This window comes from Dromiciops gliroides, chromosome 4 (genome assembly GCF_019393635.1).
Source record: "Dromiciops gliroides isolate mDroGli1 chromosome 4, mDroGli1.pri, whole genome shotgun sequence".
NCBI classification, from domain to species: Eukaryota; Metazoa; Chordata; class Mammalia; order Microbiotheria; family Microbiotheriidae; genus Dromiciops; species Dromiciops gliroides.
In genome coordinates, this window is record NC_057864.1 from 76175386 (window position 1) to 76463743 (window position 288358).

The window sequence follows — 288358 nt, forward strand, 5'->3', positions numbered from 1 at the left end:
CTTCATGAATTAAGTAATACATGTTTCCCTCCATAGCATCCAATGTTTTTTTTCCTTCTGTTTTATCTAGTCATCTATTTTTTTTTCTTTTTTCTTTCTTTCTTTTTTCTTTTTTTGTGGGTGAGTGAGGATTAAGTGACTTGTCAAGGGTCACACAGCTAGTAAGTGTCAGAACTCTGGTCCTCCTGAATCCAGGGCCAGTGCTCTATCCACTGCACCACCTACCTGCCTCTTTATCTAGTCATTTCTAGTGAAAACATATTATTTCCAATCTTATGGCAACATTCTGTGTCCCTCACCAGGGGCCTATTGTTCTTTCACTGCATGACATGTTTTTTTTTTTTTGGGGGGGGGGTGTTTTTTAAAAATACCATTCATATAGCGAGTTGTTCATTTCCCCACATCTTCTTTTCCCATCCAAAGTCATGACCAGGTTCTGAAAGAAGAGGTGATAGAAACAGCACTTGTACATTCCAAGTTCTTTAGTTTCCTAACCAGTATGTCAAAGTTACTGGAGAATTATACCAATTTTTTTTCTAATAGCGATATTTGTTCCCACAAAGATGAGCAATTAGTGGATTTCATAAGTCTTGGCAGGGTCGAAGCCACAGCTGAGAAAGATCACATTTCCTGATTAGCCATGCCAAAGCTAAAGGAGGTTAATTTTGTATATTCAGCCAGTGAGGGTGCCACTGTATCTGCAGACAAGCACAGAGGAACTCTCCACTACCAGATCTCTTTCACCTGGTATTGGTAGCAGGTTTCTTCATACATGCCAGCACCTACCAGTCCTCCTTATCATCTCCTAATTTCTTTTCAGACACCCTATGTGTCAATAGACTTTTTTTTCTTTTTTACTTTACCAGTCTTTTCATTTTTCTAAGTTTCTTGAAAAGTAGCCAATAGTTGGCAGCTAGGTGGAGCAGTGGATAAAGCACTGGCCCTGGATTCAGGAGGACCTGAGTTCAAATTTGACCTCAGACACTTGACACTTACTAGCTGTGTGACCCTGGGCAAGTCACTTAACCCTCATTGCCCCGCAAAAAAAAAAAAGTAGCCAAATAATGGTTATTGTTGCATATTCCAATGAAACAAGCGGGAAGAATTTTGAGAGCCAACTTATTCTTATCCTTTTGGGGATTTTGAAAAGCTAATTAAGTTACTGATTTATAAAATTTAGAGAGCTCATACCTTTGCACAGTTGAACCAAAGTTTTATCAAAAGTATATTTGTTCCTTCACACCAGGAACTCAAAAACCTATTTCCTTAAAAATTCATCTTCAAGTAAAGATTTATTTCAGATGTTTTAAAATATAAGCCATAAGCATTACTTCAAAAGCCAGCTCATTGGTTGCAGACTTTAAAGTTTCACTAAGTTAAGCAATTACAGTTGGCTGAGAGATCCAGAAGTACTCTACTGATGAATCTGGGCCTAGTGCCAACTAAGGGTTAGCCAAAGGTACTCAGGCCCTGGGGGACCTGAGGTGAACAGGCACCTGTTCAAGGCAACCACTCACCCATCTCTCTTCTGTGGATATATTGCTGGGGGGTAACATACCTAAGACTGAGAAAAGGGAAAATGGGCTAGAATTTAGATAAGGAATAGTTTGACTTAAACATTGCTTCCCTATATGTATCTCTTTGATCTTGGCGGGTGTGATTAAGAGGAACTTGTAATTGTAGCCAGAGTATGGGGGTGGGGAGAAAGTTAGGAGAAGGGGAAAAAGGAAAACACAGGCATTATGGAGGAGGAGGAAAGCCCTGTCTGGCTCAGAAATGGCTGAAAAATAGCATCATTTTACCAATTTTTTTTGAAAGCTACTTAGAGGACACCTAGTTCAATGAGTGTATTATATAGAGAAGGAGAAGTTATTTGTCCTGAAGTCACACAGGAAGCAAGTGGCGGAGCTGGTTTTCAAAGCAAATTCACTTGACTCCAAATGCAGTGCTCTTTGACTTATTCTGGCTGTTCTGTCCTACTTTATTGAGGTCACTGAAGTTACCATGTAACTTCTCAGACAAGAAAGCAGAAATAGGATGGTGAAAAGCCCTCTGGTCAAGGGGCTGGACCAGTTCCTTTTCCAGAGGTCCTTATTTCTGGACCCAATTTTACTAAGCTGTCTAGAAAAGTTTGTACTTCCTAAGGCGCCCAACTTACTTTTTTTTTTTTGGTGAGGCAATGGGGGTTAAGTGACTTGCCCAGGGTCACACAGCTAGTAAGTGTTAAGTGTCTGAGGCTGGATTTGAACTCAGGTCCTCCTGACTTCAGGGCTGGTGCTCTATCTAATGCACCACCTAGCTGCCCCCCAACTTACTTTTGAAGAGTAACCAATGGGCTAGGTCAGTAGTGCTCATAGTGAGGTGACACTAGATTCATAACTGCAATCACCATTAACCAAAGAACCACGTGATTATTGTGTTTGGGGCTGAGCCTAGTCTATTAATATTATACTATTATACTATTGTACTATATAATATATGATATAGTCATATAATATTCTAATGCGGAAACTACAGTCTTAAAGAAGTCATGCTTTGCAGTTCAAGAATCTGATTGAATGACCATAGCAGTTGAAGATAGAAAATGATCTATAAATATAAAATAGTTTGACATCTTCGTTGGTAATGTTCTAAGGGCCAGTTGAGCTCACCTTTGTTTTTGTAGGCCTGCCAACTAAGAATGGTTTTTGCATTTTAAAATAAAGTTGTATTTAAAAATGTAAAAACATTCTTATCTTGCAGATCATACAACTGACAATGACCTGAATTTGGTCCTTGTGCCATAGTTTGCTGAACCATGTTGTAGAATAGACTCCTTGAAAATAGAATGTAAGGCTCTTGACATCAGATGTTTTTCAATTTGTCTTTGTATCCCTAGCTCCTAACACAATGCACGGCACATAGTAGGAGCTTAATAAATGCTTTTTATTCTAGGAGTGATTGTTGTCAAGAATCTGTTGATCATTCCCCCAAACCTCATGTTCATGTCTCCTTTGTCACACTTCATTATATCTGTCTATTTTTTTTAATCAAATAAAAATAATTCAGTAACTTAAGCTAATTAAAACAACGCTTCGGTTCAATGGTTCCCAAACGTATTGAATTGGAGTCCTTTTGAGACTGTTAAAAAAGTGTTTCCTGGCACCTTTCCTTCCCAGCTGTGAAGCCTTTAAATGGAATGTGAGTGGAAGCAGCTTCTTGTCTTATTTCACTTTTTACAGATGTTGTTCCATATCTCCCCAACTAGATTGTAAAAATTTCAAAGGCAGTGATTTGTTTATCTGGTGGCTTATTCATGTTTATATTCCTGGTGCTTGGATAGATTACTGGACCTAGAGTCAGGAAAACCTGAGCACAGATCTCACTTCTGACACATTAGCTGTGGGAAAATGGACAAGTTACAAAAGCTCTCTGAACCTCAGTTTCCTCAAATGTAAAAACTTGTGATACCTACCTCACAGGGTTGTTGTGAGGCCCACGTGAGATAAAGTATGTGAAGCATTTTACAAAGTTTAAAACCATGTATAAATGTTCCCTATTATTACATCCCTGAACTCAGCGTTCAGTAAATATTTGTTGAATGTTGAATAAGACCAGAACCATTAGGTACATTCCTATGGCAATACTGCTGCCTCATTGGTCTGAATTTTAGTAAGGTTTTATCTGTATCTATTGTTTATGACAGATTGCATGTTTAAAAAGATTTGGGCATAAAAAACTGGCCAAATTAAATATGAATAGAATTAGGGGATTGTGAAATCTCTTGCATAATGAAGTCCTAACAAAGATAAAATCCTCTTGATGTACCAGATTGAAATGGCTTGCTCCTTAGAATGTCTGACCAAAATTCAAAATTCCATTTAGATTTCACCCTTTGAACTTGGTTTGTCTTAATGATAACATCATTGAATGAACTGCTGTTTTGATCTGATTCTCGCCCACAAGAAGCAACTGGTTACTGAAGAAGAAAATTCTGGGAACCCTGGGGGCAAATGGCTCCTCAATCTTAAAATTCATGATAGGGTCAAAAAGAAATGTCTAGGGGTCATTTGACATTCACCCTAGATTTTATGAGGGCACATTTCAAAAGGTTCTGGGAAAGGAAATATTGGCTCCCATGGCCAATACTGGAGAGATCAGCTTAGGAGGGACAGAATGAAGTTTTGAAGATACAGAGAGGAAAAACTGCAGTGAAGAGGAAAAGTGAGAATTCAATGGAGAGGATCATGGATAGTCACAGGGAACCCATCAACTGCTTTAGATCTGAAAAAAATAAATGTAAGAGATAGAAACAAGGTAAAGGAAGATGCATACAAAAACATAATATGGACCTCTAAGAGAATCAGTCCTGCCGAACCTCAGAATGAGGTTGGCAAGGAACACTAAGGACAGCAAAAAGGGTTTTTTGAAAGCTGTATTGGGGAAAAGAAGAGACTCCAAAAAAGGGACAGAACAGCTGTTTGGGATGTGTGGGACAATGATAACTGACTGACAGCTGATAGAAGTTAAAGTTGCCTAAATTTTGTTTCACTGCTGTTTTCTCTTCCTTGAAGAATGATCTTTGACCTGAAAAGGGCAGACAAAAATAGCAAATAAGGAACTGAAATCCAAAATAAATAGAGGATGAGAGAGGACCTACCTGCCCTCGATGAGTTCAAGTCAACAGGCCCAGCATTCCAGGGCACTGAAAGATGATGACTATTCAATTGTGTTTGAAAGGTCATGGAGGACCAAAAAGGAGGGCAAATGTTCCAATTTTCAAAAGAGGAAATACAAGTCAATATGCAAGTAAATGGGAAGAAATATGATTATTCTGCACTCCTAGACCATCAGTTCTCTTCTGGAGACAGACAGCATTTTTCATCATGAGTCCTTTGGAATTGTAGTGGGCCATTGTATTGATCAGTGTTACTAAATCTATTGCAGTTGATTATTTTTATAAGATAGCTGTTACTGTGTAAATTATTCTCCCAGTTCTCCTCACTTCACTTTGCATCAGATTTTAGCAAAGCATTTGACAAAGTTTCTCATGCTATTTTTGTAGATATGATGGAAAGAAATGGGCTGGACAACAATACAATTAGCTGATTTAGTACTAGCAGAATGATTGGACTTAGAAGTAATTCCATGTCAACTTGGGGGGTTGGCTATATTGTGGCACCTCAGGTATTTCTGCTCAGTCCTTTGTCATTTAATATTTTCATCAATGATATAGATGAAGGCACAGATGGAATGCTTATAAAATTTGAATCTGGTGCAAATCTTGGAGGGTTAGTTAGTGACTAGGTTGAATTTATATAAATTCTAGCTATTATTATTGTTATTATTTTATTATCTCAACAGACTGGAATAATACATCTGGTAAGATGAAATTTAGTAGGGACAGAGTATAGTCTTACACTTTGGTTCAAAACATCAACCTCACAAGTACAAGATGAGGGAAGTCTATAGGATGCCATTCTTACTCCAATATGATCAAAGCTAATATGATCTCAGGTTGTTTTATGAGAGCCATGATGCCCAGGACTCTGAGGTGAATAGCCCACTTTACTGGGCTCTGCTCAGAAAACATCTGGAGTATTGGATTATAGGATCAGAAATATAGAGACGTAAAAGGATCTTAGAGGTCATCAAGTCCAACCCTTTCATTTTTCAGATGAGGAAACTGAGGCCCTGATAAGTTAAGGAACTTGTCTAAGGTCACACAGGTTATTAGTGTAAGAGTTAGGATTTGAATCCTAAGTCTTCCAACTCTAGACTCAGCATTTCCCCCCACTGCATTACACTGTTTATTTCTGGACAAGGCATTTTAGAAAGGACATGAGTGAGCTGGAGAATGTCCAGAGGAGAATGACCACAATAGTGAAGGGCTTAGAGGTTATACCATCTGAGAATTAATTGAAGGAATCTAGTGTGCTTAACCTGGAGAAGAGAATACAAGTGTGCTATCTTTAAGTAGTTGAAAAGTTATTATATAGAAAAGAGATTAATTCAGTTCTGATTGACCCTAGAGGAAGGAACAGTCAAAGTTGCAGGGGCAGATTTCAAAACTATATAAAGAAAAAAACTCCCCAACAATTAGGGCTACTCAGAAGTGCAAGAAATTGCCTGGGGAGGTAAGAAGGAAAGGAAGGAAGAGGAAGGGGGAGAATGGAGAGAGGAAAGGAAGGAAGGAAGGAGTGGGAGAGATGGGAAAGGAAGAGAAGGAGAGGATTCCCTACTTGGCAGAGGTCTTCATATTGACATGGGGCCTAGGATAACTCGGAAGAAGCAAAACCAAAGATGATCAGATAACAGGACAGGCATATTAAGGGATTATTAAAGTTTAGATTGTCCAACTAGATATCAAAACAGACACATATAAGAAGTAAGGGGAGACAAATTTTATTTTTAATTTAGAATTTTCTTTTTCCCAAATTACATGTAAAAACAAATTTTGTTTTGTTTTGTTTTTGTGGGTTTGTTGTGTTTTGTTGTGTTTTGTTTTTTGCTGGGCAATGAGGGTTAAGTGACTTGCCCAGGGTTACACAGCTACTATCAAGTGTCTGAGGCCAGATTTGAACTCAGGTCCTCCTGAAGCCAGGGCTGGTACTTTGTAAAAACAAATTTTAACATCAATTTTTAAAACTTTGTGTTCCAAATTCCTCCCTCCCCAACCCCACTAAGAACTCAAGCAATTCAATATGAATTATACATGTCTAGTCATGCAAAACATTTCCATATTAGTAAGGTTGTGAAAGAAAACAGACAAAAAAACTTTAGAAAAAGGAACTAAAAAAAATTGTGCTTCAATCTGTATTCAGATACCACCAGTTCTTTCTCTGTATATGGACTGCATTTTTCATAAGTCCTTCAGAGTTGTCTTGGATCATTGTATTGTTGAAAATAACTAAGTCATTCACAGCAGATCATCTGTTATTTTGTATACAGTACATTTCACTTTGCATTAGCTCATGTAAGTCTTTCCAGCTTTTTCTGATAGCATCCTGCTCATCATTTTTTATGTAAACAGTATTTATATAGTACTTTAAAGAGAGATTTCCTTACAATAAACCCATGATGTTGATTATTGCAACAATAATAGTTAACAAATATATGACAAAGAATTTTCTTCACAATAGCTCAGCAAATAAGTACCATACATTTTATCAACAGCAGCAGCAACAGCATCATCCTCCTCCTCATCCTCCTCATCTTCATCCTCCTCCTCATCTTAAATTGCTCTTGCCTCTGCTTCAAATTTTTTTCACAGTTACTATTGCTAACTGTTTCCCTCCATCCTTATTCCTTCCCCATGATATCCCTCCTCAAAAGTGTTTTGCTTCTGACTGTCCCCTCCCCCAATCTTCCCTCCCTTCTTTCAATCCCTCCCCTTATCCTCTTCTTTTCCTATTTTCCTGCAGGGTAAGATAGATTACTATACCCAATTGAGTGTGTATTTATTCCCTCTTTGAGCCAATTCTGATGAGAGTAAGGCTCACTAACTTTCCCGCACCTCCTCCATCTTACCCTCCACTCCATAAGCCTTTCCTTCTTTTATGTGAGACACTGTACCCCATTCTACCTCTCCCTTTCCCTTTCTTCCAGTGCATTCCTCTAATGCCTTAATTTTATTTTTTAAAAGATATCATCCGGGGCAGCTAGGTGGCGCAGTGGATAGAGCACCGGCCCTGGAGTCAGGAGTACCTGAGTTCAAATCCGGCCTCAGACACTTAACACTTACTAGCTGTGTGACCCTGGGCAAGTCACTTAACCCCAATTGCCTCACTAAAAAAAAAAAAAAGATATCATTCCTTCATATTCAACTCGCACCTGTGCTCTCTGTCTAAACATACTCCATTCAGCTGCCCTAATAATGAAAAAGTTCTTATGAGTTACAAGTATCATCTTCTCATTTAGGAATGTAAACAGTGTAATCTTTTAATATCCCTCATGATTTCTTTTTCCTGTTTACCTTTTTATGATTCTCTAGAGTCTTATATTTGAAAGTCAAATTTTCTATTTAGTTCAGGTCTTTTCATCACAAATGCCTGAAAGTCCTCTCTTTCATTGAATTCCCATTTTTCCCTGAAAGATTATAATCAGTTTTGCTAGGTAGGTGATTCTTGGTTGTAATCCCAGTTCCTTTGCCCTCCAGAATATCATATTCCAAGCCCTCTGATCCTTTAATGTAGAAGCTGCTGGATCTTGGGTTATCCTGACTATGGCTCCACCATACTTGAATTCTTTCTTTCTGGCTGCTTACAATATTTTCTCCTTGACCTGGGAGTTCTGGAATTTGGCTATAATATTCCTGGAGATTTTCATTTTGGGGTCTCTTTCAGGAAGTGATCAGTGAATTCTTTCAATTTCTATTTTACCTTTTGTTTCTAGAATATCAGGGCAATTTTCCCTGACAATTTCTTGGAAGATGATCTCTTTTTTTGATCATGGCTTTCAGGTAGTCCAATAATTTTCAAATTATCTCTCCCTGGGGCAGCTGGGTGGTGCAGTGGATAAAGCACTGGCTTCAGTTTCAGGAGGACCTGAGTTAAAATCCAGCCTCAGACACTTGACACTAGCTCTGTGACCCTGGGCAAGTCACTTAACCCTCATTGCTCCACACACACACACACACACACACACACACACACAAAATACAAAAAACCAAACCAAACCAAAACAAAAAAATTCTCTCTCCTGGGTCTATTTTCCAGATCAGCTGTTTTTCCAAGGAGATATTTCACATTGCCCCCTATTTTTTCATTCTTTTGGTTTTGCTTTATTGTGTCTTGATTTCTCATAAAGTCATTAGCTTCCATTTGTTCAATTTTACTTTTTAAGCAATTATTTTCTTCAGAGAGTTTTTGTACCTCCTTTTCCATTTGGCCAATTTGGCTTTTCAAACTGTTGACTTTTTTTCATGACCCTCCTGCATCACTCTCATTTCTCTTTCCATTTTTCCCTCTACCTCTATTACCTTATCTTCAAAGTCCTTTTTGAACACTTTTATGGTCTGAGACCAATTCATATATTTCTTGGAAGCTTTGGATGTAGGAGCTTTGACTTTGTTATCTTCTTCTGAGGTATATTTTGATCTTCCTTGTCACCAAAGAAACTTTCTAGGGTCAGCATTTTTTTTTCTGTTTGCTCATTTTAGCAGCCTATTTCTTGACTTTTAACTCCTTAAAGTGGGGCACTGACTCCAGGACCCACTGTCCCAAGCTTCAGGGGATCCCATGTGGTAAAATTTAAGGAGAGGCACATTCACCACTCCCCTGGCCTGTGGTCTGGTCTGCAAGCAACCACAGCCCTGCTTGACCTCTGATCTGGGAAAGAATCCTGTTCCACTGTGGCTGTAGGCTCTGGTGTGCCTTGGTCCCTCCCCCACCTGGGCTGCCACTCAAGACTCTGACTTGGGCCCTAGCTCTGGTAAAACAACAGAGTCCTGCCTCAGCACCAGAAAAGAGACCTCTGTAATCTCCCCCTAGTCAACTGCTTGACTCCCTCGCCATCCCTGGGCTGATTTCCAGAAGTAGCTGCCACTGCACCTGATTCTGAGGCTCCTCTGGGGCTGGATCTGCACTGGCTTGGTCTGTACTGGGCTGTGCTCCACTCCCACCCTGGCACAACAGATCTTTCTTGCTGACCTTCTAAGACATCTTTAGCTGGAAAATGATCTCACCCCATCCTTTGGTGGGTTCTGCTGCTCCAAGAATTGTCTTATGGCATTACTTGAAAGTATTTGGAGGGTTCTTGGGGAAAGCTCCAGGAAGTCACTGCCTATCCTTCACTATCTTGACTCTGCCCCCAAGATAAAATTTTATATCAGGAAAGTCACTTAGGAATAGCTACTACTTGACTAGAGCTAGGACACAGAGATAACCCCAGAGGTCAAGACCATCATTCCCAAAAGAAAAAAAAAATATCCCCTTGGCTCTCAGGAATAAGACAAGCATCCAAGCTTTCCCCACCCCCCACCAAAAAGGAACTTTCTTTTTTCAGTTGTCCACTCCATCTATCCTCTATAAAAGCTTTTGCCTTCCTTCTGTTCTGGAAGGAGGATGTTTCTAATTCACCTTCTCCCTGGGGGTGAAGTCTTTGACTTCCCACTTGGTTACTGTCTCTAGTGCCAAATAAAAGACCACTTTAATTCGAATTGGACTGTGTGTGAGAGTGTAATTCTTTACAGAGAAATATCTAAGGACCCCCACCTTTTCCCTGTGACAATATGAAGGCTGTATTATCACTTGTTTAGATATTGTAGAGGGTATTTTTGTTCACATATGGCCTGGACCAATTGTCCTCTGCTCTTCCAGCTCTGAAATTATTTGAGTTACTGTGGCTAAAAAAATGTCTTGCTCCATAGCAAACCTTAAAGTGATAAGCCTTTTCGAACATAGCTAAGTTGATCCTCAGATGATGGTACAGTAGTACCTTTGGAGCTCATGCTCAGAGGTTTTCCAGCTATGCTAGTTTCAGAGCTCTTGATCTGCTGGCATAACCTTTGGGAATCCAGGATCACCTTCGTGCCAAGATGAGGCATCAGAGTATCACTTGATTGCTTTTCTAAAATACTTTTATCTACATGGAAAAATATATAACGTATCTGCTCATTTTCAAGAAGCTGATGAGAGAACACGTATTTATGAATTGATACAGGGCTTTTCAAAATGGCATCTACAGTAGAATGACTGACTAATCTGTGCCTAGCTTATCTCAACCATGTTTTAGTGTGACCTGCTCTGGCATTGTATCTTGGCAGAGCAGGTTGTGTGGAAATGCTATTACATAAAAGGGAATTAATTTCTTGACAGTATACTATTAATCCAATTATAAATGTGACATAGCATGATAATATTGTATAACTCATGATGAGATAATGAGGAAGTTCACTTATGTCAGCTGTGGAGGGTAGGACAACCCTATACAGATGGAAGCCTGGTTATCATCATCAGAGAAGCTTGCCATCTCTGGAGTCTGAGGTATTTTGCTCATATATAAACTCTTACCTTTACTTGAAAGCTGATAGATACTGTTGAGGGATATGAGATACTTGGCATACAAGTGGTAGTAAGACTAAATCAAGAAATAACAATATGCTTTTAAAGAAAACTGAGGTTTTAAGAGAATAGTAAATTAGTTGACAGACGAGACACATAAAAATTGTTGGAATGGAATCCATGCAGAGCACGGCATAAACATGGTTCCAAACTACATTTTTTAGTTGTATCTAATCATGCATACTTAAAAACACTGCAGCTCTGGTAGCCGCAGTAGTAATTCTGTATGCACAGAGTACAGCTCTAGTCAGTCAGGAGAGATGGCTAGGAAAATACAGACACCATTCAGAAGTCCTTTCTGACAAAACCCAACAACACCAAACCAGTCATGTGGATTTTAAGCACTGGATGCATTTTCTCCACTGAACTTGGCATGTTTTCTCTACTTCATTATTTTGTGCAGCATATAATGCCCTCTTCTCCCATTAACACAGATCAAGAGAAGGATTTTGCAGGTATCCAACAAGGCTTAAGTTTGGAAAAATGAAGCTACAGAACTATTTTTCCATTTCTTAAATTTCTCCTTTAGTTTTTTAAAGTACCCCATGCATCTTCCTTCTTTGACTGCACAAAACTTGGATACCAGGGATCAGCCTTGACTTCCCTCTAAAGTTGGAATTGCTTTGGTGGCAAAAATAAAAGAGTTTGGGGGTGAGGAGGAATAGAATTGCAACCAGGAACAGATTGTTATAAACTCCTCCTTCCAAGGTATGATGTTTAACTTCTTGACAGCAAACATTTGCAGGTCACCAGAGTCATACCTTAGGAGTTTAAAACAGAGCTTCAGAGGGTAAGCTAAAGGTGAACTTTAATAGCAAACTACCTCTTTTATAAATGTTGCTGTTATATATTTTTGAATTAAAAGATGTAATAGGAATTAAATTCTTTAATGGAATGAATCACCCACTGTCTAAACTCCATATTAATAGGAAACAATTAAGAATTCTTTTTCTACTTAGTCTTTCAGTAGAATATAGTGATTTTGAAGTTAACACACACACACACACACACACACACACACACACACACACACACACACACACACACACTAAGAACAACAACAAACCAGGCAGGAGAAATTTGCCCAATTAAAGGGAAGTTTAATGTTACACCTTTTGTTGACTGTTAATTTTCCAGAACACAGTAGAAATTCAAACAAGTTCAGTTCAATTGGGACTCTCTGGAAATAATTACCTGAATGGAGATTAACACCTCTCCACTAGGCTTAGCTTTATCCTATTGTTTGTTGTTAAAGGGGCTATTCATTCATAAAGCTGAACCCACCCAACCAAACAAGGGGACCTTGGTGCATGCTCAGGTGAACTCTGAGCCAAGAGAAAAAGATTGACTCATTTCCTCATGGCTGAACATTGCTGTGTAGTCAAGCTAAAAAGTTAGAATGGAATTTTAAACAAGGTTAATAATGGGAGGGTTTCAGAAATAGGCACCAGAGCCACCTCCATTTTCCATAGGCATCAAAGCAAAGAGGGCAGGAGCCCTTGGACTGGGTCTTTAATAATAATGGATGACATTTATATAGTACTTAAAGGTTTACAAACCATTTTACATACATTATCTTATTTGATTCTTGCAACAACTCAGTGAGGACAGTGCTTTATAATTCCCATTTTACAAAAAGAGGAAGCAGAACCCAGAGAACTTTAGGAACTTACCCATGTTCACACAGATAGCATAAAAGATGGGATTAAACCTGAGTGTCTCTCTGATGCCAGATATGACATTCTATAAATTTCAGGTAGAGAGCTGTTTCTCTACTTGGTCAAAATTACATTTTAAGTGGATTCCAGAAACTACAGACTGATGAGCTTAACATCATTCCCAAATAATAACATAGACTTAAATATAAAACAGACATTTGAGTCTGATTGAGTCAGAAAAGCAGTAACTCAATTCAACAAACATTTATTAAGAACCTACTTTTTTTCCTTAGCAAAGGAGAAGCTAGGTGGCACAGTAGATAGAGCACTGGACTGGGAGTCAGGAAGACTAATTTTCATGAGTTCAAATCTAGCTTTAGAAACTAGCTGTGTGAACCTGGGCAAGTCACTTAATCATGTTTGCCTCAGTTTCATCATCTATAAAATGAGCTGGAGAAGGAAATGACTGACAACTCAGTATCTTTGCCAAGAAAACCCTAAATAGGGTCACAAAGAGTCACCTACAACTTGAACAACAAACTTTTTGCAAGGCACCATTCTAGGTCCTGAGTATACAAAGATAAAACAAAAAATAGACCTATCCTCAAGGAGCTTACATTTATGTTAGTGGAATCTTTTTTTTTTCTTTTTTAATTCCTTGTTAAGTACCAAGTATACTCCCTGAGGAAGTTGCTTGAGAAATTATTTTTTGGCTCTCTCTGAATTCCCATAACTTCTTTATTTTTAATAAAAGTATTTTATTATTTTCCAGTTACATGTAGAGATAGTTTTCAACATTTGTTTTTATAAGATTTCCAATTTCAAATTTTTCTCCCTCCCTCCCCTCCCTCCCCCCCTCCCCTAGACAGCAAGTAATCTGATATAGGTGAGATATATATATATATATATATATATATATATATATATATATATATATATATATATATATATATATATATATATATATATATATATATATATATATATATATACACACATATACATATATATGATAACATTAAACATATCTCTGCATTAGTCATGTTATAAGAGAAGTATCAGAGCAAAAAGGAAAAACCTCAAAAAAGAAAAACAATAGCACCAAAAACAAAAGAAATAGTATAGTTGAATCAGCATCTATATTCCACAGTTCTTTTTTTTTTCTGGATTTGGAGAGCCTTTTCCATCATGAGTCCTTTGGGACTTTCTTGTACTATTGCATTGGTGAAAAGAATCTAGTCTATCACAGTTGATAAACACATAATGTTGATGATACTGTGTATAATGTTCTTCTGGTTCTGCTCCTCTAACTCATCATCAGTTCATGCAAGTCCTTCCAAGTTTCTCTGAATTCCTCCCACTCATCATTTCTTACAGCACAGTAGAATTCCATTACATTCATATACCACAATTTGTTCAGCCATTCCCCAACTGATGGGCAACTCCTCAATTTACAATTCCTTGCCACCACAAAAAGAGCAGCTATAAATATTTATGTACATGTGGGTCCTTTTCCCTTTTTTTATGATCTCTTTGGGAAAAAGACCCCAAAGTGGTATTGCTGGGTCAAAGGGTATGCACAACTTTATAGCCCTTTGGGCATAATTCCAAATTGCTCTCCAAAATGGTTGGATCAGTTCACAGCTCCAACTACAACACGTTAGTGTTCCAATTGTTCCACAGCTTCTCCAACGTTTATTATTTTCCTTTTTTGTCATATTAGCCAATCTGATAGGTGTCAGGTGGTACCTCAGAGTTGTTTTAATTTGCATCTCTCTAATCAATAGTGATTTAGAGCATTTTTTCATATGGCAATAGATAGCTTCGATTTCTTCATCAGAAAACTGCCTGTTCATATCCTTTGACCATTTCTCAATTGGGGAATGACTTGGATTCTTATAAATTTGATTTAGTTCCTGATATATTTTAGAAATGAGGCCTTTATCAGAAGTACTGATCATAAAAATTGTTTCCCAGCTTTCTGCATCCCTTCTAATTATGGGTATATTGCTTCTATTTGTACAATACCTTTTTAATTTAATGTAATCAAAATCATCCATTTTGCATTTTATAATATTCTCTCTCTCTTGTGTGGTCATAAACTGTTCTCCTTTCCAAAGATCTGAAAGGTAGACTATTCCTTCTGTAAAGAATTAATTGTTATTTGAGGTTTTTATGACCCCATCTTTTGGCTAGAATTAAAAAAAAAAACCTTGGCGCATGCACTGGCCTCTGGGACTCCGCAAACGGCATGGTGCTCCACTCACTGGTTGTAGCCATCACCATGGTGCTGGCACTTCACGTCATCACCACTCGACGATGCCTACATGAGCCTGGCAAAATTATAATGATTGGAAGCCTAGTGAGGGCAGTCATGTGACTGTCAGAGTGGCCAGCCAATTGGCTGGGTCTGCCTGGGGTTTGCTGGGAAGGGGGAGGAGAATTTACCATTCTAGCTGGAAGCTAGAAGGCGACAGGAGTGCTGCTGTGTATTCTCACCTGATTCCTGGGTGGTGGTGTTTTTCAGGTTGTATAATTTCCCTTTCCTCATTTTATTTCCTTTCCCTTGATCCTACTGATCCTGTTTGTGTGTTTTTTTTTTTAAGTTCGTTCTTGTTAAAATAAATCTTGCTCTGTTTTGAGGGAGGCTGCCAGTCTCCTTCCTTGCCCCAATATTGTGGCGAGCCGCTTAGCTAACACTCCCCAGTTAAAAAATCGGTCCCCACACTTCCTCTCCTAATTTACCTTTGGTATCACCTCTTATGTCTAAATCATGTACCCATTTTGACCTTATTTTAGTATAAGGTTTAAAATGTTGGTCTATGCCTAATTTCTGCCGTACTATCTTCCAGTTTTCCCAGCGGTTTTTGTCAAATACTGAAATCCTATCCCAGAAGCTGGAGTCTTTGGGTTTATTAAACATTACTAATGTCATTTACTACTGTGTCTCCTATGCCTAGCCTATTCCATTGATCTTCTACTCTATTTCTTAGTCAGTACCAGATAGTTTTGATGACTGCTGCTTTATAGTAGAGCTTCAGATTTGGTACAGCTAACCCTGTTGGTGGAATCTTTACACAGATAAAATAGTATGGTTATTTGAGAAGGGAGGGAGCACTGACAATCAAGGGGATTGGAAAAGTCTTCTTAAGGAGAGGATGCTTGAGTTGAACCTTGAAAGAAGTTGAGGATGCTAAGAGGTAGAGGTAAAGAGTATGTAGTTGACAGGCATCCCTATGCAAAGGCAAGAAGGTGGGAAATACAGTGTCAAGGTCATGGAACAGCAAGAAGGAAACTTTACTTGGAACAAATGGTATGGGAAGGCATGTGATTTGAAATGTCTGTTAAGGTATGTTGGAGCCAGAAAATGAAGGGTTTAAAATATCAAAGAAAGGGGGCAGCTAGATGGCACAGTGGTTAAAGCACCGGCCCTGGATTCAGGAGTACCTGAGTTCAAATCCGGCCTCAGACACTTGACACTTACTAGCTGTGTGACCCTGGGCAAGTCACTTAACCCCCATTGCCTGCAAAAAAAAAATATCAAAGAAAGAGTTTTTTTTTTTCTTAGAAGAAATAGAGACCCCCTTAAAATTTCTGATCAGGGTCAGACTTGTGCTTTAGGAAGGCTATTTTGGCAGTTATGTAGAGAATGGGTTGAGGAAAGGAGACAAAGATTGGAAACAAGAATCATTTAGGAGGGTATTGTAATTGAATAGTCCAGGTGAGAGGTGATGAGCACTTAAACAAGGATAGTAGCCATGTGAAATTAGAGAACATGAAAGGTGTTGTAGATGTATAGATGGTGGTCAAGGAGGAAAAAAGAAAAGTGCAGAGGACAGAGATTTAGGGGATACACAAGATTATCAGATTATCAGTGGGTTGTAGATAATGATCCAGCAAAGGAGGCTGAGAAGGAACAGTTAGATAGGGAAGAGAACCTGGATAAAGCATTATTACAAAAACCATGGAAGGAGAGCCTATCTAGGCAGAAGGGTAGTCAACAGTGTCCATAGTCATGTTATCTCCTTCATTAGACTGTGAGCTCCTTGAGAGCTGGGACTGATTTTTGCCCTTTTTTTGTATCTCTAGTGCCTGATTGGGTGCTTCTTGACTTGACTTGATTTAATTAAGAGCTCATTGGTAACCTGGGAGAGCACATTTTTAAGTCTGAGAGGGAATAAATACAAGGGTTTAAGTAGTGACTAGGAGGTAAGGATGCTAAGATAAAACTAGTTTTGGAGGGGTTGGGCAGGGGTAATGAATGAGATGTGAGAGGGTGAAGAGGAGACATGGTCAAGTTTTAATGATGGAAAAGAGCTGAACATGTTTGTGGGCAGCAGGAAAGGAAAGAATCAAGATGAGAGAGGAGGTTTGGCAGAAATTAGGTTTGGATCAATATCTTGTACTGTATGCTAAGATAAGCTCCAAGTAGATACATGACCAAGATATAATAGGTCATATCATGAACAAATGGGAGAAGTAAGCAAGGAACTATGGAAAGGGTAAGTGTTCATGACTAAACAAGTGATTGAAAGATTCACATAAGACAAAATGGATGTTTTTGATTATATGAAATTAAAAAGGTTTTATACAAACAAATCTAATAGTGGTAAAATTAGAAGGGAAACAAATAACTGGGAAAAACCTTTGTAGCAAATGTATCTGATAAAGATCTTGTAGCTGAGATCCACAAGGAAGGTTCAAATATATAACACCAAGAGCCATTTCCCAATAGATGGATGGTCAAGGAACATGAACAGGCAGTTTTCAAAAGAAGAAATTCAAATAATTAATAATTTGAGAAATGCAAATTAAAGCAACTGAAGTCCTACCTCATACGCATTAGGCAAAGACAAATAGGCTCTCCTTCCATGGTTTTTGTAATAATGCTTTATCCAGGTTCTCTTCCCTATCTAACTGTTCCTTCTCAGCCTCCTTTGCTGGATCATTATCTACAACCCACTGATAATCTGATAATCTTGTGTATCCCCTAAATCTCTGTCCTCTGCACTTTTCTTTTTTCCTCCTTGACCACCATCTATACATCTACAACACCTTTCATGTTCTCTAATTTCACATGGCTACTATCCTTGTTTAAGTGCTCATCACCTCTCACCTGGACTATTCAATTACAATACCCTCCTAAATGGTTCTTGTTTCCAATCTTTGTCTCCTTTCCTCAACCCATTCTCTACATAACTGCCAAAATAGCCTTCCTAAACAAATATTGGAGAGACTATGGGAAACATGCACATTAGTTGGTGGAGTTGTCAATTTGTCTAGATATTCTATAATTTGTAACTATACTACAAAAGTTACCAAACTAGCATACTCCTTGACCAAATTATATCACTACAAACTCTATACCCCAAAGGAATCACAAAAAAGGAAAATAATCTATGTGTACAAAAATATTTATATCAGCTCTTTTTGTGGTGGCCAAAAATTGGAAAGTCAGCATGGTGTCCTCCTATTGGGGAATGATTAAACAAAATATAGGATGTGAATAATGGAATAATTATTGTGCCAGTAAGGAATGACAAAATGAGCAGCTTCATAAGAAATTGGGAAGACTTTTATGAACTGGGGTAGAGTAAAGTGAGCAGAACTAGGAGAACATTCTATTCAAGGATCACAACATCATATAGAAAAACAACTTTGAAGGGCTAGATATGTGATCAATGAAATGATTATGAAGGGAAATGAATGAACTCCAAAAGAATGAAGATGAAATATGACACAGACTATTCCAACATATATTGAGGGCTTTATTTATTTTATTTTTTTAAAAAATTCCTTAAGTGGGATAGGAGTTAGGGGGAAGGACAGATGAATAGAAGGAAAAACAAAAGACAAATAAATGGGTTTTTTCTCTTTCACTCATGACTTCAAAGTGTAAGGACATCCTATAGAAACTCTGCTAAAGAGTGAGCCTTCAGGTCCAGCCCAAGCAATTATTCATCAGTTTCTCATGCTAATACTTCATCATCTATGGGGTGTGAGGAGGGGATGAAACAATACAAAGGAACTCTAACCCATGGGGAAATGTTGGGGCAATTGATTATTTAGTTGTGAATATTATGCTTGCTTATTAGTTCAGCACAGATCTCTATGTTTTTAGCTGCCTCTACAACTCAAAATGTAATGATGTGACTGGGATAGTGAACCAGAGGGAATCCTGTGTCCATTAGCATCTGTTTTATGAGTTTGACATTACGCTGTCATGGATGGTGAAGGGCTATACTCTTTAAGGTTTGGAGAGATTGAAGAGCTCCAGCCAACCCAGAAGCATGGATGGAAAGGAAATTGTGAAAATAAAACCAGTAACATAGGCTCATGGTGTTGTTCAGTCATTTTAGACTTGTCCAACTCTTCGAGACCTCATTTGGGAATTTTCTTGGCAAAGATACTGAATTGGTTTGCCATTTTCTTCTCCAGCTCATTTTACAGATGAGGAAACTGAGGCAAACAGGGTTAAGTGACTTGCCCAGGTTCACATAGCTAGTAAGTGTCTGAGGCCAGATTTGAACTCAGGAAGATGAGTTTTTCTGATTTCAAACCCAGCACACTAGCCACTGTGCCATCTAGCTGCCATAGGCCCACATGGTGTTTGTCAAAGGATTTGTGCTGACAATATAGCCACCAGTGCAATCAAAGGCTTTGCCAAGTGTTCCAGTAATGATGTCAACTTTGTGCGTGACTCTATCCTGCCATCTTGAGTTCTATACATCCATCTTCAACATGGACTTCATGTACAAAGATAATTGTCTGATATTCATAGACCAAGTCACAAAAATTTTCCACACAAGTGGATATATTGCTCCATCCATGGAGCAATTTCAAATGCAACAACCCTGGGGACTGATAGGTCTGATTTCTTTAACAGCTCTTTGAGATGGTTTACATCATTATGGTGAAATATTTATTTTGGCACTCTGCTGCTATGAATTCCTTGGATCATGGAGGCACAGTTCCCAGAATTAGAATAAATGTCATAGACTGGCATCATTTTAAACCAACGTGAAGAGAGTGGAGTCATCAGCAATAAAGCAAGATGGAAACAATAATGCTGCATCTTTCTTGTGTAGGTTGGCTAACTCTTGTTCCAAATCTATATGAAACTTGCTAATTCCAGAAATATTTCTAATACTACCAGCACCAATACCATGTTGTTGTTTTTTCTTTTTTTTTCTTTTTTTTTTTTAGTGAGGCAATTGGGGTTAAATGACTTGCCCAGGGTCACACAGCTAGTAAGTGTTAAGTGTCTGAAGCCAGATTTGAACTCAGGTACTCCTGACTCCAGGGCCAGTGCTCTATCCACTTCACCACCTAGCTGCCCCATACCATGTTGTTTTAATGTATCTGTGACTGTCTCCCATACTTGAGGATGATGTCATCCTTAGGTATTAGTTGCTACAATGGACTAAAAAGCTGTCTGCTTTTTTGGTGACAAGAGAATCAGTGTAGCCATCTGACACTGGGAAGATCTACGCCTTCTAATTCACTACATTAAATATTCAATAAATTTGATCATTTTTTTTCTCAAAGGAACAATCATCATACTAGAAAATGGAAACAGATTTTTGGCAAGTTGTCCTGAATGATGTGGGACACCCTTTCTGGTCTTCAATTTGGCAAGAAGTCCTGAGAATTCTTTAGCAAACCATTCTAGTCTCTTCCAGTTTTGAGATTAATCACCTTGAGGAAAACTGAAACTTGAGCAACTTCTTTCCTCACAGGAGGCATTTCCTGTTTGAATTTCTAAACTGGCCTTATAGAAAACTGCTGTTCCTTGGTCTTTCTGAGCCATTAAGAAGGATATTCATAAGGAAATTAGGATACACCAGTGGTTTACTGGACCGCAGTTTTTTGAAAGTTTTATCATTCTCATTGGCTGAACATGTTCCTTTTTCTTTGCTAGCAGTGAGCTGCTGGAATGACTAGAGCTTGAGAAGCAACTTTCATCATTTTTGGCCAATTCTATGTATAGAAGAGTGGTGATTTGCTAGCCTTTTGGAAAAAGGTTTGAGGTATTCTTGACAGGAATGGGTGTCATCAAACATCGGTCTCAATCAGTCAACAAGCAGTTATTAAATTTAAATTTTTATTTAAATTAAGTTTAGAAATAAAACAAGCAAATTTTTTTGTAACAATTATGCCCAGTCGTATAAAACAAATTCTTCCAATGGCTGTACACTTGTACATACACACAGATGTGTGTGTTATTCTGTACACTAAATCCATCACCTTCCTATAATAGATAATATGTTTCATAATGGAATCATGAATGGTCATTGTATTGATCAGAGTTCTTACAGTGTTCAAAATTGTTTATTTTTACAGTGTTGTCATTGTATAAATTGTTCTGCTCATTTCATTCTTTGTCAGTTTATAAAATCTTCAAAAACATTCATTTTTATAATATTGATGATGGTAGGATAAATTCTTCTGGTTCTGTTCACTTCACTCTACATCAGTTCATAGGGGTCTTTCCACATCCTTTTTGGGGAACCATTCATTTCCTTATATCTTATAGCACAATAAAACTCCAACATATTCATATTCTACAACTTATTCAGCTGTTCCTCAATTGTTGGACATCCTCTTAGTTTCCGGGGTTGGGAGTTTTGTTATTTTTTTTTTTACCATCACAAAAAAGAACTGCTATAAATGTTTGCACATGAAAGACCTTTTCCTTTTTATTTGATCTCTTTTAGGTATTGAACTAGCAGGGGCCACAATCTTCAGAGGTATCTCCACTGACTGTCTCTTTCACTCCCTGCTAGATATGATTTTTTTCCTGCTGGACTAATAACACTGCTTCAAGATACCATTGCAATGGCTGAGATGGGTGGGGGGATAGAGAGAGAAATACTCTTCTCCCATTCTGCTGCCCTCCGGTAGAAGCTCAAAGGCCACAGGCAAAAAATAATCCCTTCTAGAATGCTAGGGTACATCCTTGTTAAAGTTTCTCCATGACTGAGCTTACTCCTTTCTTTTTAAAAGCCACCGGGGATATTGCCCATTTTTTGCCAACTAGTGGTTTTTGGTCCTCTTCTAGAACAAAGGACAACAATCAGCCAGCCAATAGTTGAATCTTTTCTCATTTAATTAAGGAGAATTTCTTCCCAATTTACAAAGGAGTAATTTACCAGATACATCTTTGCACCTTATTTATTAAATTAACATCTTCTTGTCTCTGTTCTTTGTCCCTTTTGTTGTTTCGCCCACTGGACAGGGGAAGGGAATCAGCTGATCAGGGTGTCCTGACCAACTTCCTAGCTAATTAAAAGTGCTCATTATTAATAAATAAGATTTTAAACCACAATACTAGGATGGTGTAAAACAAGGAATCAATGTAATGTAAAGAGGAGAGGCAGAAACTAGAACCTGACTAATATCCTCCCCAGAGCTCAGGAAGGAAGGAAACAAATATTTATTGTTAAGCATTGTACTAAGTGCTTTACAAATATTATCTCACTTGATCCTCAAAAAAGCCCTGCTGCCTTAGCCAAGATATCCAGTAGTAGCGCTACTTACCCAATAAAAGACAACTATATCCAACAGGAGCAGGTTTGAGAGTTAATCAGTTAGAGTTTGAGGTAAAACATAACCCATTGAGAGCAAAGATGCACACTCTATGGAGACACAGACATATACACAGAAAGGAGCAGTGCTCTTGGTTAGAAGTTACTTCAAGGAGTGAGACTTTTGGCATCAGAGTAAAGAGCTGACTATGGATTCAGGAGAACTAACTCTGGTGTGTAGAGTCAAGGGGAGTAGACCCAAGAAACACAACCTCATAGGCATTATGTGCAATTGTGGAAGGGCATGGCCCAGTTTTGGGGTAAGAGGAATTTTGTAGCTATTGTTCATAGTATGTCATTTCAGTAAATGCCTTTGCTTCGAGTTAACTGTGTCTATTGGCTGACTATTAAATGTAATCTCATTGGTGGGGAATTGTGAGCTATATTTTAGGAGTATAGAAACTTTGAGCCTTAGAACTTTCAAGAGAAGACATCCATCGGATAATCCAACCCTTAACTTGGAGTGCAATTTTGGGAAGTAGCACAGAGAAGGTACTAAAATAATAAACCATATTAACCAAAGAAAAATTAAATAGTATGTCAGATCATTGGATGCAAAAGAAGTTTTTAATAAAAACTTATTCATGTAAAAGATACTAAAACAAAAGAACAGCAGGCCATCTTAAATATGATAAATGTGTTTAATATAATAAGACAACATAATAGTCAACAGAGAAACATTGAAAGAATCCCTAAATTTAAAAGTTACAAACAATACTGTCTATTTTAATCACATTCCTATTTATCATCCTCTTAGAATGCCATGAACAAAGAAATTAAAGGACTAACCATTCCTTTAATTTAGTGAATAAACAATGAAGAAATAAAACTCTGTAAATAATATAATTATATATTTAGACAATACAGTACACTCAACAACAGAAATTGAATTAATATATGATTTTAGCAAGGCAGATGAACATAAGATACTCAAAAAACCTTCTGAGTTGCTATAAACTACCACAAAAATCAAGAGTAACTGATAGAGCAATATCATTTATTAAGGGTAAAATAGATAAATTATTTTTGCATTAATTATCACCACATATCATCAATCCACAAGCATTTATTAAGTGTGTTCTTTCTGCCAGTTACTATAAGTGCTAGGCATACAAAGAAAAAAAAAGCAAAAACAGCTTCCTGACCTCAAGGAACTTTCATTCTAATGGGAGAGACAACATGAAAATGATTGTGTACATAGTTACACAGGAACTGTCTCATTTTTTGTATTTGTCTGTCCATTGCTTAGCACTGTGCCTGGCTTAGTATAGTGGTTTTATAAATGTTTGTTCAGTCATTTTAGCCATGTCAGACTCTTCATGACCCCATTTGGGGTTTTCTTCACAAAAATACAGGGGTGGTTTGCCATTTCCTTCTCCATCTCATTTTACAAATGAGAAAACTGAGGCAAACAAGGTTAATGATCACACATAGCTAGTCTGAGGCCAGATTTGAACTCAAGAAGATGAGTTTTCCTGACACAAGGCCCTGTGCTATATTCACTGAGTTACCTAACTGCACCCATTTTTACAAATGAAGACTGAGAAATGGCCGTCTACATACACATAATCAGGGTCACCACTTCCTCTCCTATTACTGTCTTCTAAATCCTCTCCAGTCTAGCTTCTAGGCTTATTATTTAACTGAAATTGCTTTTTGCAGAGCTATGAACCATTTTTTAATCATAAAAGTATTTTATTATTTTCTAGTTACATGTAGAGATAGTTTTCAACATTTGTTTTTTTGTTGTTGTTGTTGTTGTTTTTTTAGTGAGGCAATTGGGGTTAAGTGACTTGCCCAGGGTCACAGAGCTAGTAAGTGTTAAGTGTCTGAGGCTGGATTTGAACTCAGGTACTCTTGACTCCAAGGCCAGTGCTCTATCCACTGCACCATCTAGCTGCCCCTCAACATTTGTTTTTATAAGATTTCTAGTTCCAAATTTTTCTCCCTCCCTCCCCCCTCCCCAAGACAGCAAGCAATCCAACATAGGTTATATATGTATGATCATATTAAACATTTTTTCTGCATTAGTCATGCTGTGAAAGAAGAATAAGAACAAAAGGAAAAACCTCAAAAAAGAAAAACAAAAAAAGTAGAAACAGTATGGTTCAATCTGCATCTAGATTCTGCAGTTCTTTTTTCTGGATTTGGAGAGCATTTTCCATCATGAGTCCTTTGGAATTATCTTGGACCATTGTATTGCTGAGAAGAGTCAAGCCTATCACATTTGATCATCACACAGTGTTGTTGATACTATGTACAATGTTCTCCTGGTTCTGCTCATCTCACTCAGCATTAGTTCATGTAAGTCCTTCCAGGTTTCTCTGAAATCCACCTGCTAATCATTTCTTACAGCACAATAGTATTCCATTACATTAATATACCATAACCTGTTCAGCCATTCCCCAATTGATGGGCATCCCCTCAATTTCCAATTTCTTGTCACCACATAAAGAGCAGCTATAAATATTTTTGTACATGTGGGTCCTTATGAACCATTTTTAATTGTCATATCTAATGTCCTGCTTTCAATCCTGTTCCTTACAGATCTCTCTGTTGCATTTAACACTGTCAAATCACCTTCTCCTCCTAAATACTCTCTCCTATCTTGGGCAAGTCATTTGCCCTTTTTTTTTTTGGCCTTAGTTTCCTCAACTGTAAAATGAAGATAATAATAGCACCTACCTCACTAGGTTGTTGTGAAGATCAAATGAGATAATATTTGTAAAAATGTCTAGCACGTAGTATGTGCTATACAAATGCTTATCCCATTACCTCCTTCAATTATCATTTTTATCAGATGACTCTCAAATGTATATCCAAGCTTACTTAATCTTTTTCTTAAGCTGATGTCCTATAGCACCAATTGCCTTTTGTACATCTTGAAATTGAAGTCCTGTAGTCATTTCAAATTCAAAATATCTGAAAAAGAACTAATTATCTTCCCACTCCACCTCCAGGGTTTGAGCAATAGCTTAACCCCTCCTAACTCCAAGCAATTTAGGCTAATTCCAACTTGAAATCATTGATTTCAATCATTTTAATCATTGATTAAATCTTTAGGATTTAGTTTGTCTCTGATAGAGAGAGGATATAATCACACAAATGGAAGAAATTATTGGACCCCAAATTAATGGTTTTGAACATACAACTGGAAAAAGATGTGGAATGACAGAAAGCAATATCTCTAAAATAGAAACAAAAGACACAAATTGGAAAAATATTTGCAATAAACATATCAGACAAAAGTCTGGTATCCAGAATCAATTTTTCAAAAACTTGGTTGCCTTCCATAATATAGATTCCCAAAGATGATCAGATGTTCTTCTAATCAGAGAAATATAAATAAAACCTTAAGATGCCACTTTTCCCCCATTAAATTGGCAAAATACACACACATATATTATATATACATATATATCATATATATACATATATAAGAAAATGATCAAATTCAATGTCAATGGGGCTGAGGGAAAACAACTGACCAATCATTTATGTTGTTGGTTTCATAAAACTGATTATATCCTTCAACTCAGCAATCCTTTTGCTAGAACTTCACCCTCATGATATAAATATATCAAAATATGGAAAAGAAAGAACCATTAAAAAGGAAGAGACTATAACTACAAAACTATTCAGTAGTTGCTTCATTCATAATAGAAAAAATGTTGAAGAAAAATTTGGAAGGGGCAGCTAGGTGGCGCAGTGGCTAGAGCATTGGCCCTGGAGTCAAGAGGACCTGAGTTCAAATCCATCCTCAGACACTTGACATTTACTAGTTGTGTGACCCTGGGCAAGTCACTTAACCCCAATTGCCTCACCAAAAAAAAATTGGAACTAGAAATCTTATAAAAACAAATGTTGAAAACTATCTCTACATGTAACTAGAAAATAATAAAATACTTTTATGATTAAAAAATGTTGAAACAATTTTTATGTCAGCAGATTTGGAGGACAGCTGAATAAGTTAAATTGTGGTTCACTAACATAATGGAATATTATGGTGCCATAAAAATGATAAGTATGATGAATACAAAGAACTATGGAAAGATGTATATGCACTGATGTAAAACAAGATCAGAAGAAGACTAGGGGACATATTGACATCTTCATAAAAAGGGTGACATCAGAGGGATTCAGACAGAAACATAAATGGAACACAGAGGAAACATAGGTTTGGTTTGTTATTCACCTTTAACTACATATAGCACATATTTTCTCCTTTCATATCTAAGTATGGTAAAAATGATTCAGATTTGGGGATTAGCAATTTACCTTACATTTGGTTTAATTCTTTGGTTAATTAGCTCTTGTTATAAATATTGAATTGATAGCAACAGCAATTAAATTGGGGGCGGGCAGGGTTAAGTGACTTGCCCAGGGTCACAAAACTAGTAAATGTCAAGTGTCTGGATTTGAACTCAGGTCCTCCTGAATCCAGGGCTGGTGCTTTATCCACGGTGCCACCTAGCTGCCTGCCCCCCAATTAATTTTTTTAAAACTAGCTGACATGTACATAGTGCCCTAATGTTTGTAAAGTGCTTATATCATATCAATCAGGAAGCCCACCAATAGATGTTTATAGAATAGTAACAGATAAAATTGGTATTAGAGGAAGGAAATGATATTTTAAATGTTTTCCTGCTACAGTGTTCCCAATAGTTTTAAAACTTAAGAATATGTAAAAATAAACCTGTTTCCTTTTAAATATGGAAAAATCCATCATATTTCCTTTTTTGAAAAGCTAGTAAGTAGATTCTGAAAGCTAGAAAATATTTATAGTAGCTGGGGAAACCTTTCCCCCTTCCCAGGACACACGTGATCCTCAGAATAGCTACCTTAGGTTTAAGGTCCTCTGTGGGTCCACATCCTCTCCAGACCTTCGCTCATAACACTCCAATGAGGTATTTCTAATGGGTTTATTTTTCCTGTAGGCAGCCAGAGAATGGTGTTGTCTTTCAGCCAGCAAAAAAAAAAAAAATCTTACTGTCTCCCTACATATAAATTCATGTTCATTCTTGAAAATCATGATGGGCTTTTAAGAAATGAGCTACACGATAATTAAAATACATCAGAAATAGGTGTCAAAAAGCAGATATGTATATAAAATCAGAGCAGGGCAAAGAGGGGAACATGCCCCTGGTATAAAAATTAAAAGCTGTGTGAAAACAGATTGTATCAGACAAATTGTCATTTTGTCAATATTCCTGCCACCCACCCATGTGAGCCACTTGAATATCTACATTGGCCCAGAACCAAGAAGCCTCCCTCTCTCCCTCCCCTGAGGTGAAAATCAATTACACATTTAATGGGGCACCCGGGGGGCAAAACTGTGGTAGATGGAGAGGGGTGAGTAAATCAGCCATCCATAGCCAGTGATTTGGGTTACCAGATACCAGACCTCTCACCATCCTGACTCAGCCCAGGACCCTCAACATCTTAAATCCCAACCATAGGTAGAAAATAAAATCAAAATCATAGTTGGAATCTGGATGGGATCTATTGCTGCTGACTGGGAAAATTGGTCCTATGGCTAGCAAATTCCATCCTCCCCTTATATTAATTGATAATGAAAATCAAAGGTTGCCTGGGTGAGAACTCCCTTTTCTGCCACTTCTCCTTGCTCCCCTATCAACCTCAGCCCTATTCCACCTGAGTATCCTGCTATACTCTCCTCTTCCCTTGTGCCCTCTGGAAACCTGTTCCATTGTAAATAGTCTTTCACATTAGACTATGCCCTTTCAAATTCTTTCCATCGTCTTGAACTTAAAGAAAACTTGCTCCCCAAGAAGATACTAATTCTTTAGCCACCTTAACATCTACTAAAAGCACCTTTTCTCATTCTGCCTGGTTCTTCCCATACTCTCTCCTCTACTCCTTCTACACACACATAGACAAATAACTGCATACTCCTGGATCTTCACTGTCACTTCCAGTGTCTCCCTTTGCCATGACTCAGACATTTCTCCTTTGATTGATGATTCCTTGTCTAGGACCTAGTTGCTATTATTTATCAACCTCAAACACCTTCTCCCTCCTTTCTCAAGCAGTTAAGCATCTAGCTCAGTCTTCCTCTGGACCCCAATCCTTGCCTCATACATGGCATCTTTAATATCTGTGTCATGATCCCTTCAAACTCCCTGGTTACCCAGGTAACTTCCTCAAGTCTCCAGATCTGCACCTTCACCTCAGTCACATATGGATCTCATCGTTATCCACAACTGTTAGACCTCCAAGATACACACTTCTGAAATTCTCTCACACCATACATCCCCCTTTTCCTTCTCTCATTCTTCTTAATCCTATTTTAAAAATCTCATCAAGGCATCCTTCAATGACTCCACCCTTTCCCTTTTTCAATTCATCATCTCTCACCTGTCTCTGCTCCTTCTCTGTCTCTTCTGCTAGACCATCACCCACGTCACATTCAATAACTTCACATGTCCCCTAAGACTCCATCCTGGACCTTTCCATTATCATCTTTATGCAGATGCACCCAGTCTAGCCCTCATCTCTCACCCAAGTTCAGTCCTTCATTACCAACTACACCCTTATATATCTCAAAGCAAAATGTCCCACATAGAATCAGTTATCTTTCCCCTCAAACTCATCCGTCCTCCTCACTTTCTTATTTCTTTTGAGGATACCCCCATCCTCATTTCTACCTCTTGGCATGTGTCACTTCCTTTGAGGGTCAGTTCTGGTGCCACCTCCAGTGGCATGGTGGATAAAGTGTCAGTCCTGGAGTCAGGAAGATCTGAGTTTAAATCTGGCTTCAGACATCTGTGTGATCCTGGGCAAGTCACTAAACCTCTGTTTGCCTTGGTTTCCCTAGCTGGAAAATAGGAATAATAATAATAATAATAATAATAGCACCCACCTTACAGGATTGTTGAGAGGATCAAATGAGATAATAATTACAAAGCATTGTATCTGGCACAGAGTAAGTGCTATGTAAATGTTAGTTATTATTATCCCTTCCTGAGAATTACTTTACATTTCCTTCATACATATTTTGTATTTTCTAACTTATGTGTTGCTTCTCCACAGTAGAATTTAAGGTCTTTGGGATTAAGGACTTTGGGTTTCTGTCTTTTTCTCTCCAAAGCCTAGCCTAGTGCCTTGCTTAATAAACATTGGCTGAGTTAAGTTGATTTTTTTTAAAGGGAGTGTTTTGGGTGGATAAGTGGACTGAATTATTATAACAACATAATCCAAGTGGGGTGGGGCCCTTGAGAAACAGGGGCTGTGTGTGTATGTGAATATTGGAGTGTGTGCGTGCTCTCAAGCCAAGGGACTCCAGGCCAGCCAAAGCCTGGAAACAGCAGCAGCAGGCCTCAGTTGCTTCAGCAACTTCATGGAACCCTTTGGCAAAAATCACACCAACCCCGACACTGCACTCATTATTTTAGTTCATTTCTGTATCAGTCTTTCTCTGTCTCTCTTCTTTCTCTCTCTGTCTCTCTTCTCTCTCTATCTCTCTTCTCTCTCTGTCTTTCACCCCCACTCTGGATTCAAATGAAAAAGTCTAACGTAGGATCTGAACATAGATATATGCATTATGGAAATTATTATTAATAACAAAAATTCCCACATTGGCTCTGTCCTCTACCCAGCCTGTGCTGGTTAAAAAACAAAACAAAAAACAACCCTGTCCCCACTGGGTTTTTGATTCTTCTCTTTCATTCCTATTCCTAGTAGTCATAACAGGACAAACTCGGGGTAGATGGCCATCTAGGTCCAGTCTGCTTTGTCTCTTCTTTAGATTAAGAGTGACATACCAAGACAGGATGTCTTTACCTGAAGGTTTGTGAATAGCGTCGTCCAAAAGAGTGAGCTATGTAGGGGTCCCCAGTCAGAGGTGATATGAGAGGGGCAGCCAGGGAAATGGAAAACATCTTTCCTTCAGGGTAAATAGTTACCTTGGTTGAAGTTGGATGCCTAGCTCACGGAAGGGAGAAAGCCATTTTAGAGCCGGGGTGTCTGGTACCATCTGAAGCTGGCATAGTTCTTCAGTGATGGTGCCAAGTTTGTGATGAAATCAAATGTCACTGCTTCTCAGGGGCAGAGGGGAATTATCAGGGATTGCAGGATGCCTGCTGGCTCCTTGGCCCACCCATATATTTCACATGACTTTGCATACATGTCACTATATGGTCATAGCTATAATCACCAAAAGTCTTATGTGACTGAAAAATTCTTAAAACGGGCACATGACTGCTCTTTTATAGCTCCAAGTGAGGCTCATTGGACTTCACACACAGACATGTAGATATGAGTATAAGAAGTATAAGAATCCATACAAGACTAACTCCAGCTATATCATGGATATCATGCCTGCTTAAGAGGAGGCATGGGGTGCAATGGATAGAACACTGGGACTGGAGTCAGGAAAATTTGAGTTCAAATCTGGCCTAAGAGGTGATTGATTCATTAGGGAGATATATCTTTTTTGTGTGTGTGTGTGGAGGGGGGCAATGGGGGTTGAGTGACTTGCCCAGGGTCACACAGCTAGTAAGTGTCAAGTGTCTGAGGCCGGATTTGAACTCAGGAACTCCTGAATCTAGGGCCGCTGCTTTATCCACTGAGCCACCTAGCCGCCCCGATTGATTCATTAGGGATCCAGATTCAATTTCTTACAATAGTATATCTGCCTGCCATTTTGACCTATGGGGACTGTAGCCAATACTGAATTTGAACTTACTGAAAAATACTATCCTGAGCATCTGGTGTTATTTTAGCTTCCAGGTAGTTGGAAGATATTCTTGGTTCTTAGGTGCTTGTGGTTGGTATGGACAATGATGGGACATCATGCTCTCTAAGAAGGCTCCTCTAAAAGTGGTTTGGGCCATCACCTTTGCCTGCATTATATAGTTCTCTCTATCTGCCTGCTTAGGGGAGAAGCATGCAGGACTAGGGCACAGAGTGGGACAGGGTAACCTGTGAGAAGATGGCCTCCCCGGGAGTACTTGATGCATCATCCTCCATGGCAGAGAGGAGTCTTTTGGACTCAGTAATAATGAATGAGAGATGACAACAACAAGGTGAAAACTTTCTTTAGGTGCCTAACAGAGAAATCTAGATGGATCCCTATATGAATGGAGTTCTTGTACCTTTGTGAAAGGTTGGTAGCGATTCTTCTGTGATCACACTACCACTTTGTCCCAAGTTCTCCACCTTTAGGAATACCTCTATCTAAAGCATCCTTTCCCACTGAATGTCAGAGGGGAAAGACACAATCCAAAGAACTGTTTAGTTTCATGGAATAGGGCAGGGTGGCCTGTGACAGAATGGTTTCTCATTTGATACCAAATTCTTAGGAGTTGAGCAGCTTAGCAGATTGATCACAATTCACAATCATGGATCATAACAATATTCTTGTGAAAGCTGGGTATGGTTAGTGGATGCTAGAGGTATACATAGTAATAGTGACCTGAGAGCAGTACCTACCCATACCTCTCTCACTCCTCTGCTCCTGAGAGAGCAGGAGGCTGTCACATGATTAGTCAAATAATTAATCGACTAAGGGAGTGTAGTATACTGTTTGGCAATCAGACAGTTCTCTGATTACCCTTAAATAGCTTACTTATAAGACATCCGTGCTCTCTCCTAAACCCATGTGTGACTGAGCTGACTCCCAGAGTCAATAGAGATCTATCGCAATGATTTGGAATATGCCTAGAAATTACTGAAAATATGAAACACTGCTTGTCTTTACTCTTTAAGCTCCAGTGCTGTGCTTGGATTCTTTCTCCCTCTTCTTTCATGATCCCTAATTTACAGGATTTGACAATTTAGTCTTTTTTTTTTTTTTTTAGTGAGGCAATTGGGGTTAAGTGACTTGCCCAGGGTCACACAGCTAGTAAGTGTTAAGTGTCTGAGGCCGGATTTGAACTCAGGTACTCCTGACTCTATCCACTGTGCCACCTAGCCACCCCTGACAATTCAGTCTTAATGGTCATGGGCTTTATTGAAACAATTAGGTAGTGTGTAAGTCCAAAACAAAGTGTAAAAAGTCTTTCAAATGGCAAGTAATAGGATCTGTTTTAGCTCAAATCTACTTCCTTGTTCCCTGTCCCTACCCCAGTTTCTCGCTGGTAAAAATGGAGGATAAAACAGAAACCACTGGGTAAGTTTTCTTAGTGAGTGCCCTGTAGGTTTAAGGGGGAAAAGTTCCGGAATTGGGCTCCACTTGACTTTACCACAAAGGCTGTATTGTCATGCCCATTCTCACAGCTCTGTTTTCCACTGGACCTATGAGCTCATCAAAGTAGATACTCCCTCCTCTGGGATGGATAGCAGTGATCCATGCCTTCTAGTCTTTTGAAAATCTTATTCATGTTCTACCATAAACCCTACATAAAAGATCCAACATATTGACACCTCACTCTAGAGCTTTTCATATTGTGGGTATACTAGTGCAACACTAAGCTTGTCCATATGTTATTTCTTGTTCACAATATGTAAGTATTATTATCCCCATTTTACAGATGAGGAAACTCATACTCAGAGAGGTTAAATGACTGGCCCATAGTCACATACGTAGGTAGTAAATAGCAGAGCTGGGATGTTAATGCAGGTCTTCCAACTTCAATTCCAGTGTTCTTTCTATTATGCCAGTAAAACTTTTGATCTCAGGACCCCCTTTTCACTCTTAAAAATTATTAAAGACTTCTCCCCATACAGTTTGAGAATTAGTGTATTCTGTCATGCTGCATCTTTCTAGAAGGCTCACATTTCTATGAATCAGGGCAGAGAATGTCAAAGTAAATGTGGATGTGAGTCTGTGATCATCAGACGTGTTCCTTGTATTGATGGTTCATACACAGCCTGGTGCAAATAGAAGCATGAAAGGAATGTGTTTGTAGAAGGGGTTGTGCCAGTGCACCCCACTTGAAAGATTAAACTTCACACATCACTATGACGTGCAAATCCCCATGAGCAGAAACACCACAGCTTTAACCATTACTTCAGGCAGAAAGGGCTAGCACAGAGGGCAGAAAAGCACCCAAGAAATAGCCTACATTAGGAAATTTCGAGATGGCTTTGTAGACAGCTCAACTTACAAAATAGGTTTGTCAAAACCCCTTCATTTCACCTGATATTGCCAACTGGTATCATCATTTTATTGAGGGACAGAAGTTGAAACAACTCTAAGAATCTAGTCTTTGTGACTATTAAAGAAATGTTTTTATTTTTTAATACTTTAAAGATTTCTACTTTTATTAGTGGGGAAATAATAATAAAAATAGCATAAGGGTAGAGTCCCCCATCAATATAATTATAACATAATAAGCCCAAGGGTGGTCAAATATGATAAAGTTTTAAATACATAAAGATATTTTTACCCTGTCATCTCTTTACAAGATAGAAACATTTCTTTAATTGGGTCAAGAGAAGGGCAATGTGATTGGTTAACCAAATAAATTAACCCTGCCTCTGTGGGTTTTAAATAGTGGTGAAATCTTAGCAGTCTAGCTTGAAGTAGAGGAGTGGTGGTGGACTCTAGACCCTGGGGTTCTTTGAAGAGATAGAACCTTACATCTGGAATGGGAGTGGAGGAGGGGGAGGAGGAGGAGGAATGAGCCCAAAGAGATTGTGTCATTCCTCTGCCTCCTCCCCAGAGAGACCTGACCAGAAGCAGACAATGTATCCAGAGAACCCTAAGGGCAAACACAGATAAACACAGATAGAGATAGATAGAGAAAAAAAAGCCACCTGCAGGAGGAAGCAGCTTCAAGGTGTGTGACAGCTTGCACCAGAAAGAATGCTGGCTTTGGACTAAAATAAAAGACTTTTAGTAACAAGGAGTTGAGAGCTACCTCTATACGTTATGTGTCCCCTACATGTGTATCTCATTACAATTGTACTCAAAGTTTGAGCCTCCTCTCTTGAGGAATCTTGAGTTTGCAAAGAGAAAATATACCTAGGTTTGGGAAGAATGTTTTATACCAACTCTTCTTACTATACAACCCTAGTAAATACTTTTTTCTAAAAGCTAATTGGAGTGGGGCAGCTAGGTGGCTCAGTGGATAGAGCACCAGCCCTGGAGTCAGGAGTGCCATCCGGCCTCAGACACTTAACACTTACTAGCTGTGTGACCCTGGGCAAGTCACTTAACCCCAATCACCTCACTTAAAAAAAAAATCAGAGTTTGACTGTCCCTGAGAAGCATACTGATGTGGGCTTATAACCAACAGAAATGGAAATCCAGTCAGTGACTTTCAGGACTAAGATGAAGGAGAGTAGCAACCATTGCTACTGAGGATCCCAACTGAGGAATGCAAGTTTCAACTTGAAAGAGTAACCTCAGAGAAGGTAGTACAGTAGCAAAAATTAGTATTATAATTATAACAAAATTGATATTTTATAACGTTTTAAGGTTTGCAAAGCACAGTACACTTACAATCTCAATTTCCTTTACTAATAACAATTGGTTTTCTTAGTTGCATATCTAGTTCATTGATCTGTTCTTCCTCTTTTATTGATTAAAGTTTTTATAGATAGACATTTCCCCCAATTTTATTATTGGATGCTCTGTCTTAAAAAGCATATATGTTAAGTGCATACTATTAGATTCTGCTTTGTAATCAATTTTGCTAGCATCCTCATTTTTATGGGTGAATTTATTCCATTCAATTATGATAGTTAATTGTATATTTTCCTTTATCCTATTCTTTCATGCTTTTTCCTCTCTTTCTCTTCCTCCACTCCCCACATATACTTTGCATCACTTGCAGGTATTTCTGTTTGACTCTTTCTTATCTAATAGGTGAGTGGTGATAAAAGGCTTGTTAATTGGCTACTGAGCCTTAACTGAGTGTGCTAACTTCTCAGTAAATATTACTTTGTAAAAGTTAATTGATATTAATTGGTTAATTGCTATTAGGTAATATACTAGTGAGAGTTCACTCAAGGATCCAATATGCCCATGTGAATGGGGGTTGAGAGAGTCTGTCAGAGCCTATACCATGGAAGAATTATCCTTGTTTTCACATATATGATACAGCATTCCATCTTCTTTTTATTTAAAAATTATTTCTTACAAATTATAATCATTAAACCACTTGGAATTTATTGTAGAATATGAGATGTATGTAGTATGAAATGTAGCTCTAGCCCCTTTTACATTCCTCTTCTTACCCATTATCCCCTCATAATCTTACTTTATGACTCTGCTAAAGCCAAATATTTAATCAATATACTTCCATAGTGCAGCAAATCCTTAGAGATTGCAAAACTTGTCCCCCTGTCCCTGACTCCATCAATTATCCTCTCTTTCTTGCATCTTCAGTTTCTGTGTGTGTGTGTGTGTGTGTGTGTGTGTGTGTGTGTGTGTGTCCTCTAGCTCTTTCCTCTGTCTAACATCATGGTTTGGTCTTTTATATTAAAAAAATTTTAAAACATCCTGTCTCCATCCTATCTCTTCTTCACCTTCAAACCTATTGACAAAACAGTATAAACTGGCTACCTCTACTTCATCTCCTACCCACTCTCCAGACTATTTGCAATCTTCTTTCCTTTCCCTCCACACTACTGAAACTATTATCTTTAAGGTATGATAATGTACATGATTGGTGTAAAAAAAAGAACACAGAGAGTTTTATTACCATTGTTTTCAAAAGCCTGAGATGCAGAGCATAGTTATAGATCTGGAGCCAGAAGAAGCCTTAGAGATTACCTGGTCAAACCCTTTCATTTTTAAGCCAAGAAACTCAATCCTATATACAGGAAATGACTTAACCAAGGTTACAAGAGTGAGTAAATGGCAAAGCTGGTATTTGAACCTAGACCTTCTGATTCCAAGGCCATCATTCTTTCCATTACAATTCTATCTTTGTTTTCCAAAAAGAGTGGGATTGGTAAATAATAACCCTCTTGATAATAAAAATGTGTAATAATTGCCAGGAACTCGCCTTGACTTGGCTAGAATTTTGGGGGAGAGATGGAGAGACTAGAGTTGGGTAATCAAAATATAGCCAAAAGGGAGTGTCCACATATTTTCATATGTTATTACATCAACAGAAACTAAGTACTCAAAGATACTGCTGGTGTCAATAGCCACAATTGCACAACCAGGGAGAAAATTAGGTGGTGCAGAGAATAGAGTACTGAGCCTAGAGTCAGAAAGAACTGAGCTCAAATCTGACCTCAGCCACTGACTATCTGCGTGACCCTGGGTAAGGTACTTAACCTCTGTTTGCCTCAGTTTCCTCATCTATAAAATGGGAATAATAATAGCACCTGCCTCCCAGGGTTGTTATGAGAATCAAATGTGATAATATTTATAAAATACTTGGCACATTGTAGGTGCTATGTAAATGTTAGCTATTATTATTAGTCGTGGTCAGGGTCCATACTTTTGAACCAATATCACTAACATCAATTGTAGTGTCCCCAGTTAGTGGCATTCTCCCCCATCTCTCTTTTTAGAGTGGTAATGTATTAGGTGACTGTGTGGTAAAGTGGAAAGAATGCTGAACTAAGAGTTAAGGTGCCTGGGTTCAAATCCAAGTTTTGCCACTTACCAAACAGCAAGAATTTATTAAGTACCTACTATGTATTCTGGCATTGTACTAGGATCTGGGGATACAAATAGGAAGCAAAAAATAACCTCTATTCTCAAGGAGATTATAGTCTTGGGGATGGGGGAGGTATTATGCCAATATACTTAAATATTTAAGTGGGTCTGATATCTCATCATTTTAGGAATTCTTTCCAATGATTCAAATCACAGCCCATCTATGCCTGCCCATCCTCTGGGACTCTTGCCCATGTTCTTCCGAAAGTTCAGTACAGGGGGTTCCACCCAATCTGATGGAAGCTTTCTTCAGTTTCATGAGGACATTTTAAATGGTGCACACTGGCTGTCCATGTATCACCCCTTGCTCTTGCCATGTGAACAGCCCAACTTTTCTTCTTGTTATGCAATTTCTTGATGACATATTTTACTCTTGTACTTTGGCACTGCATCCTGTTCACACTGACCATGCGACTTTCCATTATACCCTCAGAGCCCATTTAAAACCATTTATTAAGCACCTACTCTGGGTCAGGCATTGTGCTAAGTGTTGAAAATACAAAGAAAGGCAAAAAATAGTCTCTGCTCCCAGACTAATGGAGTGGGGGTGGGGGACTTGCAAATAACAATTTATAGACAAGATGTATATGTATGTGTATATAAATTAACTATAATATATAAACACATATAAATTGGCTATAATATATAAAAATTGGAGATATAGCTATATGCCTATATAGATATATACATAAATTGGCTATAATCTCAGAAGGAAGGCATTATCATTAAGGGGAATTGGGAAAGGCTTTTTGTAGAAGATGAGATTTTACCCAGGAAATCAAGGAAGCCAGGAGAAAGACAGAGGAGAGATAAGATTCAAGGTATGGGGTATATAGCCAGTGACAACGCCTGGAGTCAGGAGAATGCCTCTGGGAAGAAATAGCAAGATGGCCAGTGTCACTGGATCATAGCATATGGGGAGCAGGGGAGTGGAGTGCAAGGAAACTGGAAAGGTGGGCAGAGGCCAAAGTAGAAAGAGCTTTGAATTTCATATTTGATCCTGGAGGTTCTAGAGAGCCACTGGAATTTATTTTATATAGGAAAGTGACAAGGTAAGACTTAGGCTTCAGTTTTAGGGAGATCAACATGACATCTGAGTCGAGGATGGACTAGAGAGGGGTAGAGACTTGGAGGAAGTAGATCAACCAGTATGGCACTCATCTTTAGCATTTTGGAGATAGTGGTACCAAATCTGTATCTTGCTACCATTTAGCAGCACAGTGAAAGGTCAGTATTGAAAAGATGAATCTTTGCTTTCATGGGAAGCTTGGCACCATTGAAAGAGCTTTGAAATTTCCTAAAAGCAATCCAGCTTGTTTTCCTCTACCTTTACAACTCTAGTTCATTGTTTAGTTGAAATATACATATTGTGGGACGAGCTATATAGGGTATTCATCCAAATTCTTGTTGAAATCTGGGCAATATGCCTTCTTCATCCACTTGCTCTCTCCTGTATAGATAGAAAGAACAAACTCCTTTGATGACTACATATCTCTTCCAGACATCTCTACAGTGTTTGGGGGATTAATGAAATCAGAACAATATTATTTGCCAAACAGAGCAACAGGTGGACCTTGCTAGGGCTATTGGGAGGGAGTTAACATAGTCCCAGCATGATATTGTCTCCATCATAATGGCAAGCATATATCTTCTTGTTTTTTACCCCTTCCTTGAGGTTTATTATCAGAGGGTCTTTGAGCAGGGTTGTTTCTATTGTTGTATCTTCCAAAGAATACTGAATGATTTTAATGTATGAATGTGAGATATGGTGTTATAAAAGAACCTGTAGGGGCAGCTAGGTGGCACAGTGGATAAAGCACTGGCCCTGGATTCAGGAGGACCTGAGTTCAAATCCAGCCTCAGACACTTGACACTTACTAGATGTGTGACTCTGAGTGAGTTGCTTAAGCCTCATTGCTTCGCAAAAAAAAAAAGCCTGTAGGGGGCATTTTATTTTACAAAATCAAATGCTTTTTCATAATCAACAGAGAATAAACATGGTGATCTCATATATATATATATATATATATGTAGATATGTGTATATATATGTATATATATAAAATCTCAAAATATAAGATCTTGTATTCCCTATACATTTCAGTTAATTGTGACAGGGTAAAGGTGTGGTCCATCATCAAACAATGGTTGTAGAACCCTGATTTTTTCTTTCTATTACTCTGATCGAGGATGCTGTTAAGGGCTAAAGTTCTAGCTAAACTGTCTAAAATATCTAATGAGTGGTCGCCAATAAATTATAAGCTTTAGCAAGAGTTAGACTTTTAAGCATTTATTAAGGAGAATAAGAATTTGGTAAAGAGAGAAAGGCCTACAATCATCTATCTATTAAAGGGAGAGTGCATTTCTAGCTCCCTTCTCCACCAGAGTCCTCAGGAAAGAGCGTGTGTTCGAACGCCAGGCTCCCCCTTCTTCCTCCCACAAGCAAACGTCACTTCCTGATGCCAAAGAAAAGTTGCATGGTCTTGCCCTCAGAGACATTCACCTCATAGCAGAGCTTTTCTACAGTAAGTCTCCAGCAGATGGTGTCATTCCAATCATTACAATGCCCTTGATGTATATGTGCATAACCCCTGTATGGAAAGGAGAGTATAGACAGTACTTGTAGTTATTGATACTCTTTTCAGTCATCTTTTATAAGTTTTAATGAAGTCCCAAACTTTAATTTGCTTATATACCCTCATGAAGCTCGATACCAGTGCCTCATCATGTCACTCAAGGAACATTGGGTTTTCAAAGGCATCACTGGTAGATGCAAGACCATGCTGGAAAGACTTAAAACAAGGACCCAGCAATAGACCAAGTCTGTTTTCTAAGGAAAAAACTAGCTATTGCCCTTCACCAGTAAGTTGGCCACAAAGAAAAATGAAAAATGGCCCTCAGACCTGTATGGTCCTCTTGGGGGAAAGAAATAAGCATTTAAATAGTGCCTACTATGTGTCAGGTATTGTTTTAAGTGCTTTACAAATATTAGCTCACCTGATCCTCACAATAATCCTGTGAGGTAGATGCTATTATTATCCTCATTTTACAGGTGAGGAACCTGAGGCAAACAAAGGTTAAGTGACTTGGCCAGGGTCATACAGTTAAGTAAGTGGTTGATCTTGGATCTGAACTCAGGTCCTCCTGACTCCAGGCCTAAGGCTCTATCTACTGTGCCACCTAGGTTGTGTTTTTGCAGTGACAATAGCAGAGTGATGGGGGAAGGGAAAGAGAGTATTAAAAATTACATAGTTTTTAGACTATCAACAAACTTAAATTTGACTATTGGTACTCTAAATGTGAGATCTCTGTCCAATGACCTACGAATGGGCATATTGGTGGTAGAGCTAAATCATATCCACCTTGACAAGGAGCCAGATGGGAAGAATAATTTTTATTGGCTGGAAGGAGTAATTAAAGTGTAATGGGAAGGGAAAATGTAGGGGTTTTGGAGCCCCTCTGGAGGACAGGGCCCCAAGGACACGTGCAGATACTTGTCAACCAGTGGCAAGAGAAGGGTGTTACTACCCTGAACTGAATATAATTTATGAACAGTTGGAGTCTTGTCCAGCTTACTGACCTGCTTAAAAAGTGACCTTCCTAGATAAAATTTGCTGGGTCCAGGTGAATTTATCTCCTCCCCGCTTCCTCACCACTGCAGGCACCCTGGCATTGTTTAACGTTAGCTCCTGTTTATTGGTTTATTTTGTCTCCAGATAAAGATAAGCTTATTTTTATTGCATACTGAGTCAGTGTTTGCTATAAAGGAGTGGGCTGTCCAATGGAAAAAAAGCAAAAGGGAGCCTCTGGACAAATAGTTCTAGCTTTTACCATCAGCCTATCTTGAAGCTCTCTTTCCTTTCTTCCCCACCCCCACCCCCACCCCCACCCCCGAGACACAGACAAGTTTTAATGCTATAAATAAAACTGGAAGAAAAGAAGAAGGAAGTTGCAGCTAAAGAAATGGATGCCTCATAGATACTCTTTAGAGTAGCAAAGGAGCCCCAGAGCTGTAAGAAACATTGTTTCATAGGGCATTTGGTCACTGGGTATTTCAGTACTAGTGAAAAGTCTTTGAAAAAGAGCCATCATGAAAATAATTTTAATATATATTAAATATAAGTGTATATATACATGTGTGCATATCTGTCTGTCCATCCATCCTCCATCCATCCATCCATCATCCATCCATCCTCCATTCATCATCCATCCATCCATCCATCCATCATCCACCCATCCTCTATCCATCCATCCATCCATCATCCATCCATCCATCCATCCATCCATCCATCCATCCATCCATCATCCATCCATCCTCCATCCATCCATCATCCATCCATCCATCATCCATCATCTATCCATCCATCCATCATCCCTCCATCCTCCATCTATCATCCATCCATCCATCCATCATCCATCCATCCTCCATCCATCCATCCATCCATCCATCATCCATCCATCCATCCATCCATCCATCCATCCATCCATCATCCATCCATCCATCATCCATCATCTATCCATCCATCCATCCATCCATCCATCCATCCATCCATCCATCCATCCATCCATCCATCCATCCATGTGTAGGGGCAGCTAGATGGCACAGTGGATAGAATATAGGGTCTAGAGTCAGGAAAACTCATTTTCCCAATTTCAAATCCAGACTCAAACATTTACTAGCTATGGAACCCTGGGCAAGTCACTTAACTCTGTTTGCGTAGGTTTCCTCATCTGCAAAATGAACTAGAGAAAGAAGTGGCAAACTACTCTAGTATGTTTGCCAAGAACATCCCAAATGGGTATGAACAGGCAATTTTCTGATGAAGAAGTCAAAGCTATCTATTGCCATATGAAAAATGTTCTAAATCACTATTGATCAGAGTAATAAAAATTAAAACAACTTTGAGGTACTACCGCACACCTATCAGATTGGCTAATATGATAAAAAAGGAAAATAATAAATGTTGGAGAAGCTGTGGAAAAATTGGAACACTAATGCATTGTTAATAGAGCTGTGAACTCATCCAACCATTCTGGAGAGCAATTTGGAACTATGCCCAAAGGGTTATGGGACTGTTCATACCCTTTTTTGTGTGTGTGTGGGGCAATGGGGGTTAAGTGACTTGCCCAGGGTCACACAGCTAGTAAGTGTCAAGTGTCTGAGGCCGGATTTGAACTCAGGTACTCCTGAGTCCAGGGCTGGTGCTTTACCACTGCACCACCTAGCTGCCCCCTGTTCATACCCTTTGACCCAGTGGTACCACTGCTAGGTCTGTATCCCAAAGAGACCATAGAAAAGGGAAAAGGACCCACATGTACAAAAAATATTTATAGCAGCTCTCTTTGTGGTGGCAAAGAATTGGAAATTGAGGGAATGCCCATCAATAGGGGAATGGCTAAACAAGTTATGCTATATGAATGTAATGGAATACTATTGTGCTGTAAGAAATGATGAGCAGGAGGAGTTCAGAGAAACCTGGAAGGACTTACATGAACTGATGCTGACTGAGAGGAGCAGAACCAGGAGACCATTGTACACAGTAACAGCAACATTGAGTGATGAACAGTAGGGATAGACTTGGCTCTTCTCAGCAGTGCAACAATTGAAAACAGTTTCAAAGAGCTCATGATAGAAAATGTTCTCAACATCCAGAAAAAAAGAACTGTGAATTATGAATGCAGATTGAATCATACTGTTTCTACTTTTGGAGTGTTTTTTTCCTTCTTGTTTGAGGTTTTTCCTTTGTGCTCTGATTCTTCTTTCACAAGATGACTAATGTAGAAATATGGTTGATGTGATTGTACATATACAACCTATATCAGACTGCTTTCCATCTTGGGGAGGAAGGAGGGAAGGGAGGGGGTAGAAAAGAAAAATTTGGAACTAAAAATCCAGTGAAAACAAATATTGAAAACTACCCTTATATGGAATATGTAACTGGAAAATAATAAAATAAAATTTTTTTTAAAAAAAGAACATCCCAAATGGGGTCACAAGGAATCTGACATGACTGAAACTACTGATCAACAACAACAATTTACATATACACTTCAATACATAGTGACATCAGTGAAAAGGTGGGAAAAGGTAAGGATGGGGATTAATAAATGGGAAAGAATGGTTCAGGAGAAAGAAAGCTGTCAAAGACTTGTAGATTATACAGATTCCTCAAATCTTTGTACCATGAATATTTTCTTTTAAAAAAAGGAATTCTAGACACTAGACATGCTGAGCATCAGATAACATCATAAAGAATGATAGTCGCTCCATTTTAATGGACAGAAAAAACAATTATTGATGTCAGAGTTAGAGTCTACTACACCAAATAAATATGTACAGAATAATAGAAAATGAACACAAAGAAGTTCAATATAGATAAGGGAAGGAGAACACTAGCAATTGTGGGGATCAAGAAAGACTTCAGGTAGAAGGTGGTGTTTGAACCAAATATTGAAGGGATTCCTGGAGGCGGAGACAAGGAAGGAGCACATCCTGGTATAGGATATGACCATTGTATAAGCACAAAAAAGTAGTGCTGATGTGAGGAGCAGAAAAAAGGCCAGTTTGACTGAATTGTAGAGTCTGAAGAAAGCAGGAATGAACAGTGAGAATGAAACGAGAACTTGGGTCCAGTCTGTGAGGGGTTTTAAAGGCCAAACAGAGGAGTTTGTATTTTATCCTACAATCAGGAGGTAACCATTGGAATTTATTAAGTAAGGGAGCAACATGGTCAGATTTACACTTTAAAAAATCCACTTTGGCAGTTGTGGGGAGGATGAATTGGATGGGAAGAGACAGACAAGGAAACCAATGAACAACAGGTCATTGCAATAATCTAGGCAAAAACTGATGAGTGTTTGAGCTAAAATTAAGACTGTGAGGAAGGGTTCCGATGCAAGAATTGTTGAAGAAGTAGAAGGTATGTAGCAAGTGATTAGATATGTGGGGTAAGAGAGAGTAAGCCTTGTTAAGGAGAAGCACCATCTTATCAGAAACTTAAGTAAAGGTTGAGATAGCGGAGGATGAGGTCAAGGAGTTTTGAGACGAAAAGAAGGAGGTGGTAGAGGGAGTCTATAGCTAATACTTAATGTAAGCCACCTAACATTTCAGGGTCTCAGTTTTCTCATCTGTGAAATGAGACCTTTAGATTAGATTACCACCCTTCCAGCTTTAAATCCATGTTGATATCTGTGAAAAGGAAGGACATTGTGCACGTAATTAATATATGCACCCATAAAGTGTTAGAACACTGGGCTAGGAACGAGGAAGACTTATCTTCCTGAGTTCAAATATAGCATCAGACACTTACTAGCTGTGTGACCCTGGGCAAGGCACTTCACTCTGTTGCCTCAGTTTCTCATCTAAAATGAGCTGGAGAAGGAAATGGTCAAATACTCTAGTATGTCTGCCAAGAAAAACCCACATGGGGTCATGGAGAGTTGACATGACTGGAATGACTGAATAGCCCAAAAAGAAGAAGAAAAATCACAGCTAAAGGACCAAAGTAATATCAAAAATTACAAAATGTTCAGAACTAGAAATAAAAAACACCCTTGAAATACAGCCACAATTATGAAGCAAGATCTCAAATGAAGGAAAGCAGGGAAGCTAGGTAGTGCAGTGGATAAAGCACCAAAAAAAAAAAATTGACAGAAAGCCTAGAAGAAAGCAGTATTCATCTTTTTTGTTTTGGTGGGGCAATGAAGGTTAAGTGACTTGCCTAGGGTCACACAGCTAGTAAGTGTCAAGTGTCTGAGGCCAGATTTGAACTCAGGTCCTCCTGAATCCAGGGCTGGTGCTTTATCCACTGCACCATCTAGCTGCCCCCTTCAGTATTCATCTTAACTGATAGTTCCAGATAGTTTCAGGGTACAAGGAAATTCAGCCATAAGGTAGAAAGAGTAGAAAGAATCAGTAAAATCAAATAAGTACATAATATCTTTTCTGGAGAACATCCATCAACAAATATTTATTAAGCACCTACTATGTGCTAGGCATTGGAGATACAAAGACTTATCCATTCAACCTTTCCGGGAAGCACTCAACAAAAGCTCCAGCCAAATCTTACTTGTTTGGGTATGATGAGAAGTCTTTAGCGAAGGATACCAATCACTTCCGGAAAAAGATTTGCAAATAACAAATGAAAATAACTGTTACAGTTTTTCTTTGATATATTTCTTACTATACTGGAATGTGCCTATATTTTCAAATCTAGTAAACTTTTAAAAAATGCCTACTAGGGGGGCAGCTAGATGGCGCAGTGGTTAAAGCACCGGCCCTGGATTCAGGAGTACCTGAGTTCAAATCCGGCCTCAGACACTTGACACTTACTAGCTGTGTGACTCTGGGCAAGTCACTTAACCCCCATTGCCTAAAAAAAAAAAAAATGCCTACTAGGGGGGTGGCTAGGTGGTTCAGTGAATAGAGCACCGGTCCTGGAGTCAGGAGTACCTGAGTTCAAATCCGGCCTCAGACACCTAACACACACTTACTAGCTGTGTGACCCTGGGCAAGTCACTTAACCCCAATTGCCTCACTAAAAAAATAAAATAAAATAAAAATGCCTACTAGGTGCAAGGAACTATACTAGCCACTGGTCATACAGAGATGAAAAAAGACCCCCATCCTCAAGCAATGCCCCCAAGGACAAAAGAAATGTAACATAGCTGACCTTCAGGCAGTGGGAGCCAAAGTAGTTGCTATTACAAAAGTGTATAACTTGCCCTTAAGTATTTTATAAATAAGTATGATATAAAATACTTAAGGGCAAGTTGGAAATCCAGGAAAAAAACTGTTGGAGGAATCATTTTCAGAGAGAAGTCTTCGTGAAGGAGATGGCACCGGACCTGGGCCTCAAAATAAGAGAATTTCAACAGATGGAGATGTGGAATGAGTGTGAATGGGAAGGGGAAGAGGACTGTTAAACTAAGCAAATGTGCAGGCAGCAGAAGATAAGGGATCTTTCTGTCTACAACCAAAGCTTAGCTGGAAAATAAAAGGTTCGATGAAGATTAATGTTAAGGAAGTTATGAAGATCAGTTGGAACCATATTTCAGAGGGCCTAACATATGTCAGTGACCCGATTTGGGGTTTTCTTGGCAAAGGTACTAGAGTAGTTTGCTATTTCTTTCTCCAGCTCATTTTACAGATGAAGAAATTGAGGCAAACAGGGAAGAGTGATTTGCCCAGAGTCACTCAGCTAGTGAGTGTCTGAGGTCAGATTTGAATTTAGAAAGAAGAATCTTGACTTCAGGCTCAGTACTCTATCCACTGTGCCACCTAGCTGACCCAAAGGAATAGTAATACAAATGTATTTTATTATATAGGCAATGATGAGTCAGAAGAGGTTGAACCTTCTGCAGGAAGGGAATGACTTGTGTTAATGTAAATTAATTTGGCAGCTTCCATAGGACAGATTGGGGTGGAAAGAGAATGAAGGCAGAAAGACCAATTAGGAGGCAATTACACTATCATGGGTGAAGTGATGAGGACATGAGTGAGTACCCACAATATAAGTGAGTACTAGAGATATAGTTTTACTATTTAGCAGGGTTGGCTGGATAAGGCAAAGGAGAAAAAAAAATCTTCCTGTTGTCTCTAACTGACCTTCACTCTTGGAATGTCAGTAGGCTGGACTTTCCAAGCTACTCCCTTCCTTCAATCACTGGGCTGGGACTACATCCCAGTCACTGGCCCACCTTACCCCACTCCTAAGGAGTGTCAAAGAAAATTCTGCTCTCTAAGTTTGGGGTATAAGCTTGCCAGAGAAAATTTAATTAATTTAATTATTCTAACTCTATGTTTCTGCTCAAAAAAAGAAAAAATCTAAAGGGACAGAAATCCAACCTGCTTTTGGAAATCTCTCTTTGACAAGCTGTTTTCAAGTTACAATTTATAGTATTCTCAAACAGACAAAATTCCACAATAAGATAAAGCACAGTAAAAAAGTTCAGATAACTGTTGGATTCATCAAACAGAACAATAGTCACTTAGAAAGTCAACTCACTTTGGAGAATCATTTTCCTGAACTGGTCTATATAGTCAATGGTGGAGATTAGCAATGACCAATACCTTAACTAAATTAAGGTATTCCTGTTCTGTCCGGTTGTCCCCACCCGCTTTAGTTCATTTTCTAGGAATTTAGAGCTCTCTTTTGAACTTTTACCCAGCTTCAAGGCCTTTGAAAATGGGGGAAAAGATTTGATACTTACTTACCATTATTTTTCCAGAGAAAGTTAAAAAAAATTCTGATAAGATTTTCTTTATTTTGGTAATTCTTGAAAGGATGCCATATTAGAGAAAAATTTGTTTCTTAAATTTTCTAAAAGAAAGGAGGGGGTAACAACAAAGGGGAAGTTGCTCCCTTAGGGATATCCTTTGAGCACACTAGTTGAGAACTCAATGGGAAAGAAGGTGTGTGATTCAATCATGCTCATCCCCCCTTACAAGACTTGCTTTGGCCTAAGGACAAAGGGATGCCTCCCCAACCAGCCATCTAGCTTTACTTTGCTTTGGGACATATGTTTTTAAAGGATATATCAAAAGCTCCTTGAAATTCTTCTTTTCTTAGAGCCCCCAGTTAGGATTTTAATTTTAGCCACTGTCTTTCTCTTACTACATGCCTTGTTCACAAATAAGGATAGACACCATTACCAAGAGGTTATGATCAACCATGATTTTATATCTGGAGTGAGTCAGCCTTAAAGGTATGAATTAAATCAAGAATTATGAATAGACTTAAAGAACAGAGAAACTGCAGGAAATCAATACCGTTTAGGGCTCATTGGGAAGGGCGAGAAAGCACATTGTGATCTTACTCAGATCTCCCAGAAACAGCTCAGTTTGTTCCAGCCCTACCTCACAACAGGATACCCCAGAGGAAGGCAGAGGCAGAGGCCAAGGAAGGCAAACTGCCTCTATATCCACTCACTCTTTCTTTTTATCCAGCACTGAACCTCCTTCTCTATCTCCCTACCCACCCATGAACTGTCAGTTCAAACTGTTTTGAGTCTCTTGAGCTCCCTGTGAAAGGGCTGGGCTACAAGTATCTTCACCTCATTCAAGCTTCATGCTTGGTGTATGTCTCCCCACCCTTCCATCCCCCAATCAAAAATTGCTTTGTCAAGAATCATCACTACACTACATTACACAGAAGTTCTTCATGCCTGCAGAAATCCTTCTCAAAAGCTCTACACAGATATTCAAATAGGATCCCAGAGAGTCAAATCAATTGTTTCCATAGGACATTCAGCCTGGGCTGTATTGGAATGCTCTGGCTAGTACCAAGAACAGCCACAATCAACAAGACTCCTGGAAGGGGAGGGGAGAAAAAGAGACACTGGCGACCTTCAGAACAACAGTACCCATTCCTTTGTTAGAGAATTTACTCAGGTCAATCACGTTCTCTTTCCACAGGGAAGCCTGATGTGCCTAAAGGCAACAGGTTTGCAGGCAATGTTAATTCCACTGGTAGTAGCAATAGCCATTATTTCCCTTTGAATAACTTTTAGCTAAATACTGCCCATGAATGCCAGAAAGGCAGTTTAATTACTCACTGGGCAGTTCATGTGTCACTGCAATTTACGCCCTTTTGTTCCTCATCCCCTTTTCCTGCAAAGAGGGTTATGATCTGGTCTCCCTGGGGGTACCCTAGGGAAAATTAGTTCATGTTGGCAAAAGCATGGACATCTTCACTCTACATACTGGCATGCAGTGTATTTGCCAACATATATGTAACTGGGATAGGGGCACCTGAAGAGTGCCTGTAATGCAGCAAGTATCCCTGGGCTCATTTTCCCAGAACCTGGCAGGCTATATCTCCCCTTCAGGGTTCTAAGGTATACTAAGGGGTTTGGAGGTGACTTTTTCTCCCTTGCCATCGACTAGAGACCCCACTGGCTATGTTCTTCCCACTGGTAGGGACCAATGAATACTTCTATTTAACCACTTAATGTCAATTAGCTCTTATAAAGATGTATTTACTTTGGGTTTTTTTGTTGTTTTGTTTTGTTTTGTTTTTGCAGGGCAATGGGGTTAAGTGACTTGCCCAGGGTCACACAGCTGGTAAGTGTCAAGTGTCTGAGGTCAGATTTGAACTCAGGTACTCCTGAATCCAGGGCCGGTGCTTTATCCACTGCGCCACCTAGCTGCCCCGAGATATATTTACTTTGAAGTAATAGCAAACATTTCTCATCAGCACTTTGGAAATACTCTCCCTTCTACCATGGTGGTCTCTGGGGAGAATAGGTTAACTCTTAGTACAGTTCCTACAGAACACTGGTCCTACCAAATTCATTTATAGATGTGGCATGACTGTGCCATAAGACCTCATCACAACTATCCTGGGCTGGGTCCAGAAGGTCATTCCTGAAGATCACTCCTCACTCCTGGGGGCATTGATGATGGGCCAGCTGCAAAACTCTCCCTGGACTTGACTTGCCAGATTTCTGTGGCTCACTCTCTTGACCTCCAGATTAATCTTCCTGACCTAAAATGAAAAAGAACAGATGCATAGTCCAGAGACCAAGGCCTATTTTTTCAGGTTTTTCTGAAACCTACCTGCTCATCATTTCTTATAGTACAATAGTATCCTATCACAATCATATACAACAACTTGTTCTCCAGTTGATGGACATCGCCTCGATTTCCAGTTATTTGTACCACTAAAAGAGTTGTGATAAATATTTTTGTACTTACAGGTCCTTTTCCTTTTTTTTTTTTTTAATCTCATTGGGATACAGATCTAGTAGTGGTATTGCTAGGTTAAAGGGTATGCATGGTTTTATAGCCCACTTTGGGTGTAGTTCCAAATCGCTTTCCAGAATGGTTGGATCAGTATACAATTTCACTGACACTGCATGAGTGTCCCAATTTTCCCACATTCCCTCCAATGTTTGTCATTTTCCTTTTCTGTCATGTTAGCCAATCTGATAGGTGTGGGTGGTAGCTTAAAGTTGTTTAATTTGCATTTCTCTAATCAATAGTGATTTAGCACATTTTCCCCCTTATGATTATAGAGAGCTTTGATTACTTCATCTGAAAACTGCCTGTTCATATCTTTTGACCAAAAATAAAGTGGGATTTTCATTGAGGCTTAGAAAGGCAGGGATCTAGGGGGCAGTGAGGTGGCACAGTAGATAAAGCACTGGCCCTGAATTCAGGAGGACCTGAGTTCAAATCTAACCTCAGACACTTGACACTTACTAGCTGTATGACCCTGGGCAAGTCACTTAATCCTCATTGTCCTGTCCTCCCCCCAAAAAAGTGCTTAGAAAGGCAGGGATCTAATAGGTAGAGATGAGGAGGGAGAGCATTTTATGTGTGGGGGACAGAGAAAATGTAGGAAGTAGAGAGGGAAGTGTTCTGTACAAATAAAAAGGGGGCTAGCATAATGGATCAAAGAGTACATGGAGAGAAGCAAAATGTAAGAAGCCTGTAAAGGTAGGGAAGGTCCAGGCTGGGAAGGGCTTTAAAAGGCAACTAGAAGAGGTTATATTTGATCCTGGAGGTAATAAGGAATAACGGGAGTTTATTGAGTAATAGGGCAACATCATCGACTGAGTAGAGGATGGACTGCAGTAGGGAGATTATTACTAGCTGTGTGACCTTGGGCAAGTCACTTGATCCTGTTTGCCTCAATTTCCTCTTCTGCAAAAGGATCTGGAGAAGGAAATGGCAAACCACTTCAGTATCTTTGCTAAGACAACCCCAAATAGGAGTCATGAGGACTGAAAAGAACTGAACAACAACAAAACAACAAAAGATGTGATATGATCAAGATATTGGTGGCATGATTCCTCTCACTTTCTCCCTGAGATTTAATCAAGAGGATGCTGCCTTAATAAAAACTTTGGGTTCACCCACCTGTAGGTGTTGGACACATAAGAGCAGAGAGGAGAGCAATACAGATAGTACTACCTCTTTGAGTAACTGGTTCAACTCAAGACATTAATGGCTAGCAGCAGAGGAAACTGTTCAGAAGACATAGATTCAGAGCCAGAATAGACTTTAGAGGCATTTGAGTCACCCCCTGCCCCATTTTATAGATGAGATTTTTTTTTTTTGGTGCAGGACAATGAGGGTTAAGTGACTTGCCCAGGGTCACACAGCTAGTAAATGTCAAGTGTCTGAGGTCAGATTTGAACTCAGGTCCTCCTGAATCCAGGGCCAGTGCTTTATCCATTGTGCCACCTAGCTGTCCCTATAGATAAGAAAATTGAGGCAAAGACACCTTTAAGACTTGCCCAGGGTCACAGAGCTAAGTGTCTGAGGTAGGATCTCAACCCAGATTTTCCTGACTCCAAGTCTGTTATACTCTCTCCTTTGGCAGGCTGCTTCTCATGCTGCTCATTACTGAGAAATGAACAGTCAGCCATTTGGGAAGTTTCCATACTGTACTTCATTATCTTTTCATGTCTTACAGCAAATATACCCAGACTATAATGTGAACTTATTTTTCTTTTAAGTCATGAGAAGCTGGAAAGGCAATGAGACTTAAGGGGAATTGAGACACAGGCTAGCCAACTTAAGCTATTTTTGGAGATGTTCCCAGAGCTTTAACTTTTGGGTGGGGATGAGAAACTTAATGAAATTGTAATCAATATATGAATTATTCCATGTGAATTGTAATGGGGGCCAGTGCAGGTGCAGAGAGACTCAAATAGCATATCCAGATGGAGGATGCTGGGGAGCTGCTAGGAGGTTCATGATGATGTGTAAGGGAAGTGCCTTGGGGAGAAGGGATCACGCACAGACATTCTCTAACTGGTTTCCAGTGGCTACCCATGTGGTTGGGAGGAGCCCTTTTCTATTGGTTGCATAGTCAGAACTGTTGGCATTTTCAGAAAGGCTTGAATCAGCTTTGGCCATCTCTTTGCCTCCTTATTTTGAGCTATGCTCTAATTGGTGTGATGGTATCCTTTGACTGGAAGTGAAGAGGAGGGCAAAAGGAATAAGCATTCCTAGAGCTTCTACTATGTGACTGGCACTATGCCAAGCACTTAAAAATATTACTTTATTTAATGAGAGACACTATGTTATAAAGGGAAGAGCTGAGAGACCTTCTGCCACTGAGGCCACGTGGATCCAAGAAATGGGTCCTCCTTGGCCTTTTTATTTGTTCTTTCCCCTTCTATGGGAAGGGAATAGAGTCTCTGACCTTTACTGAGAGTGAGAGAGACGCAGAAATCCTAAAGTCAGAGTCCAGACCAGGTTTGGTAGTTGAGTAGTATTGCCCAAAGGAGACAAAAGCTCTCTTTGATCTTCCAGAATGACCTTCAGGATGCCAGCCCAGTGAAAGGATTGATTCGATAGTAGTGCCACATTTGGACATAGACCTGATGAGCCAATACTACTTTTATATAGGAATTGAGCTAAATTTGGAGCCTACTGCCCCAGAGACCAAGGTAGGGGAAGGGAAAGCATGTCCTAGAGGTATTGGGAGGAATGTTTGGAGGATTATTCTTGCTATATCTGTGAAATAAATGCACCTTTGTAAAAATTGCCCAGTGTTCAGAGTGATTAAAGGGAATTGGGTTCCCAGATTCTGATCTCTTAAAAATAGTGGGGTCTGGGGCAGCTAGGTGGCACAGTGGATAAAGCACTGGCCCTGGATTCAGGAGGAGCTAAGTTCAAATCCGGCCTCAGACACCTTGACACTTACTAGCTGTGTGACCCTGGGCAAGTCACTTAACCCTCATTGCCTGGCCAAAAAAAAAAGAGTGGGGTTTGAGCTGATAGCAAAGAAAAGAGACACCTCACAAACCTCTGGGGGACCTGAAAAGAAAGAGCAGGAGATTTGGCAAGTCTGGTCCTAAGAAAGTAGGGCCAGAGTTTATACATTGTAGAGAGGAGCTTGGGCCAAGGTGGAGAGTAGGAGTGTTCAGTTATTTGTTGAAGTAAGGATAATTTCCTAAATATCCTTCTGGACTACATACTTCCTTTTGTTTTGATTTTTGTTCAGTCATTTCTGTCATGTCCACTCTTCCTGACCCCATTTGGGTTTTTTTTGGCAGAGACACTGGAGTGGTTTGTCATTTCCCTTTCCAGCTCATTTTACTTATGAGGAAACTGAACAAACAAGGTGAAAACACTTGCCCAGGATCACATAGTTAGGAAGTGTCCGAGGCCAAATTTGAACTTTGGAAAAGGAGTCTTCCTGACTTCAGGCTCAACACTTCATCCACTGTGCCACTTAGTTGCTCCCATCTACTTCCTTTACTTCCCATTATAGTTGGGATCAAAGCCTTCTTCTCCTAAGAGACCTTCCATCCTCATCAATTTATATGTGATTTCCTTCATTTTTGCATAAGTCAATACAAAATATACAGGGCATCCCTGTATATTTAGTGTTTACTAAAATCTAAGTTTAATAACTTTAAATTGCCCCAAGATTTTTGGGCTACCCTGTATATAAACTCCCTGGACTGGCAGGTACAAATGACTTGAGCCTCATGAGTTAGCTCCTTTTTGCTAGTCTCAAGTCAAGCCTTTGCTTTCCCAAGGGCTTCTTTGGAAAGTTCTTTTCCTCAGGCTTTTGGACTAGATAATTAGAAAGGACAAGTCATAAACCCAAACTGTGGCACTCCCAGCATTGCCACCCCTCAGGGCATTGTAACCTCCTGATACCCAGCTGTGTAGGATCAAGCTCTTTTGTCACCCTTTGGGGTTTTTTTTAATAGTCTTCCTGATGTCAAGCTCACTCCCTCTTCCTGTCTTCTCTGAAGTCTTCTATTCTTCAGGCAGTGACTAGATCAAACAAGTTCCCAAGTTTAGGATGTACTAGATTCAAAAGCTTCTAAGTTCTCATTTAAGCACTTTTGAAAAATGCTCACAGGTACTGCTTCCTCATTGCCCAAGACGGCTCTCAGTTGGCAGAAGCATTCACAAGTAATATCCAGATCAGGGACCAAATATGGCAGTTAACTTGTATTACCTCCATTACATCTCTCACATATGCCTTCTTCCCATCCCTCCTCCTCCTCCTCCTTCTTCTTCTTTTTAGTGAGGCAATTGGGGTTAAGTGACCTGCCCAGGGTCACATAGCTAGTAAGTGTCAAGTGTCTGAAGCCAGATTTGAACTCAGGTCCTCCTGAATCCAGGGCCAGTGCTCTATCCATTGCACCACCTAGCTGCCCCCTTCCCTTCTTTCACACTGATACCACCTTGGTCCTCATCACTTCATACCTGGACTACTGCAAAGATCCTGCTGGTGGGTCATCCTGTTCAAGTCTCTCCTTACTCCAGCCCATCTTCCACTCAGGTGTCAAAGTGATCTCCCTAAAGTGCAGAAAGTTCTGACCAGGTCACTCCTCTGCTCCCCAATTCACTAAACTCAAGTATCAAATATAAACTCTTCTACTTACCTAGCTGTCTTACATTTTACTCTCCATCCCATGTACTCTGTGATTTAGTGACAATGCCTCTCTGCTGCCCCTCACTCAAGACACTCCATCTGATTTCCTACATATTTTTTTTTTTTTGGTAAGGCAATTTGTGGTTAAGTGACTTGCCCAGGGTCACACAGCTAGTAAGTATCAAGTTCTGAGGTTGGATTTGAACTCAGGGCCTCCTGACTCCAGGGCTGGTGCTCTATCCACTGCGCCACCTAGCTGCCCCAGATTTCCTACATTTTTACTGGCTGTCCTGCATGCCTGTGATGCTCTCCCTCCTTATCTCTGCTTCTGGGCTTCCCGGCTTTCTTCAAGTCCCAGCTAAAATTCTACCTTCTATAAGAAGCCTTTCCCCAAACTCCTTAATATGACTTCCTTCCCTCTATTGATTATCCCCAATTTATCCTGTCTGTATCTTGTCTCTACATAGTTGTTTGCATCTTGTCTCCTCCATTAGACTGAACTGGGTTTTGCCTTTCTTGATATTCCCAGTGTTTAACACAGTGCCTGGCACATAGTAGGCAGTTTAAAAACACTTGTTGATTAATTGCCATCCCACTTGGAAAAGAGACTGCCACAAAAGCCTTAAATTGTCAATAGCCCCTCAGCCTGGATTCTTCCCAGTCAAAGGGAGCTGTCTGCTTCAGGGTGGCCCCTCCTCATTTTTCCATCACAAAAGACATCTACAATAGAGCAGCATTACAAGCCCTAGGGTGAATCTTTCTGGCTAGTTCCCACTAACCAAGCATGGCCGGTGTCTGATCCTGCTGCCCTTTAACTTTGTGAGGCAATACCAGGGCAGGCTTGGGGGAGGTGGGCCTGTCCCAGCCTGTGAGGCCCCGGGGGCAGCAGCCCCTGTAACATGAGCAGCCCCTGCTTGCTGTGACACTACCCTGCTGGTCATACCCTGTGAGTCTTGCAGTTTGTTCCTGTGCCCCAGGACAACTTGCATCAATAGCTCCAGAGGGAGTCTTTCCCAAAGAGTGGGTGGGAACAGAACACCTGGGGCCTTTGGGGCACGTTCTGAGAGGGATGGGGCAATCGGATCAGTTACCTTCTCCGAATGAGGCATACACAAAGGATTACTTTCATAAATCTAGAGCCTAAAGAGACCTCCGGGCCACCTAGGCCTGCCCCCTGATTTAACCCATCAGGAAACAGGAGCCCAGAGAGGGTTAGCAGCTTGCTGAAAGCCACATAGGCAAGTGTCCGGAGGTGAGACTGGAACCTAGGTTCTTTGACTCCATAGTGAGTGCTTTTTCCATGAGACCATGCTGTGTCCCTGAGCTACTATGTCATTACTGACATGTCTTTTAAGGGCCTAGATCCCTTACTTTAGGGTATCAAGGGCAGCCACAGTGGGCTATAATATTTACATGTATGTATATATGTATGTATGTATGTATGTATATACTACAAAATTACATTGGGAGAAAGACACAGCTTCCCTTTCCACCCCAATCTGTTCTCCCAACTTCAGCAAATTCAGCACACTGAAATGTCTACATTCAATTCTATTCAATTCAATAAGCATTTATTAAGCACCTACTATATACTGTACTTTGACTCCAACTTAGTGATGTCATTTTGGTCTTCTTTGAGAACAAAGGGCAACAGCCAACCATCCAACCAACTATATACTAGGTGCTGTGCTAGGTGTAAATGACACAAAGATAAACCCCAGAGGAATTTATATCCTGTTGAGGTTGGGGAACATACAACACAGACACAGAAGAGCAGTGATAAGAGAAAGCTCCCCCAGGACTCCTAAAAAGTTTAGTTGTACTCATTACCATACCCCAAAGAGTTTCTTGGATAAGTTCTTTTTTCCCCTCAAGACAATTTTCTCCAAATAATTTTGACCAATATTGCATTCTCTGGCAATAATCATGGCCCTTCCTTCTCCTTAAATACCTAAGCTAAATGCTGCTGTCACTAGCTTGAAGAAGATAGTAAAATTGGAGGGCCGATTAAGTTAGGGTACAGGAATGGAATTGAATATTATAGTAGTATAAAATCATATTAAGAATACTAGGAAATGTGGAAAGTCAGAGTGATGCAGAGCAAGATTATCAGAGACATGATGGTATATACATTGACTACACTGGCAGGGGCAGGGCAATGAATTCTGAATCTCAGACAGAGAACTGGAAATGTTGGTATGGCTCAGCCTTCCAATCTCTCAATTGGTTCCTGCTTCTAGTTTGATTTCAGCAGGGAACAGTAGGAAATTCTGGTTGTCAGGAGAAGGAGAATGTTGTTGGGCATTTCCAGCTTTCGTATTTCAGTTTATGTTTGAGAAGAACCGTCATCCCCAGAGGCAGTTCTGAAATAACACCCCTTATTTTGCATTTGAGGACAATGCTTAGGTTGATTGGCATCTCATCATTTACCAGCAATGTAAGCATTTCAGTTTACATCCTTAAAATTTCCTCATTGGCAGCTCTCCACACCAAATGAAATCACAGGTTCAGATAAAAGAAAAGCATTAAAAGCATTAATTGAGCAGCTGTGGATGATACTAAGCTGTTGTGCTATAAAAAGTAAGTTAATTGGATAAAGTCCCTGCTATCTAAGGTTTATCAAACCAACAATAATGACATGCATATTGATATTCCAGACATTCATTAAGCAAATATTTAAATTAAATCAGTTAACCATTTCTGTTACTTAGAAGCAGAAGGGTAAGACCACACACAGAGGAACACACAGACAGATAAAAGTCCCAGGGGAAAAAAAAAGAGACTGAAGAATAAGGATACAGGCTCCTCCATTACATGATTATAAACACTAACCCCAATTATCATTTATATAGCATTTTAAGGTTAGCGAAGCACTTTATAAATATTTTCTCATTTTATATTAAATAAAATTATTTTACTTCATATAAATATTATCATCTCAACAACCCTGGGAAAAGTAAGTGTTATACCCATTTTATAGTTGAGGAAACTGGGGCAGGCAGAGGTTAAGTGATTTGCCCAGGGTCACACAGTTAATAAGTATCTGAGGTTAGATTTGAACTCAGGTCTTCCAGATTCCAGGTCCAATATTCAATCCCCTGAGCCACTTAATTCCCTCATAGTATTCAGTTTTGGTTGATATTTATAATTTGGTCATGTGATATAACAAGGAACGTATAGTAGGAAGAGTACTGGTATTAGAGGCACAATCATATCTGGGTTTGAATTCTATCTCTGGTTACCCATGTGACCCTGGGCAAGTCACTTAACCTCTCTTAGTCTCAGTTTCCTCATCTGTAAAATAGGGATAACTAATACTTGATATGGTTGCTGTGAGGATTAAATGAAATAACTTATGTAAAGTACCTTGTTAACCTTAAAACGGATTTTTAATTCTAAAAATTAATTTTCTTTTTTTAGTGAACAAAAATCTATTTTGATCTCCCTTCCACTACCTCCCCATTAAAAAAATACAAAACAAAACTCTTGTAACGGGTATGTATAGTCAAGTAAAACAAATTCCTACATGGGTCGTGTCCAAAAAAATGCATTTTTAATGCTGCTTCCTGCATCCAACCCCAACCCCCCCCCCCCCAGGAGGCAAGTAGCATGCTTCACTATTAGTGTTCTGCTTAAAGCATTTATATAAATGCCATTTATCATGAACACCAACCCTGCTACTAACTTACTGTCTGACCTAGAGCAAATCACTTTATCTTTATGTTTCACCTTCCTTACCAGTTACATGAAAGGGTTGGACCAGATGATTTGTAAGGTACCTTTTAGCACTGAGGTTCAATAGTCTGGATATTGCTGCCAAGCTGACCTTGGCTAGCTGGTACCTTTGCTTTGGTCTGGAGCTTCCTGGCCCCCAGTTTGAAATCATGGAGTCAAGTATAAGTTTTTGAAATTATTAATCCTTTGCTTTTCCACTGGAAGAACTACTTACTGATTAGAAGCATGGCCAGGGAGCTGTTGTGGATAGGATTAGAAAAATAAAGTTAGTTTTAGTAGGAAATTGAAAATAATGATTTATTTGTAAATATCAATTCACTGAATGGTGAATGGCGACATGTTCCAGATGCTACTTTTATGCATAACATTGTACTGATTGCTTTTAGTCCCAGTATACTTTGTGCACAGACTTCTAGAAGACATCTGTAATCATCCAAAGACAGTTGTCCTGTCCATCCACACAGGAAAGACCAAGTGGAGGAAGAATATCTATTATATTTCAGGCTATGTTTTAGGAAATTGCAAAGTTCTTTCACTGACCCCAAGCTTCCCATGAAAGCTAGAGCTTTCATTTCCCTGCTGTTGCAATATAGAAATGAGGCATGGAAAGCCACCATCTCTGAACTAAAGATGAGAATGACACAGCAGCCAGTGGAGCAGTTCATGTTGCATGTAAGCAGGTTGCAACATATAACCAATGAGAAATTCAAAAGAAGATTAGGAATAGTATCATTAAAGAATTATATTACATAGGGCAGCTAGGTGGTAGAGTGGATAGAGCACCAATCCAGGGATCAGGAGGACCTGAGTTCAAGTCTGTATTCTGACACTTATTAGCTCTGTGACCCTGAGCAAGTTACTTAATCCCTTATTACCTCAAAAAATTATATTACAGGAAAAAGAACATCTTCTATTCACATGCAAAAAGATAAATATGACAGGTGGATGACCAGAGTGCTCTCCCAAAACCCTCTAGATGTTGGGAGAAAGTGATGAGTGAATCCTCTATGGGGAACTTTTGGACAAACATGAACAAGAGTCCCTTAGGTTGGGCATGCATAGATGGGATGCAAACTGCATCATTGGAAGATTCTTCTAAATAAATGAGTTCATGAACCCATTTGAATATTTGAGTGTCAATGAACTTTATTATCTCATCATGATAAAAAACATCATTAAGCTTTCTAGTTGACTTTAGTATACAATTCTATATCTTGATAAAAATTCTAAAAAGTTTAAAAGGCTAATCAATAGTAATGTTCAAGGTTGATCACATGGGAGCCTGTGCTTTGGCACTATGGAAAGTGAGACAAGAGTTTTGGTATTTGCTAAAGGGCATAAATAACCAGAGGCCTCGGGTTGGTCCAGATGGGTTTTTCCCTCCTCCAGCATCAGGAAGAATGTCTCACATGGTAGACTTTAAAAGGGGTCTCAGCGAAACCAAGACACAGTAAAGCAAATCCAATTGAATGAAAAAATAGAGGGCAATGTGAAATATCTCCTTGGAAAAACAGCTGACCTGGAAAATAAATCTAGGAGAGATAATTTGAAAATCATTGGACAACCTGAAAACCATCACCAAAACAAGAGCTTAGACACCATCCTCCAAGAGATTGTGAGGGAAAATTGCCCTGATATTCTAGAAGCAGAAGCTAAAATAGAAATTGAAAGAGTCCACTGATCATCTCCTGAAAGAGATCCCAAAAGGAAAACCTCCAGGAATATTATAGCCAAATTCCAGAACTCCCAGGTCAAGGAGAAAATATTGCAAGCAACTAGAAAAAAGGAATTTAAATACTGTGGAGCTCCACTAAGGATAAAGCAAGATCTAGTAGCTTCTACATTAAAGGACCGGAGGGCATGCAATATGATATTCCAGAGGGCAAAGGAACTGGGACTACAGCCAAAAATCATGTACCCAGCAAAACTAAGCATCATCTTTCAGAGGCAAACATGGAATTTCAATGAGAAAGAAGACTTTCAGGCATTTGTTATGAAAAGACCTGAACTGAATAGAAAATTTGACTTTCAAATACAAGACCCTGGAGAAGCATAAAAAGATAAACAGAAAAAAGACTTTATGAGGGATATTAAAAGATCAAACTGTTTATATTCCTACATGGGAAGATAATACTTTGAACTCATAAGAACTATCTCAGTAAGGAATTAACAGAGGACACAGGTCTGAACTGAATATGAAGGGATGATATCTGTAAAGCATTTATGTTTTGTTCTTTGTGGGTGTCTTATGTCTGGGGCTGGATTTGGGCTTGGGGCCTCCTGGGTCCAGGGCTGGTGCATTGTCCACTGTGCCACCAAACTAACCCATAATGACATCTTTAAAATAGGGTTGAGGTGTAGGAGAAATAGACTGGGGGAGGGGGAAGGGGAGAGATGGTCTGGGGAGAGTTGTTCACATGAAGGAAACAAGAAAAAAGTTTATGGAGGGGAGGGGAAGAGGGAGAAGGAATTGGAGAGTGAGTGAACCTTAATATCATCAGAATTGACTCAAAGAAGGACTAACATACATACTCAAGTGGGTATAGTAATATATTTTTGCCCTGAGGGAGGAAAGGGAGATAAGGGGTGGGGAGGGGAAGGAGGGAAGGGCAGATTAGGGGAGAGAGCAGTAAAAAGCAAAATACTTTTGAGGAAGGTAAAGATGTTTTGCAAAACTGCACAAGTATGACATATTGAATTGCTTGATTTCATAGGGAGGGTTGAGGAGAAAGGGAGGAAGAAAATCTGGAACACAGAATTAACTCAAAGACCTTAAATTCATCAGAGTTGGCTCATGGAGGGAATAACATTCATACCCAGTTGGGAGGAGTAATCTATTTAACCCTACAGGAAAGTATGAGGGCAAGAGGATAAGGAAGGAAGGGTGAAAAAAAAGGGAGTGCAGAGTAGGGGAGGGGACAGTCAGAAGTAAAACACTTTTGAGGAGGAATAGTTTAAAAGAAGATAGAAAATAGAGTAAATATCATGGGAAGGGAATAGGAGGGAGGGAAATATTTATGATGATTGAATATAATGGCAAAACATATGGTACCTACTTTGCTGGCCTAATGTGAAGAAAAATCTTTGTCAAGTTTAAGGTACTTTATTTAGGTTATGATGAATAGGATACTATCAGAAAAACCTGGAAAGACCTACATGAACTGAAGCAGAGTGAAATGTACTATATACAAAATAACAGCAATAGTGTAAGATGATCTGCTGGGAAGCATGTGGTTATTTTCAGCAAGGCAATGATCTAATATAACCCTGAAGGACTTATGAAAATGGCAACCCATCTACAGAGAAAGAAGTGATAGTATCTGAAAATAGATGGAAACACATTTTTTTTTTTTTTGGTGAGGCAGTTGGGATTGAGTGGCTTGCCCAGGGTCATGCAGCTGGTGGGAGTTGGGTGTCTGGGGCTGGATTTGAACTCGGGTGCTCCTGGTTCCAGGGCCGGTGCTCTATCCACTGCGCCACCTAGCTGTCCCTGGAAACACATTTAAAAAATTTTTTTTCCTCTTTGACAATTCCTCAATCTGAAGTTTTGGGTTTTTTTTTTTAACTGTTTTCTCTCACAACCTAGCTAATGTGGGAATGTTTTCCATGACTACTCATGTGTAACTTATTTTGAAATGCTTGAGTTCTAGTGGGTAGGGGGTGGGAATGGAGGAGGAAGAGAAGTTGGAACACAAATTTTTTAAAAATTGATGTTAAAATTTGTTTTTACATATATTTTGGAAAATAAAATTCTATTCAATAAAAATATATAAACAAAAAAAAAAGGGGGACTCAGCAAATCCATTTTGGGAAAACTTGTCTAAAAGGTCCTACCAAATAGATTTCTGCCCACTGGAAGTACCTTGAGTCCAAAAGACTATTTGTTGTAACACACTTTAAAAATCAGACTTAAGAGATGGAGAAATGTGGAAGAGGCAAATCTCATGAGTTTTTATTTGATTTATTTTGACATAAACTAAACCTAAGATACACTTAAGAGATTGTCCCCAGAAGTCTACTCTGGAGTACAGACATAACGAGCCAGAGAAAATGAGGAAAAACCCAATTTCCCTCTTTAGAGGTCAGGCTTCTCCATGTCTGAACCTGGTCTATGTAATCCCAGAGTTGAACCTTCTTAGTGGGAGAAGACATTGGACTCCCATGCTAATAGGCTCCATTACAATAGATTTTTAAATATTATTCCCAATTAGATCTGGGTACAGTGAAAAGGTGTTGGAGTCAGGAGACCTGGGACTAAAGCATAGTTCTACTATTTTCTATCCATGTGACCTCGGAAAAATCACTTAACCTTTTTGGCCTCAGTTTCTTCACCCACAAAACAAAAAGATTGGACTAAATGACTTCTATGTCCCTTAAAACTCTAAACATCAGTCAAGACACCACCCTTGTGATGTCACTGGTTCTCTTCAAGAATGAAGGATGAACAACCACAAATCTATGATTCTATCATCATAAACTTTTTGAGGTCAAGAGCCATTCAAAAAATAATTCAACAATCCAATAAACAATTATTAAATGCTTATTATTTTAAAAATGTTTATTATTTACAAAATACCAGGAATATAAAATTTAAATATTCCTACTCCACCCCCAAAGCTTACATTTTACTAGACAGATACTTCTTCATCTTCGAAAGCAAACTTTTCACAACTCTTTATTAAATTTCACTGATTTGATGGATTGGCTAACACGATTCTCAAGTCACAGACGGGAAACATTATTTCAGGGGATGTAATTTTCCTAGGGAAAACTTGTCTAAAAGGTCCTACCAAATAGATTTCTACCCACTGGAAGGACCTAGAGTCCAAAAGACTATTTGTTGTAACACACTTTAAGAATCAGACTTAGAGATGGAGAAATGTGGAAGAGGCAAATCTCATGAGTTTTTATTTGATTTATTTTGAGAACTTTAACAATTTGGCTAATAACTCTCATTGTTTTTTGGATAAAGCATTTTGAATGGATGCCCAGAAGGTTGATCCTTTGGGGCTAACTGCTCTTTCAGGATGAGAGATTACATTGTTACCTGTCCAATAATAACAGAAGTTTAATTGTATCCCCAAATTCGGTTAAGTATATGCTAAAGAACTTATCTCAGGTGAAAGAAGAGAAAAACATTTATGTTTGACAGAATCATAATGCTTGTAGAACATTAACCATTGAGGAAATACTATGGATCATTATGAAATGCTATGGAATATTAATGTCTATCTTTGTGCCATTAAGGATGTATGATGTGACATATTTTGCAGATGGTGAGATTATGTAATTTTAAAATGGTTTTTACAGTATTTCTTCAAAAGAAATGGTAAATAGGTAGAAATTTAGCAGCATGATTGTGGAGGTTGGTATTTATTATTATTAATAATAATGATAATATTAAAACAAATACCATTCATGGTATTTATAGAGAATAAATATACATATTTAATTAAATTCAAAATCCATTATTAACTATTTTAATGTGAAATACATTGCACTAGTCTCTGGAGATAATGAAAAACAGTGCTTGCCCTCAAGAAGCTTGCATTCTATTGATGTGTGTGTGTGTGTGTGTGTGTGTGTGTGTTTAATATTTAATCAAGGATAAATCCTTTAAACAGGAAAAGAGCACAAATGAGTGACCTTGGAAGGTATATCTTGGGAGATAGCACTTATGTTGAGCCTTGAAAGAAGCTGGATGTCCTAACATGCTTAGAAGTGAGGAAAGGGTACCATTCTAGGTGCATGGGCAACTTGAGCAAAGCAAAGGCATAGAGGATGCTATGTTGACTTCAGGGGATTGTACATAGGTCAGTTTGCCTGGAATATAGAATTCACAAAAGGGAATAATAATAAGTAAGTATAGAAAGGTGGTCTGGATTCCTATTCTGGACCATGCAACATGCTGCTATGGGAACAGTTCTGAACATGGAGTCAGAGACCTGACCTTTGACACTTGCTACCTGGGTGACCTTTGACAAGTCACTTAGAATCTCATGTTTCATCATCTGTAAAATGAGGTGATGGATCAATGACCTCCAAGGACACTTTCAGCTCTACACAGATACTTCTTTCTTTTTTTCTTTTTCTTTTTTTGTTTTTTTGGTGAGGCAATTGGGGTTAAGTGACTTGCCCAGGGTCACACAGCTAGTAAGCGTGTAAAGTGTCTGAGGTCAGATTTGAACTCAGGTCCTCCTGAATCCAAGGCCAGTGCTCTATCCACTGTACCACCTAGCTGCCCCTACACAGATACTTCTATGGCCTAGATCTAAGTCTTCACACAGAGACAAAAGCTCTCTTTGGGGTAAATAAGTACATACAGGGTGTCCTAAAGACTTTAAGTCATTAAAGTTTAACTCTGCATTTTGGAACATGCTGTATATGTATTAGGGGGGTCGTTGGTACAGTACATTGGACTGAGTTCCTCAGGGCTTTGTACTGTGTGAATTTCCATAGTTACTACTACAGTGATTTCCACAATGGTTCTTTGGTTATGATGTACTTATATTAAAAGCCTTCTCTGGTCTGTTATCTGTTCCTAATGCCTTTGAACTGTTTAGCGGGCATTCACCTCTCTGATTAGAAGAAACACAAATACTATGTATCACATCTCAACAACTTAAATAAATAAATTTCACCTTGAATACTGATAATTTAATAAATTTATTATCATTAGCAAATTATCACTTTAATCATGTTGCTTTTTCCCCTGGGGGAAGGGTCTACAAGGAAGCTGAAAGTATGAACTGGTTGGTTTCCATTGCTATTTTATCAATGGTTGGTTATTCATGTTTCTAAGTGAAAACTAATACAGGCATTCATTCATTCAAAGAGAATTTACCTAGTGCCTTCTTGGTATATAACAGTTCACTAAGTGTTGGGTGGTTGGGTGGGTGGGAGACTATAAAAGAAACTTAAAATATGGTCCTTGGCCCTTTAGGAATTTTCCCTGTGGTAGCAGAGACAAAAGAGGCCCACATGAAATTGTTAAGAAATGACGTCAGGCAGTTTATGATTAAGCCCCAAAATGAATGACATGGGCATCAAGGGCTGTAAGAGCTCATTGAAAAGAAAGAACAATGCTAGCTAGAGCAGTGAGGGAAGGGCCCCTGGAGGAGGTGGCATTTGACCCAAATCCTGAGGGATGGTCAAAGGAATGATGGTGGGCTGGGACTAGGAAAGCCCTTCCAGGGGTGGGAAATAAATAGTGTTTGCAAATATGTAGAGGGTGGACTAAACATGGCGTGGTTGAAGACAGAGCACAGATTAGCTGGGTTGCAATTGGTTTAACTTTGGGTGTGGTAGGGAAATTAAGATTGGAAAAGTAGTGTGGAATCAGATTCCATAGGTCATAAATTCCAGGCTAATAACTATCTATGAGCTATTATAATATTATCATAGTAATTATTATATATTAAAGTAACTATTTATATGGTAAAGTATTTATATAGTAAATAATGTTATGATTATTTTTATAGTTTTATAATAATTTTATAGTATTATAATAATATAATTTGTAGCTTTATAATAATAATTTTATAATTATTTCTATAGTAAAACTATTATTTTATAGGACTTTAAAATTTGCAAAGTACTTTACAAATATTATCTCATGAGAGCCTCACAACAGCCCTGGGGAGTAGGTGCCACTATTATCCCTATTTTACAGACTAGGACACTGAGAGAGGAAGAAGTTAAATGGCTTGCCCAGGGTCATATGGCTAATGTCTAAGGCTGGATTGGAACTCAGGTCTTCCTGGTTCCAAGTTCAGCATTCTACCCACTGTATCTCCTATCTACCTCTAAAATTAATAACTTCCATTTTTTAACACTTTCAGATTTACAGAGCACTTTCCTCACAATAATTCTAGAGGAGTTAACATGTGTATTATCACCTCCATTTCAGGGATGAGGAAACTGAGAATCAATGACTTACTTGTTGTTCATATACTTAGTAGGTGTCAGAGCTAGAATAAGTAGAATAAGTAGACTGGATCTTATTATCTATGTATTATGCATGTAGGTAGCTACTGCAGTTTTTTCAGTGACATAGTAAAGCTGTTGTTTTTAGGAAGATGAGGTTGGTAATCTACTTTACTGCCTCATCATGGAGTGGAGGTCACCCTGGATTCTTGAAGCCTATGCCACTGGAATCCAAACACTGGCAGATCCATCTAATTTGAGAAGATTTTAATTATAAACCCAAAGACATGGTCTATTTGTTGTCTCAGGTCTAGTCCAGATCTGTTCTGAGACTCCTTTTCACTAGCAGCTGATACTTTTTGGCAGGATGGAATGCTGCAATTGCAAAAGGCCTTCTATTAAGGTGTGAGAGGACATCGATGTAGATTAGTGGAGGATCCTGTAAGAGTTCTAGCTCTCCTCCCGGAGGGTCTTAACTCTGGGATTTGCTGTGTCCCAAGCAGGAGAGAAGAGAACAGGGTTATCCTGGCAAGCTAATCATTTTCGGGTTAGCCTTTCTTTTTGACAACTTTTCCCGGTACAAGGCAGTGAGAGATCTAAGCCTGACTTAACCCTGTCTTGCAGGGTTATGGTGAAGATCAGATGAGATGTTTGCTTAGCACAGTATCTGGTGCTCAGTGGGTTCTATATAAATTCTTCTTCCCTTCTGTTGGTGTCGCAGTTCAAATCAAATTAAATGCTGGTCAGAGCCTTATATCCTTTATTAGAGTCAAGGTTCCACATCTTCTATTAGGTACAAAATAAATCACTTTAATCTGACGGGTTGCAAATGTATAAATGTGGCCACGGACAAGCCGGAATGTTGGATACCTTCATTGCTCAACGTCTCCTTAGCTTCCCCTTACATCCTGCAAATTTGCTGCAATCTTACAGGGAAGAGACATTTAACAGGAATCAGGAAAGACCTCAGGCAGGAGATGGCACTTGAGCTGAGCCTTTAAGGGATCTCAGAGTTCCAAGATGAGGAGAGAAGAAGGGAAAACAGTTTAGGCATAGGGACAACCGGTGAAAAAGCTGGAAAAGGAATGTCGTGTGCAGAAATGGCAAATAGGCCAGTTTGGTATGAAGGGAATCAGTGTGATATCAGTCTGGAGCCACATGTTACAAGATTAGTTTCTATTTCATTGTAGAGGCAAAAAAAAAAGAGATACTGAAGCTTCTAAGTCAGAAGAGTGACTAGATCAAGCTTCTACATTAGGAACAACAATTTGGCAACTGTGTGGAGGGTGGACTGTGAGAGGGAAGGGGCTGGAAGTAAAGAGACTAATTGGTATGCTATTGAATAGCTCAGGCTAGGGTTGATGAGTGCCTGACTTAGGGTGGTGACTTTGTGAATGGAGAGAGTATGATAGATGTTATTACATGGACCTAGCATGTGTAAAATTTGGTAACTGATTGGGTATGGGGAGAATGAAGAATGGAGGGTGATACCTGTGCTATGAATCTGGTTGGCTGGCAAAAGAGTGAAGCCATCAACAGAAATAAGGAAGTTAGAGAGAAGTTGAGATGATAAAATATGAGTTGAGTTTTGGACATAAGGTGTTTGAGATGTCTATGGGGCATACAGGTGGAGATTCCAGTAGTCAGATGGATATGGGGCCCAGAGCTCAGGGAACAGATGAGGGCTAGATATATGAATTTTTGGAAGTCATTGGCATAAACCAGAATGGAGAAAAGATGCATCTGGGGGGGAGCTGAGGAGGGGAGGGGGATTTAGTGTGTGCATTCATGAAATCTGGTCTCTTTGAGTAAGTTAAGAGAGATTAAACTGACCGCACACATGCATACACACACGTATGCATGCACACACCCCTTTGGTGATCAAACACTTCTAAATGAAATTTCATTTCTGCAAAGGCCCTGTAGAAACTAATAATAAATGTGATTATTTCAAGAAAAATGTCATTCAAAAAATGGAGGTCTTTTCCTTGTCAAAACCACTACCCTATAGATATCATGGATTATACATTTAGTGGACAAGATCATGGAGTTAATTTCCTAGGATTTTATTTCCCATAATGCTTCAGGCTGAGAAAGTATGATGCATCATCTGGATTATATAGCCCAGAAAGTTGTATTTCTCTCCTTCTCCACAAAGAAACAGAATGAGGACTTGAACTGGTAAGGAATGTTCTTAATGGTACCAAATTTTTTAAAGTGGAGTCAGAGTTCAGTCCCAAGATGAGCAGAGATAGGGAGATCAGAGGGGGAGGTTCAACCATGAATTATATCCTTGAACCCAGGAGTCCTGTCAGGATCCTGCTGATCTTAGAGCTGAAATGAGAGTCTACATGGAGCTCCAATTTGCCCAAAGGGACTCCTATAAATCTCCATAAGTTAGATGACAATGAACTCTAAGCTTTTATCATCAACTCTGCAGTGACTGCTTCCCTTTTCTACTCTGACAGGGGAATTAGTGAGCATTAGATTGGAATTCTCCTGGAGCCTTTAAGAGATTGAGCCCATTCGTGTACAGGGGCAGAAAATGACTCTACTTCCTAAGACCCTTCCCGGTTACTGACACTGCTTGTCCATCTTGGTTAAATGTGTTAGCTAGTGGATGGGGTTATCTTACACAAGCTGGAAAATGGGTTTTATCAGATGGGGGCTTTGATTTGAATAACTGATTGCCAATCCTAGGCATTCTGGGAAAAACAGCAAGATCCTCTGAGTTGGAGTTCTCAGAGACCTCTTATGTGTAATACACATAAATGCTAGACATCTAGATTTCTTCATCAGGTCTGGGTGTCTGCAGCTGCAAAGACACATGAGCCAATAATTCTAGCAAAGGCGTTGTGCCTTTATACCTTCAGATCTGAGATTAAAACTCAGAAAACAGTGTAAAGACTATATAATATTTTTCATCCTGAAAATGGGCTTAGGATTTATCATAAATAGAAGCTATAGAAAGGATTTTTAGTCAGGTGCAGGTTGAACTGGATGGCTTCTGTGGTTATTTCCAACTCTGAAATTCCATGATTCTCTGACCCCTGGCAACTGAAATTGCCCTGTTCTCTGGCAAGGGCCTATTATGACTCAGATGTTCTAGGAGTCAGCTTCCCCAAATGAGAGGTGCATCTGCTCTTGGGTGGGGCTAGGGATTGGGTGGGTATTAGGTCCCTGGAGCATAGTTCAGCTTAAGGTGGGGCAGCCCCTTCCTCAATGCAAAAAGACTTTTCAGTTTTTGTTGAGGGGCAAAAATTAGATAACAAAATGTATGCTTTAGGCTCTAGACCAGGATTTCTTAAACTTTTTCTACTTGTGACTCCTTTTAGCCCAAGAATTTTTTACATGACCCCTAGTATATAGGTATATAAAATAGGTATATATAACCTTTTACTGTTACCAAATTTTCTGCCACCACCCCATTCAGTTACACAATCCCATGTGGGGTTGCACCCACAGCTTAAGAAGCTTTGCTCTAGGGCAAAAGTAGAATTATAGCCATCTCTTCCTTCTGACTGGGTGTCTCCTCCTATAATAATCCAACCTTAAAGTCTGGAAGGGAAGGCCAATGGCGTGATCTAATGGACACCAATTAGTTCTCTTTCCTGAAACAACCAAGCCATAGGCATTTATTAAGCTATTAAGAGATTTCTCTGTGTCAAACCCTGTTTTAAGCTCTAAGACATGCAAAGAGTAAAAACAATCTCTACTCTCAAGGAACATTCTATTGGGAAGACACATTAACATCTATCTTCCTCATATTGCTATCTGAAATTCTAACAATTAAGATTCACTTAAGTTAAAAAGCTAACACCATTGAGAGAATTAAGGGGAAGTAGAGGAAAGTGTCAGTGACATTGTAATGATTCAGTTTAGTTTCTCCTAATAGAGTCAGTGAGGTAGCCTTCAGACACTTACTAGCTGTGTGAGCCTCCCTGGGCAAGTCACTTAACCTCCATCTGCCCCAGCTTCCCCATCTGTGATGAGGCTAATAATAGCACCTACCATGCAGAGCTGTTGTGATGATCAAATGAGATAATAATTATAAAATATAATACATAAACACAATATGTAAACACAAATATACACACATAAGTAAAATACTTTTAAAATTATAAAACCCTTAGCCTGACACATAGTAGGCACTACATAAATGTTAGCTATTTTACTATTACGATTTGTTACTGTTACTATTACTAATACCCAGGCAGAGAGATAGTGTGGTACAGTGGATAGAAAGCTATTCTCATGGTCAGAAAGACCTGAGTTCAAGTCTAGCCTCTGACAAATCCTGGCTATATGTAAATCATTTAACTCCTCAGTGCCTGTAGATAAATCTCTCAGAATATAAATTGCAGAGTAGGTGTTATTTGCATTGGTAGAGGGAGTCAGTCCTCTCACTGGGGGTTCCCTCCACCAATGAAATCATAGGTCTGGTTTTAAAACAACAAACAAATAGACCAACCAAATTAGTGAAGATCAGTTGCATTGAGAAAATGAGCATTTTGATGGGAGAATTGCAGGGAAGGGAGAAAGACGTAATTTGGGATAGTGGCACTCTGAGCTTAGGGCAGGATGGGGAGTGAGGCTGAGCAGCTGCAGCTGGACAGAGCTATATCTTGTGTTGGGCACGACGATGCTCACTATGGAATGGGAGTCCCATCGGACATATTAGAACGAAACAGCAGAACGACGGGGTAGAGTGGCAACAGCTGCAGAAGAATGAGAAAAGGGGGCAGGAAAAAGTGAGAAATTCGCTTTGGGATCAGAGTGAAAAGAATCAGAATGAGGAAAAGAAGCAGTGGTTTGGAAAGAAGGGGTCAGAGGGAAACAGATACATGATAGGGACATAAGGCCAATGGAACCAAGTGTTCCTATGTTATCACCAAAAATGTTAGCTCCCTGTTCTGCTGTGGGCAATGGTTTCAGTAGATGACTCCAAGAATGCTCAGAAGTTTCCTGGCAGGAGACCAGAGACCATTGCATGGGTATGGGAGCTTGTGTGAGAAGATAAAAGTGAGCCATAGTAAAAAGAGCAGGAAGTTTGCAATCAGAAGCCCTGGGTTTGCAATCAGAAGTCCTGGGTTTGCAATCAGAAGTCCTGGGTTTGAATTGTGGTTTTGCCAAACCTCGTTTCATTTAGCTCCTTTGGAGATTCCCTTCCATCTACTCTCTCACCCTCTCCCTCTCCTTCTGCTCCTCCCCCCTTCTCTCTCTCTCTCTCTCTGTCTGCCTCTGTTTGTCTCTCTATATATGTGTATGTGTGTATGTACATATGTATGTATGTATAGGGCAAGTAGGTGGTTCAGGGAATAGAGCGCCAGGCCTGTAGTCAGGAAGACCTGAGTTCAAATCCAGTCTCAGACACTTAACCAGCTGTTGTGACCCTGGGTGAGTCACTTAACCCTGTTTGCCTCAGTTTCTCCATCTATAAAACCAACTGGAGAAGGAAATAGCAAACCACTCCAGTATCTTTGCTAAGTAAATGAAGAATCAGACACAACTGAACAACTCTCTATGTTATCTTGTATGTATATGTGTAGAGGCAGCTAGGTGGCTCCATAGTGCACTGAGCACTGAGCCTGGGATCAGGAACACCAATCTCTATTACCTGTGTGACCCTGAGCAAATCCCTTCATTTCTGCCTGCCTCAGTTTCCTCAGCTGTAAAATGAGTATAATAATGGCATCTACCTCATAGGGTTGCTGTGAGGATCAAATGAAAGAATAAGTATGAAGTGCTTAGTAGTTGCCTGGCACATGGTAAGAACTACATAAGTGTTATTGTTGTTGTTATTGTTATTATTATTATTATTATTGGTCACTGCATTGATCAGAGTTCTTAGGCCATTCAAAGACATTTGTCTTTGCAAGGTTGTTACTACATACATCATTCTCCTAATTCTGCTCACTTCGCTCTGCAACTGTGCATGTAAGTCTACCTAGGTTTCTCTGAAAAAGCATCTCACAATAATAATAGCTAGCTCTTACAGAGTACCTTCAGGTTTGCAAAGCACTTTATGCACATTAATTCACTTTAACCTCACAACAAGGTAGGAATTATCATTATCATCACCATCACCATTTTGCAGATGAGGAAATTGAGGCACAGAGAAGTTAACTGATTTGCTTAGTGTTACACAGCTAGTCAGCATCGGAGGAAGGATTAGAACTCAGGTGTCCAAATGCACCATTCTAGTTACTCCACCACAAAGCATCCAGTTGTCTGAGATAGGAACTAGAGCTAGAGATTTGGGAGCTATACCCAAAAAGGTGGTAATTTATTCCATGAAATAGATCAATTATTCAAGAGACAGATGTCGAGGACAGGAGAAGAAAGAATTAAGGACTGAGATTTGGTTAAGGGACAGGTGGCAGCAGCAGCAACAGAAGAAGAAGAAGAAGAAGAAGAAGAAGAAGAAGAAGAAGAAGAAGAAGAAGAAGAAGAAGAAGAAGAAGAAGAAGAAGAAGAAGAAGAAGAAGAAGAAGTGGTAGTGGTGGTGGTGGTGGTGGTGGTGGTGGGAGTAAGTAGTAGTAGTATAATGGATGGACAACAAAGAGGGAAGTCAGGCTCAAGGAAGAGAAGAGTGGTTAACAGTGCCAGATGCTACAAAACTTATGCATATTGACTTGAGAACTGAGGAAAAATACTACTGGATTTGGGCTAATAGTGATTTTCCAAAGTGTAGTTTCAATAGCCAGTTGAGGATAAAAAACAGATCCCAGTGTGACTCTGGGCAAATCACTTAACCCTCATTGCCCCACAAAAACAAACAAACAAATACAGATTCCCAGCAGATCAGTGAGTAAAAGTGATGCTAAGAAAATGGAGGATGTTTGATAGTGAAAGGAAGGCACTCCCAGGGAGGATGAAAAGTGCAATGAATAGCCTTGCTCCTTACCTCTACAATCTCCAAAGCTAGGTCTCCTTAGCCTCACTCTAGACCCTGGAACCAATCCCTAAGTACAGAAAATAAAAGAACCAACTGAACTGTAACTTAGCTGACTCAACATTTAATTAGCCTTGCTGCTTTGGAATTGCTCTAATCCCATAGCTCAATTCTTTATTCTAAATACATTTTTATTGATAATTTTTGTTTTTTACATCAGCAAAATTTTTTCCAAATATAACTACCCCTTAAGATTTGTTCTATGTAACAAATTATATTTTTTTGAAAAAAGGAAGAGGAAAAAATTGGCAAAACCAATCAATACATGAAAAACATCTGAAAATAGATGCAGTGTTCCATACGTATATACCTCCCATCTGTTGAAAAGAGGAGGGTGAGTTGAGGGGATGGTCTCATATATCTTCTTTGGGGCTATGCCTGCTCTTTCTACTTTTGCAATGCTGGATTTGGGTGGTGGATGCTCTATTTACATTGAGGTAGTCATTGTTTATATTTTTTCCTTGGCTCTGCTTACTTCACTCTTCATACTCCTTCTCTAACTCTAATAATGCTTCTTATGACCAAATCCCTTTCTCATCCCTCTTTCAGTTTTCCAAGGTTTCCATTTTGTTTTCCCCATGTTTGGTTCCTTGCTGCAGGACTATAATTCTGCTCCTGACCTCAGTCCGGCTTCCTTCCCATGATTTTCCTGAATTCTAATTCCAAATGCTGGGACCTCACTTCTTGATTCCAGACCTTTCTGTTGATAACCATTTGTCCATTGGGACCTCTGCTTGTTGTCATCTACTGTTAGTATGCTTTCATGCCTTTCTGAGATATCCATCCACCTTTTGCCCTTTGCAAGACCCCTGAGATCCTGAGTGGCCTGCCTGTCTGGACTTCCTGATATTGAAACCAGTCACAATTGCATGTGTCATCCCAGTGAGTCTGTCCAATCACTTGCTACCAAATATCCCTAGTTGGGTACTTGCTATAATCAACATGATCGTGGTTCTGATCTGGAGTGGTGATAATAGCACACTCCCCACCCCTCCAAAAAGGACTAAAAACCCCAAGATGGATCGTAATAAATAGCCCTGTAGCTCAATTTTTAAACCTTTGAAAGAAGTAGATTTTATTTATTTGAAAGAAACTGTTGTATTGTAAAATTGTAAAACCTAATGTAAATTTTTTAAAAGTTACATTCATTTAAACTTACTGTGTTTGTATAACTCAATATGGTACAGAGAACAGGACAATGATCTTGTAGAGGACCTGAGTCTAAAGACCTGAATTCAAATCTAGCCTCAAATACTTATTAGCTGTATGACTCCACACAAGTCACTTAAGTGCTGTTTGCCTTGGTTTCCTCATCTGTAAAATGGGATTAATCATAGCATCTATTTCCCAGGGGGTTGTGAGGATAAAATGAGATTATAATTGTGAACCACTTTTCAAACCTTAAAATTCTCTATATAAAAAATTAATTTTTTAAAAAAGTTATATATAAATGTTATTGTTGTTGTTATCATCTTAGCTTTGCCATTTAATGGCTGATTGACCTTTAGCAAATCACTTCCTTTCTCTGGGCCCTAGTTTTCTCATCAGTAAAATGAGGGAGATTGTAACAGATAACCTCTAAAGTCCCTTGCATCTCTTGATCCTATGATCTTCCCCCCCACCCACCCCAAGGCAGTAGATTCATTTTCAGTGCTCATGAAATCTTGTGGGTTTGTCATTGCAAGTATCTAGTAACTATTAACATCATGGACTAGTAAATCCAATGTTATCCCTTAGGGAAAGGACAACCCAAGCCCCTAGCAAAAGAAAGCTGCCAAGTAAATTCATTAAATCCTTCTAAGACTGTGCAAAATGACAAGACAATAACCAATCAATAAACATTTATTAAGTCCCTGCTATGTGCCAAACACTGTGCTAAGCTCTAGGGACACTAAAAAAGGCACAAAACATCCCCTGCCCTCAAGAAACTTACAGTCTAATGAAGGAGACAACATGAAAAGAAATACATACAAAGCAAGCTATATATTGGATAAATAGGAAATAATTAATGAAGGAAGGTGGGATTTTAATAAAGCCAGGGAATCCAGTAATAATCATTGGCATTAAACTCATGACTGAGCTAGGGTAATGTTCCCATTGTTCCCTAATGAAAATAACTAAAGAGTGTCTTTGAAAATGTCTTTAACAGATCTTAATTTCTTGCATCTTGAAGGCAAATTTCTGTGGTTTTCCTTTCTTTTGAGGTGGGGGATGGGTGCCTTTTACTTTATTCAATTGTATATTTGCTTTCTGGGTTCCACTAAGTAAAATGAATCCACTTAATCTGTTTATCTATTGATAAGGGCAAAATTGAACCTCCTTTGAGGACTGGATTATAGTAAATTTAAACAGCATGGAAATATTTATATTCACCTTATTTATTTGTGGACAAAAACATTAAAATGCCCCTCAAATCATTCATGTAGAATTTTTAAAGGCACTATTTAAAATTAAGATGATCATTTAAAAACATATCCTTGGGGCAGCTACATGGCGCAGTGGATAGAGCATCAGTCCTGGAGTCAGGAGGACCTGAGTTCAAATCTGACCTCAGACACTTAATAGCTGTATGACCCTGGGTAAGTCACTTAATCCCAATTACCTCACTAAAAACAACAACAACAAACAAAAACATAACCTTATCTGGCTTTGTTTGTTACCTAAGATGCAGGAAGTTTCTACATAGCTGTTTCAAACCCCCCGTGGAGTAAAACAAATGATCTTATTGGTTGGAGGAGCTGTGCCTTGATAAATAAATACTATTTGTATGACCTGTATTTTCCCTCTCTAGGTCTCAACTTCCTCATCTATAAATTGAGGGCATTGAACTAGATGATATCTGAGGTCTCTTCCAGGTCTAAATCTTATTATCCTATGACGTAAAAGAACTTTTAGCTCTATGTTGAAGTTCCACTCAACATGTTCTAATTTTGACAAAGAGTGGTTGTAATAGGATTCACATGAATCTGATTATTTTTTGGATGTCAAGTAAACATCATTTGCTCGAACCCTCATCCTAGTTTAAATAGGAATTTGCAAACTCATATAAACTTAGTTTGTTTGTGCCAGATTAACAGACCAGGAAAGCAACATGCATTTTTTTTTATTTTAATGTTTTAGTGAGGCAATTGGGGTTAAGTGACTTGCCCAAGGTCACACAGCTAGTGAGTGTTAAGTGTCTGAGGCCGGATTTGAACTCAGGTACTCCTGATTCCAGGGCCAGTGCTCTATCCACTGTACCACCTAGCTGCCCTGGAACATGCATTTTTAAAAGCAAAACGTTTAATCAGGACTAAAACAATTAGTGAAGGAATCAGGAAAATAATATGTACTTACAAATTCTGAGGACTAGTTCCTTACCTTCAAGTCAATAGTGTAGAAAAAACCTAATCTGAGACGCACTCTATTGTGGTGATGGACTTGTCAAAGAACCTCTTTTTGTGCTCAGAGTGGGGGAGAGATATGTACACCCATAAAGTGTTTGAATACTCATGCTGTCCCAGCTTGTAGCATCTACTGCCTCCTACTATTTCTTTTTTTTGTGTGTGTGGGGGGCAGTGGGGGTTAAGTGACTTGCCCAGGGTCACACAGCTAGTAAGTGCCAAGTGTCTGAGGCCGGATTTGAACTCAGGTATTCCTTAATCCAGGACTGGTGCTTTATCCACTGCGCCACCTAGCCGTCCCCCTCCTACTATTTCAGTCACACTATGAGATTGTATGAGATTCTTTCTGTGTGTCTATGTCTCTCCTCCTCCTCCTCCTCCTTCTTCTTTTCTCCCTTCCCCCTCCCCTCCCCATCCCCCCTTCTCTCTCTCAGCTTAATCTTAGCAGCTGATAAAATGGTTGAACTGCTGCTGCCTCCATTTCTGTACCAGATTCTACCATAATTTCTTCCCCACATGGCTTGCTTTCTTCTTCTCTTCTTAGAAATTTGTTACCCCCATGGTCCAACCACTTTGTATTACAAAGGTATAAAATCATGGGAATTTGAATCCTGGGAACTTCACCCAGGTCTGCCCTTGAGGCCTGGAGCTTCATAGGACATGTAGTCTTTTCCTTGCATATGTCCCTATTACAGTTTCATACGTACTCAATGCAGCCTTGGAGGCTGAGATGCAACAAAGTATAGATCGATTCTCCGCTGCTTGTGTTAATTTTGTCCTAACAATTAACAACATGAAAACAGAGCTTCTCCACCAGCCAGCAACAAGCCATCAATATGTGGAACCATTCGCTACATACAGCAAATAGAGAAATTTTGAATGCTGTGGGGATAAGTTGCCTTACTTAGGCAGTTAACTTTTCAGGGATGCACCCATAGATGAAGTTGACACAAACATTACCAGAGCTAGATTAAGTTTTGGGAAGCTCCAAAGGAACACATAGGAGAGAGGGGTATATTAGACTGCCTACCAAACTGAAGGTCTACAGAACTATTGTGCTTACCTCACTGTTGTATGCCTGTGAAACTTGGACAGTCTACCAGCGCCATGCCAGGAAACTGAATCACTTCCATTTGAATTGTCTTAGGAAGATTCTAAAGATCACCTGGCAAGATAAGGCACCAGACACTGAGGTCCTTTCTCTGGCTGAACTGCCAGGTATTCAAACTCTACTGCAGAGAGCTCAACTCTGATGTGCTGGTCACACTGTTCAAATGCCAACTGTGTGTTTGCCTAAAAGACTATTTTTGTGGAGAACTCATCAAAGGCAAGCACTCACATGGAGGTCAGAAGAAGCAATACAAGGACACTCTCAAGGTCTCTTTGAAGTCACAGCAGGAAGCTTTATTAATGGTATATTATTAGTGATACAATACTTACCAGCATTGACACAATGACACAATTACCAGTGCATAGGCAGGCAGTAGTGGTTCCAGAGGCAACTCAGAAAAACCCAACTGAGGATAACAGAGAGGAAGGATAGAGCCCAGGGAAAACCAATACAGGGGAATAAGTGTTCTCTGAGGGATAGGGAGGGAGATTTCTGGCCATCAGCCAAGAGTGGGATACAATCAGTGATTGCTCAGCAGGCTGGTGGTTTTAGTGTGGTTTATATAGGGTTTTTCTGGGTTACTCCCCACTTTGTCCATTTGGATGAGAGTGGGGCATTTTTCTTCACCTCCAAGGGAGGAGAGGATTATTTTTTCCTGACTTTGAAGCAAGGATAGGACATTTCCCTCTGAACATCTGAGTCCCTATAAGCCTTATCTTCAGCTGCAAGGTGCTAAAGGGTCACTTAATGTCCCAGTTTCCTGGCAACTTTGGAAGTGCTGGCTCTATGTCTGGGATGGTAGCCAATTAGGGTATACTGTAGAGGAGGTTAATTTTGGTTTTGGTTTTTAGCAAGGTAGTTAGCAAATCTCCATAGCAAATTAAATCTGTGAATTAACCAAAGTCAAGTCAAAATGGGTACATGATCTAGACATAAAGGGTGATCTATGGAGAGGAGAATAAGTTATGACCAAAGATGAGATAGAAAACATTATGAAATGCCAAATGGATCACTTTGATAACATTAAATTAAAAAGGTTTTGCACAAACAAGACAAACACGAACAAGATTAGAAGGAAAACAGAAAGCTAGGAAACACTTTTTTGCTTTAATTTTTAAAAACAATAAACATTTTTATTTATAGTTTTGAGTTCCAAATTTTATCCCTCCTTCCCTCCCCTCCCCCCTCACTGAAGCAGTAAACAATTTAGGTTATACATGTGCAATTTTGTAAAACATTACCATATTAGTCATTTTGTATAAGAAAACTTGAATAAAAGAAAAATGGAAAAAAGAGAGAAAATACCATGCTTCAGTCTGCGTTCAATCAATATCAGTTCTGGGAAACAATTTTTATAGCCAATGTTACTGATAAAGGCCTCCTATCTAAAATAGAGAGAGAACTGAATAAAATATATAAGAAAATAAGTAATTTACCAACTGAGAAATGATAAAAGGATATGAACTAGCAGTTTTCAGATGAAGAAATTAAAACTATAACCATAGGAAAAAATATTATCAATCATTACTGATTAGAGAAATGCAAATTAGAACTACTCTGAAGCACCACCTATGTAATTAATGAATATGACAAAAAAGGAAAATGATAAATATTGGAGATATGGGAAAATTGGAACACTAATGCACTGTTGGTGGAGTTGTGAACTGACCAACCATTCTGGAGAACAATTTGGAACTATGCCCAAAAGGCTATAAAATTGTACATACCCTTTGACTCAACAACACCACTACTAGGTCTACATGCCAAAGAGATTATAAAAAAGGGAAAAACACCCACATGTACAAAAATATTCATAGCTGCTCTTTTTGTGGTGGCAGAGTTGGAAATTGAGGGAATGCCCATCAATTGGGGAATGGCTAAACAAGTTGTGGTACATGAATGTAATGGAATACTATTGTGCTATAAGAAATGATAAGCAGGAAGATTTCAGAAAAATCTGGAAAGACTTACATGAATTGATGCTGAGTGAAATGAACAGAACCAAGAGAACATTGTACACAGTATCAACAATATTGTGTGATGATCAACTGTGATAGACTTAACTCTTCTCAGAAATACAATGATTTAAGACAATATCAAAAGACTCATGATGGAAAATACTCTCCACATCCAGAAAAAGAACTATGGAGTCCGAATGCAGATTGAAACATACTGTTTTCGCTTTCATTGTTGCTTTTTTTGTTGTTGCTGTTTCCTCTTCTGTTTTTTTTTCCTTTTATTCTAATTCTTCTCTTACAACATGACTAATATGGAAATACGTTTAACATGTTGTAACATATAACCTATATCAGATTACTTACTTGCTATCTTCAAGATTGGGGAGGGAAGGGAGAGTGGGAGAAAAATTTGGAACTCAAAATCTTACAAAAGTGAATATTGAAAACTATCTTTACATGTAATTGGGGGAAAAATAAGGGTCTGGGGAAAAAAAACTGTGGCATAAGTCAAAGTTACAAGATAGACCCCAAATAATGAGATTGAAATTTAGGTGATATTAGAACATTACCCACTTAAAGAAGCATCAAAAGAACATACAGAGAAACATATTTTCACTATAGTTATGTATCCATTTGAGACTTGCAATGATGTATGGTGGGAGATGTTGGCATAAATCCAGTTTCTGTCACTGTTTTCCAATTTTTCTAGTAGTATTTCTTGAATAGTGAATCCTTATTTCAGTTATTGAGTTTATTAGACATTGCAATATGCTATTCATTTGCTTGTAGATCTTGTATTCTGTTCTTTTTAAATTGACTTTTACATTTTAAAAATTTTGATCAACTTTTTTTCACTTGTATCATATTCTTTTGATGATTATTGCTTTCTAGCAAAATTCAAAATCTAGTACCCACAGGTGTGCTTTATTTCTACAACTTTTTTCATTATTTTCCTGGAGATTCTTGGCTTTTTGTTCCCCCAAATGACTTTTTTAAAACTAATTTTTCTAGTTTTATAAGGGAAAAGGGCCCACATGTACAAAAATATTCATAACTACTCTTTTTGTGGTGGCAAAGAATTGGAAATTGAGGGAATGCCCATCAATTGGGGAATGGCTAAACAAGTTTTGGGATATGAATGTACTAGAATACTATTGTGCTATAAGAAATGATAAGCAGGAAGATTTCAGAAAAACCTGGAAAGGCTTACATGAATTGATGCTGAGATAAGATATGAGATAAGGAGCATAGTATTGAATCTGTAAATTAATATAATTAGAATGATCATTTTTATTATATTGACATAACTCAAGCATGAGCAATTAACATCTCTTAAGTTCTCTTTACATCTATAAAGAGTATTTTATAGTTATACTCATATAACTACTCTGTGTGTCTTGGGGGTGGACTGTAGTTATTTTGAAGAGAATTAATTTTTCTATTTTCCTGATGGATTTGTTGGTAATATTCAGAAAGTATGAAAGCTTATTTGGGGGGCAGCTAGGTGGCACAGTGGATAAAGCACTGGCCCTGGATTCAGGAAGACCTGAGTTCAAATCCGGCCTCAGTCACTTGGCACTTACTAGCTGTGTTAGCTGTGTGACCCTGAGCAAGTCACTTAACCCTCATTGCCTCGCAAAAAAAGAGAGAGAGAGAAAGCTTATATGAGTTTATTTTCTAAGTTGCTACTTTGCGGAAGTGATTGTTTCAATTAATTCTTATTTGAACCTGTAGCATTCTCTAAATATACCCTTATATCATTAACAAGAAATAATAATTGTATTTCATCTCCTCCTAGGCCTATTTCCTTAATTTATTTTGATGTTGTTGTTATTGTTTTATTTATTTATTTTTTTTGAGGGGCAATGGGGGTCAAGTGACTTGCCCAGGGTCACACAGCTAGTAAGTGTCAAGTGTCTGAGGCCGGATTTGAACTCAGGTACTCCTGAATCCAGGGCCGGTGCTTTATCCACTGTGCCACCTAGCTGCCCCTGTTGTTATTGTTTTATTGATTATAGATAGCATTTCTAGAACTATATTAAATAACAATGGTGACAATAGATATATTTACTTTACCCCTGACCTTACTCGAAATGCCATTAGCTTGCATCACAGAAAATATTGGTTCTCAGTTTTAGATAGATACAACTTACCATATTAAAGCAGGGTTCCTGTGATTTTTTTTCCTTTAAAATTTTTAAATTGGGGGCAGCTAGGTGGCGCAGTGGATAAAGCACCGGGCCTGGATTCAAGAGGACCTGAGTTCAAATCCGGCCTCAGACACTTGACACTTACTAGCTGTGTGACCCTGGGCAAGTCACTTAACCCCCACTGCCCCGCAAAAACAAAACAAAACAAAACAAAAAACAGAATATACTATAAAAATTTTAAATTGAAATTTAAAAAAGAATTAAGCTTTGTTTCCCTCCCAATTCCTAATCCCCCCACTGAGGGCAAGAGTAGTAAAACTTTCTTTAAAAACAAAACAAAACAACAATCACAGTTAAAGCAAATTTCCACTTTGGCCATGTCCAAAAATGTATATCTCATTCCACATATTATTCTCTTACTTCTTTATCATGAGGTGGGAAATATTCTTCATCATTGGTCCTCAGGATAATCACTACAATGATCAGAGATCTTAAGACTTTAAGAACTGTTTTTTTAAAAAATGATACTGATGTGAAAGTATAAATTGTTCAAATGAAATTTTTGTGAAATATAAATTTACCTCACAGAACTGCTTTTGCTGCATTCGCAATGATTTTGACATTTTGTCTCATTGTTGTCCTTATCTTTAACAAAATTATCTTTTTTTAAAAAAATACTGGATCTCCTTCTCTGAACCAGGCTGCTGCTATTTCCGCTCTGTTAGGTATGGGAGCTTAGTGATGCTCTGTTTCCAATCTAGGCTGGAGCATCACTGCCTTTGCAACCTGGTGGCCCCATATTCCGGAAGGCTCACCCTATTAAAGCCAAAATTAGTGTAGGTATCTGATAAGTTTAGCTGTAGCTCAAACCTCTTGAACTCTAGAGATCTGCTAGCCTCAGCCTCCCTAGTAGCAATGGCTACAGGCATGTACCATCATGTTTAGCTATTGATCATTTATATTATTTATTTTTTGACCTATCAATTCTTTAGGATTATGTCAGTCTCCAGTTTTCTTTAAGCATTTAGCATTCCATAGAATGTGTGTGTGTACATATGTATTTTCATTATTTACGATACCTTCAAACATAACATAATTTCCCTATTTATCTCTTTTAACCATGTCTTTTTGTTGCCTTGTCTGGTATCATGATGGTTCACTTGAATTTTAATCAATTCTGCTCCGGCCCTTTATTTTAGCTTTGTGACTCTTTATGTTTTAAATATGTTTCCCTCTAGTAGTATTTTGTTTTTTAATCCATTCTGATCAAATAACATAACTGTAAAGTGCTTAGTATAGTGCCTGGCATGTTATATTGTATGTGCTATATAAATGTTAGCTATTATTATCTTCCATGTTATGGGTTAGTTTAACTTATTCATGAGATGGTTCATGGTTATGATTATTAAATGTTTCATCCTCTCCATCATATTTTCATACTTTTCCTTCTCTTTGTCCTGTTCCCCTTCCTCCATGTTTATCAAGAAGATAGTGAAAAAGTAATTACACTAGTAATCTATAATTGAAATGTTCTATCACTCTACTGGCCTTCTCCTTCCCAGACCCTAATCATTGCTTTTTTGTTTCTTTTCCTTTTAATTTCTCCTTAATCATTCATCGTCTAATGTTGAAGTCAGTCTTGCTTATGAATATTACCTTCCTGAATATTGAAAGAAAAATAATACTGTACATTGTGTTTTAGACACATCTGCCAGAATAATTTTTGATTGAACATTATTCTAAATCCAAACATTTCATACACTGTCATATTTGGATGTGAGCTTTTGTCTTTTTCCTTTGAGAATATAATATTCTAATATTTTACTTCCTTTGTAGCAGTTACAGCATGTTTTTATGTGATATTCACTATGGTTTCTTGCTTTTAAAGCTTTCTTTTTATGCTTGTTGTATTTTTTCTTTTACTTGAAGCTATGGATTTTGGCTATGATATTACTCAGTGTTTTTGATCTAGAATTTCTTTCAGGAGATAACTAGTGGATTTTTTTTCTGTTTTTTTCTTTGCTCTATACCACTAATTGATCTAGGCAGATTTCTTTTATGATTTATTAAAATATCTATTTTGTTGCTTTGGTCATTGTTTTTCATATAGTCTGTTGATTTTCCAGTTATGTGTCCTTGATCTGTTTTCTGAGTCAACTGTTTTTGATAATAGATTACATTTTCTTCCATTAAAATGTTTTACTTTATTCTAATATTTCTTGCTATCTCCTGTATTCATTGAGTTCTATTCATTACATTTTTTTTAGGAAATCTGCTATTTGAATAAGATTTAATACAGGAAGTGTACTATCTGTAAGACATACAAGTACAATTCATTAGACTTCCTCTAAAACCAACCCAGCAATTTGGGATAGCCAGAAGAAACTCTGAGGTTTTTCAGAATAATCAGGTCAGGTGAAATTTCATCAAATTGTTCTTCTTTTTTGATCCTCCAATGATTCATATACCTATTCATAAAAGATTAAATTCTGTTTGTATTATCTTATAACTATTATTGGTAATAATTATTTATTGCTTTTATTTTCCACCCAGAAATAATAGTTTCACCGTCCTGATATTGCCTTTCTGAAAAGGCTAAATATTATAATCCTTATTTCACATTCAATGAAGCAATTGGCAATGAGTCAAATGGCTTATTCCGAGTCATATAGTAAGCTATAAGGTTACATAAACAGAATCATAGGATTATTAGTACAGGGTATCTAGTTCATGCCTCATTTTAAAAGCATGTCACCAAGGTGACAGAGTCGAAATTCACCTTTGTGTTCTCTTAATCTAGGCCCAAAGATGTTCTTGCTATACTGAATGAGAGCCTCTACTAATCACGGGGGAGAGGGGGGATAGGGAATCATAAAAGTGAAAGGAAATTATGTAAGAATAAGAGGTTGTTTTGTGCTAATTGTACTCTAGTATACCTTAAGCAGTATTTAAATACTTAAATAATATCTTATATAAACATTAGAAGGGGACAATTTTGAAAAAAAATTTGAAAGCTCAAGTCCAGGATCTCCTTTTCATGTGCTATTTTTGTTTCCTACACATTATTTTAATAATGCAGGGTATATCCTCCCATGAGATTTTCATGGCGGATATGAGATAAGGAGCAGATAGGTTGACTTATTTTGGCGTGAGTGAGGAAATGTGACTTCTCCAGATGCTTCCATGTTCCAAACACATTGGCTCCGGTGGTTCAACATAAATGGGCAGAGTATTGAGGAAAAGGAGGGTTTTTTAAAACAGGAGACTTTGTTTGCTTGTTTTATGAAATAAAGCCTTTCCTCCCACCCTATTCTCCCATATTAGTACAAAATTAATTACCATTAAACAGTCAAGGACAGGCTATAAATTGAATTTGGTTTTGGAGATAGAGTTAATTCCTAGAGAATACATTTAGGATCAGAAGGGACCTCAGAGGCCATTAAGTCCAATGCTCTCATTTACAAACAAGAAGAGCGTTAAATGACTTGCCAAGGGTCTCACAGCTAGTTAAGTATCTGAGACAAGTTAAACTCAGTTCTTCCGGATTCCAAACCCACCACTCTATCTATTGCACCACACATCTGCCTTTCCATTTAGAATTTCTTATACATTATAGAACTTTAAAGTTTACAAAGTGCTTTGACATCCATTATCCATTTGTTCTTCACAATCATATTCTGTGGTTAGGGGAGAGAGAGGAGAGAAAATAGTATTCCCACTTTATTGTTTATGATGTGAAGGTAATTGGGGTGAAGTGACTTTCCCAGGATCACGCAGCTAATACGTTTCTGAGGTAAGATGTAAGCATGCAACAAGTTAAGTGATTTACTAGCTGTGTAACCTCAGAAAGGGACAGAACTAGGACTCAAAATCGGGTCTTCTGACTACAGATCATCTACTCTTTCCAAAAAACTGTGTTGTTTCTGGAAGTAAATTAAGGAGTCACTTCAACAGCTTGCGATTTCATTGACCATGGTACTTGCTCCACTGATATCAATAGCAACTCCTCTGTGATCTAGAAGGTTTAGTGCTGCCATGGTTAAAGCTATATCCAGTCTTCGGGGCAGCTAGGTGGCGCAGTGGATAGAGCACCAGCCCTGGAGTCAGGAGTACCTGAGTTCAAATCTGGCATCAGACACTTAACACTTACTAGCTGTGTGACCCTGGGCAAGTCACTTAACCCCAATTGCCTTACTAAAAAAAAAAGAAAGAAAGAAAAAAGAAAAAAAAGCTATATCCAGTCTTATGATGCCTGTCTGATTGTAATTCGGAGGGAGGGTGGGTCCTCAGATGATGGGCATAGGGTTTGCCTTTTTTTAAAAGACCACCATAAAGATTGAGCTTATAAACTAAGATCCAATGCAGAGAACCAGAAGGCAGAAAAATTATACAAAGAGCCAGATAGGACACTCCAAAGCAAATCAGTACATGCTTTAATACTTCCTGACTTCAATGCAAAGGAGAGCATAGGGGAGGGTGGGAAAAATAAGTTGGGAAAAGTGGTTTAGAAAATGAGGGATCAAAGACCTGTTTTCTAAATATAAAAACTTTGTGACTATAGATCGTGGATGCTTTCTACAAGGGGAAAATTGATGCATACCCTTTGATCCAGCAATTCCACTGCTAGGTTTATATCCCAAAGACATCCCCCCAAAGAGAAAAAGACCTATTTGTACAAAAATATTTATAGTAGCTCCTTTTGTGGTGACTAAGAATTGGAAATCAAAGGAATGACTAAACAAGCAGTGGTATAAGATGGTGACAGAATATTATTGTGCTATAAGAAATGACTAGCAGGATGATTTCAGAAAAGCCTGGAAAGACTTGTATGAACTGATGTATAGTGAAGTGAGCAGAACAAGGAGAACATAACGTTCACAGAGACAGCAAATATTGTTTGATGAAGAATTGTGAATGACAAATATTCTCAACAATACAATCCCAAAGGACTATTTTTTTGTTTTGTTTTGTTTTGTTTTGCGGGGCAATGAGGGTTAAGTGACTTGTCCAGGGTCACACAGCTAGTAAGTGTCAAGTGTCTGAGGCCGCATTTGAACTCAGGTCCTCCTGAATCCAGGGCTGGCACTTTATCCACTGTGCCACCTAGCTGCCCAATCCCAAAGGACTATTGATGAAATATACTTTCCACCTCCAAAGAAAGAACTGATATTTATGGAACACAAACTGAAACATGCTATTTTTCACTTTCATTTTAAATTTAAATTTTTTTCTTTTATTCAATTTTTCATGTACAAAATGACCAATATGGTAATGTTTTACATAATCACACATGTATAATCTATATCTGATTGCTTACCACCTGAGGAAGGGTAAAGGGAAAAGGGGAGGGAAGGGAAGGAAGAAGGGATAAAAATTGGAATTCAAAACTGTAAATAAAAATGTTTATTACTTTAAAAAAGAAGAAAATTGAAAGGTGGTGGATAGGTTCAGGACTGAATAACACCACAAAAGAAATAGATTATATTTTTACAGGGAGGGGGAAACCCCACAAAATACCTGATTACCAATGTGGATATCATTTCTTTGTTTGTTTTTTGGTGAGGCAATTGGGATTAAGTGACTTGCCCAGAGTCACACAGCTAGTAAGTGTCAAGGGTCTGAGGCTGGATTTGAACCCAGGTCCTCCTGAATCCAGGGCCAGTGTTCTATCCACTGTGTCACCTAGCTGCCCCCAGTGGGTATCATTTCTTAATTGGCTACGTATGTTTAGTCAGACCACTTGTTAGAGGAAATATTGAAAATAATACCGTTTAATGTTTTACATAATTTCTCATGTATAACCTATATCTGATTGCTTGCTGCCTCAGGGAGGGGATATGGGAGGGGTGGAAGGGATAGAATGTGGAACTCAAAACTTTAAATAAAAATGTTTATTATAAAAACACACACACAAAAACCACAATACATCTCAGAAGAAAAAAATGAAAAACAATGCAGCTTCTCTAACATAACCAATAGACTGTTGATGCTGAAAATGTGAAATGGTTAAAAGAATAGACACACAAACTGTCACTTTCTTAAGAAAGTTTAAATATACAGCCATAGCCACAAAGAGACTAAAAGAGTATAGAAAGCATCTCAGCGTGGAAACCTTTAATCTTGCCAGAGAGTTGATAGCCAAAGGCCAAACCACTTAGATTATAAATTCCTTTGTATGTAAAGGAGGTCTTTTCTACAACTACACCACTATCTAGAAAGAACTTAATCTTCCTAAAGGATTGATAAGGATAGGGCACAACTAATGCCATATTAGGAGGTTCTAGTGACTGATGAAATGATTGCCCAACTCTGGAGAAGAGTGGTAGTGGTAGTTGCTCATTTTTCTTCTCAAAGAGGAGGAGACAAGATCACTATAGGGGAAGAATTAAGCTCCTATAGTTACCTTTCACTCTTCCACTTTCCTTTTACAGAGTACAACAAAGGGGGAAGCTAGGTGGCCCAGTGGATAAAGCACTGGCTCTGGATTCAGGAGGACCTGAGTTCAAATGCGGCCTCAGACACTCGATCCTGGACAAGTCACTTAACCCTCATTGCCCTGCAAAAATAAATAAATAAATAAAACCATATGGGAATAGGAGACATACACTTTCTCTCATGCCAAGAGAGAGAGAGAGAGAGAGAGAGAGAGAGAGAGAGAGAGAGAGAGAGAGAGAGAGAGAGAGGGTTCAATAGTGGAGTCAAGAAGAGAGAGTGAGCAAGAGGAATATAGGGGTCTGTCACTTAAAATGGAGGTCTGGTGCAGCATATAACAGGCCCCAGAGCCAAGACTCCTGCAGATCCCAGGATGTGGGCTCCAGTTATTTCTGAAATGGCATAGCAGTTTCTTGGGCCAAGATTCCAACATTAGGCAAAGCTAGAGATGATAGAGACCACAGCCAGGTATCAGGGTCCAGCCCAGAAGTCTTCTGCGTGGGGTTATGCTCCCTATCCAAGACACCTCACCTATTGAGGAGCAATTTAGGAGCATTACTAGAGGAAAGTTAGGGCCTTATGCCATCAGAGGTGTGAGTTACCTCTCTCCTATTATGTTTTAATTGTGTGCCTTCCTACTAATGAACTCAAAAATGTGTATTCTATTCCCATTGACACTGTATATTTTTGACAAAGTGAACCCCAGGTTTCTGGAAGTGATAATGCATCTATTACTATGTTACTCCTTTGGAGATAATTGTGCCAACTGTCTATTAAAAGTCAACTCATAGGGGCAGCTAGATGGAGCAGTGGATAGAGCACCGACCCTGGATTCAGGAGGACCTGAGTTCAAATCCGACCTCAGACACTTAACGCTTACTAGCTGTGTGACCCTGCGCAAGTCACTTAACCCCAATTGCCCAGCCAAAAAAAAAAAACAAAACAAAAGTCAACCCATAGGTGGGGAGGTGGGGACTTTTGAATTACAGTATTAGGAACTGAGATCCACAGCGTCCCTTGAATCTGGGGTAGTTATCTCCCCAAGAACTCAACCCGCAAATCAGTGAAAGATTATGAACAGTATTGCTTCATGAAATTCCAAAAATATAAAGTAGTTCTCAGTCCACTGTGACCCTCTTTTACTTCCATAGTGATGGAAGGGTAGAAAATTGGGCAGCAAGTACTAAGAATTACAGTGTTCAGGTTTTCTAGAGCTTTAACCGAGGATGTACATAATGTGCCATCTTTGTCCAAATGAGTTGACATGTTACTCTGTGAATCAAATCATATCTGTATTGAGATGTTCACTATAAATGGAACCAGAAGACATAAAATAATTGCTAGTAAATGAAAAAATAGTTTACATGCTCTACAAGCACTGGCAAATAAAGGAGTCAGTGGAATTGGTTTTTATCCTATTTTCCAAATATCAGGAAACATAATTTACAAAACCCTTTGTTATTTTGCTTTACAGGGCTCATGATAAGTATGCACAAATAGGTTAACAGAAACATAATTTTAACATATGCAACAACATATATTTCAGAGGATGAAGAAAGAATATCTATGAGGAATTTGGCAAGATCCTTCAAACTAAGCAAAAATTATACCTTTATACCCAGTGAATTTAATGTGACAGTGGGCAGAGATGGAAAAAAACATAGCAACATATTGTTTCAAATAAGGAAAGAGAGGGGGAAATACTTGAAAACTATTTAGTAGCTTCCTATCTGTATCTCACAAATGTTGTTTGGGTAATTTTTTGTTTGTTTGTTTGTGTGTGTGTGTGTGTGTGTGTGTGTGTGTTTAAGAAGAGGGTCAGATTTCACCATCTGTTGTAGGGACCAAATGACACCAGGAGAAAAAAAAAGAAATTTCATCTCAGCCATCAATTCAATTCTGTACAATTCAATTTAATTCAAACATTTATCAAGTGATTACTATGAGCAAGGTATTGCTAAGTACACAAAGCCAAAAATAAAACAACTTCTGCTTATACTTTACTGGGCAGGTAGAACATAATAAAAGATATGTAGCCTGCCCCTTCTCTGGGAGGCTTTACACTCATAGACTAGGTTTCATAGAAGGCAGTGTCTCCAGGTTCAAAGTACCCTGTTTTCCCGGCAGGTAGTAGATATGTATTCTGTAACTATAGTTCATAAGCTTCTATGAGTGCATTTTTATCTTTAAGTCAGCAGAAGGACGTAATTAGCTCAAAGCCAAGGTATTTACTTCAATGAAATAGTAAAATAATAGTAACAAAACATCCTCCTCCTTTAATTTTGGGGTTTGTATCTCTGGTGCAAATACACACAGCATGAAGGTAAGAGTAGGAAAATACATATATAAAAGTATACTGGTAGAGAGGCACACACACAAGGAACAGATGCCAGGGATATACAAGGAAAGTTGCCCAGGCAACTCACATCTCCAGCTCAGCAAGGTGCTAGTGTCTTTTTCTCCTCTGGGGGTATCCTCGTGCTGCTTTCCCCCAGACACAGTGTATCTGTTAGGAAGGCTACTCAGCTGGGTTCTCTTGTCCAGTTCCCTTTCTGCAGCCTAACTCTTTCCTGGTGGGTCAGGATAACTCTCCGAACTCACCAATCTTTTGTTTCATGCCCCGCTCTGTACGGGGATGCAGTGTTTCCTGCTGGGTGAGAGACTCTGCTACATTGTGCCATGACTGATGGGGGAAGGGGGAAGTGAGGGAAATCTCCCTCTCACCTCTCAGGAATATGAGGAACAGTTCTGTTTGGAGGGTTGAGCTCTTATGCATAGCTGCCTCTTACCTGAGCTCACATTCCTCAGAGCTGTCTCCATCCCTAGACTGTCAACCTAGAAAGGTGGTCTTGGTCTTTAAAGGGGCTTTAAGGGGCAGCTAGGTGGCACAGTGGATAGAGTACCGGCCCTAGAGTCAGGAGTACCTGAGTTCAAATCCGGCCTCAGACGATTGACACTTACTAGCTGTGTGACCCTGGGCAAGTCATTTAACCCCAAATGCCCTAGAAGAAGAAGAAGAAGAAGAAGAAGAAGAAGAAGAAGAAGAAGAAGAAGAAGAAGAAGAAGATTTAAAGCCTTTCGGCAGCCCTCTAATTCCATCAAGTCTGATCTGCAAACTTCTTTACATCTTATGAAGGTGAAACAAAGTATAATATGCCTTTAACTTCTTTTTAAGAATATAACCCCTGGGGGGGGCAGCTAGGTGGCACAGTGGATAAAGCACTGGCCCTGGATTCAGGAGGACCTGAATTCAAATCCAGCCTCAGACACTTGACACTTACTAGCTGTGTGACCCTGGGCAAGTCACTTAACCCTCATTGCCCTGCAAAAAATATATATATACATATAACCCCTCATTGTCTATGTAACCTGCTCAGCACATCTGTAATTTCCAGAAGGAAACCAGTTGGTCAGGAGTGTCCTGATCACTCCCTCCATTATAGATAAATAAATAATAATAATTAGCATTTATGTATCACATTCTATAGTTTTCGAAGTATGGTAACACATACTATCTTGCTCCTCACAACAACCCTGTAAGGTAGGTGCTGTTATTAACACCATGTTACAGACAAGGCAATTGAAGCAGGAAGAGAAGTGACTTGCCCAGGGTCACACAGCTAGTAAGTATCTGAGACCAGATTTGGACTCAAGTCTTCTTGATTCCAGGGCCAGTGTCTTATCCCTTGTACCACCCTTGTTGCCTTACTTATTATGCTAATTTTAGGGGATAGAATACTAACCCCTGGGGTGATAAAGAAAGACCTGGAGATGGCACCAGGGCTGAGACTGGAAGAGAGATAGACATTCTTCTAGAGGAAAGGAGGGAGAGAATTCCAGGCATGGGGAGCAGCTTCTGAAAAGATACAGAGGGCAGGAGATGGGAATCTCATGCAAAAAGGTCAGCTCAGCTGGAATGTGGAGTGCATTCTGAGGAATAATGTGAAATCAGCCTGGACAAGACAGGCTGAGCCAACCAATCATGAAAGGCTTTGAATGCCAGTCTGGGATGTCTCTTTTGATAACCTAGAGGAAACAGGGATCGACTGAAGTTTTTTGAGGGTAGCTGAGGCGGGATTGCCGCGGTAAGAAATGTGCTTTAGGGATATAACTTTGAGAGCTATAGGGAGGCTGAATTGGGAGAGGTGAACTCCTCTCTTGAATCCCTAGCACCATTATCACATTGAGATTATGCTCAGCCTTGCTGTCACTCCCACCATTCATGGCCTTTGTTTCTACATACAATCACACAACCATTCTGACTGGGTCCATTGCAAATTTATGTTACACAAACTCCATTGGGCCCTCACTTCTGCTAGGCAATCCTGCTTCCCCTTCCTTATCAGTTCACTACTCCATTCTCCACAGGAGCTCTTCCAACACTTTTTATCTCTTCTCAAACTTTCCAATGACTCCCCCTTTCCCTCCCCTTCTAAGCTGAGGATCTTGTCTCATATCTTACAGAAACAAAACTGAGGCCATTACAATGAACTCCCTCTTCTCTCTTCCTCATCTCCTTTCACTCAGGTGCCTTCTGCCCCTCTCTGCTCCTTCATCCCTGTCTTTCATGATGGAGACCTTTCTCCTCACCAAGGCTAACCCTTCTGCTGGTTTGAATGATTCCATTCCATCTTTTCCAACAGATTACTCCTTCTGTCATCCCTCCTCTTTCATTTATTTCCAATTTCTCCCTCTCTACAATTCCTACTGCCCATAAACATGCCTATGTTTCCTCTACCCTGAAAAAACAAACAAACGCTCTTACTTGACACTTCTATCCCTGCTAATTATTGTCCTACATCTCCTCTGTCCTTTTTAGCTAAACTCCTTGAAAAGGCCATCTACAATGGGTCGCTCTACTTTCTCTTCTCAACCTCTTACAATCTGGCTTCTGACCTTATCATTCCACTGAAACCATTCTCTCCAAAGTTACTAATGATTTCTTAGTTGCCACATCCAATGGCCTTTTTTCAATCCTCATTCTCACTGACCTCTCTGCAGCCTTTGATGATGCTGATCACTCTCTTCCTTGATGCTCTTTTCTCTCTAGGATTTCGGGGCAACACTCTCTCCTAGCTTTCCTCCTTCCCATCTAACCAATCCTTCTTTGTCTCCTTTGGAGATCTTCCAATTCCTACCACTGGTTCTGTTCTGGGCTTTCTTTTCTCCTTCTATACTCTTTTTTGTGTGTGTTTTTTTTGGCTTTTTAGTAAGGCAATTGGGGTTAAGTGACTTGCCCAGGGTCACACAGCTAGTAAGTGTTAAGTGTCTGAGGCTGGATTTGAACTCAGGTACTCCTGACTCCAGGGCTGGTGCTCTATCCACTGTGCCACCTAGCTGCCCCTATACTCTTTTATTTCATGATCTCATCAGCTCTCATGGATTTAATTAGTATCTCTGTGCTGATGATTCTCAAATCTACTTTTCTTGCCCCAATCTCTCTGCTGACCTCCAATCTTGCATTTTCAACTGTTTTTCACACATCTCAAACTGAATGTCCATAGACACCTTAAATTCAATATGTCCAAAACAGAACCTCTTAAATCCTCCTTCTCTCCTACTTTTCCTATTGTTGTAAAGGGCAACTCTATTTCCCTCGTCCCTCAGACTGGCAACCTAGGATTCATCCTAGACTCTTCACTATCTCTCACCTCCCATATCCAAGCTGTTACTTTCACCTGCAACATCTCCTGAATATGCCTCCTTCTCTCCTCTGACACTGCTAACACTCTAGTGCAGGCCCTCATCACCTTATACCTTGATTATTAAAATAGTCTGTTGATAGGTCTGCCTGCTTCAAGTTTCCCCGTCTACTTGAATCTATCCTTCATTCAACCACTAAAGTGATTTTCTTAAAATGCTGGTGTGATTATGTCTCTCACTCACTCATTCACACACACACACACACACACACACACACACACACACACATACACACATACACACCTTCCAATAAACTCCAGTGGCTTCCTATTGCTTCCAGGACTAAATACAAAATGTCCTGTTTGGCATTCAAAGCCCTTCAAAAGCTAGTCCCCCTCCTACGTTTCCAATCTTCTTACATCTTATTTCCAAAAAGGTGCTTTTCTTCCTTTTCTCCTTGGACACCATTGCCTTTTGTTTGTTTGTTTTTTGGTTAGGAAATTGGGGTTAAGTGACTTGCCCAGAGTCACACAGCTAGTAAGTGTTAAGTGTCTGATGCCAGATTTGAACTCAGGTCCTCCTAACTCCAGGGCCAGTGCTCTATCCACTGCACCACCTAGCTGCTCCCCAACAGGTACTTTTCAATTCAGGGATACTGACCTCCAGGCTGTTCCTCAAACAAGACACTCCATCTCACTTCTGGCATTTTCTCTGGCTGTTCCCCATACCTGGAATGCTCTCCCTCCTCCACTCTGAAGACTGACCTCCCTGGCTTCCTTTAAGTCCTAACTAAAATCCTGATATATATAAGAAGCCTTCCCCAATTCCTCTTAATCCTAATGCCTCTGATTGTTTAATTATTTCCTATTTACCCTATGTATACCTTGCTTTGTATATATTTGATGGCTTGCTGTTTCTCCCATTAGATTATAAGCTCCTTGAGGACAAAAACAGTTCTTTTTTTCTATCCCCAGAATTTAGCACAGTGCCTGACACATAGTAGGCACTTAATAAATATTGATTGTTTCAGAAACTCAGATCAGGGAGAGACCTGAGACTATTATAGTAGTCAAGGTGAAACCTGATAAGATGTGAATTGGAGTGGGGTTTGTAAATAGAGAGAATGGAGTAAATGGGAGAAATTGTTGTAGAGGTATAATAAGATGACAACTGATTGGATGTGAGAGGTGAAGAAGAGTGAAGAGTCCTAGATGAATCGGAGGTTGTGAATCTGGGTGACTGGAAGACAGAAATAAGGGAATTTAAAAATGGGTTGAGGGCAGCTAGGTGGTGCAGTGGATAAAGCACCAGTCCTGGATTCAGGAGGACCTGAGTTCAAATCCAGGCTCAGACACTTGACACTTACTAGCTGTGTGACCCTGGGCAAGTCACTTCACACTCATTGCCCCGCAAAAAAAAAAAAAAAGGTTGATTTTGCAGAGCAATTTGGAACTATGCCCAGAGGGCAATCAAAATGTGCATATCCTTTGATCCAGCAATGCCTCTACTTGGTCTATATCCAAAGAGATTGGGAAATAAGGGGAAAAGGACCTGGTGTACAAAAATATTTATAGCACCTCTTGTGGTGGCAAAGAATTGGAAATTAAGGGAATGTCCATCAACTGGGGAATGGTTGAACAAGTTGTGGTATATGAATGTAATAGAATATTATTATACTATAAGAAATGATGAGCAAGCAAATTTCAGAAAAACTGGGAAAGACTTACATGAAGTGAGCAGAACTAGGAGAATATTGTACACAGTAACAGCAATATTGTGCTATGATCAACTATGATTGACTTAGCTCTTCTCAGCAATACAGTGATTTGAGACAATCCTAAAAGACTCATGTTAGAAAATGTTCTTGGGGCAGCTAGGTGGTGCAGTGGATAGAGCACCGTCCCTGGAGTCAGGAGTACCTGAGTTCAAATCCGGCCTCAGACACTTAACACTTACTAGCTGTGTGACCCTGGGCAAGTCACTTAACCCCAATTGCCTCACTTAAAAAAAAAAAAAGAAAGAAAAAGAAAATGTTCTCATCCAGAGAAAGAACTGATAGAGTCTGAATGCAGATGGAAGCATACGTGACTAACATGGAAATTGGTTTTACATGATTGCATATATATGTATATGTGTGTGTGTATGTGTATAACTTATATCAAATTGCTTATCACTTGGGAGGGGGAGGGAAGAGAGGGACAGAGAAAATTGAGAACTCAAAATTTTACAAAAATGAATGTTAAAATTATCTTTATATGTAATTGGAAAAATAAAATATCAATTGGTGAAAAGGGGGAGTTGAATTTTTAGGGGGAAAGAAAGTGAGTTCTGTCTGGGACATATTGAGTTTGAGATGTCTGTGGAACATCCAGATCCAACATGCAGTTTGTGATAGGGGACTGGCTCTCAGGAGAGAGACTAGGACTGGATATATAACTCTGGGTGTCATCTGTGTAGAGAGGGTAATTGAGACTATGGGAGCTAATGAGATAACTAAGAATATGTAGGTACTGAGAGCCAAGCATCTGTGATTATAAGAAAATAAAAAAAAAATACAAAAGAATGTAAAAGAAAAGGAATGTAAAAGAAAATGTGAAAGGAATATGACTAATGCAAGAATATTGGCAAAAGCTTGACCTGGCTACCTTGCCAGGTGGCCTAAGTAACTAAAAACCCTGGAAAGAGGGGCAGCTAGGTGGCGCAGTGGATAAAGCACCGGTCCTGGAGTCAGGAGTACCTGAGTTCAAATCCGGCCTCAGACACTTAACACTTACTAGCTGTGTAACCCTGGGCAAGTCACTTAACCCCAATTGCCTCACTAAAAAAATAAACAAACAAACAAAAACCCTGGAAAGTGTACTACTTCCCACATTGGGAAGGGAAGAAAGAAAGAACTGAAAGGCAGAATTTTCTATCTTCTAAATCTCTGAAAGAGAGAGAGAGAGAGAGAGAGAGAGAGAGAGAGAGAGAGAGAGAGAGAGAGAGAGAGAGAGAGAGAGAGCAAGTGAGCGAGCGAGCGAGAGCGCAGTGGCAAATGGAGGATGATTTTTAGAAGACTGATCCTAAAGCTCCTAGGTACAGGAGACCTTTCTTTAACTTGTCTTACAATTCATTTTTTAAAGAGAATCTAGCAGACAGTGACTTAATTCTGGTATCTAGAAGAAACCACTGGAACAATGGTGAATCTGCTCTATTCTCTGTCTCTTGCTTTTGTTTTATTGATGCCTGCAAAGCATCAGGGTTCATTATTAAGGGTTTCTTTCCCTATTGGTTATTTACATATTTAAACAATAGTTTACCAGATAAAGATAAGATTATTTTAATTGCATCCTGGGTTGGTTTTTTTTTTCCTATATGGAGTGATAAGGAATCTGTGGATAATTGATTACACTAAATTCAACTGGCTGAGAGATCAGCTTGACAATCAATAGATTGCCTGGGGACTCTGAGCATTTTACAAATTGTATTTTTATCTGCATTTTCAAGCTTTTTTAGTGTTGCAGAGAAAGGAAGCTGTGTGGAAGTGGGATCTTTGTTCTAGACTAAAACCTTAATGAACTAGTCATTATCTCCAAACCTGAGGTCTCTTTCAGCCTCGGGCCTTTGGATTTTTCTCCATTCTTTGAGGTGGGATAAGGCGTGAGAAGTAGAAGTAGAGACCCGCAATGAAATTTTACAAGCTGAGCCAGTAGTCAATGTCCTATATTTTCTCTGGGAAGTGGGTAAAAATTGGTCTTCATCCAAACTGCCCTCCATGGTGACCTCTAGGCCACACTGGCATGAAAGGTTGTTTAAGATAGGATAGTGATTTCAGGGAAAGCAATAGTACGAGAGGGCAAAAGTGGCTAGAGATGCAAGAGGCTTGAGGTGTACTGGGAAGAGGGAGTGGACAGTGGTAGCAGAGGAGGTTTCTTCTTAGAGGAAGTTTTCAGATCTGAAATTTGGAGAGGTGGACAGTTTGCTAGTTTCTCTTTCCCTACTTCTAACACTGATTTTGTTTTCTTCCCATGGGCTGAAGTTTGGTCTTGGGTTGGGACTAGGTACCAGGTGCTGAGGGGCTTGTCTGGAAACTCATTGGTTATAGAAGACTAAAATGTGGATGATCCCTTATTAAAGACTGCTATGCTCCTAGTTCAGGTACTGAATTCATTTCTCTCTTCCTTTAGGGATGAGGTGGGATGAGGCTCTGCTCCTAAGTTACCAGTAGGTCACTGAGTGGTGAGGAAATTACTGGTTAGAGGATGTAGAACTTATTTCAGACTCCATTGTCTGAAATCTAACTGAAATTTAGATCTAACTGAAATGATCTAACAAGTTAGATCATTAAAAGTTAGATCATTGACTGATTAGAATATAGGTCAAGTCAAGAGTAAATTAGAAGAGATAAAGATGAGAATGTATGTGGTTATAGAAATTCCAGCTTGATTCTTTTTGTTTGTTTTTCCCAATCTTAATAGTACTTTATTTTCTCCAGTTACATGTAAAAATAGTTTTCAACATTTGTTTCTATAAGATTTTAAATTCCAAATTTTTCTCCCTCCCTCCCTTCCTGTCTCCCCAAGACAAAAAGCAATCCAATATAGGTTAAACATGTGCAGTCACATCAAACATATTTCCGAATTAGTCGTATTGTGAAAGAAGAATCAGAACAAAAGGGAAAAGCCTCAGAAAAGTAAAAAAAAAAAAAAAAAGCCCACAATAACAACAACAACAACAAGTACAAAGAGTATAGTTGAATCTGCATTCAGATCCCACAGTTGTTTTTTTTTCCCCTGGATGTCGAGAGCATTTTCCATCATGAGTCCTTTGGAGTTGTCTTAGATCACTGTATTTCTTTGAAAAGTTAAGTCTATCACAGTTGATCATTGTACAGTGTTGTTTGCTTGATTCTTTAAAATGTTGACTGTCCAAAATAGGAAATAAAATTAAAAGGCAAAGTAAAATGTAACATTTCTCCCTTTTTCTAGAAAAATCTGATACAACAAAGAAACCTGAACAGAACAAAAGCCATCTCAGCCACCAAATTTTCAATCACCTTGCCAAGAAGAGTGAAACCAAGGGCAACACCAATTTGAAGTACAGGCTCATTTGGAAATCATAATGAGGGAGGATGACAAAGGATTATAAACAGTATCATTTTACAAGACAGCAAAAAACAATTGAGGAGAAAATGAGGCTGCAGACTGTCTCAAAAGCATCATGGATAACATTGGAAGCATCAGGAATATGGGAAAGAGGGTGGTATGAATGGTGCTTGCTCTCAGCAACTCCACCTCACCTCAGAATCAGCAACAAAAGCACCCAAGTAAAAGAACAACCAACTACAAAACACAGATTTCAAAAGAATGATTCCTCACTGATGGAAAAATACTTCAAATACTTCTTTCAGATGTGTACTAATTGCATCAAGTCCCAGAAGACTACAAGACTTCCTATATGAACTTAACATGTATGTGAAAGAGATAAAACAACCATCCACTCAAGAAAAACAAAGTGTACTAAAAAAAATTCATCTCATCTTGGTTGTGACATACAGTTGAATAGATAGATCATTGAGTTAGTCTTTGAATTTATCTCTATCTCTATCTCTATCTAATCTATTGATCATTTGAACAAGTACTTCAAAGGGACAATTAGCTGGGATCAGAGCTGAGGAGGAGGTTGCATTTGGAAAATTGTAATCATATTTCTCTGAGAAACCGAATCTTGATCATTTTATAAGGCTGTAACTTTGATTCTTTAGTAAAATCTATACCCAGAATTCACTATAAAGTCACTGAGTTATGGACATTTAAGTATTTCTAGATCACACTTTGATCTTTATTGCTTTAATGGTGATTTTTATTGAATGCCTACAAGAAAAAGATGTTTAATTTACTTCTTTAATGACCTTAACTTCTTTAATTTTTAATGTAATTTACTTCTTTAAGACTGTTAATGAGGCAATTACAATCATACAACACTGATAAATGATTAAGGATTCTATCAAATTATTTAATTACTTGAACTGTGACATAATGAATATTAACGTAATCTTTAAAAAAAGAACTTAGAGGGGGCAGCTAGGTGGTGCAGTGGATAACCAGCCCCGGATTCAGGAGGGCCTGAGTTCAAATCCAGTTCAGACACTTGACACTTACTAGCTGTATGGCCCTGGGCAAGTCACTTAATCCTCATTGCCCTGCCCCCCCCCCAAAAAAAAAAGTCCAATGTAAAAAAGAACTCAGTGATCTAAGGGCTTTCTTCAACAACCTCATCTTCCTAACACCAATATTCTCCGACTAATACTTTTTCACCGCATATCAGGAATCATCTATATGAAATGAAAATTATCTCAAAAGGAACAAAATTAAAAGTGACTCAATGAGAAATAAGATGTTATTAATATTACCAATAAATAATTGGCATATTGCCAATAATATGCACAAAGTAGCATAAAAGACACTATTGAATACCTGTATGAATGGAGAGTTGGGCTAGTCATGTAACAAGAATGAGAAGTCATAGATGGGTGGCTCAAATGTGGCATTGGTACCCATGAGATATTAAAAGTATGAGAAGACTAGTACAGTGTTTATAGCATCAGAATTGATCCTCTTTGTAAAACTTAAAGGGAAACAGGGACAAGTAAATTATAAGATAGACATGGTTACTGATTAGCACTAGTGGAAGAGTATCTACACCAATGAGTTCATAAAATTCATCTAAGTAAGTTTGATCACAAGATCCAACTGAACTTGGTTCTCAGGTCCTAAAGAAACTAGCATATGCTATTACTGAGTTACTACTTGTGATTTTTTGAAAGACTAAGGAAAATGGAAGGCCCTACAGGATTAGAGGACAAATACCCTAATTTTTATTAGGTGCTTACTACGTGCAAAGAATTGCTAGGGTTTGAGGGACATAAATATGAATTAGATATTGCCCCAGCCCTGAAAGGGCTTATAATCCAGTAGAGGATATGATATATGAAAAGGAATATTATAAAGAAAAACAGAATGTAAGGGCAAAAAAGGACCAAGTGCTGTGAGAGGCCCAAGGACAGAAATGAGTTCTAAGAGAAGCAGCAGTGTCAAGGCAGAAGTACTATGCCAGCGTGTATGTGTAAGAACCCTAAGAAGCCAACATAATCAACCCTTGGACAAATGTCATATGATTTTCATTCATTCTACATATTCTGATGCATTAGCTGTCCAGCTGCTTTGTAGAAAGGTATTTGCACAACATTAGTTTTATTTCTAAACGCTTGCTTTGGACAACCATCCCTATCTCGTGTGTGGTACAAATAGAGTAGCAGGAGAAAACAAACATTAACCAAAGGTCAAAGGTTAGTGGGAAATACTTTTTCTCTGAGGAGAGGAATTGATGAAGGATTTAAAAGGACAAACTCGTAAACTGGTGGTCTCAAATGGAATAATTTTCCTCCATGAATTAAAAAACTGCAATTAAAGTATATGTTATTATGCAGTGTTAAAAAATGTGACAAGGAGGAATTCTTCTCATTTTTGGCTAATTTGGTCTTAAAGAATGACCTTTCCAAATGACTTATATGTGAACTATTCTTGTTGAGTTGAACCTAAATTTTGATGAATTGTGTGTAGTAGTTATTAACGAAGTTTAAATTGTCTAACTTTTTGGGGCGGCAGGGCAATGAGGGTTAAGTGACTTGCCCAGGGTCACACAGCTAATAAGTGTCAAGTGTCTGAGACCAGATTTGAACTCAGGTCCTTCTGAATCCAGGGCCAGTACTCTATCCACTGTTCCACCTAGCTGCCCCCTGCTTAACTTTTAGCTTTTAAACTTTAATCATTTAGGTTGTAGGCATGGTTGAAAAACTCTAAGAATGTCACTTTTAAAGATAAATTGAATTTTCTTTCCATAACTATTGGGAGTTTCAATTATGCTAGTCATAATACACAGGTCACATTCTGGCCCACGGTGATGATTATTTTGCTTATCTTGGGATATACAATAAGACTAAATTGTACACAACTCTGTAATGTACATTTGTTCTTCGTGTACTTCATGCATTTATTCATTTGGCAAATATTTATTAAGTGTCTTCTATAAGACACTTAGTATAGTAGCTGGCACATAGTAGCTGCTTAATGAATGTTGTATAAGTGTAGAAGTAATATACTGTAGTGGGTCTTTGCAGACACAAAGATAAGACAGGATGCCTGAGTCTATATTTTAAAGAGATCAAAGAAAGAGGAAAAGGATACATATGTACACAAATATTTATATCACTTTTTGTAGTGGCAAAGAATTAGAAACGGAGGGATTGCCCATCAGTTGGGGAATTGCTGAATATGTTATGGTATATGAATATGATGGAATACTATTGTACTATAAGAAATGATAAAGAGAATGGTTTCAGAAAACCTGGTAAAACTTGTATGAACTGATTCAGAGCGAAGTAAGCAGAACGAGGAGAATAATGTATACAGTAACATCTATATTGTAAGGAAAATAAACTGTGAAAGACTTAGTAAGTCTGATCAATATGATGACCTACCACAATTTCCAGAGAACTCATGATAAAACATGCTATGCCCCTCTAGATTGATAGCGCATGGACTCAGTGCAGAGCAAAGTATATTTTCTTTTATTTCTTCCTTTCCTCCTGCTTAATAACCAAACAAAACCTCAAATGTAATGTCAGTGGAGATATTTACATCTTGTAAATATAGATTCAAAGCCAAAACAGAGGCTTCATACTTTACCTTGCTAATTTTGACAATGTCGTCAAAAATTTTTGTCAGTAATTTTTGACAACTTAAATGTCTCAAAAAAGTAGTTGTGTTTGTAAAAAGTTGGAACCATTTGAATATATTATGACTGAACCAATTCTCTTCTTCTCCTTACCCTTATTTCCCCACTCTCCCATCCTCAGCAAAAACTACTTTAAAAATTACACCTTATGATAAAAAACCAACCATGTTATAGTATAAGGGATCATAGTTCTAGGACTGGAAGTGGCCTCAGGGGCCATCTAGTTAAAGACCATCATTTTAAATATCTGAAAACTGAGACTCAAGGATATGAAATTATTTGCCCAAGGTCAAACAGGAAGGTAAGCATCACAGCCAGGATTGGAACCTGTGTCCTCTGACTCCAAAGTCAATGCTCTTTTCAATGTACCACGCAAGGGGAAATTGTTCTGATTAGTTGCTTTTTTGGTTTGCCAAGAATCTCCAGAAAGCTTTGTAGTTTTAAGAAGCTGGATAATGCTTGAAATGGCCACAACTGTGTTGTTTGAGACTGTTATTTTTAAGGTTTTCTTTTTCTAACTGAAAACAAATTACTTTTTTTTTTTGTTCACCAGAGAAGTTAAGGAGGAAAGGGACAGTGAGGTAAACCCTTGCTACATGACACATAACACTTTGAAAGGTCTGATTCTCATCCCCCACACACCTTCATGTAACTCCTCTAAGAATGGAGTTTGCTCAATAGACAATGAGCTCCTCATGAAGATAAGAAGTATATACAAAGACTTAAAGGAGAATTAGAACAGGGCAGAAAATTTTAAATAGAATGTACTAGTCAGTTGCATTCCTGTCTTGAAAATGTTAGTCCTTATTTTAAAACATTCCAGTGGAATAACTGAATACAATTTATGGGATAATTAAAGGTATTCTTAAGAGTTTTATAATAAAAGAAATTCTCCTAGAGAAAGAGAATAAGCATTTATACAGAGCCTACAAATGTATCCCACACTGTGCTAAGGCCTTTATATTACCTTATTTGATCCTCATAACAATCCTACAAGGTAGGTGGTGTTATAATTCCCATTTTTCAGCTGTGGAAACTAAGGATGTTACTTGCCCAGGGTCACATAGTTACTGTCTGGGGCCTTATTTCAACTCATAGCTTCCTGATTCCAGGTATAGTGCTCTATCCACTCAGTAGCTTAGTATTTAGAAGCTCTAGCAGTGAAATGATGCAGCAAGCAAACATGTCAAGTTGGTAACAGTCTAAAGTTAGCTTAAACATTAGACCTCAACAAGGAAACGTATTTATTCTCTGATTTTGCAGTGTTTGGGGATATTTAACTTATAGTGTGTTTACATGGGAAAAGAGTAGAATGAACATTTAATTTATTTATTAGCCCCACTTTCTAGTGTCCCATAAAGTAGTGTGAGTGATTATAGGATATCTCTCTTAAGAAATAGAGTCCATGTCTCTTTCACTCCTGGGAACTGGTCTAGTTATGGTCCAGCAACAGGACAATAGGACCAAGGTTGGGAGTTTCTTCTGGAGTACCTTTTAGTTATCACTTGCCCAGAGAACACTGATTCAGTCATGGGCTGACATTATATTTTGATTTGGAATATATCTAAGAGTTCCTGAATCCTTGGAGAAATCCAAGAACATAAATTATTTCTTGTTTTTTTTTTTCCTGGAAAAAAGAATAACACTGGGGCAGCTAGGTGGTGCAGTGGATAAAGCACCGGCCCTGGATTCAGGAGGACCTGATTTCAAATTCGGCCTCAGACCTCAGACACTTGACTCAAATCCGGCCTCAGACACTTGATGCTTACTAGCTGTGTGACCCTGGGCAAGTCACTTAACCCCCATTGCCCTGCAAAAAAAAAAAAAAAAGATAAAGTCAAATGAAAAAGAATAACACTTAAAGGAGCTTAATGATGAACATGCTAATTGACAAATATTATTCCGTTGTGCAATGTACTATCCAGACACCTTGGAAGATGTAAACAAAAACATTATTTCTTAAAAATCTAGCTGAATTAACAAAAGATATACCATGAAAAGTGTTTTTTTAAAAATACAACTAGTTTGAAAAGCAAAGGACTATGGTGTCATAGGTAGGATCTGATCGGCTAATGAGTGGTATTGACAAGTGCTGTGAGTCCAGAGGAGAGTGAGAAGTGCTTTCGACAGAAACTATCATGCAAATGTTAGTTATTACTATCATGATGAATAGCCTCTAAAGACTTTGTGGAGGATTTGGGATCTGAACAGAGCCTTGAAAGACATGTAAGATCAGATTTTTGATGTGGACTGATGAAGTGAATTTCATTAAAAAGGTACTATCATGAAATTTCTGATACTTTGCAATATACTATTGGTTATGTCCAGTTATTTCAAATATATCAAAGAATTCACCAATTAAGGGAAACACTGGGAATACATTTGTAAAACACCCCCCAAACAACCTTATTTTTAAAGTCTGGAGTTTGTTTAAAGGACTCTTCAAACTCTTCAGTGGATCCCTGAAGCTCTGAACTAGCAGTCAGTCAAGAAGAATTTATTTATCAAGTGCTAAAGCAGGCTAAAATTCCCTGCACAAGTGGATTTAGATCAGGGGCTCTTAAATCTTTTTTTGAGTCATGCACTCCTTTGGCAGTTGGGCAGCATGGACCCCTCAGGACAATGTTTTTTAGATACATAAAATAAAACAGTGTTACTAAAGAAACCAATGACACTATTAACTATTATATCATATTAACTATTTACATATTATGTGATATATTCTATTTGGTTATTAAGTAAGATATTGACAAAAATTATTTCAGAAGACCCCAGTTAAGTATCATTGATTAATCTGATTTTGTGATATAAATATCTACAGAGAGAGTTAGAATTTAATGGTACTGAACATACTGGAGATTCTAAGGTCTGAGCTGATGGTTCGATGGGTTAAGTAAGCATGTAGCACTTTTTGTGAAACTGATGAAACTTGTCAGATATTAAATTTAAGTAGGGATATATAGTTTCTGAATCTAGTTCTCTTTTTCAATCTTCAAATCACTTTCATCTCCATCCATCATACAGAAGTCAGTGGAAAAGCATGGTGGGTATGGGGAACTACAAAGAACAGGAGTTATGGATGTGATTGAAGTATTGTATGGCAGAGCAGCTAGGTGGTGCAGTGGATAAAGCACTGGCTCTGGATTCAAGAGAAACTGAATTCAAATCGGTCCTCAGACACTTGACACTTACTAGTTATGTGACCCTGGGCAAATCACTTAACCCTCATTGACCCTTCCTCCACCAAAAAATTGTATGGCAGATAGAAAAGATGGACTGGTTTTATGGCAAGAGAAAGGGATGCTTATGTGGGAAGCTAGTGTGTTCCACTTGGTACCTTGCCCTTCAGATGTCAAGAGAAAGGGATTAAAACCTTTGGCACGCTGAGACCTCTTCTATGGAAGTTTTGGGAGGACATGAAAGAGAGTCATATGACATAGATTTTCATTTATATGTTGGAGGGAACTCCCAAGTCTAAGAGATGACAGATCCTTTTACATATTTTCATACTGAAGCTGTATGTTTTGTTCTGAGGGGCAATGAAAATTCAGGCTAGAAACATAAGAAGTGTTGTATCCATAGGTGAAAACCTTATTTTTTTATGTGATTCCAGTAATGAATTACCAAAGCAAATGAGTACTTTTTTTTAACAGTACCTGTTACTCTGTATAATATTTATCTATTTCAGATACTTTCCCAATACCTACTTAGAACAAGACACAGATAAGTATAAATTTTGTTTCATCATTGTCATATATGTATGTGTATATATCTATACGGGTATATATACATATATACACATATGTACATATATACATATATATGTGTGTGCAGTTGTGAGTTGCTGAGGATCAAATGAAACTGTATATTTCTTAATGTTAAAAGTATTTTATTATTTTCCAGTTACATGTAAAGATAGTTTTCTACATTTGTTTTTATAAAATTTTGAGTTCTAAATTTTTCTCCCTCCCTGCCCCTTCCCCAAGATAGAAAACAATCTGATATAGGTTATACAATCACATTAAACATATTTCTATTAGTCATGTTGTGAAAGAAGAATCAGAACAAAAGTGAAAAACCTCAAAAAAAAAACAACAACAAAAAACAAAAGTAGAAACGGTATGGTTCAATCTGCTTTCTGATTCCACAGCTGTGTTTTTTTTGTTTTGTTTTGTGTGTGTGTGTGTGTGTGTGTGTGTGTGTTTTTCTGGATGTGGAGTGCATTTTCCATCATGAGTCCTTTGGAATCGTCTTGGATCACTGTATTGCTGAGAAGAGCTAAGTCTATCACAGTTTATCATCCCACAATTTTACTTCGTACAATGTTCTCCTGGTTCTGCTCACTTCACTCAGCATCAATCCACTTAAGTCTTTCCAAGTTTTTCTGAAATCCACCTGCTCATCATTTCTTATAGCACAACAGTATTCCATTACATTAATATACCACAACTTGTTCGGCCATTCCCCAATTGATGGGCATACCCTCAATTTCCAATTCTTTGCCACCACAAAGAGAGCTGTTTTAAATATTTTTATCTATGTGGATCCTTTTCCCTTTTTTATGATCTCTTTGAGATACAGACCTAGTAGTGGTTTTACTGTGTCAAAGGGTATGCACAGTCCCATAGCCCTTTGGGCATAGTTCCAAATTGAAGAGCTGTGTACTTTAAAAGCTATATAAATGCACATGATTTTCAAAGAGTTTAAACACCCTGGTTTAAAGCAAGGTATACTTATTCTTTGGGATCTTCCCTTTTCCTTGCAACATCAGCACTGGAAAAGAGCCCAAGTTCTGGTCTGGGATTAGAACTCATGATCTTTTGGCGTTGAGTCCATGAACTGAGTCATTCTGGCATTGGGAATATTTTGTGACTCAGCAGGCCTAAAGAGGAGGATGTCAGAATCTAGATAATTTCGAGTCTTTTAAAGGCAAGAGAGAGAACACAAACAACACAGTGGAATAATTTTGCAGTTGGTTTGGTGTACCCTGGGGAAAAATGTTAATTCCATTCCCAGCCTTTTCACTTCCTTCCTAGCCACTGGTAAAATGACTGAAATTACACTTTAACTCAGGGACAGGAAATCACTGCTCAAAACGCATTTGGGATGCAGCTGTAAGGTTCTGTCTCTGGGAAACCATTTCTGCTCATTGGACGTCGCAACACATCCCCCTCCTAGGAAAGACTGTGGGAGTGATGACCCACCCCCGGATTTGGCTGGAATAGTCCCAGGTGGGCAGGAGTAGGCTGGGTTGGGGGGTAGTGATCCCCCCTCCCATTCGGCTGGGGCAGTCCCAGAGGGGCGGAAGGCTAGTGATAACCACCTCCCCCCTCTACATTTGGCTGGAACGGTCACAGTGGGGAGAAAGGTGAGGGTGACCCTCCATAGGCCCCCGAGATTTGGCTGGGACAGTCCCAAGTGGGTGTAAAGTTGGTGACAACTCCTCGTCCCCCAGTTTGGCTGGAACAATTCCAGGTGGAGGAGGAGGAAGGGTAGGGGTGACACTTGCCCGCCGTCCTCCCCCATTCGGCTGGGGGGCAGAGGTAGGAGGATGGCGGCGGGGAGGGGCGGGGGAGAACAAGTCGCTAGAGCCTAACATCGAGCAGAATGAACAGTCCATCCATCCCGCTTGCAGTCCTCCAGGATCTCAGCCCAGCCGGGGGACCGAGGCATCCCCCTCAGCTCCTTTTGGTCTCCCACCACCCCATTTAGAGAAAGCCGGTCACAGGAACCTAGGATTGCCGGGACGCGAAGTCTCCTCTCCACCCTCTGCCCAGCCCTACCCGCCCCCTATCTGGCCGCGGATCCCTCTTCCCAACTTTCCCTTCCCTCCCAGCATGCCCCGCGAGAGCCGACCCTCCCATCCCCCCAATCCCCCCCGCCCCGCACGTCCCTCCGCCTCTCCCGGTTCCCCCCTCCCCTCTTCCCTCTCCACCCTACCCCGGCCGACCCCTCACAGGCCCTCCTCCTCCTCTTCTCACGCTCGCATCCCCGCCACCCCCTGCCCCGATCGCGCGCGCGCACTTCGGGGTGCGAGCGGCTCCCGATCCCGCCCCCCCTCCCTCGACGCGGTGGCCACGGCCCGGCCGTCCATGGCGCGCGGAGGGCTTAGGAGGAGTCCGCTGGCCGCCGCCCGCCCTTGCTGAAGGGCTGTCGGGCGACTTTTCAGTCCTTTCCCGTCTGCCGAGCATCAATCTCGGAGCTCCGCGGGGGCGCGCGCGCGGGTACGCGCAAGGACGTCCGGGGCCGGCCGCGGCGGGCGGGGGTGTGGGTTAGGGTGTGGGACGGCCGTCCCTGCCCGGGGGGCGGGGGGGAAAGGGGAGGGGGAGGGAAGGAGGAGGAGGAGGAGGGGGGCGGCGGCGGCGGCGGCGGCGGCGGCCCGAGGAGGGGGTGGCTAGAGCTAGCAGCGGAGCTCGGGCAGAGGCAGGCGCGCCGGACGCAGCTCTCCCAGCGCCAGCCTCCGCCGCCGCCTCGCCCGCCTAGCCTCGCCCCACCTCGGACTGCCTCCCGGACCGAGCCGCGCGGAGCACGATGCGCGAGCGCCCGCCGAGGCCCCTGGCCGCGCTGGTCGCGCTGCTGGCCACCGCGCTGCTGGCGGGCCGGGCTGCGGCGGCCATGGACGAGTGCACCGACGAGGGCGGGCGGCCGCAGCGCTGCATGCCCGAGTTCGTCAACGCCGCCTTCAACGTGACCGTGGTGGCCACCAACACGTGCGGCGCCCCGCCCGAGGAGTACTGCGTGCAGACCGGGGTGACCGGGGTCACCAAGTCGTGTCACCTGTGCGACGCCGGGCAGCCCCACCTGGCGCACGGGGCCGCCTACCTGACCGACTACAACAACCAGGCCGACACCACCTGGTGGCAGAGCCAGACCATGCTGGCCGGGGTGCAGTACCCCAGCACCATCAACCTCACCCTGCACCTGGGTAAGCCCCGAATGCGGCCCCCCACCCCGCATCCGCCGGGGGCCCCCCACTCGCGCGGCCGGCCACTTCCCGAGGTCTTCCTCTCGGACCCCCTCCGCCCCTTTACAACCCCGTGGGGCATCCCTGGATCTTCCATCACCGCCGGGAGGGACGCCTTCACCTCCCGGACTCCTTAGCCCAGAAATCCCTCTCTTTCTCTACGGGAGGGAGGGTCTTGCTTCCTCTTTCTCCGCAGAAACAGCAAAGGGTCTTCGCTAAGGGATTTGATGGGGGGGGGAGGGGGGAGGAGCAAGTACCTTTTTCCTGCCCCATCCTCCCTAGTCTATGCTTCCTCGAAACACATATTCACTTTAAAAGTTATTGTCCCTTCATGCCTTTGAGCCTTAATTAAGGACCACAAAACTGCTTCAGTGCTAATCCTCCTAAGGGGAAGACAAAAGGTCTCTACCCACTATAATCATTGAAACAGTTTTCCGATGTCTTTTCCCATGCTTAAGAATCTGAGCGAATGTAGAAACATTTAAACAAGTCTTTTGGAAATCGGGAAAGAGATGGATGGAAATCATTCTTTTCACTGTAAGGGGGAGGAGGTTGGGAAAGTTTGATCTGCTGATTGAACCATAAATGGTTTTAATCTTTTTAATATCTCTTTGAAGTTGTACGAGATGAAAGCAAAACCGGCATTAGTAACAGTAGCTAAAAGTGTACGAGTTAGTTACTAGTATCTAGATTCATAGAATTAGAAGCCTATTAGGATCGGGGACCTGGTTGCATCATATCTACCACTTAATGAAATTCCAGAGAACACACACACCCCTGACCTACTCTTTTGCTGTTATTCCTAGGCAGGCTAAATCTATAAAACTGATATTCATAGATGTGGTATTTTGAAATGGAAGTTTGGTAGGGGAATGCCACTTTTGCCCCTGATTGTTCTCTTCCCGTCTTTCATCAATGTACTTACATTGGTACGCTTAGCTTTCCTGAGCACCAAGATTCTTAGAGAAAGTATCTGAAATACAGGAAGTGCTGCCTTTTTTTTTTTTTTAATAAATACAACTAAGAAGTTGCTATTAACAGGCCAGTTTTGTGAGGTGAATGGGATTCAGCACGTTTGAAATAAATCGTTTCGGTCTTGAGTTTTCAAGAAATAAAAATTTCTTCTGATAAAATTAATATTCACAGTAAAGAGAAAAATCTGAGGCAGCTATAATTTCAGAGATAGAGGAAGAATTTTAAAACATGTATCAGCAATTCTCACAGCTATGTGTAGGTAACTTAGAACAGGTGCTTTTTGAGTAGTCTAGGGAAGGATTCTTCCAATTGTAGTTTATAATTTTACTATTGATTAGTTTTCCTCCCAATGGCAAGTTTCTGTAATTTTAAAAAAAATTGTCATTTTCTTGTTAAATTTTAGCTTAAGGAAATTTTAGGATTGTTTTCAGTAACTAAAGTAAGTCTCAGCTTGTCTATGTCAAAATTGGGAAATATATTGTACTCTTGTGGAAAGATAAAATTTATGAAATACTCAATTGGGGTGTCTCTTCAAATCCCAGTATTTTGCTGAAATCAAAATAGGCCTATGTACATTTGTAGATTTTGGTTTTATATGTTAGGATCTTTATAGACTAAGGTTCTTCATTCAGACAGGAACTTTACTTATTCTGTGTTGACTGCTTCATTACCTATTGATTACATAGGGTGAATAAAGAAGATATTGTTCACCTGTTAAATTACTGCTTGGAGTTTGATCTTAATTTGGTTAACCTTTCAGATTGTTAATATAACATGCCTATTTATCTTTTAATATGATTATTGGCACACCTGTGACCAAGACAGATTTTGTTCATTCTTTGAGGGTGTCACAAAAGTCAGCATAGTCTTAAATTTGTTAAACGTAGTCTTTGTACATGTGAATTTAAGACACTAATTGCTTAATTATTCTTATTTGTGAATTTTCATCCATTAAATATTTTGTCTCCATGTTCAGAATATTGTTATAGTGATTGATTTGTGAAAGCATTTAGTCTTAAACCTCTTTGAGTAATTTCTGGAAAAAATATTAGCCATTGCATTCTTGAAAATTTATAGCTTTAAAATTTTTTTAAATTTAGAATCTAAGAAATAATCAACAGAGGCACTGGACAAGGGGTCAAAAAACCTGCCATTAGGATTAGACTATATATTCTGGCTTCTGGACCATACTCTTCCTTCAATATTCCTTGCTTTTCCTAAGGAAAATTGTTATAATTTAGTGTTTAAATATTTGAAGTGTGTGGGGTTTTTGATGGGGAGGAATATGTGGGGGTGAAAGTAGAAAAATTGTTGTATTTTAGTTATTAAGCATCTACTAAGTGAGTGAAGCACAGTGATTGAAGACACATAGTAGGCACTTAATGTTTATTGACTGAGAAAGTGACCAAAAGATTTTTATCTTATGTGAATGTATTATTAGATACTGTTTTAAAATTGGTTGAATAGAATTTTCATTGAAAATAGGGATTCTGATTTTAGTCTTTTTTGAGACACCTTTGGAAATTAAAAAAGTAAAATGAGAAATTGCAAATCAAGTGCACACTAGATTTTATTAAATTTCTGTAGAGAGTTTTCTTCAGATGCCAGCTTGCATGCTGATTTTAAGAGCATCTGATATGCCTTATGAGTTCAAGGTACATGACTACTTGTGCAATTATTAAATCTTCTATGCCTTCAGACAAATGTTCTCTGTTTTGGAGACCATAGAGATATGCTAGATCCTGAAGACTATTTTTCTAGTGTTGCAGCTGAGACTATTATTAAACATTGAATGGACAAGGCTAAAGGGAGCAAAATCAGATTCATGGTGGTCACTTATTACAAAGTCATTTTTTTCTTAGAATGATATAGCTTTTTCCAAAGGAAAGCAAGTCCAAATTATGTTATTCTCAGGTTTATCACCACCCATTTGTACAAAAGCCAAGAAATCAACAGTTGATTCTATGGGAGAGTATTTCAGCTGCCATATACAGTAATCCATAGTGCCCTGTATTGTCGAATATAATTAGCTACTTACTACTGCTGTGGAAGCCTGCACTACACTTTCTTAACTGCTGGATGTTAGAACTTTCAGCCAGGCCCTGTTTTTTCAAAGAAGATTTTTTTTTTTATATTTAACTCCTACCTGCAAGAAAAATATGACCTCTCTGTTTTTAGGTGATAATTTTACCCATATCTGAAAGGCAGTTGATAGATTATATAGCTGGAGGGTTTTTTTCAATTATAAAATAACCCCATTTGTTAATTTAATAATCCTGGATGGGATAAGGGGTCATGATCTTTGAGGCAGTTTTAAAAATAATGAAAAATCAGGCTCTTTTAAAGATGAAAGTTTTGAGAGGTGTTAGTATAGTGAAGAACTGACATCTGAAGATTAGGAGGAAGCATTAAAGTTAACAAACTGGATTGAAATGCTTTAAAAATAAATATTAAACATGGTGATGGAATGAGGCATTTTTAGCTACAATCTGAATCTCTCTTGAGTTTAAATTGGAAGATTAACATATAGTAATAGTTTATTCTATGTTTGGTTCAAGAAATGTTTAATTGTTGAAGAAATATGAATTTTTGCAAGAAAACCTTTGGAGGGTTGATTCAGTCTAGGTTTCAGAGTGACTCGTTGTACACTTCTGTGACTTCACTGTGGTATTTGTAGAGCCCTGAGGGAAACTCTATTTTAGTTAGTCTCACAAAGGCTTGATTTACATTTTGCAGGTTTCAACAGGAGTAGTTAAAGAGATCAGCTTCTTCAATGGCATCCAGTTCAGTGTAGTTATATAAAGTTGTTTTAAGACTCTTTCTCTTCTTTGATTCATCAGTTTTCATTAAATCTCTTCATTTTTCTCAGTTTGGGAGGCACAGGGTGGGGTATAGAGCCAAGCATTTGATTTCTGGTGGGTTTGCATAGCACCCCTCCACCCCCAAATAGCTTCATTATTCAACATTCAAAGTTCATTAAATATTTGAGGTCTCTTTACATGTGACTTTAGTGTGTTTGCAGTACACTAAATTGTTTGTCATGGGCTTCTGTCCTTGGGGAGTTTACAGATTTAATAATCAGAACCTGTGTCTCCGTTTTCCAAACAATACTCAGTAAAAAGATTATCTTTTTTTTTTTTTGCATCATAGTGGAATTTTAGTCCTAGGTTAATTAAAAAACTGTAAAGTAGAACTTTGGGCATTTAGGTTGCAGTTCTTAAGTTTGTATGTAATTCTTATCTATCATATTATTGAATTAAATGTTTTGTTATTAGCATCACCTTTCACTTAGATTTTTCTGAGATTGAGCCAGCTGTAATGGCTAGTCTTAAATATAGATTGTAGTTATTTTTATTAGTCATAACTGGTAAAGCTTCTCTTACGGAAAAAATCATACACATTGACATAGAATTTTTATATCCTTCTTTTGCACATCACTTATTTCTTAATATAAGGTTTGAGACTAATTTTCCTTTAAAAAGTACATTAGAGAACCTTTTTTTTGTAGTTCATTTATATGCTTGATTCTTGAAATAGACACTTAACAGGGTGGTGTTGCTTTAACTATACACTGTAAATGGCACTGCTTTGATTTTGGTTATGGGTAGGATCTGAGGGAAGCCTGGGGTGTTGCTTTTTCTTTAAATTTCATCATAGATAAGAAGTCCTAAGGTTCAGCAAAAAGTACTTCAGATTTCATAGTGCTTAAACAAGTGAGTAATTTACACATGATTCATTAGACAAATCTTTGCTTTGCTCACTGTATTGAACTCTGTCTAATGGGCACTCTGGAACTGCCTAATTTTAGTTTTAGGGGGAAATTACCAAAGCTAAGAGATCTATTTTTACTTAATTTTTTTTTCCGAGAGAAGATTAAAGGAAAAGATGATTTATTCTCTTTGTTTTTACCTATGAGCTTGGACCTGTGATCCTCCTCCTGTTAAAGAATTGGGCTTGGTGACCTCTAAGGTCCCTTTTCACTCTAATTCTATGATCCTATCTTGAAGTAACTCTTTCCAAATGCAAAATTCAGTGATTTTTATGTGATTTGTTACTTTGCCTCTCTTGTTTGCACTAACGTCCAAAAGCTGCTTCTTTGGTCATAGCTTGTTGGATCATAGATTTGGAGTTGGAAGAGACCTGAGAGATTTACTTTAACCAAAGAGCACTGGCTCTGGAGTCAGAGGTCTCGAGTTCAGATCCACCTTCTGATTGATGGTTAGTACTACCTGTGAGCCCAAGTTTCCTCATCTGTAAAGTGAGGTTGTGAATCAGGTGGCCTTTGAGGCTCCTTCCTAATCTAGATTCATTAGCCCATGAGCCCTTCCTTATCTCATTTTGCAGTTGAGGAAACTGAGGCCAAGAGAGATAAAGTGATATGCATATTATACAAGTAGTGAGTGTGTGTTCTAACTTGAGACAAATTCAGTGCTCTTTCTACTGCCTCCCATTCTTTCTTCTCTGTTATACTTGTAGGTGATAAAATTATATGTTTGCTTATTTTGGGCTAAATTTGACAGCTGCTAAATAAGTAGAGGTGACCAGAGAAATCATTTATAGGAAGGTCTCTGAATTCTTTTAGTGTTGTAGCAGACTGTACTGTGACACTAACTGCATCTGCTTTTCTTTCAGTAGGATCTGCCATGGAGCCAGCTTAAAATAACCAGGGACACAGTCATTCTGGTGTCCCAAGTTACATATTCATGAAACAAAACAGGCTATCTTTTTTTTTGAGAGGAGCTCCAATATCTCTGTGGGTAGAGAAGAGGTGATGGCAAAGAAGGGAAATAAACTGACAACTTTTTTCTCTCTCTCAAAGCTTTAAGGAGTGCTAGGCTTCCTTGTCTCTAAGTTTATATATTTTTCCCCAGCCTCTTTTTTTTCTCCTTTTCTTCCCTCTAACTGGACAACCTCTGTAGTAGTGGTTTCACACTCAAATAGAAATGGGGACCAACAAAGTGTACAGAAAATCCTGGTCATATGTTGACTTAGAAAACCACATATTAACATTATCTATGTTTTATTGTATTTTTATTTATTTTGTGAAATCTTTATCAATTACATTTTAATCTTGTTTGGGTTGCACTAAAGAATATTGTGGGCATTGTGCTTGACACCTTTTCTCTTGTAGTATGAGGAGAGTTTGAATCTTAGTAAAACACATTCTTCATCATTTGAAAGGAGATACAAGTATAAATATATAATCTGCTTGATTCAGAATTATCTTCAATTTGGCATCACTCAGGAGATTGGGTGCTCATTAGTCATTTGCTGATGGTGTTGGTGACAAGGCACAGTTCAACTGACCCTTTTTGTCATCAACTTGATTTCCCACAGAAGGGTCTTTGGAGATGTTCTATTTTCTGTATTAATCTTCCCAGGGATGAAGTTTAACTGATTTTCTCCTTAAATGGTTCTGGTCTCGCAGAAAACTATTTGGTAAATGTTCTTTGTATTAGCAATACTTTTCTTTGTTGAGTGTGGATAAATTGATCTCTACTTGGTATCAGTTCCAGGCACTTAAACAACTTTTTGATTTGGGAACTGGGGAGAAGGAAACCTTGAAAAATAAAAAGAGGAAGCTCTGGTGAGGGCTGGAGAGGTGGAAGAAAGGAATGTAGGAACAAACAAGTCAGCTATTTACTCATAGTTTACTCCTTGAAAATGTTGTCTAGGCTCTCTGCCTCTACTAATACTCCTCTCATTTCTCCATCCTTTGCAATCTGGCTTTTGACCTCATCACTATACTAAAACTACTTTCTCCAAATTCACCAATGACCTCTTAATGGCCAAATCTGGTGCTTTCTTCTTAGTCCTAATTCTTCTTGACCTTTCTCCTGTATTTGGCATCTTGGTTACCCTCTCCTCTGTATACAGTTTCTCTTGGTTTTCATAACACTGTTCTCTCCCACCTCACCTTCCACCTGTCTTACTGCTGTTTCTTAGTATGTCTACTTTTCTGGCTCATCATCATATCATGCTGGGTAACTGTGGGTGTTCCCCAAGGTCCTGTACTTGGCCTCTTCTCTTGGGAGCAGATACTCTGAGTATCATCATCAGCAGTCTCCATATTAATTTCTAGTCTCCTAAGAGCTTTGGTGTCACCAGTTGCTTATTCATCATTTTAAACTGTATATTCAGTAGACAGCTTAAACTCTATGTGTCTAAAACTGAACCTCATTATCTCCCCCCTCCATCCTCAAACATTCTTCCAGTGTTTCAGGTTCCTAATCTTGGCATTATCCTTGACTCTACCCTCCCTCACCCCACATATTCGATCAGTTGTCAAGTCTTGCCATTTCTTTCTTCAGAATATCTCATGACTCTTCTCCACTCATACAACTACCACCTCTGTTCAGATCCTCATTAACTCTTACTCAGGTTACTGCAACAGCCTCCTAATTGGTCTCCCTGCCTCAAGTCTCTCCCCACTTCAGTCCATCCTATGCACTGTTGCCAAAGTAATTTTCCTTAAGTGCAGATTTGACCATGTGACTCCCCTGCTCAACCAATTCTAGAAGCTTTCTATTGCCTCTACAATAAAATAAAATCTTTTTTGTTGATTGTCTTTTACAACCTTGCCGCAATCTACCTTTCCAGCTTCATTGGACAATACTCCATCTCCTGAACTCACATTCTGGTCTAACTGACCTTCGTTCTGTTCATCACACATGACACTCCTCTGCACATTTTTTTCATCTCTTGTCTCTGTGCCTTTGCTCTGGCCATCCCCCATGCTTGGAATGTACTCCCTCCTTACCTCCACCTCATAGGAGTCTCTTTAAGATGAAGCTCAGGCACCCTATTTTGCATGAAGCTTTTCCTGATATCCTCCCTCTCCAGCTGCTTGTGCCCTTCCTCCCAAAATGTTTTGTATTTAACTAATTTGTATGTAAATATATTTATTGACTTTATGCTTGGTTATATATATATATATATATACATATATATATTATATGTACTAGTCTACCTATTATAAGCTAAGCTCATGAGTTGTACTTGCTTAGTGTTTGGCATATAGTAGCTGCTTAATAAATACTTGTTGATTGTAATCGAAAAGACAAGTTAACTGAGTTTAAGTGATTAGTACATTTAGAGTTTGCTTTTAGAAATCTCTTACCCTTTTTAAAAATTTTTCTTTGTTTTTAATGTGGTATTGGATCAGAAAAGGGAAACCTGGCATTCACAGTTAGCTATCATTCAAAGAGATCTGGAAGATCATCTAGTTCAGCCTCTTTTTACTGATGAGGAAAGAGACTTAAAGAATTTAAGTGATTTGCCCAAAGTCTTGTGGCAAGTTAATGACAGAGAAGTCTAGTAGCAGTCTAGTGTTCTTTCCATTACACCATACTCTCTTTAGCTCCCTACCTACTAACTGATTTATTGGGAACGTACCTGGAGAAAACTTGTGGAAAAGTATGCAAGTAAGCACCAACATCTTGGTGAGAGGTAGAGTATGTAGTGGTTTGCCTGAGCTTGCTATGTAGAAAGTGTGCTGAGAGCACAGCTGCTTTGTGTCTTTTTGCCTTACTTTATTTAAGCAGGTAATGGCTTTGGTTGATAACTGTGGTTTGAAGTGGTGACATAACAGGTTTTTCTGTGGTTTTGGTGCACATTCAAGGAATTCTTTAAGACTTTTTCTGTTTGGTATGTGTTCTGGTCAAAATTGTGGCTTTTATACAACTTGTCATTTAACTCTGTGGCGAAAGCCAAAATGGTTTTTCTTAAACTGCCTATGATGCTTTTCAGATTCTTATTTTGTTTGTCAGTCAATCAACAAAACATTTATTAGCAGGTGCTATGCAGTGGGATATAAAGATAAAAATGAAATAGCAGTTGCCCTCAAGATGATTACAGTCTTTTTGGTGGGAGGGATGGGGACATAACATGTCAGAAATATGTGCAAAAATGTATTTTTTTTGGAAAAGACACTTGCAACTAGGGCATTAGAACAGACAATGTAGAAAACAAACCTTTTAAAGAAAATATTGGGATTCTTTTATTCTGAATTTAACCAATGCTAAATAAGTCAAGCATTTCCATATGTCTCCCACATTTTCCCCAACTTTCCCTCTCACCTCCATTGAAAGGAAGATAAAACCCTTGTATTCAATATGTATAGTCAGGTAAAGAAATCCATTTATTGATCACATCTGAAAATGTAGGTATCATTCTGAAACTTGAATTCATTACTTCTCTGTCAAGAGGTGGGTAACTGGTTTCTTCACTGGTCTTTTGGAATGGTGGTTGGTCATTGGATTGGTTTAAGTCTTTCAAAGTTGTTTTTATTTACAGTGTTATTGTATAAATTATTCTCCAGGTTCTGCTTAATTCACTTTGTATCAGTTCATACAAGTAAGTATTCCCAAGTTTTGAAGTAGTTCCTTTTGTTATATTTTGTAGCACAACAATATCATGTTACATTCATATAACATAATTTGTTTAGGCTTTACCCAGTTGATGCTATCCCATTAATTTCTAGTTCTTTGCCACTACAAAAATGGCAGCTTTAAATATTTTTGTATATTTAAGTGAAATCAGAGGTTCTAAGTGTGCAGAAGTGAGGAGGAAATGCACTTTACAGTCATTCCACAGCATTCTCCTTTCCCCCTAGTTTAGTAAACCTGTCTAAAAAAAGGTTTTGAGACTAATAACTGCTTTCCTTTATAGATGTTAAATAATTTTTAAAAATGATCTGTTCTAGAATTTTCCTGAGCATTGAATTCATAGTCACTCACTGGCCTTGAGTTTGCAGACTTGGCTCTCTTAGTGTAGCTAAGTTCTTACATTCACGCTCTGTGAATCTTCTGCACATTTCTTTTTTAAAAATCTGAATTGGTTGTTGATTCCCCTGTTTGTTTACACTGGTCTCTTTAATTAATTAATTAATTTTTTTAGTGAGGCAATTAGGGTTAAGTGACTTGCCCAGGGTCACACAGCTAGTAAGTATTAAGTGTCTGAGGCAGGATTTGAACTCAGGTCCTCCTGAATCCAGAGCTGGTGCTCTATCCACTGTGCCACCTAGCTGCCCCTTTGGGCAAGTTTCTTAAGCTGGAAAATAGGGATAATAATAACAGACCTGGCAATTGACTGCATGTGTGGGTTGAGTGAGGAGTTGATGATGAACACTGGTGTTCTCACCAGAATTAGGGAGGTTTGGAAGAGGGTTGGGTTTGAGAAGAGAGATGATGAGTTCTGGTTTTGAATATGTTGAATTTGAGGTGCTTCAAATGTCCTTTGTAAAGTCCTTTGTATTTTGAAATGTCCAATAGTGATGTGTGACTGGTATTCAGGAAAGAGACTCTGCTGACTGTGTAGATCTGGGAGTTATTTGCATAGGGAATAGGGGAATCAATGAATTTCCTAAATGAGAGCATCTAGAACAAAGAGATAAGGGCCCAGCCCAGATTATTGGGGGTACACCCAAATTTGGGGTTGTAAAGAAACTGAGTAGGAGGAGAAACAAAAGAGGGCAGTGTCACAAGAATCTAGAAATGAGAGAATTTTGTAATTGTTGTCAATTGAGTTGTCAGTAGCATTAAATGCTTCATAGAGGTCAAGATAGCAGTTTTGACAATTAAGAGATTGTTGGTAATTTTTGAAAGAGCGGTTTGATTTGATAAAAGGTTGGAAATCAGATTTCAAAGCATGGAAAAGTGAGGTGAGGGGAAATGAAGAGAATTATAGACTGTTTTATTCTGGGACTTTGGCTGTGGAAAGGAAGAGGAATACAGGATAATAACTTGAGGAGATGGTACTGTCTATTGAGTTTTGCTAAGTAATAGCTTTTCTTATACATTTTAGAGGCAGCTACTCCTTCATTGTTGTTAATTTTTACTCCAATTTTTTTTTTCAAATTCAGCTTTGTTAAACTTTATTTTATGTCTAGCAAGATGCTTTTAGGATTTCCTCCCAACCAACATTACCATCACAAGCCAAGAAAATGGCTTGTGATAATAATAAAAATGGTAGACAAAAACCTTTGGTTTGTTAGACAGCTGGTGTGCAAAGTGCTTCACTCAAGAGTTTTTGTACATAGCTTTATAGCTAAAAGCTCCATGGTATGTGCTATTGAGGAAACAAAAGAAGTTGAAACTTTATTCCTTACTCTACAGGAGCTTACAATCTATTTGGGGAGGTAAAACATGACCTCATATAAGTTTAATTACTATAAGATATAAGGTCATATAGTATGAACTTGATAAAGTGATGATTAAATAGCATGGGTTGAGATCAGCCAGAAAACAGTTCTTGGGTTGATAATTCAGCTGATCTTGGAAGAACTAACAAAATGGATCAATGAGACATTTTCAAAGCACCTTATATGTGCCAGACCCTGCTATGTGCTAGAGCTTGAAGAAGAATGAAAGAGTCCCTTTTTTTCTCAGAAAACTTCTAAGTTCTAATTCTTTGGGGGGGGGAATGACACATACACATATAAATATATACAAAATAAATATATGGTAACTTGAGGGAGGGGGGAATCAGGAAATTCCTTTTGTAAGAGGTAGCATTTTAGTCAGCCTTGAAGGAAACTAGAGATTTACTAAAATGTGGAAGTGAGGTGGCAGTCCATTCCATACATGGTAGATAGACTGGTAAAAGCTCAATGACAGGAGATGAAATGTATGTGAGAAATAGTCAGTTGGCCTGGCTGACTAGAATGTGTGTGTGTGAAGGAGAGTAATATATAGTAAACCTCAAAGGATAGATTGGAGCCTTTTTGTAAGTGACTTTTTCAGTTTGTTGAAATTGAAACATAAGAAACAATATCCAGTGAAGGACATGGATTGGTATAGAGAAGAGTTTCTAGGCATGGTGCCTACCATCTTGTTTTAAAAAAATATTTTGGTAATTCTATTTCAGCATAATTGGTTTTCCTTTGTAATCCTTTTTTATTTTATGCATTTAAAAATGTTTCAAAAAAGCATTCATGGTATCCAAATGGTTAAGAATCCCTGGTATAGAGCTGGTTAGGAGGACATTCCTGAAAAGAAGACCAACAAGTTGTTAAGGCAGCTTTTAAAGAGTTGTATGGTTGAAAGTTGGAAACAATATCGTAGTGGAGAAGGAATGCTATATTTAGAATCGGAGAGCCTCAGTGTGGATCATGGTTGTGTTACTCCCTGAATGAACATGGGCAACTCATTTAACCCGCAATCAGTTTTCTGGAATGGTGCTAGACTGAGGTACCTTCCAACTCTAAATCTTTCTTATGAAGGGTGAGCTTGAGTATATGTTGGAGAGAAGAAACTATTAATGAGAGCTTTGAATGCTAGGATAAGCAGTTTATTAGATTGGATTTTATGAGGAAAACATTAAAACAAAGAACAAACCACCCATTGCTCAGTCAGAATACTACTTACCTCCATAGTCTGCTTTTTTTTTTTTAAAGAAAAGAGGCCAAAATTGTGAAAGGTTTTTTTTTTTGGTAATGGGGTAGAATGAAGGACATTTTTTATATTTAATTTTCCTCTTATAATTAGAATACTTTTTATGTGTGGCTTTAAAACTTTGATACCATGACTTGGGGTATCTGTAAACAACATGGTTGGATAGGAAAAAACTTAAAGCAGTTAATTTTTTTTAAAGGAATTTCCAAGGAATTCAATGAATTGTAGATTAAAGCCTAGGGATTTGTCAGTGTGTCTTGATAGGTAAAAGTGTTACTGTAACCCATTTCCTGAAGGGTGGTCAATGCTTTTATTTTATCCAAGGAAATGCTACCTTATCTCCTTCCTACCTTATCCAAGACTCCTTCCTGACTGAGAATTGCTGAGTCTAGTTCAGTTTCTGACTATTATCTGACATCACTGAAAGATAAAACTGCCTTACTAGTGCCCCAGGTTCTATTTAGTTTTCCTTTTATTGCAAATTAATCCTAATTCTTAACATGGTTTCTGGCAGTTTGATGCTACTTTGCTAACTGGGGTGGGGGTAGGGGACAGGAAAGAAAAGGAGAGGAAAGCAATAAATAAGTAAATAAAAGATTTACCACTAGGATCCCCAAAGACTTGTTCTAGCACTACCCTTCTTTTATTTTTCCCCCATTTTAACTTTTCAGACTAAAGAAATCATGAAAAATGGTGGTGGTCTTGTGTATACAAAGCTGATCAGGTAAGAAAAGGCAGTAGAGAAGATCTCAGAGTCCTTAATATCCAGCTAATGTCCAGCCACATGGTGTATATTTTTAAAACAGTAGCTCTGCTCTTTGAGGAAAGGTTCACAGTTTCCATTTGCTAAAATTTAATTATTTGTTTTCTCTTCCTCCTCCTCCTCCACCTCATCTTAGTATAAAAATGTATACTTTTCCCCTTATCTCTTCCAAAACTAGGAAGCAAAATTCAAGGACTGATTTTTTCCCCCCATACTACTTTCCTGTCCCCCCCATAGCTTCTGTTGAACAGAATTTTATAAGGCCCGAGTTAACTTATTATATGACTAGCAGTATATGAGTTACTGGTCTTCTGCTATTAAATAGAAAAGGTGTATGCATATTATATATACATGTGTGATATAAGCTACCACTTTCTCACTCCCTGATAATGATTTTTTTCTGTAGAATTCATGGGCTCATTTTCCTTCTTTTCATTTTGTGGAGGAGGGCAGTGGGGATGGCCCTTTACACACAGTTGCAAAAGGGGTGCTGAACTGGATAACTGCATAAAAAGCTTGTGTCTGAAATACCGGTTATATAAGACTATATGCATTTTCTCAGTCCTTTCCTTTTGGCTTTCTCAAAAGAGAACAAAGGAATTCCAACTGTGTCCTAGAAAAAGAGGCTTCAGAGTCTTTGAAAAGGGAGACTTAATGAAAATTGAGTAACTTTTATTATGCTTAAAATTAGTTGTGATGGCAAAATGGACTAGAACGTGCTTATTATATACCGTAGCAATATATATATATATGAAGGAAGCAAATCTTGCTTAGAATTATGGGTAAAGTACATAAACTATTTGGACATTTTTGCTGCTTTTACCTGACTATTAAAGAATCAGTGGTTACAAGCATAGTAATTTGATTTTTTTTTTTAAGTGAGGCAATTGGGGTTAAGTGACTTGCCCAGGGTCACACAGCTAGTAAGTGTTAAGTGTCTGAGGCCAGATTTGAACTCAGGTCCTCCTGACTCCAGGGCCAGTGCTCTATCCACTGCGCCACCTAGCTGCCCCGTAATTTGATTTTAATAAATAGTCTCATCTCATTAGGGTTCTGTTTTTCCTCATTTAAACATTTTATTAAGTACCTAAGGTTCTACTGTGTTAGGGGCCATCTATATAAGGATGAATCACAGTTGGTATTTACATAGTGCCTTAAGGCTTAAAAGTCAGCCGACACAAATTCTCATTTGGTCCTCATAACAGTTCTATATGGTCATTATCTCCTTTTAGGGAAACTGAGATTCAGAAGATCTCAAAGTCTTGTTCAGAGACATAAGACAAGTCCACAAGTAATATATAAATTAGAATGTGTTAAATTTATAGAAGAGGTGAATAATTCAGAGGGAGACATCACTTCTGGTTTGGGAAGATGGCACCAGAGATGGATGTTCTGGGAAGGAAAATGTTTTCATGGGCAGAGATTTGTTGTTGGGGAGTTGGAGTTGGGTGAAGGAGTTCATTTCAGGCGTGAAGTATGAATGAGCCCCTTGCAGGGAAAAATTTAGGGGGATAGCAGGTAATACAATTGAGGTGGAAAATAGGGTGCACACTTGAAAAGATGTAGCTTATGATATATTTCCTTTTTGTTTTCTTATTGACAGTTCAGTGGCTGGAACATTGCACTTGGAGTCAGACAACCTGAGTTCAAATCCTGATTCAGATACTATTAGCTTTGTGACCCTGGGAAAGTTACTTTACTTTTTTCAGCCTCAATTTCCTTATCTGTAAAATAGGGATAATAACAGCATCAATCTCACAGGGTTGTTATGAGGACAAAATGTAAAATGCTTTGCAAACCTAAAAGCAATATATACATGCTCATGCTTGACTTATCTACTATCTGAAACTATTTGCAATTCATTATTATCAAATATTTAGGAAGCTCCCATTTTTGTGGGAAACTATGAAGATTATGTGTTTGCTATAAAGCTTTCATGAAGATTTTTCAAGTTTAATCTCATCAGACTTCATTTCAATGTCTATGGCTAGCAGGTTATTTTTTGAAATAGAATTTGGGTTCAAATGGGATTTATTTAATTTAAAAAGATTTTGGTGATTTTTAAGGAACATTCTTTTAATTTTTGTATTTGTTCATTAATTTTCCCAGGGTTGGTTGCTCTTTGCCAAGTGGTATCTAGTTTCTCTAGTCCTATAATTTCAGCGATTTTTCCCTTTGTTTTTGGCTATGAGTTTAGGGGAAAAGTTGATTGTAAGAGAAAGTGGCTTATTTTATTTACCTTGATTTTGTGACAGCTTTTCCACAGAAAAAGGGTCATATTCTATGGGGATACATTTCTGTTAGAGTAAATAGTTTAGATTATAACAGAAAATCTCATTCAGATAAATTCATGGGGTAGGCAATACTGTTGTAACCTATATGTATTTTCCTCTGCAACAAAATATTAAAACATTTATGCACATCTGCAAAGCAGCTGTAATGAGCTTTTGTTTACCCAGGATTGCTTTAGTAACTCAAAATAGTTTGTTTACAGCTTTTACAGAATTTAACATACGAAGCCAAGAAATGAGCTAGTATTGGGGCTCCTGGTAAATGCTGGCTTCTTTTGTTGTGTGAACACTGGTAAGGAATATAGTTTTAGTTCAGAATTTATTCATTTAAGAAGAATGTCTATCTTCTGCTGGTTTATGATGCTAGTGATGAGTGGTTTTAGGTGGTTCTAGATACCACCAAATAGGACTACTTATGGATATTAACATAGTTTCTAGATATCTGGAGAACACAGAATGATTTTTGATGGTGCATATGTGCCTATGTATGTATCTGTGCTTTCCTTTTTCTGTACTCCTAGACCCTTGGGGGGAAGTTTCTATTTGAGCTGGAAAATAAAATGTTTATCATTTTAAAAAAGTCATTTAATTTGGCATTGATATTGCTGTGGGAGCAGGGGAGACAACTTTGAATTCCCAGGGGGAAATTATTGGGAAGGTAAAATGTTTTTTCAGGAATGACTAGGATCAGATAGAGGTCATTCAACAGATCAAATAATTTTAGATTATTAAATGTGCCATTAATACTGTGTATTAGCAGCCTTTAAACTATGCCTGACTAAATAGACCTTGTCTTTGAAATTCACAGCAATGCCTAGATCCCTGCTGGCTTTTTGTCCCTCCTGCTAACACACATCTGTTTTTGCTCATTCACCATTGTGTGTTCAATGACTTGGTCACTTCCTTAGGTCCCTTTTATGGGGAACAACTCATGGCATTTAGGACTTCGAACACCCAAGTGTGTGGTTAGTTATACAGGAAGTCTCAGGGAAGCACAAGGTAAGCTTGCCAGAAGAACAAATGATGGTAAAAGAAAGGCCATGTATTAGTGTTAAAACTCAAACTTGAGAGGGAAGTGGCATGGTAGGTTTCTGTTTTTGATTCTGGACATTGCCATTTTGCAGAGTCTGGGTCATTTGTAAACCAGAAGTGGAAGTCACTGCATGTTTTCTTTCCTTTTTTAAAGAAAAGGATTTACTACAATTTTATTAAAATAAAATATAATCTTAAAACAAAATAAAGATTATAAAATAGATATTTATAAATTAGAAAAATAACTATAATAGTAAATTAATTTGTTAGGCTTTTTTTTTTGGTGCAGTTTCTCAAAACCTGATGTCTTTGATACTGCTTTTCATAATTTTTCTACTACTTAAAAGCTTCTTTTACTAACTTTTCTTTCTACCTTTCCATTGAAAAAAAGAAAGAAAAAAACCCTCTCCCAACATGTATGCATAGTCCAGCAAAATGGATTCCCACATCGACTTTGTCCAAAAAATGTATGCGTCTTTCTGCAGTTGAAGTTTGTCATCTCCCAGGCAGGTTATGAGTAGCATATTTCATCTTCATTCTTTTGGATTCCTGGTTTATCATTGAGTTGATCCAACTTATAAAGTTATAAAAAAAAGCAAAGCTGTTTTTCCTTATAATGATATCATTGTATATATTCTGCTAGTTCGGCTCACTTTTGAACTGCATCAGTTCATAGAGATATTCCCGTTTTTTCTTAAACTGTTCCATTTATTAATTTCTTATGACATGGTAATATTCTATTACATTTATATACCACATTTTATTTAGCTATTTCACAGTTAGGAGGACTTCACTTTAATTTTCCCTCTTTATTAATTTTTTTGGGGGGCCAGGGGGAGTAGAGGCTGGATAGAGGTATATTATAGCTGGGTGATTAGTTTCCATGGTAATCCACAAAAGCATGTTTAATCTGTAGCTATACCATAGTTGGTACAGATATATGAAACTGCCATGTGGATGAAGATTAGCCTTCTGAAGAAGCAATAGCAAACCATATTTGACATCATACTTGGGGAGCTATGTTGGCCCTAGAAATAAGAGGATTCCTTTAGAAAGAGGTGCCTTATGATGGATTATTCTGCAGGGTACATAGTTATGTAGGTCTTACATGATTAACTAGGAATGATGCTGTGTTACTAGAACTTGTTATCGGGAGCCTGCCATATCCTTAAGTTCTGCTACTCATTTCTGTTTCATAGGGAAAAAAATGATATGTCTAGAAGAAATGTAAGTCTTAAAATTTTTGGTCAGACAACTGAAAGACTTGTGTGCTCAGGTAGTATTTTCGCTTCTTCAAAATGCATGTTCGTGACTTTGGAAGAGAGGAAAGAACAGGGCAGTGAACAGCAGGATCTTTAGATTGTGCCAAAGAACAGGATTTCATTTTCTGGACATTGTCTTCATATAGTAGTGAGATAGGCAAAAAATGGAGAGTATCGAATAATGACTAGAAAGAGTGTGCTTGGGGCGGCTAGATGGCGCAGTGGATAGAGTACCGGCCCTGGATTCAGGAGGACCTGAGTTCAAATCTGACCTCAGACACTTAACACTTACTAGCTGTGTGACCCTGGGCAAGTCACTTAACCCCAATTGCCTTACTAAAAACAAAAGAGTGTGCTTGTTAGGAAAGACTCACTGAACTACTGATCAAGAAGGTTCTAAGGTGAAATTTGAGAAGCGAGAAAAAAATTGCCAGAAAAAGTTGTAAAAATAACTACTACAAAGGACATTAGGTACATCCATAAAAGGAAGAACCACGAGGAATTATTAATAATGACAGGAGGATGGAGATCCAGTATTTCTTAGGTATGAATAACTGGTAAATGGGTAAAGTGCAATATTTATGACTTCATGTCCTACATATACACAGAATGTGGGTAAGAAAATGAACTTGAAAGCACATCAGCAGGACTTGAGGGACTCCAGAATTGAATATGACAATATTCTATTCTTGAGGGCAGAGAATTTTTTTGGCCTTTCTTTATATCCCCAACATTTAGCACACTGTCTGGTACATACTAAATGCTTAATAAATGCTTGTTGACTAGTTCAAACCTTATTTATTTATTTTTTAAAATATGTAACGTTTCACGAATTTGCGTCATCCTTGCGCAGGGGCCAGACTATTCTCTGTATCATTCCAGTTTTAGTACATGTGCTGCCAAAGCGAGCACCAAACCTTATTTTCTCTCTTAAAACCTCCCCTACCCTTTTCCTCTCTCAGTTGAGTACTCTGCTTCTTTACAGAGACAATTGAGACCTTTCAGCATGACTTGACTCTTCTAACCCTCTCTTCATCTCAAAATCTCTTGGTGAACATCACTCACCCTCTCCTACTTTTGCTTAAGTTTCTTATGGAGGTATCCCTTTGCCTTGCCAATGTGAAAGAAAATTCTGTGCTTGTGTGTTTTAAACACAAGCTCAGTGGAAATAGTTTTCATTAATTTAGATTATTTAGATTATTATAATCTTAAGTATTTTTGTTTAGAGGGAGGACTAAAGACAGGCAGCGTTTACTCCATGGCTCTGAAAATCTCTTCCTGATGACATTTTAGAGTTAAAATTTATGGCATTCTTGTACAATAGATAAAATTCCACAGTCAGGATTGAGCAAGAGTTCACAGTTTAAGTAATAGTTCAGTTAACAGTTTGCTTCATCAAAAAGAACAATAGTCACATAACTCACCACACATCCTTGTGGAATCATTTTCCTAAAATCATTCAATCTCTCTTTGACCACTCCCTTTAAGGATTTTCCTTTTGATCTGGCCAAAGCAGAACTCTATAGATACTTCCCTTAACTAAAGTAATTAAAGATTTCTTCCTCCTTCTCTTTCTCTAATCTTTAACATAATTCAGTCAAGATTTGGGCATAGACAGTTAATAGCCTTAATTATAGTGAACTATTTCTCCTTCAAAATTTGGTCACCATTCAATCCATTTCTGGCATTTTGTTCTTAAGGGATTTTTTTCAAGTACAGTTTCCTAAAAGAACATGGTTAGCTTTTAAACTAGGATACTGTTTTTTTAATTTTTAATTTTTATTTTCAGTTCCAAATTCTCTCCCTTTGCCCCATTGAGAAAGGAAGAAATGTGATAACCATTATGCATATTAAATTGTGCAGAGCATAGTTCTATATTAGCCATGTTGTGGGGGGGGGGAAGGCAAGAAAAGTAAATTTAAAAACATGCTTCAATCTTCACTCAGAGTCCATCAGTTCTCCCTCTGGAAGTAGATAGCATTTTTCATCACGAGTCCTGGATTGTTGTATTAGAGTTAAGTTTCTCACAGTTGGTTATCATCACAATATTTCTGTTATTGTGTACATCATTCTCCTGGTTCTTCTTACTTCACTTTGCATCAGTTCATATAAGTCTTCCTAGATTTTTCTAAAACTATCCTTTTCATCATTTCTTACAACACAATTATATTCCATCCTATTAATATAACAATATGTTCAGCCATTCCCCAATTGATGGGCATCCTTTCCAATTCCTTGCCACCACAAAAAGAGCTGTTATAATTTTTTTTTTGTACATATGAATCCTTTCCTTTTTCTTTGATCTCTTTGGGTTATATATCTACCAGTGGTATTGCTGGATCAAAGGATATGCACAGTTTTATAGCCTTTTGGGCCATAATTCCAAATTATTCTTGGGAATGGTTGGACTAGTTCATAGCTCCACCAGCAGAGTTAATGTATTTATTTTTTCCATATCCCTTTCAGCGTTTGCCTTTTTCCTTTTCTTTCATCTTAGACAATCTGTTGGGTTTGAGATGGTATCTCAGAGTTGCATTAATTTGAATTTCTTTGATTATTAGTGATTTAGAACATTTTTTCAGGTGACTTGATAGCTTTGATTTCTTTTCCTGAAAACTACCTTGTTCATATCCTTTGAGCATTTTTCATTTAGGGAATGACTCAGCTCTCTGTATGTTTGTGAAATGAAAGCTTTATCAAAGAAACTGCTATGAATTTTTCCCCTTATTGTTTTTTCCTACTTTACTTCTAATTTTGACTATTGGTTTTGTTTGAGCAGAATCTTTCTAACATAATGTAATCAAAACTATCCATTTTGCCTCCTGTGATCATCTCTATTTTTTATTCAACTACTATTAAAATTCTTTCTTAATATTTTTAAAAAGAGGGAGGAAGGGGTATTTAATCTACTTCAACATTTCTTGCTTTCTTTGCTAAGCATAACTAGTTACAAGAGTAATCTGTGTTTATTAAGTTTTTTTTAGGATTTCTTTCTGAAACTGCTAATCACTGGCAAGATATGTTATTCTAGTTTATGAATTCTTAACCTTTTGACGTTCTGGTGAAACCTGTGTGCTCCTCAGAATAATTTTTTTAAGTGTACAAAATAAAATACATGGACTTTCAAAGGAAACCAGTTATATTGAAATAAAGATGTAATTTTTTCCCCATCCAGGTTCACAGACCTTCTGAAATTCATTCATAGACTCCTGGGGTTAATCCCTGTTTTAGTGGGTATTTCTCTGCATTTTACTTTAATACATTTGTTGCAGCAAACCAATAAGATAACAAGAACTAGTCTAGATGGTATGATAGTATACTAAATAACATAGGGTTAGTGGCATTGTGTGAAATATAGAGCAGGTTATATTAGGAGGGACAAAAAGGTATTCAGTGGGTTATACATTATAGAGGCTATACATATTAGTAGTACTAAATGGAATCAAGATGGTACAGTTTAATGGCACTTGGAACTTAAAAGTACATATGCCCAGAAATAATATTAAAAATAGCAATGTACTTCTGCCAGCCAGCTAGCCTAGATAGCCATAACTTTACAAAGGATTCTGAATGTATTTATTGATCCCTTTAATATATGTATAAATTTTATCTGGAGAGTATACTTATCAGCCATCATTTCGGGAAGCAGCCCCTGTGGAGAAGGGGCCAACTGTCCCCACAAAGTTCTGACCAACCTGTGGGACACGTAGGCCAGCCTAGCAGCAGGGCACCCTCAGGGAGACACAGGCAGTAAGTGCCAGGCAAGTCAAACTTTCAGCACCACTGTGATTTCACCTCTAGACAGACCTGGATGGAGAATGTGATTGCTCAATACTCCCCAAGCCCTTAAAAATGCAGCTAATATATTACTAAAAAGAATAGTATGGTCACCAGTGTTTATTTGTGTGTAAGTCATTACTTTTTTATATTTTATCATGCACATTTAAGAATATCTTTCCAGGTTTCTTATTCTTCCCCAACATGTACTCTTTGATTCAGTGACCTCCTGTTGCATGAACAAGACACTCCATCTCTCAGCTCTGGGCATTTTCCCTGCTTGTCTCCCCATACCGTTCTCCCCCTGCTCTGACTACTGACCTCCCTGGCTTCCTTCTAGTCTTAACTAAAATCCTATCTTCTCCTGGAAGCCTTTCCAAATCTCTCTTAGTTCTAGTTCTTTCCCTCTGTTAATTATTTTTTTTATCCATCCTGAAAATAGCTTGTTTGTATTTATTTGTTTGCTTATTGTCTCTCCCTTTAGGCTATGAGCTCCCTTAGGGCAGGGACTATCTTGGTTTTTTTTTTTTGTATCCCTAGAGTTTAGCACTGTGCACAGCACTTAGTAGTAGATGCCTAACATTGTTTATTGTGGATTAGGATTATGATAGGTAAAGGTACATAATGCTTGGAGTTCCCAAGGATAACCATACTTTTCACATTTCCAGCTAAAGCTTTCATAATTCCTTCCAGAAAGGTACTCATCAGGAATGAATGAAAGTGTAGTCTTTTGCTCTGAGAAATGATACACTCTCACAAGCACATGCAGTGTTACTTTTGTGGATTGGCACATCCTCTTTTTAGGACGGGAAAAGGTTACTAGCACAATCATCTTGTCCTTTTAGTTCAGAAGTCATAGGAGCAAATATTCCTCTACAGTGGGATCCACTAACTTGATATTGAAGACCCTGAATTTCAGCATTGGGTCCCCCCCCCCTCAGGGCAATGAGGGTTAAGTGACTTGCCCAGGGTCACACAGCTAGTAAGTTTCAAGTATCTGAGGCCAGATTTGAACTCAGGTCCTCCTGAATCTAAGGCAGGTGCTTTATCTACGGCGCCACCTAGCTGCCCCCTCGAGCATTGGTCTTGGTAGTTAAGTAATCTAGTTGCAAAAGTTTTTCAGCCAGTTTCCTTTGGGACTGTTTTAGCAGGAAGATAAGCTTCCACTAATGGGGGGGGGTGAAGATGGGGGGTGGAGAAGAATATATACATATATACATAGACACCCATTTATGTACACACACAAACATTCGCAATTATAGCATTGAGTCCTTCATGTAAGATCATTTTGTATGTTAACAAAAGAAAAGACTCATAATATGTGCTGCTCTTTCTTTTGGTTTGGTTTTCCAGCATCAACATGTGTCTGGAAGATAAAGCAGGTATAATAAAACTAACCCGTCTACATGTACTCGATCCTATTCCCTCCCTTCTTTTCTAGCAGATTGTAACCTTGGCTATTCCCCTTCCCTTTCTCAAACATTTATCCTTTCCCTCTCTACTCATTCCTTTTCTGTATCTTAAAATATACACAAATCTCCCTTATCCTGGGAAAAACCAAAAACCATTTCTAGATTACCATCTCCATAAGCTATTTTTCTTTATCTCTCCTTTTTTTCAGGCAAATTTCTAGAAAAGTGTGTTCATACTTAACTGCCTTCAATTCCTTTTTTCTCATCCTTAATCCTTTGATGTCTGGTTTTGGATCTCATCATTCATGAGCTCTTAATTGACAAATGTGATGGCTTTTTTTTTTTAAAGTTCTTATCCTTCTTGATCTATTAGATCTTCTTTCTCTACATTCTTTCTTGATCACCTCATCAATTCTTAAGAGTTTAATTATTATTTTCATGCTCCTGCCTTCCATATCTTTATATCCAACCTTGTGTATATCTGTATATCTATATCTATATCTCTCTATATATCCCTAGTCTCTCCCCAAACTTCAGTCCCACATCTGTCAGTTGCCTCTTGGACAACTCAAACTGGATGTTCAGGAGACATCTTAAACTTAGTATGTCCAAAACAAAACATCATCCTTTCCCCCAAATCCACCCCTCTTCCGAACTTAACTATTGTTGTTGAAGGTACCACCATTCTTCCTGTATCAGAGATGCCCAATCTCTGCATTATCCTTGACTTCTCACCCCACATAAGCAATCAGTTGCCACATCTTTCTCTTTATGTTTTCACAACATCTCTTTCATTTGACCCCTCCACTCTTACAACTACTACCTTAGTTCAGGCCCTCATCACCCATTGACTAGATTATTGCATCATCTTCCTAATGGATATCTCTGCCTTAAGTTGCACTTTCTACACACATTTCTGCCAAAATGTTTTTCCTTAAATGCAGAAATGACCACATGACACCCCTCCTCAACCAATTCAGTGTCACTAGAATAGAGAATAAACTCTTCAGGTTTTAAATCATTTCACAACTGCTTCAAACTACCTTTCCAGCCACATTGAACATGATTGTCCCTCCTGTACTCTGCAGACTAGCCAGGCTGTCTTTCCTTCTATTCCTCACATATAACCATGGGTGAAAGGAGAGGTGGGGGGGGGAGGGAGGGAGGGAGAACGAAAGAGAAATGATGGGGAAAATAAGATGGAAAGAAATACACAGTAATTGTAAGTATGAATGTGAATGGGGTGAACTCACCCATAAAACAGAAGTGGATAGCAGAGTGGATTAAAAACCAGAATCCTACGATGTGTTTTTTAACAAGAAACACACTTGAAGTACACACACACACACACACACAGTTAAAGTGAAAGGCTGCAGCAGAATCTATTATGCTTCAGCTTAAGTAAGAAAGCAAAGGCAACAATCATAATTTCAGACAAAGCAAAAGCAAAAATAGATCTAATTAAAAGAGATAACCAAGGAATCTACATCTTGCTGTAGTTTTTGTAGGTACTATAGACAATGAAGTAATATCAATACTAAACATATATATACCAAATGGTATAGCATCCAGATTCTTAAATGAGTTACAGGAAGAAATAGACAGTGAGACTAGTGGGGGAATCTCAACTTTCCCCTCTCAGAACTAGATAACTTTAAACATTAAATAAACAAGAATAAGGTAAGGAGATGAATAGAATTTTAGAAAAGTTAGATGTGATAGGCCTCTGGAGAAATTGAGTGGGACTAGAAAGGAGTATGCTGTCTCAGTGGTCTGTGGCACCTACACAAAAATATTCACAACCAAGTGCAGAAAAGCAGAAATGTTAAATGCATCTTTTTAGATCATAATACAATAAAAATTACATTCATGAAAGGGTCATGGAAAGATAGATTAAAATTAATTGGAAACTAAACAATATCTTATAGAAAACAATATGATGTATTGTGAAGTGAGCAGAACCAAGAGAACATTGTACACAGAGACAGCAATATTGTTTGATGAACTGTGAATGACTTGACTATTCTCAACAATACAATGATCAAAGACGGTCCCAAAGGACTATCGATGAAACATACTATCCACCTCCAAAGAAAGAACTGATATTGATGGAACACAGACTGAAGTATGCTATCTTCACTTTCTTTCATTTTTTTCTTTTAATCAAGTTTTCTTGTACAAAATGGCAAATATGGTAATGTTTTACATAATCATACCTGTATAACCCATATCTGATTGTTTGCCACCTCAGGGAGGGGGGAGGAGAGGGAAGGAGAGAAGGATAAAAATTGGAACCTGTTAGGGTCTAAAATTCTAGCTAGTTTGTCTAAAATATCTAATGAGTGGTCGCCAATAAATTATAAGCTTTAGCAATAGTTTAGACTTTTAAGCATTTACTAAGGAGAATAAGAATTTGGTAAAGAGAGAGAGAAAGGCCTAGATCCATCTAGCTATTAAAGGGAGAGAGCATTTCGTGCTCCACTCTCCACTAGAGTCCTAATGAAAGAGCCTGAGTCAGAGCGCCAGGCTCCCCCCCCTCTACCTCCCACAAGCAAAGAACCAAAGAAAAGACTCATGGTCTTGCCCTCAGAGACCTTCACCTCATGATGGAGCTTTTCTACAGTAAGTCTCCAGCAGGTGGCATCATTTCCAATCGTTACAAACCCCAAACTGTAAATAAAAATGTTTATTATTTAAAAAACAACAAAAAAGGAAAACAATCTGAGACTTTCCTCTTCTGGCTCTGCTTCCAACTTTTCCATGCTTTACTACTTGTAACTTGGCTGCCTTTTCACTGAACTTCTCTCAGCAATTAGAGCTTTCTCCCCCTGGAACATCCATGTGCTCCTGTGGTCTCTTTCCATTGGTGAGGGCCTCCAAAGGCGTTTTCCATTTTAGGGAAGGGCCTAAGTCAGCCATCCTTCATTCTTCTCCTGGCTCTACTTCTAATTCTGGACTTTCCTTCCTCCCTGACTCCCCACCCCCCTTTTCAGCTCCCTTTTATTTGTTGTCTTCCCCATTAGAATGTTAAACTCCCCAAGTAAAGGAACTTTCTTTTTGCTTGTATCGGCACATAGTTGACACTTTATATGCTTAATAAATATTTTCTTGTTGACTGACTAGTGGTACAGCTGACAGATATAAGTTCAGAAGGGAATAGGTTTGGGCAAAAGAGAAATTAAAATTTTAGAAAGACTGAATTTTAAGTAACTGGAACATCTAGTGCACATGAGTTTAGTAATGAGGTCAGTATCAGAGATAAAAATGTAAGTATTACTTATGTGAAAGTGATAACTACAGTCACAAAGGAATGAAGACAAAGAGAAAAGATTTCATATGAAATCAGAAAAAACCAGAAATATTTCAGTATAAAAGCTGTGTGACACTTTGGCTATGACTGTACTACATCAATTAACACAGAGTAGCAATCTCATATAGACTATCCTCTTGAAAAAGTCAACTTAAAGTAACTTAATTATTTCAAAGGTTAATAAAACAGCCATATTTTTTAGAAAAGTAACAAAGAGAACGAGTCATTAAGTACAAATATCATTGGGAAAAATTAGGGATATTCACAGTAAAAATTGAAGTAGTAAAAAATGTCATGTTTATCAATAAAATATTATTTAGAATTTTAAACAAAAATATGTAAAAACCATAGATAACCAACAATCTATCTAATATTGATTATATACTTCAAGGAAATGAGTCTAAATTTTGGGCTTTACATTTTGATGTAGAAAACTTGAAGAGGGACTTAAACAGAATTTTCAAAGATAATTAAAGCTGTAAGAATCTAGGACAAAATGGTAGTATAGAACAGGGCTTCTTAAACTTTTTCCACTGGTGGCCCCTTTTTGCCTGAGAAATTTTTATGCAACCCCAGGCATATAGGTATATAAAATAGGTATAATTAACCTTTTACTGTTGCCAGATTTTTCACAACCTCCATATTCAGTTATGTGATACTATATGGGGCTGTGACCCACAGTTTAAAGAAGCTATAGTGTAGAAAAAGAACTGGACTGGGAGTCAGGAGACTCTAAGTGTGGACTAAGGCAGTTAGGTGCACAATGGATAGATTGAAGGGACTGAAATGATTAGGAAGACATGGATTCAAATCCAGTCTCAGACTCTGGTTGTGTGACAGTGGGCAAGTAATGTAATCCTTGTTTGCCTCAGTTTGCTCAACTATGAAATAAAGATAATAACAGTACCTGCTTCTCAGGGTTGTTGTAAGGAACAAATGAGATAATATTTGTAAAGCACCTAGCACAGCCCTTGGAACATAGAAGGTACTATGTATGTAAATGCTTTATTATTGTTGTTAACATGACTAATGCAGAAATATGTGTAATGTAATTGTACATAGATAACCTATAGCTTGCTGTCTTGGGAAGGGAGGGAGGGAGAAAAATGTGGAACTAGAAATCTTATAAAAACAAATGTTGAAAATGATCTCTATATGTACTTAGAAAAAAACAAAATACTTTTATGAAAACAATTGTTATTATTAGTCTAGCAGCACTCTATTAACTAACTAGCTTTGCGAAAAAGGCACTTGGCTTTACTGGGCCTCAGTTTCTTCATCTATAAAATGAGGAAGTGAGAACTAAGAGGTAACTAGGACAGTATGTAACCGTGAGTTACTTAGCCTAAAGACAGGGATCAGGATAAGTCCTGGTGCTTTGAGTTCATTTGTACTGGTAGCTCTCAAATTATACATCCCCTTCTCCTAAAACTGGTCAATACTTTGTCTGCAACTTGGAGTTTTAAAAGTGACCTAAAACATGGAGAGGTTGACTTGCCCAGTCACACAGCTAGTACCAGAGTAACCCCAGACCTTCCTGATTCTAAGGCCAGCACTCTATCCATTATGCCATGTAGCCTCTCATTAGCCTTTTGGGTCACAGAATAAAGGACAATATTAGGGTAATTCATTATTTTAGGTGCTCAAGTGTGGGGAAAAGAACACGATCAACTGTTAGCAAAAAAGTGAACGGAAAGAATCGCCAGAATTTGTCTCAACCATCCCTTTTTTCTCTGCCTGGTAATTTTTATTTTTTAAGGCAAACACATTCTTAGTTCTCAATACAGAAGGACTTTCTAACAGTGGAGAATATGTAAAAAGAGAATAGGCTGCTTCCAGGAGGGTAGTTCATCGGTGCTAGGGATTTCATAAAAGGCTTTGATCTTTTAGATTGGAGTTGGACTCTGGACAGCATCCAAGCTTTCCTCCAGCTATATGATTCTCTTTCCTGGTTGGAGATGTCACTCTAGCATTATTTTCTAAGGTTTTAATGTTGTGAAAGAAAATACAGACGCAAAGAGGGGAAAAACCATGAAAAAATCCCCACAGAAAGTAAAATATGGTATGCTTTGATTTGCATTCAGATCCCGTCAGTTATTTCTCTGGAGGTGGATAGCATTTTTCATCATGAGTCCTTTGGAATTATCTTGGGTCATTGTATTGCTGAGAATAGCTAAGTCATTCACAGTTGATCATCACACTGTGTTGCTGTTACTGTGTATAGCAGATGTTCTCCTGGTTCTCCTCACTTCATTTTGATTAGTTCATTTAAGTCTTCCCAGGTTTTCCTGAAATCCACCTGCTCATCATTTCTTATAGCACATAAACCACAACTTCTTCAGCCATTCCCCAATTGATTGACATCCCCTTAATTTCCAATTTTTGCTATGACAAAAAGAGCTGTGATAAATATTTTTGTACAAATAGCACCCTCCTATCCCCAACCCCCTTTAATCTCTTTGGGATACAGACCTAGCAGTGGCATTGCTGGATCAAAGATATATATTCGAGGTTTTATATCCCTTTGGGCATAGTTCCAAATTGCTCTCCAGGCTGATTGGATCAGTTCACAAGTCTACCAACAATGCAACGAAGGATTGCACTCTAGATTGATCTCTTAGGCGACAAATTCAATGGCCTTTTCTCAGTCCTCATTCTCCTTTCTGCATCTTTTGATACTGTTGCTCATTGTCCCCAGCTTGATACTCTCTTCTCTAGGTTTTCAGAGAGAAAAACTACTTCCCCTGATTTTTCTTCTATCTACCAAATCACTGTTTCTCTGTCTCCTTTGCTGTATCCTTAACCAGATCATCCTCTCTAACCACAGGTGTCCACTGGAGTTTGCCCTAGGCCCTTTTCTCTTTTTATACCACTTTACTTGGTGATCTCAGCTCCCATGAATTTAACCATCACCTTTATGCTGATTATTCTCAAATCTACCTTTCTTGCTTCAATCTCTCTGCTCACCTCCAGTCTCACACCTCTAATTGCTTTTCAGACATCTTGAACTAGATGCCCAGTAGACATCTTACAAAACTCAATATGTCTAAACAACTCATCTTTTCCCATAACCTTCTACTATTCATACCTTCCCTGTTACAGTAGAGGACAACGCTATCCACTCAATCCCTCAGGGTCACAACCTGACTATTTCTCACTCACTATATTTGAGCTTGTTGCCAGGGCCTGTAGATTTAATCTCTCAATATCTCTCAAATATGTGCTTTCTCTCCTGAGGTTGTCACCACTTTAGTGCAGGCCCTTATCACTACATGCCTGGACTATTATAATAGCCTGCTGGTGGGTCTGCCTGCCTCAAGTCTCTCCCCACTCCAGTCCATTTCCCATTTCGCTACTAAAGGGATTTTCCTAAACTCAGGTTGATTGTGTCACTCCTCTGGCCACCTGTTGCTTCCAGGATTAAATACAAAATGCTCTGTTGGGCATACAAAGCCCTTCATAACCGAGCCCCCTCTTCCTCTTCCATCCAGTGACTCTGGTCTCGATGTTGATTAAGCAAGATGCTATGTTTCTCTACTCTGGCCATTTTTTTTGGCTTTCTCCCCATTCTAGGAATGTTGATCCTCCACTCTGAGTACTGACCATCCCTTTCTGTTTTAATTCCCAACTAAAATTCCATGGTCTTCTTAGGAAGCTTTCTCTAACCCCTCAATTCCAGTGCTTTCCTTTTTACAATTATTTCCTATTTATCCTGCATATAGCTTGTTTGTATAGACTTGTTTGAATGTTCCCCCTTGGATTGTAAGCTCCTTGAGGGCAGGGACTTTTACCTCTTTTTTGGTGTCTCCAGGTGTTTGTTAGCATGGGACCCGCCATGTATTAGGCGACCTTAATAAATGTTTATTGGTTGATGACTCTTTTTTGGGTCTTTATCCCCTTTTTACTGTGACCTCCCTAGTAAGACATTCTTCATCTGTATTTATGAACATCTGTCTCCTTATTGTGCCCAGTCTTTCCCATTTGTTCTGTTCACTGAAACTACTTCTATATTTCTAATTGGGTTTAAAAAAAAGTTTGTGGAATTTTACTTTCAAGTCATTGAAACTTTTATTTTACTTGAGTGGTTCTAAAATACGATTTTGCTGAAGACACTTCTTTGCTGAGAAAAACCTTTCAGAGGATCTCTGATGCCTGTAGGATAAGGCTTTTCACAGCCTGGCTCTAGTGTCACTCTCCCCCCTTTCACTCAATTCCACCCCATTGGTATTTTTCATTATTATCTAAATCAGGCTATTAATTTTCTTTCCCAGAAAACATGGCCCAAGGAGATCTTACTCTTCCGAATTCCCATGCGCTTGGTATATAGAACACCCTTTAGACATATTTACATCAAATGGTGGTACTTTTATGGCAAGACTTAGGTCTTTTGCCTTGTTTTGCTCCATTAATTAGGCATCATATCCTACGAATATGAAGATTTAGTAAATACTAAATAGCTGATTGGTTACTGTTGTTTTTTTCCCTTTCCAACTTTCATTTTTCTTAGAAAACTGATGAAATTGTTTGGAGGAAGACCTCCAACTTTCCCTGATGACTCTTGTGCTGCCTCTTGTTCTCTTAAGCACAGAGCCAGGATGCCTTCAGGCTATGCATTTTTCTATGAGAACTATAGCATGGTAATAATCCCAGACTGACTGCCTATTGAACTGAAGGAATCTGCTGCCTAAAGGAGTAGCTTCTTCTGTGCAATAGTAATAGCCTCTTGTCTTTTGTATCTTCTAGAGGAGCAGGGTCAGGATGTGCCTTTGACAGTTCAAGTAGAGGAGAAATTGGCCTTGAACTGCGGTGAACTTGAAAAAAACACATAGTGGCCAAGTCCTCTGGTCTCTTACACAGGATCAAAGAAATAGAGCCGGAAAAGATCTCAGCAGCCATGTAACTCACATTTTACAGATAAAGAGCCTAAGCCCCATAGATATTGACTTGTCCAAAATCACAAAGTTGAAATAGCGGGGATTTAAACCCAGGCCCAGTAGATTAGAGTGCGAGGCCTGGAGTTAGTAGGACTTGAGTTCAAATCCAGCCTCAGACACTTTACTAGCTGTGTGACCCTGGACAAGTTTGCCCTGTTTGCCTCAGTTTCTTTATCTGTAAAATGGGCTGGAGAAGGAAATTGCAAACAAGTTCAGTGTCTCTGCCAAGAAAACCCCAAATGGGGTCATGAAGAGTCAAACAAAACTGAAAACAATTATGTCATGCATTTCCCTATAGCAGAACTGACTGTACTGGCACAGTAGATTTTCCTTTTTGGGGGGGCAGGGCGGGGCAATGAGGGTTAAGTGACTTGCCCAGGGTCACACAGCTAGTGTGTCAAGTGTCTGAGGCCAGATTTGAACTCAAGTCCTTCTGAATCCAGGGTCTGTGCTTTATCCACTGTGCCATCTAGTTGCCCCCCTCCCCAGTGGCTTTTGAGCCCCCGTTGGTTTATTTCTCACTCATCGGTAATCAATCATCATTACTCCTTTAACTCTTTTTTTTTAAATGATTTTTTTTTTTGGTGGGGCAGTGGGGGTTAAGTGATGTGCCCAGGGTCACACAGCTAGTAAGTGTCAGGTGTCTGAGGCTGGCTTTGAACTCAGGTCCTCCTGAATCCAGGGCCAGTGCTTTATCCACTGCGCCACCTAGCTGCCCCCTTCCTTTAACTCTTTTTTTTTTTTTTTTTGTAAAGTGAGGCAATAGGGGTTAAGTAACTTGCCCAGGGTCACACAGCTAGTAAGTGTTAAGTGTCTGAGGCCGGATTTGAACTCAGGTACTCCTGACTCCAGGGCCGGCACTCTATCCACCCTTTAACTCTTAAACATAAAATATTTGCTAAAATAAGATAACAACAATAATAATCATAACATTTATTCAATAGAATGAGTAAGAACAGGAAAATTCTTAAAGAGTCCACCTAAAAATCTGAGGAATGTTCTACCAATGTATACAAGAAACCTATATATATATATATATATATATATATATATATATATATACTCTTAGAGAAACCTATCAAGCAGGCACATGAGTTGGGACACCCATGAGCCTAGGACACCTCACATTGTTGCACTGCAGGTTGTGATATCCTTGGTTCCTTCAGGAACAATATGTACCACATGAAATTGCTTCTCTGTTGTTCTCCTTCTGGTCTTTTGCACTCTTCTTCTGGACATGGCTGTTCCTCTTCTGCTCTTGAACTGATAAAATAGTGGCAAGTTCTTTTAGTTTACAAGCATCTTTAATAGGGTACAGACAAATTGTCCTGATATTTTAATAAAACCAAACCAAACCAAGACTGCCCCCGCCAATCAATATTGTATGTGTTTGCTCTGTAGACAGCAGGATGTTCTGCGCTGTCCTCTGTTGTAAGTGCAATGTTGTATAAAGTTTTAAGTATTAACTGATTTGATTTCCTTGCTGTCCAAGGGACTCTCAAAAGGCTTCTCCAGCATCACTAGTTGAAAGCTTGATTCTGTGGCATACAGCTTTCCTTATAGTCCAACTCTCAGAGCTATATACATTGTTACTGGAAAAACCATAACTTGACTATATGGACATTAGTATGCCATGCAAAATTTCCATAGCTGTCCTTCCAAGGAGCGTCTTTTAGTTTCATGACTGTAGTCACTGTCTGCAGTGATCTTTGTACTCTAAAAGGACTAGGCAATAATAGAACTTTACTTAATGATATGTGATTTCATTGGCTTTTCCTACTCTTTCCACAATGTCTTTTTTTCCAAGTATTTTTAAAAATTAATTTGCTCTTCATACTCCCCCTCTTCATTGGGCAAATGTTTTTTTTAAAAGCCCCCAAAACAGTTCTCTCATTATATAATCTACATAAGCCAGCAAAATAAATTCCCATATTAGTTCTTTGAAAATGTATATCTTGGGGGGCAGCTAGGTGGCGCAGTGGATAAAGCACCAGCCTTGGATTCTGGAGGACCTGAGTTCGAATTCGACTTCAGACACTTGACACTTACTAGCTATGTGACCCTGGGCAAGTAACTTAACCCTCATTGCCCTGCAAAAACAAAAAAAAAGAAAATGTATGTCTCAGGGCAGCTAGGTGGCGCAGTGGATAAAGCTCTGGCCCTGGATTCAGGAGGATCTGAGTTCAAATATGACCTCACACATTTAATACTTAGTAGCTGTGTGACCCTGGGCAAGTCACTTAACCCCAGTTGCCTCACCAAAAAAAAAAAAAAAAAAGAAAATGTATGTCTCTTTGTTTTTAAATTCCTCACCTCTTTGTCAGGAAAGTACTCTTTTGGACTTTTTAAAAGTTGGTTTTGTCTATTAATGTCCTTATCATTATATGAATCATTTTTTCCTTAATACTGCTAATGTATTTGAAAAAATCCAACACTCAGATTTATTAACTTTAGAACTCATGGGAATAAATGCACCTTTCCTTACTACAGGGTAGCCCAAAAGTCTTAGTTCAGTTTTAAATGGCCAAAGATACTAAAGCTTAAAACTACACCATACAGGGCCACCCTGTATATAGAAAAACAGTATTTTTCCAGATCTAAGAGCAAACATCATTCATAGCTATAGCCGTCTATCATCCATCCACCCATCCATCTATCTGAAAAGAGTACATTTTCCAGTAAGATGGGGTAGAGCAAGAATGCCCCTTATCACCAACGTATGGTTAATGTATTTAGGCCTTTTAAGGAGAATTTTTAGGGCAACCTTTTTTTAAACATGGGAGGTAGCTATTTTGTCTCTGATGTAGATTTCTAAAAATTTAGTGCCACTTGCTGTGTAATTCCTGTCTTTAATTTAAAGAATTCTTAGAAGTTTACTGAAGGAGGCAATTTAAGTATAGTTCTACAGGCATTTTATCCCAAGTCTACTGGGATTTTTTCCCCATAAGGATAAAAAAATCCAGCAGTATCAGAAATGGTCAAAGTTCATATTGTTTCTAAATTTGCACATTAGTATATTTTGTAGCAAAAACACCTTTGTGGTTATTTTAATTGTGTTTTGCAAACCTGCCCGTTTTCCTATTTGCAGTTACTTTATAGTGAGAAACTATGCTGTTCTTTTACTTTTTCTTTTCTTTTTCTTTTTCTTTTTTTTTAGTGAGGCAATTAGGGTTAAGTGACTTGCCCAGGGTCACACAGCTAGTAAGTGTTAAGTCTGAGGCCGGATTTGAACTCAGGTACTCCTGAATCCAGGGCCGGTGCTTTATCCACTGTACCACCTAGCTGCCCCTTACTTTCTCTTTCACTAAAAATGAAGATGGAAATTCATTTGGCTGTGTAGTCAGATAAGACAAGTAAGGATTTAAATTTAACTTTTCTACTTATGTGTCTTTCCCAACCTCCTTATCATTTCTTGTTGCTCAAAATGTAAATATTTTGTCTTTACACTTATTAATGTCTCTTGTTAACTAAATTGTCTCCGAAGATTGTTTATATAGGTAGACTTGAAATAATTCTTAATCCTGTAGGTGTGGGTGTTCGAAGTACCTCCCTGAAAACTTTCAGGAATTTCTGCCCACCTACCAGGCTTTTCCCTGGAGGGTGTGTAAGAATTTTTTTAAACAACAAAACATACAACACACAAACAAAACACCTATTTAGTGTGCTTGTATAGCTATAACCTTTTGAGTGTGAAAATACTGGCCAAGGGCTCTTTTGAGAGACTCTTGAAAGACCTAGGAAAAAAAAATCCACAAGAAGAATCCCAAAATGTTTTCATTGGAGTTAATTTGAAAACTGTTAGAGCTGTTTCTCACTTTCTCCCCAAGGGCAGAAGAGGCAGTTGCTTTCTTTTGTACTGTATGTATAGCATTTTGCTTATCTTTTGTATTTTCTTAGTATTACATCTCAGCAAAGTGGGCTCTCTTGTTGTAAATACAAGTCCTCACAAGCAGCTCATTTGTACCTAGAGTAGACTGTGATAGAACAAATGGTCTGTTCAGAAATGTAGAAAGGAGGCTCAGGGTAAGCTCTTTGGTTTGCATAATTCAGTGGCTAATAATTCCATTTTAGGGGCCAGTGCATCTCCAAAGTACTGGTAGATCACTTCTAAGTAGCGACTAAAACAAAAGAGAGATAAGACAGTTCCAAAAAGGTTTAAAAAGTGGAATTCAGGTACTAATTGAACCCCTAATTTATGTCTAGCACTGTATTAGTCTGTTAAACATAAAAAATAATTCTATCATGGAGTTATTTAGAACAGTGGTATAAAACTTAAATAGAAATAGGGTCCACTGAACCATACATGAGGATCCCCACAGACCACATGTTGACTTAGAAAACCATGTATTTTACATGAACTATGTTTTATTCTGTTTTTGTTTCATTGAATTTTTCCAAATTCATTTTAATCTCTTTAAGGCACATTCTGGAGTGTTGTGGGCCATGGGGCCTTGTGTTTGATACCTCTAATTTAGAATATTGGTGTATATTAGGGATGTTAGAGAGGACCTACTCCTACCTCTTCATTTTACCCATGAGAAAAGAGATCTAAAAAAGTTTTAACTTGCTCAGGACCACAAGATCGTTGGCAACCATGTTGTGTTCTGTGTCTACAACTCAACTGCTATTGCTCTTTTCATAGTTACCACTCTTAAAGACTTAAGGACCTAATCAAAACCCTCAGTACCCTGCAAGGAATCGTTCCCACAGCCTCCATTTAAAGAGGGTTCCCAGGCCAGCTCTCTCTTAATGTCCTATTGGCTGTACTCCTTTGGACTGGATTCCATTGTACCCCTTGGATGAACACATCCTTCCCTACCTCTTTTTCAGCTTCTTGTTGGGTTTTGCCTTCTCCCATTAGATTGTAAGCTCCTTGAAGGAAGTGACTGCCTTTCCTTTTTGTATTTGTATTCCCCCAGCAGTTAGCACAGTGCCCATTATATTTTAAGTACTTAATAAATGTTTATTGACTGATTGATGAAGGAACCTCGAGTCTAGCTGGGTGTTGATGACACACCAGGAACAGAGAACGGTACAGGAATTATGTAATTAAATGTTAATCACATAATCCTTATACTTTAAGGATCTCTCAGATAGTCTTTCTACTAGTATACTCTTCTTGAACTTTATTTAGTTGATAGTCTTCTTGAGTTTCTGTAGTTCCCTCAAAATTATCACCTGATGGCCCATAATCCAGTGATAAGCCTATGACAGCCTACGTTTCAATTCATGTTTTGAATTCAGATTGACATTTGAAGCCTTTCAGTTTGGTTGGGACATTCTAGAACTTGGCTTCTGTTGATACTGCCATGGAAAGCTGAGGTTCTTGGATTAGATGTTAATGGCTAAAATTGTATTGTTCCAGACTGTATTGAAGTTCAGGGAAGGCCAGGAATCATGTGGGGACTTAATTAAGAAAGGCATAGCAGGAGATTGTTATCTCAGAGCCACACTCTGTGCCATGCCTTTCTCCCCATGAGAAGAAGTCCAATGATTTCTCTCTTGGTTTCCCTTCCCTTCCCTTCCCTTCCCCTGCCCCTAAATCTTATTCTAATAAAAAAAAAAGAAAGGCATAGCAATTCTGTCAGTAAGAAGTGATTTTTGATTTTTAGTTTTGCTTGCAATTCCTGTTTTTGTAGGTCAATTTGGAAAATAATGAAGGGATAGTTTCTTCTCTGCTCTCCCTTAAAAAGAAAAGACTAAATTACATTTTCATAAGACCACATACCCACAAAATATACATCTGTGTTTCTTTGTTGCAGTAGCGTTTTTATTAAATGCTTATTCTTTCATATAGATCTTCAGGTTCTACTCCCCCTTTTTTTTGGTGTTGGGAATATCAAAGACTAGAAGACTTTAAGAGTTATCTCTTGTGGGTGGACATGACAGATGGGGTTGCTAAGATGAAATGACTGTCAAATAGGACTTTGCTTTTGATAACCAGTATTCTATTAACATTTACTACATTATATCTGTTTTGTTCATCGAAGGATTAGATTTCATTAAATTAGAGTTTCCTGTATTTGAGTAGTTACCTAGTTCTCTATTTCTTAGTGAAATACAACATGACCAAATGTAAAGAATAAGTTAATAGCCTGACCTTGCTTGTTTAGACCTATTGAGTACCAAGTTTGCTTTAGCTTGTGAATGAGCTTTCTTTTTGAGTAAGCACTCACTTCTTTTTGCCTGAGGTTATAAATTTTCAGTGGATTGTCTATTGGGTAACATGGTTCAGGTGAGTGAAGAAATGAACAGGAAAAAAAAACTTGAGCTATTCAATTTTTTCTTTCTTGGGATGTGGGCAGTTTAACATACTTATTTTTAGGCATTTGAAAACAGTGACATTTAACAGCTTAACAGTATAAGATAGACATTTTAAAAACCACAAAGTTATAGAATATAAGCAAAAGAACGATTGTATTTATGAGGTTGTTAGGAAAGAAGAAATTGAAACCTGAGCGTTCAAATTTCTATGGGGGAGGGGGAGTTCTTTTCTCTAGTCTAGGAAAACTTTCTGGGAGAAATGCTATTTCTGGAACTTGAGCAGGCATACACTTTTTGCTCATTTTACACTGGACTTCTTTTCATCTCTCACCTAACTCTAAGATTACTCAGAGACCAGTTTACTTTATGAAATTTTAAGGTTAAGTTGTGATTGCCTATTGACAAGAGTATAAATGACAAAGTAAAGTGAATATTATATATTTTTATTTATCTTGTGTTTTGTTTTTTATAAAAATTATTTTCTCTCTAAATTAATATTTATTTTGACCTAGCCAGCATTGGTATAGATAAAATTGAGAGCTAATTTGGGAGATAGAATTTGTATCACAGGTTGTATTTCTGTTCATCCATTTCGACATAAACTGACTTATTTGCTAAACCGCTTGCAGAGTAATACATTTGATATTCTTAGCTCATGACAATCTTTTGGTTTATGGAAAGTTTTAAGATATTTTTCCTTCTAGTGTATATATCCAATAGGCTTTTATTTTTGTACTTCCATTATTTCAGTCTTTTCATGAAATACCATTGTGTTCTCAGGACTATTACTTTTATGTAGAAGCAATGTGATGCTCCATGTCTTGGTAGCTGTACCCTTCTTGATCTACCTGAACATAACAGGAGGTAATAAGAAGACCCAGTTATGTCAGGGGAAAGTTTACACTGGGAGCCAGTTTACCTTTTCTCTCTGACTGGGTGGGTTCTTAGCCAGCATTTGTAACTTTTAAACTGATCTTTTCCTATTTTCTTTCTTTCTTTTCCTAGCATATCTTTTCTGATTTTATTCTTTGGAACGTACTTTTTTGCTTTCAGACTGCTCTGTATCTGAAGCCTTTCTTAACTGCTTGATTTGAAATGTTTTTAAAGCTTAAATATCTTTGGTGAAAAAGTATATTCAGATATCAAGAGTCTTAAAGATGAATGTAAATTTGAACAGTATACCTATTTGTTTATATACTTTCTAAATTATCCTTTCAACCTATAGTAATTTGTTTACAACTTGCTTCTTACCTATTGTCTGTAAAAGTTGTATTTAATAATATAAATACAATTGCTTAAAATTTTATTAGTTTCCACGGTTTGAATGAAAACCAAGAATTTTTTACTTAATTATAGAAAATTATCTATGATTGTGGATGAGACTTTTCTTTTAGAAAATGAGGAAGATTACTACTATGTGATAAAAGTTGATGTCCATATAGCATCTCTAAGGAATAATATTAAAAAGCTTCTTTGACCATTTCTGGCATTTGCAAAGTTGTGTTGTTAGCAGAGATATGTAAAATTAAACTTTTTTGTAATCCTTATACTACCACACCCTTTGTATACTTTTTCAGACCCCGATCAAGAAGATTGAATTGATTTCTACTCTTTGTACTGAGGCCATAAAACTTTGATTGAAGGAGAGTCAATACTTTAGACCTGTGATTTCATTGGTGTGTTTTTCTCCCAGGGAAGATCAGAAGGATCACAACCCTGCTATATATACTTTTTTATCTTGTGCTGTTGTTCTTTCATAACCTTGTGTAAAGCCTATTAAAGAGGCCTGCCAATACAGTGAAGTATTAGTATTTTGCAGTGCTTAAGACCAGCATTTGTAAAGAAAATTTACCATCTATTATTTTGAACTGTTTATTTTAAAACCTATTGTGACTGTAGCAGTCATTCTAGCCATTCTAAGATGTATTTTAAGATTAAGCTCATCTTAGGTTTCTTTATTTAAAGTATCACAACTTTTCTAACTATCTAAATTAAAGATGAATTTATTCCCTCTTTTGATTTCAGGATTATCTGATTAAACTGTTTATACTACTCGCAAGATATAGTTCTGGAAATGCTAGCAACAGCAATGAGAGAAAGAAATCAAAGGTCTAAAGATAGGTTAAAAAGGAAGTAAAACCATTTATATTTACTGATGGCACATTGGTAGACTTGGAAAACCTTAGGAAATCAGCAAAGATACTAATTGAGACAATAGTTTTAGTAAAGTTGCTGGCTACAAAATAAATCCTACATTTCCATATAATGGTAACAAATAGAGAAATAATAATAGAAAAGAAATGCCATTCCCTATAAGTAAAAAATGCCTTTTTTTTTTTTTTTGAGGAACACCTGTTAAAGGTGCTTGGAGAACCTAACATTAATTGACTGGTTTTTGGAGCTGTTGTCTAAAGAGAGCGATAACTACCTGCATCCTTAGGAGAGCTCACATTTACATAGCACTTTATGGTTTGCAAAGTGTGCTTTATATACATTATTTCATAAGGTCCTTTTAACAACTCTGTTTTGTAGATGAAGAAACTGAGGCCCAGAGAAGTTAAGTGACTTACCTAAGGTTATACAGCTATTGTTTAACCTCAACCTTCTAGAATTCAACCACAGCTTTCTATTACACTAAATTTGCTCTCCCAGCAGATCTCATAGTGAGATTTCTATTGAGTGTTTTGAAGCTGGAGGTAATAGAATGTTTTAATACCTATTAAGGGGTGACCTTGTAGTTGGGTGCCTATTTATTTTAAAAAATCAGAGCAACTCTTCCAAATCCATTGTGTATTTCTTTAATCATAAAAAAGTCTCTCTTTTGCCTTCTGATTGTCGCCATCATGGGACGCATGCACGCTCCCGGGAAGGGCCTGTCCCAGTCAGCTTTGCCTTACGGGACGCAGTGTACCCATGTGGCTGAAGCTCACCTCGGACGACGTGAAGGAACAGATCTACAAGCTTTCTAAGAAGTGCCTGATGCCCTCCCAGATCAGTGTGATCCTGAGGGATTCTCTTGGTGTGGCACAAGTGCACTTTGTAACTGGCAACAAAATTTTGAGAATTCTCAAGTCCAAGGGGCTTGCCCCTGATCTTCCTGAAGATCTTTATCAATTGATCAAGAAAGCTGTTGCTGTTCACAAGCATCTTGAGAGAAACAGAAAGGATAAGGATTCTAAATTCCATTTGATTCTCAGTAAGAGCAGAATTCACAGGCTGGCTCCTTACTACAAGACCAAGAGAGGGCTCCCACCCAATTGGAAATATGAATCATTTGCAGCCTCTGCTATAGTTGCATAAATTCTGGTTTATGTACTAAAATAATAAAATCACATCTAGATGAAAAAAAAAACATAAAAAAGTTACCTTGACATAAAATGAGAAGCACCGTAAGCATGTTATAGTAGCATCTCCCAAAGAGGCAGATTATAGTTCACTTCCTGGAACATAGGCTCCCTAATACATAGACAAATGTTAAGGGTTTTTGGTATGTGGTTAATGCCAGATCTTCAAATTTAGCTCATATTTTGTCTGTAAAAGCAGTTTGTAGTGGTACACTTGATTTTTGTTGTATTAAAATTAAGTTTATTCAGTATTAATGTGCGTGGAGGGCAGTGTGCTTAATCTGGAAGAAGTATGAGATGGCCTTTGCCCTCAAGGAGATCACAATCTAGTTGTGAAAACAAAAATCCAAAGAGAAGTACATAAATAAAAAACTAAGAAGAACATGCTTAAAAATGTAGAGGATGGAAAGTTTGAGGGAGTGGCCAAGAACGACTTCACAGAGGAGGCAGGATTTGAGTGGAGTCTGAAATATTTGTGCTAGATGAAAAGAATTCGTCAGATGTTGAACACCTACTATGTAGTAGACGCTCTGGGGAATACAAAACACTAAATATAAGATAGGAAGGTCAGGTTTACCATAAGTCCTAACTCTTCTTCCCTAGTACCTCCAAACAGTAGACTACAGAACACAATGAATTTTTAAAAGTTTTTAGATTTCTCCTGTTCATGGAAAGGAGATTTTTTTTTGGGGGGGGGGAGGCAGGGAATATTAGCAATGTTCCTTTGTAGACACAGTTATTGGTGGCGTCATTAAAGCCATTTTGTATTTTAAAAGGCCTAACCCTGCCTTCTAGAGGAAAGCTTTGCTTTTGCTTCTGTTTTTGTCTTTGCCATTCACCAAATCATTTTGTCTGGTATTCTTAGGTCTGATCCTCCCCCTCCCCCTTCCTTCTCTCCTAATGAGGAAGACCTTCTGATTTGTGGTGGGAAGGGAGGAAGAGCACAAAGGCTGTGTAAAAGAGCACAGATCTGACTGGCAGCTCTCTTGTTCATGTGTGAAATAAGGCTTTTCTGCTCTTGGTGTTGAAGGCTGATTTTTTGAGGCTGAGAAGTAATTTTGCAGACTTGAGGGAGTTAGGGAGAAATGTGATTAATGTGGCAGTGTACGCCTACTTATTTTGGACCATTTTTTTTTGGTCTGGTTGGATACACCTCCTTTGAAAAGTTGACTTGTGTCCAAAGAACTTGTTCTCCCTTACCCAAGTAACAAAAATGGAGGGGGAAAATATTAATTATTTCAGATTGAAAATTGGCAAAAGCAATTTAGGTATTTACCAAGCATTATCTGTTTATAAGTAGCAGATAAGAAATTTTCTCTGAATTCTATTAATAAATTGCCACAGGATTTGCATATATATATATATATATATATTTTTTTAATGGCTAAACATTTTAATGGAACATCTAGATTGATGCACTGGACAAATAGATCCTTGAACTATTAATTAGAAAACTATTTTATAGTAAAAGTATTTTATTATTTTCCAGTTACATGTAGAGATAGTTTTCAACATTTGTTTGTATAAGATTTCCAATTTCCAATTTCCAATTTTTCTCCCACCTCTCCTAGACAGCAGGTAATCTGATATAGGTTACATATATATATATATATATATATATATATATATATATATACACACACACATACATATACATATACACACACATATATATATACATATATACATAAAACATTAAACATATTTCTGCATTAGTCATGTTATAAGAGAAGAATCCGAGCAACAAGGAAAAACCTCAAAAAAGAAAAACAACAGCACCAAATCCAAAAGAAATAGTATGGTTCAATCAGCATCCATATTCCACAGTTCTTTTTGTTTTTTCTTCTGGATTTGGAGGGCCTTTTCCATCATGAGTCCTTTGGAACTTTCTTGTACCATTGTATTGGTGAGAAGAATCAAGTGTATCACAGTTGATCAACACATAATGTTGATGATACTGTGTACAATGTTCTTCTGGTTCTGCTCATCTCACTCATCAGTTCATTCAAGTCCTTCCAGGTTTCTCTGAACAATTCCTGCTCATCGTTTCTTACAGCACAATAGAATTCCATTACATTCATATACCACAACTTGTTCAGCCATTCCCCAATTGATGGGCAGCCCCATAATTTCCAACTCCTTGTCACCACAAAAAGAGCAGCTATGAATATTTTTGTACATGTGGGTCCTTTTCCCTTTTTTATTATCTCTTTGGGAAAAAGATGCAAAAGTGGTATTTCTGGGTCAAAGGGTATGCACAGCTTTATAGCCCTTTGGGCATAATTCCAAATTGCTCTCCAGAATGATTGGATCAGTTCACAGCTCTACCAGCAATGCATTAGTGTTCTAATTTTTCTACAGCTTCTCCAACATTTATTATTTTCCTGTTTTGTCATATTAAGCCAATATGATAGGTGTGAGGTGGTACCTCAGAGTTGTTTTAATTTTCATCTCTCTAATCAATAGTGATTTAGAGCATTTTTTCATATGGCAATAGATAGCTTTGAAGAAAACGATTTTCATTAAATTATTGTAGAAATCATGATTTTGTTTTTGTAGGTGGGTTTTTCTTGGTAAATGTAGTTTAAAATTTTAAAAATTTGTATCCATTTTTTGGTTCATTTCTGACTTTCTCCACTTCCCTGTCCCTTATAAGAATGAATATTTTAAAAGACAAAATCAGTCAAGCAAAACTAAGCACATTAATCAATTGTGACTCCTTATGCAGTATTTCATACCTCTAGTCCCCCAACTGTGTAAAGAAGGTACTTTTAAAAATTACCTATTCATTCTTTGTTATAATGTTAAGCTCCTTGAGACATATAAACCACCATTTACAAATGAGCATTAGACAGGATTTCTTTTTTTAAGGTTTCTATATTTTGAAAACCTTTTGTTGTATTTAATAATAAACAGTTGCTCAAAATTTCATCAGTTTCCAAGTTTTGAATGAAAACTAAGAATTTTCTTTTGATTCTGTTTGACTGATTCCTGGTGTCATATAGAGTCATTAGCTTCCACCTGCCCAATTCTAATATTTAAGGCATTATTTTTTTTTGTACCTCCTTTTCCATTTGGCCAATTCTCCTCTTTAAGTACTTGTTTTCTTCAGTGGATTTTCCTCCTATTTGGCCTGCTGCACCACCAGCCTGCTGAGCCAGGCCCGAGGGGCCTCAGCTGCTGATCTGTACTGTGGCCAAGAGCCTCCCGCTGATTTCCCAGACCCCCTCTGTGCTATACTGTGCTCTCTTTTCACCCAAGTGAGACAGATCTTTCCTGAAGCCTTTCTGACTTATCTCAAGTGGAAGATTGTTCCTCTCTGTCTTTTTGTAGATTTTGTAGCTCCAGAATTCATTTAGAGGTTTGATTTAATGTTGTTTCTGAGGGAAATTCAGGAGAGCCCAGGCAACTTCCTGGCTTCTCTCTGCCATCTTCAAAACCAAGAATTTTCTTGGCAAATTATGGAAAGTTATAGAAAGTACCAAACTATAAAAGAGTGTGGATAAGATTTTTCTTTTAAAAAATGAGTTTGTGGCATGGCAACCCATATTAAAATGTGGTTCTTAAATTTTCATGGAACCATGCTAGCTCCAGGCAACTGTGGGCAACAGTTCTGTTGGAAGTAATGATAGAAGTTTGGTTCATTTTTTGTTTTCTTTAAAATATTTGTATTATGGGATTTATTCTCTTTCTCTCTCTACTACTATTTATTAATATAATATTTGACATTTATATAGTACTTCAAGGTTTACAAAGCACTTTTCATAAGCTTATCTTAGTTGATTTTACAGTAATCCAGTGAGATTCACAGAATAGGCATTATACCTGTTTTGCAAAAGAAGAAACAGATTCAGAAAGATTATGATTTGCTCAAGGTCATATCCACAGTGGTAGAGTTGTGTTTTGAACCCACTAGTTTGTCTGACTGAAAATCCATTGTTCTTTCCCATTACAGTATTTCAAGTAAAGTACATAACAGCTAAATATCTGTATGCCATAGATAATGGAGTATTTTTGGCATTAAAATGTGCTGTAACATATTATTTAAAAGTGTCCATCCTCCATATTATGCCCTAGGTAGCAGTCTACCTTGCCCTTTTCTAGTCTTGCTTCTATTTGACAAAATCTAATTTCTGTCTGCCTGTGTCTGATAACAGAAGACACTCTTGCTCTTGCTGTGAATTCTGTCTTTACATGCTAAACTCCTGATAATAGGCTAGAGAGTATATCTGCTTTAAATTTGTAAACTACCCACTTTGGACATCAGCAGAATAGAGGATAAGAAGAAAGGAAACTTTTTCCACTTAAAAGTATGAAAAGATTTGGGGAGTTAAGGTCATAGATTTAGAGGTAGAAGGGATCTCAGAAGATATCTATAGTCAAACCATTTCATTTTACAAAGGAGTAAACTGAAGCCCAGGAGGTTAACTGACTTGTCTAAGTTCACACAAGTAGTAAATGTCAGAGGCAGGATGTCTTCTGACTCCAGCATCAGTGCTCTTTTTTTAGTTATGTTACTGATTTCACTTGATTTCAGAAAGCAAGATTTTCTAATAATACAGGGTTGCCATCTGATATGCTAAAGACCTCCTTCTTTTTCTCCTGACATTGGATGCTAGTGGATCACCACTAGCATCTCTTGCCATGTGACCATCTATCTTTTTCTACCATATATTTCCTTGATGTCCTCTTTTACTATTTTGTTCTTTGTTGAAGTTCATTTGTTACGTGTTGCAGCTTGTTCACAGACACCATGTACATGTCCATTACCCTCTGTGTGATATTCTTTTTCGTTTTTTCAGATTTGTGTTTTATGTCTTTAAGGTATGCAATGTTGGCACATAGGTCAGTAGTTAATGTTCTTGTGGTTGGCTTTTTAATGTTTAAGTTAGGTCCAAGAGTTTCTCCATATCTTTCGTATCTTCTTTTTCGTTGTTCCCCTAGATGCCATCATGGTTGCAGTACCTCTAGTGTAGATATCATCTGAATATACCTGGGCCTAATTTAACTGCTTTTCCGATCTTTTTCTCATTGGCATCTTTTCTACCTTCTATAAGCAAATCAAGAATTGTCACAAAAGTCTGAATATGATAGTTCTACTGTTCTTGGTGATGAAAAATTATAAAAATGGGGGCAGCTAGGTGGTACAGTGGATAGAGCACCTGCCCTGGAGTCAGGAGTACCTGAGTTCAAATCTGGCCTCAGACACTTAACACTTACTAGCTGTGTGACCCTGGGCAAGTCACTTAACCCCAGTTGCCTCACCAAAAAACAAATTATAAAAATCTGTACAGATGGCTTCCATTTTTCCACTGTTGGTTGTTGTCCTTCCATTTTTCATACTTAAATGTCTTTATCTTTCTTAGATTGTTATGGCATGTTTGACACAGAAAATACTCAGCCAGGTACTCGAGGTGGAGAGAAAAAGAGAGTTTATTACATGTGGGCCCAAGGGTGGGTAGCCAAACCTCCAACAATGGGCCTCGAGTCTTGTGGCCTACCTCGTTATATACAGAGTAAGCATGGTATAGTGGCATAGTCAGTAGGAGTATCAAATAAGGATGAGGTCAGTAGTCACCAAACAAAGGATGCATAGTGGCACCTAGTGGTTTCATCATCATTACAGGAAAGCAAGATACATAAGGATGAGGTCAGTAGTTATCGTGCAAAGGAGGCCTGTCGTTGCAGCTGGGGTACCTCAAGGCCAGAGCTTGTCTGAGACAGACAGGGTTGGAAAGCTGAGATTACCTTTGCAGTTGGGATACAGCAAGGCCAGGGTCTGTTTGAGACAGACAAGGTCAGAGGCTATGTGTGATTTTCCACATCAAGATCTCTTAATAAGCTCTCTTTAAATTGCTTTTACCCTCTATTGCCCTCTGCCTTAGGAGACAATCTTCATAATTTTCAATATGCTTCTTGGTAAAATTTCAAAAACTAGGTTATATTTGTTAGCTGGTATTGTCTTTGACTTCCATCTCGTTCTGCTTGGCAAGTAAGTCCAATATTGTCTGACTAAGGCACTTTTTAGGCTTGGGATTGAAAACTGTATATGGGAAGGTTCATGCTATGATTCAGGATGATGTGTTTTTAGTATATAAAATGGGGGAGGAAAGTCAGTTAAACTTTTCACTTAGGGATTTTATCCCCATTTTTGTTTAAGTGGAATCTCTCAATATCTTCCCTGAAAGACTTCAACTCCCACATAGTAATCCTACACTGGCAAAGGCTGCATTCTTCCTGTTGACTAAAGAGCTACTGGACAGGTGGTGGTAGGGGATGAAAATTCATTAAGGGAGAAGAAACCTTACATTCATTTAGCCCAGTGGAAAAGATGTGGGGTTATATGTTTGTATATTTCCTGTGGTTCTCTGCAAGTTTGTGTGGGAGTCATTTGTTCTCCTTATTTCCTGTTGTCATAACCTGCCACCTGCTATGTGCCTATACAAAGTAACACTTCCATTATGGATAGATGTTTAACAAATTGTTTCATTTGACAGGAAGCTAATTTTGATCATAGTAAAAAAGATCTAGGAAACTTATCTATGCACTAAATTTGAAAGTTGATGGATGCATATATGTGTGTGTGTGTGTGTGTGTGTGTGTGTGTGTGTGTGTGTGTGTAAAAATGCTTGCCACATTGTATGTGTGTGTATATGTATGTATACACACATACGTGCATCACATTGTTGGGAATGGGATGAGGGAGGTGAAAGATAATTTGGAACTATGTGACTATAGTTATTTCCTTTGCATGGGGATGGAAGAAAAGACCTTACATTATACATTATGTAGCCTGTCCATTGCCCTGTGGGGTTTCTAGATTGAGAAGTGGAACCGTTTCCACATACATTTGTGATCCCCCTCTCAGCACCCCTCCAGCTCTGGATCTACGTCACCATGAGCATGAGCTTTGTGCTCCCTTTATACTTACATTTGTGTTTCCAAGATCAGTAAGGACACCAACTGGGAATTTGAAAGGACGATGAAGGACAGACTTCTTAACTGGAGAAGTTGGGGAATAATTGAAAGAGAACATTTGAGAATATTGTCCTAAAGTAATTGTGAAATATCTACTTTATTCTTGTGAACTCAGATGTTACTGTTACTCCTAAAAAAGCCCTTGTGATTTCGTTTGTTTTAGCTACTACTTCCATTTACCTGTCCGTGACTTAGTCCTAGAGAATTGCCCAAAACATATAAAGGTTATGGAATTTATTGGGGTTAGAATGACCTGTATTCAAATGTCCCCGCTTGAATCACTGACCTTTCTGTGCCCTCAACTTCCCCATTTGTAAAATAAGGAGATTGGACCAGATGACTTTTAATATCCCTTTCAGCTCTAAATCTGTAATCCCTTCTTTATTGGTTCTTTTCTGTGTGTAAAGTGCATTAGATAGTGTAGGTAGTGCTAGCTAAGTCCTAGCATTAGTATGGTCCTTAACAAGAATCTACTACAAAATCAACATATGTGGTCAATATGCAACAGTAAGTCGTGAGCCAAATTACTGTTTCTTTCTGGTAATGCCTTAATGCAGTTGTTTAAAGTTGGAAAATTTTGTGGCTCCATATACACACCAGTAACTAAAGATCTGTTTATTTCTGTTCCCATTTACTGACTGTCCTCTTCATTAACATTGATAAAGTCTCTTGAAAATAGCATGAAAGGTTCTTGAGGTCTCTTTTGTATTTAGTATAATTAAAGGTGCTTTGGAGAATAATGTAGATTGTTCCTGTCTTTAATTTAGAGAAAAGAAGAAAGGGCTTAAAAATGAAAAAAGTCCCAAACTTAATTTGGTCTTCCATTTCTTCCTTGTTCTAAAAAGGAAAAAGAAAGTACCTAGACTTGCTGTTCAAGGCTGAGGACTCCTTTGAAGTACCAGGCAGTATAATTCTATAGCATTTTCTTTTAACAGTGTGATCCCAGAGATAATCCTATTGAGTTGCTTTGAACAGAAAAGACTAATGATACCAGACAGTGCTGACTGACTGCTGAAATGTAAGAAAGAATTACTTCTCTGTTTTCTACCCCCACTCCCATCCCTAGCAGCTTCTTTTTTTTTTCTCTTTACATATAAGGTATTTTATTTTTCCGTTACATGTAAAGATAGTTCTCAATTTTTGTTTATACAAGCTTTACAATTTCAGATTTTTCTCCCGCCCTCCCCTCCCTCCCCCCTCCCCTAGACAGCAGGTAATCTGATATAGCTTTTATCTATATATCTATATACATATAGATATAGATATATATCTATACACACACATATATATATACACATAATAACATTAATCCTATTTCTGCATTAATCCTGTTATAAGAGAAAAAATCAGAGCAGTAATGCAAAACCTCAAAATAGAAAAAAAAAACAGCACCCAAAACAAAAGAAATAGTATGGTTCAATCAGCATCTATACTCCACAGTTTTTTGTTTTTTTTTTTCCTTCTTGGATTTGGAGATTCTCTTCTATCATGAGTTCCCTGGAACTCTTCTGTACCATTGCATTGGTGAGAAGAATATAGTCCATCACAGTAGGTCAACACTCAATGTTGATGATACTGTATACAATGTTCTTCTGGTTCTGCTCATCTCACTCATCATCAGCTCACATAAGACCCTCCAGGTTTCTCTGAACTCCTCCTGCTCATCATTTCTTACAGCACAATAGTATTCCCTTGTATTCATATACCACAACTTGTCCAGCCATTCCCCAATTGATGGGCACCCCCTCAACTTCCAATTCCTTGCTACCACGTAAAGAGCAGCTATAAATATTTTTGTACATGTGGGTCTCTTTCCCCCTTCCATGATTTCTTTGGGGAAAGACCTAAAAGTGGAATTGCTGGGTCAAAGGGTATGCACAGCTTTATCGCCCTTTGGGCATAATTCCAAATTGCCTAGCAGCTTCTTTTGAATTTGCAAGGATAGGCTCAGTGACATTTGCTTCATTTTTTGATCAGATGTCACCTCACACATCTTCAGTTCTTCCTTTTCCAAATGTAGTCACCTGTTTCAGTTTGAAAATTCAGTGATTCTACTTAGGTTGATTAATCTTTACACTGTGACTTTCTTAATAAAAGAATTCGGGGAAGGGGGAAGGAGGGAGACAATACTTGCAGGGGAATAGTGGCCAGGGAAGGGGCTTTTGGTTAAGGAGCTCATATAGGGATGGTGAGTGGAGCCATAGGCAATTTATTAGCAAGCCAACCCAAAAGGTCTTGACTCAGTGATCCTTCATAACTCTTTCCAGAGCAAGGGGTGGTAAAGGAGGTGAGGGTTATGCATACAGGATGGCAGAACAGATGACAAGTGTCCTGCTTAGGTGGGGTGTGAAGTATGGTCTGGGGTAGCTATAGTGTGAGTTTGTACTTATTCAAACAAGACTACTCAGCCCCTTGGCAGATTTTAAAATGCAAATGGATTAGCTCCTCCAGAGGAAAGGGAAATGTTCTCTGAAAGTCTGGTCCAAATCCAGGTGAGGAGAAGGAGCAGTAGGGCAGATGACAGGATGCCTAGGGTGTAGGAATGGCTGGCTGGCTGGGATGTGCCATTCATTGGGAAAGATAGTGGAAGAGATGTTAAGGATAAAACAGTCCCTGGCCAAAAGGAGCTTACAAGCTAGTGGTTTTGATAAGACATTCACACAGAGAAATAGAATACAAATAAAAACATTACAAGTACATAAGAGAAGTCCAGAGTACTGTGATATCAGATGAGAGAAAAATCATTTGTTGCTCTAACGATTGGGGAAAACTTCATAAAATGGTATTGTCTGTCAGATTTGCAGAAGAGATGGGATTTTGATGGGATAAAGCATAGTAGATGACATCAGAATCCAAAAAGATCTTGAATAGACTAGAGCAGTGCTGTTAAACTCAAATAGAAATGGGACCCATTAAACCATACATTAGGATCTCTGTCTGTGCATATTAACTTTAAAAAACCACATATCAACATTTTCTGTGTTATATTGTATTTTCATTTATTTCGTTAAATATTTCTCTATTACATTTTAATTTGCTAGCTGCACCTGTGTTTGTCTCTTGGGCTAGAGCATTAGGTTGAATGATGCTTTGATGCTGTGGGTCTAATCATGAAATTCAGTAGGGATATATGTAAAGTCTGACACTTGGATTAAAAAAAACTACAAATACAATATATGGTAAGCCAGTTTATCTGGAAAGATCTGTGGGTTTCAGGTGCTCTACACACAATACAATATATAAGCTAGCAGTGTGACATGTCAGCTAAAACAGTAATGCAGTCTTTGATTGCAGGTAAGAAAGACAGAGCTTTCAAGAATGAAGAAATGATAGTCCTTTTATACTTGGTGCTGGTCAGCTTACATCTGGAGTCTTAAATTCAGCTTAAAGGATAGTGATTGATAAGCTGGAGAGTAACCAGACAAGGGCAGCTAGGACAGTGAAAAGTTTTGGATTAATGTCACAAGAAGATCGTTTAAAGAAGCTAGGAATGTTTAGCATAGAGAAGAGAAGACCAGGATGTGACAGCTGGCTTCAAATATTTGGAAAACTTTCATGTTGAAGAGTGAACAATCAACAAAATCTTGTTAAATGCTTATATGTCCCAGTAAGCACTACAGATACAAGAAAAAAATCAGAAACAGTCTTTGCCCTGTAGGAATTGAAATTCTAATAGAAGAGGGGTTAAAACCATTTCTTTTTCGCTACAGAGAGAAAAAACAGGAAGAGTAAAAGAAGCAAATTCATGTATAATAACCAGAAGAAAGAACTCACTAGAAAACTGAGCTATCTATAACTGGAAGGGGCTTCCTTCCACAAGAGTAGTAGTCTCCTTCTCATTGAAGGTTTTCGGTTAGAGACTGACCATTCACTTGTCGTGTATGCTGAGTGGGGATCGAAGTATCAGTTGGATGAGATGGCTGCTTCTCTTCCAGTGCAAATCCTATGCTGTTTGAGGTGGTTCTTGAAAAAAAGTGGGATGTCAATAAATCAAGATGACATAAAGGTGTTCTGGCTATAGGGAACATCATAAGGAAAGGTTTGGTGGTGAGAAAGTGTAGGGTATTTGGGAACATCCATCAACCTCATGCAGATCTTCATCACTTCAGACCTACACTATTGCAATAGCAATAGGCTTCTGGTTGGTTTCCCTGTCTCAAGTCTCTCCTCACCCCAGACTGTCCTCCATTTGTTGTCAAATTGATCTTCCTAAAGTAAAAATCTGACCATGTCACTTCCTTATTTAATCAACTACAGTGGTTCCCTGTTGTCTACAGGATCTAATATAAAATCCTCCTATTTGGCTAAAGCCTTTCATAACCTGGCCTCCCATTGTCTCCCCAACCTCCAACATTGGACTCCTCACTGTACCTCTCCCACAACACTTCATCTTTCAGCTCCACACATTTTTACAGCTATTCTTCATGCCTGGAGTTCTTTCTTTCCTCATCTTCAGTGACACTGGCTTCTTGGCTATTTCATGATCAATATGTTCCATCTTTTCAGCTCTTTGCATATTCTTTGGCTGTCTTCCATGCCTGGAAGGCTCACCTTCCTCTAGTCTGCCTACTAACCTCCTTGGCTTCTTTAAGTCCCAACTGAAATTTTAACTTTTACTTGGAAGCCTTCCCTAATCTTTCGATTCTAGTGCCTTCCAGCTTTTAGTTATTTCCTATTTATCCTGTACATAGCTAACTTCATATATATTTGTTTTGATGTTGTCTCCCACATTACATTGTAACCTCTTTGAAGACAAGGACTGACTTTTATTTCCCTTTGTATCCCTAACACTTAGCACAGTGCCTGGCACATAGTAGGTGCTTAATAAATATTTATTGATTACTTGATCTCCATCTTTAAGCTTCCTTCAATATCCACTTTATATCCTACCTTTTACAAGACTTTGTCCTTTTTGTGGTTACTCCAAACTATACTGAATATATTTTGTTTATAGATAGTTGTTCGCTTGCTACCTTCCCCATTAGATTGTGAGCTTCTTTAGCTTAGGTACTGATTTTTACCTTTCTCTGTATCCCCATTGCTTAGCACAGTGTCTGACATATAATAATTGATTATACTTGTTAACTTGTCCATTTTGGCTAATGAATAGAATACCTGATGGAGAATAATGTGGAGTATGAAGGATTTTGCATGTCAGATTAAGGAGTTTGGATTTTATATGCAATAGCCAATGGAAAGTCACTAAATAGTTTTGAGCTATGGATGTTATGATTAGAGCTCTTCATTAAGGAAAATTAATGTAGCCAGGTCTCAATTAGTGGGAATGCTGAATTCCCTGAAGTTTCACACTGCATATTTCCATTGGGCTGGAATGGATTACTATATTTTACATAATTATAATTTTAAATGGTATGAATTTGAAATCATAGGATCACTTTAGGAAATTCATTATTTGCACAAATAGCAACTTAGCTGTACTCTTGTGTAATGTAAGATGTGTGTAGTGGCTAGCTATCTTATTCTTCAGAAGGTAGAGATAATGATGAGAGTATATGCTATTCTTCAGAAGGTAGAGATAATGATGAGAGTATATGCTATTTTGGACCTTATTCTGACAATAGAAATTATGGGATCCTTGAGGGGAGGTGACCTTACTATCTTTGTGTAATGATGACAAAGAAAGGCAACACTGACCATACTCTTATGAATCTCAGATTTGGGCAAAATGGATTTCATAGTTCAAATAAAGAATAGCTAGGATCCCATAGCCTAGCTATAGGAAGCTAGTTGAAGATAAGCTTTTAAGAGTCACATTCTGCTTTGAAAGACTTAATAATTTTGTTCAATGCAATGGACCAATTAAGGTTCCAAAGGTTCCATGGTGAAACATGCTAACCACTTCTGATAGAGAGGTGGTAGATTCATGGTGAACATTAAGATATGGTTTATGGCCAATGTAGGAATTTGTTTTGGTTGACTAAACTTTTGTTAGTTAAAATCATATTTATTAGTGAAGTTCAAATGAAACAAGCACATATTATTCTAATAAAAGAAAAAAGGGGAACTATCTACAAAGACAAATATGCTTGCACAAGGGATTCATTGACTAGCTTAGATTTTGGGGGGGGCGGGTCAATGAGGGTTAAGGGACTTGCCCAGGGTCACACAGCCAGAAAGTGTCAAGTGTCTGAGGCTGGATTTGAACTCAGGTCCTCCTGAATCCAGGGTCAGTACTTGATCCACTGTGCCACCTAGCTGTCCCTATAGCTTAGATTTTTAAAAGATGTGTACATTGTGAGCCTGGTATGTCTATCCATGGAGTTAACCTTGATAAGTTTGGAAAGGCTCATTACTAGATCGGCCACAGGTTGATGAATATTTTGGCAATAATTCTCAAAGACCATCTTCTAGGTTGCATTGGATGAAATAGGAACCATGTAGATGAAATCACTAATCCATGGAAGTATGTACACATGGAAGCAATGCCAGGAAACTGTACTTGAATACAAAGAATGATATAGCATAAAAATGTCAGGCATGCTGAAGCCCCCACTGAGCTGAGGCTTGCCATAAATGCTAAGGAAAACAAAAAAGGGCTTTTTAGTTATGATGGCGGGCAAAAAGATCATAGATGAAGTAAGACTGCTGTATGGGGTACTTCCTCTAAAATTACTTGATATATTTTGTTTTTACTTGTCTATCTATGTGAGTCCTTCAGCAAAATGTAAGCTCTTGAAGGATAGCAAAGTTTCTCTTTAAAGATAGCTTACTTAACTTGTGAGCCTCAGTCCCCTGGAAGTTGTACATAAAGCGTATACTACCTATTTCAGCACTTATGAAGAGAGAATTACAGGCAGCTTTACAGCTTATTCAGAAATTTGGGTTACTCTCTAGAAATGTCTATGTAGCCTTAGTAGAAAGTCTTCTTTCTCTGCAAACATTCCTCTTTAATTTCTTCCTTTAAAGCAGGAGAAACATTTTGAAAGTAGAGAGAGAAATAGACTACAAAAGAATATACTTGTTAGTTGAAAGTAGCTAGATAATGCAGGAAAAGGATGTTTCCCCCCTTTCATCCCTATTTTTACTAAAGAAAAGGTGAAGTCTGGGGGACAGCTAGGTGGCGCAGTGGATAAAGCACTGGCCCTGGATTCAGGAGGACCTGAGTTCAAATTTGGCCTCAGACACTTGACACTAGCTGTGTGACCTTGGGCAAGTCACTTAACCCTCATTGCCCTGTCCAAAAGAAAAGGTGAAGTCTGGTGTCATTGTCAAAGTAAAAAATGTTGGAAAAGTCTTGGGTTTCCCAGGAAAGAGAACAAAGGGGACCGAAAACTGTATATTACACATTAGAGAGGTATCACTCAAATATATCTAATACAAAGAAATTGATAACGCTCCAACCACATACCAGCTTGCCTCATGTGGTAAAAATTCTATTAGGAGATTATGATGATGGGTTGCCAAGAACTAGTTCTTAAACCCCAGTTCATGCCACTATTATATAGTAGTAGAAGCCATATGTTTGGTACTGTTTCTAAGTATCTAAAAATTCAGGCTTAGAAAAATAAGATGATTATATGAATGTCTAAGAAAATAGTAGGTGCTTTTGCTATACAATAGCTTTGCTCGTCTGGATCAAAATGCAACAAAGGCAGTACAATTTCTACTCCATCGGTGGAGCCAAGATAGTGGAGAGAAGCCAGAGAGTTGCCTGAGCTCTCTTTTGGTTCCCTCAAAAAGAACATTAAATCAAGCCTCTGGATGGATTCTGAAACTACAGAACCTGTAAAGAGACAGAGACACACAGTCTTCCAACCTGGAATAATTTAGAAGACTTCAGGGAAGGTTGGTCTCACTTGGGCAAAAGGGAGGTGCAGTGCAGCCCACCACAGCATGCAGGGGGTTGGGCCAAGTCAGTGGGAAGCTATAGTCCACAGCTAAGCAACTGAGGCCCCTGGATCCTGGCTCAACAAACTGGTGGTGCAGCAGGCCAGTGGTGAGAACCCACCAGCACCAGCTGAGAGGGCAGGCTGCCAGCTAGAGGGCCACTCACAGGACAGGCATGACCAGATCTGGCCATCCCAGCACGCCAGGAGCAAGCGCAGGGAGCAAGCCCAGGGTGGTGAAAAATCCACAGGCCATAGAGACCTCAGTATAGAAAGCCAGTGACACAACCCCTATACCCCGGCACAAGAAGCTTAAAACAGGGACCCTGGTGCCCCCAGAACAGACCTCAACTTAAAAAAAAAATAAGCTGCAATATGAGTAAGAAACAAAAAAAGACCTCTTACCATTGAGAGCTTCTGTGTCGACAGGGAAGAGGCAAACACAAACTCAGATGAGGACAATACTCTCAAATTGCCTACATGTGAAGCCTCTAGAGGGAAGATGAATTGGTCTCAAGAACAAAAAACCGTCTTAGAAGAGCTCAAAAAGGATTTTTGAAATCAATTGGGAGAAGTAGAAGAAAAATGGGGAGAGAGCTCAAAAAGGATTTTCAAAATCAATTGAGAGAGGTAGAATAAAAAATGGGGAGAGAACTGAAAGCAACACAAGAAAATTATGAAAAAAGAAGCAGCAGCTTGGAAAAGGAAGCACAAAGATTGACTGAAGAAAACAATTCCTTAAAAAATTCATTTGGCCAAATGGAAAGGTACATAACCTCACTGAAGAAAACAATACCATAAAAATTAAAATTGGACAGTTGGAAGCTAATGACTCCATGAGACACCAGGAATCAGTCAAACAGAATCAAAAGAATGAAAAAACTGAAGAAAATGTGAAATGTCTCATTGGAAAGATAACTGACCTGGAAAACAGATCCAGGAGAGAGAATTTGAGAATTATTGATTGCCTAAAAGCCATGATCAGAAAAAGAGACTAGACACCATGTTCCAAGAAATTATCAAGAACTGCTCTGATATTATAGAATCAGAGGATAAAATTGTCATTGAAAGAATCTACTGATCACCTCCTGAAAGAGACCCCCAAAAGGAAAACTCCAAGGAATATTGTAGCCAAATTCCAGAATTATCAGGTGAAGGAGAAAATACTCCAAGCAACCAGAAAGAAGCAATTTAAATATCATGGAGAGACAGTCAGGATTGCCTGTCAGCTTCATCATTAAAGGATCACAAGACTTGGAATATGATATTCTGGAAGGCAAAAGAGCTTGGATTGCTGCCAAGAATCTATCACCCAGCAAAACTAAACATTCTCTTTCAGGGGAAAAGATGGACATTCAATAAAATTGGAGACTTTCAAGGTTTTCTGATGAAAAGGCCAGAACTGAATAGAAAATTTGATCTTAACATACAAGACTCAAGAGAATTATAAAAAGGTAAACGGGGGCGGAAAACGTTACTCAATAAGGTTAAACTGTTTACATTCCTACATGGGAAAATAATACTTATAACTCTTGAGAACTGTATATGTATTTGGGCAGACAGAAGGATTATACACAGAGGGTATAAATATAAATTGTCTTTGAAGTGATGATATAAAGAAGATTAAGGGGTTAAAAAAGGAGTTTATGGAGAGAAGAGGAAAGGGGAGGTGGAATGGGGTGGATTACATCTATGAAGAGGTGCAAAAAACCCTATTACAATAGAGGGAAAGAAGGGAAGGGTGAACATTGTTTCAACCTCACTCTCACTATTTTTGATTCAAAGAGGGAATAACATATATGTTCATTTGGATAAAGAAACATCGTATTCTTTAGGGAAGTAAAAGGGTAAGGGGAAAAGGGGGAGATTGATAGAAGGGAGGGCAGAAGCAAGGGAGAAAAGGATAAAGAAAAGGGAATTGGTGTGATAAAAAGGAGGGCAGATTGGGGGAGGCAGGGGTAAAAAGCAAAACGCTGGTGAGGAGGAATAGGGGGAAAGAAGGGGGGAAAGTACAAAGGGGGTAAATAGAATGGAGGGGAATAGACAGTAATAATAACTGTGAATGTGAATGGGATGAGCTCTGCCATAAAACGGAAGCGAATAGTAGAGTGGATTAAAAACCAGAGTCCTACAATACAATGTTTACAAGAAATACATTTGAAGCTGAGAGATACACACAGAGTAAAGGTAAAAGGTTAGAGCAGAATATATTATGCTTCCGCTAAAGTAAAAAAAGCAGGGCTAACAATCCTTATCTCAGACAAAATGAAGGCAAAAATAGATCTAATTAAAAGAGAAAAGGAAGGAAACTACATCTTGCTAAAAGGTACAATAGACAATAAAGTAATATCAATACTAAACATATATGCGCCAAGTGGTATAGCATCCAGATTCTTAGAGGAGAAGTTAAATGAGTTACAAGAGGAAATAGACAGCAAAACTATACTAGTGGGGGATCTGAATCTTCCCCTCTCAGAATTAGATAAATCTAGCCAAAAATAAATAAGAAAGAAGTTAGAGGTGAATAGAATGTTAGAAAAGTTAGACATGATAGATGTTTGGAGAAAATTGAATGGGGATAGAAAGGAATATACTTTCTTCTCAGCACACATACTCAAAAATTGACCATGTATTAGGGCACAAAAACCTCATAGTCAAATGTAGAAAGGCAAAAATAGTAAATGCATCCTTCTCAGATCATGATGCAATAAAAATTACATGTAATAAAGAGCCATGGAAAGGTAGACTGAAAATTAATTGGAAACTTAATAATTTCATTCTAAAGAATGAGTGGCTCAAACAACAAATCATAGAAACAATCAATAACTTCATCCAAAAGAATGACAATGAGACAACATACCAAAATCTATGGGATGTAGCCAAAGCAGTGCTGAGGGGAAATTTTATATTTCTAACTGCTTACATAAATAAAAAAGGAAAGAGGAGATCAATGAATTGGGCATGCAACTTAAAAAGCTAGAAAAAGAACAAATTAGAAATCCTGAAAATTAAAGGAGACATTAATAAAATTGAAAGCAAGAAAAGTATAGAATTAATCAATAAAACTAAGAACTGGTTTTATGAAAAAATCAATAAAATAGATAAACCATTGGTTAATTTGATTAAAAAAAAGAAAGAAAACCAAATTACCAGTATCAAAAATGAAAGGGATGATTTTACCACCAATGAAGTAGAAATTAAAGCAATAATTAGGAACTATTTTGCCCAACTGTATGCCAATAACTTTGACAATCTAAATGAAATGGATAAATATTTACAAAATAAAAACTGCCCAGGTTAACTGAAGAGGAAATAAAATCCTTAAATAAGCCCATATTAGAAAAAGAAATTGAACAAACCATTAATGAACTCCCTAAGAAAAAATCCCCAGGACCAGATGGGTTTACAAGTGAATCCTACCAAACATTTAAAGAACAATTAATTCCAATATTACACAAATTATTTGGAAAAATAGGTGAAGGAGTTCTACCAAATTGCTTTTATGACACAAATATGGTGTTGCTACCAAAACCAGGCAGAGCCAAAACAGAGAAAGAAAATTATAGACCAATTTACCTAATGAATATTGATGCTAAAATCTTAACTAAGATATTAGCAAGGAGATTACAGCAAGTGATCACCAGAATAATATGCTATGACCAGGTGGGGATTTATATCAGGAATGCAGGGCTGGTTCAACATTAGGAAAACTATTAACATAATCAACCACATCAGTATAATCTCCACTCTACTTCTACCCAAATTGTATCTTGGCCAAAAATATGTCCGTTGTTGGATGGATAGATTCTGAAGCTAGGGATCATAAAGAGATCCTCCTTTGCCTTTCTGTCAAGTGTTCTTCTCCACCCATTGCTCCAAACCCATTCTCCACATACATAGAAAAATCTAGTCTTTACATACCCTTCTATCCCTTCCTCTTTAAATTGAACAGTCTGTTGCTGTCATATCAGCTCCACAGAGTCACTCCCTTAAAACATACTTGGCACGCCAGTTGCTTCAGGATTAAAAGCTATTATTAAATTTTATTTAAAAGCCGTTTTCTTTGTTTTGGAGGCCAACTGAACTTTACAATACTTTTTCAAAAGTAATTTTTATTTAAAAATATGTGAGCTACTAGTAATATTGCCAAAGGTTTTTCCTGAGGCCACCTTTTAAGTATACAAGAATATGTGAATAGTTGAAAATCACACAGAAAAAAATCTTACACATTTTTGCTGAATGAAATTCTCTGTTGAAATTGGTCCAAAAACAAGTAATGTTAAGCTATAAAATAAATATTAAGTGCTAATAATTTTGAAAAAAATAGAAGAAAAACGTACTTGTTGAAACAACATTTTTAAAATCAGTGTGAAAAAAATGTAATGAAGAAAGCACTTTGCAAAACTTAAAAAGGCAAATGTAGGTTGTTGTTTCAGAGGGACAACAGTACCCCAGGAGGAGTTGCTACAGTTCATAGCCTAGTTCTGTCCTTTGCAAGATCAGGAACTGAGTTTTATCAGTTTATTAAGTAGTGATTATTCTCTGGGTTACTGATTCATACTAAAACTCACCAGAGGGCTGCTTATATACCTAAATGCACATTTGTTAGCTTTTCGTAGAAAATATATCCTTTTCCCACATAACAAACCCTCCAAATAACTGAAGATACCTGAAGTCTTCTTTGGGCTTAACATCTTTATTTCCTTCAACTGATCCTTATATAGCATATTTTCAAGTCCTCTTTTCCCTTCGACTCACCCTTTTGGGAAGTACACCTGAATGTGGCACTTAGGGCTGAATATAATACTTCAAGTGTGCTTTAACCAGGACAGAGTAAAGTGGCCCTATAGCGTTTTCTTCTAGCCCACATTTATTTACTTATGAGATCAGAGGTTCATAGATAGAATGTAAGAACCTCTGTTAGAATGTAAACTAAAGGGGAGCAGGGCGAGTGAAAGTAGTGCAGTGATTTCTTCTTCACAAACTTATCCTAACATCTAGGAAGTGCACTAGACCTAATCCTAAAGGGGAAAATCCAGAAAAAGCCAGAGTGAGTTCTTTGTCCAGCTGAGCTTGGCATAGGTAAACATACTGGGAAGTCTTTGGACACTGGAGATGGAGGTCATGCTGTACATTGTGTGGGGAACACATTGGCAGTGTGCAAGGAAAGACTGTATTAGGGCAAGAGGAGATCTCAGACCCATATGGGGCACCCCAGACCCTCATCCTGTCACTATAACAGGTACAGGTGCCAGAGTTGCAACTCAGAGGTTCACTCCAGAATGGAGTGAGAAGGGGCCTGCCCATGGTAGTGGAATTGTGGATAAGGAGGACCTGGACATTGTATGAAGGAGAAGACCCTGAGATCCTAGGATAACATAACACTTGAAACCCCAAGAAAGTAGCAAGAGGACTAGCCCAGATCTCCGCTGTAGAAGTGTGGCAGAGCCCAACCCTAACTTCAAGTTCCTGGAAAAACAGGCAAACAAAACCCACCATAATGTACTCATATGGTGACAGAGATGCTCAAGATACAAATGCAGAAGAGTGGCTCCAAAACATCTACATTTATTTCCTCAGAGGAAGACACAACTTGGGCACAAACTCAAATTAGAATTCCTGAAAGAAATGAATCAAGAGTTTAAGAAAAATTTAATTTTTGTTTTTATTAATGGAATGAGAGTGCTTGAAGAAAAAATTGGAAAAGAAATTAGAGCTATAGAAGAACAAATTGGAAAAGGAATTAACAGTTTGACAGGAGAGATACAAAACCCATAGGCAGCAAATTATGAATATTAGAATGCACCAATGAGAAGCCAGTGGTTCTATGGGGCAACAAGAAATGTTAAAACAAATTCAAGGGGCAGCTAGGTGGCGTAGTGGATAGAGCACTGGTCCTGGATTCAGGAGGACCTGAGTTCAAATCCAGCCTCAGACACTTAACACTTACTAGCTGTTTGACCCTGGGCAAGTCACTTAACCCCAATTGCCCCCCCCCCAAATTCAAGAGGATGAAAAAATAGGAGAAAATATAAAGTATCTCATAGCAAAAACAGCTAACTTGTAAAGAAAAGTTAATAATAATTGGACTTTCTGAACACTATGACACCGCCACCCCAAATAATAAGCCTAGAATCTATTTCAAAGAAGTTTTAAAAGAAAACTCAGATTTCTTAGAACCAGAATCCAAAGTGGAAAGAGAATCCACTGGCCACCTAAAAGAAACCCCTAAATGAAAAATCCCAGGAAGATCATAGCCAAAACCCAGAGTTTCCAGGTCAAAGAGCAGTTATTGCAAGCAGCTAGGAAGTACTAAGAAGCCAGTCAGAATCACCCATGATTTAACAGCCACCACCATAAAAAGGAGCAGAAAACTGGGAATATGATAATACAGAAGGCAAAGGATTTGGGTTTACAATCTAGGACAATTTACAAAACAAAACTGTGTATAATGTACAGGAGGAAAAATGGATCTTTAATGAAATGGAGGACTTCTAAACAATCCTGATGAAAAGACCAGAGCTGTGGAAAAGTTTCAAAGTACAAACACAAGAATGAAGAGACTTTATAGTTCATAGAAGTAATCTAATTAGACAAGGCCTGGGATGGTTCTGTTACGTTTTGGTGATCTTAAAAGGATGGGAAGAAAGGGAAAGAAGAGTAATACACAAATACACATCTATAAAACTAAGGAGGAAAGGGTGGTGGGGTGATACTTGAATCTCATTCTCATCTGAACTAGTCAAAGGAAAAGAAATACACATGCTCAAAATTGGATAGAGAAATATATTTCAGCAATGAAATAGGAGAAGAGGGGAGAGAGAATTAGAAGGAGGGTAAAGTGAGGAAGGGATTAGTCTTAAGCAAAACTAACTCCAAAGGTGCACAAAAATATTTATGACTCTTTTTGAGGGGGCAAAGAATGGAAATCTGAGGGGATAACCACAAGTTAGGGGATGAATGAACAGTTAAGGTATATAAATGTGATTGAATACTATTAATGACCAACCGGAATTAAAGGACTAATTCTCGGAATGCCTTCCTTAAATAGTAGAGTTAGAGAGGAACTCTCCTATATCTATCTCTAGCCTCTCCAGACAAAGGGTGGGAGGGGCCCCTGAGGTAAGGGATGCTGAGGAGGTGTGTGTTTCAGAATTTTTTCACCTTGAAGAATTTTGAGTTTCTGGAGGTCATGAAATCCTGGAGATCTGCAAGGTGGGAAATAATGAGGTGAATTCCCTGATTGCCTTCCTCAAACAGAAGTTTTGGGAGGAGCTCTCAGATCTCTACCCTGAACCCTCTCCAAATGGATAGTCATATATAATAGCCTACATATCACTTCAGTTCAACAAAAATTGAGTATGGGACATTGTATAAGGAGCTGGGAAGGGTTATGAAACTTTGCGGAGACAGGTTTCTTGAACTCAATTTAGCTTAAAATTTGAGGGTGGGGTGGGGTAAGGAGGGTTAAGTGACTTGCCCAGGGTCACACAGTTAGTAAGTGTCAAGTGTCTGAGTCCGGATTTGAACTCAGGTCCTCCTGAATCCAGGGCCGGTGCTTTATCCACTGTGCCACCGAGCTGCCCCTTAGCTTAAAATTTAATAAAGAAATAACATACCCAGAAAACCGTAATAAATAATAGTGGATGACCAGTGTGTCTTTGGACTAGTCATTTAACTTATGAGCCTTATTTTTCTCATTTGTAAAATTAAGTCTCTTTTAGTTCCTGATCTGTAATCTCTTAATGCTAAGTGCATTAAAGAATTGCAAAACAAAGTTCTTCCCCTGAAAGAAAGAAACAAACAAACATTACCAACTGGGGAAATTGACTGCTGGTCTCTATGGTCCAGCTCTGGATCAGTGATCCCATGTGGCATTTTGTTGTTCATGGATTACTTCTGGACTTTTTAATAAGAATGTTTTATGCTAATTTGCATGTTACACTTTTAGGGAGAAGTTTGAAGTTTTTTTGGTGAGAAGTGGACAGGAGGAATAGTCAGAGCAAGCTGCTCCAATGAGTTATCAGGGTTGAATCACCATTCAGTAATGTGCTACATAGCCCTGTGCTGTCCTGCACGCCTACATGAGCAAGTCAATGGTGTCTTTGTTTCAGACTGTTGTGGAAGAATGTATGAGCTAATCAAATGGTGGGAGTTTAGTTCCATGGTTTTTATAAGATGGAGTAATTCTCAAAAGGTCCTAGACATTCCCTTCATCAAGTGGTGGAAATGAGTAGAAAATCCATTCTTTCTTCTTCTCCAGGAACCCATTCTGAAAATGTCATGTGCCACTTGCCCTTGTTATGGATGAGAATGTCTAAATGGTGGTTGATTTACAATTTGTACATAGGATGGAAAGTAGACTTCTTTAAGCTTTGTTGGCTTAGTCTTCAAAAATCAGAAGAAACAGCATGCAAATCCCATGCTCTGGCATTGGGATTTATTCATTATTTAAAATTAAACTAAATTTTCCCTCAACATTGTCTACTGCCAGTTCTATGTTCAGCACCAGCTTACAAACATTTGGGTACGTGGGCCTTTTCTGATTGAGTAGGGAATGTTGGCAAGGATACTGACATGTTTTCCAGAAATTACTTTCTAAGATGTGTTTCCCAGAGCTTTCAAAAGGGAGAGTTGATCTTAGACTTAGCTTTATGTTACCAGACAAAAAAGGTAGTGTCTTGTTTTAATTATTAATAGAATATTAAAATTACAATTTAAATTTTCTAAATTTATATTGGCATAATCTTAATAAGACAGTGCTTTGTTGAGAGACTATTTTTTAAATTTCCTTTTAGTCTACCTTGGAAATCAGACAAAAATCAGCACTTAATCTTTTAGCCAAAAGACAGCCATTCTCCTGACTCTCACTATCCTATTTTAAACTCTAGACTATTTAGCTCCAAGGCAAGAATGCTAGCAACTGTCATAGCAATGTTCTAGAAATAGCCTAGGGGGGAAGATTGGTGTGATTAAAGAGGGTTCACCCAGCACAACCTGCCACACCCACACCCTCAGGATGTAGGGTCTCATCCCCAAACCTGTTATCCCTCTAGATGTACATTTTGTTTCCCCTAACTAGATTGTAAACTTCAGTTTTGTTTTTGTGTCCCCAGCACCTTGTATGAATTGGTCACTTCTTTTCTGGCTTCATTTATCACCATCATTCTCCACTCTTGAATTGTTCTTTGTGACTATTTCTGCCCTGCAGATCTTTACCCCCGTTCTCTGCTTCTGTTCCTGGGCTGCTGAACACTGTAGAGGGTCATAAAACTTAAGTTTGCGACAACTATAAACTCACGTTCCCTAAAATCTCAACCGAGTCTTCACTGCAAAACAATCTTTTTATTTCTCTTTGATTGACTTTATCACTCAGTGTTGTTTTAAACTCTCCGTCTTCTTAAGCCCTCAACTCTGTCCTGCCACCTCTCTGTCAGTAGACATCCCTACCTCCTGCTTAACTGAGAAGATTGAGGCCATCCAATGCAATACTAGAAACATCTACCATAGACTAGGCTTGAGGTTACCAAAAAAATTAAAATGTTATTTATTCCCTGCCCTTGAGGAGCTTACAATCGGCTGTATTGTGAGCTGCCTTTTTTTGTGTTCCACAGTTAAACTTCACGGTATCCTAACTCATCCTCTTCTTCAGTCTGAGAGAGCCCTGCTCTTTTTTAAAAATTAAAGTATTTTATTATTTTCCAGTTACATGTAGAAATAGTTTTCAACATTTGTTTATATAAGATTTCCAATTTCCAATTTTTCACTTTACCTCCCCTCCTCTCCCTCCCCCCTCCCCTAAATAGCAGGTAATCTGATATAGGTGTTTTATATATGTGTGTATATATATATAACACAACATTAAACATATTTCTGCATTAGTCATGTTATAAGAGAAGAATCAGAGCAAAAAGGAAAAACCTCAAAACAGAAAACCAACAGCACCCAAACCAAAAGAAATAGTATGGTCCAATCAGCATTTATATTCCACAGTTCCTTTTTTTTTCTTTCTGGATCTGGAGAGCCTTTTCCATCATGAGTCCTTTGGAACTTTCTTGTTCTGTTGGATTGGTGAGAAGAATCTGGTCTATCACGGTTAATCAACACATAATGTTGATGATACTGTGTATAATGTCCTTCTGGTTCTGCTCATCTCACTCATCAGTTCATGCAAGTCCTTCTAGGTTGCTCTGAACTCCTCCTGCTCATCATTTCTTACAGCACAATAGAATTCCATTACATTCATATACCACAACTTGTTCAGCCATTCCCCAGTTGATGGACATCCCCTCAATTTCCAATTCCTTGCCACCACAAAAAGAGCAGCTGTAAATATTTTTGTACATGTAGTTCCTTTTTCCTTTTTTATGATCTCTTTGGGAAAAAGACCCCAAAGTGGTATTGTTGGGTCAAAGGATATGCACAGCTTTATAGCCCTTTGGGCATAATTCCAAATTGCTCTCCAGAACGGTTGGATCAGTTCACAGCTCCACCAACAATGCATTAGTGTTCCAATTTTTCCACAGCTTCTCCAACATTTATTATTTTCCTGTTTTGTCATATTAGCCAATCTGATAGGTGTCAGGTGGTCCCTCAGAGTTGTTTTAATTTGCATCTCCCTGATCAATAGTGATTTACAGCATTTTTTCATATGGAGATCCCTGCTCTTTACCTTTGATTTGTGTTTGTTCAGTGGATCATATTTTCCCTCTCCTTCTCTCATTTCTTTTTAAAGCAAATGAAGGCTGTCGTTAGTCCCACATGGAATAAAGTTGTTTAACTACAGCTTCCTGCTTGACACATTGCTTTCTCTGACACCATTTTCCTGAATCCATTCTTTCCTTGCTCCAGAAGTGTTTTAGTCTTCTTAGTACTTGCCATTGATTTGGCAACATTGAGGATGTCTACATCAGTCCAGTCCCAGAGGTCAGTGTTAGGGTAAAGGATTATTTGATGAGTCTGTAGGAAGAGTCATCTTTCAGATTTCTGGAGTGTGACACTAGCATGTTTTTTTGTGGAGAGCATAGAGGATGATAAAACCCAATTCGAGTGCAGTCTGATCAGTAAGGATTTATTAACTACCTATTATGTGTCAGGGCCTTTGTTAGGCACTGGGGATATAAAGGCAAAAATGAAATAGTCCTTGCCCTCAAGAAAATTATATTCAATTGTGAAAGATATGTGCATAATATGTAAAATACATACAAAATAAAACCATAATGTAAACAAGGCAAAAGCATTAGGGGAACAGATGGAGTTAAAAAGGAAATAAAATGGCATTTACATAAAAACATGATATGAAAAATATTAAGGTTAGTGGAAAAGGGAGGCTATGAGAGGCTGAATTTTTCTATCAGTAAATGTAGATTTTAAATGTGATGTCTCTTAAAAATCACAAGTTTGGTCAGTTTTCTATTTTCTTAGTTAAATTCAGTGTTTTATGCACTTTTCCATCTTTCCCTAATCTTAGTGGAGTCCTTTCTTCTCTCACAGACAACACCTTCTTTGTTTTATTTTCTCTTTGATTTTCTTCCCACCCCCTAAATTCAGAAACAAATAAAAGTTAAATATAAAGGGCTTTTCTCTTCCTTTCTTAAATTTCTACAACCATCCTTTACCCCCCAATTACTCCCAGTATTTCTTTTATCTAAGTGGTCCTTTGATAGTGGAGCATAAGATGATGTTTGTGAGATGGGGAAAAGTTTTGCATTTTAACCTTTGAGCATGCCTTAGAGTTAAGATCATTGGTTAAGATGTAGTTTTCTGTGTGATTTTCTTTTCACATAATCTTTTCCTTCCTCTCCTGTTTTTTATGTGTAATGTAATTGCTACTTTAAGAATTATGAGGACATTGAGATGCAAATTTGAGAGGAGGGGGGAAAAGAATACTGTTACTGGGTAGGAAGAGGTACCATGAAGAAAGAGAAAGATTATTAATGGTTTTTCTTCTTCATTAGAGTCATGATGTAAAATAAAACACTTATTTCATGAATTATCACTCCTTTACTAAAAATTGAAACTCCTCTTTGTTACTTAGAGTATTTCTTTTGAATGTAAAGTAGAATGAATTCAATTCAACAAGCATTCATTAGGCATCTACCATGTGCCAGTTAATATTCTAGATTCTGGGGGCAGCTAGGTGGCGCAGTGGATAGAGCACCAGCCCTGGAGTCAGGAGGACCTGAGTTCAAATCCAGCCTGGTTCTGGTCTACAAAGCCAAAAAACCTCCACAAAACAGTTTCTGCCCTCAAGGAGCTTACATTCTGATAAGTGAGAAGCAGCTAGGTAGTAGTACAGTAGATAAGAGTGCTGGGCCTGGAGTCTGGAAGACATTATCACCATCACACCATCATCACCATAGGTATTTAATAGCATTTACTGGGTGCCAGGCACCATGCTAAGCACTTGACAAATATTATCTCATTTTTTCCTCATAACCCGGGGAGGTACTATTATTATACAATCTCCATTTCACAATTGAGGAAACTGAGGCAAATAGGTTGAGTGACTCAGGTCTTTAGGCCTCAGTTTAAATCCAGCCTTAGACATTAAGGCATGGAGCAATCTGGGGCAAGTCACTTAACCTCTTCTCCATGTATGACACCTGGATCACCTTCTCTTCCTGGATAGTCTCTTGGTTCTAGGATTTCTTGATATTTCTCTTTCCATTTCTCTTAACGGCTCCTCCTCAGTCTCATTTGCTGGATTATCATTTGTATTGTGCCCCCAAGTGTGAGTATACTCCAGGGCTCTGTCCTGGGCATACTTCTTTTTTTCTCTATATATCCTCTCTCTTGATTACCTTATTACCTTCCATGGATTTAATTAGGATTTCTGTGCAGATAACTTCCAGATCTATATCTCTCTCCCCCAGTCTTTCCTCGAGCTTCAGGACCATACCACCAATTACCTTTTGGACACTTCAAACTGGATGTCCTGGAGAAATGTCCTAAACAAAACGTAATATATTTTTCCTCAAACTCATTTCTATTGAAGATACAACCATTTATGTATCTCCCAGGTTTATTATCATCTACTCATCACTCTCCTTTACCTTACATATCCACTTAGTCACCAAGTTTGATTGTTATTAATTCTACCACCACATCTTTCCTATTTGCCTCCCTTCTCTGTACTCATACAGTCACACCATAGTTCAGGCCCTCATCTCTTGTCTAGGCTGTTTCAGTGATTTAGTAATTGCTCTTCTTACCTCAGGGCTCTCTACCCTCCAATTTGTCCTGCACACAGCTGCCAAAATGATTTTCCTAAGCATAGATCTAACCATGTCACTACCCTACTCTTTTAACTTTCTAAGAGCTTCCTAATTCCTCTGGGATAAAAAAATAACTTCTCTGTTTAGCTTTAAAACCTTTCACAACCTTGCAACTCCTTATCTTTCCAGCCTTATTATACAGTACTCCCTCTCCTGTTCTGTGTAGTCTAGCTAAATTGGTTATCTGGCTGTTCCTTACAAATGATGCACTATCTCATGATTGCCTTTGCACTGTCTGTCCTTAGGCCTCCCCCAACTGATTGCATGTAACTACTTTGTATTTATTCTCTTTATATTTATCCTATGTGTATGGTGATATACACAAATACATATATACACACATATGTGTGTGTACAGACCTGTTTTCTCCTTTTAGAATACCTTTTCTGTTCTGCATCCATAATACCCCATCTCTTATGATTGTGCCTTTTAGCTGATTGATCTACCACACCATGAATGCATTCCCTCCTCAGCACCTTCTAGAATTCATTCCTCCCTTCAAGGTGCCTCTCAAACATTGCTTTCTATATAAAGCCTTTCTTGATCCCTTTACCTGCCAACACCCTTTATTTCAAACTGCCTTGTATTTAACAACTTGGTATTTGTTCCATTTATCTTTAGTATATATCTGTATGTTTCGTTCCCTCATTAGGATACAAACTCACTAAGTTAGAGATTGCTTCATTCATTGTATTTATATCCATCGCCCTCACATTGTGCCAGGTACATAGTAGGTATTAATAAATACTTGTTGATAAATTCAGAGTAAGTTTTTGGGTTTTTTTGTATCTATATCTCTGGTGCCTAGTATAGTGCCTAGTTCATAGTATTTACTTATAAATACTTGTTGATTAGTTAATTAAACTTTCTACACTGAAATGTATCATTTCAGCTTTAACAATACCCCAGAACAATTAGCTTCTTTTTTTATATATACTTTTTTTTTTTTAGTGAGGCAATTGGGGTTAAGTGACTTGCCCAGGGTCACACAGCTAGTAAGTGTTAAGTGTCTGAGGCCAGATTTGAACTCAGGTCCTCCTGACTCCAGGGCCGGTGTTCTATCCACTGTGCCACCTAGCTGCCCCACAATTAGCTTCTTTTGATTAGTTGTATATTATAGTAACTCAGTTAACCTTGAATCAATTTTTTTTTTCTAAGCACTCCTGGACCCAGGACTGTGCAAGGTATTATTTGTTGATAAAATAAAAGATAATTATTGTCCCTGTCCTTGAAGAGGTTGATTTTGAGAGAAAACATGCTCCAAACAGAAAACAACACAAGATAATAAATCGGGTATTTAATAGTGTGTTTCAGGGAAGGGCTATTATGAACTCAGAAAAGAGATCACTGTGGGTCAGAATAGTTGGAGGAGACTTCCTGTAGGAGATGGGCCCTGAGCTAAACCTTGAGGGATGAGTAGGATTTAAATAGAAGTGGGAAAATATCATTGTTTCATATGAAGTAAAATAATGAGAAAAGAAAGTAGGTATTTGGGGGGTAGAGATTGAAGAGCTTTGAAGAAGGGCCCAAGTGTGGTGGCCCATGCCTGTTGTCTGTCTCCTAGGGAGGCTAAGGATGGTAGATGATTGAGCTGGGGAGCTCTGAGCTGCAGGCCAGGCTGCCTAAGGAGAGGGGAACTAGCCTAGGCCAAGGCTTCTTGGCCAATTATCAATGGGATTTCTGTTTTACTCCCAGCTTGGGCAGTCTCCCAAACCTCTCTTCCCGCCCGGCCCCCCCCCCCCAGCCCCCGCCCCCCCCCACTCGAAAAAAGGAGGAAGAGGTGGTAGTTAGAACACCCTGAAGCAAGTGATGTTGCAAAATTTTAAGAAAGTGTTGGGTAGGTAAAATATAACTTGATTATGGAGAACTTTAAATTGAATTAAGTTTGGTGAATACATTTGACGTTAAATTTTATTCCAATTTGATTGATTTATTTGACTTTAAATTTTATATCGGCTTGAAGAGTTTTGACTGGATTTTCTTGTTAATAGGTAAGCTAATGTTATGTTCTTACATAGATGCTAGATTGTGATGAAGGTGGATTATGGGTAGACTGTTCTCTAGCTCCTTCCCAGCTCCCTCTGGATTGGGGCATTCCTGAGGGAATTAATGACTTTATTGGGAGAGAGGGTACCAGACTTCTGGCAGAGGATCAAAGGGAAAGAGAAAGAAGACTTGATCTTACTCCAGAATGTAAATAGAAAGGTGGAACACATTCCATTGTGGATGAGTGGGAAATCCTTGTGTGAAATGAGAACTATATAGCTTTACATCTGTTTGAAAGATGGGAAATGATGAATTATTGCATATTATTTCTTCTGATACCACTTCTAAGTATTTGGACAAAAGATGGAAGCAAAAGAATGAGAAGGCCCCCATGTTTTTTTAAGTATTGAGGAACTTACTCACCATTCTTATACTCTATGTATAATTTGTAGAAGGGTCTTCTTCCTCCCTTCTTCACCAGTCTGAGAGAAAATCTCCTCAGTGAATTGAAGTACAGAGTTATGCTTTAGTTGTATGATGGTTTTCATCTTGCCTATTTAGGACTCCTATTGGGTATTTTGTTCAAGTAGCAGTTACCAAGTTGGCTCTATCATAGAAAAATAATCCCATTGTAATAAGTCGTTAGAGTGAGCAAAAAACCCCAACAAACCCTTTCTCAAATAATACCAGCTATTTTAACTTAGTCTTAGAAATTCTGATGAATAGCTTGATTTATATTACAGATCAGGGACCTGGGGGCTGTAACAAGTCTAGGCTTAACCTGTGTTGGGTGAAAGGAGATGTGAAAGGGCAAACTGACTTCTGAAGCTTGGTTTGAAGGAGTTCATTTCCATTGCACAACAGAAGTTGAGGGGATGAAAAATGAAGAAAGGGAAGCATTAGTTTATACTTATCTTATGAAGGCATCTGCTCACAATCAGGCACTTGTAGAGAGAGTTCCAGCTGGCGGGGGTTTTCATGATGTAAATTGTCCATCCGCTCAGAAGAGCAAAAGTACAAGGAGCCCTTGTGTAGAGGATGAATTCTTAGTCCAGGAATAAGAGAGGGAAGTTTTTTCATAGAGATCTAAATGAGATTTACTCGAATTTTCCACTCTATTTACAGTTTTTAGCATGTCATTTTCTCTGATATCTTTGTTTCTATCACAATTTGAGTATGTTGATTAATAAGTTTGCCTCCTTTCCTTGCCATTACAACTTATTAAGCATCCACTGGGCGGGAAAAGGAGGAGGGTGTTTGGGAACAATAATAGTATTTTTTTCAATCATGTCTTTCAAACCATTTCTTCTTTGCTTTTTCTCATCCTTGATTTGTGTAATTCTTCCTGCTGTCTAAAATGTACAGTTGAAAAAAAATTAAGTTTCTGAAATGAATAAAGTTCTTTTTTCCCTCTCTTACCTCTCCTTTGTTAACAACAGTCTTTTCCCTTATTTGCCTTGGGGGGAAAAGGGAAAATGTTTTCTCCCATAGAGTTCTGAAATAAATTAATAAGTTAACATTCCAGGTGCCAAAAACCTTCTAGCTGTTATTGATAATTTTGAATACATGCACCAAATACGTTAATTTTTTTCTCTTTTATAATAGTCCTTGGAATAGAGGTTACATACCTGGAGGCAGCATCTAATATAGGTGCCCTGTGGAAGGAAGTAAAAGATGTTCCAGGAGAAGCCTTCACTACATATTTTGAATGAGTTTTATTTTATGGTGCCCTAACACACTTTAAGTAGAGAAAATGTGAGTTGAAATCAGTGAATCAAAAACTCTGTATTTAGATTCTGTTTACCAGATAACCCAAACCACAGTGGTCAGGTACAGACTTCATTGTGAGAGAGTTTGAACTCCTGAATCTCCTGTCTAGACTTCTAAGAGTTCTTGTAATTCTTCAGTTATGCATATCTTAGATGGCTTGCACTTTCCTCTTAAGCTCCCTCTTTTAAAATTATATTTTAAATAAATAGCTGAAATTTCTGTTAGGAAAAGTAAATATTTCTCTATCACCCTCCAAACAAGAGAATGTAATTAACACCCTCCCAGGAAATGCTGAAAGTACCTGACATAGTGGAGTTAAACAAGTTGAGCCTTCTGGAAAGAGAAAAGATAGTCGTCTTAAATATACTGAAGCAGATTTTAATTCTTCTACCAAAATATCAATTGGTATTTTATTAAATATGACAAAGTAGCTGGGATGTGTATATTGCTTTATGGTTTGTAAAGTGCTTCAAAAGTATCTCATTTGATCCTCACAACAATCCTGGGAGGTAAGTTCTATTATCTCCATTTTATAAATATGGAAACTGAGGCAGACAGGTTAAGTGACTTGCCCAGGGTCAAACAGCTTAGTAAATTGTGAGTCTGAATTTGAACTCGTCTTCCTGACTCCAGGTCCAGCACTTTATCCACTGTATTGCCTACGTGTTCTGAAAATATAATGGTTGTTCAATTTCAAATACTTGTCTGGTGGGAGGAGGAAGACAAGCCATAGAGAATAATTAGTGATCATTGATTACATCTACAAGAAAACCCACAAAGTTATAAACTTGGAAGGGAAATGAAAAAGTATCTGTCCAAACTGCATGAACAGGAATATCATCTGTAACCCAAGTCAGCTTCTTTAAGCAGCCCATTCCACTTTAGGAATTAGAATTATAATTAAGCATTAATTGTAATACTTTTAAAAAATTGAGTGAAATTTAATAAGAATAAATATATTCTCATTGGATTCAGTCTATTATTCTTACCTGTTGTATTTAACAATGAGATATTCCTAAAAATGACTGTTCTACTTGGACAGCTGTAACTTTTGGTTTCTTTATTTCATCTTTATTATATTATGATTGACTTGTTTGTTTTCTTCATGTGTGTCTTTTAAACTTCACAAGTCATCCATTCAACAGAGTGAGTAGGATTGCTTTTGGATCCTCTGAGCTTGACTGAGTGGGAGTGAATTCTGGCCTCATTCATTTAGCTGTGTCCCAGGATTTCAGACATGTTTGACCTACTGGCCTGATTTTGAGGGTAATGGAATCAGAATATTTTAGGCACGTTTTTTGTCTTCAGAAATGCCTTTCAGGCACTGTTACTGGTAAGACAGCAAAAACTGACAAAAATATAGGCTTTTCAAATTGTTCTGCTGTTAAAGCAACTGTTCATAGACTGTAATAGCAGTTTTTAATGTGTGTGTTTGTTTGGACTCATCTCACTGTCAGATTGTTTTGTTGGACACATAAACATTCTCAACTGGTTCCATGTGATGACTCTTTGATTAAGTTAACTCACAATAATCAGTTAACTGAATATTGGGTAATTAATTTTGTTGTAAAGTACATTAAATGCTTTGATTTTGAAATTGAATGAATTAAAAAAAAGAACGGTTCAGTAGAATTGTCATGCTACTGTGGAATGCATAAAAAGATAATTTGTAGGACGTGAGAATTCTTGGTTTAAATCTTAAAGATTAGGCAAGTCACATTTTCTTTCAATATTAGAAAAAACTATTTCACACTTAGACCCTTTCAGAAATAAAAACAGTTGTATCAGTTGATAGTGAGTTATCCCTTTTTTTCAAATCTTTAAGTAGAGTCTGGTTGTTAATAACTATGTTGTAGGTAGTATTACTCCCTATAGCTTGGATTAGATATTTATGAGATTTTTTAACTCTATAATTACTTTTCCAATGATGATTAATTGTGTTACCCAACATCTTGCACCATACACACACCCCCTACACACAAACTAAAAATGAATATGCGATCTGAATATTAAAGGCCATATACACCATTAAAAAATTAAAAGAGGATGAATAGATAAGTGGCCCGTGGATATACAGTTTACAGATGATTATGTACTTACTAGCCAGAAATTTGTCCATACTTTAAAAAAAAGTTTATCCTGGTTTTTTTTTTAAGCTTCTATAGTCCCTAGGGTTAAGGCTTCCATAAATCTCATTGAGATCAAGGGTTGTTTGTTCTGTATCCTTAGAATTGCCTTGCAGAGTGTCTGGCACATAGTAGGCAGTTAATAAATGCTTACTAATTGACCGAGCCCATAAATTTGTTATCTATTGTGTTGTAGAACATCTTTGTATATATGACCTAAAATAGTAACTCTCAGGCTTGCCTTTCTAATCTTTGTTCACTCTATCCATGCTGTTTGGTTTTTTAGAGACTTTGATCATCACAGTGAAGTGCAAAGAGTGTTAGATATCAAATAAAATTAACTAGATTCCAATCCTGGATATGCTACTTCACTTGTGTGAGGCAGGGCATCTCACAGACCGGCTCTCAAGCTTAGTTTTCTCATCTGAGAAATGATGGGGTTGGTCCTTTCAAGATCTGACCACTTCTGATTCGTGTGCCTGTGATCCTAGATCATCTTAACTTCTGACTTAAACAAATCCTTACTTCAAACCTGGATGCTCTTCCTTGAGACATCTCTTTGTAGCTTTACCATTTACCATTAGCTTGGTTTTGAGTATCCTGGAAAGGCTTAGATCTTTCACATCTTTAAAGTTTATATAATAAGAGACCTAGATGAGTGACAATAGAGATGATTTGCTCAAACCCTTTTTTAGAAGTGAGGAAACTGAGACTCAGGATGTTTAAGGTATTTATTTAAGGTTACAAAACTAGTAGTAATAATAACTGATATTTATATTGTGCTTAAACTTTGTAAAAATTCTTTGTCTCCATGACCTCATTTGATCCTGATAACAAAAACCTGTGAGTAGGTATTAGGAGTACCTCTGTTTTTTAGCTAAGAAGACTAAAGCTTGGAAAGGGTTAAAATTTTAAGATTGGTAAATTTCCAGAAAATCCTCGGAGCTAAGCATATTCCTGAATAGTGAATCAGAAATCACAAATTATTTTCATATTCCTCTGAAATGTTTATAAATTCAGAGCTCCTCTTTGATTTAAAATGTACTGTCTTTCATTTGTGAAGGTAGTGCTGCTTTTCTATCTTTCGATAACATGTTTTGAGATTTCCAACAGTTTTATTGGGACATCTACTTCTTGCACTAAAATTCCCTGTAACCCAAAGTTCAGATTCACCCTTTAAATGGTATGTGCACCCTTAGTGTTTGTTGTTCAGTCATGTCCAACTCTTCATGACCCCATTTGTTTTGTTTGTTTTTTCAAAGATAATGGTGTGGTTTGCTATTTCCTTCTCTAGCTTATTTTATAGATGAGTAAAGTGAGGCAAAGAGAGTTAAGTGACTTCCCCAGGGTCACAAGACTACTAAGTGTCTGAAACCATATTTGAACTCAAGAAAATGAATCTTCCTCACTCAGGGCCCTGCACTCTATCCATCTAGCTACCTTTACACCCTTAATGTAGTGAAGGGGATAGAATGCTGGGCTTGGTATCAGAGAGGCCTGGGTTCAAATTCCTCTTGTATTTTGTAGTTGTGTGATCATGGGCAAATCATTTAACCTCATAGAACCTCAGTTTTCTCATCTGTAAAATGGAGTTAATAATACCTATTAGGCAAATCAGATTTTCTTTCAGTATTAGGAAAAACTATTTCACATTTAGACCCATTCAAAAATACTCAAAAAAAATTCACTCAAAAAAATTCATTCAAAAATATTTGAGGCTCAGATGATATATATGTAAAACAGTTATCTCTACCCTTTGTTTTCTTGCCTCTAAGGGATATCCCCAGATACCTGGTGACTGGCTTTTTTTAAATGGTCATTGCGATGAAGCCATGCTAAATAACGACTTTTTGAAAATCTAAAACATTACTGAGGTGATTCAGTGGTTATAGATTGGCCAACCTGGAGTTAAGAAAATCTGAGTTTAAAATTTACCTCAGATACTAACTGTGTGACCCTGGGCAAGTCACTTAATGTCTGTTTGCTTCAGTTTCTGCATCTATAAAATGAGGATGATAATAGCACCTACTTCCCAGGGTTGTTAATGAGGATCAAATGAGATGATAATTGTAAAGCACAGTGCCTGGCTTATAGTAAGTGCTATATAAATGCTAGCTGTTGTTGTTATTATTTGCCATTCAGGCTTATGTTATATTTCGGTACAGTGTAGGACAGCCAATACAATATTGGAACTTCCTGTCTTTTTCCCCTTCAGAGTGAAAATAATTGTGGTATGTATCTTAGCTGTCATTGACACAATGTATAAATAGGGAAGCAGGAAGTACTGTACATTCCACTTGAAAATGAACTGTTGTTGAAGTCCTTTGCTGCTTCTTACTTCCAAAATTCTCTTTTGTATTGTTTTAACCACAAAGGAAAGTGGAATTTTTGCTTACTCCAGAAAAAGATACTCATCCAAGAGCTTTTTGTGATTCTTCCCCCACTCTTTACAGCCTTAAGCTACTTGGCAACATAGTGACTAGCAACCGAGAGCCTAGATGAGAATGGATAGAGCCAACAGTTAGGGATTTTTAAACGTACTCAACCGTAATCCTTTGTACTCTTGACCATACATTTATTTAGCATTAATTTTGGCTGTGTGTGTGTGTGTGTGTGTGTGTGTGTGTGTGTGTGTGTGAGAGAGAGAGAGAGAGAGTGTGTGTGTGTGTGTGTGTGTGTGTGTGTGTGTATACACACAGTGTCTGCTGAGTTGAAACAATAACAGCTGGTATGCAGCTGTAAATATTATCCTGGGAACTCTTTTGTAAGTCAGATAGTTATACCAACAAAATTGGAAACTCTTTGAGAGTGCTTTTCCATGATTACTATTAACTATTTAGGAGACCACATAATCTAAACAGCTCATTATCACTTTATTTTATTTCCCACTAATATAATTTTATAATATTAGAGTTGGACATCTCCAAGTGCTTTAACTGCAGGAAGGCTACCTACATCATTGAGGGGGGTTGGTGAGAACAATAGTAAATGAGAGTCCTAATTTTACATAATCATAATGTCCTAATTTTCTTAATTCAGGACAAGGAAAGACATATTCTCTGAATTCTGTTTAAAAACAACAAAACAAAAACAGAGAACAACCATTGTTATTCAGCACACAATTGTAGTGGTAGTTGTCTCACAAGACCCTCATGGAATTCCTCAGAACTAGAAACAACAGAGAAGCACTTATGTGTCTGAGCAGCCAGCAGTTGTATTTAATTCTGAGACAGGAAACCTTTCTCCCCATCTCTGGTAGATTAGAAATGCTTCATTGTGTAGGAAGTTTAAGAATAATTCTTTGGGGAAAAAATTCTTTGGCACTCTGTGAACAAAGGCTATTATTCTCATTGTTAATTTTTAGGCTTTCTTATTGTCTGTTACCAATTTCTCCAGCTTGAGTTGCATCCTTCAGAGCAGGAAGTGTTGCTTTATTTGGGGGGGGGTGTCTTTCTTTTTTTAAGCAAAAGAAACCCATTTATCCAAGATTGCCAAAGTGAAATCAGTAAAGGGTATATGTGGGAATATGTACCAGACAATACTGAATGAATAAATTCTTCCATTGTCTCCCAAAGTCTCAAGTATAACAAACTGGGGATAGTGACGTGATGGAGACTATCGATTCCTCTCATGTTGGCTTCTTCCCAGAGTCTTTTTTTTTCATTTAATTGTATTTTATTTTTTCCAATTACATGTAAAAATAGTTTCAACATTGATTTTTATAAGATTTTGAGTTCTGTATTTTTCTCATTCCCTCCTCCTTCCCCAAGACAGCAAGCAATCTGATATAGGTTATACATGTACAATCATGTTAAACATATTTCTGTATTAGTAATATTATGAAAGAAAAATCAGAACTAAAGGGAAAAACCATGAGGAAAAAACACAAAAAAATTGAAAATAGTATTCTTTGATCTGCATTCAAATTCTGTAGTTATTTCTCTGGATGGGGATAGCATTTTCCATCATAAGTCTTTTTGAATTACTTGAATCATTGTATTGCTAAGAAGAGCTAAATCTATTATATTTGATCATTGCACAGTGTTGCCATTACTGTGTACAGTGTTCTCCTGGTTCTGCTCACTTCCATCAGAATCAATTCATGTAAGACTTTCTAGGTTTTTCTGAAATCTTCCTGTTCATCATTTCTCATGGTTGTACTTCTTTTGGAAACATCTGCCCTTCAATTTTTGTTCAAGGAAGGAACGCTACACAGCCCAAAGCAAAAAATGCAGTATATGTTGATAAATGAAATTTTTTTCTTGAGTGTGTGACTCCATACTTTGTGAATATAGAATGAAAAGTAAAGATGTTCTAGTTATTGATATTCAGTAGGGGAGATTACTTGTGAATTTACCCTAAATTTCTTGGACAGGTTGCTTTTGCCTCGTACCTAAACATAAAAGCAGCATTTTGGATTTTTAAAAATTTGTGATGATGTTTTTGGTTTATGATTTAGCGGCATTGTTTGTGGAAACTTTATGTCTTGTTTCAAACAAGTTGCTCAGGTAAAGTGTCTACCTTAGACTTTGCCTTCACAGGGTGGTGTAGTGGGAAAAGCATTGGAAACCTGCTTTCTAATCCCAGGCTCCACTAGTAACTACTAGGTGACCTTGGTAAAAATGGTTTTCTCTATATATACAATCCAAAGGATATTATTATAACTGCCTAGCATTCAATTTAACTTCTAAACTCCTCTTTAAAGCAGACAGCATTTTATCTGGGACGAGGCTATGTACTTCATATGGTTTAAAAAACTCCATGTAACAGTATATAAGCTTAATCGATACCTGTAGAGCTGGCTGCAAGTCGTAACAGTAAATTTAGAAAGAAAGAGGAGGACGTAGGACACACAGTCTTGGTGGATGTGATAGGAATGAATGAATCAATTAATTTAAGAAAAAACCTATAATAAATGCTTATTATGTGCCAGTCAGTTCCTATACTCCAGGAGTTTACATTCTAGTAGGGAAAGACAACCTATAGAGTTGGGAGAATGGAGGGGGTAGCAAGCTGATTGGAAAATAGCCAGCCAAGATAAGGCAAAGGCTTACCTATCTAAGCCCACAGTACACCTTCCCATGGGAGGGGAATATAGAAGTAGCATGGTTTGGAAATGGGCAGGCTTTTTAATGGATGGAGGTCCAGCAAAGAAAACCGAGGAGTGTTCAGATAGGTCGGAAGAGAAATAAGGGAGAACAGATTTATGGAAATTCAGAGAAAAGAGAATATGCAGAGTGGAGGGGATGAGAAACTATCAAATGCTGCAGAGAAATCAAGAAGTATGTGGATTGAGAAAAGGTCATTTGACTTGTTAATAGATTATAAGTGATCTTGGAGTAAGCTTTAGTAAGGAGAGTTGTAGGAAAATAGTGATTATGATAGGGTTTAATGAGGGTTGGTTTTTTGAGATGGGAGGAGACTTGTATGCGTTTATAAATAACAGGAAGGAACTAGTAGATAGAGAAGGATTGAAGATTAAAGAGAGAGGGAATGATGGAGGAGGCCTGCAGTCTTTTGGAGAAGGAGGGGATGGGACCAATGGTATATATAGGGGGACTGGCCTTGACGAACAAAAGGGCCGCCACCTCATCATCAGAGACTTATAACGGGGGGGGGGGGAATAGAAGATGATATCAGAGGAATGGGAGATGGAGGGGAGTGAAAAATCAATTCAGCAAATGACTTCTGTTCAGTGAAGTCTAAGGCAGAGAGTGGACACGTGAGTGAGAAGAGAATGTTTGAACAGCTACGGTGCTGAATGGGACACAACTGCATTGCTGCAGTGAGGGCCTAGTTGAAATTCACTAGCCCAGAATTATAGTGGATTATTCAGGATGCCTTTGGCTCCTTCAGGGCAGGGACTGTCTTTTGAAACCCACATTAATAAAGCTAGTAGTACATTACAGGAGTTTGGGCGACTGTTCCCTAGTTTGTGTATTAGCCTCATCCAGAGGGGCACAGTGAATAGAGCTGACCTCAAAGCCAGAAAGATCTGAAGTTCAAGTACTGGCTGTATGACTCTGGACAAGGCACCTGACCTCCTAGTACCTATCTAGGCAACTCTCTACAGCTAGAAGTAGTCAAGAAGGTGCCAGTTCGCCTTGGCAGCATGGTTTTCTTCATCTGTGCATTCCCTCTGGTTCTGGCCCTGCCCTCACTTCCCCTTAGGCTTTTTGAGATTCTGCCAGCTCTAATGGCTCATGTTCAGTATAGTGTGTGGTTGCTCCTGTTAGCCACATTAATTTGACTTTTCCTTCTTTGGACTGATAAATCTTGGATCTATTAATGGTGAAATAGCATATAGAAGTTTTATAGACTTGAAGGTAAATTTTTTTAATGAAAAAAATCTCCCCAAGCAGTCTGTTCCATGTGGCTTTTTGCACCCCTAAAATCTTCACAGGAACATGTAGAACTGTTTTACTTTTTAAAAAAAAAAATCAGTGTTGCAATTTTTGTTCATTTGGTCTTTTTTTTTTTTGACAAAAAGTTCATTAAGTTGCTTCATTTTTGAGCCTTCATTTTGAATGGTCTGTTAAATTGGTATTGATGGCTGCTGTTACTCTGAGCATTAAGGAAAGGGAACTTAGGAAAACATTGTGTTTCTTTAGTTATAGTTTGGCGCTACTTTTATTTCAGATTTGGGCAAAATCAGAGGGAATGAAGGTTGGGATGTCTTCTTTCTTTAATATCAATCAAAGGTTGTGTAACCATAACTTTTTAAAATTTTATTTTGTTTTATTTTGTTTTGTTTTGGTTTTTTTTTTTTTGAGGCAATTGGGGTTAAGTGACTTGCCCAGGGTCACACAGCTAGTAAGTGTTAAGTGTCTGAGGCCGGATTTGAACTCAGGTCCTCCTGAATCTAGGGCCAGTGCTCTAACCACTGCGCCACCTAGCTGCCCCCTCCATAGTGTTTTAAGTAAGTGTATCGTTTTCATATGATGCTCCTTGACTACCTGGATAAATGTGACAGGCAGCTAGTTCATGGTCTCATAGATAGAAAGCTGGAAAGAACTTAAGAGATTGTCCAATTTGACCCCTTCCTTTTAAAGATGAGGAAACTACAACTCTGAGAGGTTTAGTGATTTTTCCAAGGTCATGTAAAAAGCTAGAGGTAAGGAGATTTGAACCCACATCCTCTGACTCCAGTGTCAGTTCTCTTTCCATTATACTGCACTGCCTCAAAGCCCAGTTGGGACTTTAGGGAAAAGGCTATTCATTTTCGCTGTCACAAATGATAGATACGGAGATGGTATTTTTTCAGGGTGATCCTTTCTTCTTCAGTGATCTTATTCTTAATCCCTCTTGGCCTCACTTACTCCATCTATAAAATGAGACTGAACTAGATACATTTTAATTCAACAAAGATGTATTCAGTGCCAACTGTGTACAAGGGACTACTAATTGCTGGGGATAGAAAGACAAAAATGAATGAGTCCCTGTTCTCATGGATTTGATATTCTTGCAAAGGGGGTAGGGTTTGGATGTGCCAACAGGCAAACACAAGTATGTACAAAATAATTCAAAGAGATTTCATGGCAGAGCACTCCTAACTGGAGAGAATCAGGTGGGTCCTTAGGCTGGGAAGTGTTGCCTGAACTGTGTTTTGAAGGAAGCAAGGATTTCTGTGTGATGGAATTGGGGAAGAAGCATTTTGCAGATAGAAGGATGCAAAGGATAGAATGCCAGGGACCAAGGAAGAGTTGAGCCAGTTTGTTTGGAATGGAGAAGTCATTCAATGGAGTTTTGTGGAATAATACTGAGAAAGTAGATGGGAGCCAAATTAGAAGGGGCTGTCAGTGTCAGCCAGAAAAGTTCCTATTTTATTCAAACAACAAGAGATATCCACTGAACTCCTGAGCGGGAGAATGACACAGTCATCTCTGTACTTTAAGAATATCCAGTTTGGAGCATGGTTTGGAGGAAGAACAGTGAGGCAAGAAGGCAGGGAGCCTAATTAACAGGCAATTGCAGTAGTCTAGGGGTGTAGTAGTGAAGGCCTGAACGAGGGTGGAGGCTGCATAGAGAGAAGGGGATCATTGTGAGGAATATTGTGGAGATGTCAGTCAGCTGGCAAGCTAATGTAAGCATTGAATATGTACAAGGCACTGCCAGACCTAAGAGATACAAACACAAAAACAGGGGTTTCCCTTCTCAAGTAGCTTACATTTTGGGGAAGATAACATGTATATATACAAGTATGTGCAAAAATCCCACAAAATAAATACAAAGCAGTTTTAATGAGAACATACTAGGAATTGGGGAGGATCCAGAAAGACCTTATGAAGGAGTTAGCATTTGATATCAGCTTTGAAGGAAACTATGAAATCTTTTTGTTTGTTTTTTTTTGCAGGGCAATGAGGGTTAAGTGACTTGCCCAGGGTCATACACCTAGTAAGTGTCAAGTGTCTGAGGTCACATTTGAACTGAGGTCCTCCTGAATCCAGGGCTGGTGCTTTATCCACTGTGACACCTAGCTTCCCCCAAAACTGGATTCTAAGAGGAAGAAGTAAGGAGGAAATCTATTAGTAGCATGAAGCTTTGTTAAAGGCATAGACAGGGGCCAGAGGGTCATGTATGAGGAATAGCAAAAATGCTAGTTTGGCTGAACCTCAGAGCAGATGACAAGAAAGAAGAGATGTTATCAGTTTAGAAAGGTAGCTTAGACCCAGGTTGTAAATGGTTTAAAATGCCAAATAGAAAAGTTTGTATTTCCAAGAGGTAATAGGTAGCCACCAGATTTGAGCAACACAGTAACTAACACCAGAGTGCTTTAGGACCATCACTTTGGCAACTCTGTGGAGGTCAGCTATATGAGACCACTTAGGTGGGGCAGTGAAAAGAGCATCAGATTTGGCTTCAGAACATACACTCAGATTATATCTTGTCTTAGATAATTCCTGTGGGCAAATCAGGCCACTGTTTGGGGGCTCATTTTCCTTATCTTTAAAATGAAGGGTTTGGATTAACTCAGGAACACTTCACCTGGTGTTCATGAACTTGTTTTTAAAGATATTTTGAAGACTATATTTCCATATAATTGCTTTCTTTTGTATTTCTATGTAGTTTATTTTGTGCATTTAAAAACATTAATCCATAGATTCATCAGACTGTCAATGGGCTCCACGTACAGAAAAGGTTAAAAACCACTGGTTTAGTTGATTGGCAAGGTCCCTTCTAGTTCTAAGTACATATTATGCTTCAGATACATTATGGGTGAATCAGGCTTTTGTGTGCCAGTCTGGGAATCAGTTTATAATTTTTTAATTTGGTAAATGTATTGAGTGCCCAAAAACTAACCCACGAAATAAACTTTTAAAACATAGTCTGTTTATACATTGAAGCCTTCCTAGGTACATGTTAACTTGGGCCAACATATTGTATGTCAGTCTTATTTTGTACTTTTTGTTTTAGAAAGCAAAACTTTCCTATATAGCTGTCCCTTATTAACCTAGGTATGTTTGATCTATAGGAAAAGCCTTTGATATCACCTATGTGCGCCTGAAGTTTCACACCAGTCGCCCTGAGAGTTTTGCTATCTACAAGCGCACCCAGGAAGATGGGCCCTGGATTCCATACCAGTACTACAGTGGCTCCTGTGAGAACACCTACTTAAAGCCCAACCGTGGTTTCATCAGGACAGGCGGGGATGAACAGCAAGCACTGTGCACTGATGAATTCAGTGACATTTCTCCTCTCACTGGAGGCAACGTGGCCTTTTCAACACTGGAAGGGAGGCCCAGCGCCTACAACTTTGACAATAGCCCTGTGTTGCAGGTAGGGGTCTGAAAAGTGTGGTCAGCTTTGGAGGTGTCACACTCTGCCACATACTCAACCCAAGAAGGGAAGTGTTTACAAAGGACTTTAAGCATTATTTTCTAAGATGACAGAGTACATTAAATGCCTAGTGTATAGTGAGCTATATTTATGCTTAATACCTGTATGCATTACAAAGTTAAGACAAAATTATTTTGTTTTTACTGGTCAGCTATATTTTATAAACTCGTTTGTTCTCTTATTTACACAACACTTGAAAATACATTCTGAGAAATGAATTCAGTAATTATTTCTTAAATTGAGTACTTTTAACATTAAACTCCATGGTTGAGACAGAAAACTTTCTCTTCTGACCTTTAAAGGGAATATTAGGGTTGACTTACTTAGTTTATTAACCATGTTTCCTTTTTCCTCTTTGACATTTCACAAGAAGTCAAAGGGGCACTCAGATAAAATCAAGGCAGATTTCAATAGGTGTTATTAATTCCCTTATAATTTTGTTTACTTTGAATCTTCCATGAAAGTTGTAAAATGCCAAATGTGAAAACTCAGTAGACAAATGGATTTCCCAGTATATATATTTTTTCTTGTGATATGGGTGGTCTTTTGTGGACAGATTACTACTACAATGAGAAAAAAAGAGTAGTTAATTTTCAGTTGCATGGGGGTGAGCCCCTCCTATGAATTATTTTTCCAAGAAGAGACATCTAGTCAAAGTAATTTGTACAGGTATGTTTGGTCAACTTATAGATAATTTATCAGCATCTGAAAGGAGTGCTCTGTGGTTGAACCATGACCTAATTTTTTATAAATATGATAGAAATTTTTCTTTATAAGGGAATAAGGAATGGAAGGTTAAAGGTGGTTACTGTTTTGTGCCTTTTGGGAACTCTGCTGTTATGAGTATATGAGTACATCAACTAATTTCGTTTCATAGATCTACCTGTACATTACTGACTTGTGTCTTTATATTATGGAACCGTTATATACTGATTTTCTGGCCAACTAGATACTTAAGTGACTGAATTTTGACTAAAGATTTATGGAAAGATGAGAGAATCTTGCTGGTAAAGTTAGGGTTGGGCTGGGACTGGCTTCATTTGGCCAAAGGTCATGTGACAGCAGGAGAGGATGTGTTAGTTTGCAGAGGCAAGAGAATAATTGGAAGTGGTTTTGTCAGTGTTATATTAGCATTATGAAAGGTTATTGTGCATTCTGTCTTTCCCTGCCCTTACTTAAGTGCTTCTTTATCTTGGCTTGGAGATATCTAGCTTTGGAATTTCTGTTCTAAATCTCTCTTCCCATTATAAATATGTAGTTTGTGGATGAATGCATAAGACAGAACTCTGATTGGCTTCCTATCTCTATCTCTCTTTTATGTGTATTTCTTTATGAATGTGTTTGCCTGTTTTTTATTGTGGAGTAATAAAAGCATATTGTGGGGGGCAGCTAGGTGACACAGTGGATAAAGCACCAGCCTTGGATTCAGGAGGACCTGAGTTCAAATCCAACCTCAGACACTTGACACTTACTAGCTGTGTGACCCTGGGCAAGTCACTTAACCTTCATTGCCCCTGGTCCCCCCCCCCCAAAAGCATATGGCGAACAACTTTGATCAGAATTCTGTTCCAGGTGAATATTCTTAGATCTCTTGATAGTTTTTTTTCCCCCTCCAAAGATAGATAGGAAGCATTTGCCATTCAAAGAAGTGAAATATTCATGGAAGATCAAGTAGATGGCTTCAGTTGATGGCAAAACAGAAAATTCAATGAAAAAGGGACTAGGTTGTCCATCAAACAAATATTTAAGAACCTTTCATAAAGCATTTATGCCTATATGCATAGGTATGTAGGTCCTCAGTGGGTGGAACATCAGTGGCTACCTTATGTGGTAACTAACACGAAAAGTAGTCACACATAGGCAGCAACAGACAGGATGCAGTTTGCATCATTGGAGGGAATTTCCAAAGTGATGAAATCACAAACCCATTGGGACTTTGTGAATATGTGTATATATGTGTTTGTACATTTTTATACATGTTTATACATGTTTGTACATTGCATATATGTGTTTGTACATTTTTAACACCTAAGAGCAACAACAATATAATTTTTATAGGAAAGGTGATCACTGGACTGTGATTTTTGGGCTTATCTTTTAGTGTCTCCCGTTTTTAAGAACGAATGCATTTGCTGCCATCTGGGTCAAAGAAATCCTGTGCTAAATGAATGAGCTAATTTTCTGAAATTCTTTGGGCCTTTAATAATTGCATTTAACATGATAATCTTGAAACATATAACTGTCCATTTGCATATAGTGTTCTTTGAGGTGCCTAGCAATTTGAAACAGGCACAGACTTATTAAGTCTCCATAGAACTTTCAATTTAAGATAGCACTTAAATAGTTGAAGATTTTAGAGGTCACAGAAACATTATAAACATGATTAAATATATGAATAGGATTAGCTAATTGAATTGTACAAAAATAAAGTGAATTGTGAGATTATAAGTAGGAGTTGTTTCTAGAGTTCTACTATACAAGGTGAAATTGGGGAAATTACCCTCTACTTAGGTGATTTTCCTCGAATGAGAGAAATGGGGGAAGGAGAGGAGATACAGAAAAAGAGGGGATGAGGAATGATAGGGAGAGAGAGGAGATGAAGACAAGAAATGCAGAGGGGCTGAAAGGAAGGGAAAGGAGGAAAAAAGAGTTCAAGAGTTGTTCAAAATGAAAGAAGAAAGAAAATTTGTGTGGTGGGATGATCTTTGTGCATGGTTTAGGAAAATATTTTAAATGTATCAGTTGATGTAAGGGAGGCTATTGAATAGAAGTACTTAAAAAGAATGGAAGAAAAAAGTGAGTAGATGGAAAGATACCAGTGAGGTGAATGTCACTGAATATGACTAGAGAGGGTTGATATTAAGCTCAAGATTGTACTGTGGTGAAATTCCTAATTTCATACCAAATCCTTGTTTTGACTTTTCAAAAATTATATTATTTTGCCTCCATATTTCTCTTCCTTTTTTTGTTTTATTAGGAATGGGTAACTGCCACAGACATCAGAGTAACCCTCAATCGTCTGAATACTTTTGGAGATGAAGTATTTAATGACCCCAAAGTTTTGAAGTCTTATTACTATGCAATTTCTGATTTTGCTGTGGGTGGCAGGTAAGTAGATTATTAAAGCATAGTTAAAAGAGGTGGGAGAGGCAGCTAGGTGGCACAGTGGATAGAGCACTGGCCCTGGATTCAGGAGGACCTGAGTTCAAATCTGACCTCAGACACTTGATACTTACTAGCTGTGTGACCCTGGGCAAGTCACTTAACCCCAAGCGCCTCACTTAAAAAAAAAAAAAAAGAAAGAAAGAAAGGTTTGGCCAGGCTCTCTGAGTCTCATAGAACCCCCAAACTCCCTATTATTGGGGCAGCTAGATGGCGCAGTGGATAAAGCACCAGCCCTGAATTCAGGAGTACCTGAGTTCAAATCCACCCTCAGACACTTGACACTTACTAGCTGTGTGACCCTGGGCAAGTCACTTGATACCCATTGCCCTGCACAAAAAAAAAAAAAGAGGTGGGTTTTTTTCTGCTTATAACAGTGTGGCTTACCAACTTGTGTTTAGTGATTCTGTCATTAGATTTTTATTCTTTCCAAACAAGATGGCTTCTTTCTTACAAATCTTCACACATTCTGTTTTTCTAGCCAACCTAACCTACTAGCTGTTCTCTTAATTTGATATACTATTGCTTATCTCTGTGCCTTTTTGCAATCTATCCTCTTTTATGCAAACCTTTTCCTTACACTTTTAGAATGTTTTGCTTCCTTCAAGGCTTAGCTGTTACCCACTCCCGACATAAACCTTGCCTAATATAACCAAAATATAATAGCTTTTTATCCTCCTGAAATTTTTTAAATATATAACTATTTTTATTTTAAATCCCATTTTTTTAACCCTAGCTCTTTACGTGATGCTTTATACATAATACTTAGTAACTACTTCTTATTGTACTATAATAGGAGCAGTAGATTTGGGAGGAGAGTTGTCTTGAACTGTTCTTTGGTTTAGAGTTTTAAACATTCAGGGTGAAAAACAGCTAAGTTTTTTAAAAACTTTATCAACTTAAGCCTACATATTAACTGCTTATTATGAGTAAGATCTAATGCTAATTGTTCCCAATGATACAAAAAATATTGAGACATTGTCATTACCCTCTATTTAGTTAAGTCAACAAGCACCTTCTACATACCAGATATTGTGCTAAACTTTGGGGATACAAAGAAAGGCAAAAAATAGCCCCCGATCCCAAGAAGCTCACAATCTAGTGAAGAAGACAACATGAAAACAACTGTGTACAAAAAAGATATATACAAGATAAACTGGAGATAATCAAAAAGGGGAAGGCCCTCAAATTAAGGGGAATTGGGAAAGGCCTCTTGTAGAAGATAAGATTTTCATTTGGATTTGAAGGAAGTCAGGGAATCCAAGAGGTGCAGACGAGAAGGGAGAGCTGTGTTAATGGCTGTCATAAGCTGTCTCTGCTCAGAACTTTCCCTTTATCCCTGATTTACAAAGGTCTGAAATCCTCTTGAGTTCCGTTCTGTCTTTGCAAGCTCACTGCTCACAAGCATCATTTTCTGAGGCTCTGTGGGAGTTATAGATTATTAGTTTACTTCTCTTTGCAGGTGTAAATGCAATGGACATGCAAGTGAGTGTGTGAAGAAGGACTTGGATAAGTTGGTATGTAATTGCAAACACAACACCTATGGAGTAGACTGTGAAAAGTGCCTTCCTTTCTTCAATGACCGGCCATGGAGGAGAGCAACGGCAGAGAGTGCCAGCGAATGTCTGCGTAAGTACCCTGCATTCGACACCTATTAACGGGTGGGTTTTGTTGTTGTTGTTTTCAACATTCATTTTTGTAAGATTTTGAGTTCCAAATTTTTCTCCCTCTCTCCCTTCCCTACCCACTTCTGAAGCCAGCAACAATCTGATATACATTATAGTCATGTTAAACATATTACTACATTAGTCATGTTGTGAGAATGAGAACAAAAGGAAAAACCTCAAGAAAGGAGAAACAAAACAACAACAAACATGAAAATAGTATGCTTCGATCTGCATTCAGACTCCATCATTATTTCTCTCCATGTGGATAGCATTTCCCATCAAGATTCTTTTGGAAATATATTTTATTTTCCTCCAATTACAGGCCAATTTTAAAACTTGTTTTTCAAATTTTGAGTTCCAAATTCTATCCTTCCCTTCCTCCCTTCCCCTACCTCAAGCCCTATGGAAAATGGCATGTGAAAACAAAGTAAAGAAGTAGTTGGGGTGCCAACTCTGCACCCCAAAAGAGTTTTGTTTTAAATTTTATTTTGTTGATATATTTTATTTCTAATTCACCTTCATTTCTAAATAATTCCCCCCATCCTTTGTGCAGTAAGCCATCCCTTGCAAGGAAGCTTAAAAATGAAAGATTCAGTTCAGCAAAACTAAAAAGCACATCTATCTTATCAGACAAGATATTATGTAATATTCCACATCTGTAGTCTCTCACTTTTGAAAAAAAAAAAAGGAAGAAGGAAAGAAGGTTCATTTTCTTAATTCTCTTTTGGGACCAAACCTGGCCATTAAAATTACATAATTTTCAGTGGGAAAAAAAGAGTCTTTTGGAACTGTCTTGTATCATTATATTACTGAGAAGAGCTAAGTCTGTCACAGGTGATCATCACACAGTATTGCTGTTACTGTGTACAGTGGTCTCCTGATTCTGCTCACTTAACTCAGCATCAGTCCATTTAAGTCTTCCAGGTTTTTATGAAATCTGTCTATTCATCATTTCTTACAGCACAATTCCATTACATGACATTCATATACCACAACTTTTTCAGCCATTTCCCTATTGATCGACACCCTCTCAATTTCCAATTCTTTGCCACTACAAAAAGAGCAGCTATAAATATTTTTGTAAATGTTTGTCCTTTTCCCTTTTTTATTATCTCTTTGGGATATGGACCTAGTAGTGGTATTGCTAGGTCAAAGGGTATGCACAGCCCCATAGCCTTTTAGGCATAGTTCCAAATTGCCCTCCAGAATGGTTGGATTAGTTCACAACTCCACCAAAAATGCATTAGTGTTCCAGTTTTTCTACATCATCTCCAAGAATTATCGTTTTCCTTTTTTGTCATTTTACCGAATTGGATAGGTGTGAGATGGTACCTCAGAGTAGTTTTAATTTACATTTCTCTAATCAGTGGTGATTGAGAACATTTTTTCATATGACTGTAGATAGCTTTAATTTCTTTATCTGAAAACTGCTTTTGACCATAACAAATGGTCTTAAAAATCTTTGATTACATTCTGATTAGCTATAAGATACATTTTAATGCTATCTTTAATTAATGCAAAGTACTTCATATAAATATTTCCTGTTAGCTAAAGTAAAGATAGCATTAAAATGTATTTCTATAGGAAAAAGCAAAGCATTTCACAACAGTATGTCATCTCACCCTTACAAGTAACCCCTTGATCATCCCTTTTTTACCAGACTGTGGTACTGAGGCTCAGCAAAATTATTTGAGTAGCCTGTTGTCCCACAGTTAGTGTGATTTTAGCTCTCTTTCCACTACACTATACAGCCCATAACTTTGTGTTCTGTTATATCATCTTATATTGCACTTATCTCTGCAATGCTCCTTTTAGGCAGAAGGAAAGTGATCATCGTTTACAATTTATGTGATATTGGGATATGGGGGCCAAGCAAGAATAAAATCCTGGCCTTTCTGACTAACTTTGCCTTGATTATAACAATGTTAAATTGCCCTATTTCATGGACTGTTTTGTATAAACATAATTTTGGGACAGAGCGCATGTAAGGACATGTGAGCAAAATGGGCCTTCTGCTTTGGGCCTTTGTGTATTTCCAGAATATCTTCATTCTTTTTTACTACTCAGGAATAATGCTGAATCGTGAAAATTTGGCAGTAAGAATCAGACTTTTCCAAAAGGGTCAATATTTGTAAGGCTAAGAAGAGTCAGAATTCATAGCTTCCCATGACTAAGAAGCTCTGGGTATCATCTGAACTTTTCCTTTTTAACCATTCTGAACCACAGGGATATATATAACCTTGTAACATAGTTACCTCAGTTTGGACACAGCATTGCTGGGAAGATTTGAAGGTTGAGGTTCATGTCCTTTGTCATTGATTCATGTTTCTTGATGCCTAAAATATTTTTAAGGTAAAATCTTAGCTTGATATACACGGGCATCCTGTTCTGGAGTCAGGGACCAAGAGACAGATTTGACTTTTAATTTGAATGCACATATCTAGTAGATTTTAAAACTCTCGTTATAGGAGCTCCTTAATAGTTTATGGCAGCACTAATGCTGCTTTTGAACATAACTAAGCTTTGATAGATTGGCAGCTTAATGATTTGGAACCTCCTATCAAAATGCCTTTATAATCAGAATGTTGCATCCTGATATAGTAAATTTAAAATTAATTATTCTCATTCTAACACTACAGATTTAGGAATAGACTCTATAGAAATTTGTCAAAAGGAGTATTGGAGGAAATTAATTGCCTTTTTTCACATTCCTTTGATAATCCTTTTTAAAAGGACATGCATTTAGTTAACTTAGATGGTTTGTTCTACAGCTTGTAACTGCAATGGAAGATCACAAGAATGTTACTTTGACCCTGAACTGTATCGTTCTACGGGCCATGGTGGCCATTGCACCAACTGCCAGGGCAATACTGATGGTGCCAATTGTGAAAGGTGTCGAGAGAATTTCTATCGCCTTGGGAATGAGGAAGCATGCCAGCCATGCCATTGTAGCCCTGTTGGTAAGTAAGAGGGCAGGTCCTTCTGCCTGATCAAGGTTGCCCTTAGCTGTACTCTCACTTTTTAAAGCCATATTAAAACACCTGTACATTTACACACCTCTCAGGTAAAGCTTGGGTTACCAGGGCATCCTAGCAAACAAGGGTAGAATGAGTATTTTTCCTTTAAAATGATATGGGATTCCCCCTGTCCTTATTCATGTTGAACTTTAATGTACTTTTCTGCTATATTTTAAAAGTGTGTGGGTTGGCCTGAGTAACAGTTTTATAAATAATTATAAATAGAACCAGAGACTGTTTGAACTTTGACTGAAAGATAGTTGTTTTGTGAGCTTTATTCTGTTAATTATTTTGTTTTGGCTAATCACCTTATAATATTCAAGTGTTTCTGTGTGTTGGTGTGTCTCAGAAATTCCCCCACACTTTTTTAAAGCTCTATCTCTTCATGTGTATGACTTTTACTTTAGTCATTCCTTGAGGCCTATGTTTCCCTATAGGAGTCATGGGCCTTTGTGATCTAGCAGTTAAATGATCAGTGACAATGTTCATTGTGTAAAGTTTGATTTATGACTATTTTCTATTATTGGTAGGTTACTACTAGTATATATCTGTTTTATCTTTATTGGAGCTCCACAGTATTTGAATTCCTTTTTTCTAGCTGCTTGCAATATTTTCTCCTTGACTTGGGAGCTTTGGAATTTGGCTATAATATTCCTGGAGGTTTTCCTTTTGGGATCTCTTTCAGGAGGTGATTGGTGGATTCTTTCAGTTTCTATTTTACTTTCTGCTTCTAGAATATCAGGGCAATTTTCCCTTACAATTTCTTGGAAGATGATGTCTAGACTCTTATTTTGGTCTTGGTTTTCAGGTAGCCCAATGATTTTCAAATTCTCTCTCCTGGATTTATTTTCCAGGTCAATTGTTTTTCCAGGATGGTATTTCATATCGCCGTCTATTTTTTCATTCAATTGGATTTGCTTTACTATGTCTTGATTTCTCGTAATACTAGTATATATCTGGAAGGTGAAGGTGATCTCTAACCTCAAATTTAGCTTTAAAAAACATAGATTTGAGAATAGTCCTCGTCCTCGTTTTAAACTTGTCATTTGACCTATCTATAGACCTCTGAGAATTAAACTCAATCAATTTTTGGAAATAGCTTCTGTTTAGCAAAGTCTGTGGGACTTTATCTGACACTTTATTTCAGTGTTGCCTTTTATATGACATGTTCTGTGATAGACAGTAGAACATTATAAAATTGATCTCTTTTCCTACCTAGGCTCTCTCAGTACACAGTGTGATAATTATGGACGATGTAGCTGTAAGCCAGGTGTGATGGGTGACAAATGTGATCAGTGCCAGCCTGGATTCCATTCTCTTACAGAGGCAGGATGCAGGTAAGAAATTTGAAATAAATATTAAGTATATAAGTAGGAAGGAGATGTATTTCTTTATCAGTGTCTTTTGTTTTGATGTCACCTGTTTCCAAATAATGTTACCCTCATTTCCTAGCTAGAGAGCCATCCCTTGCAACAAAGGATAAAAAAGGATAAGAAAAAGGAAGTTAAGCAAAGACAGCCAACACATCAACTGAATTTGACAGTGTGTGCAGTGTTCTGCCCCCCTAGTGACCCACACTCTTTGCCAAAGAAAGAAAGAAGGCTTATTTTTTCATCTCTTTTGGGCCCAGCTTGATCATTATTATAATTGCTCATAATTCACTTTTGCTTTTGGAAGAAGTTTTATCATTTTTCCCTGTATGTACCATGTATATTGTTTTCCTGGTTCTATTTAGTGCACTTTGCATCAATTCATATGCCTCTCATCCTCATGTTCTTTCTCTAGTCTTCATATTTATTGTTTCTTATGGCACAATAATCTTCCACTGGAGGAAATACATTTCTAATATAATCAGTTTTTTGGTTTTTAACATTTATGTGGTACTTAGTCTATGGCATTATTATTATGTCATTTGCTCCTGACAACAAACTTCAGGCATACATGCTGTCATTATCCTCATTTTACAGATGAGGAACATGAGGCAAACAGGGGTTAAATGACTGTTCCAGGTTCACATAGCTAAGTGTCCAAGGCCAGATTTGAACTTAGGTCTTTCAGACTCCAAACCCAGTGCCCGATCCACTAAACACACACACACACACACACACACACACACACAGAGTGTGTTTCTGAATTCATTGTATCATCTGCTCTTGTTCATTAATTTGTATATTTAAAAGCTGACTTTGTTTTAGAGTGAGATTTCTTTTTCCAATTATATTTGAAATCTGTATATTAATGAATTTTTATCTTTTTTTCTATTAAATAGGCCATGTTCCTGCAATCCTGCAGGAAGCACAGATGAATGTAATGTTGAAACTGGTCGTTGTATTTGTAAAGACAACGTGGAAGGATTCAACTGTGAGAGGTAGTTAATCTTTGTTGTAGCGACACCATATTTTATCTAGTGACACCCCAAGCTATAAATAATTAATTCTTTCTCCACTTATGTATAGGTGCAAACCTGGGTTTTTTCATTTGGAGTCATCCAATCCTCGAGGCTGTACCCCTTGCTTCTGTTTTGGGCATTCTTCTGTCTGCACGAATGCAGAAGGATACAGTGTCCACTCCATCACCTCCACTTTCCAGATTGGTAATTTGGGTCTTTCTATATCTGAACAGCTAAACTGTACTTAGACTATTAAAAGGAGTACTCATAATGGCTTTCTGAGATTTGATGTGTTTTGTTTTTTCCTTGATTAGCTTTTTTTATTTACTGGGGGAAATTATGGTTGAAAAGTCCTTACGGTTTAATGGCAGGTATAAATTACATACTAAATAGATGAAAGTTTAACATGAGATGTGTCTCATGGTCAGTTTTGATTTTAACATAGTATTACAACTACAAAAGCACGTTTATTTTTGTTCTCTGCTTCCAGATAAGGAAGGATGGCGTGCTGAACAGCGGGATGGCTCTGAGACTTCGCTCCAGTGGTCTTCAGAGAGCCAGGAGATATCTGTGATCTCAGATAGCTACTTTCCCATATACTTCATTGCACCTGGTAAGTGAAGCTAGAAGGGTGTTTATTTGGTATTTTATATATTCCATATTTCTACTTTGTTGTGTATCTTTGGTATTTTGTTTCTGTATTTCAGACAAGTTTTTAGGTAACCACCTGTTGAGTTATGGTCAGAATCTCACTTTCTCCTTTCGAGTGGAAAGGCGGGACACACGCCTCTCTGCAGAAGATCTGGTCCTTGAAGGCGCTGGTCTTAGAATATCTGTTCCCTTAATTGCTCAGGGCAACTCCTACCCAAGTGAGACCACTGTGAAATACGTTTTTAGGTAAGGTGGCAACCTTCTTTGCCATTTGAGGGCATGAAATCCATCTTTGCTCTTGGGGTAGGGGGGGAAGGGAGTGCAGAGAAAAGGAACTGGTTACTATGACTTGTAAATCTTATCTTGAGTGGTTTGTGTTTACCTAATATATGTGAAAGGATGGTTTCCTACTATTTGTGCTTTCCGGTGATTGTGTCAGAGGAACTAAAAGCTCTGACAAAGATTTTTTTGCATTTGTATATTTAATATATTGCATTGGTGGTATAATGAACAAAGAGTTCATTGTGAGCTTCCAGAAACTATGACTACAGAGCTAATATGAACTTTTCCCTTCAGACTTCATGAAGCAACAGATTATCCCTGGAGACCGACACTTACTCCTTTTGAATTTCAAAAACTACTAAATAATTTAACTTCTATCAAGATTCGTGGGACATACAGTGAGAAAAGTAAGTGATAGCGTCATTTGGACGCTCTGAGGCTCTGAGGGGTGGTGGTCAACTTGTAGAATCCAGAGTAACTTACAAGTTAAAGTATATGTGAGTCTTATTGCTCCAGAGGGATCATAATGTTGTGTGATAACACTGCATAAAACAGGCACTTTAAAAGTGCTCTTTATAGTTGATCTACAAGTAGTAAAGCCTCCCCTTTGTTCCTCACTGATAATATAAAGGTAAACATTAGGTCTGTGCTCCACAGAATTACCACAGTTTATAATTTCTGTGAGTTTTTAATATTGAAGTTAGAATTCAAGAAAAGTATATGTTACATAAAGCATTAAAAATGACCATTTTCACTTGATCCTTATATATCAGATCTCTGTACAGAAACGCTTTTCATTGATAAAGATCACAAACCCCCTCCCCCCAGTACCTTAGAAGTTGACTGAAATTAGTTGCTTTGGCCTAAATAATTTATCACCTGGTATCCCACTTTCTCGTGAAGGTCTCACCTAGCCAGAACTTTGCAAAATTATATCTCATCTTGCTTTTAAGGTCACACTCAAAGAACTTTTGCTTCAAAGACATAAAATAAATCTCACTTTTAAACTACAGTATTTGGGGGTTTTTGTTAGGATTTTTAAAAAATTATAACCTTTTCATCTGCAACATTTAATAAATCCTTAGATGTAATGTGATTGTAGTGTTTAAAAACAAAAAGTCTAGATCAATGTAAGTTAGCTCACAAATGCTTTACTTAAATTGATTAAATCAGTATTTATTGTGTACCTACTGCATGCTGGGCGTACACTTTGGAAGTTGTGTATATGAGGTATAATTCCTTTGTTCAAGAAATTTTAAATTTAGTTGGTAAGACAAGACACAAACATGTAACATGTTAGATGACAGTAAAATATTTAAGTAATAGTTTGTGATCTTGCCTTTGCCTGGATTTCACTTACTTCTGCAATAAGGGCAGAATTATTTCATTATTTTACTTGTATCCATTGTGCCTGGCACACAGGAGATGCTTTAACAAGTACTTGTTGATTGATTTGTCCTAAGGCACTGCATAATTAACTGCCAGATTAATTATTCCTAACTCATCTTCATTGACATTTTGCTGAACTCAACACTGTTGTATTATTTTGATCTCTTTTTGAAGCTATACTGGCTCATAACGGTCACTACTTTTTTCCCCCTAGATATTAACAAACCATCCTTTTAATCATACGTGTGTGGAAGTTTGCTAGAAATAAAAGTCAAGCTCACAGACTTATACTTTAAAGAATCTGTTTTTTCCTCTTCTGAAAATCAGGACATTTACTTTCATTCTATCCTATGAGACCTAGTCTTTGTTCTCCATGATTTTGGAGGGATAAATGATAGTGGCAGTCACTGGCACCTGGGGACATGTTTGGTTTGTGCAGGTGCAATACTCAGATGTCATACAGTACTTAATACCTCATATGTTATGTACTGTTCTTTACCCCCTCTGTAGTCTTACAGAGGGGGATGTCTCGGAAGCTCAGGGGGGAGAAAGTATCAGGAGTGATGAACAGGGTCAGATGCTCCTGTCAGAGCAGCCAGGAAGGGTGGAGACAGAGAAAGACCCATTCCAATGGAGCATCAGGATTAGCACCCTTTTCTCCAAATTAACAAAGATGTCCCACATGTCTTTATTGTGTGCTTCTCAAAATGTTGATTCTATTCAACTTTGTTTACATAGTATACTTTGTTTCACAGATGGAGTGGGAAATACATATCAGAAGTCGTTGGTAGACTAAAATCAGAAGAAAAATTATTTCTGATTGCCAGTCTTCTAATAATTATTTTAAGCATAAGTAAGATGTGGTGGCATTCAGTATATAAATAGTCCCTCATTTCTTCTAAGAAGTCATTTGGAAATTATATCTCATGAGTTTGGAAAGCATTAGATAAGTATTTTTGTGTAGTATACTGACACCCATAAAAGTCAAGTAATAGTGTTCTATATGGCCTTTTCTTGGGCTACCTTATGAGTGTGTACGTACTAACTAAAATCTCTAATGGAAGAGATATGGTAATGATTAGTTTTTCATTCCTGACATTTCCATTGCTTTTTTGCTTTCCACCATTTTAAAAAGATATAACTGATTGAATTATCTGTTAGAGTAAAAGTTAGGTCTCTACAAGGTTTATAGTTAAGTGAAATCTCATTGTCTCTTTTTTTTTTTTGGCGGGGCAATGGGGGTTGAGTCGTTGTCTCTTAATAAATGTTTATTGACTGATTGGTTCTCTTGCATCTATACATAGGTACTGGATATTTGGATGATGTTACTTTGGCAAGTGCTCAGCGTGGACCTGGGGTCCCTGCAGTTTGGGTAGAGTCCTGTACCTGCCCTGTGGGATATGGAGGGCAGTTTTGTCAACTGTGTGTCTCAGGATACAAGAGGGAAACACCTAGTCTTGGACCTTACAGTCCTTGTGTGCTTTGTACCTGCAATGGACATAGTGAAACCTGTGACCCTGAGACAGGTAAGGATGTGATCTGGTGCAGCTACAAGATATGAATTTTCTGGGTTTTTTTTAAGGGAGAAGAAAGAATAAGAAGTTTTATTTACTATGTGTATCTATTCCTTTAATTTCCTACTTTCAAATAGGTGTTTGTAACTGCAGAGATAACACAGCTGGTCCACATTGTGAAAAGTGTGTTGATGGCTACTATGGAGATTCAACAGCTGGTACTTCCTCTGACTGTCAGCCTTGTCCATGCCCAGGAGGCTCAAGTTGTGCCGTTGTGCCCAAGACAAAGGAAGTGGTATGCACCAACTGTCCTACTGGCACCACTGGTAAGGCTACATTTCCAACAGCATTCAGTGAGATTGTTTCTTCACAATGATCTTAATAAATTTATCTGGGACTTTTTTTTGTTTCAAATATTTTTGTTGTCCTGATGCATAAGAGTATTGTAACAATTTTTAGATATTTTTGGTAAATGTCAAACCAGATGAGGAGGGCAAATTGTTTCTGTGCTTATACTAAGGGCTCCATGTTTCGTGGTAGCTTTAAAAATAATTGGTACTTTGTCCAGAATGGTATACTTTTAAAATACATTGGGCAGCTAGGTGGCACAAGGGTAGCTAGATGGCACAGTGGATAAAGCACCAGCCCTGGATTCAGGAGGACCTGAGTTCAAATCCGGCCTCAGAAAGGTGACACTTATTAGCTGTGTGACCCTGGGCAAGTCACTTAACTCTCATTATCCCGAAAAATGAATAAATGAATGAATGAATGAAAAAGAAAAATAAAATACACCAGGACTCTGCACAAAACTTTTTTTTTAGTGAGGCAATTGGGGTTAAGTGACTTGCCCAGGGTCACACAGCTAGCAAGTGTTAAGTGTCTGAGGCCGGATTTGAACTCAGGTACTCCTGACTCCAGGGCTGGTGCTCTATCCACTGCGCCATCTATCTGCCCCTGCACTAAACTTTTTGTTAGGTATATCAAGGTGGGAAAGGCCATCTTCAGTTGCTACTGAAGGTGATAAACTCATATATTTATTTCTGTAATCTTTAGACTTTAATATAAAATAAGGCCTTTCTTACCTAAGGCCTAATTGCTATTTTATCTAATATCCTAATTGCTAGAATCAGTGGTGGGACTTCAGTGATTACCTGCTTCATTTCTTCAGGTGATTGTTGCCTCTGCATTAGTGGAGAAGTTCTCTAGCAGTGTTCTTAGACTCTGTTTTTGGCTCCCTCTAAGCTATTTTTGTGTCTGATACAGTCTTAATTACTATTGATGGGAAATCAGTGAAAAGAACAGAGATCATTTGATGATCTCAAAGTACATTTATAGAAAATACTAAAAAATGTAACTCTATATAAAATTCTCAATTCTTTGTTTCCATTTTGCTCTATACACTAAATAATACTTCTGCCTAAAGAAGACACATGTAACATCTAGCTAAGAAAATAATCTGTTAGCAATATAATGTGTATATGTTGATTCCTTAGTATAGCCTACAATATTATGTCATTTTACTTATTCTGTAACTTAACTTTATTCTGACATTTCATGTGATTAAATACTTGAGCATTATTTATCAGTGATAAAGTGATTTTATTTTTGGAATAATAGGAACTAATGAGCTGAACCACTTTGGGAGAAATTATAGAAGGCCAGCATATAAATTAGAATGAAATTGCTTACTGGCTGTGTGACCCTGGGCAAGTCACTTAACCCCAATTGCCTCACCAAAAAAAAAAAAAAAAGAAAGAAATTGCTTTCTCAGGTATCAGCAGGATCGACTCTCTCCTCACCCTCATACCTTTAGGTTGAAGAAAGACATTGGGGATCCTTGCATGCTCAAGAGGGAGGAAAGGTCACTATTAACAATGTCTTAGTTCTAAAATCTTGCTAATTGTAATGGTTTCACTATTATTAACTAATATCTGAAAGCATATTATATACTTGGGTTAGGGTTCATCATTATTCCTAGCTGATATAAATCCATATTTCAGATTTTAGTTACTTCAGTTGGGGGGGGGGGGCTGACTTCTTATCCAATCTAATTAAATTGTTAATGTTTTTACCTTGAAATGTGACTGTACAGAGCTTGGATTATCAGTTCTGCTACTTTCTTGTTAACTTATATGTACAACTTTAATACTGTTTGTAGTCCATGGTTCCTGAATAGGAATCTTTTTAGGCCACTTGCCCATTTTGTGAGGGTTAGTTTAACTAAAACTAGATAATATGATTTTTAAATGTACTTAGCTGGGAAAGCTTAAACTGTGATATACTGCAGTATGCTCAAGGTGAGTGACCATGAGTAAGGACACTATCGTCAGCCTCACACACCTTACAGGATATGTAACTGACAAATGAAATGAAGGCGCTGGCCCCACTCTATATATTAATATTTTATATAAATACTTAATAAAGATTAGTTGCTTTCTTTTTTAAATTAAAAATATAAATGGAATTTCTATTATTTTCCCACATCACAGTTGAACATCCTGTGTATTCTGCTTTGGAAACCACTGGGCTAGATGATCTTCAGGGTCCTTTTAAAAATACCATTGTTCTGTAATAAGAGCCTCTGAAGAAGTGTTCCCTCCTGAAGAAGCCAGACTGTTCTCTGGCTATTGGGTTGTTAATCCTTTCATTATCAGTAGCATTAATAGACAGAATTCAGTGAGGCTCCTTTAAACCTACAACATCGATTTCTCTGCTTTGCAGGTAAAAGATGTGAGCTTTGTGATGATGGCTATTTTGGAGACCCCCTTGGTGAAAATGGCCCCACAAGACTTTGCCGACCTTGTCAGTGCAGTGACAACATTGATCCCAATGCAGTTGGAAATTGCAACCGCTTAACTGGAGAATGCTTGAAGTGCATCTATAACACTGCTGGCTTTTATTGTGACCGCTGCAAAGATGGTTTTTTTGGAAATCCCCTGGCCCCCAACCCAGTAGACAAGTGCAAAGGTAATAGTTTTCAACTTAGAGCCTGATGACCCCATAAAGAAAGGACATAGCCTCATTATACATTTCATATTGAGGTGTTCATTTTCTGGAGCTAGGTGATGCAAAAGGACCTGAGTTCAAATGCAGCCTCAGACGCTTACTAGCTCTGTGACCCAGGGCAAGTCACTCTGCCTTTGTTTCCTCAGCTTTAAAATTGGGTGCTAACAGTACCTATCAGGGTTGTTGTGAGATCATATGACACAATAATTGTAAAGCACTTAGCATAGTACCTGGCACATAAGAGCTTTATAAATGCTTTTATTCCCTTCCCTACCCCCCACCCCCACCATCTTGAGTATTGTGATTGACCTGTCTAGCCTTTGTTGGTCATCTCTAAGCTGAATTTATCAAAGGGAGGAAAGGAAGGAAATTTATACAGATACAAAATACATTATTTTATACAATATGTGTTTTATAATCTGTATAATACAAAATACAGATTTATACAAATTCAAAAGCAGTACAGTCCTCCTTACCTTCAAGGAGCTTACCTTCTTAAGAAGAGGAGGCACTGTATAAAGGGTAGTGAGTGATGGTTAAAGGAGTAAGGAATGTTTCCATTTGGGAAGCCAAAGGGGTGATGAGTGGAGCCTTGGGGGACTTGGCTGACAACACTTTCTGGTAGCAGTGGCAATATTGATTTGACTACAGTTCCAACTGTAAATCGTGATGGGTTCAGCCTTTGAGGGTGGCAAATATATGCACAGCAATAAGTCATTTGGCAAGAAAATGTCAGGGGGAAGAATGTTCATTTGGAGATGGCCAGAGAATTGAGTTGAACATTCAGATAAAAGAGTTTATAGGCAGATCCTCTTTATCAACATTTTCCCCAGTTAATCTGCATTTTTTCCTATCCCTTAGCTTGTAGTTGTAATCCTTATGGTACTGTGAATCAGCAGACTACTTGTAATCAAGTCACTGGGCAGTGTGAATGCCTCCCTCACGTCACTGAGAGGGATTGCAGCGCCTGTGATCCTGGATTCTATAATTTACAGAGTGGACGAGGATGTGAGAGGTAAGGAGGGCCTGTGTTTAAATCCTGCCCAAGAGCACTTACCAGCTACAGGACTTTGGGCAAATCACTTAATCTCTCAGTTTCAGTTCATCTGTACAATGGAGATAAAGAATAGCACTTATTTTACAGGGTTTTTGTAAGGATCAAGTGAGATAACAAAAGTAAAGCACTTTACAGATGCTACTTGTTGTTATTATCCCTTAGTTATAGCATTTTTCCTATGTTTTAGAGGAGATGGTTTATAAGTGAAAAGAAATTATATTTAATTGGAACCATAAGTGTCTGTTTAGCTTCCACTCCATACAGGACACTATTGATTGGCAATATTTTCTTCCTTTTTTCAGAGCTCTGTACTTAACTTTAAGAAAGAAAAATAAAAGAATCCACATGTGGTTTTGACAGGGCAAAGGTCAAAGTTTGTGTTAGGGTAAAAAAGAATTTGTATAGGACTCATTAAAACTTGAGTCATACTTAGTACACACAAGAACTTAACTCCTAGTCAGCAGTATTTGTCCTCTTCTAGTAGAAAAAGACAGTTCTTGTGTACACTTAGAAAATCGTTCATTCAAAATCTGTTTCTTTTATCTAAAACAAAATTATTTTATATTTCATTTTCAGATGTAACTGTCATGCTCTAGGTTCCACCAATGGCCAATGTGACATTCGCACTGGCCAGTGTGAATGTCAGCCAGGCATCACTGGTCAACGCTGCGAGCAGTGTGAGCCCAACCACTTTGGTTTTGGACCAGAAGGCTGCAAACGTAAGGCACCGATGGCACAGTACATCTTCTCACGTTCTTTGCTTCTGATCTCAGGGCTAGAAGGGGTCTCTACTTCTATGGCTTATTGCCTTACTAATACAGGAATTTGCCTAAATCATCCATAGGTAGATGATTACACATTTGATTCTTAAAAGTCTAGATAGTTTAAAAGATTACTTGGTAAAGATTTTATCTGTTTCTTCTGTTTCCCATACTACGTTATTTGTAGATGGTTATTTTTACTTTTGATCCAGTAAATTAAACCATTCCTTGATCACCTCTCTTTACATAGGCTATTTACAGGACCTTTTTTGTTTATTTGTTTATAGCAGTTGTTTCTCATCCTTTGGTGCTTTTGGGGAGCAGATCTAATTATAAAAATCTTTCTTTCCTTAACATATACAGTTCCTTGGAAGCATGTCCCAGTAAACTTAGGTTTTCTGCTTTCTAAATTCTTGTCTTTCTTCTCTGGAGTGTTACATGTTATTGACCTAAACTAAGGAATAATATTAGTAAACATATCATAAAATTACACCACAGTCATACCTCCATATTCATTTGAGTCTTCTGGCTTCTTCATGAGGAAACATTGAAAACAGAGGAATGGTAAGGATGGAGGTGACTCTCCTCAAGGTAAATGGTTCCAGGGCGATAAGTGGAATGATTGTCATCATCCCAAGATACCATGTAATGTATCTCATAGGGCACGCACTGCACTTAAACCTTGTGTTTGCTCTAAAAGTTTCTGTGCTGCCTTCCAGGCAGACGTGTTTTGTTTAATATCTGGTAAATGCTCTCTCTTGCAGTCCGTAATGGTGATAGTGGTGTCTTCCATTTCCCAATAAGCAGCGTACAGTTCAAAGAGAGCACCTCTTCTCCTTCCTTCCCCAGTCCCATTCTAATGGAGACTTTCTCCTTTTTATTCTGCAGCATGTGACTGTCACCCTGAGGGGTCGCTTTCACTCCAGTGTAAAGATGACGGTCGTTGTGAATGCAAGGAAGGCTTTGTGGGAAATCGCTGTGACCAGTGTGAAGAAAACTATTTCTATAATCGGTCATGGCCTGGCTGCCAGGAGTGTCCTGCCTGCTATCGACTGGTGAAAGATAAAGTAAGTCTGTAGCAGGGCCTTCCTAGGACTTTTGCCATTTAAGGTAGAAAAACATCTTAAATTCTCTTGGCATACTGCTACCTGCCAGTAGGTATAGAATTTACATGGAATTTTGATCTTTGTTCTTATTCATTTTACACCTGGTAAGGAAGCAGTAGGCACTAGCTAGAATCCTGTCTCTTCAGGAAGACTTCTGGGAGAGTGCCTGAGAAGGCATTTCACCTGTGCCCTCATTTCTTCCTTTACTTTCTTGAGGTTGCTGAGCATCGAGTGAAGCTCCAGGAGTTAGAGAACCTTATAGCAAACCTTGGAACTGGAGAGGAAACAGTGACAGATCAAGCCTTTGAGGACAGACTGAAGGCAGCAGAGAGAGATGTTATGGACCTACTGCGTGAAGCCCAGGATATCAAAGGTTGGTGTTACTGGTGGCTTCCATTGGACTGGCCAGTTGATTAATGTAGTTATTACCCAAAGGCAATATATTGTATTATGAATTTCATACGCTCAGTAGTCAAGGTTTTTAAGAGTTTCAAAAAATATTTGATTTTTTTCCCCCAATCACATGTAAAAACACTTCCTTACATTTGTTTTTTAAAAATTTTACCTTCCAAATTTTCTCCCCCTTTCATCTCCCCTCATTGAGAAGGCAAGCAATTTGATATTATACATATACAGTCATGCTAAACATATTTCCATATTAGTCATGTTGTGAAAGAAAACGCACAACAAAAAAAGAAGAAAAGTAAAGGTAAAAAAGTATATTTCAATCTGCATTCAGACTCCATCAATTTTTTTCTCTGGAGCTGGATAGCATTTTTCATCATAAGTTCTTTGAAATTGTCTTGGATCATTGTATTGCCAAGAATAGCTAAGTTATTCACAGTTGATCATCCTAAATATTATTGTTACTGTGTACAATGTTCTCCTGGTTATGTTCATTCCACTTTGAATCAGTTCATATAAGTCTTTCCAGGTTTTTCTGAGAGTATCCATGTCTCTGCACAGATAAATCTGAAGAGTAGTTAAGGGCATTGAAATTAAAATCAAATTAAAAGGTGAAAATGGAAGGCAATACGGTAAAATAGTTTTGTTGACTTTTAAAAAGAATCAGCTATTTTTATTTATTTTGGGGGACTGGGTCTCCCTATTTTTTAAGCCTGGTAGTGCTATCAGCCACCCATCAGTCTAGGCCCCCTACTAATAAGCACAGAAGCTTTGACTTGTTCTCTTTCTAACCTGGATTGGTTCATCCTCCTTAGGCAGCCTGTTGGTCCCCTGCTCCCAAAGCCTTGTCACGTTGGTGCTGGACTCAATGTGGTCACTCTTTTGGCTTATCCCTATTGCAGCTCAAAACTCTGGAGCTCAAATGATCCACCAGGGCTAACCTCCCAGTAGTAAGGATTTACTGGGGTGTGCCACCATGCTTAATGGAAGCAACTGTTTTTATTTTTTTTTAAGCCTTGAGTTAAACTTTTCTTGTCCTTGGAAAGGGCCCATCTATTTTCCATCAGAACATAGCCATTTGTAAATAGGCCATTATACTTCTGCATGTGAGCCATTGTCTATTATGTACCTGTATACTCATGAGTATAGCATGGGCAATTGGCATCTCTTTGAAATAAATCAGAGCCAATGTCCTATCAGAATAGCAGTAACTAGGTAGTATCTATTTCTAACATAACTATCCATTATTCTTTGTGCACCTAATAAACAAATTTGAATTTGTAAAATTGATATAAATTAGTATTTTGAATTTGTTTTACTGATCAACAAGTATTTATTAAGCATCAGCTGTGTGCTTTTGGTCTCAAACATAAAGAATTTAATACTGAAGTTCCATCAGGTATTTAGAATATGATTATCTATTAGTCAAATTGTGGTGTTGCAACAGCTCTGTTAGATACTGCAGATAGTCAGGTGAGAGTGAAGAGGGGAAGTGGTAGAACTTTTAGAACTGTGAGCTTGTCATTGGGGGAAATGCTTAGAAACAGAAGTTCTTCTATCGATAGACATGGAGGATACACAAGGAGGTAGTACAGCTGGGAAACTGAGGAAGAGTTACTAGTTAAGAACTACAAATCTCAACATGCGTAACTGCTGGTATCCTACAGTGCCCATCGTGACATGGATTTGGTCACCACCCTAACACTTCTCCCCAAAGGTATTTAAATCACTGAGTTTTGCAGTTAACAGGGACCTCAGAGGCCATTTAGACCAATTTGCACCTGGTCAAGAATCCCTTCTAATCTCCAGAAAGTGAGATGGGAAAGTCAACCAGTTCATCCTCTCACACTTCCCAAGCCAGCCCATTTGACCTTTGGTTCATTCTAGTTATTATGAAGTTTATTTGGGGAGTTTTTAAATGGGAACATTTCTGTTTTGTGGTTGTTGGTTTTAGTTTTGAATGGCTCTCAGTGGAAATGTTGGGTAGATTTTGTAGAAATTAATTTAAAAATTTTTTAAAGTCAGGTAAGTCTTATTGAAAAAGTACCAAAACATTTCCTTTGAGATAAGTCACTAATTTTACCCCAGCTGAGGAGGAGAAAAGGTAACCTGCAAGTCAGTTCTTTATGATTAGGCTAGAGGTATAGGACTCGGTGTTTCTGTTTCACTTTTTCAGATCTTTAAAGGGAAGCTAAAGAAAAGGTAGAATTTTTGTGTAGCATTCAAAACTGCATCTCATCTCTAGATTGTAGCAAACAGGAACTGCTCACGGATTAAGAGTCAGGAATCTGGGGCGGCTAGGTGGCACAGTGGATAAAGCACTGGCCCTGGATTCAGGAGGATCTGAGTTCAAATCTGGCCTCAGACACTTGACACTTACTAGCTGTGTGACCCTGGGCAAGTCACTTAACCCTCATTGCCCTGCCCGCCCCCTCCCCCCCCAAAAAAAGAATTAGGAATCCTATGTTTGAGGCCTGACTACCACTTGCGGGCTATATGACTTTAGGCAAATGATTTAACTTTGTTCAGCCTTAGTTACCTCATTTAAAAAACAAGGGTAGTAATACCTACTCTGCCTCCTCCACAGGGTTATAGTGAGAACCAAATGAGATGGTGTGTGTAAAAATACTCTGTAAAATGTAAAGAAGCACTCCATTTAAGATGTCATTATCGTCATTGTTATTAAGGAATAATTTCCATCATTGAACTGGTATTCAGGCTTTTTTCTTAGAGGAATTGTCTTTTTCCCCAAAGGCAAAACATTTGGAATGTCTTTATAGGCTAGTAGGGGAAGATATGCAATAAAAAAGCTGGGGACTTTCTGGAGAACTGCGCCCAAAGAGCTATATGCATACCCTTTGATCCAGCAATTCCACTGCTAGGTTTATATCCCAAAGACATCCCCCAAAAAAGAAAAAGACCGATTTGTACAAAAAGATTTATAGCAGTTCTCTTTGTGGTGGCTAAGAATTGGAAATCAAAGGAATGCCCATCAATTGAGGAATGGCTAAACAAGCTGTGGTTTATGATGGTGATGGGATGTTATTGTGCTATGAGAAATGACAAGCAGGATGATTTCAGGAAGGCCTAGAAAGACTTGTATGAACTGATGTATAGTGAAGTGAGCAGAACCAGGAGAAAGTTGTGCGCAGAGAAAGCAATATTGTTTGATGAAGAACTGTGAATGACTTAACTCTTCTCAGCAATACAATGATCCAAGACAATCCCAAAGGACTAATGATGAAGCATACTATCCACCTCCAAAGAAAGAACTGATATTGATTGAACACAGACTGAAACAGGCTATTTTTCACTTTCATTTTTTTCTTTTATTCAAGTGTTTTTGTACAAAATGACAAATATAGTAATGTTTCCCATAATTGCACATGTATAACCCATATCTGATTGCTTACTGCCTATGGAAGGGGGCAAGGGACAGAGGGAAGGAGGGATAAAATTTTGAACTCAAAACTATAAATTAAAATGTTTATTATTTTTTTAAAAAGCAGAGGACTGGCAAGGATAACTGGGTCGAAGACAGTTTATTTTGATGTCCTCTAAATATATTACTTATAAACCTGTTGGGCCCAGTGCAAGGCTCAGCTGTGCTTTAGTTGAATTCAGGGACTGAATTTGTTGGGGATTTAGGAGAAGATAGAACTTTTCTGGCAAGAGAATTTTATTATTGGTTTTGGCCAGTTTGTTTGCTTTTTGTATGAGTGCCCAGAAACTGTTTTATAAGATTCATTTTTAGAAACTTAAAAAAATTAATAGGTCAGTGGCCTACTTTAACTGTAGTTTTTTCATTTTGTTGTATGGCTTGTTTTTAGTTTTAAGACATAGAGATAGAAGTTTAACAGATGCTGTCTATTCCGCCTAAAGATCTGTGTTTCTTATATTTAAGAAAATATTTTACTTAAAAGCATGTTGCCCTGTCAATGTACCCATTTGTGGTATGACTCAAGATACTGCCATCTTAATTGCTTCCCTGATTCAAATATCACTTTTCATTGGGACTAGAAAGGGGGAAGTATGTTGTCATGATTCCTTTCATAACCTCTACTTCTCCAGCTCTGCTTATAGTACAGAGATCTCAGTTCTATTCCATTTTACTCTTGTCCAAATAAATCATTTTATTGGTTGAAGAGAAGCTGGGAAGTTTTAAGAAGGGTAGTACTTGAAAACAGCAATATTCCGTCTCCTTCACATCAGGCTCCCAGGATAATGAACATCCTTAGTTGGCTCCGGCAGTTCTGTCAGAGAGTGGCTGATGATCAGGCTTCTCAGTACTCAGATGGGTGGAACATGCCTGACTGTTTTGTCCTAAGGCTCAAGTGAAAACCACAGAATATTTAAAAATAATTATTTTATCTTTTGAGATGGGATTCAGTCATGTGTATTTTATATTTTAATCTATCCTAAAATATGAAAAGAGATAATATTGAGTGAATAAACCTTAGAAGTAAGATCTTAAGACTGGAAAAAAACTTGAAATAATCCTGTACTTCCTCTACCCTGCTTCCAGAACTAGTTTCCCAAAGAACTGCCCCACCATAATAGGGTAACTGATTTTTTAAAATCTCAAGAGAATGGGGATTCTCCACCTTCTTGGTAATGTATCCTAATGTCTGGTGACATAACCAAAAGTTTTTTTTTTCCTGGGCCTAATCAAATAATTTCAAAGTCTTAATCTCTTTTTGCCAGTTTCAAGGTGTGTTGAGAAACTTGTACACTCAAACTGTTGTGGCATCCTTAGCATTTTCTTCATCAGAGCCAAATTTTGGTGTTTAACTTTTTTTAATCCCCAGAGAGCTTTATTTACCAAACCTTTATTCATTTTTGTTCTTGCCTGTGACCCAGAATTTTTTTATATTTCTAAAATAGAAAAAACCAGGAATGAGCATAGTACTATTATAAGTAACCAGCCAACTCTGAATTCACTTCATGGTCCTTATCTATTTGTTGGTACACCAAAATTCTAAATATTACCACTATGTGATGGGCTCTTATTCAGTTTATGAATCTTTATGACACCAGGTATGTGTACCAAGTTGATTGATTTCAACCCACCAAATTAATTAACTGGCTGTTGTGTGCAAGGTGTTAACAATTCTAAGAAAAATGAAGTAGTCCTTTTCTTCAGAGAACTTAGTGAGGAGGATATAACATACAAATTTTCATTTGAAGGGATGAAGAGGAGGGGAATGGGGGCAGGGAGAATAAGCAAGAAAAAGAATAGAGATAGAGGAATAGGGGGGTGGAGAATTCTGAAAGAGATGAAAAGTGAGTGCATTTCAGGCATGAAATTCCTCTGTTAAGGAACAGAGGTGATACAAGAGGATATATTGAGTGCAGGGGGAAAACTAGGAGGCCACTTTAGCTAGAACATAGATCATAGGAAAGGGAATAATATGAAATCTTTAGAAAGGGAGATGTTAGCTGTATTGTGGAGAGCTTCACATGTCAAACTGCAGAATTTGTGTATTATCTTACAAGCAATAGGAAGTCCCCTAAGGCTTTTGAAAAGGGATGTGACATGGTCAGACCTGTACTGGGGGAAGATTAATTTGGTAGCTATGTGGAGAATGGATTGGAGGGAGGGGAGACTGAAGTAGGGAGACCAGTTAAGCAGCTCTTGTCATATTCCTAGTGAGATGTTAGGAGGCCTGAACTAGGGTATTTGAGAGCTCTTTTAGAAGTGGAATCAACAAGGTTTGGAAACTGATGAGCTCTGTGAGATGAGGGGGGAGGGCAGCCTCATGTGAAAGAAGGATTATACTTTTTCTGTATAGCCTCAGAAGGCAGAACAGAAGCAGTTGGTTCAGGTTGCAAATAGGACAATTTAGGAATGATATAAAGAAATGCTTCCTAATGTAAAAAAAATATCATAAAGAAATGTTTCCTAATAATTGGAGCTCTGTCCCTAAGTAGAATGGACTACTTTAAAGATAGCTGGCCAATAAAGTCTTTTTCATGAAGTCTTCATTTGAAGGATGAATGCTAGATATCTGGAAAGAAGGTAGTTGCACCCTTTACAGAAACAAGGGAAATTTAGAGAAGGAGAGGGAGATTGAGAATAGTGGGGATTTGAGAAGCAACATAAGTGGTGGTAGATGAGCTCATTTTCTCATTCAAGTAAGAAATGCAAGGGGGCTGTGTAGGATGAGTAGAGAAGAGAAGAAGAGAACATTCGTGCTGCGATTATTAATCAGGGAAAAATAAAAAAGATTGTCATGTATCAGTGAGAGCCAAGTTGAGATTAAATTTGAAGTGGATCCACTTAGTAAACGTTGCGTCACTTAGTCCAGTGGTATTAAGTAGTATTTAAGTAGGAATAGAAAAGTTAGATTGGTGGGGCACCTTACAGTTGCAGTATAACAAGGAGTGAATGGGGATAGGAAGAGATTAAAGGGGAGAGGATAGGATTCAGTTGAAGTGTTCCACTGTAGAGTCAATGACAAATAGAGAGAAAGCCTTTTTGACAGAGCTGCACATATTTCACAGAGAAAACTATTTTTGGAAAATTGAGTGAGAAAAAATCTCAATAGTTGATTTTAAAATGTCATGTGATTTGCCAAGGTCAAATTATGTAATATAGAAAAATATGCCCTAGGTATTGATGATACCATCAGTTAATATGTTTGTGTTATGATAGCAGTGATAGCTTAGAATGGGTTTGAAGATCAAAACCATTAGAGTAAGACTTTTTATATTCATTTTGCAATCCCATGTAAATTGTATCTCCTGGAATAAGTCACCAGCCCTACATTTTAATTAGAATGATCTCTGTCACCTTCAAATACATTACGTACTTTCCCTCCCACACCCATTTGTAGATATAGACCAGAACCTGATGGATCGTCTCCAGAGGGTGAATAATACCCTGTCCAGCCAAATCAGCCGCTTACAGAATATCCGGAACACTGTGGAAGAGACAGGAAATTTAGCTGAGCAAGCCCGCACACGAGTCGAGAGCACAGAAAGGCTCATTGAAATTGCTTCCAGAGAACTGGAGAAAGCAAAAGTGGCCATTGCCAATGTGGTAAGTGCAGGGCATGTGCACTATACTGACTTGCAGTGTATTTTGTTACTGGGAGGGAGGTCATGAACTATTTTAACTCTTCTTTCTATCTATAGATGTCCATAATAAACGACTTTAGACTTTTAGAGCTGGAGTAGACTTTGGGGAGAAAGTTTCCTAATTTCCTTGTTTTACAGATGCTGAAACTGAGAACCAGGAGTAGAGAAACTAGCCTGAGAGTACACAACGAATTGAGTTGTTTTCACTCCCAGTCCATTGCTCTTTTCCTTGTACTACTACTTTCCCTTGATATAATTTTTCTAATGAAATAGAGCTTTAGTATCATTGCCCATAGAGTTGTCAAGAAATAAGCCTTGTGTTTGTTTTGCCAGCTTGTTTGTATGCTCCTGGGAGATCAAGCATTCCTTTGTTCTTTTGTGAAAATAAGAATGATACTTGGGTTCAAAAATATCCACTCTACAAGTGTAGGATAGGAGACACCTGGCTAGGCAGTAGTTTATTTGAAGGCGACCCAGGTCATTTAATTGACTGCAAATTCAGTATGAATCAACAAATGACTGTTCTCGTGGCTTTCCTAGTTGAAATAGGATGGAAAGGCATTTTTTAAGCACTTACCCTTTGCTGAGCACTGAGCTAACCATTGTAAATGTAAGTCATCAAATTTAAATGGTCCTTGCTCTCAAAGACTTGGGTTTGAATTCATGGATAGGTTAGTTGGAAAGTCCATCAGAATTTTGTGGTAGCTATGATAGCAAGTCCCAGGGGTCTTTGGCTATACTGTTGGAAAGGATAATTATTGGTGGAACCTGGATAGGTGGGGATTTGGTCTGGCATCCTTGGGAGGAGAAGGGAATAGAAGGAAAGTGTTGAGACCAAGAGAAGTGTTAATTCCATGGTATTCTGTGCTGGTCAGATCATAATATGAATTATTAAATTTTCTTCTGTGTGCTACATTTTAAGAGGAGTGTTGAGCTAAAATGCATCTGGAGTAGTGTAATTAGGATGTTGAGGGAACTGGAAACCATTTCATATGAGGAACAGCCAATACTGGAGATATTTACCCTACAGAAGAGATTTAATGGAGATGTAGGCACTATTATCAAATATTTATTTGAAGGGCTAGTTTATGGAAGAGATGTATTCTTTTTTGAGCCTAGAGAAGAGGACTTGGGACTGATCGTGGATAGAAGTTAAAGGGATAGCAGTTTAACTCAATATGAGGAAGAACTTTCTAATGATTTTGGCTGTCTAAAAATGGAATAAACGGCCTCTGAACATCACACATACCCTTTTCTGGCTGTGTTTAAGCAGAGGTTGGGTGAAAATTTGCTGAATATGTGTTATGAAGAGAAGGGACTCGTGCTTCACAAGTAAAAGAATTGGGTGATCAATGTGGTTCCTTCTAACTCTTACAATTTTATCATCTCTATATAATAATATAAATCTTTGGAAAGGTGAAAATGTTGCTAAATAATACTTACCATTGACGTTCACAAACCCTTCCCTTATTTAAATTCATACAGTTCAGTTCTCTGTGAAAGTAAGTCCTCTTTTTGTTTTATTTCATTTTCAGTCAATTACCCAACCAGATTCTACTGGTGATCCTAACAACATGACTCTCTTGGCAGAAGAGGCTCGTAAACTTGCTGAACGGTAATTTCTAGATTCGTGTATTTATTACAGATTTTTTTATACCAAAGTTTAACCTGTGTTCCTCTCCCACATTTGTGTATTTTTCCATATAACCAGCTTTTAGCAAGTTATACTTCTTTACTAATTATTTTCTTTTGTCACCAAGTAATTATTGTTATTCTTGTTGTTATCTGTTCTTTCCTTTGTAAAATTAGTGTAAAATCTCTCCCTTTGAGCTCAGAGTGTTTGGGGATCTTTAGAACATTCCACCTTTTTATATTGACTCAAACATGGCTAAACTTAGAAACTTTGAATTCGGGTACATTTGTTCTTGACTGTGTGGTATATGATGTTGTATAGATTTCTCTTCATGTATAATTTAGTTCTTAATTATTGAAGATATCCATCCAAAGATTCACAGTGGAAAACTTGTGCTCACTCACATGATTCTGAGTTGCTTTTTGCAAAAATCAAAAACAACAAAACAAAACAAAAAACCATGAATGAGGAGGGAATCCATCCGTCACATGAAAGCTAACAGCAATGAACCAAATCCTTCATAATCATGCCAAAAGTTAGAAGTAACCTTTAGGGACTGTCATTGTTGAGATAACACATTTTCCCTGAGACCCAGTTGATCTTGCATTGAGAGAGCCTTAACGACACTAAGGTAGTTTTTCTCATAAGTGTGCAGCTTTAGTAATTCAGACTGATGTAAAAGGTGGTCTGCTTAGAATGGAATTTTTAAGAAATGTCATTATCTTGCTCTGGAATATAAACAGTATTTTCAACAAGGGTAATAAAGTGATACATAGTTGGTGGCTTTGAATTATAATTTAGTGCTTCTGAATTAATTTTTAATACTTGAATTCAGCTTATCCCAAGTAGTATAGACATTTACTTCTATATACTCTTTATTTGGTTTATGCTGTTAATTGTCTAAGGAAATAATTTCACCCAGCAAAACTAGTTAGAGGAGTTAAATTTATGCCCAGCTTCTATCCAGATGATCATGACCTCTGAACTAATGAGATTTTATAGTATTTCTGGAGTTTTGCTGAATTCAGTGACCTTTTTTTAAACATTAAGAATTATTCTACTACCAGTTCCCACATTTTTAGAGAATGGTGCAAAATTATGTAATGCATAAGTAATTTAAAAACTCAACTCCTATAACGGTTTGTCTTATTTTGACAGTTATTATGAGCAATACTTGGGTTTTTTTTTAAACAATAGGATGTTTTAGAATTTTACTTTCATGAGCATCTAGTTTTAACCATTTATGTTATGAATCTGGCCTATCCTGATTTACTGGTGTAACCTTAGAATTAACTGATAAGTACTTCGGTCATGCTGTTTTATCATCTGTGAAGTCACTGATGATTTTGGAAAGACATATCTATGCTGTTCATTTATGGAGCCTTTCTTAATATCACAAAAATATAGTATTGTTAGGGGCAGGTTCTTAGCTTGACTGATATTAACATGAGCCTAGGAGTAGCATTAAGACAGGACTATAATTTTAAGTTTTGCTCTAATACAAGTAACACCTTATTCTCATTGTGACACCTTCATCCAAGACACTTCTTGGTAGTTTAATTGAAATGTCTTATGTAGCTGGGATAAGCCAAAATTTTTTTGTGGGGACATTCTTAGGGCAGCTTCACTTTTATGGAATTGTTTTTCTTTTTTTGTCATAGACATAAAAAAGAGGCTGATGACATTGTACGAGTAGCCAAGACAGCCAATGATACATCAACTGAAGCCTATAATCTGCTCTTGAGGACTTTGGCTGGAGAGAATCAAACAGCAAATGAAATTGAAGAACTTAATAGGAAGTGAGTCTAAATTAAAAGTGTTTGATGAGCCCTTTAGATGTGTGCGTGAGAGACGGTGCAACAAGAAATTAAATTCTGGCATATTTGGAGCATGTTCTGGATGATTTTTTACTTGTGCTTTTTAAATGTCCTACAGCAGTTGGGTCAGGGAAATTAGAACAAGGGCTTTTGTGTCTATTTGATTGCTTATTGGAATTGCAGATAAAAGAATAATTAATTAAGGCATTTAAACTGTTAAATAAGGAGAAATGAAAAGAAACATATGCAATAGCCTTGATGGGTATAGAGGCAAGGAGAAAATATGCTAATGGACTGCAGGTACTGGTGATTGAAAAAAGTGGTCTGTGGGTTTTAAACAAAAATAATAAGATAAAATTTAAATTTAATTAGGTATTAATTATTGTTAAATAAAATGTTAACATATTGCTGGCATTTTGCTGTGTTGTATTCTGCCAGTGGAATGGAATTTCCTTTAAATTCTTTTGTCTTGGGGCAGCTAGGTGGCATAGTGTATAAAGCACTAGCCCTGGATTCAGGAAGATGTGAGTTCAAATCCTGCCTCAGAGACTTGACGCTTACTAGCTGTGTGACCCTGGGCAAGTCACTTAACCCTCATTGCCCTACGAAACAGACAAACAAATTTAAAAAAAATATTCTTTTGTCTTTGTGTCTCAGCTGCCTTCACAGTACATTGTACGTAGTAGGCCCTTTGTTGAGCACAGTAGGAATGGTGGAAGTGCTGTCCCAAAGACTGAAATCTGCTTCAGTTCTTTTAATATTTACTAACTGTACAATTAGATTAGAAAAAATCATGCTAAAATGCTTGTTTTTCCTAGTTTTTTAGTCATGCTTTAAATGTACCTTTTAGTATATCCCATAAGTTTCTCAAGCTCAACACGTCTAAAATAAAACTTGTCCTTTATTATTAAGCAGGTAGATGTGGTGTTGTAGAGCTTTGGATTTGAAATCAGGAAGACCTGAGTTCAAATCCTGCCCTAGACAGGTAGTAGCTCTATGACCCTCGGCAAGTCACTTAACCTCTCAGGTTGTTTTCTTATGCAAAATGGGGATAATAGTGGTACCTACCTCACTTGTGAGGAAGCACTAAATAAATGCTAGCTATTATTGTTGTCTTTCTCCTTAAACTCACCCTTCCTCCCCAGTTCCTTGTTTCTATTAGGTGCACCACTACTCACTCAGTCACCCAAGTCTAAAACCTGGGAATCATCATCATCCCCTCTTCATTTTCACTCACCCCCATATCTGATCGTTATCCAGTCCTTGTTGATTGTACCTCCACAGCATCTTTCACTTCCATCCCTTTCTTGCCACTCACCAAAATCACCCTCATTGTTCTCCCTGCGTCTAATCCATCCTCCTTGTATGTGCCAAATTGAGATGCTTAAAGCGCTGCCTTGTTCAAGACCCTCAGCCAAAACACAAGCGCCTGCATTTGGCATGAAAAGCTCGTCTGGCTCCCTCTCTTTCCAGGCTGGTTTCATGTTAGTCCCCTCAGGGCGCACCCTGTGTTGTTTGCAGCCAGTCTGCTTGCTCCTCCTCATGCGTGACAGTTCCTCTCCTCCCGTTGTACCTTGCACAGACCTTTCCTGGTTACTTCTCACCCAGCTCTTGTCTAGGCAGCTTTTCCGTGCTCAGCCAAGAAGCTGCCAGCTAACTTTGGAAGGGAGACTCCCTCTCCAGAAAAGTCCTTGTGTCTGTCCCTATGCCGTTTTGACTTATCTTTCAATGCATTGTGCACCACCTCTGTCCTCCTCCAGGCTTCGTTTGAAAGGGGGAGGGGCGCCTCTCTCACTTTTGCACGGGACCTAACAAGGAGGAGGCAGTTGTGTCGGTTGTTTTACAAAGACTCTTAAAATGTCAGTTATTAGTTAAACCTTGTCTTCTGTTCCTTAGATATGAACAAGCGAAGAACCTCTCACGAGACCTGGAGAAGCAGGCGACCCGAGTACATGAAGAGGCAAAACGAGCTGGAGACAAAGCTGTAGAGATTTATGCTAGTGTTGCTCAGCTAACGCCTGTGGATTCTGTGGCCCTTGAGGTGTGGAGCCTTTGTGCACAGGGACATCCACATGCACGCATGCATGCACACCAACAAATAGTGCTCCCTCCACCCCCAAATCTCCAGCAGCTTGTTCTATATGCCCATCCAGGGCCTGTCTTCTCTGCACCTCTACCATGTGTCCAGAACCAAACCTGTCTTCTCCACCGAATTTGACCCCCCTCTAAACTTCTCTATTTCTTTTTGAGGCATAAATGTCCTGTAAGTGAGACAGCCCAGAGGTAGATTATTGGGCTGGGATTCAGGTAGAACTGAGTTCAGATGCTGTCTCAGATACTCAGTAGATGAGTCACTTAAATTCTCAGCCTCAGTTTGCTAATCTGTAAAATGGGAATAGTAATAACAGCTTATCTCATTGGGTAGTTTTGAGAATCAAATGAAATTACGTATGTAAACCTCTTTGTAGACCTTAAAGCAGTTATGTAAATGATATCTCTCTTTATCTACCTATCATTGTCAAGTAGGCCTGTAACCCTTGAGTTATCCTTGAATCTTCTCTCTCTCTTGTCCCAAGTATCCAATTAGTTGCCAAGTTTTGTGGATTCTCTTTATAATTTTTTTTCTTCTCTTTTCTCCATCAGTAGAGACACCATTCTGGTTCAGGCCTTCATTAACTCTTGTCTGCACTAATATCATAGCTTCCTCATTGGCCTACTTGTATCTGTCCTCTCCTCTTTCCAATTCATTCTCCAAGTAAACTCCTTCAGGCACAAGTCCATCACTCAGTCACTCCCCTGGTTAAAGACCTTTAACGGCTCCCTATTTCCTTGGAGATAGAAACCCTCCCCCCCCCATCCTCAAAGACACCCTGTGGTTTTTCTACTACTTGCCTTGACAGCCTTATTTCATATGACTCTGGCATATGCTGTGTCCTGGCAACCCTGGCCTCCTTCCCCCCTCCCAAATTTATAGATTTGCACAATCTTTAACTCCTTTTAGGGCTTAGCTCAGCTGTTACTTCTGGGTAGACGTCCATGATTCCCACCACTTCCCACCACCCCTGGCTGAAACTGTTCTCTTCCTTGTCAAAAGGCATTCTACCTAGCTCTTTCTTTTGCCCATTTTCATATCTATTGTGTTCATTTAAGCATGTCCTATCCCACCCCCACTCTCCAGTAAAGTACAAATCCCTTGAGGTCAGGCCTTTCTTATTTTTATCGTTCCCTCCCCGCCAGCTGTCTAGCCCAGTGCCATGTATTGTAACATTGAATTGAATCTAAGATTATTTATGTAAATTTGTATTTTAATACATTAAATTAGATTAAAGTCAGCAATCCTAGTATCAGCACCCCCTGCTACTGCTAAAAAGAATTTTAGTCAAAGAATCATGTCAAGATGCTTTCAGTTCCATCAAAATAGATGGAATGAGGTGGTGCTTAGCCTCATCTCTGCATTCTCCTAATTCCCAACTGAATCTCAAGTCCTGTAGGACTGAATTGTCTTCAGTTTTACTGTCAATGCCCCAGTACAACAGGAAGGAATACAGAGTGTGCCCCTGTGCTGCTGAAGTTGGAACTTAGTGCCTCACAGAGACTTATTTGTTGGGCATTTTTATGGTACCCAGTTTTGTCATTAAAACTAGCTCAAGTCTGGGCTCTCAGACCATGACCCTCTATATATGAATTTGCACTGTGAGCCTTGGGGATTTCAGAACTACACTCTTCAGAAGTTGCATCGCCTTTTAAAAATTATCCGGTTTTTTTGTTTTGTTTTGTTTTGTTTTTTGAAGAATGAGGCTAATAAGATCAAGAAGGAAGCAGAGGCCCTGGAACAAATGATGGACAAAAAGCTGAGGGACTATGAAGACCTCCGGGAAGACATGAAGGGCAAGGAGCTTGAGGTGAAGGACCTCCTGGAGAAAGGAAAGACAGAACAGCAGGTGAGGCCAGTGTTTGAATTACTTGACTATGAAGAGTGTGAGCCAGCATGGGAGCACCAGGGTGAGTGGGTGCGACTCCTTAACTGGAGTTGTGGCCACATGGGTTGCTGTGATGGCCCTGTCTGAAGAGATGGAGGATTTTGTTTTGGAGTTTCTCATCCCTCTTGTCATGTGTTTATTATAGACAGCTGACCAACTCCTGGCCCGAGCTGATGCTGCCAAGGCTCTTGCTGAGGAAGCTGCTAAAAAGGGGAAGAACACATTACAAGAAGCCAATGACATTCTCAACAACTTGAAAGGTAGAAGAGAAAACCACTGGGACAAAGATTTGTGATATTCCTTTACAGGGTCCTTTACTGTCTTCATGTGCCTTAATGTTGGACATGTATTGATACATGAAAACTATCATTTTTATTTTCTTCTGCCAAATACTGTTCCCCCCATAATCCTGAAGTAGTAAGACTGTCCACAAAGCAAGATTACTTATCCCTCCTGCCTTCTGCTAAAAGCTGTTTGCAGCTCTAGGTCATAGTACTTACTATCTCTTGCCTTTCTTAGATAAGAAAATGCAAAAGTAAGAAATGTTCACTCAAGAAGAAGAGATGCAGGAGGCAGATGGCTACACTTCATGCCCATCAGGGGATGCTTGAATGTCTCTTGCTCTTCCCTAGACTTTTAGTAGTCTATGTTCTGTTTGTCCTTTGGTTCTTTGTTCTTTGTTTTCTTGGCTTATGGGGTTTGCCTCCCTGATTCTTAGTAACTATTAAATGTCTATTTAGATTTTGATAGACGAGTAAATGATAACAAAACAGCAGCAGAGGAGGCCCTAAAGAAGATCCCTGCCATCAACCAGACAATTGCTGAGGCCAATGAAAAGACACGAGAAGCACAGCTGGCCCTTGGCAACGCCGCCGCAGATGCCACTGAAGCCAAAAACAAGGCCCATGAGGCAGAGAAGATCGCAGGGGCTGTGCAGAAGGTGGGTATGTTAGCCTCTCCAAACAAAGGGATTTTTAAAATTTTCTTCTGTTCACTTCTTTTTCTCTTCCCCAGTAATAAAAATATATGATTACTTCTTTGCTTCTAATAATAATTTTATATATATTTTACCCTTGTGACCCTGGGCAAGTCACTTAACCTCTGTCTGCCCTAATTTCCTCATCAGCAATAATATTGCCTACCTCCCAGGGTTGTTGTGAGAATAAAATGAGATAATATTTACAAAGTACTTTTCCCACTTTTAAAAGTTCTATGTAAATGCTGGCTATCATCATTATCTAGCAAGTTAATACTTAATAAGGTACAGTTTTAATAAATACAGTTGTCCTAGCTGGGCCAAAGGCAGGGGTCATAACTTGAAGAGATTTATTTTTATTGAAGTTTCTTTGTCTGGAACTTCCATTCTCTTGGAAATCATTGTAAAAGCTAAGAAATAGAATTGACTGGGATTGTGGCTTATTCTGTTGCTCTACAGCAAGTGATTATTTGATTGTTATTTTAGGGCACTTGAATATTCAGGTCCTTGGTTTTTGTGGAATACTTAGGAGATAGTATTATGATCAGCTTCTCTGATGATGAATTATTCAGAGATTGGCATTTGGTAATTGGCATTACTGCAAGTAGCGAAACAGAAATGAGGTTTATGTACTGCTCCCAAGTCGCTTAGGAAATCCAGTATGTATAGCTCTGGCTTTAAAGAATCCAAAACATGGGCAAAAGATAATATGAGTAAATTATACTCTAAACATTTTGGAGAAATTATGCACTTTAATTATCCCATGAAGAGTAGAAGGCAAACATCTTAGAACAGAATAAATTAAAAGGGCAATATTTGTGTATTGCACCTAGAATGCGACCAATACCAAAGCAGAGGCAGAGAGAACTTTTGCAGATGTTACAAGTTTGGATCAAGAGGTGGATGAAATGTTGAAACAGTTACAAGAAGCAGAAAAGGAACTGAAGAAAAAGCAAGATGATGCTGACCAGGATATGATGATGGCTGGAATGGTGAGTAATTTTTGTTGTCTTTGTACCTGGTCACCCCATGGAGAAGGGTGGGAATGCTCAATAAGAGTAAGAGCTTCTCAGAAGACCAAGTATAGTACAGGCTTTTGCCCTTCCAAGCACTGTCCCAAGGGCCAGGCAGTCTCAGCATTTCCTGGTGGATGTTTCTGGTGAAGAGATGCACAGCTCCAGTTATTACTCCCTTCCTTCCAAAAGCTGGGTACTTAGGGGGGTGGGGGAGGAGGGAGAACTGGCACAAATGTGACATTTTTGAAGATGTCTCTCTTCTTTGTAAATATTCTATCCCACAACTTCAAGATTCTTCCCTTCACATGGCATACAGATGTAAAACAGCTTATAACATCATATAAATAGAAGCCTTGTGTATACAAAGCTCAAAAAAGGAAAGAAGAGATTCTTCTTGTTCTGTCAAAGTCAAGGTTTATGCTTTTGAAGGACTTTATTGTAATTCAGGCTCAAAGAGGTGACTTAAATATGTGAATTTAGATGATAAAAATCATCCTAATATGTGTCTATTTCTAAATAGGCACTTTAAGGGAGCTCAAAAGACCTTTCCTGTCCTACTGCTTACTTAGAAAAAAAAGACATTTTTATGTGGGAGTTAGTTGACTAGAAGAGGGAATTACTATGCCTGTTAATGCAACAAATCAGCTTTGCTTATGTATTCTACTTTTTGCTTTCCTTTTCCATAAAAAGATGCATTGTCTCAAGTAGAAATCCTATTTGATTCTTTCTTTGCAATGTGTATTTTAAGGGTTTGACTTTATAAATAGTGTGTATCTATACATATGTGCGTATATATGTATATGTGTTTTATACACACATTATATATTATACACACAGACATATACATATATAAACATACATATATATGTATATGTAGTTCAGATTGATTAAAGAGAAACATAAATTTAAATTATGTGAGGAAAGTAACTTTTTTTTTTAAGAACTTGAGAGTTGGGGCAGCTAAATGGCGCAGTGGATAAAGCACCGGCCCTGGATTCAGGAGGCCCTGAGTTCAAATATGGCCTCAGACACTTGACACTTACTAGCTGTGTGACCCTGGAAAAAGTCACTTAACCTTCATTGCCCCACAAACAAACAAGCAAAAGAACTTGAGAGTTAAGGCACATTAGACATAGAAAGGACCTTAGAAATCATTTAGTCCAATCTCTTTCCAAAGACTGAAATCTGGAACCATATTCTCTGATCTTTGTTAGCACCTCTGAAGAGAGATAGTTGGCTGTACCTGCTGTTTTGCTCCATCATTTTAGATTGATACTAAACTGCCTTAAATGGACATGTTTGGAGTGTGGTGAAAGAGAAATACTGTGTCATGATATTGTTTCTTGTAACCGAGAGCATTGTCCAAGAGTAAAAGACAGCAGCTCTCCAGAGAACCTCTAGCGTCCTACTAAAACCCATTGGATTGGGAACAGCAACAAAGATATTTTTTCTTGTGGGTTTTTTTTTCTGTGAGTAGTTGTTGCTGTTGTTTGTTTTGTCTTCCTTTGTCTTGGAGAAGTAAGTATAGTGCTGAGAAGCAGCATGGTCCAGTGGAAAGGGGCATTTGGGGCAAGTGACTCGAGTCTGAACCCTGGCTCTGTTCCACGGACCTTCGGGACACCCCTCATCCCTTTTGAGCCTCAGTCTCCTCATCTGTGAAATTAGAGGGTAGGGAAAGGCGACCTGTGAAGTGCCTCACTAGACCAGCGTGGTTTGGGGATGCTTGTGGAAGCTGTGGTCACTATGAATGAGCATGTGAGCTCATTAAGAATGCGGTCAGTCTGACCTGCTCAGCTGCTACATTAGGATATGTCAGGAGCCTCATGTAGCTAGATCACATCGAAGCATTTGACAGACTTTCGCTTTGTCTGCATGAAGAAAATCAGAATTCCACAATCCCCTTCATAGACAGGCGGACCACTTTTCCCAAAGAGTTGAGTGCTGGAGTAATTGTCACCCCACACGGGCAATCATGTCTTTTCCTGTACATCTCTATCTTGCACCTGGACCCTTCTCATAGCCTCCACTTTAGTTCAGGCTTAGATTGTTCCACGGTCTCTCCTCATGGGTTTCCTTAGTTCAAGTTTCTCCTCATTCTCAGCCTGTCCTCCACTCTGCTACCAAAGTGTAGATCTGACTGATTGACTCTAGGATTAAAGGTAAACTCCTTGGTCTGGTTTTTAAAACCCTCCACATCCTGGGCCCCAACCTATCGTTTAGCCTTTTTTATAAATTATTAGTAAGGCCTCCCCCCCTCAATTGTTCAATACAGCTAAAATGTCCCTTTCTGTGTTCTTCACGATCCTCCATCTCCCATCTCTGTGTCTTGTGCTGTCTATCCACCTCCACTTAATAGAAATCCCCACCATTTACATGAGTCCTCTCATGATCCCCTTAATTTCTTATGCCCTCCATCTCCAAACACCCCTTGTATTTTTCCTCTTAGACTTCTTAGCACCTTATGACTAGGAACTGTTTTTCTTTGTATTGTGTCCTCTGTGCCTACTGTAGTTCCAGGCTTATAGAAGGTACTTAATAAATGCTGATAGATTTATTGCCAACCCTGAGAGAAGTTTTTAGTGGAATGTCACAGGGTTCTTCTGTCTTTTGCTCTGTTCTAGTATGTGTTTTTGTCAGTGACTTGGATAAAGTTATAGATGGTATAGTTATCAAAATTGTAAGTAATGCAAAACTGGTGGGGGGAGGAATAGCTCATATATTGGATACCAGACACAAGATCTAAAAAGATCTTGGAGTCATGGATGAGTTGGAGACAGTATCCAAATTGATGAGATGACATATCCATTTGAGTATTTTAGTAAGATCTACCCAAACACATTAAAAACCCAGAACAAAACACCAAGATTTTTGTCGACAGAGAATGTTGGAGGAATGTGGCAATGGGAAATTCAGAACAATTGAATAAATGCAGGCTCCAGCTATCCCTAATTCAGATGTCCTCTCCCTCCCTCCCTCTGTCTCTCCATCTCTCCTCTCTCTCAGAGAACAGTGTTTCAGAATGTCAGAATGATTTTCAGAAATACCTATTCAAATATACAGATGTTGGTAAGGATCTGAATTGGACTTTAATTACCTAAGTCATATCACATGAGGAAATAGACCTTAAAAACTGGAAGCTTGAAAATGAAAGCCAATATGTAGTTTTCCCCATTGTCATGGCGAAAATATAGAAAGGGCTGTCTCCAGAAATAAACTGCTGCCAGGGTGCCCAGTGTTCTCAGCTATTCACCCAGATATACAGAAACATTGCTCTGATGGTAATTTTTTTAAAGTGCCTTTTTTCTAGTGGCAAAATACCTCATAGATGGGGTAGCTAAATTTGTTTATGTAGTCTTTTCCCATTATATTAGGGAATTAATGAACTGAAAAAATCTGAAAAATCCTCCAACCCAAAATATTCTGCCTTAGAAGGATTAGAATTCTCAGTCTCTTAGAAGAATGGTGTCAAATTCAAATAGGAATGGATCCATGCAGGCTACTTACTGACTTAGAAAATAAAAATAACATCATCTATGTTGTATTTTCATTTATTTTGTTAAACATTTCCTAAGTACATTTTAATCTGGTTCCTGGCGTCAGGAGTTATACTGCCTTTGAGTTCGATACCTCTGTCTTATTAGGTTTGTTTGAAGTTGTATATGCTTTCATTTACTAATGGGAAGGTTAAACAGTTCCCTTCACATATTTAATTAAAATTTAGTAGTTGTAGACATAAAAATTTCAAAAATGAACCATTAAAAAGCATTATTGGTTATTTGAGCTAGGGTTCATCATAAGGATAACAGAGAATATAAGTAGAGCTTCAGATTTAACAGTCAAGTACATTAAAAAAAAAAATTTGGGGTGAAGCAATTGGGGTTAAGTGACTTGCCCAGGGTCACACAGCTAGTAAGTGTTAAGTGTCTGAGGCCGGATTTGAACTCAGGTCCTCTTGACTCCAGGGCCGGTGCTCTATCCACTATGCCACCTACCTGCCCCAGTCAAGCAAAATTTAAAAGGCTCAAAAACCTTAAGTTTGATTTAGGAAAGCTGCTGAAACTTGGAGGAGGGGATAAAACTATATCCTTGTAAATTCCTTATTCTGGATATTTTCTTGTGCCAATCCTAGATTGAAATTAGAATTATACTGTTATGTAACCTTTTAACATATTCCCTAATAAATGTTAGGAGCCCTGCAAAAGAACTAGGTGATAGAAATTTCCAGATAAAACACTGCAAAAAGTATATAAACTGTGAAGCATCAAACTCTCACATCAGGTATCTCAGAATCACTCATTTCTATCCTTGCTACATTTATTTGGATCAGTGAAACCATCTGTTTTCTAATATTTTTTGTGGCTTCCTCTTTGATCACAGTTTCCTGTGACTCATGTACATTGTATTTATTCAAGTTACATGGAATTTTCCCTAATAAATTCACCTTTGAGCTTATTCTGAATCTGAACAGTATTGTCATGAATGATTTAATTTTAATTTACTTTTTTTAGAGGTGTGGGTAAAGAGATTTATTTAGTTATGAAAATACTTTGGGTTACAACAGTGTAGTTCTAGCCACCATGACTTCTTTGATAATCCTACAGAATGTCTTTGTCCAAAAGTTGTTTTTCTATATAGGTCCTTGAAAAAATTTGTTTCATAGTAAACCTTTCCATGTTTTAATAATAAAATAGTACCGTTCTCTTACTCCCCCCCACAGGCTACAAATATCTTTATGTATTGAGGGAGATGAAAGATGGGACTAATCTTCATCTTTATTTTTTTCTTAATTTTCCATTCTTAATAGTATTTAATTTTTTTCCAGTTACATGTAAAGATAGTTTTCAACATTTGTTTCTATAAGATTTTGAGTTGCAAATTTTTCTCCTTCCCTCCCCCATCCCCAGAATGGTAAGTAACCTGATATATGTAAAAATGTACAGTCACATTAAACATATTTCCACATCAGTCATGTTGTGAAAGATCATCTTCATCTTTAAAAGGGTACTGAAGAGAGTGTATTATATGAACTCTGTATTTAGTAGTATTACTGTGGGATGGCTTTTAATGATTCAGACCTCCTTACTGAAAGATCTAGAAAGGAGCCTGAAGGGAGAAATTGGAATTTTATTAGCTAGGAAAGGGTAAAAATCAGAAAGTAAGGTCTTTCTTTGCACTGAGAAATGAAAAAAAAGCAGAGATTAAATCCTGTTGTTGTTATTGATTTGTATATTTCACATACTTTTTCTCTACAGGCTTCACAGGCTGCTCAGGAAGCAGAGATTAATGCAAGAAAGGCCAAGAACTCTGTTAGTAGCCTTCTCACCATCATCAATGACCTCTTGGAACAACTTGGTATGTAATAGGAATGTGTCCATTTCAAACACCATAAAACACTTTTAGAATCCAGGGGTTTTGACTTAGAAAGCAGATTATGTGATATAGGCTTATCTGATCAAGTTGCCCTAAAACAGTTCATTAATAGCTCCCCTACACAGTTTCACTCTGTTTCTTTGAATTGACTCATGACATGACTGTCAGTCATCTAAGAAGCTTTCTTTGAAGGTCAGGAGTGGATAGGGATGCTGTAAAGGTGGCTTGTTTCCTTTGGGAACTAGGTATCTTGCCAATCTTACTTATTAAATCAGCATTTTATGAAATGCCTTCTTGGAGCCAAACCTCTTAATAACAAAGGCAGCACCCAGTTCACATTGCTAGTGCTTTCTCCTCATCACTGGAGCCAGTGCAACATTTCTGGTACAGTAAGAAGAGCCCTAGAATGCCCTTGGTCAAGAAACCAAGTTCTAGTTTCAGATTTGCTACTAATTAATTGTATGATCTTGATCAAGTCACTTAAACTCGATAGTCTAGGTTTTCTTATTTATAAAAGAAGAGGTTTAGTCACTTAGGGATTAGGTCATCTCTAATGTTCCTTCACAACTTAGAAATTCAGTGATTCTGAATATTTTATTAAAAGTCCATATTAAAATAGAAACTTTCTCAAATTATCCTAACTGGTTAATGATGTCAGTATCCTGGATAGAATGATCTATTTAAGATGAAGAGTCTCCATCAAAGAATCCCTTTAGAAAAGTTCTAGACCTGGCATCTTTGTTCAGAATCCCTTTTGGTGCTCACACACACATTTTAGACAAGGAAATGAAAATTGATGTCAAAAGAAAAGAAAGTTGAGCTTGTGGGAAACCTTTAATATCCTGGAACATTTTTAATACTGTTTGAGATGAAGCAAACTTCATAATGAAGCAGAGCTTTCTTGGACTCTCTCTAAGTGGGTTCAGCGATTAAACTACCAAACTATGTCATTACAAAGGAGTTCTACCTGTGAGGGAGTTCTGCAGCAAGGAGAGGTTTTTAAGCTTCCGTCATCTCTTCATTTCTTATCTTCTAGTTTCTTAAAGGAGGGAGTGTTTTGAGTCTGTTTCAGGCAGCTGAAGTCAATAGTTTGCCAGCAGGAGGAATGGCTCTTCCATTATACTATGTTTTCACTGCTTCACTAATATAAAAAAAATCTTTTAAACTCTCTCTGAGCTTATTATGGAAAACTAACCCATCAAAAATTTTCTCCCATACATTTTAAACCAAACCTAAATGCATGAGCATTCTTAGACTGGTATCTCTTGCAGGGGGTAATTTATTTTCCCCTCCTTCCAGTTCCCCTAAAATATTACAATCTTAAGAACTGATCTACGCTGCCTTGAGTAAATCTTTTGGGACTGAGGAGTTCTGAAAGTATACTCAACAGACTAAAAATTATCATGCTACACTGGATGCCACTGAAATAATCAGCTAGTCACAAAAGTAAAGTCGATTCAATGTTATGTATTTCCATTGTAGAAATTAAATGACCTTTGAAATTCACATGTAAAGGTTGAGGTCCAGAACACGTATCCCCAAATTAGAGCCTTTTTTGGTCACTGTTGCCTTATCAATAAACCTAGCATAGGATAAGCACTTAATAATGCTTGTCGATTTGCCGTGAGAGAATATTTTACAGAAAAGGGAACAAAAACAATCAAACAAGTGTTAGCTTGTATGTTATGAATTATTCCAGCTGGATTAAGGTCAAAATGTGTTTATAGTTTGCATACATTGTTTATATCCCATGTACTGTATCTGTTATTTAGAAGTCACGTTCTGCAGGGCTCCTTCTCTGCCTGGTTAAAGCTGCCATACTTAGTTTGTTAAGCGCTTCTGGAGGTGTGTATCACCTTAGAACTAAGTCTTTTCCTGGAATTGACTTCTTTGTCTCTGTACTTTCTTACTCTATAGGGCAGCTGGACACTGTAGACCTGAACAAGCTGAATGAGATCGAGGGCACCCTGAACAAAGCCAAAGATGAGATGAAGATCAGTGATCTCGACAGAAAAGTATCTGATCTAGAAAATGAAGCCAAGAAACAAGAGGCTGCCATTAAAGACTACAACAGAGATATTGATGAAATCATGAAAGACATTCGCAATCTAGAAGACATCAAGAAGAGCTTGCCAGCGGGTTGCTTCAACACCCCCTCCATTGAGAAGCCCTAAAGGCATGTCAACAGGGCAGGGTGGGGGTGGCCTTCCCGCAGTGACTGGTGGAGTGATGGGGAGGCTGCACAGCGCCTTCACACGCAGATGACCTTCAGACTCCAACTCTCTGCTGCTCTCAGTCACTGTTCTTTATGAACCAGGAAAAGTTGCAAAGTTCAAAGAGAGGCAAATTAAACTTCTGTCTTTGGGCATCAAAGGGTTTTCTTTTATGAAGTCTCTCTCTTCCACCCCAAATACCATACCTACCTTTCACTCTCCCTCTTGATTTGCACAAGGACACAAAGTGTCCTGGATGACAGTACAGTGGTACCAATGCAACTGTATGTGAACCATTGTATAACAAGGCGCCCCCTAAGAGACCCTCCTCAGCCCTAGCCAGATCTCTTCATTTGTTTTATGAAGGAAAAAGAGGGGCTACTAAAGTATCAATGGGAAGGCTGGAATAGCCTCACCTCCAGGGAAAGCAGTGCCTCTCTGGAGCCCTGCCCCTTTTTCAGCAGAATTTTAAAGGAAATCAACATCCCTGTGCCAAAAGTAGTGTCCAGTTAGAATTTTGGTAGCAGTCTACCAAATGTCTTACCATCTGTTCTGAGTGCAATACACTGAGCCACCTGCTGATTAAAAAAAAGATGCTGTTATTTATAATGTTGTATAGCAGGCCCAAGGACAGAAGAAGTGGGCTTAAAGTTTTCCTCAAAAGCCACTCATGGCCTGAAAAGCAAACCATTTCCCAAATCTTTGGGTAGTCAGCTAATTCTCTGGGCTGGCAGCTTGCAAGATAGGAATCTGTTTTGCATTCACCAAAAGACTTGCATCCTTGTATGTGGAGTTAATATAGAGAGGGTTTATGTAAGAATGAAATAACCACTAAAGTCTTTTTGAAAAGAAAAACAATCAGGTCAATACTTAGCAGTTTTTTGGATATGTAATAGTTTTGGAGGTAGTGTTAAATTATCAGGCGAATAATTGGTCACTAAGATCTTGGTTTTAAAAAATTCTTTTTATTCATATCACTTAGAAAAGGATAAAATTTTTTGCTTACTTGGCATGTGAAGTTCCCTTACATTCTTTTGGAGAGAGATGAAATACTAAATAAACCCTTTGGTCCTGTCTTCTCCCAGTGTTCCCACTGTCAAAAATCACACCAGAATCCCCTGTTTGTGTCTAAGACCTTGGTGGCTTATCAGTTGCACTCAGTATGTCACACCGCGGCCACCATCATCCAGAAGCCTCCACCTCATCATTTTAACATGTTGCAAACTCTCTCTCCCTTATGTTGAGGGAAAGCCCTTACATGGAGTTTCCTAGTAGCTTTTCAACTTTGTATCCTCAACCCTGTGATTTTTCTCCATAGATCACAGTCCAGTGGCTCTCTTCTTACACCCCCACTCCCTGCCTTTGAGATTCATATATAGCCTTTAACACTATGCAACTTTGTACTTTGCGTAGCGGGGAAGAAACTATTATCTGACACACTGGTGCTATTAATTATTTCAAATTTATATTTTTGTGTGAATGGTTTTTTTGTTTGTTTTGTTTATCATAATTATAGATTAAGAAATTTATGTAAATATACTTGGTCCTGTTTCCAGAATGACCGTGTCTGTTCTCCTCTTCCCTCCATATTTCCTTTTAACCAGCACAACAATTTGCATCACGCTTCCTTAAGTCTTTTACTGTTTCTTTCATTTATAATTCCTCTGGATTAGGTTCTCCCCCTCCATTGCCCTCCTTTGTACCCATTGCCTTGTGTTTGCAGTATTTGTAGTCCCTAGTATTGGTAGATAATTGTTTACCTGAACAGTCTCTATAGATAAAAGAGCCCCTCCGACATCCCCCAGACACAGCCCCAGGTTACCTGCAGATTGTAGAGTCCTTTGTGGCTGTTAGGTAATAGCAGTGCTGGAATGACTTGTGTGCGGGAGCCTTAGGGGGTGCTGCTCTAGGGCTCTGCAGCACCGTTATGGGGCCAGGTAGAAGTCTTTATTTCTTGGATGTCATCCCTGTGTGGGTGCATGTGAAATTGTGAGAGCTTAATTGTTAGATTTCCATAAGGCATCAGGGACAGTGCTAGAGGAGGGTAGATGGGGGAGAATGCTTAGTCTTTGACTATGCCTCTCTCTTCACTATCCCCTAGGGCATGCTAGAGTTTACCAAAAATTCTGTGACTTGGCATTCCTCTGCCCTTTGGCACCTTCGCATCTCCCAGGCCCCTCTTGCTACCATAAAACCAGTTGCTTTTTTTTACGCCAAGTTTTCACATCAGTATTTCTTGACCAGCTTTTATAGTAAGGTGGTCATATCTTAACACTCATCTCCTGGTCAAGGCTGCAGGAAAGGACAAGAGAATCTGCCAGCATCGATTTCCTCTCATCCCTTCTACCAGGTGCACACCAGCTAGTCTTGGGCCAAGGTCAGGGACTTTTGGCTTTCTGTTTTTCCTTTCCTCAGCTCTGTGGTGGTATTTTGTTTTGTTTTGAACAGAATTTTATTTTTTAAATAAAGATTCTTTATAAGAAAGTTCTTCAATTATACCCCTGCATCACAGCCATCATTATATTGTAGAACTATCTGTCCTTTGTGTAATGCCATTGACAGTGTGGCTGTCCGGGGAATGTATGAACACAGCTGTTCTTTGCCTGGAATTTGCTCCTTTTTGATCTCCATTGTGGCCTTCTTTACGTGCCTTCACTTGAGCTTCTCGCCTTAATCTCTGCAGTCTTGCTGTCTGGGGAGGTGAACAAAATGCAACACTTGGCGTTTTTTATGTATAAAACAGTATTTTTATTTATAATAAAGTCTGAATATTTGTAACCCCTCATACACTTGGTGTTGTCCGAGTATGACTTTGTAGGAAGAAAGAAAGAAACTTTGTCATGGGAGAAGAAAATTTTTTAAAGTGGTAAAGAATAATGGGTAAATAAATCTAGTTGGGATGGATATTGGTTTTCTGTAAGGATGATTCCATGTAGTTTTATCTTCTCCCAGCACTTGATAGCACGTACTGTGTTAACTGACACATACTAGCATTTTAAGTACTTTGCATATATTATCTCATTTGATTCTTGACACAGTTTGGTAAGGTAAGTACTAGAGTTGTCCCCATTTTATGGATGAGGAAACAGAGGCTCAAAGAATTGAAAGTGTCCTTATGGTGACCCAACTAGGAAGGGTCACCAGCAGATTTTGAATTCAACTTTCTCCTGATTACAAGGTTAGCACTGTATCTACTATGGTAAAGCAGGGTATGTCTTCCAGTGATGAAAATTGAAAGAGATTTCAGGATTAGGGAAAAAATTTTTTCAGGAGGGGTGAGGCAGTTGGGGGTAAAGTGACTTGCTCAGGGTCACACATCAAGTAAATGCCAAGTGTCTGAGGCCACATTTGAACTCAGGTCCTCATGACTACAGGGCCAGTGCTCTATCCACTGTGCCCACCTAGCTGCCCTTTAGGGAAAACTCTTAAAGCAGGGGGGCTCATTAAGTTGTCTTGGTGATTTTTCCATTGATCACACATTCTGTCTGTATGCAATACCCATGTATCAAGCTCTGAAAGAATAGCTGCCTGGCATGTTTCTTCTTTAGGAGAAACAACTTCCAACTTACCCCCAACATGAAAGGGCAGATGTCAGGAAATTGGTAACTAGTGCCCTCTAAGCTTTCTCTGAGGAGATTTCCATAAGAGATGCCCGCACCATGTCCCTGCAGGTCTCCAATAGTTACGCTATGCTCGGTTCCACCCAGAGAGTCCATCCAAAGAGCATGCTGAGCTGTGGGGCTCTGGAGCAGAGGGACATGAGCCTGAAGATCCCAGATCTTCCAGATTGGCTTGTAGCTTCTGTAAACACCAATAAGTCTTCAGCCTAAGACATAGCATTATCTGTGAGTGTTTACAGGATGTCCAGAAAACAGAACGAATGTCTGGGCAACTTCATCTTCCCCGCCTTGTAAGATCTATAAGTCCAATGACAATGGGGAAGAAACCAAATAGGAACTGAATTTTCCTCAGAGTGTTTAAAGGACATAAGTTAATAGCTTTATTAATTACAAATGTTCTTCCTAAATGTGGTTTTGGTTTCCAAAGAAAACCTGATTGAAACCCTTCTATTCTTACATTGTGAAGGTGGTAGTTGTAAACTTTGCTGTTATGCCAGCGTATCTCCTACTTCAAGGGTCAATAGAGATCGGCAGCAGCATAATCTGATCCTCCCACATCACATAAGATTTGTTTTTTTTCATAAGCACGTATTTTATGCAGAGCTTTGTGCTAGGTGCTCGGGGAGGTACAAGCCATGGTACCAAAGCTCATAGTCTAGTATAGGGATCAGACACAAACTTGAGCATAATAAATGATGTTACATGATGAGAGTTTTAAAACAAAGTGTTGTGTGAGATACAAGAGGGAAGAGCACAGAGATCAAGGAAGGAAGGCTCTGTAGTAGAGATAGCACTCAAAAGGATGTGCATTTCATTTTCCTCATTCATTTAAAAAGCTTTTATTAGATACCACTATGTGCCAGGCACCAGGGATGTAAAGGAAACAATCCACAACCATCAAGCAGTTCTTGTCCTCAAAAAGCTTACATTCTGGGGGGCAGCTAGGTGACCCAGTGGATAAAGTACCAGCCTTGGATTCAGAAGGACCTGAGTTCAAATCCAGCCTCAGACACTTGACATTTGCTAGCTGTATGACTCTGGGCAAGTCACTTAATCCTCATTGCCTCACCCCCCCCCGCCCCCCCCCCAAATCCAGTTTGAACCTGATCTTTGGGAGAAAAATCTTGATATCAGATAGCGGTAATAAGTCTCATATCCAAGTTTTGTAAGAATTAAGAACAAAAAGCTTACATTCTGTTGGACAAGTCAGAATTAAAATAGGGTTTCCCCAAAAAGAACCTTTGACACTGATGAGTTTCATCATTTACAGGAGTAATATGTTACCCCTTCCCATTTGTGGTGGGGCAAGCATCAACTTTATCCCATGGAAAGAAAGAGGAAAGAATTTCTCACATATACTAAGATGCTAATAAGCTTAATATGTAAAAGTCATGAATTTATTTAAGGAAAGAGTAAAGCTTTTCCTTGTTTCTTCCAGTCAAGAATTAAAGTACTATGGTTTTAGAAGTATCAGACTTTCTGCTATTTGGAGCGGATCGACATTTGGAACTCTGTAGTCAATACAAAATGAGGCAGCCCTTGTGATCATAGGATTTGGAATTTTCAAAATCTTCGAGGTTCTATCTATGAAGTGATATTCTTAAAGCACAAGACTGTGTCACTTTCCATGTGTGGTAAATCCCAATGGCTCTCTTACCTCTAGAATCAATTCTGCACACCTCTGTTAAGTCTTTCCCACTTGTGCCCTATCTACATTTTCAGCCCTTTCATGTGCACTTTGGCACAGCCCAATGAACTCTCTTGCTATCCATCATGCAAAGGTGGGGCAGCTAGGTGGGGCAGTAGATAGAAGAGTGGCCTCGAACTTGGGAGGACCTGAGTTCAAATCTCACCTCAGACACTTACTAGCTATGTGACCCTAGGCAAGTCACTTAACCCCAATTGCCTTAAATATCCAGGGCCATCTCCTGTTATCCTGATACATATTTTGCCGCTGAACCCAGATGGCTCTGGAGGAAAGAGTGAGATTGGTGACCTTACACAGCTCTCCCTCATTTATATCCAATTCAGGATCTGGTAATTTAGGACTATTCAGAGCAGGAATGCCTTGGATAAAGAGTCAAAAGAAGAAAAAGTCCCATTCACTGCAAGTCATGACATCACCCAGATGTCAAGGTCCTCTTCAAGAATGAAGGACAAGGGTAGCTAGGTGGTGCAGTGGATAAAGCACTGGCCCTGGATTCAGGAGGACTTGAGTTCAAATCCACCCTCAGACACTTGACACTTACTAGCTGTGTGACCCTGGGCAAGTCACTTAACCCTCATTGCCCTGAAAAACAAAAACAAAAAAAAACAACCAAAAAAAAAAAAAAAAGAATGAAGGACAAGGGTGGCTAGGTGGTGCAGTGGATAAAGCACTGGCCCTGGATTCAAGAGGACCTGAGTTCAAATCTGGCCTCAGACACTTGACGCTTACTAGCTGTGTGACCCTGGGCAAGTCACTTAACCCTCGTTGCCCTGCAAAAAACCCCAAAAAACAAAAAAAACAAGCAAAAAACCCCAAACAAAAACAAACAAAAAAAGAATGAAGGACAAGGGCAGCTAGGTGGCGCAGTGGATAGAGCACTGGCCCTGGGTTCAGGAGGACCTGAGTTCAAATCTGGCCTCAGACATTTGATGCTTACTAGCTGTGTGACCCTGGGCAAGTCACTTAACCCCCATTGTCCCACCAAAAAAAAAAATAAAGAATGAAGTACAGACGACGACAACAACAATCATACAAAGGACTTCAACCCCCTTCTCCTTACCTGGGTAGAGACAAAGGTAATATGTTCTCTGCTCAGAATATGCTAGTGACCTCCTATACCACTGCCTTTCCTGATCTCTGTATATGCTTCTATGGATGGAATCTGTCGGCTCCTTTATGCAGGGACTGTTTCATTTCTGTCTTCGCAGAGGCCCGCAGAGGCCCGTGCTTAGCTTAGTGACTGACATACATGCTCAGTAAAATTGTCCAACCTCATGACTTTACAAATGAGAAAATGGCCAGAGAAGATCACCTGGTAGGTACATAGTAGGGCTAGGGTTTGAACTAGGTCATCTGCCCCACCCTCAAATCCAGTGGCATTTTACACGGTATGAATGAAAGAAATGAAAGAAAAGGAATTTATGAAATACTTACAAAGTGCTGAGCATTGGATATACAAATAGAAACGTGAGAGCTGACGTTTTCCTTAGAAGAGTCAACAGAGGGGTTCAGTTGAATGGAAGGATCTAGCAGTCCTAAAGCTGCTGCTACAGGGTAGATGACAGGGCCCAGAGATCTTCTGAGATCTGACCGCTATGAACAGCCACATCTGCCTGGCAAGGGAAGGAAGGGATGGATGGGACTGCTGAAATCATAGAAGCCCTTTAATTTGAAGGAGACTAACTACAGCTTCTAGTCCTGCCTACATGCACCAGCCTGTTAGATCCTACCTCCTCCATTTCCAAGCTCCCCGTGTCCAGGCCTTAGAGAAAGCTGCCACCAGCCTAACCCAGCCTTTCTTCCATGGTGACCTCTCCAAGCCCTGAGTACAGGCTCAGGCCTCTCCCAAAGAGAAGGTTTAAATAAATAAAACTAAACGCTTATACAATTAGCTAATATGTTTATACTGGTATACATTTTCAAAGACATCTGTGCTGTGTATGGATATAACGTTGATTTACATTGGCTGAAATGGTAAAACGTGTGGTCATAGCTATAACAAGTTGGGCATTAGGCAGTTTTCTCAGGAACATAACAAAATTGTTTTATGAGAAAATTAACATTGTTGTGATTTAATGGGGCCTTTTCTAGGTACCTAATCCATTATAAGTATATAGAATGAAAAAATTCACAACTGGAAGGTAGCTAGTCCAAGACCCTCATTTACAAGTGAGGGACCTTAATGAGGCCTAGGTCCAACAAGTAAGTAGAAGAGGCAGATTTTGAATTCAGAGCTTGTTATCCCAACCTCGGTCATGCTTTCCATGACAATATCCTATATAGGATTGCTTACATAATGTAGCTTTTGGCCCAGAACCAAAGCTCCAAGTTTTCATGGATCGAATTTAGTCTTGAAGGATTCTTGGAAAAATCACTACTCTCACTCCCCAGTTTCCCTGGGAATACCTGAATTTGGCTCATTGTTAGGTCTCCCCATTGAAAGAAAAAAGTCCCTCCACATTTGTAGTTAGTCTAACAAGACAGAATTTAGGACACACTTTTATATAACCTAACTTAACCCATGTATTAAGAAATGCTAATCATTTGAGGAAATCCAGGAACAAAATGGAGGAAGCATGATAAAGAGTATTTGTGAATGGGGGAGGAGGGTGGGAATTTGGAACTGAAAATAAAGTAAATTAAATTTTTTTAAAGTATTTGTTTGGTCAATGGTAGGAGAAAAGGGAGTGATTTTACCATTTGAGGTTAATCGAGATACCTTGAGAAGTATGAATGATATGGTATTGATGGGAAATTTAAATTATCCAGATATCTGCAAGTGCAGGCTCGGTATGCATCAGTAGAGTCTTGTGGCAGCCCTAAAAGCTAATGCAGTCTTGGGCTGCATCAAGAGAAGCACAGCTTCTGGGAATAAGAGGCAATGCTTACTGTATTCTATTTTCATCAAACCTTATCTGGAGCATTGGGTTCAATTCTGGGTGCTACATTTTTGGGGAAAATACTGATAAGTTGTAGAATGTCCAGGATGGGCAACTGGGATGGGTGAAGAGCAAGGAGTCCATGTCAATGAGGACCAGTTGAAGACAATGTTGGTATTTTATCACTGTCCTCAAGAATTTGAAGGACTATCGTGTGGTAGGGGGGTTTACACTTGTTCTGCTTGACTCCACAGGGTAGAATCAAAAGCAATGGGTGAAAGTTGCAAAAAAGGCCAATTTGATTTGATGTCAGCAAAAAAGTCCTCACAATGAAAAGTGTCAGAAAGTAGAATGGGATGTCTAGAGGGGCAGTAAGCTGATGACCACCAGTCAAGTGTGTTAGGATGGGGATTCTTTTCATGACTGGATTGGAATAGATGGTAGCTGATGTCCTTCCCAACTCAAATCTCCCCACTGTGGGAATTGCAGAGCTCCCTTAAGGAACTCAAACTTCTCCATGAAACAAAGACCAATTTTATTAATAACAATTCCATTTGCATTGTGGTATGACTGGGAGCCATAGAACATCACAGACTCCAAAGAATTGAAAATTCCATATCACTGAGAAGGCAATGAAGAAGGGCATTATGAGCGTGAACAGCCCATTAAGTAACACCCAGACAAGCATAAACCTAAGGAGAACCATAGGGTTCCAGACTATGGACAGTCCATGTGATCCAGTGATATCTTTATGATGTCAAGAGAAAGCAAAGAATGCCCATAGCACACACACACACACACACACACACACACACACACACACACACACACACAACCGGTGGTGAATTTATGGAAAGACATTCCCATATTCCCCATTCAATTCACTTCTTAACTACCCTTGTGCAACAAGGCACAGATGAGTGACATAAGATACACAAGCACGAATGGGTTGCAATATGTATCCCTGAAGGGAAACATTTACATCAGTAATCACAAGTCCATTTGAGTATTAGTTATCAAGACTCCCTGGGGTAGAAACTCCCCTACCAAGGGAAAGTATGAGCCTATCTGTTAACTTAATAGACTTAGAGAGTTACCTAGGGGCAGTGACAGGCTAAGTGATTTGCCCATAATCACCCAGCTTTTATTTGTTAGAAATGGGACTTCTGGGGCAGCTAGGTGGCGCAGTGGATAAAGCACTGGCCCTGGATTCAGGAGGACCTGAGTTCAAATCCAACCTCAGACACTTGACACTTACTAGCTGTGTGACCCTGGGCAAGTCACTTAACCCTCATTTCCTTGCCCGCCCCCCCCCCAAAAAGAGAGATGGGACTTCTAACATATAAAAGGGCCAGGACTTCTGGACTCTATCCCCTACATCATTGGTGTCAGACTCAAATAGAAACAGATCCCTGCGGGCTGCATATTGACTTAGAAAACCCAAATTAACCTTATCTACTATTCTATTGTGTTTTTATTTATTTTGTCAAACACTTCCCAATTACATTTTAATCTTCTCTCAGGGAGTTTTGCAGGTCACCATACTACCTCTTTTATCAGACACTCACTTCCTGAGTGTTTAAATATCTTGTTATGTCCCAGCTGAGTTGTCCTTACTTTGCTAAGTTAATTGATCAAGGAAAACGGTCTATCTGCCTTCCTGGCCAGTCTCTAGGTGGGTCATGTGGGTTGTTCATAGAATACAAGTTGAGGGGTATGTGGAGGTGGTTGGCTTTTCTGGTGCCAATTACAAGCTGCAAGATTGCTGAGCCAGCTGGACAAGATAAAGTATTGGGACCACGTCTATGATTTGGGTGATTACATGTTAACATGATCAGAGAGGATTATGTTACAACTTGCTGATCTTGAATGAATCAGACTTGATGCCCAGACAGTCTGTTCCCTGGGTTGTCTCTGGTCTGATACCAGAAGATCAGACCTATCCCAGAGATCAAATCTGCTTTTCCATATGGGCTCCAATCTGGAACTATTTCTTTTCACATGGTACAGTACATTGCTGAGCTAGAAGTTTTCCTTGTTTTGATTACTTGTTCTAAGGACTTTAAGAGGTCCATTATAGACTATAAAGATGTTTTGTATTTGCATAAAACTCAAAAAAAACCCAAAAGTTTTTGCATCTCGTCCCTTATCTGATTTCTGAAACAACCCAGTGAAGAAGGGTTCATCTTCTCCACTTATTAATAAGCTATCTGAGATAGTGGAAGATAACAGGGGTTGGTTAGGAAAGACAAACAAGGTCCTAAAAAGAGAGATAAAGCTGAAAAATAAACTGAGACTAGTGAGAAAAGCCAAGCATTAAAATGGGGTGAATTGACTTTAGTTTTTAAAAGCTGTGTTGGAGAAAGGGGGATCAAAGAAGAAATAGCACCACTGCTCAGGGTGGATAGAATGTCTCTATGGATGGAAGAGCAGCTCAGTTTTTATTTTTATCTTTCCTATGCCAAGGATAATGATATTTAGATTTGAAAGACCAGAACAAAATAGATAAAAGGGACTTAATACAGATACATAAGGATACATAATGTAGAACTGGACCCAGATGAACTATATCCTTGGGTACTGAAGGATCTGGCTAATGAGATTAGTGAGCCACTGTCAATTATCTTTGAAAGACTATGGAGACCAAGAGAAGTATCAAAGGTTCCCTTTCCTCCTGCTCTACTCTCCCCCAGAATGGAAAGGGGTGGACTTTGCAAACTATAGGCCCGTGAGCTTGACTTTGTTGGGGAGGCCAGGAAAGGAATCAAGACTCTAGTATTGAAGTGAAGGTGTGACTGTCCAGAAAAGGAAGTAGTGACTATAAAAAGGGGGCAGTTGGGTGGCACATTGTAAAGAGGACTGGCACTGGAGTCAGGCAGACTCCTCTTCCTGAGTTCAAATCCAGCCTCAGGCATTTACTAGCTTTGTGACCTTGGCTAGTCACTTAACCCTGTTTGCTTTGGTTTCCTCCTAGCAAACCACTCCTCTATCTGCCTAGAAAACTCCAAATGGGGATCATGAAAAGTCAGACATAACTAAAACAACTGAAACAACTGAAGAGCAGCAGACTACAAAAAGCCAACACGAGGGATCTCCCTGCTGGTTAAAGGCAATCCTTTGGACAATTCTAATAATTCATAATCAGCTGAAATATGCTTTTCTATTTCTTCCTCCCGATTCTTTGGAACCAATCAGAACATTCCTAATTATTCTGTTACATAATAGTCCTTTAACTGGTTGAAAACAACTATTATGTCCCCCTTAATCCTTCTCTTCCTCAGACTTGACATGTCCCATTGCTTTTTTTTTTTTTTTTTTTTTTTTTTTTTAGTGAGGCAATTGGGGCTAAGTGACTTGCCCAGGGTCACACAGCTAGTAAGTGTCAAGTGTCTGAGGCCGGATTTGAACTCAGGTACTCCTGACTCCAGGGCCGGTGCTCTATCCACTGCGCCACCTAGCCGCCCCTGTCCCATTGCTTTAAGTGGTCCTTTAAGTGGTTTGGTCTTCAGTGCCCTCACCACCTTGGTCCTGGTCCCGGTCCTGTTCCTGTGGATGCATTCTAGTTTGTCAATATCCTTTCTAAATATGGTAACCACAATGAAATATAGTGCTCCAGATGTGATTTGACCAAGGGAGTGTAACCTTTCTCATGCCCCCAGTTCCAGTGTGTCCTCATAGAACTAGGAGAAGTTCCTTAATCAAGATTATGCCCCTAGTGGTCCTTAAAAAAAGCAAGAATCACTTTCTAAGGAGTCACTCAAGGAAGGGGAACAGATCTGAGGTGTGTGAGCTCTGTGAGTCAAGAAAAGAGCTAGCCATGGAAGGAGTACCTAACCCTTGAGAGGGAATCATTCCTTGCCTCTTGGGGAGTGAAAGGGATTTCTCTCTCTTCCCCTCAGCCCACCATGGATCAGGTAAGAGACATCATACCCACCCAGGAGAGAGCATAGGCTTTTTGAGCAGAAAGTTAGTTCTTATCACTGGGAATCAATCTTCAAGGATGAACAGACCTAAGTAATCTAGCTGAGAGATCCACCCAACAGAAATGCTGCATAAAGAGGAAGCAGCATGAAGACACAACAGTAAAGGAAAGGTCTTCCTGGCCCTGAATTACCATAGGTGTGAGTTACCTTTACTGTGTGTTTTCCCTAGATGTGTTTCCCTCTACTGGTGTGTATATACCATGTGTGGTCCCACTCTTCCCATTGAGAGGTACTATATGAGGTTGCGGTACAGCATGCCCCAGGTTTGTGGAAAGAACATTCAGTTAGTTTGTTCATGTTATTCCATTTCAGTAAATATTTTTGCTTTGAGCTATTTGTTTCTACTGGGTGACTACTAAAAGTAGTAAACTGGTAGGGGCTCATAAACTACAGTTTCAGGAGTGTGGACTCACAATGTACTTGAAGCTGGGATGGTTTCCCTCCAGAGGGATACAACCTGAGGGTATGAATTGGGGGCAAGATGGTTTCTTGAGGTTGGGGGGCTCCATGCCTTCCCCCCCTTTATGTTTCTCATTTTTCTCATTTAAAATAAAAAAGCCATTTTTACTTAAAGTTTTGAGTTCCAAATTCTGTCTTTTCTTCCCTCCCTTCCTCTCTTTCCTCCCCCCTCCCTGAGATAGTAAGCAATCAGATATAGGTTATACATGTGCAATTGTGTAAAATATTTCCATATTAGTAATTTTACACAAGAACACTCAAATAGAAGAAAAAATAAACTGAAAAATAGCATGCTTCAGTTTGTATTCAAATAATACCAGTTTTTCTCTGGAAGCAGATAGTATACTTCATCATTAGTTCTTAGGGATTGTCTCGGATCATTGTATTGCTGAGAATAGCCAAATCATTCTTCATCAAACAATATTGCTGTCACTGTGTACAACGTTCTCCTGCTTCTGTTCACTTCACTATGCATCAGTTCATGTAAGTCCAAGTTCTAAAATAATCCTGCTTGTCATTTCTTATAGCACAATAATATTCCATTACAATCATATACCACATCTTGGTTAGCCATTCCCCAATCGATGGGCATCCCTTTGATGTCCAATTCTTAACCATCACAAAAAGTTGCTATAAATATTTTTGTACAAATAGGTACTTTTCTGTTTGGCTCCATGCCTTTTTAATAAAGTCATACTGTTAATTCCTTGGTAACTTCAGTTTTTTGAGAGACACAAAGCCAGCTTCTGTAATTCCCAATGAGATTTCTAGGTGGAGGCAAAATGAGGCATAGTTATTATTGAGAAACCCTCAAGATTTAATCCAAAGCCATTGGTTATGCCATCATGCACTCCATTCTACTAAGTCTCAGGGATACTAGAAGGTCATATTCCTCCCTCTTCCTCAATTCCTCAAGAATTAAAATCTCCAATTCACTTATCGATTACTCAGACTCTAGACATCAACACACATTCATCTGAATCCCTAAGAGTTATTTCTGAGACTTCTTTTTTCCTGCATTTTTCTCTGGCAAGTCACTGGAGAGCAACGCTTACTCCCCCTCTTTCTATGTTCTATTTTCTACCCTCTATGGTACCCAATTTGTCAGATGGATCAAACATTTCCCCCCTTCCCCTCCACTTTAGATTAATTTTAATTCCTCTCAATCAGATCAGCTAGTCTCCAGGCAAATAGGATCTTCCCTGTTTTCCTTAAAATCTTCTTCCTGTATCTTATGCTGTTGTTTTCTAACACCATCTTAGCCATCCATCCACTCTTCATATCCAGTTTTCTCGTCTAAGGTCTCCACTTTCAATAGACATCAGTAATGAAAACCCCACCTTCCAATTCTCTCCAAGACTTCCAGACCTTTAGACAATTTTTTCATCATCCTTCTGACTATATTATTTTTCCCTATGGGTTACCAGTAGGGAGTAACAGTTTTCAAGTCTGACAAGTTTAAAGCCTGTCCCAACCCAAATTAAGATCTCTCAAGAAAACAGCACACCTCTCGATTTTGCATGTCAGATTATCCTAGAGCCACATCTGCACCTCTCAGTAGGGAGCTACCCACTAAGATGTCGGTTTTCCTGTTCCGGAGGGCAATAACAGATGCTCTTTTCTAGGTACTATCTTTAAAATCACTCTTATCCTCCTGTGGAGCAGGGAAACTATTCCTTCCTCAGAAAGCCCAGGTCCAGCCTCTGTGGGAAGAACCTTGTACCTATTCCATATCTCCAGATTGCTTAAAGGTCTCTCTTCTCCTTCTGGGTTATATTCTTCCAACTTGCAACCTTTGCCAAGGGAATTCCTAAGTTCCCAAGAGGAATCTCCCTCTGTTTCCTTAGTCTTTTTTCTTAGTACTTTTTTTTTTTTTGGCCATCCTTATAGGGAATACTTCATTGTCCCATTTTATATATTTCTGTTGCTTTCCAGGGATGCTACCTTAGGATCCCAATTTTAGGAAGGTAGGTAAAGGAGGAATTTAGTGTTCTTGCAGGTCAGGCTTAGAAAACCTAGATTGTGCTCTGCAAAGAGCAAGAGTCTGGAAGACTTCCCAAAGTCCTAGGAGCAAAATTTGGATTTGACAACACTTTAGGAATATCTCACCAAGCCTAAGACCTTTTGAAATGATTGAAAACTGCGGCCCTCAAGCAGTCCTGTATGTAAGCCCACCAAATCTTCATCTCTGTTTTCTCCCTGGTTGCCTCCTTGCCTTCCCCCTTGTAGTAGTTAATGTGTATTTTTACTTTGTTTACCTAAACCTCTTCATGTGGAAAATCTCATGAACTATAAATGAAACCATATGGTTTTCTTTTTCATTAGCTTTTTTTTTTTTTTTGGTGAGAAAACAACATTACCTATTTGAGGAGCTAAAATTGTTGGCCTCTGCTTATCTTGAGAGGCAGCCTAATATGGTGGATGGGGCATTGAACATGGAGTCAGGAAGGCCTGGGGTTCAGATAGTGGGAGCATATTTTTAAAAATCCACTTTTATTATTTAATATTAGGAAATATTAATGTTAAGAAATAAATATTTATTTCACCTAAAAAACCTTTCCAGAATTGTCCCTCTTATATGAGTTAGTGAAGGCCCCTTTTAGGGAAGTGGTTTAGGGGTGAAAATCAAACCTTAAACCTGTTAAGATCCTGGCATTTCCCTAGCCCCTGAAGCAATTGACCTATGACCTACCCAAGTAGAAGAAGTGCCCTCTTTTCCTTTTAGAAAAAAAAAATGTCCTGTAATGATATTCTGAAGAGATGGAGGCAATGATCAAAGGGAGGAGATCCTTGCAACCTTTGAGGGAAGTAGTTAAGAAAACAACTGGGTAGTGACTCTTGTTCAGGAACATTCACTCAAAAAGGTACTTTAACATGTTACTACCATTCCTATAAATGTTACGTGGGTTAGAGAGATGTTCAATGGCATGGAAGGACTATGCCAGTTCGGATTTTTCTTTCTAGGCTAGATACGCTTGGATTTAGTGTAATGTCAAATTAATTTATTCTAACAAAACAAGGAAAGTTTCCCCAAAGGACATGATAGACTTTATTGGATATATAGTTTACCTTCAACTTTTATGAAGATCAACTATTGAGTAAGACATTTATTTCCCCTATTAGAAAGTCACATAGGAATTTGTAATCCTTAGCATCCAGTTTGGATAATCCTGTTTACAAGTTATATGTGTAATGCTATTATTGTTTTTCTTATCTTTTTATGTTGTTGTAGTCATTATATTTTGTTCTCTTGGTTCTGTTTATTTTGCTCTGAATCATTTCATATAAATCTTCTGATAGTTCTCTGAATTCCTCATATTCATCTTTTCTTACTAGGCAATAATATTCTGTTACATCGATATGCCATAGTTTTTCAGTCAATCCCTAACTGGTGAGCACTCATTTTATTTCTACTTTTGCCCCAACAGAGTGTTGTTATGAATATTTTAGTAGCTCTAGGATCTTTGTCTTTGACTTCCTTGGCTTATATGTCTAGTAATGTGATCACTGGGTTTTGAAAGAAGGGTATGGATACTTTTACCATAATTCCAAACTGATATCTAGAATGGTTAGGCTATTTTAGAGCTCCAACAGTGTATTAGTGTAACTCATCTTTACTTGTCTTGTTTGGCTTTGCTATATATTTCTGCTAGGCTTCAATTCAATTCAATAAACATTTATTACATGCCTACTATGTACCGGGCACTGTGCTAAGCTCTGGGGATAGAAAAAGAGGCCAAAAATGACAGTCCTTGCCCTCAAGGAGTTTACAGTCTAATAGAGGAGACAACATGTAGACAAATATATACAAAGAAAGCTATATACAGGATAAACAGGAAATAATTAAAAGAGGGAAAGCAATGGAATTAAGGGGTTAGGAAAGGTTTCTTGTATCATACACTTTTCTTGCTATTACTTGAAGTCTTGATATTTCTTGTTTTACCTTTTTGATAATTCAATCCTTTGAAAGATGGAGGAAGCATGTGGGGAGCTGCTATTCTGGGTTTGATTCCTAAAAACACGGAGTTGGGTGCTAAAGTAGAAATAATGGAAACCATGGGAGCAGTGAACACTCCAAAATTTGTGATAGGAAAAAGGAAATCCAGGCACAGTGAGGTATGTGCCCAGAGTTTGGGGACAGCAGAATTCAAAGGGTTCTAAAGAATCAAATGTATCAAAATTCTACAGGAGAAATCAACCTACAAGGTGGAGAAAACTCTAAATAATGACACTCTGAGAATACTAAAAGAAATAATTTTGGCGACGAAGTATTGTGACACACTAGAAAGAGCACTGAATTTCAAGGCGGAAGGCTTGGGTTGAAAGCTCAGCTTCGCCATTTATTAGCTCCATAAACTCGGTCGACTCATTTAATCTCTGAGTTTCATAATCTGTAAAGGAGGAAGTTGGACTGGATGACCTCCGAGACTCCTTCTAACCTTACATCTCTAATCTCTCCTGATAGAATACCTTGGCAGGCACCAGACTGCCACTCGTCTGCAGTTAGGGAGATGGAGTTAGGAATGGGACTGTACTAATGGAAATCTTAACAACCAGCCTGCTGCTAGAATCTAGACTGTTAGTCTCTTCTCAGTGAATGCCTAAGTGACTAGGAAATTCAACAGGCTGTCTAACAGTTGAATCAGATCGTTCCAAGTGGGAGGCTGTGCCTTGGGGCGGGGAGAGGGGGAGGAAAGGAGCCCCAAGAGAAGTAGGCTGGGGGAGGGGCAGAAGATCCGGTCGGGTGTTGCGGGTTTTTTTTTTTTTTTAAGTGGGAATAGACTAGTGTTTTTAAACCTTTAATTTTGTGAGACTCCTGCATTATTCTATTATGTCAGGCTCCTAGATATTGAAAAAAAAAGTTGTGATCCGTGACAATCCCCATCTGTTCATTTGGAATTAGGTCAGAGGAAACAAACTTGATTTTTTTTAAGGATACAATTGTATCCCTACCCCTAAGGTTGACTTGGGATTCTCCCAAAGAGCAGCCTTTGTGATGTTGCGAGTGGATGGAGATAGATCTGCTGACTATCTGAATGATTTAATAATAAAAAATAGCTAGCATTTAGATAGCGTTCTAAGGTTTGCAAAGCACTTTATAAATATTATCTCTTTTTAGTCTCACAACAACTTTGGGAGGTAAGTGCTATGATTAGCCTCATTTTACAGATGAGAGAACTGAGGCAGTCCGAGCTGAGGTGCCTTACCTGGGGTCATACAACTAGTAATTGTCTAGATTTAAACTCGAGTCTTCCTGGCTCGAGGTCCTGCACTTTATACACTGTACTCTGGGAGGGAAGAAGGGAAGGAAGGAGGGAGAGAGAGACACAGAGACAGAGACAGAGAGAGAAAGAGAAAGAGACTGAGAGACAGAAACCTTGAATAGCATATGGGAGGTGAGGTACCCAGAGTTCTAGGTTAGTGGGGAAGAGTCAGCAGCCCAGCATGTCTCTTGCTTCCCAGTGCCTACAACCCCAGACTGTTAAGAGAAGACTACTCAGGTGAGCATGTTTTCAACTTGGTTGAGCTGAAATTTCATCTCCCTCCTGGGTCGCAAAGTCCCTTTACTCTTGTAAATTCTATCACCTAAATGAGCCATACGGCTTTCCCAGTCACCGTTTTACTGCTTGCTTTGATAAATATATTTGCTCACTATCCATGATTGTCTTTGTATAGTAAGTATTTGGTGGGAAAGGAGTTAAACTGGAAGAGATTAGACTATTACCTTTCAGGTCACCTAGGCTATTTTCCTGCCCCCTCCCCCCAGAAGGCAAACATCTAATGAATGATGGACGGATGTAATTCCAAGCTCCATAACTCCCTTGAAGTTGGGAGAATGAAGGAGTGATCACTCAGCCATGGTGCAGGTTATGACCTTCTTGGCAACGATAAGCACAGGGAGTTGCCCAGAGCCCTGAGAAGTTGGGACTTTCCTAGGGTCACACTGCCCATGTGTCATGGGGTTACTGTCTGGCTGGTACAACCTCCCCACATGGAGGGTGCTGGGGAGCTTGTTGAAAGTAGAACCATGATGCTCTTAAAGCTTAAAACTGGGGCAGCTAGATGGCACAGTGTATAAGGCACTGGCCCTGGATTCAGGAGGACCTGAGTTCAAATCCAACCTCAGACCCTTGACACTTACTAGCTGTGTGACCCTGGGCAAGTCACTTAACCCTCATTGCCCTGGTGGGGAGAAGCTTAAAACGACAGTAAGACTTTGGGGACTCCCTATATAAGGGAGGCACCTTGGACAGCCTATGGGCATTCTATGAGGGGTTCTGCTTGACTTAGGAGGAGCCTTTTTCAATTGGATGCACAGCTAGAAATGTTGGCATCTTCCCAGGGCCCTGGGTCAACTGTAACCATCTCTTTGCTTCATTTCTATCTGGGGGAGATTCATCTCTCATGGCATCTGGTGGATGCCTTGCTTTTTTCTCCTTTTTTGTTCCTTTCCTTCACCTTTCGTGGGAAATCAAGGCCTAGTATTGCAATCAACACCCCAAGGAGCAAGGAGTAATATTTGGGAGTGACCTTCAGGACCCTTGGACAGTGGAAGGACTCACCCAACAGTCTTGGTGGCATTAATGCTATGTAGGAATTGAAATGTTTGGAGCCTTCCATTCTCTGTCCTACCTCAGACTGAGGGGGTATGAGGGAAACTATTCCTCTGAGGTACTGGGAAAGATGCTTGCCTATTACAGTTGTCCATACTCTATCTTTGAAGCTACTAAATGGTGAAGTGGATAGAGTGCTGGGCCTGAAGACCAGAGTTCAAATCCAGCCTTAGACACTTACTAGCCGTGTGACCCTGAACAAGTCACTTAATTTTTGTTTACTTCAGTTTCTTCATTGGTAAAATGGGGGAAATAATAGCACTTACCTCCCAACATTGTTGTAAGGATAAAATGAGATAATATTTGTAAAACACTTAGTATGGTGCATGGTACTATGTATATGGTACTACATGGTATGGCGCATAGGTAGTATATAAATACTACCTATTATTATTATTATTATATAGCTCTTTGTAAAAACTACTCCATATTAGGTAGCTAGATGAAATTGGGGTTCTAGTCAGGGGTCCCTAACAATGTGGGGGGAGGGAAACATAGCCAGTGGGGTCTTGAGCTGATGGAAGTAGAGAAGAGCAACATCCCAAGCTTGCAATCCCTAGCGGAGATATAGCTGGTCAGGTCCTGAAAGAGTGAGTCCAGCCTGCAAATGCTACATTTGTAAAGGACAGAACTTGAATCCAGACCTTCCAGCTTCAAGGCTCACTCTCTATCCATGGTGCTTCTTAAATTGCCTCTACCTTGAAATTCATATGGACTTCAAAGATTGTCAAGTGCCTTTACATAGATCTCCTTTGAGCCTCATGAAAAACCCTAGGAAGTAGGAATTATGAGAATAAATATCCCCATTTTCCAGATGAGGAAATTGAAGCTTAGAAATTAAGTGACTCACCCATAAATCACACGGCTAATTGGAGGAGCGGTTCAAACTGAGTCTTTTTAATGCCCAAAGCCAGAAGCCTTCTTTCCCCTGACACCGTGCAGCCTCTCCATCAGGGAAAGCTGAAGACCCTGAGAAGACCCTGCCCCTTAATACCCACAGCTGTTGTGAAGGACGTGGAAGTGTCCAGCAGGGCAGATGCCTTCCTGCTATCATTGGAGTCTGTCTGCCAGTCCCTGGGGTGTGTGCTGAGGAAGGGCAGACATGACTGTACTTCCCTTCTTTCTCTGACACCTCAGCCACAGTCTAGCCAGGCAAACCTGCTCAGTTGCCTCACCTGTGTGGCGTCAGAGGGCGTGGCGGCAAGGAATGTAGCCGGAGGCTGTGGAATCAGACTCTAGCTGGCTCAGGAAAGGGAGCCCTAAGGCTATGGGCTTCCTAAAGGAGCAGACGCTTTGCTCTCTTCCAGTTAGAGGATAGGGAAATAGATCTGGAGCTGGAAGGGACCTCGGGGATCAACTAGTCAACTGTAAACATGTATTAAGCACCTACTATGTGCCAGGCCTTGTGCTAAGCCCTGGGGATACAAAAAATAAATAAATAAAGACGGTCCAACCCCTTCATTCTGGAATGGAGGAAACTGAGTCCAGATGGTTAAGTGACTTGTCCAGGGTCACACAGTAGAAAGCATCATAGATAGGGGTTGAACTTAGGTCCCCTGACACCTGGCTCTCTTCCACTATATACCATGTTAAACTCATCATAAATGAGTTCTTTTTTGTTTGTTTGTTTGTTTTTGTTTTTTTTAGTGAGGCAATTGGGGTTAAGTGACTTGCCCAGGGTCACACAGCTAGTAAGTGTTAAGTGTCTGAGGCCGGATTTGAACCCAGGTACTCCTGACTCCAGGGCCAGTGCTCTGTCCATTGCACCACCTAGTTGCCCCTGGAAAGATTACTTTAAAAGCTCATTTCCCTCAAACAACACAACATATTTAAATGACACCCCTCAAGAGAAATCTGCTAGGCTGCTTTCCTCCTTCTGTTCCTTCCCTGCTCCCCCCCCCGCCCCCCACACCGTTAGTTCACCTGAGTGAGGAGCTGATTGCAAAGCAAGTTTTTTCTCTCTGAGGTCGGCCAGATGCTCAGAAGGCATCTTTCACAGAAGAGTTTGAAAGCTCACTGCAGGCAATGTAGAGTTCATCAGTGAAACTGGAGAAAGTCTATGGTTTGAGAACATGAGGTAGCAGGGGGGTTGTGTGTGTTCTGTAAAGGAAGTCTTTCCCTTCCCCATTACCAGGGCTATTAGAGGACAGTAATTTTTATCATCCAATGACCTGGCCCCGAACCGAATTAATGATCTTTTATTTGCTCAATAGAAATCCATCATTCATTAAGTTCCTCCATACCAGTCATAATGCTAGATACTGGGGATATAAGTACAAAGAATGAAATAATGCTTACTCATGAGGAGCTCTGCAGACTGCACTAAGACTTTTGGGACACCCCATAAATGCTTGTCTAAACAATTAGAATGTTAACTCCTTGTGAGTTATTTGCATCCCCAAAACCTAGCATCATAACGCAGCTAGGTGGCACAGTGACTGGAGCACCGGCCCTGGAGTCAGGAGGACCTGAGTTCAAATCTGACCTCAGACACTTGACACTTACTAGCTGTGTGATCCTGGGCAAGTCACTTAACCGCATTGCCTCAAACATCCAGGGCCATCACCAGTCATTTTGATGTATATAGTGCCACTGGATCCAGATGGATCTGGAGGAGAGAGTGAGGCTGGTGACTTTGCACAACCCTCCCTCACTTAAATCCAATTCACTGCACATCACCTGCCAATGTCACTGTCCTCTTTGAGAATGAAGGACAAGGGGCAAGTAGGTGGCACAGTGGATAGAGCACCGGCCCTGGATTCAGGAAGACCTGAGTTCAAATCTGACCCACACGTGACACTTACTAGCTACGTGACCCCAGGCAAGCCACATAACCCCCATTGCCCTGGAGAGAGAGAGAGAGAGAGAGAGAGAGAGAGAGAGAGAGAGAGAGAATAAAGGACAAATGACAACAACAAGCATAGTGTATGGAACTTAGCAGGCACTTACTAAATGCTGATCAATTGATTTCTACTATGCTGATAAGAGGTCATTGATTAAGTTTAAGCACCAATAATTTAAACTGCACTTGTTAAACTGCACTAAGACTGCATATAAAGACAGATGACATAAATATAAAGCAAATAAAGACAAACATATTCAAAGTAATTAAATACAAGGCAGTTTGGGAGGGAGGACACTAGCAGTTTGGGGGGGGGGGTGGAGGAATCAGGAAAAACTTGTGATCTTAAAGAAAGTACCCTCCCAGGCAGAGGTATAGAGGGAGTGCTTTCTAATCATGTGGAACAACCAGTTCAAAGACTCAAAGGTGGAAAATGGAGCCAGTTTAGCTGGATTTGCTGAGTGTAGGGAAAAGTGTAACGTCCAATGAGGCTGAAAGAAAAGAGGTTGGAGCCAGGTTGTATAGGGCTTTAAAAGCTAAACGATAAATAAATTTAGTGGAGTGCCATGCAGGAGATGAGAGCTCAGTAAATATTAACCAAGGATCATGTTAACACCTTATGTGACCCTGATGTTTTCCATGATTCAGAGTAAGCCTACGTTCAGAAGATGGAAGGACATTTCTCATCTTAGATTTAGTCTTTCTATTTATCCTCCTCTAGGATAAAGAAACTCAGAGCTGTTAAGTAATTTGGCCAGAGTCAGAGCTTGGACCCAAGTTTCCTGGCTCCCAGATCAATGCCCTTTCGAATAGCATGGCTGTTAAACTGCTTATTTGGGATTTTCATGGTATCTGGATTTGGGAGTGTTATGGCAAATAGAGTGGCAAACCATTAAAACAGGCTTCTTAGAAGTCAGATAACAATACAGGTTAAATTGTGTTCTCTCTAAAACATCCTAACTAAATACAACAAAATCACAAAAACAGTCTAGTACAAGGTGACATAAGATTCAAAAAATTTCAGTTTGGAAGAGAGCTTAGAAATGATTTATTCATAGAACTACTCAATTCACACAATGTAGAGTGACAGAACTAGAATTGGAAGAGTCCTCAAAGTCCAATATGCTCATTTTACAGATGAGGAAAATGAGGCTTCAGGAGACTGACATCCCTACGATCACACAAATATTGTATCAGTCGGGGGATTTGAAGCCAGGCTCTCAACTCTACTACATCATATCCCACTGCTTCCAATACTAATCTAATTTTTACAAATGAAGAAACTAAGTCCCAGTTGGGTTGTGACTTGAAAAAGTCACATATGTGGAAATGGAGCCAGGACTAGAAACAGGCTCTTCTGATTATAAGCTCTTATCTCTGTGGAAAGAACGCCACAATATATCTAATTAAGGCATCACTTGTAGGAATAGAGAAAATCTTTTAAATAGCCTTTTTAGGGGATACCCCAAGGTTCGTTCAGCTATGTTGAGGGCAACAGGTATATCACAGAAAGGATAAGACTTCTGCTAGAGGGAAATAAGAGATTGGAGTGAGAAGGATGAATGGTTATTTTCACTGTTGTCTTTTCCAAGGAGAATGATCTTTGGTCTGGAGAGAAAGAAAAAAAAATGTCAAAAAAGAGTGTTAAAATTAAGGGTAAAGGAGAGAGTAAGAGAATATCTAGTTCCCTTCATGGGGCATGAAGCTCTGATAAACTAAATCCTGGGGTTCAGAGAAACTGGCAGATATGATTGCTGAGTTTCTGTGAATGATCTTTGGAGAAAGGGAGAGGTGTTGTGGGAATGGAGAAGGGCAAAATATATTGGTTTTGCCAAAAGGGGAAAATGTGGTGTCTTTAAAATTTAGGCCAATGAACTAGATTTCTATTCTTTGTGAAATTATCATTAAAAGGATGGTTTGTGAGCAGCCAGGGAACAAGCATTTAAGTGCCTACTATGTGTTAGGCATACATATTTTGGAGATTCAAAAAAAAAGGGCGAATGACATGTAAACAACTATATATAACAAACAAGTATATAGAGGGTAAATTGGAGAAAATCAACAGAGGAAAAGGCACTAAATTAAGGGGATTAGGAAAAGCCTCTTGCAGAAAGTAGGATTTTCAATGGGACTTGAAGGAAGCCTGGGAGGCCTGGAAATGGAGACAGGACAAGAGAGAATTCCAGCTATAGGAGACAGGGAAGATGCCCAGTGGGGAAGGGGAGGGTTGTGTGTGATGAGGCCAGGGCCAACTGGATTACAGAATACATGGAGGGGGTCAGCTAGGTGGCACAGTGGATAAAGCACTGGCCCTGGATACAGGAGTACCTGACTTCAAATCTGGCCTCAGATACTTGACACTTACTAGCTGTGTGACCCTGGGCAAGTCACTTAACTCCCATTGCCCTGCAAAAAAAAAAAGAAAAGAAAAAGAAAAAGAAAAAAACGCATAGGGGGGCAGCTAGGTGGCACAGTGGATAAAGCACCAGCCTTTGATTCAGGAGGACCTGAGTTCAAATCCAGCCTCAGACACATGATGCTAGCTGTGTGGCCTTGGGCAAGTCACTTCACCCTCATTGCCCCACAAAAACAGAAACAAAAACAAAACAAAACAAAAAACAGAATACATGGAGGAAAGTAAGGTGGAAGAAGACTGGAAAAGTCAGAGAGAGCCCGGTCATGAAGGGTTTGGAATGCCAAACAGAGGATTTTATATTTGATCCTGGAGGCATTTAGAAAGGGAACACAATGATCATAAAAGGCAAGTGTGACTTCACCAAAAATATGGCCCATCGACATGGCCAAAGAAACACAAAGAGAGCTATTTAAAAGGAATTTTTTTTTTCCGGTCATAGGAGCAATTCCTTAATTAGACATGTTGTAGAGTGCCCGGCATGACCTACTTCCTTCCTTTTTTTTTTTTGGCAGGTCAATGAGGGGTAAGTGACTTGCCTAGGGTCACACAGCTAGTAGTGTCAAGTGTCTGAGGCTGGATTTGAACTCAGGTCCTCCTTAATCCAGGGCCAGTGCTTTATCCACTGCACCATCTAGCTGCCCCTCCCCCCCACTTCCTTCCTTTTTAAGCAGAGAAGTGCTGTAGATGTGACATTCAGGTTTCACCAAAACATTTAAAATAATCTCTCATGAAATCTGCTAGGACAAGAGAGAGACTATGTGGGTTATATGGTTGATAGAAAGTTAGGAATATTCAGAACTGCTAGGTTGGCTGGACACAAAGAGTCATTGTTAGCAGTTTAACATTAAGTTGGAAGGCAGGCTCTCTGATAGGGCTTTCCCTCCAGGGATCTGTCTTTGGAACTGTGTACTCTTCATCCATTTGATTAGTGACTTGGATGAACACGTAGAAAAGAACCTTGTCGAATCTGCAGAAGGCATGAAATTGGGAGGGATATGTAATGTTGAATGATAGGGCAAGGATCTAATTAAAGTCAAAGTCTAGAATGAGGGGCCAAGAGGAAATTTAATTGGGATAAATATAAAACTTGATACAAGTTTTTAAAAAATCTGCTTTTTAAGCCTAGGACAGAACGGCCAGACAATAGGTCATGTGAAAAAGATGTGGGGCTTTAGTGTACTGCAGCCTCCATGAGGAGCCAAAAGTGTTGACAGGAGTCAATAGCAGCTAAAATATCTCACGCTATCTTAGGCATATTAATAAAAGCTCAGTGCCTGGAAAAAGGCGGGTCTTAGACACACTGTACTCTGCCCTGAGTAGATCACATAGAGAGTGCTATTTTCAGTTCTGTACAATAAAAATAAAGAAAGAAACAATGAATGATAAGCTCGCATGTATCCGAAAAAGGGCAATCACCTAGGGAGAGTTAGAGATATCATGTGAAGATGAGTTTAATAATAGCTCACATTTAAATAGAGGTCTGAGGCTTGCAGAGCACTTTATATCTGCTAATTCCTTTGATCCTTAACCCTATGAGGTGTTATCATATGTTTTAGGGATGTACAGGGTAGACTAAAAGTTACAATGTTTTAATAACGTTTGGAAAATTATTTTTTTCACCATTTATGAGATTTGATTTGTCACACGTAATGTAAATTCATTTCCCATATATACTATATATTATACTATGGTATTATAAATTAAAAACAAAAAATAAAGGAGTTATTAAATATTGAACCCCCTTCATGACTTTTGGCCTACTCTGTAGAAACTGAGAAATCAAGTGACTTGCCCAGTGTCACAGAACTTATTAGTATCTGAGGCAGGATTGACTGTATACAACATGCCTGCTCTTTAACCCAGAGAACAGTAGACTTGGGGGAGACATGATAGCCATCTTTAATTATTTTATTTTATTTTATTTTATTTTATTTTATTTTATTTTATTTTATTTTTGCGGGGCAATGGGGGGTTAAGTGACTTGCCCAGGGTCACACAGCTAGTAAGCATCTTTAATTATTTGAAGCATTAAATGGCTCTGCTTGGCCCTGGAGGATAAACTGGGGTGTCGGGGAGGGGGAATGGATGGAAATTGCAGAGAGAGATTTAGGTTTGGTAGAAGGAAAAATTTCATAACAGTTTTCTCTATCCAAAGGAAAAAATGGATAACCTCAGTAGGTGGTAGGCTCCCCTTTCATGGGAGGTCTTCAGTTGTGGCTTTTTGTGACCACTTGTTTCATATGCTATGTTTCATATTCATAGAAGGGATTCTTGGCCAAGTATGAGTTAGGCCAGATGCCCTTCTGAAATTCCTTCCAACTCTGAGGTTTGAAAATATGTCTGTATGTATATGTATATGTGTATGTGTATATGTATATATGGAAAATGTATAATAATGATCATTAACATACTTAATATAGTGCTTTATGGCCTATTAAAGGACTTTCACACGTATTATCTCAGTTGATCTTTACAAAGGAGTAGGTAAGATAGGTCGTGCAAGTTTTATTGCCTCATTTTGCAGATGAGAAGACTGAGGCTCAGATGTGTTCAATGATTTGCCAAAAGTCACATGGTTCCTATTAAGTGAAGGAGTCATTAACTGAATTTAGGTCTCCAAATCTGGTGTTCTTTTTCTACTACCAAATGAACAAAGCCCTGAATTGTCAAAGAACTATCAAATCATATTCAACATTTGCTACTTCAGAAGAAAGAGGTTGAAAGATGTTCAACAAGTGTTGAAACAAAACAAGTTAACCAGAAACAATCAGTTGAACTTTTGCTCAGTTTATCAATTCCCTTATCATCGTGTTTAACCAAAGTTCTACTTAACTTGCCCAATGTAAAATCAATTAATAGACCTTTATTAAGCACCTTCTACCCACCAGGCACTATGCTAAGCACAGGTAGATAAGCAGAAAGCTAGGAGGGGCTCTAAGTGGTCTTTAAAACTTGGTTTTTAAGATATTTTTCACCCACTATATACAATAGGGCCCCTGGTTCCCAGCTCTATCTCATTTCCATTTTATTGGCCTGAGGTAATAAAACAAAAGACCCTTTCCTCAACATACTTGTAGAAACCAGGACCAAACAAACAAGGCAGGGCAGGAAACTAGAGCTGCCCCAAGAGCCCATAATACACTCCCTCAGTGCACCAGGGACTAGGTGGGATTCCCAGAGGTGCAATGTCAGAGCCTTGGTATGCACTGACTCAGGCCACACAAGGGCAGAGGAAGTCTGAGCAAATAGGAGACCATGAAAGACTAAATTTTTCATCATGAGGAGCATTTTGAGGCAGCATATCCCAAACCTGCTTCCCTTCCTCACCCCTTACTTAGGGGTTTTGGGGAAGCCTATTGCTTTAAGTGAAAAATATCTTCACTGGGTGAACCAGGAAGGCTGATGGCTGGTTGATAGACTCTGACCATGCTACAGTGGTGTAAAAAGCACTGGATTTTAAGTAAGAGGGCATGAGTTCAAATCTTGCCTCTTACACTACCTGTTTAAGCTTGTATAAATCATTTGACTTTTTGGGGCCTCAGTTTCCTCATCTGTAAATTTCTTTCTAGTTCTTTTTTTTTTTTTTGCGGGGCAATTGTGGTTAAGTGACTTGCCCAGGGTCACACAGCTAGTTAGTGTTAAGTGTCTGAGGCCAGATTTGAACTCAGGTACTCCTGAATCCAGGCTTGGTGCTCTATTCACTGTGCCATCTAGCTGCCCCCTTTCTTTCTAGTTTTAAACCTGTGATATGATAGAATTTTGACAGTTGGAAAGGACTTTAGTGTTCCAATCCATACATGAAAGGAAACCCCACTACAACATAACTAGAGAGTGCTCACCTAGACTCTGCTTAAAGACCTCCAAGGAAGGGCAACATCTTTTTTTTTTTTCCCTCGGGGCAATGAGGGTTAAGTGACTTGCCCAGGGTCACACAGCTAGTTAAGTGTCAAGTATCTAAGGCTGGATTTGAACTCAGGTCCTCCTGAATCCAAGGCCAGTGCTTTATCCACTGCACCACCTAGCTGCCCCAGGGCAACATCTCAATACAGTCCATTCCACTCTTGAGCAGCTCTAATTGTTAGGAAGTCTTGCCTGATGTCAAATCTAACTTTGCCTCTTTGTCATCGTTCCCTGCATTGCTCTTGGTTTCATCACCTGAGGTTGAATAGAACAAGTCCAACCCCTCTTCCATAGGATAACCTTTAAAATACCTAGCTGCCCCACCCAGTCTGGGGTCTTTCTGACTTCAGACCCAGCACTCTATCCAACCTAGGATCCTGCCATACTACAGGGCTTTGTTAAGATGCAGTGTCTCAGGGGCAGCTACGTGGTGCAGTGGATAGAGCACCTGTCCTGGATTCAGGAGGACCTGAGTTCAAATCCGGCCTCAGACACTTGACACTTACTAGCTGTGTGACCCTGGGCAAGTCACTTAGCTCTCATTGCCCTGTGAAAAAACAAAACAGCAATAACAACAAGAAAGATGCAGTGTCTTATTCTCTTTTTTTTTGAGGGGCAGTGAGGGTTAAGTGACTTGCCCAGGGTCACACAGCTAGTAAGTATCAAGTATTTGAGGCTGGATTTGAACTCAGGTCCTCTTGAGTCCAGGGTCGGTGCATTATCCACTGCACCACCTAGCTGCCCCCCCCGCAGTGTCTTAAAAATTCATCACCTTGTCTAGTGGTTATCAGTTAACCAGTCAGTCATTAACATTTATTAAGCAACTACTATGTGCCAAATGTGGTGCTAAATTCTGGAGATATAAAGAAAAGCTTTAAAAAATGATCATTGCTCTGAAGAGCTCACAATCTAATATGAGAGAGAACATGCAAATAACCATGTTTCATACCCTCAATTTCCAATTGTTTGCACATAAAAAGAGCTGCCATAAATACTTTTGTACACATGGGTCCTTTTTCCTTTTCTTTGATCTCTTTGCGATACAGACCTCGTAGTCATATTTCAAGGCCAAAGGGTATCCACAGTTTTACAGCCCTTTGGGAATAGTTCCAAAATGTTCTCTCCAGAATGGTTGGATCAGTTCACAGCTCCACCAAAAGTGCATTAGTGTCCTGATTTTTCCACATCCTCCCCAGCATGTGTCATTTTCCTTTTCTGTCATGTTAGTCAGTCTGATAGGTGTGAAGAAGTACCACAGAGTTGTTTTAATTTACATTTCTCTAATCAGTAGGCATTTAGAGCATCTTTTCATGTGACTTGATAGCTTTGATTTCTTTTTCTGAAAACTGCATACTCATATTCTTTGACCATTTATCCATTGAGGAATGGCTCTTATTTTTATCAATTTGGAAAATGGCATATATTTTAGTCCCCATCTGCTACAGTCCTGTCCTGAGGCATTGAGGTGTACCTGGGTTGTCCACGGTGATGCCACTACGTTGGAAGCTTTGACCTTGGTTTCTGAGTGGTGAGTCTGCCTTATCTTGTCCGGCCTTAGGCCCATCATACCACTTCCTGGCCATCTCTATGCCATGCCATGCCAACACATGTAGACCTTCCTCACCCTTTTCCAACTCTAGCTCTGAGAATGATGTAGAGGAAGTATTATGACCCACAGCTCTGAAGGTGCATTTATGTAGCAGCCTGAACTTTACACGTTTCAACATGCCTAAGGATTCTTCTCTGCTTGCTCATGGCGATTCATATCAGTTTTGACTGCCCCAATCTTTTTTTTTTTTTTAAGAAATCGGCATTTATTATCCAAGTTCAAGAACACGAGGGGGGAGATGGGGGAGGGGCACATTCAGAACAGTCAAAGAGGAGTCCTATGGGGGGCGGGGAGGAGCCGGGAGTTGGCTCCAGCCGGGGTTGATCCTGATGTCTAAGCCTTGGTCCAGGGCACACAACGAAGCACACGGTCGGGGCAGAGTTTTAGGGGAACGTCAGGGGGCAGCCAGTCACTCATCCAAAGCAAAGGGGGGCTGGGACCCTCCGGGGATCGGCCAGACGGCTTCCCTTTATGGAGTCGATACCCCCTCACAGTCATTCCTGGAGTCCGTCTTTGTGCTGGAGAAGCGTTCATCACCTCTCTAACTTCTTGTACTTTGCTTCTAGTTTCTTTGAATATGCATCCAACTTGTAGGCAGCCTGCTCAAGAGCAGCTACTTGCTCCTCGATTAAAGTGATCTGATCCAGATAAGGATGAAGTGCTGCATACTTCTGGTTTAAGTCCTTTAGGTTTCTACTTATGTTTACCGCAATATCTTTCATTTCTAGGTACTTCAAGCTGGTCAGTTTGTTCATATTTTCCAGAAGTTTATAATCTTCACTGGTAGCTGTCAGCTCGCCTGTCAGGTACGTGGCCATTTTGGAGAACATGTCCTGGCACAGCTCCGTGATGTCCGCCTCGGCCGGCTCCGTGGCCTCCCGGCCGTCTCCACCACTGCATCGTCTAGGCCGGGAAGGGAGGGATGGGGATGGGAATACGGGGGGGGAAGGGGACAAAGAGGGGAAGGAGGGGAGGGGGAGGGGAGGGGAGGGGAGGGAGGAGAAGGGGGAAAGGAGAGGAGGGAAAGGGACGGATCTGCCCCAATCTTTTAAAGAAATCCCTTTACCATTTCCCCCATGACACAGACAGTCCTTTCTACATATAAATAGCTAGAAATTGCCAATTCTGGAAATCCTATTTGTTGCACTAGAATAATAGACTAACATGGGCTTTTAATGATCTTTTATTTATCTATTTCTTTTTGCCCTGGATCAAGATATAATAACCATCACCACCATCATCATTATAACTGACAAAATATTTAATTATCTAAAGTAGTGATTTCTAGACAATTGTTGGGGGGGAGTGGGAGGGAGAAATTGAAAAGGGAACAGTAAGGATATGGGACAGGGTGAGCAAAAAAAAAAAAAAAGATGAGAGAGGTTGGGATGGGAACAAAGATTGGTAAGTAGTCCAGTTTTTACTGTGCCTTGTCCAAACAGGCACTAAATAAATGTTTGGTGAATTTGGTAAATGGGGGAACACCTGAAGATAAAGTATTACATAAAGTGGGAAAGGGTTTTTATGCACACAGATATGTCTAGAGTTTAAGACTTATAAAACCAAGTGTATTTCCCATCTGTGTTTTTAGATGTCTTCTCGAAGTTTGGCTTCGAATTGTTTTTCCTCCTTTATTGTAATAGGAAGTCAGTGTGATACATTGAAAAGAGAGAGAGCACTGGGCTTGGAATCAGAAGTTTGAGTCCTCTTCACAACCATTTACTGGCCATCCATCCTTCTTGGAGCCACAGTCTCTTCATCTGTAAAATGGGGTTAATAATGCTGGAAGAGCCTATGTCCTAGGATTGTTGTGTGGAAAGCACTTTATAAACTATGTGTTTTTTTTTAATAGGTTCTGTAGCTCTAGAATCTGTTTAGAGGCTTAATTTAGTTTTGTTTACGAGGGAAATTTGGGAGAGCTCGGGCAGCTTCCTGGCTTCTCTCTGCCATCTTGGCTCTTTTAGCACTTTATAAACTCAAGAACGTTCTATATATGCGAACTGCTATTTTGATAAAGCCAAACTGTATCGATCAACCTCGATGCAGAGAATTTCTTTTGTAAATGCAAATGTAAGGGAGACTTCTAGGAAGTGGTTAGAAATTGTAACCCCTTCCTCTCAATAATGTTAGATGAATCAAAAATATCTGATTGATATTTTAAGCTAGGAATCACTAACCAGGCAAAAAAAAAAAAGGGATAACATTTCAGTAAACAGATCTAATTATTCTTTCAGAATAGGGACCTACCTATTCTACTTAAATTCTCTCAATCAAAATCCTAATTAGTTCATACTCTTTTGCCTGTTTATCTGTGGAGAAGACTCCCAAGTGAAGTATTTTTTATTTCTTTTTTTTTTTAAGGCAAGGAAGGGATTGAAGTTTTCCCAGTAGAGTTAAAAACTCACCATCCCTTCCCTTGACAACTCGTGGATTTTATTTTATTTTATTTTATTTAAAATATGGATCTAACGGATGCCTTTATTTATTTATTTGTTTGTTTGTTTGTTTATTTGTTTATTTATTTTGCGGGGCAATTGGGGTTAAGTGACTTGCCCAGGGTCACACAGCTAGTAAGTGTCAAGTGTCTTAGGCTGGATTTGAACTCAGGTACTCCTGACTCCAGGTCTGGTGCTCTATCCACTGTGCCACCTAGCTGCCCTCAACAATTCATGGATTTATACATTGTGTGCACAGTAATGAGTGTAGCTCTCTCTGGAGCTAGGTCCTGCAAAACCACCCACTGGGTATAGGAAGGTTTCCTTCTGGCACTAAAACACAGGTATGAGAATATGGACTGGATCTGTGATTTCATTTATTTAGGAAACTTCTAGATAAGGAATACCCTCTACCAGTGCAGGTCAGCACATCCTCAGCAATTTATAGTCTTAAAGCATTCAAACTCAAATAGAAACTGGACCACTAAACTGTACTTAAAGGATCCCTGGTAGCATATTGACTTAGAAAGCAACATATATCAACATTATGTTCTATTGTATTTGTTTGTTAAATATTTCCTAAATAAATATATTTAAATATATTAAATATCTATTAGATATTTCCCAATTACATTTTATTCTGGTTCAGGCCTCACACTCTCCAGGGTTGTGGCAGGCTGGGTGTTTGACACCTCTGGCCTAGACTAGAGCACAAAGTTAAAGGACGTGCCTGGGTAACACAACCAATGGGTGTCAGAGGTAGGACTGAATTGTCTTGATTCCAAGGGCAGCTACTTCCAGCCTTACCAGGATGCCTTTCTTTCTTTTTTGGGGGGGGGGTGGTGGATGGGCAATGAGGGTTAAGTGACTTGCCCAAGGTCACACAACTAGTAAGTGTCAAGTGTCTGAGGCTGGATTTGAACTCAGGTCCTCCTGACTCCAGGGCCGGTGCTCTGTCCACTGTGCCACTTAGCTGCCCCCTACGATGCCTTTCTAATGATGCTTCCCCTTCCTTCAAATTTGATTTTCCCCCTTCTGAGACTTCTCTGGGCTAGGCCCTGCAAAACCACCCACGGGATATAGGAAGGTTTCTGAACTGAGACAAGTTGTCTAAAACATGTCACCTGTTCTTTAAATTAGTTATAGGAGCGTGGATTTAGAACTACTAACCCCCTGGGGCATTAAAAGTTATTAGGTCCAGCCCACTCACTTTATAGATAAGGCCCAAGGCCACATAAATTGTAAGAAGCCAGGACAGGATTTTGAATCCTATGAATAAAATGTGGTTCCACTGTTCATTAGGTTACTCCAACTCTCTGTTCCCAGGTGGCCTCCATCTAAATACCAGCCAGAACTGCCCCGGCTTGAATTCAAAGAGCAGATGTGATTGGGCATATACTCTGCAGTATGGCCATAGTCATTACCCTGTAGGGCAAGGAATCAGTCAAAGTGGATTCTATCCATAGGATAGGTTCCAGAAAAGATCTTAGAATAAAAGACTGGTAATGCTTACTTCCATATTGAATAAGCTGTTAGGAATTATAATAAAGATTAGAACCAAACACTGACAAGTATGTATGTGTATATGTATGCAGATGTGTGTATATATTATATAACATAAATACAATTTCTAGAATAAACATATACACATACACCACAAATATGTGTATATATTTATGTATTTATTTATATACATGCATACAAATATATACACTTGCATATGTGTATGTATATACAAATATATATATATCTCCATACACCCACTCTATGTCTCTGTCTCTCTCTTTATAAAGCTTGGACAGACTTTGTCTCTCTGTCTCTGTCTCCATCTCTGTCTGTCTCTGTCTGTCTCTGCCTCTGTCTCTCTCTCCACATGGAAGCTAGGTGGCATAGTGGATAAAATGCCAGGTCTGGAGTCAGGAAGACCTGAGTTCAAATCTGACCTCAGATACTTCCTAGCTGTGTGACCCTGGCCAAGTCACTTAACTCTGTTTGTTTTGGTTTTCCTCATCTGTAAAATGAGATGGAGAAGGAAATGGAAAACTACTCCAGTATCTTCTCCAAGAAAATTCCAGTTGGGGACTCAAAGAATCAGACGTGACTGAAATGACTGAACAACAACACATATACATACACATCGAGGGAAAGGGAATATGATTTTTATAATAAATAAACATGTTTGACCAGTCATAGGCTCACTTCTCCTTTCTGGTGCCACTTCATCCACAGACGCTATGACATAATCTGCCATTTTGTTACCCAAACATTTCCAATAAAGTGAATTTTGCCTCAATCATAAATTAGCCAGGTGTTTATTTGCTAGAAAGAGATAGAAATATAAAATTAGGCAGAGAGCCCAATCTCTAAGTGTTAGTCATTTTCCTAACTGGGGGCTCAGAGAGATTGTTATGGAACTCATAATTTTTCATCCAAAACAAACTCCTTCTAGTCAAAGAGGAGGGAACCATGAAAATCTTAAGGAACATTGTATTACCACTCAGCTAAATGAGCTAATTAGTGCAGCTGAGTTTCATAAGAATAGTATAATGATTTAAGTTTTACAAAACCTTACTTAGCTGGCCAAAACAACCAACTGGCTTTATATCCATCATCTCCCAAGATCCTCATTACTCAGTAACAGAGTTTTTCTTTGCCTCAAACTTAGATCTGCCTCCCTTTGACTTCCACTAATTGCTCCTTGCTCATAGGATCATTGATAAGGAAGGACCTCACAGATTGTCTAGTCTAGGGATTTTGTACCATTTTTGTATCATAGACCCCTCTGGAAGTCTGAAGCCCATGGATACGATACCATTCTAGGATGATGTTTTTAAATGCATAAGATAAAATAATAGTATTACAAAGGAAACCAGTTATATTGAAAAACATTTTCCAGAATATACATATATATATATATTTTAAAGTTTGCAGACCCCAGTTTAAAAACCTTTGATCTGGTCCAGCTGAGGAAACTGTGGCCCAAGCTAGTGAAGCAACTTGCCCAATGTGATCAAAACCCAGGTCCAATAACTACAAATCCAGCATTCTCAATGCTGCACCATGAGTTCTGTCCTAATTCCCCTTTTATTCATTCATTCATTCATTTATTTCTCTACTTATTCATTCATTAATTCATTTGTTCATTTATTCATTCATTTATTTATTCGCTCATTCATCCATTTATTTATTCATTCACTCATTCCTTCATTTATTTATTTATTTATCTATTCATCTATTTATTTATTTGATTGGTTAATTTATTATTTATTTATTCATTCATTCATTCGTTTGTTTGTTTTCCTAATTCCCCTTTTATAAAACAATCTTTCAGATACTTGAGGACAGTTACCATATCCCACTTAAATCTCTCTTCTCCAAGACTAGACATACCCATTTAGAGCTGGAAGAGACCCTACAGGCTTTATAATCCAGTCCCTTCATTTTACAGATGAAGAAATCTAGTCCTAGAAGTTAAGTGACTTGGCCAAGGTCACACAGGTAGTAGGTGTCAGAGGTAGGTTTAGAACCTAGGTCCTTTGACTCCAGAACCACTGTTCTTTCCACTGTATCATAAAGCCTTTGACCGATTCAATTTAATAAACATTTATTAAACACCTTCTTTGTGCAAGACACTGTGCTTTTGTTGTTGTTTAGTCATGTCAGTCATATCTGACTCTTTGTGACCCCATTTGCGGTTTTCTTGGCAAAGATATTGGAGTGGTTTGCATTTCTTTCTCCAGCTAATTTTACAGATGAGGAATTGAGGCAAACAGAGTTAAGTGACTTACTTGGGATCAGGCAGCTAGTAAGAGCCTGAGGCTAGATTTGAACCCAGGTTTTCCTGACTTGAGGCATTGCACTCTATCTACTGCACCACCTAACTGCCCCAAAAGCACTGCGCTAAGTGTTGGAATGAGAAAGATTAAAACAAGACAGTTTTCTGATTGCCAGGTGGCTAACATTCTACTGGGTGATACAACATGCACACAAATAAATATGAAGAAGGTAATTTGAGGAGGAAGAAAATCCTTGAATTGACATGCACAGAGCTGTACCACCTGCTCCCAGCTGACCCCAGGAGCTAACTCAGAACTCAGGCACTTTGGGGACAATGAAGCCATTGGCCCCTTCCTGCTGGCCTTGTGTGACTTAGCACCCAGTAACTCAGTGCTTTGGGGAAGAGAAGTAATCTCTGTGCTGTCTCCTGAGCCATAAGGGCTGATGACTTAGTGAACCTTTAAGAAAGGAGTGACAACACCTTTGTTCCTCTTCTCTACACTCTCCAGGTAGCATCTTGTAACTCTGGGACTTAGTGGCACAGGTGGCCCTTTCCAGCTATGGCAGAACATCATTTACTCCTGCAGGACAGCTAGGGCAGGGAGGCTGAGCTAAATGACCTTTGGCCTGGGCCTCTGGCTGTTTCTGTTTTGTGTTTCTTTGCTGTATCCTAAGAGACTAAACAAAGGTCTCCACATGGACGTATCACAGTTGGAGGCATCTTGTGAGTCTGAGATATCTGGTAATACTAGGTCATCGCTCACTACTGTCTGCACTTCAAAGGGTGTCCCCAAAACTACTAAAGTGCTATTGGAGAGAATGAAGCCGAACCCTACTCTGGATTTCTGAATGATATCTACTATCAGGGGGACAGTGCGGAGTCAAGGTGAAATGTGAAATAACTTTTTTTCTAGCAATCCCAAAAAGGAACTTTTTGTTTTACTGGTTTTAAATCTCAACCTCCCAGCAGAGGGTAACAGTACTTATTGTTAATGCTTGTTTAATTTATTTAAGGTTTTCTATCTAGATGAGCTCATGAGACCCTTTTATGTCTTCCAGCATTTCTGGAGTAAAAAACAAATCCCTGCTCCATCCCTGATTTATTTTGTATATTGAGTATCTTCCTACTCTCCACTTTGGGGAGACTCTAGGTATGAGTCAAAATTAAGCAGCAAGTGATTTTGCCCCACAATTCTAAAGAGCCGGTGAGGAAAGAGCCAAAAATTGTGAGAAAAGGAGTCTGACTCTTCTTTTAGGCAGTCAGTTCCCTTAGGACTGGGCCGTGTCTGCCTTCATGGGTCTAGAGCCAAGATGGGTCCCTTAGTGGAAAGAGAGAAAGTATAATGTTCTAGTCCTTTCTGGTCCAGTGGTAGTTCTACTCTTAGATAATAAAATCTGGAGAGATCAGGGGAAATGGAATGGGGATCTGAGCTGAGCCAGAATTTCTGAGAAGCAAAGGTGAGGAATACAGCTTGGTGGGTATGCATAGGCAAGACATACAGTAAGAAATTTGGAGATTGGCTGACAGTTTGATTTTCCTGGACAGCAGAGTTCACGAAGAGAAATATGATGAAATCCTCCCCTGGCACATCCTCTGCCATTGTGATTATGCTTATCTGGACGTGCTCAAACTTGTCATCTTTCCTAGAATGAGGCACCCAGAACTAAATGCAGTGCTTCAGACGATTCATCTGACCTGGATGCAATGCTGGGGGTGATGGGGGTGGGCGGGGGAGGGCGCTTGGAGTCTATCACCTCCATCATTCTGGACATGATCCATTTTTAATATGTCCTAAGGGCATTAGCTTTCGGCTACTGGCTCACAACATTGAGTGATATGGGCTGCTATCCCCTCACAACCCCGGATAGTTTTTTTTTTTCACCCAAACTCTTGGTAAATCATGTCTCCTGTATTTGAACAAACAATTCCTCAAACCCAATTTGGGCTTCATAGTTACCCCATTAAACTTCATCTTAATGGATTCAGACCATTAGCTAGGTGATAGAGAACATGAAGGGGAGAAAGGCATTATAGCTCTCCCTCCTAGCTTGTGGCCTTGGCAAATTTGACCAGAATGCCATCTATGTCTTCCTCCAGGTCACTGATCAAAATGTTATTAACACAGGGCCAAGGACCTACCAGATACCTCCCTCCAAACTGACTATAGAGTTAGAGGTTGCAGTAGCTCAAAAGACATCTCCCCCCACGTGTTCATATGGACCATTTGTGTCTGACCTGAGGTAGAACCTTCCGAGGAGGAAGGACAACAAACAGTCCGCTGGTATCAAACTCAAATAGAAACAGGGGCCACCAATCTATACAAAAAGGTCCCTGAAGGCCTCATACTGATTTAGTTTTTAAATGTAATGATATCTATATTTTATTGTATTTTTATTTATTTAGTGAAGTATTTCTCAATTTCATTTTAATCTGGTTTGTGTGATTTTCAGAATGTATGTGGCCTGTGGGCTGGGTGTTTACCTTTGATCTAGTCCATTTTACAGATGAGGAAACTTGAGGTCAAGAGAGTGTACTAGGTCTCACAAGTAAGCTCAAGACAGGTCAAGCTATTTATAACTACTCTTTGGGTCTATACCATTAACTCAGTTCTGAATCTACCCAACCTGACTATCACTCTAGTCCATAACTCTCCATCTGCTCCATGGCTATGCAATAACAGACTTTGTCACATGATTTGCCTAAATTCAGGGATATCACTGAAGTTTTCCCCTAGCCTACCAGCCTAATAACTCTGTGAAAGAAGGAAATTCAGTGGGGCTAATGTGATTTGTTCTGGAGCAAGCCATGCTGGATTCCTTTCCTTACTTCCTTTTTTATTCTGTCTTTTTTTGTTTTGACACATTAGTCCCTTTCCAGCAAACAACTACCGCATAGTACCATTACAATGAAAAAAAAACCCTAAACAAACAGTTGATAAAAATTCAATATTATCAGTTTTCATGTTACTTTTTACTTTTGTGGTTTACCATTTAGGAGAAAGGAAAGATGTGTACTTCCTCTATCTTTTGCAGCCAATGTTGTCCATTGGATTTTACCTGGTTTTGGTTGCATCTTACTGTTGTCTTAGTTTACATTGCTGGAATCAAAATATGTACCATGTAATTGGCTCTTTCTCAGTCTCTTTCCATCAGCTGACCTAAGTTTTCCCTGTGGTTTTCTTAAATCTTCATGTATATTGTTTCTTATAGTATGATCACAGTCTATGCATGCTGCTTTCTTTTCAAAATGATTTTTGAGAGGCAATGTTGTTTAGGATAAAGAATACTAGACTAGGAATCAGGAGACCTGGGTTCAGGCATCACCTCGGACACTTCCTCATTGTAGGATATTGGGCAAGTCATTTAATTTCATCACCTTTAAAATGGGGTCATTTGGCAAAGTGAGTAGAGAGCTGGGCTTTTGAACTAGGAACATTCAGTTTCCAATTCAACCTGTGAGCATTTTCCTCTATGTACCTCAAACTACTCTCCGGCGCTTATCTGTCTACTAAGTCCTAGATTGGTTGATGGATGAGCTCCCTCACCTGCAGAAATGCTAAATCCTATGCATATGCTTATAATATTTACACTGCTGACCTCACAGGCTTCTTGTGAGAAAAACTCTTTGCAAACATTAAAGTATTAGAGAAACATGGCTATTTATTATGCTTAAAACCACATCCCTTTAATAATACAACCTAGTCCAATGACCCATGGTTGGAAGACTCCACCCTTTATCCTTTAAAGAAAATCAGGACCACATCTGCCACCTCTGGGCTTGCAGGACCCATCCTGTTCATGTTGATTTTTCAAATAGCACAGTCAGGGGCTCAGTGTCATCACATCTGCCAGTTCTTTCAATATCCTGAAATGGGGTTCATCTGGGGCCTGATCCAAGGTGTCACGGTGCTCTTTTATGATCCCTTACTTATCTTGGGACTCTATTCTTTGTTAACCCTTTTTTGTCTCTCCTTATTAGTCCCTGAGGCAGTGTGTCATAATGGATAGAAAGCTGGCCTTGGAAGCAGAAAGACCTGAGTTCAAATCTCACTTTTTATACATACTAGCTATATGACCCTAGGCCAAGTCACTTAACTCCATCGCTTTAGCCCAGGGCTTCTTAAACTTTTTTCACTCATGACCCCTTTTCATTGGAGAACTTTTTGCCTGATCCCAGGTATATAGGTATATAAAATAGGTATACAAATCAAACATTTACCCCCACATTCAGTTATGTGACCCGCAATGTAAGAAGCTTTACTTTAGACAACTCTCTGAGACTATATATTGCAAAGGACATGCTAACCTGCACTGGTGGAGGGAGTTTCTTTTCTTTTTAAATAATATTTTATTTTTTCCCAATTACATGTAAAGACAAATTTTAACATTCATTTTAAAAAATTGAATTCCAAATTTTCTACCTCCCCACTCACTTCCCTAAAGAGTTTCCTATACTATTGAAATCATAATTCTAGTCTCTGTCTCTTCCCAGTCTAAAGATTATTCTTGACAGAACAAGAAAAATAAGAATTGTTTACTTAGGCCCATTGACAATTCTATATCTCCTTTGATTTTCCTTCTGCTTATAAATGTTGGAGATGTGGGAAAGTTGGAACACCAATGCATTGTTGGTGGAGTTGTGAACCGGTCCAATCATTCTGGAGAGCAATTTGGAACAATTTGCAAAGGGCTATAAAACTGTGAATACCTTAGACCCAGCAATACCCAAAGAGGTCATTAAAAAGAGAAAAGGACCCACATGTACAAAAATACTTATAGCAGCTCTTTTTGTGGTGGCAAAGAATTGGAAATTGAGGGATGATCATCAGTTGGGGAATGGCTGAACAAGTTGTGGGGATACGAATGTAATGGAATACTATTGTGCTAAAAGAAATTATGAGCAGGTGGATTTCAGAAAACCTGGACTTAGATGAACTGATGCTGAGTTAAGTGAGCAGAACCAGGAAAACATTATGCACAGTAATAGCAACATTATGTAATGATCAAATGTGATAGACTTAGCTCTTCTCACTAATACAATGATCCAAGGCAATTCCAAAAGACTCATGAAGAATAATGCTATCCACATTCAGAAAAAGAACTATGAAGTCCTAAGGTAGATCAAAGCATACAATTTTCACTTTTTCTTGTTTTTTCTTTCTCGTGGTTTTCCCCCTTTGTTCTTATTTTTCTTATACAACATGACTAATATGGAAATTTGTTTAACATGATTCTACATGTTTAACCAATATCAGATTGCTTGCTGTCTTGTGGGGAGGGGAGAGAGGGAGGGAGAAATTTTTGGAACTCAAAATCTTACAGAAATGAATGTTGATTTTCTCTTTGCTCTGTGTCTGAGTTGCCTTTTTTGTTTTAAGCTTTTTTATTGTCTTCCTTCAGCTTTAATCAGTTCTTCTGAGCTTTACTGGTCCCGATGCTAAATACTAGTGTTAATGGTTCTCTATGACCTCCAAGATCAAATATCAAATTCTTTGGTGCTGAAACTGGCTCCTTTCTAACTCTCCAGCCTTATTACACCTTCCTCCCTGGGACAGCTAGGTGGTGCAGTGGATAGAGCACTGGCCCTAAACTTGAGAGAATCTGAGTTCAGATCTCACCTCAGACACTTAACTAGCTGTGTGACTCTGGGCAAGTCACTTAACCCCAATTGCCTTAAACATCCAGAGCCATCTCCATTCGTCCTGATGTATGTATTGCCACTGTACCCAGATGGCTCTGGAGGAGAGTAAGACTGGTGGCTTTTAATGGCCCTTCCTCACTTCAATCCAATTCACTGCAAGTCATGACCTCATCCCAATGCCATAGTCCTCTTCAAGATCAAAGGACAAATGACAACAATCTTCCTAGCCTCCATGCACGCTATCATCCAGCTACACTGGCCTTCCTGCAGTTCCTCATGTCTTCAGAATTTAATTAAGGGTTTCCTATTTCTCTTGGAACAACTTCTATAGAATTTTAGGCCATGAATCTTACCTATTTTTTCTCTGAACCCTTTGAAATTTACTCTCTCAAAATCCATGGTCAGTGTCAGGCTTCCCTGACTTCCCTCCTTCTGTATCATTAATTTTAATATGAATTGGTCACTTCCTCCTAAGGTTCCCATCATTACTACTTTAGCAGTCAGTTCTGCTTCATTAGTCAGACTCAGATCCAGAATAGCACCTTCCCTGGGCTCTGGCTAAGAAGATGGTGTCTCAAAACAGGATCTGAATTTTTGTACTAAAACTTAAAGTATAAGAATTATAGGTTGACTATGAATGGAAGGAATTGAGGGTACTGAAATAGGAATGATAGGAAACTTTACATAGAAGTGACAGGTTACTTTCAGGCTTTGTTACTCTCAATTAGTTCTTTTTTTTTTTTTTTTTTTTTAGTGAGGCAATTGGGGTTAAGTGACTTGCCCAGGGTCACACAGCTAGTAAGTGTTAAGTGTCTGAGGCTGGATTTGAACTCAGGTACTCCTCACTCCAGGGCCGGTGCTTTATCCACTGCACCACCTAGCTGCCCCCTCAATTAGTTCTTTTTTAAAATTTATTTATTTATTTTTTTTTGTGGGGCAATGAGGGTTAAGTGACTTGCTTAGGGTCACACAGCTAGTAAGTGTGAAGTGTCTGAGGCTGGATTTGAGCTCAGGTCCTCTTAAATCCAGGGTGGGTACTTTATCCACTGTGCCAACTAGCTACCCTCTAATTTCAGGCTTTGTAACAGAGAAGAAGAGGAATATCAGAAATAAGTCTGATGCATGCCTTTGATTTGGGGAAAGCAGAATTTACTTAAGTCTATCTCTTTCATCAGTTGGCAGCACTGACAAAGACATCATCTGATGCCCTAAGGTCTTAATTTTTTTTTTTTGGTCTGGTACCTCATAATCTCCAGCCATGTGTTCTAGGTCCCTTTTGGCATTATTATTTTTCTATGCATGAAAATGTGAGGCACCAGTAGTGGTGGGCAGGTTTGACACATCTTGGGCTATTCTCCATCATATCACAATCAGACAAAAGACTTCTCTGTTTGTGTCAGGTAGAATGAAAGAAATTTTTTAACTTAGTGAGGTACGGTCTCCATCTTTTCCAGAAAAATTTATGCTAGGTTTAATGGAGACCACAGGTCCTCACCACGATGAACATTAATATTGATCAGCTGCCACTGATGTGTAGGTAAGTCCAAGAACCTTGGCAAAAGCAGTGTCCTCCAGACCATTTCCTTAATTTCCTGCTCAATCTTTGCAGCTAACATCCAGAGACGACCCTACAGAGAAGAAATCAGCCGTCCCTTCCACCCCACAACTGCTGGCTGCCTACTGCTTAGGAGATAGGCAAAGCCGGCATAGCTGAATGAAGCAGTGACACACCTTTGGGAGAGACAGGAGACAGCATGGACCACTTGAGTCAAAGCCCAATGTCCGCCTCCTCTCAGACCCTGATGGAAACAGTACAGGGCCCTGAGCCCAAGGGACTCATCATCCTTGATACTACCAAAACCAATTGACTGTCGTCCATGTGAGAGTAGCAGTAACCCCCCAGATCACTTAACCCTGTTTTCAACCCAGCTCTGACGACCATTATCTAGGAAATCAATTCTTGTGGAGTAAACGTTTATTTGATTTTAATTTATTTATTAAAATAATTAATTTATTAAATATTATTAAATCAGTAAACATATATTCAGTACCTACTATGTGCCAGGCAGGGCAGCTAGGTGGTGCAGTGGACAGAGTGCTGGGCCAGGAATCAGGAAGATTCATCTTCCTGAGTTCAAATCTGGCCTCTGACACTTCTTAGCTGTGTGTCCCTGGGCAAGTCACTTAACCCTCTTTGTCTCAGTTTCCTCATATGTAAAATGAGTTGGAGAAGGAAATGGCAACCACTCCAGTATCTTTGCCCAGAAAACTCCAAATGGGGTCACAAAGAGTGAAACATAACTGAAAAATGACTCAACAACAACAACAAAATGTTCCAGGCACCCTGCTATGCACTGGGAATACAAAAAGAGGCAAAGGACAGTTCCTTCCCTCAAGGAGTGTACAGTCTAATGAGATTCAATGTGACAATTACTTCTGCACATTCTGTATCCCCTTCCTCCTCAGCAGCCACAGCTACGGGTGACCTAAAAAGAGTTCTGGCCACCTATAAGTTCTCGGCGCTATCGAGTGACTTGAAATCAGAAACAGACATGGTTTAATCAGTGGACATGTTATCATCTGCTTTGGCATTGCACCCTAAGGATCACGAGGCCTTTCTAAAAATTCACTCTACTGACGAAATCTCCACTGTTTGTTGTCTCTCCCTATTAGAATTGTGAGTTCCTGGAGGACAGGGACTCTTTTGACTTTCCACTTATATTCCCGGTGGTATTGTATGCACATAGGAAGTGCTTAATTAAGGCTCATTCATTTTTTCCAGGTGTTGCATAATTCCATACTGCCTGCCCTATAAAACAAAGCCAGATCCAATCTGCAATCTGATTGCGGAACAGCAGATATGGAATATTGGGGGATTTTTTTTCTTTAACCAGTTCTCAGAAAATTTGAATCTTGGAATAAAGTGATTGGGGGTATTTTAAACCACTCTGGGCTGCCTTATCCTTCCAATTAACAACCCAGTCAGACCATTTGAAAGAGCCTGAGGAGACAGGTTGTTTGAAGATGGTGTTCCTAGTCTTGGATTAATGATAGTAGAGCAAGAATAAAGCTAACTGAGGAATGATGGGATAGATGTCAAGTGATGTTCCAAGAGGACCTGCAGAGGCTGCTCAGGGAAGCAGGAAAAAGGTGAAGTACAAAGAAGATGAATAACTAATCACTGGAACAGAACAATGGTGGAATTATAGTTTAAGAAAGCAAATTCTTCTAAGGGATATTGTTTGAAGTCTTTTAACACATTTGGTCAGGAGGTCTGAACCAGTCTTTTTAATGGGAAGGGAACGTTTATGTCCATAGAAAAGCTTCAATTTCCTTCCCTCTTAGATTTCACCTAAAACTTGTTTTTGCCACTCTGATTCATAGTGGATGGAGTGTGGGACTTGGGAGTCAGGAAGACCTGAGTTGGAATGTTGCTTCTGACATTTGCTAGCTGTGTGACTCTGGGCAAACCATTTAATCTCTCTGTTGCCTCAGTTTCCTTGTCTGTAAAATGAGGATAACAATAGCACCTACCTTACAGAGATTTTGTTAGGAGCAAATGAGTTTACATTTGTAAAGTGCTTTGTGAATTTTAAAGTGAAATGCTAGCTATTATCATTATGTAATAATGATAATGATGATGATTTATGATTATTATAGTTAATTATCTGTGTTTTTCTTCTTCCTCCAATAAATGATAAACTCCTTAAGGAGAAAGATGTCATCTTACCTGAACTTTGTATCTCTTCCAGCACAATATTCTTCATGTGATAGGCATTTTATTTTATTTTATTTTATTTTGGTGGGGCAGTGAGAGTTAAGTGACTTGCCCAAGATCACACAGCTAGTAAGTGTCAAGTGTCTGAGGCCGGATTTGAACTCAGGTCCTCCTGAATCCAGGGCCAGTGATTTATCCACTGTACCACCTAGCTTCCCCTGGCATTTTATTTAATTTATATTTATTAAATGAGTATGTGGGCAGACAAAAATAAAACTCATGTTTATGTAATACTTTAGGCCTTATAATATCCCTTCCTCATAATATCCATGGAAGGCAGATAGTACAAGTATTATTATCTCATTTTGCAGGTGAGAAAACTGAGGTTCACTCAGGACCACACAGGTAATAAGTGTCAGGGAAAGCACTAGAACCCAAGTACTCCTGACCCCCAAACCCAATACTCTTTATACTATCTAGACCATTCTGCCTCATTTCCATCCCCACACCCCCATATCCTCACACCCCCACAACACAGCCACCCACTCATACTTTTCCCCCTGTGATATGGGTTAATCGACTAGCATTTATTTTGTTTTGTTTGTTTTTTTTTTTTGATGAGGCAATTGGGGTTAAGTGACTTGCCCAGGGTCACACAGCTAGTAAATGTTAAGTGTCTGAGACCGGATTTGAACTCAGGTCCTCCTGACTCCAGGGCCGGTGCTCTATCCACTGCATCACGTAGCTGCCCCCTCAGCTAGCATTTAATAAGCAACAACTATATGTTGGGGTCAAATGAACTTGGATTCAGGAAGGTGTGAGTTAAAATCCTGCCTTTGATACTTAACTAGTTGTATAATCAAGGCAGGGCAACCAGGTGTTGCAGTGGATAGAGTATTAAGCCTGGAGTTAAGAAGACTAATACTCACTTTCCTGAATTCTAATCTGACCCCACACACTTAAGCTTGTCTTATCCTGGGCAAGTCACTTAACCCTGTTTGCCTCAGTTTCCTCATCTGTAAAATGAGCTCTGGAGAAGGGCAAGTTACTCCATTTTTCTGGGCCTGTTTCCTCATTGGTAAAATGGAGGTATTAATCCCACTAGTACCTACTTCGAAGTTGTATTGTTGTTGTTCAGTCATACGTGACTTTTTGTGGCCCCATTTGGGGTTTTCTTGGCAAAGATACTAGAGTGGTTTGCCATTTCCTTCTCTAGCTCATTTTACAGATGAGGAAACTGAGGCAAATGGCATTAAGTGACTTTCCCAGAGTTATACAGTTAATAAGTGTCTGAGGCTGGATTTGAACTCAGGAAGATGAATCTTCCTGATTCCAAGTCTGGTTGTTCCATCCATTGCACCACCTAGCTGTTCCTCTCAGGGTTGTAAGAAGGCTTTAATGAGATAATGTCTGTAAACTATCTTGTAAACTTTAAAGCACTATGTAAATCTCATTATTATGTCTGTAAACTTTAAAGCACTATATACATTTCGTTATGCTGATGATAATGACTATAGTGAGGCTTATTAGATATTGACCTAGGTTAGTGAAGAAGGCGATGAATCTCCTGCTTTGAACATCTTTAAAAACAGAATGAAATTTTATTTGTCCAAAGGCCAGGTGCCTTCCTTCTGTTGATTATCTTCAATTTGTCCTGTATATAACTTGCTTGTAAATATTTGTTTACACATTGTCTTCCCTATTAGACTAGAAGCTTCTTGAGAGTAAGAACAGTGTTTTTGCCTTTCTTTGTATCTTCAGTGTTTATTTAACACAGTGCCTGGCACATAGTAGGTACTTCATAAATATTTAACTATCATCTCTAGGTTGATATGACATCTCTAGGTTTCTGCTAACTTTATGATTTTATATTACTAAAGACAGAAGTCATGTGCTCATTTACAAATACCAACATTAATACTGGCATGTTGTCTTTTGAAGGTTCTTGTGGTATAGTACTTTCTAGTTTCAAATGAACATTTCAAAGGGCAGTAGATAATGGTTGATAAAACTTTGAAGTCCACAGACCAAATAGTTCAACCCATACCTGAGCAAGAGTATCTTCTATGATATATCCTCTACAATATAAATGGTTAGCTGGCCTTTATTAGGAGCTTCCCAGTGAGGAGGGAGTTCACTGTCTCTTTAATCAGCCCTCATTTGGGTAGCTTTTGGTGAGCTCTATTGGTGAGAAAGTTTTTCTTTTTCTTTTCTTTTTCTTTTTTTTTTTTAAATTCAGCCAAAATCTTTCAGCCTTTGCAACTTCCATCCATTCTTCCCTTCGGGGCCAAATAGAACAAAGTCCCTTGGTACTAATTTAACAGTTGAATGATTTACTGTGTATTTCTCTAAGGGGAAAAAATAGAAATAAAGTTGCTTTTTTGTATGTGGCCTGGGTTGGTTTCTCCCTGCATCCCCCGCCCCCCCCCCCCCAATGAGTCAGTGGCTCTTAATAGGATAAAAATTCCCCACCCCTGCTGTAAGTTACAGGTATGCTCTGGGATTCTTGGCTGCGTTAGTAACTTGAACCTTGACTGCAGGCAAATTATTATAAGTCTCTCCATAAAGTGGGTACTTATAAATTTGGCATTGGTCAGAGAATACTGTATCTTGGAGAGCATCCAATGAAGAGAACTTAACCAGCTGATCTGGGAAAACAATGAAGCGTTTCCATTTATGGGCATTTTCCTTGACTGAAGCTAGCGGGGAGGGTGGTTGGTTTTGATTTTGTGCTGGCATAATTTTAAGCTCTGAATTCTTATGCAAATATTGACATAATTAATTAATGAAAAGGGGATCTTTAAAGAGAAAGAGTTGTTCTAACCTTAATAGTATTGCCTCTTACTGGCTGGCCCTTTAAAAGTCTGTGCTTCAGTTAAAAAAAAACATCACAAGGGAGTTTGAAAGTGGGTGGCATTCCATGCATTCTCTTTAAAAGTTAACTAAGGTAACCATGGATCTTTAAAGTAAAAATCAATATATCACTGGTAATTTTATTTTTGAGGGTTTGAGGAAGAGAGGAGAGTTATGAAATTCATTAAAGTGCATTGCAAAAATTTTGTCCCTTGACAAAATGCAAACGTGTTTGTGACCACCTGGTTAAATCTGACACATGCTTTATAAAGATGAGCTGTGTATAGCAGAAGTGTACAGCTTTCTATGCATTCTGAGGACTATGAATCTGAAGCTAGAAGGGGTCTCAGAGGCCAGCCACAAGATTTGAACTGAGGTGTTTTAACTCTAAAGTCATTGCTCTTTCCCCTATACCACACTGCCAAGTCCATTTTTTAAAAAGAAAAATAAGGAAGGAACGCTCCCCAGGAGATGACTGAGAAACAAACAAAGCTGGACAAAGGAGGTTTTCTGAGCTGTCCATAATTCATCCTGGCCACACCTTTCAGAAATACCCAAATGCTTTTCTTGCTTTCTTTTTAGGAGAACTGCTGAACTGTTAAAGTATCCCAGTCAGCACTTGGAATTAATCTCCATATGAATGTCCAAACATTCTAAAAGATTAGAAAGAAAATCCAAGTATTGATTTCTTAAAACTGGAGGGAGTTTAAAATCTGAGCCCCTAAGGGGAGAGAGAGAGAGAGAGAGAGAGAGAGAGAGAGAGAGAGAGAGAGAGAGAGAGAGAGAGAGAGAGAGAGGAGAAGAGGGGAGGGAGACAGAGACAGAGACAAAGGGAAACAAAGAGAGATAAAGACAGACACAGAGAGAGACAGAGGAAGTTAGAGAGAGTTTTAGAGTCCGCGGGACAGAGGCAGAAAGAGGAAGGCAGAGAAAGAGTGAGAGGGAAGGGGAAGGAGGGAGGGAGGGAGAGAGGGAGGGAGAGAGAGAGATGGAGGGATGGGGAAGGAGACAGAGACAGAGATAGAGAACACAGGTTGCCTTATCTTCTAAAATGCCAGAGAGACAGAATTCCGGTGGTCTCTTCAGGGCCCTTCTGTGAAGCTTAGGTGATGTATATACCTGAGTAGCTACCTGGGTGGCACTTATACATTTGGCCCCAAAACTGTCTTAGAGGAGCTTATCTAAGGAGAACTAACAGAATTAGATGGATTCATAGTGGAATCTAGGAGCTGTCTCAGAGACAAAGCTGCATTTTTATAGGTGAGTTTGAGTTGAACTGGTATTGAAGCATATTGTTTCTTTTTTTTTTTTTTGCGGGGCAGCGGGGTTTAGTGACTTGCCCAAGGTCACACAGCTAGTAAGTGTCAAGTGTCTGAGGCCGGATTTGAACATAGGTACTCCTGACTCCAGGGCCGGTGCTTTATCCACTGCATCACCTAGCCGCCCCGAAGCATATTGTTTCTTAAATGTATTTATTTCAAATTCAAGTCATTTATCAAGCACTAGGAAGGAAATAAGCATTTATTAAATGTTTATATACCAAGTGCTGTACAACTATGAATCATTTCATTTTATCCTC

At 38.7% G+C, this 288358-nt stretch overlaps 2 protein-coding genes, 1 non-coding gene and 2 pseudogenes across 4 annotated transcripts; 2 read left to right on the plus strand and 3 right to left on the minus strand.

Annotated features, from left to right (window-relative positions):
• Window positions 1-19284: 19284 nt before the first annotated feature.
• Window positions 19285-51739, minus strand: LOC122754621 (annotated as a pseudogene).
• A 56930-nt stretch (window positions 51740-108669) lies between these two features.
• On the plus strand, window positions 108670-241110 carry LAMC1 (laminin subunit gamma 1). The gene is made up of 28 exons (XM_044002551.1): window positions 108670-109217; window positions 193470-193774; window positions 196812-196942; window positions 198459-198625; window positions 201435-201623; window positions 202900-203017; window positions 203950-204048; window positions 204137-204273; window positions 204560-204682; window positions 204777-204966; window positions 205297-205409; window positions 207696-207917; window positions 208043-208231; window positions 210627-210872; window positions 211773-211926; window positions 212545-212687; window positions 213618-213796; window positions 214052-214208; window positions 221077-221282; window positions 222856-222935; window positions 224615-224752; window positions 226667-226811; window positions 228562-228711; window positions 228896-229010; window positions 229491-229690; window positions 230560-230718; window positions 235995-236094; window positions 238030-241110. Exons 1-28 carry the CDS (start codon window positions 108824-108826, stop codon window positions 238284-238286), a joined length of 4806 nt encoding a protein of 1601 aa, XP_043858486.1. The 5' UTR covers window positions 108670-108823; the 3' UTR covers window positions 238287-241110.
• LOC122727013 lies at window positions 127783-127884 on the minus strand. The gene has a single exon (XR_006352993.1). It is a non-coding gene; the product is annotated as a U6 spliceosomal RNA (small nuclear RNA).
• On the plus strand, window positions 149513-149969 carry LOC122754277 (annotated as a pseudogene).
• Window positions 241111-268888: 27778 nt separating the features above from the next.
• Window positions 268889-270305, minus strand: LOC122755767 (biogenesis of lysosome-related organelles complex 1 subunit 2-like). Of its 2 annotated transcripts, XM_044004593.1 has the most exons (2): window positions 270285-270305; window positions 268889-269230 (listed from the first exon to the last, which is right to left on the minus strand). In XM_044004593.1, exons 1-2 carry the CDS (start codon window positions 270303-270305, stop codon window positions 268889-268891), a joined length of 363 nt encoding a protein of 120 aa, XP_043860528.1. The 2 variants fall into 2 exon arrangements, with proteins under 2 accessions (XP_043860528.1, XP_043860529.1); XM_044004594.1 differs by lacking the exon at window positions 270285-270305 and having other exon boundaries at window positions 268889-269289.
• Window positions 270306-288358: the final 18053 nt, after the last annotated feature.

Coding starts and splice junctions, on each gene's coding strand:
- LAMC1 (XM_044002551.1), top strand. CDS start 108,824: ATGCGCGAGCGCCCGCCGAGGCCCCTGGCCGCGCTGGTCGCGCTGCTG. Junction 196,943..198,458: donor GATTTTGCTGTGGGTGGCAG/GTAAGTAGATTA, acceptor TTCTCTTTGCAG/GTGTAAATGCAATGGACATG. Junction 226,812..228,561: donor TGGATTCTGTGGCCCTTGAG/GTGTGGAGCCTT, acceptor TGTTTTTTGAAG/AATGAGGCTAATAAGATCAA.
- LOC122755767 (XM_044004593.1), bottom strand. CDS start 270,305: ATGGCAGAGAGAAGCCAGGAA. Junction 269,231..270,284: donor TGGCAGAGAGAAGCCAGGAA/GCTGCCCGAGCT, acceptor GACGGCCGGGAG/GCCACGGAGCCGGCCGAGGC.